General features: G+C 50.0%; 7 protein-coding genes and 2 non-coding genes across 17 annotated transcripts; 5 read left to right on the top strand and 4 right to left on the bottom strand.

The window, feature by feature from the left end:
- Positions 1-31,110: 31,110 nt before the first annotated feature.
- VEGFA (vascular endothelial growth factor A) lies at positions 31,111-47,308 on the bottom strand. Of its 5 annotated transcripts, none has more exons than XM_047794568.1 (8): positions 46,182-47,308; positions 43,112-43,160; positions 39,718-39,914; positions 38,836-38,912; positions 38,467-38,496; positions 36,446-36,517; positions 35,212-35,343; positions 31,111-33,040 (listed from the first exon to the last, which is right to left on the bottom strand). In XM_047794568.1, the coding sequence occupies exons 1-8, from the start codon at positions 46,245-46,247 to the stop codon at positions 33,019-33,021; spliced, it is 645 nt and encodes a 214-aa protein (XP_047650524.1). In that variant the 5' UTR covers positions 46,248-47,308; the 3' UTR covers positions 31,111-33,018. The 5 variants fall into 5 exon arrangements, with proteins under 5 accessions (XP_047650524.1, XP_047650526.1, XP_047650528.1 ...); XM_047794570.1 differs by having other exon boundaries at positions 36,464-36,517; XM_047794572.1 differs by lacking the exon at positions 46,182-47,308 and adding an exon at positions 43,875-43,992.
- Positions 40,147-40,219, top strand: TRNAV-AAC (transfer RNA valine (anticodon AAC)). The gene has a single exon. It is a non-coding gene; the product is annotated as a tRNA-Val (tRNA).
- Positions 47,309-136,420: 89,112 nt separating the features above from the next.
- On the top strand, positions 136,421-151,806 carry MRPS18A (mitochondrial ribosomal protein S18A). Its single transcript, XM_047794606.1, has 6 exons — positions 136,421-136,575; positions 143,213-143,244; positions 145,849-145,956; positions 148,371-148,494; positions 148,675-148,744; positions 151,445-151,806. Exons 1-6 carry the CDS (start codon positions 136,464-136,466, stop codon positions 151,587-151,589), a joined length of 591 nt encoding a protein of 196 aa, XP_047650562.1. The 5' UTR covers positions 136,421-136,463; the 3' UTR covers positions 151,590-151,806.
- A 344-nt stretch (positions 151,807-152,150) lies between these two features.
- On the bottom strand, positions 152,151-168,218 carry RSPH9 (radial spoke head component 9). Of its 2 annotated transcripts, none has more exons than XM_047794603.1 (5): positions 167,438-167,901; positions 163,526-163,691; positions 159,896-160,025; positions 159,279-159,425; positions 152,151-152,378 (listed from the first exon to the last, which is right to left on the bottom strand). In XM_047794603.1, the coding sequence occupies exons 1-5, from the start codon at positions 167,662-167,664 to the stop codon at positions 152,218-152,220; spliced, it is 831 nt and encodes a 276-aa protein (XP_047650559.1). In that variant the 5' UTR covers positions 167,665-167,901; the 3' UTR covers positions 152,151-152,217. The 2 variants fall into 2 exon arrangements, with proteins under 2 accessions (XP_047650559.1, XP_047650560.1); XM_047794604.1 differs by lacking the exon at positions 152,151-152,378 and adding an exon at positions 158,800-159,045 and having other exon boundaries at positions 167,438-168,218.
- Positions 168,219-170,186: 1,968 nt separating this feature from the next.
- MAD2L1BP (MAD2L1 binding protein) lies at positions 170,187-174,816 on the bottom strand. Its single transcript, XM_047794605.1, has 3 exons — positions 174,351-174,816; positions 173,557-173,822; positions 170,187-171,744 (listed from the first exon to the last, which is right to left on the bottom strand). Exons 1-3 carry the CDS (start codon positions 174,394-174,396, stop codon positions 171,232-171,234), a joined length of 825 nt encoding a protein of 274 aa, XP_047650561.1. The 5' UTR covers positions 174,397-174,816; the 3' UTR covers positions 170,187-171,231.
- A 5,395-nt stretch (positions 174,817-180,211) lies between these two features.
- On the top strand, positions 180,212-189,977 carry GTPBP2 (GTP binding protein 2). The gene is made up of 12 exons (XM_047795871.1): positions 180,212-180,525; positions 183,384-183,410; positions 184,203-184,387; positions 184,689-184,797; positions 185,003-185,200; positions 185,500-185,674; positions 185,833-186,052; positions 186,438-186,573; positions 186,707-186,765; positions 187,692-187,863; positions 188,317-188,481; positions 188,677-189,977. Exons 1-12 carry the CDS (start codon positions 180,340-180,342, stop codon positions 188,851-188,853), a joined length of 1,809 nt encoding a protein of 602 aa, XP_047651827.1. The 5' UTR covers positions 180,212-180,339; the 3' UTR covers positions 188,854-189,977.
- Positions 182,436-182,555, top strand: LOC125137046 (small nucleolar RNA SNORA27). The gene has a single exon (XR_007137354.1). It is a non-coding gene; the product is annotated as a small nucleolar RNA SNORA27 (small nucleolar RNA).
- A 1,686-nt stretch (positions 189,978-191,663) lies between the features above and the next one.
- On the bottom strand, positions 191,664-224,954 carry POLH (DNA polymerase eta). Of its 4 annotated transcripts, XM_047795309.1 has the most exons (11): positions 224,665-224,954; positions 221,272-221,412; positions 220,905-221,039; positions 216,924-217,141; positions 204,645-204,814; positions 202,061-202,164; positions 200,768-200,887; positions 200,041-200,164; positions 198,172-198,237; positions 195,581-195,750; positions 191,664-193,798 (listed from the first exon to the last, which is right to left on the bottom strand). In XM_047795309.1, the coding sequence occupies exons 2-11, from the start codon at positions 221,406-221,408 to the stop codon at positions 192,949-192,951; spliced, it is 2,094 nt and encodes a 697-aa protein (XP_047651265.1). In that variant the 5' UTR covers positions 221,409-221,412; positions 224,665-224,954; the 3' UTR covers positions 191,664-192,948. The 4 variants fall into 4 exon arrangements, with proteins under 4 accessions (XP_047651265.1, XP_047651268.1, XP_047651266.1 ...); XM_047795311.1 differs by lacking the exon at positions 191,664-193,798 and having other exon boundaries at positions 195,128-195,750; positions 224,665-224,953; XM_047795312.1 differs by lacking the exons at positions 216,924-217,141; positions 221,272-221,412; positions 224,665-224,954 and having other exon boundaries at positions 220,905-221,022.
- A 113-nt stretch (positions 224,955-225,067) lies between these two features.
- XPO5 (exportin 5) lies at positions 225,068-263,911 on the top strand. Its single transcript, XM_047795308.1, has 32 exons — positions 225,068-225,358; positions 226,801-226,922; positions 228,439-228,511; positions 230,674-230,811; positions 230,962-231,144; positions 234,955-234,981; positions 236,215-236,400; positions 237,309-237,385; positions 238,386-238,485; positions 238,926-239,009; positions 239,590-239,715; positions 240,674-240,764; positions 241,907-242,035; positions 243,551-243,669; positions 244,819-244,974; positions 246,153-246,194; positions 246,718-246,807; positions 247,613-247,812; positions 248,350-248,449; positions 249,441-249,622; positions 253,834-253,934; positions 256,723-256,819; positions 257,657-257,793; positions 258,489-258,586; positions 259,142-259,188; positions 259,597-259,691; positions 260,301-260,363; positions 261,373-261,455; positions 261,924-262,031; positions 262,172-262,309; positions 262,480-262,644; positions 262,795-263,911. Exons 1-32 carry the CDS (start codon positions 225,254-225,256, stop codon positions 262,930-262,932), a joined length of 3,600 nt encoding a protein of 1,199 aa, XP_047651264.1. The 5' UTR covers positions 225,068-225,253; the 3' UTR covers positions 262,933-263,911.
- Positions 263,912-264,298: the final 387 nt, after the last annotated feature.

The raw sequence follows: 264,298 nt of genomic DNA, 5'->3' as shown, positions 1-264,298 counted from the left end.
AAGGAAGGAAGGAAGAAAGGAAAAAAAAGAAAGAAAGAAAGAAAGAAAGAAAGAAAGAAAAGAAGAAAGGAAAAGAGTCTGAGATTCCTGACACCTCAGAGGTAGGGAGGGTGGGATCTTGGGGATCAGCCAGCCCGGTGCCCTCACAGAGCCCCATGGAGATTTTTCCAAGACATACTGGAGAAGCCACAGAAGAGAGGGAGGGCCCTACGCCTGGGACCTGGCAAGCAATTTGCTGGGACAATGCGAGAAAATAGGGTGAGGGTGGGTGAAGTGGGAGAGAAGAGAGAGGGGCTGGGGTGTTTACCCAGAGAATCAGCCTTGCAGGAAAAGAACACAAAGCATTTGGGATTCTTGGAAGACAAGACCTCAGGTAACCCTAGGGCTCAGCAATCGGCGTCCTAGGAATGTCGGCCAGTCAGCAGCTCCTTTGATTCAGCGCCCTGGCTCTGCAGCCCCGAGGAGCCTTGTGCAAGTCATTCCCCCCTGAGGGCCTCAGTCTTCACATCTGTAAAAGGAGGCAGGTCCCCAGGCTTCTCAGAGATGGCCACCTCCACATTTCTGTATTTGCAGACCACAGGACACGGTATCTTTGACAGGCCTCTCTATTTGGCATCTTGCACTCACCCTGTGCCTTGGTGTCTGCATCGGTAAAGTGGGGATGAAAAGAATAATAACATCTCAAAGTTGTTGTGAGGATTACAGGAGTTAATGCTTATAAAGCCTTTGGTGCTTGGCACACGGAAGGCTCTTAATAAACATTGCTTATCACTATCGGCCATTGGAAGGCAGTTGACTGCTACACAGTGGTCAGAAGGGTCATGTCTCCTGCTTTCTCTTTGTTTTCTTTTTTTTCCTTCTTCCTCCTTCCCTTCCTTCCTTCCTTCCTTCCTTCCTTCCTTCCTTCCTTCCTTTCTTTTCTTTTCTTTCTTTTCTTTCTTTTTTCTTTCTTCTTTCTTCTTTCTTTCTTTCTCTTCTTTCTTTTTCCTTCCCTAGCTATTGGGAACAAGGGGACAAGCATATTTTACAGTGTCCTATATCATTGCCACTCTGCCAATCCATTCTGTCAATCAATCCTCCCACTCCATTCACTTTTCCCAACCCCTGAGAGATGAAAGGGTCCCCACCCCCTGTTAAGAACTAGTCGGATGCCACACAAGTCCTTCCGGTTGAGGTCCCCACCAGCTGTGTCCCGTCCTGGGCCAGGTGGGCACGGCGCGTCAAGAAAGTTCCATCCCATCTCCATCCTCCTGCTGCCCCAGCGGCCCCGGGGGACAGGACACACCCTGTTAGCCCAACCAGAAGATCACTCTTTCCTGGCATCTGAATCCAGATGCCTTCTGCTTCAGGCAATGTCACCTTCGCTCTCTTTAGGAATAGACATTCCTCAAGGGCAGGCACTTGGCCTTCAGGATGGAGCCCAGCCTAGCCAACCACAGCCGACGCCTGAGTAACAAAGAGGGCGCTGCATCAGCCCCTCCCAACGGTGCTAACTACGGCCTTTCCCAGGGCTTGGCTCAGGCAAACGTGAAGTTCCAGAATGAACTGCCAGCCCTGCCAGCTCATTATTAATAGACCCATTATATTTAAGGCGCAAAGCGTAGTTATTAAGCCTAATCGATGCTGAGCATTGAAACCACGGATAGCCTTTTGTATCGATTCCCAAGGGCTCCAAAAATGTGTACAAAATACTCAACACAGAATTCACCCTCTGGTAAAGCGTAACAGAGTAGGACCCTGTTCCCACCTGGTGACCATCTTGCCTGGGGCCTCACCTGATAACCCTGCCTTGCCTCCGTGAAGCCTGCAGACGAATGCCCACAGCAGGGAGGGCTCGAGCCAGCCCCTAGTCCCAGCCCCGGGAGGGGGAGAGGGTGGGGTGGGGAGGGGGGCCTCGCCAATGCGCTTGCCCATTTCTGCTCTCACCAGCCAAGCCATGTGTGTTCCAAGAGCCATTGTGTTTGTCCCCAAGTCTGTTTGCCAGTTGGACTGGTTATTGCAATTACATAATTTAATTCAATATGGCACAAAACAATGAAAGTGACTGAAAAGAAAGTTTTCTTTCCTTTTTTTTTTTTTAATTAAACCTTTTAAGTTGAAGGCTTTGGAAGGTTTGGTAATAGCAACCCACTGAAAACAATGCCTTTGAGTCAAAGGGGAAAAAGACAGACTGTAAAAAGTGGGGCTAGCAGGCTGGTAGCGGGTAGGGGCGAGCGTGCAAGAGGGAAACATCTGGAAGAATCCTGCCCTTGATTGGTTCTTGAGAAGTATGAAGTTCTTGATTTCCTTTTTTGTGGTGGGGGGTGGCTGGGCCCTCGGCCTACAAAAATTCCCAGGCCAGAGATAGAACCTGAGACATAGCAGTGACAATGCCAAATCCTTAACCCAATGAGCCACATGGGAACTCCTCTCTGTACTTTTTTTTGAGGGCCGCACCCACAGCATATGAAGGTTCCCAGGCTAGGGGTCCAATCAGAGCTGTAGCTTCCGGCCTATACCACAGCCATAGCAATGCCAGATCTGAGCTGCATCTGCAACCTACACCACAGCTCATGGCAATGCCAGATCTTTAACCCACTGAGCGAGGTGAGGGATTGAACCCAAATCCTCATGGATACTAGTCGGGTTGGTAACCTGCGGAGCCACAATGGTAGCTCCTCCTCTCTCTTCTTGAAATATAGGTACACCAAAGCTGGACCTCAGAGAAGACAGAGCATCATGGGGTGGTTTGTACATGAAAGACCAGAATCAGAGCTCAGGAAGGTCTGGGGGAGGGCCTCAGCCACACATGTAAAAGCAGGCAAAAGTTAGCACATCCACAGGTCTCCAGTTCAAATGAAATCTTTACCCTGCATATATCTAGTTATTTTATGATCCCCATTTGAACCAGCCAACTGCAAACCTCAATGTTATTAGATAGGAGGGCTTCGCTGTGCCAAGTGTAAACCCTACAGCAGAGGGCTTATCACTCTGCACCTCTGTTTCCTCATGGATTACCATCCAACCTGCCTCAGAGGGCTGTGAAGATTAATTGGGAGAGTGAAGTAGTTAGCAAATCACCCAGCATGTAGGAAGCACTCAATTCACCAGCCAACCAATTAAGCAAGTCAGAAATTTTGGAGTTATTCCCAGCACCTCCCTCTCCCTCTTCCCCCAGCCCCTTCCACCCAGCCTATCACTGCAAGCCAGCCAAGTCTACTGCTGAAAAAACTCCTGACTCTGTCCTAGGAGCTCCATACTCATGGCAACCCCACCCCCACCCCCACCCCCCCCGCAAGGCCAAGTCACCACCTCACTGGAGCACAGGACCAAGGCCCTACTTCGTCCTGCCGCTTGCCCTCCCGCCTGGACTCCAGAGTCCAGCCTCCTCCAGCAATAAGAGGGATGTTTTTAAAAACAGATCTGGGAGTTCCCGTCGTGGCTCAGTGGTTAACAAACCCGACTAGTATCCATGAGGACGCCGGTTCAACCCCTGGCCTCGCTCAGTGGTTGAAGATCTGGCATTGCCATGAGTTGTGTTGTAAGTCACAGAGGAATCTCACATCCCACGTTGCTGTGGCTGTGGCGAAGGCCGGTAGCTGTAGCTCTGATTAGACCCCTAGCCTGGGAACTTCTACATGCCGCAGCACAGCCCTAAAAAGGAAAAAATTAATAAAATAAATAAAAAATAAAAACAGATCCTATCCTGCCGATCCTTCGCTTAAAACTCTTCAACAACTTTTCGAGTCTCTTCAAATGGCTAAGAAAGCCCTATCCACACATGCATGTGCACAGAGTACTCCAGCTGCACCAGCCGCCTGTTGGCTCCTCAGAATGCACTCTGCCCTGTCTGCTCCAGGACCTTAGTACATGGTGTACATACTGTGCCTGACACCTGGCACAGTGCTTACCCCCTCTTGAGCAGGTGAATGCCTCCTCATCCTTCCACCTTCTTAAATGCCATTTTTCTCAGGAATGCTTTCCCTTTCACCTTTGACAAGCCAAGCACAGTTCTAGGCATTGGGAATACAACCACCCCAAGACAAAATCCCTGCCCTCCACAAGATTATATTCTAGTGGGAAAGAAAGATAATAAACAATTAGGTATGCTTTTCAGATGGTGGTAATAAAAGCATCAAATCATAATATGATTCATTTTATTACTAGAAGAAATAAATTATTAGAAGACATGATTTATATTTTTTTCATTGTTTACAAAGAATTGTTTCAATAATATATCAAAGGCACTTATTTTGATATTTGTAAAATATATGCTATAAAGTATGATACATACATGTATATATTTACATAACAGGGGATGTTAAAATTTAGTTCTAGAATGTTGTTTCCGTTTGTATCATTTGGAAAATATGACTCAGGCAGTGTTCCCCCAATCAAAAAACAAAATAAGGAGTTCCCATTGTGGCTCAGTGGGTTAAGAACACGACATAGTGTCTGTGAGAATTCAGGTTCAATCCCTGGCCTCCCTCAGTGGGTTAAGGAGCTGGCATTGCTGCAAGCTGCGGCGTAGGTCAGAGATGCAGCTTGGATCTGGTGTTGCCATGGCTGTGGTATAGACCTGCAGCTGCAGTTCCGACTTGACCTCTAGCCCGGGAACTTCCATATGCCACAGGTGAGGCCATAAAAAAGAAAAAATAAAATAAAGTAAAGAACACTGACATTGCTCGCATGAACACACATCCCTCAACACTGAAAAGCAGAGCCCATCAGAGGCCACGGGTTCATACACTTATATATACACAAAGATGCAGTAGACTCCAAACAATATACACACACTTAGACAGTCATAAACACACAGAGACACCCCCAGCAGCCCACCCTGACTCCTGAAGGTGTGATTACTGAGGTGGCAATTCTCCCCCCTCCTACGTCATCATTATTCAGAAGATAATCAGCAGCTGGGATGGCAATAGGGGCCCTGAGTTCTCCCCTATTCCCACCAGAGTGACCCAGTAATCTGACTCTCACAGAGGCTGAGGTTAAATTAAAATAAAGGGAGATCAGAGTTCCCATCGTGGCTCATCAGGTAAAGAACCTGACTAGTATTCATGAGGATGCAGGTTCGATCCCTGGCCTTGCTCAGCGGGTTAAGAATCCGGTGTTGCCGTGAGCTGTGGTGTAGGCCGGCAGCTGCAGCTCCAATTCGACCCCTAGCCTGGGAACCTCCATATGCCATGAGTGTGGCCCTAAAAAGACAAAATAAATAAATAAATAAATAAATAAAGATCAACACACCTTGTGATTTTTTGGGGGGAGGGGGGTGACTCTACATGGACCTCTGCTCAGCCCTCAAGCCCAGCATCGCACCCAATACCCACCCACTCCCAATGCAAACCACCCCACTCACAGCGCAGACCCTCAGGGCATATACTCTACCCACACTCCACTTAATCCACATCCTCACGTCCCTGAACTCACACTCACGAAGCACACACTCCCACACAAGCCTGTCCCTCTTGCACTGAGATGCAGGTCAGCTACATCGGGTGTAAACCTGGACTCCCCACCCCTCCACACCCACACATATCCGGGGCCCATGCCCTGCCCTCTCTCCTCAACACTGCCTGAAAGTTGTGACTCACTGCTCTCACACCCAGAGCCACCCATGCAGGACCAAGCCAGCCTCCAAGCCTCCCCATCGTCCAGTGGCACCTGACCCACCAGCCACACTGCCCAGGAGTGTCCAAGGAGAGGCAAAGGGCAAGGTCCCTCCTGAGTAGGCTGGGCAAGTCACAGGATCCAAGGTGACGTCAGGGAACTCGGGACATCAGGAGCCCAGGGAACGGTGACCTCTGAGCAGAGGGCACAGCTGGCTGCCCTGGTCCACGTGGGCCTGGTGCCCTGGGGCCCAGCTGACTGTGGCCACAAGTGAATGGAGGGCAGTGGGGCAGCCCGCAGAGGAGCCTGTCCCGCTGCCACTGGACTTGGAGAAGCATCGGGGATGTCCTTCCACCCTCGCAGTCGGGCTTGACTCCCGGGCACCCCTGGAAGTAACAGCAGTGCCACGGAGCTGATCGAAAGGGTCACATCGGAAAGTCTCTGGAAGGAGAGAGGCAGGCACCCTTCGAGAACATCTTCCTTTCTCTCTGACCCCCTGGTTCCCAGGGAGAACCAGCCGCTGGCAAGCCGCAAGGAGAACACGCCAGAATGGTTCAGGCACGGACTTCCCGTGTGGCTCACAACAGAATGGTTCAGGCCTTTCTGCGGGAATAGAACAGACCTGAGATTCTGTGATTCTACCGCTTGGGGCAGGGGTATACAGACGAGAAAGGAAATGGAGAGAAGCTGCCCTCTTCCGGTCCCCATTCCCCTGAGATGCCACCTCTCCCACCCAGGCCCTGTCCCAGCCCAGCCCCAGGCTTCCCCGAAAGACTGAGAACCAGCCGTTTTCTTTCCGAGAAGCCCTTTTCAGAAAGGCCACAAAGACCCAGCTGCACAGCAGGATGTTGGAGACCAGGACTAAAAGCATCAGGAAGATGCAGCAGGAGAAACTAAGGGAAGAGTAAGGAGGGACTGCCTGGTCAACAAAAGACAATTTAATTCTGTTAGCAGATACTGAGATCCTGCTGTACCGCACAGGGATGCATGCCCAATCACTTGTGATGGAACAGGATGGAAGATAATGTGAGAAAAAGAATTGTATATATATATGTGTAGCTGGGTCACTTTGCTGTACAGCGGAAATTGGCAGAACATTGTAAACCAACTATAACAAAAATAATAATAATAAAATTTTTGAAAAAGCAAAGGGCATAGGAGATCCAGCTCTGCACTGGGTACTGTGGGAGGTGCTGGGACTCTACAAAGATGCTCTCTGCCCTCTAAGAGCTGAAACTATAATGAAGTAATAGTAACAGCCAGTTCCTATATAATGTTTATGACATGCTAAGCCCTAATCTCCAGGCTTTATATGTCATTTGATTCTCATAACCAGTCTTCTAAACAAGATACTGTTTTGTTTTGTTTTTTTCTGTCTTTTAGGGCCGCACCCACAGCATATGGAAATTCCCAGGCTAGGGGTCGAATCGGAGCTGTAGCCACCAGCCTACACCGCAGCCACAGCAACACCAGATCCAAGCCACATCTGCAACGTACACCACAGCTCACAGCAACACCAGATCCTTAACCCACTGAGCGAAGCCAGGGATTGAACCTGTGTCCTCATGGATACCAGCTGGGTTCATTACTGCAGAGCCACAACGGGAACTCCACAAGATACCATTTTTACTCCCTCTCAAAGATGGCAAAGAAATTGAGGCAGAGAAGGGTTAAGTAACTTGCCCAAGGCAGCAGAGCCTATAGGGGAAGATTTGAACTGAGCACCCTGGCTCCAGAGTCCATGCCATCTTGCTCTCCCGCTCCCCCCTCTGCTACAGCAGCAGCCAGCCAACTCCCCCCCATGATGGGTGGGCCCTCATCCCTCCCACACACCCCCAGCCTGCATGGTGTAGCCGCAGTAGAAGACAGTTTGGCGGCTCCTCAAAACATTAAAAATAGACCGGCCATATGATCCAGCAATCCCACTTCTGGGTAAATACCCAAAGAATGGAAAGCAGGGTCTTGAAGAGATATTTATACACCCGTGTTCATAGCAGCATAATTCACAGTAGTTAAAATATGGAAGCAACCCAAGGGTATGTGGGATGGATGGATGAATGAATAAGCAAAATGTGGGATTTACATACAAAGGAATATTATTCAGCCTGAAAAAGAAAGGAAATTCGAACGGATGCTACAACTAGCGTACACCCGAAGGATATTTTACTAAGTGAAATAAGCCAGTCGTGGCATTCCCGTCATGGCTCAGTGGTTAGCGAATCCAACGAGGAATCAGGAGGTTGTGGGTTCGATCCTGGCCTTGCTCAGCAGGTTGAGGATTCAGCATTGCCATGAGCTGTGGTGTAGGTTGCAGATGCAGCTCGGATCTTGTGTTGCTGTGGCTCTGGCGGAGGTCGGCAGCTACAGCTCCGATTCGACCCCTAGCGTGGGAACATCCATATGCCGCGGAAGCAGCCCAAGAAATGGCAAAAAAAGACAAAAAAAAAGAAAGAAAGAAGCCAGTCACAAAAAAAGACAAATACCTTATGATAACACTTGTGTGAGGTATTTGGGGTAGTAAAAATCCTAGAGACAGACAGTAGAATGGCGGATAATGGAGAGTTGTTCATGGGTCCTGAATTTCAGTTGGAAAAGACAGAAGTTCTAGAAATGGATAGCGATGATAGTTGCATAACAATGTAAATGTGCTGGAGTTCCCATCGTAGCTCAGCAGAAATGAATCCGACTAGGAACCATGAGGTTGTGGGTACGATCTCTGGCCTCGCTCAGTGGGTTAAGGATCCGATGTTGCCATGAGCTATGGTGTAGGTTGTAGAGGCGGTTCAGATCTGGCATGACGGTGGCTGCAGTATTGGCCAGCAGCTACAGCTCCAATTCAACCCTTAGCCTAGGAATTTCTATATGCCACAGGTGCAGCCCTAAAAGAAAGAAAAGAAGGAAGGAAGGAAGGAAGGAAGGAAGGAAGGAAGGAAGGAAGGAAGGAAGGAAGGAAGGAAGGAAGGAAAGGAAGAAAGGAAGGAAGAAAGAAAGAAAGAAAGAAAGAAAGAAAGAAAGAAAGAAAGAAAGAAAGAAAGAAAGAAGAAAGAAAGAAAGAAAGAAAGAAAAGAAACAACATAAATGTGCTTAATGCCACTGACCTGTACACTTTAAAATGGTTAAGTCACTGCATTTTACGCTACGTGTATCTTACCACACAAAAAAACAGTGAAATACAAGAACTAGCGGTGAAGAGTAATTTCAGAGCCAGCCAGGGTGAGAGGAGAAAGTTTCCGGAGGTGGGGACAGCACAGAGGTCACAGAGGAAGAAACCTCCAAGAGGGAAACTGAGGGTGGGCGAGGGACGAGCTGGCCCTTGCCACCAAACCTCGCTGTGTTCTTTCCCCTCCTCTCCTAAGGCCTCAGTTTTCTCATCTGTCTAATGGGGCTGAAAACCCTGCTCTGCCAAACCCATGGGCAGTTGCGTGTGCAAAGGGCTTGGGAAAGGATATGCCAGGAGCAGGTGGTATTGGAGAGGGATGACAACTGCTGGAAGCCACAGTCAGGAATCAGGTGGACGCTGTTAGAGTGACACATCCAGAAGTTTCCTCAAGAGCTCTGTGTATCAGAAGTAGGAAAGGAGCATGCGTTTAAGATGGAACCTTCCCAGAGGTGGAGACAGGCCTTTCCACTGGGCTTTACTATAAGGGTCATTTGGTCCATCCTTCTGCCTGCTCCAGGCCTGTGCCACTCCATGAGCCCCTCAGAGCCCCTGCCTCTCACCCTGGGGAGCCCCCAGAGCTACAGGGAAGCCATTGCCACTTGCAGCCACGGAGCTCAAGGCTGTGACAAGTGGCTCCAGGCTGGCTGAGCATAGGGTCACTAGGTTCTCGCCAGGGGAGGAAGAGAAGGAGAGATATGGGCTGGATGGGTAAATGCAAAAGCTTCCCAGAGGGCTGGCTGAGCCCACCTGGCAGGGGAGCAGCAGAGCCCACCACCCTGCAGCGGCAAAAAGCACAGAACTTTGATGCAACCCGGGTCAGGGCTCAGGCCCTACTCTGCCCCTTGCTTTCTGTGTGATCATGAGCCATTACATAAGCTCCCCTGGCTTTCTTCTCCACTCTGGTAAAAATGGGGGTGACACTTGCACCCCTCTCGTGAGGCTGTGGTAAAGAGCACAGGTGAATCTAAACACTGAGCCCAGGGACCCACAAAGTCATCTTTATTATTACTTGTTACTCTGTGTCCCATGCGGATCAGAGATGGAGAACGGAAGGACAGGCGGTGTTGCTGGCTCAGGATGGGGCGATGCTGGGCCTTCACAGCTGTGGCATGTGAGTGCCACTGGGTGGGGGTGAGGGGCCCAGGGTCCTGACCTCCTAAGGTCTCAGACAAGCCCCTCCTGCTGATTTGATTAGAAGCATCCACCCGCCTCAACCCATGGGAATCCCAAGCCTGTCGGATTTTTTTCTCTCCCCCAAATCACTTTCCTGTCAGTACCGGGGGGCAGCAACCTGGACTTTATCCTCCCTTTGGGGCTGACAAGTTCCCTGGGCTGTTTGCCCTTAAAGACCCAGGTCCCTCTTCACGGCCCACGCTAGCCAGAAGGGGAGGCAGCCCTGAGAGAGCATGTTCCAAGGAGGCATCATCCTTCCCCTGCAGGTCTCTTCCCAGCAGCACCCCCCAACCCTGCCATTGGGGCCACCCCTCGGTCCCCACCTCCTACCCATCCCCACACAACTGACATCTGGGTCTGTTGGTGACCCACCAGGTAATCATTAGCCCAGGGAGAGGTGCTGGCCCTTTAAGGTTGCTCTGGGAAAGGATGACAAAATCACCCCACTGGACTTTGTGCCCTGAGGCCTCAGTGGAAAACAAGGCCTAGGAGCTATGTGCAGCCTGCTCAGGCAGGCCCACGGCTGGGCGCTCCAGCCTGGAGAGCAGCTTCTCCTGAACCCTCTCCTTCTCCTTCTCTCCTTCTGATAAGCTTGCCTCTGCCCGCGAAGATGGGAGCCCGGCTGCTCACGCAGTTCTCCCAGAGTCACGCTCCCAAAGATGGGCATCCTTCGGCCCAAATTGTTAGGCTTGGTTCATAGCCCACCTCTTTCCAAGAGGTGTCTCAGCCTGGCCCATCCTTTCAATGTCTGTCTGTCACTGTGTGGAAGGGGAGCCCATCTGTGCCCGGGTCCCAGCCCAGAGCCCCAGGTGCTGGCCCAGCAAAGGCACTGGCCAAGGGAGGACAAGGGCCGGGGCGTGGGGCGGGATCTAGGGGAGAGAGCACGGGGAGGGAGTCAGAACACAGGTTCTGAACCCAGCTTTGCCTTGAGTCACTGCGGGGCATGGGGGGTGTCTCTGCTCATCTCTGAGCCCAGCATGTCTGCCTGCAAGCGATGGCCTTCTCACGGCCAGCGGGTGCCTGTGGCTCTGCAGCCCTCAGTGGTGATGATGGAGCAGGGGTGCTGATGCAGAGCGGGAGGATCTCCAGCCTCCTCCTCCCTGTGAACCGCAGGTGGGCGACAGGCATACCTGGGCCTAACCGAGATGGGCAAAACTCTCTTAAACAGCTACATCAGGGAGTTCCTGTTGTGGCTCATCATGTTAAGAACCCCACCAGTACCCATGAGGATGCAGGTTCGATCCCTGGCTTTGTTCAGTGGGTTAAGGATCTGGCATTGTCGTGAGCTGTGGTGTAGTTCACAGATGTGGCTTGGATCTGGTGTGGCTGTGGCTGTGGCGTGGGCTGGCAGCTCCGATTAGACTCCTAGCCTGGGAACCTCTATATGCTGTGGGTGCGGCCCTAAAAAGACGAAAGATCAAAAAAAAAAAAAAAGGGTAAAACATCAGCCCTGCTCACAGGGGCCTCCCCAGATTTGAGTGATGATGTGCAGGTTGGGCCAGGACGGGCCCAAAAGCTCTTCCACCAAAAAGATGAGCTCGAGAAGGAATCTGGCCTTCCTGGCCCCACTTGGGGTTGTTTGTTTGTTGGTTGGTTTTTTGTTTGTTTTTAAGGCCACAACCTATGGCATAGGGTGGTTCCCAGGCAAGGGGTCAAATTGGAGCCATAGACACCACAGCCTTCACCACAGCCACAGCACCCCCAGATCCGAGCCGCATCCTCGACCTATGCTACAGCTTGAGGCAACGCAGGACCCTTAACGTGCTGAGCAAGGCCAGGGATCGAACCCGCATCCTCATGGATACTAGTTGGGTTTTTAACCCACTGAGCCACAGTGGGAGCTCCCCTGGCCCCACTTTGGCCCAGATCCCAAAGGCCAGTGGGTTGGTGAGCATCCCTGAGGGACCACCCAGCAGAATTAGAGGACATGGCCAGCCTTTGCAGAGCTCGCCTATTCGCAGAGGTGCCCCTCTGAAATAACCTAAGAGCCACAGCAAGAGAAATCAGGGCCAGATGGACCTGGTTTCAAAAATAGGAATGGGAGGATAATAGAACGGGGTGGAAGTAATCCCAGGAGGCTTCCTAGAGGAGGTGAGTTTTGAACTACAACCCATCCATTCATCGATCCCATTGAAGTAGACACTATTCAAAGCCAGGCCCTGAGGACACAATAGTCAATGAGCACAATCCTTACCTCAAGGAGCTTACAGCCTCCCTGGGAAGGCGGCATCCAAACTCAGGTGACACTGTGGTCCGAGATGTGACCCAAGATAGACAGACCATGGATCAGAAACTGGAGGAACGGGGAGCCTCCTGGGAAGGTCAGTGGTGAGGAAATCCCCCCCAAAGTCTGTTCAGTGCCTCTGAGCTTCTAAGAGAGCAAGAGACGCAGGTAATGAGAGGAGGAACTTTGTCAGGTAACAGGTACCCGGCAGGTAAACAAGGTTGTTTCTCCAGGTTCTTGGTGACCTCACCTTTGACCAACAGTTTCCTGGCACTGGCTCAGGCTGCCAAGGGGGACAGAGGGGGAGGAAGAGGAGGGTAAACAGCAGGTGAGGCCAAAGGTGGCTCTGGAAGGCAAGGGGCACATTCCAAAAAGTCTCCCCAGCCTGAGGCCTGCAGCAAAGCCCAAAGTCCGAGAGCAAACCCACACCTGCATTCCAGCCACCCAAAGAAGCTATAAATACCTGCGAACCCACCAGAAAGGATGCTTTGGGCATTCCTCCCCTCCCCCACCCCACAGCTCAGTTCCCCGAAATGCAGCCTTCTCCAGGAGGCCTTCTGGATTGGCTGGAAGGAGCCAAGGATTCCCATCGGGGCATAAGCACCTCCTCCTCTTGTCCCCTCGGCCCAAATGGGCCGGTGTGGTGGTAGGGCCCTTGAGGCCTTGCTGTGGGCGACCCTCCTGGGCTGTGCAAGGAAGCCCCGAAATTTCTCCGCCAGCCTCCGGGTTGAGGGCCCGCTCTGCCCCTCACAGGCTTTGTGACTCTGGGCAAGTCACCAAACCTCACCAAACCTGTTTGCTGATCCGGAAAATCGGGATGCTGACAGGGAACCCCTTCCCAGGGCTTCTGGAAAGAGTAAATGAGAGAACATATATGGAAGAAAAATAAGCACTACTGTTCTAAAGGCTGGATGTCACTTCTAACGGCACTGGTGAGGACACTGAGGTCCAGAAAAGACCTGAAAAAGTGAAAGGTTGGGGTCCTCTCCCCTCCTCTGCTCTCTCCTTCCACTCATCTTATCTCAGCCTGGCCTTCTCAACACGGCTGCCTCAGCTTTAGGGGCACAGGTCCCTCAGAGAAAGTAATGAAAGCAAGGACTTCTTCCCCCTAAATGCGTCCATCAATATACCCTCAAGTCTTGGAGTTCCCAGTGTGGCTCAGCAGGTTAAGAACCCAATGTAGTCTCCATGAGGATGCAGGTTCCATTCCTGGCCTCACTCATAGGGTTAAAGATCCGGTGTTGCCATGGCCATGGCATAGGCAGGCAGCTGCCACTCCTATTCAACCCTTAGCCTGGGAGCTTCCATAAGCTGTGGGTGTAGCCCTAAAAAGAAAAAGAAAAAAAAAAAAAGAAGAAGAAAAAGAACATCACCTCAAGTCTGTGCGAGCAATTGCAAGGGTTTCATTTTCCCAGATTGGAGGTCCTGGGCCTGTGATAGCGCAGGAAGACAGAGGCCATCACAGTCCCCAGATCAAGCTTCCCATGGTCACAGCCCCAGGGATGCAGGAAATGACACAGGGTAAATCCTAAACTCTGGGGGACAAAACTCACCCAAGAGTCCCCCCGAGCTGACCCTCAAGGCCCCTGGGAAGAAACTCCTACCTGAGCCCCCCTCCAAACCACTCACCACCCCGGCCCTTCCCCCACCCATTCATTCCCTCTCAATCCACCAAAACCTCCTGAACTGGTGAATTCCACTCTGGTCCTTGAAAGTCAAACAGAATCTTCAAGACCATCTGTGCAAAGCTCTTTATCTTTCCAGATGAGGAATATAGACAATGAAACTTGTATACCGACTTTTTTGAAGTCACCCAGATCATCAGTACAGGGGCCAGGCTGCATTAACCAACTCAGCCCCACAAGCAGGCGCCGAGGACCTACTGCAGGTTCTGTGCCCTGCTGGCAGGGGTGGGGCCGCCAAGAACTGATGAGTTGTAACTTGGTTGGCCAAGCAGGCCTAAAATCCTTGGAATGAGACTGCAAACAGGTTACCAGGCTCCTGATTGTGTAAGAGAGCTTGCAAAATCTCTAGAAGTTCAGCAAAGGCAGAGTTGGAGCATTCATCCAGTCGGCAAATATGTACTGAACCCCGAGCACTAGACGCGGGCGTACAGTGGCAAATCACCTGGACAGGGGTGCCTGCTTTCCTGGAATCCTTGAGAGGGAGAAAGACAATAAACAAGTAAACAAATCAAATTAATCGAACTAGGGGTCGATACTAGGAAGAAAGCAAACAGGGTGATATTTGAACAGCTCCAGGATGGAATTTACATGGGGAGGGGGATGTGTTCAAGGAAGGCTTCCTGGAGGAAGTGACATTGAGTTGAGTCCTGAGAGGTGAAGTGGAGGCATCCCCGTAAAGGTGTGGAGCCAGAATGTTCCAGAAGGAAGGAACAGCAAGAGCAAAGGCCCTAAGGCAGCCATGAATCTGATATGTTCAGGAAGAGTGAGGTCAGTGTGTGCAGGGGTGAAGGGCCCCCCTCGGGGAGGTGGAAGGGGGGATCAGGAGGTAGATGAGGAGGGCAGGCTTTATAGGCTCGGGGAGGATTTAAGCAGAGGCAGCATGGTGCTGTGTGTATGTGTGTGTGTGTGTGTGTGTTGTGTGTGTGTGTGTGTGTGTGTGGTGTCAACCCTTATCCTAGCCGCTTAGAGGGACAAGAATAAGAGGGGCTGGAGGGGACCAAGGAAGCCACGGGGCCCGGGCCAGATGCCGGGGCACGGGGAGCAAGGGATGGAACTGTTTTTGAAGTAAAACAGGCCCCCGGGGCTGCTGATGGCTTTGGAAGCAGGGGATAAAGCAAGAGTGCTGATCAAATACAGATGCCAAGCTTCAGCCCCGAGCATCAGCGGGGATGGCAGCAGCCTTTACAGCAACCAAGGGTTACAGGTTGTAGATCAGGGGAAAAGCTCAGTGTCCTTTGCTCACAAAACCTGTCCCGTTTGAATGTGCTGTATGACAGTGTGTCCATATGACCACAAAAGATAGAGCCTTTTCAAAATTTCAAAGGAGGCGGGGACGGATGGGGGAAGCAGAGGCCTCTGAAAATGGTGACAACGTCCAGAAGCCTATCAATCATGAGCAGAATTTCAAAATTGCTTTCGCTCTGGGTTTTCCACACACTGTGAGGCCGACAGCTAACCTCCCCCCTGGGGCCAAAGGAGAGCAGGCAGGGGCAGCGGGGCTGGCAGGGAGGCCTCGGGCCGGTGTTTGTGCTTCTTTAACTCTTGCTCACTCTCTCATCCCATCTCTACATTATGGGAAGAGTGATCATTGGATTCTGATTTGTTTTTTCCTCCATACCTGGAAGTTCCCGGGCCAGGGATCAAACCCAGGCAGCAGCTGCTGGCCTATACCACAGCTGTAGAACACCGGGTCCTTAACCCACTGCAGGGATCCAACCACAGCAGGAACTATGGATTTCGAGATTTTTAAAAAAATACAAGTTCCTTGGAGTTCCCCCTTGTGGCTCAGCAGTAACGAACCCAACTAGTATCCATGGGGACGCAAGTTCAATCCCTGGCCTCACTCAGTGGGTTAAGGATCCTGCGTTTGCTGTGGCTGTGGTGTAGGCCAGCAGCTGCAGGTCTGATTTGACCCCTAGCCTGGAAACTTCCATTTGGTGGAGGTGCAGCCCTAAAAAGACACATGCAAAAAGTTCCTTTTTATTGGAAGAAAGTATCAGCTAGAATCATATGCCAAACCACACTCTCAGTGCCATGTTCTGAGGGAAACATGAGCCTAGGTCCTGCAGCCAGAGCTCCCACTGGGGGCCTGGATTAGAGGGTGACACTGACCACCGCCCCTAAGCCCGCCCACTGCAAACCGCAGAGGAAGATCAGGCAAATTCCTTCCTCCAGGGATTCTAGTTGGGAAACTCAGCCTCTTCCTCCAACTCTGTACCCCTCAAGGCCCCATGGAACACAAACCGAAGCCCTTGGGACCTGAACTAGCCTCAGTCTCGGGACCAGGCTCAGCCTGGCCCCTCCCCAGACTTCTGCTGATCTTGGTCGCATCCTTTCTTTTTCTCCCCCCTCCCAATCCCTCCTCATGGCCCTTCTTTCCTTCTGACTGGAGACATCAAATGTTTTCCCTCCTGTGCTAGCCTAGCACTAGGTCACCTCCTCCAGGAAGCCCCCTGTGGTTAAGCCTGATGCCACCACCATCCACCTAGATGTAGGGTTTCTGGCCCTCCTTTCCTCTCTGCTCCATTCACTGATGTGTGATAACCCGGAAGTGTGTGTGTGTGTGTGTGTGTGTGTGTGTGTGTGTGTGTGTGTGTGTGTCTGGGTGTGTGTCTGGGTATGAGTGAGGAACAAGCCTAGAAGAACACATCCCCTGCTCAGGCTGGGGAATCTTAAGAGGCCGGTGGACACCCTCCCATTCTTTTCCTCAAGAATCCCCCCTTTATGAGCCTTCTCCTGGCCACTGCCGTGCTTTCTTACTCTCCCCGGGCTCTGCCTCAGGTCCCTTCCATCCAAATATCTACCAAGCACATATTCTGTGCCAGACAGATGCTGGGAAAGCACCAATGAGCAACCCAGACAAGCCCCCATCTCCCATGGAACTGGTACTCTGAGAGGGGAGTCAGATTATAAACAGGGGGGTGGATGAGGGGTGGGGAGTAGGTAAGTTGCGGAGATGAAGAGAGAAGAGATCGCTAACAGGAATGGATCCTGTGGAGTTCCTGTCATGGCTCAGTGGTTAACATATCCAACTAGGAACCATGAGGTTACGGGTTCGATCCCTGGCCTTGCTCAGTGGGTTAAGGATCCGGTGTTGCCGTGAGCTGTGGTGTAGGTTGCAGACGCAGCTCGGATCTCGCGTTGCTGTGGCTCTGGCATAGGCTGGCAGCTACAGCTCCAATTCGACCCCTAGCCTGGGGACCTCCACGTGCCGCAGAAGCAACCTAGAAATGGAGAAAAAAAAAAAAAAAGAATGGATCCTGTTCACTCACTTGACAAACGGAATACCTATAATGCACTGGGTGCTGTTCCAGGGATTTGAGATATATCAGCAATCAAAACAGACAAAGATACCTGTCCTTGTGGGACTTAAACCCTAGCGGGAGAGACAGACAAGACACCATGCACATAGTGAATAAATGCACTGAATCACGTGAGAACCTTAGAACATGGTTGGTGGTTAGGAAAGAAAACAGAGAGTAGGGTAAGGGAGATGAGAATGTGGGAAGCATGTTGCCATTTTATTTTATTTTATTTTTGTCTTTTTTCAGGGCTGCACCTGTGACACATGGAAGCTCCCAGGCTAGGGGTCAAATCCAAGCCGAGTCTATGACCTACACCACAGCTCATGGCAATGCTGGATCCTTAACCCACTGAGTGAGACCAGGGATTGAACGCACATCCTTATGGATACTAGTCAGGTTCGTTACTGCTGAGCCACAACAGGAACTCCAGCATGTTGCCATTTTAATTAGGACCCTCAGGGTAGTTATCCTTAAGAAGCTGATGTTTGAGCAAAAACTTGAAAAAGGTGAGAGAGTGAGTCCCGCAGATATCTGAAGAAGGAGTGTTTCAGGTAGAGGAGAAAGTCCGTGCAAAGCCCCTGGGGCAGGAGCAGGCATGACATATTGTTGAAGAACAGTAAGGAAGCCGTGGGGTTAAAGCAGTGAGGGGGAGAGGAGCCAAAGCTGGAGTCAGGAAGGCCATCAGAGTGGGGAGGGATTAGGTAGGACCTTGAAGGCCATTGGGAGGACTTTGATTTTCACTCTGAGGAAAATGAGGAACCACTGCAGGGATCTGAGCAAAAAATAACACCATCTGGGAATTCCCCCTTGTGGCTCATTTCCCCCTTTTGGCTTAGTTCCCCCTTGTGGCTCCGACCAGTATCCATGAGGATGAGGGTTTGATCCCCTGCCTCGCTCAGTGGGTTAAGGATCCAGCCTTGCCATGCGCTGTGGTGTAGGTCACAGGCGCAGCTCGGATCCTGCGTGGCTGTGCCTGTGGTGTAGGCTTGCAGCTGTAGCTCCAATTCAACCCCTAGCCTAGAAATCTCCATATGCCGCGGGTGCAGCCCTAAAAAGCAAAAATAAAGAAAGAAAAGTGACACTATCTAACCCACCCTTTCCAGATTAAATGTTGTGATTGACAGAAAGTGATGGGGGTGCTATATTGATTTACTTATTTGTTTGTGTGTTTAGCTAATGAGGTCAGGGAGGTCTCTCTGAGGAGGCGCATCTAAGCTGGGGGCTGAGAGGCAGCGCAGGGACACGCCCACCCTCCCTTCCCCTCCTCTTCCTCAAACTGTCAACCAGGGCAAAGCCTTCTGCTATCCGACTCCCCGCTCTCTCTCCTTTCAGCCCCCTCCCCCTCGTCCTCTTTCCATCCCCCCTCCCCCACTCCCTTGTCAAACCCCCCCATCTCCCTCCTTCCCCTCACCAATTTTTGTCTCTAGCCTCAACCCATGGAGATAAGGGCCTCTCCCTTCCCCGGGTTCTTAGAAAACAGTTGTAAAAAGCAGAAGGAAGCCCGGCAGCAGGCCCTTGGCAGGAGGGAGGGCAACAGATTACAGTGTCTGGCGCTGGCCGCTCACCCTGTAATCAGCAGCGTGTCTCGGGTGGACAGGGACCCCGGGGCACGTGCCCACTGGGCCAGGCCTTCCCGGTCCCAGTCAGCCCCTCCCCAGGCCCCCACCGCAAGCCCAGAGGAGAGAGGGGGTGTCTTTTGGGCTTTGGCCTCAGCCTGGCCTTCAAGCCCTGCCAGGGGAGAGGCTCAGAGGAACCACGGAGCTTTCCATCCCAACCCCTCATTGCACAAAGGGTGGGACGGAGGCCCTGAGAAGACATTGTGCAGCTCTGGTCACACAGGAAGATTCAAACCCAGGACACTGTCCACACCCCAGACTGTCTCATTCTGCGGCCCAGGCCTTGGGCTCAAGAAGCAGGTGGAGGCTTTGGCATTCAGACCAAGAAGGCAGGGCCGTCACGGGTCATGGGCAGAGATTGCGCTCTAAGGGCAGGGCGGGGGGCGCACCGCTGGACAGCGGGCTCCCAACAACTGGGAAAACACTTCACATTGTGAGGGCCGCTTACCCCACAGCTCTGGGAGAGCGGGGATGGCTCGGCCCAGCTCTGCTCCCAACCCACCGGAGGGACGCTTGGCTGCCCAGTGGGCTAAAGGCTCGGGACAATAGGAAGGTCAGCCCCATTCCAGAGGCCCAGGCTCCCAGGCCTGAACGGGAGCCCTTTGTCCTCTAGGATACAGGCCTCAGCCTCCTGAGTCTAGGATACAGAAGTCAGCCTCCTGGGTCATCTGTCTGTCCAGGAACAGGCCCAGCGCTTCTTGGTTGTCACGTGCCACGCGTGGCTGTGGCCTCCAGCACCTGAGTCATCCATGACTCACCGCCCTCTGCCCTTGGTCTCAAGAGGGCTGGGCCAGGTGGACTTGGCATGGGGACGGTAAGACCTGTCTGGTATCCCTGGTCCAGGCCTGGCCCTCCCCCGGCCCCGCCCCTGCCCGGAGACATAGGATAGAGCTGGACATGCACAAAGGACACCCTGTGAACACACCTCTGCTCCCAGAGGACCCAGAGCAGCTCCTGCCGGTGCCTTCATGGTGCCTTCACACTCACACACGTGCTGGGTGGCTCCACATGCCCCAGTCTCCAGCTGTCCCTTGGGCTCTGCTGTTACTCCTCATGAGACCTCAGGAAGGATTCTGCCCCCTCCTAGGCCTCAGGTTCCCCCTCTGACTCTGGCAGCCCTCAATCGCCAAGGTCCCTTTGAGTCCACAATCTAAGGAGGGACTTTTGTGAAGTGATGGCAGACCTGTGGTTAGCTGGTGAAGGGAGAGCAAGCAGGGTGATGGTGGCCCCAGCTGAGGGGGAAGTCGCCTTCCTGGTACCTTCCAGACCCTTCCACGCTTAAGGCTACAGACAAAGCACTGCAGGGGAAGAGATGGTGATGCCCTGGCAGGGTCGCCAGGGGCCCCTTGCAGCCACCCCCTCTCCAGGGGAAAGGCCTAGGAGGGAAACTTCCACAGGACTCCCCCTCAGACGGGGGCTCCCTGAGGCAGGGCTGTGTCTCCCCTCAGACGGGGGCTCCCTGAGGGCAGGGCTGTGTGTCCCCTCAGACGGGGGCTCCCTGAGGCAGGGCTGTGTCTCCCCTCAGACTGAGAACCCCATAGGTCAAGAGCTTTTGGTTCCGTCTTTTGTTCCAAACCAAATCTCCCCCTCCTCACATGAACCTGACCCAACTCCAAGGCCAGCTCCCCTTCTGTCTATTTTCCAATACGTGACTTGGACCCCAGTGTGATGGCACCCACAGAGATAGAGGCCAGCAGTGAGGTAACAATCTGAAGAGTGATCTACCGTGTCTTTTGCATCTTCCACCTGTTTTACCTCAAATCATCCCAGGAATGTGGGTCACACCTAGATTGCATTCCCCAGAGGAAAGACAGGCAGCGAGTTTTAGAAAGCCAGGGATTTGCAAGGTCACACAGCAGCGGGTCCCCGGCCCCCCACCTTCCATCCATCGTGTCCACCCACCCAGCCCCACATCTCCCAGGGAGGGCTGCCTCTCCCACCCCCAGGAAGGGGTTAATGAGCACAAAGCCTCACAGGGTGGAGGGCAGTTGGGAAAGCTAGGGAGGGAGCAGCATTTCTCCATCTGGCCAGAGCTTCGGTTTCCCAATCCAGCGGGGCAGAGACAGGAGCCGGGCCGGCTGGGCACCACCGGGCCGGCTGGGCACTGCTGGGCCAGGGATCCCAGCACCTTCTCCTGTTGTGTGGCCAGGGAACCAGACTGGCCCTGAGGCTCTCAGCCAGGAGGGGCCTGGCCCCTAGGGACAGGGGCCCAGGGCCCAGCTGAGGCAGGGCAGGAAGACAGAGCTACCATCTAAGAGGAGAAGGAAGAACCCCAGGAAGGAGGCTACCGGCAGGCCAAGCATCCATGAGGTAGAGGAGTAGCAGACATCCTCTTCTGGGTCTCCAGTCCCCCCTGCCACCCTTCTGTCACAGCATCTAAGACATTGTCTTCCCGACATTTTTTTTTTTTTTCTTTTTAGGGCCACACCTGAGGCATATGGACGTTCCCCGGCTAGGGGTTGAATTGGAGCTGCAGCTGCTGGCCTACACCACAGCCACAGAAACAAGAGATCTGAGCCACAGCAATTTGGGATCTGAGCCTCATCTTTGACCTATACTGCAGCTTGTGGCAATGCTGGATCCTTAACCCACTGAGCAAAACCAGGGATCAAACCCACATCTTCACAAACACCACGTTAGGTTCTTAACCCACTGAGCCACAACGAGAACTCCTTGACATTTTTGTTTTACCCTAACCCATGTGAAAAAATACATCCTACATGGAGCCCCCTAAACACCCATGCACACACACACACCCCAAGAGTTGCAAGAAACAATACTTACCCTCACTACCTGCAAGCTTCTCCGAATATTTTCTACCCAATTCTTGTTCATATTTTAGAAAAGGTGTCATGCTGGTTGCAAACCACTCAACTGACCTCAGGAGCTACTGATAGATGATAGTTCGCAGCTTGGAAAAGTGTGCAAGCTCACCAAGCTGGATCCATCGCCATGGCACAGATGTGGACACTGAGGCCCAGAGGGAAACCCTAGCCTTCCCAAGGTCTGGTTGGTGACAGAGCCTCAGCCAGAGCTCAGGTGGCTCCCGGGGTAGATTTTTCACAGTAAGTTTCCAGAGCCTGGGGGACTTCTTGAGATAGCTGCCTGCAAAAACAAAGCCTGGGGAGAAGGTTGCAGCTGGAAGATGAGAAGGATGTTTGCTGACCAGCAGACTCTGATAGAGCTCCCCCAGGTCACAGCGCTCAAGGCCAGGTTGAGCCCAGGAAAAGTTCAGCCTCAAGAGTCAGCCTCAGAGTTCCTGCTGTGGCTCAGCAGTAACGAACACGACTAGGATCCATGAGGATGAGGGTTCGATCCCTGGCCTCACTCAATGAGTTAAGCAACCGGCATTACTGTGAGCTGTGGTATAGGTCGCAGATGAGGCTCAGATCTGGCATTGCTGTGGCTGTGGTATAGGCTGGTGGCTACAGCTCTGATTCGACGCCTAGCCAGGGAACCTCCAAAAGATTCAGCCTCTAGTGCCTCTGGAGAAAGGTCCCAGCGGTGCAAGAGAGGGAGGCTCCCAGTCTGAGGGAGGAGACATAAAGGCCCTCCCTCAGGGAGCCCCCACTGGAAAAGGGGAGACCCTATCTCTGCTGCAGGCAGAAACCGAGGACGTATCCAGAAGGAGGGCCTGAATTCCACGTCTACGCTGGGAACCTCACTGGCAAAGCAGCAAGAAGGGTGGGAGGAAGGAAGGAAACATCGAAGCCCCTAAAGGTATCACCTGCGTGCAAGGGCCCCCCACTCCCCGCAGGCAGCCTTGCCAGGTTAAGTACAAGATGCCCAGTGACACTTGAATTTCAGATAAACAATGAAAATTTCATGGGGCAGCCTGTCTTTTCATTTGCTGTATCTGGCAACCAACCCGCCTCCAGGACTGTCCCTCCTCAGACCCAACTGGCCAAGCTGACCAGGGGTCCTAAGGACCATCTAGGACTAACGTGGGGGAGACTCAGGGGTAATGATCCAGGGGACCCCGTCAACCTGCAGCAGGCAGTCTTCAGACCCACAGACACCCCCAGCTTGGGCAGCTGCCCCACCCCCGGCCATCCCCCCAACCCCAGGAGCATGGCTGCAATGGGGAAGGCGAGGAGTGGCCTCGGGGTGGGCACGTGGTGGTGGGCAAGGAAGCGAACGGCTTCCTTTGCCCCTTGTCTGCAGCCTCACCAGGACAGTCGAGATAAGAGAGTCTTCAGGGAAACTTCCTGTGAGGCAAAGCCAACGGCTGGGCCTGATGCTCCCCTGGCCCCTGGAGGCCGTTTCTCTGAAGTCACGGGGCCTGGGGCAGGAGGGTTTTACCTGCCTCCAGCCACATTCCGCCCCCGACCCTTGCATCTCTTCTGCCTGCCTTCCTCCCTGCAGCCCCCAATCCTCCCCCACACACCGTGTGGGCTTGTCGTGTGGCTGCCGGAGTTGGGCAGTGCCAAGGGTGTGGCTGAGGTGGCCGCAGTCAGAAGGTGAGGGGGCAAGCCCACCAGCTTCACCAGGAGGGCTTTCCCTGAGCTCTCGAAGCCTTTAAGAGCCAAAAACATCCCGCCTCACAGACCCAGGAGGGGAGCGAAGCGCGGGGTCCCAGGCCCTGCCTGCACCTCGTTACTGAGAGGGGAGGAAAAGTTGTTTCTGCTTCCCCGTGGGTTTCTACACTGGCCATTTCCACACCCCACCAAGCAAAGGAATGAACCACCTAACGTGCTGAGCCATTTGGGAGTTCTACAGATCAGCCTCCAGGAAGCAAGCCCCGAGTGGCACCCCCATCCTCAGGGACTGACGAGGGAGAATCTGTCCGTGCCCTTGGGGACTCTAACCAGGTGACGTGACTAATGTCCACGCACTCATTCATTCAAGTACGCTATTGCTTTACCCTTCTTAAGTGGAAATCACTTTATATTACCTTAGTGAATCCACATTAATGTCTGGAAGATGGGTGAGATTAGGCCCATTGGACAGATCCTGATAATGAGGCCCAGAGAGGTCAAGTCACTTGCCCAGAGTCACAGAGCCAGAAAACACGACCCATGTCAAAAGCACAGCCCAGCTCCCTCTGATCCCAACTGCCCTGTGCCCGGTCACACGGGCCACGGTAGCTGACGCTCTGGGGGCACTTACTACATGCCGGTCACCACCCTCTGTCCATCCACATTTCCCCAGGCCTCGGGTTTCTGAGGGTGCCCGTTTAACAGACAACAACTGAGTCTCAAAAAGGTAATTTTGTCCGTAGGCACCTTTTTTTCTTTTTAGGGTCGCACCGATGGCATATGGAGGTTCCCAGGCCAGGAGTCAAATCAGAGCTATAGCTGCAAGCCTACACCACAGCCACAGCCACGCAGGATCCAAGCCACATCTGCAACCTATACCACAGCTCACAGCAATGCCGGATCCTTAACGCACTGAGCGAGGCCAGGTATCGAACCTACATCCTCATGGATGCTCGTCAGATTCGCTTCTGCTGAGCCACAACAGGAACACCCTAAGACATGTTTTGAAGCTGTCAGAGTTGGGCCTGTGTTTGGGGGTTGGGTTTTGGACCCCAAGGACCCAGAATCAGCCCTCCAGGATTTGAACTCAGGCCGTCAGGCCAGGCTGGGCCAGAAGTGGCCCAGTGTTATCACTCCCGCGGCTGCCAGATAGCGGTTTATTAATAGCCACGAGGTGTTTATTATTGCTAAAGAGTCAGCAGCTCCTGGAGGGGAGCTCGGGGTCATGGGACTCCAGCCAGGTCAGCCCCCCAGCCCTCTCTCCCAGGGGGCTCATCCTGAGAAGCCAGATCCCTCAGCTCGGCCCCACAGCCCCCGCCCCGGGAACCCTTACCCAATCGGGCAGCCGCCCCATGACTGGGAGTGGTGACCCCTGTCACACTGGTAAGTGTGCAAGCTGTGTGGATGGACTCGTGCGGAAGGAGACCTGTGACCTGGCATCTTACTCCGGGTGAGAGGAGGTGGCCAGGGTGTCAGCCAGGGCCTGGCCTCCCCCACAGTCCTCAGCCTCCAGCAGGCCCTGAATCCCGGCCCCCGCCATCCTCTCTCTTTCTCAGGCTAGATGGGCAGAACTGAGTATGGGGCAGTGGGACGAAAACCCTGGGGAGCGAAACAGAGAGACCTGGGGTGGGGGGTGGAAAGGCTTCTGGAAGCCAAACGCAAACAGATATGCAAGGGCCCTCCCTGAATGATTTCCCCAGGAGATGGCAGCTTCCAGCTCTCTGAGCACCAGGAAAGGCATTCTTCTCCCCTCTCCCTTCATCCCAGAGGCCCCTCCCCATCCGTCCCTGCACCTCAGACCCTCCCCCCAAAGATCCTGGAGCCCTTCTGGGAGGGCTTCTGAGATGGACACTCCTGAGGGCCTGGCTTGCCTCACTCCTCCGTGGGGGAGTGAGGATGTGTGCTTGCAAAGATGGTATAAACCCAGGTCACGGTATTTTGGTTTAAACATTAAAAAGTGAGGAGGGGAAACAAAATAGCCAAATTATACTAAAGTAGGAGAAGAAAAAGGCATTGACGTGGAGACTAGAAATAACTACATAATTACAATGAGCACCGTGAGCACACCCTGCATACCAGGCACTGTCCCAGGTACTTTTGCACGTCGTCCACTTCCCTTCCTCCCCTCAAGCTCACAGTGCAGGTGCGTGTGTCCCCATTTTAGAGATGAGAATGTTGAGGCCCAGAGACATCACGGTGGCCAGTGGCAGAGCCAGGATTCCCACCCGGACCCGTCACCAGTTCTGGTGGGGCTTAGGGTAGCCCAGATCGGGCTCGGCAGAGGCTGCAGGCAGGGTGTTTGAGGAGAGGTCCCTTGGGGCTGGCCTGGCAAGCCATCACCCTGCCTCCTGGGGGACATTCAGCCCCAAGATGTCTGCATCAGCTGCAAACAGGGTGGGGAGTGGGCACACCGTGTCCCCCAGGCAGCCCGATGGAATGGGATTCTCAGAGGGGACAGGCAAAGCCCCAGGAGAGAGGTCTGTGTTGGCATCTTCCCCACTTGGAGCCAGACCTAGGGACCATCAAGGGGTGTGGGGCAACAACAGGGCCCAGCCAGCCTTGGCTCAGCACAGACACAGAGAGAATTCCGGTGGGGAAGGTCACCGTGTGCTGCTGGGAGGCGAGGTGAGGTTGCAGGTCCTGAAAAGGGCCAACCTCCCAAAGGCAAATGCAAATTTTTTTTTTTTTTTTTTTTTTTGCCATCCCAGGCCAGGGATTGAACCTGCACCATAACAGTGACCCAAACCACAGCAGAAACAATGCCAGATCCTTACCCTGCTGAGCCACCAGGGAACTCCCCCAATGCAAATCTGTTTCAGACATGGGCCCTCTGGTCCTGAAAAGACCAGGCCCAGCCTTCCTTCCATGGGCACCGACACCTGACAGGCCCTTTTCCTTTGAACCCCTTCTCCCCTCAGTCCCAGCGCATTCCCCTTTCTGAGTCACTCCCCTCCTCTGCAGATGCTCAGCCAGGCCCTATCTTCGCCTTGCGTTTTCCCTTTCCAGGCAGATTATAAATATTTACTGATTCCTTCCCTGCCCTCCCCTGTGCCCCACGTCCTGATGGATAATGTCCTGTGGATGTAGCTGAATTGTCTTCCTCCCAAGAACTCTGAGGCCAGCCTGGTCGGGCCTCCCAAGGGTCAGCTCGTCTGGCCCCCATCTTTCGGCTGGGGTGTGCCAAAGCCAGTCTCAGTTGATGAGAGCCCAGGCTGCACCAGGGCACAGCACACATGGCTACTATTTCCTAAAGGCTAGAGGATGGGAGGGAGGCAGGAAGGACAGGAAGGAGATGATTCCATAGGCTCATCCTTCAAATCTCTTGTGCTTCTCTCTCTGCCAGTTCATCATAGCCTCTAGCCTCTCTCCCTCATGCTGTAAGTCAGGCCCACTTTCTCTCGGCGAGACAGCAATAAAACTGAGTGGCTCTCCTCATTCGGGAAATTCAGACAAGATTTTGTCCCGCCTGGCTTAGCCCTTGCCCTGGGTCTTCCCACCAGGAGAGATTGCTGTTCTCTGATTCATTTATAAATATCCTTCTTGCCTTGAACTTTCCTCCACCCTGAGACCACCATGCACACGGTAAAGCCATATGGATAGAAAGGGACAGAGGTCCTGGCCCTGAAGAAATGACCACTTAGTTAGATGGTTCAGATACGACTGGAGGGTAACAACGACCCCAGAATATCATAGCTTGAAAAAACAGCCATATATTTACTCACAGCCCGGTACAGCTCTCCTTTCTGTGTCGTTCCAAGAATGGCTCGCTTGGGGTTGGAGAATCCCAACGGCCTCCCTCACAGGTCGTGGGCCCCTGCAGGGCCTGCCTGAGCCCCTCTCCTTCTCCCTCCATGGCCGCGCTCCCCAGCAGGGTAGTTGGACCTCCTCACAGCATGGCAGCTACCTTCCAAGCGGGGTGGGGAAGAAATGGAAACAGCGAGGCCCCTGAAGGCCGAGGTCTGAAAGTCCCAGCACATCTGTTCTGCCACATCTTCTTACTCAAAGCAAGTCAGAAAGCCAGCCCAGGAGTTCCCGTCGTGGTGCAGTGGTTAACAAATGCGACTAGGAACCATGAGGTTGCGGGTTCAGTCCCTGGCCTTGCTCAGTGGGTTAAGGATCCGGCGTTGCCGTGAGCTGTGGTGTAGGTTGCAGACGTGGCTCGGATCCCTTCTGGCGTAGGCCGATGGCTACAGCTCCGATTGGACCCCTAGCCTGGGAACCTCCATGTGCCACGGGAGCGGCCCAATAAATAGCAAAAAGACAAAAAAAAGAAGGCCAGCCCAGGAAGAGTTGACTCTATGTCTTGCCACACGCAGGCACAGGGGCGGGAAGAGCCTTTGGCCGCCATATTTGCTCCCAGGCCACCATGATGGTGCTAACGCAGGAAACCGATCCTGAATCACCAAGTTCTGTGTGGGTCCATCCAGGCTCTTTGCAGGAGGAAGGAGCATAGGCTCGGCAGTTCCTTGGAGAAGCAAGTACTCCAAAGGCCTTTGGCGCTGAGGCCAGGGTAGGTTGCCCCTCAGGAAAAAGGGAAAGGGGCTCAGGCTGGGCAGAGCCTAGTTGAGAAGGCACAGTGCATTTCCAGGGACAGCACTGGCCAGACCAGACGGGAGGGTGTTAGTCCCACAGTGGGGAGAAAAGTGGGGACATGTTGGCACTGGGCCTTCCGAGGTCCTTTGGGAAGGCTGCAGGGGGTGTGTGACAGGTCTTATACAATTGGGGGACTCAGCCCGCTCATTTTATCCTCCTTTTCGCCAGAGTCTATTTAAAGACTGTTTCTCTCTTCCAAGGCTGCATGTTGCAATCTCTTTCGTGCTTAGGTTTCGGATCTTCTACGGACGAGCCCTAGCCCCTGGAGACCTCTCTTGCCTTGCCTTGCCTTACCACATTTGGGGAAATCTGGATGTCAGCCTGGGTTTGGCCACCACCACATCCTCCCCCTGTCCCACTTTTGTTCTGCCTGTTTGTATTCAGTCTAGACGATTCATTTTTCTTGGTTGATGTTCTGCCCTAGCCTGGGGCAACTGTGGTGAGGTGGAAGAGCCCTAGAAGTGGAGTCAGGCAAGCTGGTTTAAATTCTGGCTTGGCCACGGCCTGGCTGTGCGTCAATTCGGGCAAGTGATTTACCCTCTCTGAGCCTCATCAGCCAAGCGGCCATAATGAGCCCCATCTCCAGGGTGGCTAAGAGGAGGAGACAGGGACTGGCATGGCTGAAGAGGCCTCTTTTTCTAGTCCCCACCAGCGACTGAGTTCCCTTCTCTCCACCCAGCCCTGCTCATGTCCCCCCACCTGTTAACAAGGCCCTCAACCCTCCACTCCCACCAGGGCGGCCCCTCACCTACCTCCACAGTCTTGGGCTGAAATAAATCTTCAGTTGCCAGGCCTCAGTTTCAACAATGTCAGCCAGATAACAAGTGTTTATTGAGCATGTTCTATGTCTCAGGCACCATTCTAGGAGCTGGAGATATAACAATGAACAAAACACATAAAAGGCTCTGCCCTCGCATTGCTTGCATTCTAGTAGTGGGGGGAGGCCCACAGTGGGGGGTAAAATTTAAAGCTACACTGTCCTAAATGGCAGTCACTAGTCCCGTGTACATGACGAGCACTTGAAATGTGGCTACTCCCTGGAGTTCCCTTCGTGGCTCTGTGGTTAACTAGGATCCACGAGGACGCCAGTTCGATCCCTGGCCTGGCTCAGTGGGTTGAGGATCCGACATGGCCATGAGCTGTGGTGTAGGTCGCAGACACGGATCAGATCTTGTGTTGCTGTGACTGTGGCGTAGGCCAACAGCTGTAGCTCCAATTAGACTCCCAGCCTGGGAACCTCCATATGCCTCGGGTGCGGCCCTTAAAAAAGATAATTGTGGCTACTCCCAGTTGAATGTTCAATAGAAAAGCAAAATAGGAGTTCTCTTGTGGCGCAGCAGGTTAAGGATCTGGAGTTGTCACTGCAGCAGCACAGGTTCGATCCCCGGGCAGGGAACTGCCACATATTACAGGCATGACCAAAAAAAAGAAAAAAAAATACACATCAGATTTGAAGACAGTACCAAAAATAATGTAAAAACCTCTCATTAATCATTTTTATTTCGATTCAACGTTGGAATGATATTTTAGATATGTTGGGATTAAGTAAAATGTGTTATTATTAAATTAAATGTTACCTGTTTCTTTTATCTTTTAAAATCTGGCTCGGAGAACACTTGAAACTACATACGTGGTTCACATCATAGATCGTGGTTCACAGCGCTGTTCTAGAGTATGCTAGAAAATAGCCTGTTCTGTGGCGGTCAGGGGCGGGGGAGGAGAGTGAAAAGGAAGACCCCACGTGCAGAGTGAAGAAGGGGTTTCAACTGTAAATGCCATGGTCGAGGTGGCCTCGTTGAGAAGAGAACAAGACTTGAAGGGAAGAGGGTCACACAAGGCATGTCTGGAGAAAGACACTCCAGGAAGAGGGAGCAGCCTGTGCAAAGGCCCTGGGGTGAGAGCACGCCCGCCATCTGAGGAACAGAGAAGCTAGTGTGGCTGGAGCCGACCAAGTGACAAGGGGGTGCTGTTTGGAGGTCCCTAAGTCGGGGAGATGGGGGCAGCACAGATGGTGCAGGGCCTTTTAAGGCCACCGTATGGACTTTGGCTTATTTCACCGAGTAAAACAGAGTGTGTGGGGGTTTGAGACAAAAGGTGACGTGATTCTGCTCACATTTTAACAGGCTCACCGTGCTGATGACAGTGCAGGTGAGAGGAGAATCCGGGAAGCCAGGTGGGAGGCTTAGGCAAATACCCACCCAGGATGGCAAGAGGCCCGACCTCACAGGGTGCTGGTGCGGATTCAGTGCTAACCAGTGAGAAGAGCCACAGGTGGAAAGTGCTTGCAAAATGAACACTTAAAAATGAGATTTTGGGGGAGTTCGCATTGTGGCTCAGTGGTAACAATCCCGACTAGTATCCATGAGGACTCAGGTTTGATCCCTGGCCTCGCTTGGTAGGTTAAGGATCTGGCGTTGCCACGAGCTGTGATGTAGGTCACAGATGCAGCTCGGATCCCCGAGTTGCTGTGGCTGTGGCCAGCAGCTGTAGCTCTGATTTGATCCCTGGCCTGAAAACTTCCATATGTTGCGGGTGCAGCCCTAAAAGCAAAAAAAAAAAAGAAAGAGAGAGACTTTTGGGTCTAGTAGACACAAAGCTGCACGAGGACAGGGACAGGGTGGCCAGGAGAGGCAGGGGGCATCCTCCTTGATCAGTCACCCAAGTCACTGCTACCAGCTCAGAGCACCTCCCCCAGGACTACAACAGCCTCCTGAACAGCCTCCCTGACTCCCTGCTGGAGCAGTGCCTGTTTAAAACCGCTTAGCTGCAGCTCATGCCCAGGCCATGGGTTCCTGACACTGTGGCACTGCAGATATGGGCTACTCCACCTCTCTCTCCTACCTCCAAAATTACATCCTGGGTCACTGGCCCCCACAAGCAGTCCCTTTCCACTCCCAGCCTGTTGCAGCCAAGGCTCCAGGGCCAAATCCAGCAAGCTCAGACACATGGCTATCCCCTTCCCTGAACAAGGGAACCACCTGGATCACATGACTCCTGAAGGTGGCTCAGCTCTGGCTCTCAACTCTGATCTAAGCTTTCTCTCCCTCCCTCGCCTTCTATAGATGGCAGGGGCTGGATGAGCTCCCCTAGGACTGGCCCAGCCAGAATGGAAGGACTCTGGCCCCCAGCACAACGAGGTGGGTCACCCCATAACCTACACACCTAGAACCCCTTTCCCAGACCTCAGGCAAATGCCATGTTCCCCAAGGGAGGAGGGAGAGGGGGCAGGAGGAAGTCTGGAACAAGGATTCAATGGAGAAGGAGAAACCAGGAGGAGCTTTGAGATCAGAATTAAATTCTTTAATACAAAATGCTTTTTTTTTAAGATATAGCTGTATTTCTTTGTTGTTGTTTAAAAATAAATATGTACTACGGAATATCTCGAAAAACTGCACTAGAGACAAAGATGTGATGTTAATATCTTTTTCCCCCACAATTATTACGGATAAACAGTAGCACCAATAAATAAATGATAACAAATATTAAAATTAAAAAAGGAGAGAGATTTAGTATGTAGAATTCTCTATTTTTTCTGGTTTTGTCTTTACATATAAAAAACAGAATAGCAATGTCTATTTTATCAGAATCACATATATACATAAACATATATATATATATATATATATATACACAAACACAAGTTGCCAAATATATATATAGTATGTAGATGTATATTGAAACCTTATTTCAAAGGAATGTGTGGCGGGGAGCCAGGGGAAAGGGGAGGGCAGAGTTGAGTGTTAGCAAAATTAAATATCTGTTCAGGACCAGCTAGTGACTGTCACCGATCAGAGAGAGAGAGATTAGAAACAGGAATTTATACACAAAGACCAGTACAAGTAAGAGAGAGCAAGACAGATATATCTCATAAATAGTTGAAATTAAATATTAACCAAGAATACTGAAAAAAACCCTACTCTTTAATTAAATTAACTGTTTTAATTTCTAATTAAAAAGGGATATTAAATAAGTATCGCATATAAAACACTTCTCTTTCCTCTGCCTCCAGGGCGGGCACGGGGACCCAGCCCTGTCTCTCTACGCCGCGGGAAGGGTCGGGGACAGGGGTGGGTTAACCACTCACACACACACAGCCATGTCTCCTGGGGGGGAGAGAACTAGTGGTTTCAATGGTCTGAGGACATGGGGCCCTCCTGGGCTGCACCCAGGAAGCGAAGCTGGGAGAGGGCTAAGGCAGAAGGCCCCTCCCGCAGAGGACGAGCCGGCACCGGGCGGCCCTTCCTCCACCACCGTCTCTGTTCGCGTCTCCGCCACGTGTCAGTGGCCCCCGGGCATCTCGGGAGCAGGCGAGAGGGGGTGAAGGCCGCCCGGGCTCCCAAATCATCCAGGCAGTGCCCCTGGGGGCAAGATGCCGGTGCAGCACGCGGAGGGGGTCCCCAAAGCACAGCAGTGTCCCGAGGCTCCCCCGAACTCCTGGTCGGAGCCAGCGTCCTCACCCCTGTCCCTGCCGTCTGTCTTTCCATCCGTTCGACTCAGGGTAGAGGCTCGGGGCCAGGGCTGGGTTTGTCGGTGTTCCCAGAAGCAGGCCAAATGTGCCCCCATGCCCTGGCCTTGCGCATTCCCAGGCAGGGGAGGGGACCCCGGCTTCCCTAAGAGGGACAAAAAGACGGCGCCAGAGTCTCTCGGTCCATCCTCTTCCCTGTCGGGATCTGGGTAGGGACGTTCTCCTCCCAGCTCAAGTCCACAGCAGTCAAATACATCCAGTGAAGACACCAATAACATTAGCAATGTTAATTTAAAAAAAGAATATATATATTTTATATATATATAAAATATATATATTTATTTTTATATATATAATATATATATATATATAATGTATGTATGTGGGTGGGTGTGTCTATAGGAACCCCAGAAATAAACTCTCTAATCTTCCGGGCTCGGTGATTTAGCAGCAAGAGAAACAAAAACGGCCATCCAATCCCAAGAGGGGCCGTGCTGGGTCACCGGCCCGGGAATGCCTCTGCCGGAGTCGCGCGCTCCGGACCCAAAGTGCTCTGCGCTCAGCCTCCTCTTCCTTCACGTCAGGTTTCTGGATTCAGGATTGTTCTGTCGATGGCGGTGGTGTGGTGGTGGCGGCGGCTACGGGTCGTTCTGTGTCAGTCTTTCCTGGTGAGACGTCTGGTGCCCGAAACGCTGAGGGAGGCTCCTTCCTCCAGCCTGGCTCACCGCCTCGGCTTGTCACATCTGCGGGGGACAGGAAACGGACGCCGGGGGTTAGGGCCCGGGGAGGAGGCCTGGTGCAGAGGCCACGGCCCCCCGAGGCGGAGGCCGGTGGCGGCGGTGGAGAGGACAGAGAAAGCGAGGTCCTGCCTCCAGAAGCCCCTGTCCGAGGGGGGCCCCTACCGAGCAGCAGCTCTGCCCAGGGGAGGGGGCCCGCAGCCTGCCCTCCGGAGCTTACGATCTAGTTGCGACAACTAGACAAGAACACAAGGACATCTCATCACAAAGAACAGATGAACACGTACCAAAGAAGAGTCCCTACGTGACATTTAAGAGCTGATGGGTGAGCAGAGCTGGACCAAGTTAATCAGCAAAGCGTCTCTGCAGAAGGTTTTTGCTGCAGTCCCTGTGGGGCTGGTTTGAGGGCGCCAGTTGAGGGAGCAAAGGATGAGGCCTGTGCAGAGGCCAGCCGGCCAGGAAGGGAGACTCCCAAGAGAGGGGGAGCCAGCAGGGCCCGCGGCTCTGGGAAGGTGAGGGACACATGCCCCCTCTCTGTGCCCACCGTCCCAGCCTCGGCTGCGGGCCCCAGGCACCAGGCTGCCTTTCCAGTATGCTAGTGAACTTAGGGTGGGGGGAGCAGAGGGGATGCCTAGGACAGGCCCCTCCCCCTGGGCTGCTGGCCTTTTACCCTCCCCACGTGAGGAGGGGTCAGAGCAGGCCCTGCCCTGCTGAGAGCCGGGGGAATAGGGATCCTAAGCCTCTGATTTGGGGACTGAAACACCCCCATAGAGCCAGGTTAGCAGGTGGGTTGGGGTAACTTCCATCAGCTCCCAGGTCGCGGCAGACAGCCCCCTTCCCAGCTCTGCAGAACAATCACTATGATACACCTAAAAAATGGCAAGTCCCTTATCTTCTCTGAGGCCCCTGGGGGATGTGGCAAAGCCCTCACCCAGCCCTGAGGTGAGGCAGAGCCCCCACCCCCAGCGCTGGCATACACTTCCTGTCATCAAACACTGCCAACACCCCAGGGCCCGGCCCCCAGCGTCCCCTGACACTCACAAGCCACAGGAACATGGAGCAGACAGCCTCACCCCAAGGACCTTGGTAATTAATGAGGCATCTGGGAGGGCCTGGGGCACCGTGGCCCTGCCCGGGGGAGTCCTCATAAGAGCCTTTCTGCCCTGGGTGAGGGTGACACTGATCCAGAGGACTCCCTGCCTTTGAGCACAGGACAAATAGCTACGAATGCCAATCGAGGCATCAAAAGATTGCCAGCCACCTGTCACGGCCCCGAGCTCCTGCCCTCATCACGGAACTCTTGTCTTGTTTTCACTCACACACTTGATACTTCCTCGGTCCCCAGTGTGAACAAGGGACAGACACCTGGGAGGGTCAGTCAGGTGACTAAAGCCCAGGCCCAGGCAGAAGGAGCTCACAGGCTAATATTCAGGGAGAGGGCATGGCCCCCACCCTGGGGGCATTTGGAAACACGTGGGCTGTTTGAGGTTGTCGCTGTGACTCCTGGAGTATTAAGGGTATCTAGTGTCCCCTGAATTCAATCTCCTAACCGCCCTAAGCCAACAGCCAGAGCCCATGCCCCCCCAGGACCCCAGTCTGAAGATGGACTCAGACCCTGTCCTCACCGAGAGACACTAAAGGGAAGAGATACCCAGCAGTGCAGGCATCAGAGGCTTTGGCCAGGCCCTCGAGTGTTTGCGCTTTGAAGAGGCAGCGTCCACCCCCCCAGCACCCCCCAAGGGGCAAGGCCCTCCCTATTAGTAGCAAAGGTAGTGGTAACAACATCAGGACCAACAGCCACCACGAGCAGGACCACAGGACACAACACTCAGCTTGCGTCCACACTGCCACAGGAAGCCACACTGGCCTGCCCACTCAGGCAACCCGGGCAAGCTCTGACCGGGCCCCCACCAGGCCAGCCACACCTGCCACCTGGCGCAGGGGCCCTGCGAGCAGAAAAGGCAGCCGTCACCAGGCAGGCAGCTAGAAGCCAGGCAAGCAGCTGGCTCCTCTCAGGTGCGTGCTCGCTCTCGCTCTCGCTCTCTCGTTCTCTCTCTCTCTCTCTCTCTCTCTCTCTCTCTCTCTCTCTCTCTCTCTCTCTCTCGCTTTCTCGCTCTCTCTCTCTCCCCATCTCTGTGGAAGCCCCTCTCTGACTTGCTTGCCCTCTGGGAACCAACCTGCAAGTACGTTCGTTTAACTCAAGCTGCCTCGCCTTGCAACGCGAGTCTGTGTTTTTGCAGGAACATTTACACGTCTGCGGATCTTGTACAAACAAATGCTTTCTCCGCTCTGAGCAAGGCCCACAGGGACTGCAAAAGGCAAAAGGAAAGACATCTAAGCTAGAGCGTCAGCAGAGAGAGAGAAAAAATCCATGCAACACCCCCTACCACGTCCGCAGCTGCACCCCCACCCGGAGCGCGGGCCCCCATGCCCTTCCATGCCCTGGAAGGGTCCAATGCCACAGCAGAAGACAAGAGACAGCAGCAGAAAGAGGCAGCACTGGCTAGGAAGCCTGCCCGCAGAAAGAGGCAGACGCAGATGGGCAGAATGCGAGGAGAGGGCTGTCATAAGGGGCAGTGCTGTCCCATGGGCACAAGTGCAAGTCTCGGGCCATGGGGCCCCCATAGCTACCACCCCCGAAAAAGCACAACCTGACTCTCCATCTGCTGGGGACAGCAATCACGGCCACCTCCTCCCTGTGCCAAGGCTCATGCCCAGGCCCCTTCATCAAAGGTGGGCTGAGGCAGGGAGTGGCGGCTAGGCCTAGAGGCTGGGTCCACGGGCCAGTGGCCAAAGGGCCCCCCCGACAGCCTCAAACCCAGAGGAAGAGGCAGCCCTACGGCTTCTGTGGGTGCCAGGGGTGGGGCCCCCCTCCAGAGGCCCCCAGTCCACAAGGACAGGCTGCAGTGCTGCTGGACCCCACCTCCTCCTTCGGCCGACAACGAGCTGCCTCATGTTATCCACGCCCCTTCCTCACGCCACGTCTGCCCTCCCCACCCCTGCCCCCCAGCTTCCTGACAGTGCGGAAGCTGGGAGCAGTGGAAACCAGTTGGGTGAGCAGGCATCAGTGCCCGGCACCCGTGCCAACATGGGCCCGACACCAGTGCCCAGTGGGTGAGAGAAAGGCGGTGCCCAGCCAAGCCAGAGGCCCCTCCCTGAATCCTCCAGGCCCCCTCTGTCCACCCCCAACCCTGGACCAGCAACGCCGCCGCCGCCGCCACCACATCTACCCATGGTGCCAATTAGTGGAGTAAGAGTGAGAGAGAGACACAGGGGCGGGGCAGGGAGGCGGATGGGAGCCAGAGATGGGGAGGGGAGGGTGGGAGGCGGGATGCCAGGGTCCTGCAGGCAGGAGTTGGACTGGGGGGCCAGGGAGGCTCCAGGGAACGAGACAGCGGTGGCACCACGTACACGCTCCAGGGTTTATACCGGGATTTCTTGCGCTTTCTTTTTTGCCCCTTTCCCTTTCCTCGAACTGATTTTCTGGAAAATAAAAAAACAGAGACAGACAGAGAGAGAGCGAGGGGGAAGGGGAGAGGAGAGGAGGCAGCGAGGAGGGCAGGGCCCAGGACAGGCTCCACGACATGGGGAGGCTGCGGGCTTCAGGGAAGTCCTCTACACACACACACACACACACACACACACACACAGAGACACTCACACGCACGCACATGTACACAAGCAGGATGCAGCAGCTGGCACTCAAGGGCTCCTTCTCACTTTGGTCACCCTCGGGCGGGGGCAAACTCAGCCCCTAGCAAGGCTGTGGGTGGGGAACAGAGCTGGCGGAGGGCACCAGACCCACAGGCCTCCAGGCTCAGTGTCTCCTGGCCCCGGGCAAGGGGCAAGGTCTGGAGGGCAAGCAGTCTGCCCAGCATCTCTAACAGGTCTGACCCTGAAGGTCAAGGGCCATAAAAGGGAGACCAGAGTTCAGGGAGAAGGTCAGAGACCTGACTTGAGGTGGGAGGCGGGGAGGGGGCTGATGATGGGCAGGACATGCTCTGGCACCTTCTGCCTTCATTTCCAAGTAGGATCACTGCCGGGGGGGGCGGGGGGTCCCTCCAGCGGCCCTGCCTCTGCGAGTCTCAGTGTGGGGGAGCAGCTCCCTTGGGAGCTGGCACAAAACCAAGGGCGGCACATGAAAGACGCCAGCCAGCCCAGCCATAACCTGAGCTGAGAGGAGGGGCTGGGTGTCCCCAGAGCCCCAGGCAGGCGGCAGGGTGGGGTGGGAGTTAGGGAGGCGTGGGGAGGAGGGGCCTGGGCAGCACTTGGCAGGCCGTCCTGTCACCAGCCTGACAATGCCTGCTACACCATCGCACCAGACTCTCTCCCGGGCCCAGGCGAGCCCCCTGCTCTCTGTGTGGGCAAGGGGGGGCAGGCTGAAGCCTGTCCCCCTCAAGGAAACCAGCCCTCTCCACAGCTGCCCGCTGGAAAATGCCCCCCAGGACGGCTGGCATGGGGGAGAAATGCAGTGAGGGAGCCAGGGAGGAGCAGGGAAAGTCTGTCCCCTCTCAGAAGGAAGTACTAGAAGGAGGAGGGTCTTCACTCCCACGAGCACACATGCGCACACACACGCACACACACGCGCACGCATGCGTGGGCACTCTCTCACTGAGCCTACTCTCCCAAACCACTGTGCTGGTAGCCACAGAAATCCTGGAAGTTGGGGTCTTAGGGAAGAGGCAGGGGTTGGGGGGCCTCTGGGGTGTCAGTGTCTCCAGGGCACCGGGGGCAGACAGGATGGTGGGTGGGGGAAGGACAGGGGTGCTCTCTCTCAGTCTCTTCCCCTGCAGGCTCGTTTCCCCCACCCGCCGTGCCAGCTGCTCACCCCGTCTTGAAGGCTCACTCGCTCCCTGCCCCATCATGAACTGAGCTCCACACGGAGCAACTGCAAGTCTCTGAAATCCACCAACATTCAGCCTCTTCTCCCTTTCTCCCTGGCCCAGGGGGCTGAGTGTCTCCAGCCTGCCTCGCTCCCACAGGAGGGCACGCGCCAAGAAAACACCCCGGCCGACCCCCAATCCAACTGCACCACTACTGCAGCCACCAACAGAGTCCAAGTCCTCTGACACACAAAAGCTGGCCTCTCCGCCACCCACTCCCTCTCCCTGCTGTGGGCAATGGGAGGCTAGAGCAAGCCCAGGAGCCAGCGTCCACACTGGCCCCCAAACCAAGACCACCAAGTCCCGGCCAGGAATGGCCTGGAGACACAGCGCCGCTTCCAAAGAAAGCTCCAGGCACCAGGCTGGGTTTTGTCACTTGTCCTAGAGCCAGAGATTTTGCTCCATCCCACGGCTGTCACCCCAAGTCCCCATGAGACCAGCTCTCAGACCCAGTGAAGCCATTGGATGCCCCTGAAAAGGAAGCCAAGAGCCCCAAACCCAGACAATTGGCCAAGAAGAGGAAGAAGAGCTAAAGTCATGGCCACTTACTTTTCTTGCCTCGCTCTATCTTTCTTTGGTCTGCAGTGGGTAGAGAAAGAGAAAAGAACAAAACAGAGAGGCGTTCAGGTGCTGATGGTAACGATTACAATCACAATAATAATCATAAAAACAGTATTTATGACCCATCAGTGCAGTTTTAATCTCTTGACATATAATAAATCACTTAATCCTCGTAACAATGCTAGGCGGTACATTCTATTATGTGCCCGAGGTGGGCTGGAATAAAATCGAAAAGCCCTCGGTTACATGGCTGGAAGGTAGAAGAGGGCTAACAAGTGGAACATGCTGAACCCCGTCCCAGAGCAGGCCCCTCTGCAGCCGTTCGCTGAACCAATGGCTCTGTGACTCCATCCTCACCTGCATTCACATTTGTTGTGCTGTAGGAAGCTCATCTCTCCTATGTGCTGGCCTTGGTGAGGTTTGATCCGCATAATCTGGAGGGAAAGGAAGCAGATCACAGAGGTTAGTGACCCAGCCAGCCATACCCAGGTGGGACACCCCTGTGGCTCCTGCCACTCAGCACCCAGGGGTTCTACAGAGCAGGGATGGGTGGTGGAGGTAGCGGGGGACCAGGGGCTCTACTGGGAAGAGCCTCAGGCCCACACCCAACTCCCCGCCACCCTGCTGACCTCAAGGAGCCCCTGTTTCTCTTGAGGGCAATCATGGCTGCAGGGCTGGCCAGGCTGGGAATTCAGGTCCTGGGTTCTTGCCACTCCACACCCCTCCCCTCCTGTCATCCCCTCCAGGGCTCACCCTACCCTCCCATAGCTACCCAAGAGCCACCCACCTCTCGCGGGGGGTCTCAGATCTCCCTCCCTCCCCATCCAGGCTGAGACATGCCCATCAGCAGGCAGCACCCAACAACAGGCTTTTTAAACTCTCCACAGACCAGGCTCATCCAGCTTCCCAAACGGGGCCCCCAAGGAGGGTGGACCCTCTTCCTCCAAGAGAGAAAGGGAGGGACTCCTGTTCCGGGGGCAGGGGTCGGGGGCAGAGGTCAGGGGGAGGAGGCAGTGGTCAGGGCTTGCTGGAAACCTGGCCTGGGATATGTGAGCATCTCTTTCTCCAAAGAGAGCAAGCCCCCCACGCCTCCCCATGACTGACTCAGGGGCAGGAGCCGGGCAAGGCGAGCCTGGCTCCTCCCTTCAAGAGCTGCCCAGGAGAGGACCGGGGACCACCTGTGGCCAAAGCCCGACGCCCCAGCCACAGCCCCCTCCCCCACTCCCCGCCGGTGCCCACCTGCATGGTGATGTTGAACTCCTCAGTGGGCACACACTCCAGACCCTCGTCGTTGCAGCAGCCCCCGCACCGCATCAGGGGCACACAGGACGGCTTGAAGATGTACTCGATCTCATCGGGGTACTCCTGGAAGATGTCCACCAGGGTCTCGATTGGACGGCAGTAGCTGCGCTGGTAGACGTCCATGAACTTCACCACTGCGTGGGAGGGGTGACACGTGAGCCCATCAGGTCACTGTAGAGGGGGCCGGCCCCTCTCTCCACCTGGCTCGGCAAAGCTGCTCCTTCCTGGGAGAGGCAGCCAGGGCAGGGCCAGCCCTTCCGAAACTCTAACTTTAGTCCCTCAGGCTGCGGTTGAAGCCCTTTCCTAAGCTTTCCACCATCCACGCTGGTGAAGGCTTGTTTTGATTCCAGAGATCACACGCACATGGTTTCCGTAGTGTAGTGGTTATCACGTTCGCCTAACATGCAAAAGGTCCCCAGTTCAAAACCGGGCGGAAACACTGAGTCCTCATCAAAGATTACACGTGGCTGGCGGTTCCAGCAGCCTGCCAGATCGGATCCCCCCCGCCTGGCCATGACAGCCAAGCCAATCCCTGGGTCAACCTTGATGCCAGAGGATAGTCTGTGCATGAGTGTTCGTGTTGGGGGTGCTCTAAGCTTCCCGGGAAAGGAGGAACAGCCAGCTTAGCAAACCTGCCCCCCCATTTCCCTCCAACCTCCCCACAGCCACACCGTTAACCGACAACCACTTAATGAGGGCTTGCTGAGCGCTGTGTACAAGAGCCCAGAGAGGTCACTCCAAACAACTGTCCCCCTTGGTCCTACGAGGTTCTAGTAGGACCCCCATTTTATAAATGGGAAAGTAGATGCTTAGAGATGCAGGGTTACTGGCTCCAAGGCCACACTGCCTATGAGTAATCAAGTCAGCTCTTGACATCAAAGCCTTCCCAAACTAACATAACAGAGGGGGCAGCACCAGGGGGCGCTTTGCCACCTGCCAGATCCTCTCCCTGGACACGAGGAGGTGAAGGGCAGAGGCTGGATCTGCCCGCAATCAGCAGGGGGCTCTGGGCGGGCACACTGTGCGGGCCCTGCCAGGCACCGATAACCCCACCCAGGAAGGCAAAGTGCTTGCATCATGGCAAAAACGGTGCTGCCACTACAGCTACAGTGTTTCTAGAAGCTGATCTGCAGGGAGCCCAGGGTAAAGACAGCTTCCCAGGCTGCCTGTGGAGCCAGAGCATGAAGAGGTAATTCTGGGCCACGGGGGCGGGGCCCTTGAGAAGAAATAAAGTCAAGATACTGGAATGACTACTCCAAATTGTGCCCCAGCCTGCCACTCCCCATCACTCCCCACCAACCACACCACCACCACCACTGAGCATATCCTGTCCCTGAGATGAGCTTCCCCTATACAGGAGGGGAGAAGCAGCACCTGGCCAGCGAGGAAGCCTGGGCTCTGGCCAGGACTTGGTGTGACCTTGGGCCCGTTCCTCCCAATATGGGCCTCAGACTCTGCACATCTGTGTAAGTGGCTTGGGCTGATCACTAAAGACACTGAAACACAGGCTAAAGTATAGGCTTTTGCCTTCCACTTTTCCAGCCCCAAAACAAGTGCCCTTTCATCGGCCAGGGTGACACAAGGTTTGGAATCCCACCAAGGCATCCAAGGGCATTTCCCCAGCTGCCTCTCCCCAGAGGCCGTAGCTGGGCCTCCCCTTGCTCCTCCCTCCAGAGGGGTAAAGGAAGATGAGCCGAGCTCGGTGTGGGGGAGCATACACACACAAGGAGAATGTGGGGGAAAGCGGGGAGGCCACAGGTGTGAAAACAGGAAAGAGAACCGTGGGGGCTCCCAAGCTTGTCCCTGGCCTTGCCCGAGGTCTCTGCTTCCCCCTCCAGCCAATGGACCTAGAATTCTCTACCCCCAAAGGGTTAAGATCAAGTGTCATCAAAAAGAGTACAAATGAGAGCAGGGATCTCAAGAGGTCTTTTTCAAAGCCAAGTCTATACTGAAGAAGATGACTAATCAAGAATTCTTAACCTGACACCTCATTGTGGCTAGGGACAGAGGGGGCACAGGCTTCGGGGCCACAAGGACAAGCCAGCAGAACCATCTGGCCTGGGCCATGGAGGGTAATAGCTCCCTGGAATCCCTAAGGCCTACAGGAGGTGGAGCGGGGCGACTTGACCTACACCCTTTGCACCCCAGCCACTGCCTCCAGGAAAAGCTGTCCTGCTTTGGCACAGCCGTGGGCACACACATCACTCCAACTTCAGGCTTCGTGGTTTTCCTTATTTCTCGAAGACAACCTTTTCCCCAGCAAACAAAGATCATTTGTCTTGCTTCTCCAGGGCCAGAGAGAGACCACTGGAGGCTGGGGCAGGGGGGTGGTGGGGTGGTGCACCCAGGGAGTGGGGGTCAGAGGGTCTGTCGGTGGCACAGGCTGGGAAGCCAGGCCCTGCATCAAGGAAAGCACTCCTCCTGGGCAAGGAAGGAGGCAGAACCGGCTGGACACAGCCACCAGCCTGGGGAGTACAAACCCTGCCCCTAGCCACTACCCAGGCCACTGGATCTGGGTGGAGAGAAAGGGCGTGGGGGAAGACCCCAGGGCCTCCCTTCCTCAGAGGTGGGGCGCTGGGGGAGTGGCACATCAGGCTGGTGCAGAGGCCACATTCAGTGGTAGGGAGAGCCAGGGTGTCCCTAGAGAAACGGGAGGATCTGTACTCCAAACTGCAGCGAACAAAAGGCAGGCGACTTGGCTGGCCAGAGGGGCGGGGCTCCGGGGAGCTACAGCCAGCCCTCTGCTGGACCCGGAGGGAAGTTCACAAGCACCCAAAGCTGCTCCCCAGGAGGGCTGGGTCGGGGGCGGGGAGGGGGTGGCATGTAAATCTTTCTCTCTCCACCCCCCAAGGAATGCACACTGGGGAGAGAGGGTTCCATGGAGCTAGGCTCCCTCACCTCCACCTCATGCACAGCCCACATCTGGACTGCAAGGGTCACAGACCCCACAGGTGGGAACCTGGCTGTGCTGGAAAGTGACATGGAATATCCATCCTCCCCTGGGAGCTGGGGGGACGAGGGACACCTCCCAGGACATCTGGGATCCTTGAATACTATTTGTATTCCCAGTCTGTGCTCATGGCTCCTTCTCAAGATAAGATTTTACTGAAAAGAGCAGAAGAAAAAAAGACATTTCTGGCAGAAGTCTGAGTCGGAAAGACAGACCCTCCAGACGGAAGGGTTAATCTCCTGGCCCTCACCTCTTCTTTTCTTGGTCCCCAGATTCCTGTGCCCCTTCCCCCCACTACCCAGACCTGAGAAGAAGGAACTAAGCCTTCCCACCCATGCCTCGGAGATCAAGGGAGCCACGGGGGGGGGGGGGGGCACTCACCTTCGTGGGGTTTCTGGTCTCCTTCTGCCATGGGTGCAGCCTGGGACCACTGAGGACAAAACAAAGAGGGAAGAATGGGCAGGGGCAGGGATGCACAGGCCCGGCCACCCCGCCCCTGCTCCCGCCTCAGTCCCTCCCAGCCCGCAGCCTGTGGCTTCTCCAAGGCTTCTGAATGGAACAGGGCACCTCCCCGGAGCACAAAGCATGCTCAGGACTCCAATTCTGAAGCCAAGGAAGATCAAGACGGACCAGCTATGGCGGGGGGAGGGGGGAGATGCTCAAAACACAGGACGAACACACCAGAAGGCTGTGCTGTCCAGGTCCCTGCCCCTCCCCCACAATCCCCTTTCCCAGCTCTCACTGGCCCCTTGCTGAGCTAAGAGCAGTGGCGTCTCTCAGCCCCCCTGACTCCCTGGTCCAAAGCCACGGGTAAGTATTAAGGTCAAACAGGAGGACAGATTTGGACTGGGGCAGGAAGGAAGGACCAGGGGCGAGAAAAACAACATGGTGACCTTCTCCTGCTGACATGACAAATACCAGGGTGAGCTGGTGCTGGGGAGGGGAGGGGGGTGCAGAGGACCGAAGGGCACCAAGCTCCCTCCCCCATCCCAACGCTTCGGTCCTCAGGAACACTCAGCAAACCCACAGGTTGCCTAGAGGGTCAAACCTGGGAGGAAACCCTCAGGGAGGGGAGAGCCCCATTTTTTCCTGTGCGCAAATCTCCCTAGAGCCTGACTGTATCTCCAAAGCCTCACACGCTCACCTCAACCCTGGTTTCTTCTTCCTCCCAGACGGAGGGGGGTCCCAAGTGCCTTGCACCTGCACCTGCCGGGCACCTTCCTCAAAGGCAACCCGGGAAGCCTTTGGTGCCTTAGCACTGCCCAGCCCCTAGGGGGCCCCCTGCACCACCTAGGCCTGCGGCCTCCCTGTCCCTCCCCGCCCCCACCATATCATTCCTCCCCTCCCCAGAAGCTGTGAAGGTCAACTAGCCCAACCATGTGGACCTGACAGCACCCCACAGGCAAAGGCTTCCCCCCACCCCGGACCCCACCCCCGCCCTTCCAGAGGGTCTCCAGTTGTCACCAACTGCCCACCCCACCTGCCCCTTTGTGGGAGCAGATCCAGAGCAGCAGAGCTGCACTCTGGCCCACAGAACTGCAGACTCCGCAGAGAAGTCTGACTGTCCCCCTCCTTCCTATACACCCCTCAATGCACCCCAGACCCCCAGCCTTGACCCCAGGGCCAAAATCAGATAACAGTTTCCAGGATCCCAGATGGATCGCCTCCCCCTGTAGCTCCCTTGGGGACCCCCTGGAGCCTCCACCTCAGCCCGTCACCCATCTCCCTGGCACCCCCTGGCTTCCCTCTGCCAACATTCTCCCTATGCCCTCCACTCCTCCTGGGCCCCCAACGAGCAAAGGGGACGGAAACTTCATACCCCCTCCAAGGCCAGGGGGCACCCGGAGAGACAGTTCTGGGCGGGGAGGGGCCAGGTGCCCTTCTCTGGGGGCCTCTGAAGGTCACGCTGTGGCTAGGCAGCCTCTCCTCCCCCTCCCCCTCCCTTGGAGGCCTGGAGCCAAGGCCTTTGTGCCAGGGTCTGAGGAACTCCAGGTGGCAGCAGGGACCCTAGCCCGTTTCTTTCCTTCTGCCTCTGCCCAAGGGGACTCTGTGCCCGAGGGGGGAGCGCAAAGGGCCCCTGAGGCAGCTCTGAGAACCACGCTGGGTGGGCAAGTTTGGAGTTCCCAAACCACCTGCTCCTGCTCCAACGCCCATTTCACCAGAACAAAGTGTGTTTGCAAGGCTGGCAGGAGCTCCCTCCAAAGGTTCAGGGAGGGCTGGTCCCACACTGCCCATGTCACAGCAAATTTCCAACCATTTTCCCTAAAAGTGTAAAATGGGAAAACGACACTCTTTAAACCCTCCCTTAGGCCACCCCCATAAAAGCTAAAGTACAGCTCCCTCGGAAATGTGGGGGAGGAGAAGGAAGCAGGCTGTCACCAAGTCGGGACTTTAGGTAGAGTCTCGACAAAGCACCGGCTGGGCCCCAGCAGCCCGACTCCTGACAGTGGCCATTCTTCCCCCGGACTCTGGGGCCAGCGAGGGGTTAGATGGGTCTTCTCAGCAGAAGGGAGTGAAAATAAAGGGGTGGCAAGGGTTTCGCTTCGAGCCAGGGAGGAAATGGGGAAGGGGCGTCAGGAAATTCCTCTTAGGACGGGGTTAGGGGCCGGGAACGGCGGGAGGGGATAGGGGTGGTTCTCCGGGTCCTCCGGCTGGGGCTACCTCGAGAGGTCACCTTCCCGCGGAGGGCCGGCGGGGGGAGGGGCGCCGCTTGCCGCCCCGGGCTCCCGGCTCGGGCCGCCGCAGCTCCGGGAACACGCGGCCGGCCAGGCCCGGGCTGATGTAATCGGCTCCGCGCCGCGCGCGCCCGGCCGGGCGGGGGAGGGCGGGCACCGAGCGGGACGCGAGCGAGGACGGGCGGGGGTGGTGCGGCGCAGGTGGTCCGGCGGAGAGGAGGGGGTCCCAGCAGCAATCCACCCAAAACTTTTCCGCAACTCGCGGCGAGGGCCGCAGAGATCGAGCAGCAGTGACAGCCAGCCCCCTCTCCCGCCGGCGCCCTGCCCCCTCTACGCTCTCTGCCCTCCTCCGGTCCAAGGTCCGAGCACCCCCACCCCCTCCCGCTGGGCTCCGGCTCCCGCCCCCGCTGCCCGGACTTCCAGTTCTCGGGGACCAGCGGCCGGGAGCAAACTTCAGCCGCCGGCGGCAGCGCAAGCCCAGCCCCCTCAGCCGCCTCCTCCGGCTCCCGCCCTCGGCTGGTCGGCCCAGATCGTACGTGCGGTGACTCTGGTGGGTGGGCAGGGCCCGCGTGGGCGGTGAGACTCTAGCCCGGTGCCCTCCCACCTAGCGCGCGCCCCCTCCCCCTACATGTACGAGGATAGAGGGGAAGCCGCGCGCCCGGTGCCCAAGGACCCGCGTGGGGCACGGAGCCCCCACGCGCGCGCTCGCACGCAAGTCCCCAGCCGGGAGAGGCGCTCGCAGCGGCCCGCGGCGCCAGGCGGGCACGGCCGCTTACCTTGGCATGGTGGAGGTAGAGCAGCAAGGCAAGGCTCCAATGCACCCAAGAGAGCAGAAAGTTCATGGTTTCGGAAGCCCGGCCGGGGCCGGCGCCGCTCGCGCTCCCTCTCCGGCTCGGGCTGCGGGACGGCCCGCTCTCCTCAGCGCCCAGGCGGGCTCCTCTTCCTCCCGGAGCCGAGGCCCGGGCCAGGGCCTGGGGCGCGCGCTCGGCTGGAGCACTGTCTGCGCACACAGCCGCCTCACCCGTCCATGAGCCCGGCTTCCGAGAGCCGAGTCGCCACCGCGGCCCCCTCTCCTCTTCCTTCTCTTCTTCCTCCTCCCCCTCCTCCGACTGCGGCTCCTCCCGGCCCGAGCTAGCACTTCTCCCGGTTCCGCTCGGCTCGGCTGCCCCGGCGCGGACCACGGCTCCTCCGGAGCGAGAACAGCCCAGAAGTTGGACGAAAAGTTTCAGTGCAACGCCGCGAGCCCCGACCCCCTCCACCCCGCCTCCGGGCGCGAGCTCCGGCTCCTGCCCGCGGCTCGCCGCCGCGTCCACTGTCGGCCGCCGGCCGGGTAGGAGGTGGGCGCTGGGGCGGGGGGCGGTGTCTGTCTGTCTGTCCGTCAGCGCTGCTGGTCCGACGCGGGATCCCGAGGGGGAGGGCTCACGCTGCGCTCTGGCGGTCACCCCCAAAAGCAGGTCACTCACTTTGCCCCTGTCCCTCTCGTTTCTTGCTTGCCCGCGCGCGCTCTCTGACCCGGTCTCTCTCTCTTCCTCGACTTCTCTTTGGAGCTCTTGCTACCTCTTTCTTCTCTTTGCTGGTTTCCAAAATCCGAAGTGATTTGGGGGAGTAAAGGAGCAATCTCCCCAAACGATCGGCCCGATTTAGCGGGGAATGGAAAGCAAAAATAAATTAAAACGGAAAAGAATACGGTTTTCCAAAAATGTCTCCGAAAAAAAGGAGGAGGGTGAGCCCTGGATAAATGAATATCAAATTCCAGCGCGGAGACCCCCAAGCTGGTGACCCCGCCGGCTCGTCCGCCTTGCGGATGCGTCTCCCGACCGAGCGCCGCTGCCGCCGGCTCCTCTTGCCCCCGGTGCCGCGGCCTCCCAGCAGCCCGGCTGCCCCAAGCCTCTGCGCTCTTCACCGCTACAAGCTGACTAAAAAGGAGGCTTGGCACGCCCCCGGCACGCCCAGGGGCGGGGACAGGGCCAGCCTCAACCCTGGAGTCCGTCCCCTCCGCGCGCGGCTCCGACCCCTGGCGCTGCCTTTCCCTAGGGATACCGAACGAAGCCTGGGCCCCCATTTCACCCCAGCGAAGGGAAGCTCGACCCCCACCAAGGGTCACAGCCTCAACATGACCTATCCGCCTCCCTTTGCCCGGAGAGGCACACGACTGCGCGGTATTTGGGGGGAGGGTACAGAAAAGTGAGGTTATGTGCGGCCAGGGCTCGAGAGCCATTCCCTTTACGCTGGGAATATTGGAGAGAATAGGGGTTTGGGGGAGTCGGACAGGGACAGGTGAAGAGAGAGACGTACAGATCTGTTGGAATCCTGGGGCGACCTCTGGCCTCCCACCTCCAGCGCTCTCAGCTACCCGTCCTACCCACACACACCCAGACACACGCGTCTTCACTCTCACGCAGACGCCGCTCGCCAAGTTCACCCAGCTTCCCTGTGGTGGCTGAGCGCCCCCTAGTGACTACCGTCTGCACACCCCAGCTCTGGCTCAAGAGGCCTCAGAAGAGGGTAAAGGGACATTACCCCTGACGCCCCGTTTCTGATCTCTCAAACACTGGCATGTTTGGGACTATAATGGCCCCATGTGCACAGAGCCTGGAGCTAGGCACAGGGGGCACGATGTATCCATCCTGGACAGGGTGCCCATCTGGAGCCTTCATCTGGCCTGCTGACATCAGAGTGAGTTGCAGCCAATGGGCTGGAGTGAGTAGAGTCCTTTGGGAAGTGTTTGGGGAGATTCCCCTGGGGAGAAGTATTTGGCACCAAGTTTGGGGGGCAGAGAGCGGGAAGCTGTGTGGCTCTGGGGTTAGTCAGTGGCCCAGAGGGAAGAGGACCTGTTGGAGCCCACGTATGCACTGCCGAGTCTGGCAGAGCCCAAAGGGAGAGGCAGCTGGGCAGACAGAGGCCCTTGTTCCTGCCTCCCCCCCCCACCCCAGATGTTGCCAGGGAACTGAGGCCAGGGGGCTGGTGGGGGCGGATGGAGGCCAGGGCCTGAGTGATGATTCAAACCTACTCACCAGCACTAAGGAACGTCTGTAGGCCAGCTGCCCGGAGCTCCCACCAGGCCGGGGGCCAAGGCTTCTATCAGCCCCAGTCCAGGCTCACAGCTCATCCTCTGAACAGAACTGGAGAGTTCTCCTCAGCAGCCCCCAGACTTCCAGGATCCCTTGCCTCCTTCTCACAGCTGACAGCCTCTCCTCCCTTCCCCTGGATCCTCTCCCTTCCTTCAAAGCCTCTCCCCCAACTCCCCATGTCTTCCCTAACTGCCCCCCGCAAAGGCCCCCCAACTCTCCCTCACATACAGGAACCAGCCTGGAAAAATTCCTGGTTGGGCTTTGACCCAGCAGCTCCCAGGCTCCCCCAGGGAACAAAGTGGGTGGGGGTGGGGGGGCTGATACCTGTGGGAAGAGAGGGACCGACCAGTCTCATTATTCATCCAGATCTGGCCAGGCCCTGGCCTGGAGCTGATGGAGCCTCTGTGAAGGCCTGGGTGGAGAATGGGAGCAAGGCTGAGAACAGGAGCCAGTCACTGCCCCCAGGTTGACCAAAAGGATCCAAGGAGTTGCTCAGCCAGCTGCCAGTCTCAGCACATGATCAGGGCACTAGCTTACCCCCTTAGTACCCCAGTTTCACAGGAGGGGTGTCCTGAAGCCCCTACAAGCAAAGGGGCCGGCTCAGCCGCCACCCCATCCTTCCCTCTCCATCATTCATGCCTCCAGTCTCGTCTCCACCACCTGGCAGGCTCCCCAGCAGCAGGGACAAGGTCTTTTTACAGTTAGTAAATGTTTATTTGCTGGCTCAGGGCCCCCTCTCAGGCAGGCCTCTGCACCAAGTCTCCACGCTCCAAGTTGCCGCGTGGAACATGGAAGCAAAGATCCTAAACATCCTCCCTTGTCGGACCTGGTCCACCTCTAGCACCCCCAGAGCACAAGACGCATGCGCCTTGGCAGGGAGCCCCGGCCTCATTCCTGCACCGAGGCCAGCTGAGCCCAAGACAGAGGAGCCCGGCTTCAGCACCCAGGCTCACTCTGGCCCCCTCCTCTGTACCCCTTCTCATCCCAGCTTTCCTCAGCCCCTGGAGAGGCTTGAAGAGGAGGTCTTGAGAAAGGACCCTGAAGGTGAGAGGAAGACACAGGGGTTCCCAGGAAGGATGTCCATCAATCGCCACTTAATAGCCGTAGAGCTCTCCCTTACCCTGAGCAAAGTGTGTTCCAGAAACTTCTGTAGCCTCTGCTCAGGGAACCAGGGAAATGAGGGAGCAGAACAGCAGCCTGGCCTGAGGGGTTCTGAGCACCTTTGCCCCCCTGAAGAGGAGTCTCCCATCTCCACCCTTCATTTCAGAGCCACGGCCTGCTGCTGACTTGGGAGGGGGGTTGACTCTGGATCCCATCCCATCCCCCAATGAGGTATCACCAGCTTTCACAATAATACCTTGTTATGGACCCAGCCTCATGGGGTATCATCACACCGAGAGGTCCACGCACCTGAGTCTTCAAAATTGGGGGCCAGAAATACACAGACCAAGGAACACAAGTCAACAATCTTAAGACCACATGGTGTTTCTATAGCATCTTCTCTTCCCGTGGATTTGATCTCCTCCAATGAGCCTAATCCTAACCCTCTCTCCGCAGGCCCCTCCCATCAGGTCAGGGAATATCAGAGCAGACTGTCCCTGCAGAGAGTCCCAAGGGCACAGAGGGACCCAAGGTCACCCAGGAACATGGCCAGGCTGGGGGCATATGGAGCAGAGAGCAGCCAAGACAGAGATCATATGGTGGGGGGCAACCTCAGCCTCCCTCGGAGGACCCCACCTCATGGCCAGCACAGCCTTCTCCTATGGCTCTGAGGCAGTTCAAGGAGCCAAAGAGGAAGGGAAAGGTGTTCCAGGTGAGGGGGAGTCGAGAGGGGGGCAGGGGTGGGTGAAGAGGAACATGAAAGGTGGCCAGGAGCCAGCAGTGGCCTCAGACAAAGGAAGCAGCGATGGGGCCCAAGGCACACTAGTTGCACTTTTTCCTGATGTCCTGACACCTCTGATGTCCCAGGGATGGTCTCTCTCTGCGGGCAGGGGCTGTCCCCTCCAAGCCCATGGATGGAGAGGCAGGGCCCCTCCAGAGCAGGGAGAGGGAGGCAGGAGAGAGTCGCTGAGGTTTGCTGTTGTCTAAACATTTCTCCAAGTGGTTTCTCTGTGATGGAAGAAAAGTTTCTCCCTCCTTCCATCCTCCAAGCCCCAGGCGCCTAGCAGGACACAGGGCGGATCCGCAGGGAGGGCTGTGGGATAGAGGCTGTTGAAGAGAAGGAGAGAGAGTTGGGTTGGTTCTGCTCGATTCTCTGTCTGGCTGTGGGTCGAACTTTCTCTCTCTCTCACTAGGTCTTTGCAATAAAGCCATGGGGAAATGAAGCACAAGCAAGGAAGAGGGCCCTCTTTTTCCAGCACGAGTATCATATTTCCATCTGGATCTGGAGGTCTGATTGGGGGTAACAATGGATAATGATGCCAACTGGAGTACAAGAGCAGAGCAGAGGAAGCCCAAGAAGTTAACTCCCCAAGAGGAGACAGTCAGGAAAAAGGGAGGGAAGAAGGAGAGAGGACAGAAGGGACAGGGTAGGGTCACTGTCTTATGGACCACTCCCATCCACAGCACCCCCAGGCCTCATAAGCTGCATCTCTGCCCCGCCACCATGGGCCTCTGCTGAATCACGGAACATCAGGCCGTCCTCCTGGATTGCTTCTCCCTGAGAGCCCCAGGCATGTCCCCTTCCTGACACCCCGGTCTTTGCTCCCCCTCAAAGTCTGACCTGCCCACCTCGTTCTGCCCCTTGCTGCCCCTGTTCACACCCCCACTCAGTCTTGAAGGGAGTCCCTCTGCTGCAAAGAAGGTGGTGGCAGAGGCGGCAGCTAAGGTCCTAAAGCTGCATTTTCCCTCTCACCCTGGGCTGTGCCTGGGAGCTGAGCTTTGTTCCAATTTATGGATCTTTCCCAAGGTCTACTAGGCACCAGGCACGGTGCTGATATTATAGGCGATACGGGGACACCTAAGTAGGGCAGTGAAAAGCGCAGGGACTCAGGTTCCCAATGGACCCAAGTGATACTGCCATTCCTTAACTGTGTGACCTTAGGCAAGTTACTCAGCCTCTCTGACCCACAGTTCCCCTCGTCTGTAAAACAGGAGTGATAACACCTGCCTTGGAGAGTTGCAGACAGCTGCTCACAGCTACCCGAGAAGGTAAGAGGGGGAAAAAGGCCCTGAGAGAGCCACAAAGTGTCAGGAAGTTACTGCGGTAGAGCAGTCAGAGTGGCTGGAATGGACATCAGGAAGTACCTGCTGCAGGATGTGGCGCGGGACGTTCATTCCACAAGCAAATATGAAACTCAGCCCATGAACCCATGGGGCTTCCTATATGGAGGAGAACCAAAGAGTAAACTGAAAACAGAGATGGGCACATGATTGCTGGGAGTGAGGGAAGACTTCCTGGAGGAGGTGACACTTGTCTTGACAGAAGAGCAGGAGTCTAGGCGGCTGAGCCGAGTGGGAATACGGAACAGGCTGGGAAGTGATGTCTGGAGGGCGCAGCTGGCGCATGCAGTTCTCACAGGCTCCCCAGGGTGACAGAAACTTTGAGGCTAGGCAGAGCAGGGGATTAGGGCTTCTTCCGAAACATCACCAGCCAAAGCCCACAGGGACAAAGCCACTCCCTCATGGGGGTGAGCCCCGCACTGCTGCCCCCGCCCTCTGGGACAGTATGTCTCAGCCAGAGTATTTCAACAAACAAGCAGACACCGGAGGTAGGTTCAGCTCAACACTGAGCGTTGCTGTTGTTTGCCTGGGGTAGGCCAGAGGAGGAGAGCAGAGGACACCAGCCTGTGACAAGCACAGGGCCACTCGGCTGGGACAGAGCTCAAAGCAGAAAGACCTTTTCTCCAGCTCTGCCCCCTTCCTATCTGCATCAGGTACCCAGGGCCCTCCTGCCTGCCTGCCACAGGCGTGGGAGATTGGAAACTGCACTGGGAGGAAAAGTCGAATCTGCTGCCTGCTGTGTGACCTTGGCCAAGTCAGCCCCCTCTTCTGGACCTCAGGCTTCTCCTGGGTGAGAGCGTGAGGTCACACTCCCTAAGCTTTAAGGCTCTGTAACTGTTCCATCAAACACTCCAGCTGAGACCACAGATACACAGCATCCCATCTTCCAGGGGTCTATGTGTTCTTAGAGGCTCCTAGGGAGCGTGATCCTTAATTTGAAGAAATCCAGCATGAAACCCTGAGTGGTAGTGGTTCCAAGGAACCCCTCAAATCCCAGCAGGTAGAAAACTGCTTTCTCTCTTCCCTGGGTGGCCAGGACCTCTGTCCTTTTCGAAAAGACACTGGCTTGGTGAACCCTCCCTATGAAACGCCCCCACCAGCTCCTCCTCCCCATAGCACACAGAGGAAAAAGCCAGACAGGCTACACCCAATCTTCGTTCACCAGGTCCAAGCCTTGGACCTTGGGCAAGTCACTTTGTCTGTCTGAGCCTGTTTCCTCATCTGTATAATGGGAGCCACTGTGATAACCTCCCAGGCTGTAGGGAGATACATGGACACAGCGAGCATAAGCGAAGCCTAGAGTCTGTTATTCCCTTCTGTGTCTCCCATGCCTACTCCCCTGCACGAAGCAAACTCTCAGAGAATGCAAATCTACTGTCATTTGGCTAAAGTCAAACAGAAAGGAATACGGAAATGGGTTTATCCTATCCCCCTGGCCAGGGTGGGGAGGGTTGGAGAAAGAAGGCAGGAAGGAAGGAAAGAAGGAAGGAGAGAAAGAGCAGTAAATCACACAACACATGCCATAGATGACTAGGGGTAGGGGCTATGTTGGCTTAGTTCCTGCTTTAGCCTTTCTTCAGAGCAACAGTGTCACCAGGTTGTCGCTGAGTTGGCTGCCATGTAGCTTCCTTCAGGGATGTCCTGAAAAAAAAAAAAAAAGAAAGAGAAAAAGAGGCAGGGACTCAAAGTGCCCCCCGCCCCCAAGTCTTAGAAGGATCCCTTCTCTCCTCCCCCAGTGACCCCCCTGAGCCTGGGCCAGAAGTCTGGCTCATGACCCACACCCCCCCACCCCCACCCCGGGATGGTTCATAACGATAAAGCCCTGAGAGGAGTGGCCCTAACATCCTGCCTGCCTTCCCAGACCCCGAAGAGCAGGGCAGGCCATGGAGAGTGGGGGGACCTCCCTCGGCTTCCAGAAGCAGCCTGGCCTCACGTCCTCAAGATCATCAGTGAAACAGACAGTTAGTCAAGGGGCATCCACATCAGGAGAACATCAGACGGATTCCCGGGAGTTTTGGGCATCCTTAGAGGTGGGGGCAGTGGAGGAGGGGAGACAGACACAGCCCACTCAGTTTCACTGGCTTCATTGACTGGAGTTAGCCTTGGGATTTCATTTGAAGAAAAGATGCCACAGCTAAAGAAGCCTGAAAATCCCTTTACTGCCGGATGAGCAGAAGGAGGCCATGGGGCTGTCTAAAGCCATCCAGGTCTCTTGACTCACAGCTCAGGGCCAAGGATACCTCTCCAAGGGCCATTTAAGCACTTACTCAAGACCTAGCACCAAGCCAGGCACCTTGGGGATACATCAGGCTTTGGTCCTCTGGGGAGCCAGGCAGTGCCAGGGTGGGGTGCTGGCACCAGGTGTCTGCCATCTGGAGCGGATCAGCTTCCAGGCCCAGGGCTCCATTATGTGCTCCTCCTTCCCAGGTAGAGGGCCTCGGTGCTCCCTCCTTCTCCGTAGTGCTCTGCAGGGGGTGCAGCTTCTGTGAACCAGGCCCCGAGGGGGTCCCTTGGAATAGTGGCCATGTCCACATCTCCCACATGCCAGCCCACTCAGTCAGACCCATCTCCTTCCAGAACACAGCTGGAAGGATCAAGAAAAGTGAAGCAAGAGTTCCCACTGTGGCTTAGGGGAAACTAACCTGACTAGTATCCATGAGGATGCAGGTTCTATCCCTGGCCTCGCTCGGTGGGTTAAGGATACAGTGTTGCCTTGAGCTGTGGTGTAGGTTGCAGATGAGGCTCAGATGTGGCGTTGCTGTGGCTCTGGTATAGGTCGGCAGCTGTAGCTCTGATTCAATCCCTAGCCTGGGAACCTCCATGTGCTGCAGTTGCGGCCCTAGAATGACCAAAAAAAAGAAAAGTTAAGCAGAAGTTCCAGGTGTGGTGCAACGGGATCAGCAGTATCTTAGGAGCACTGGGACTTGGGTTCGATCCCTGGCCTGGCATGGTCAGTTAAGGATCCTGCGTCGCCACAGCTGCAGCTTAGGTATCCACTGTGGCTCAGATCTGATCCCTGGCCTGGGAACTCCATACGCCTCTGGGGCAGCTGAAAAAAAGTGAAACAGGGCATGCTCTAGGCTGCTGTGCCTGCTACCAGCTTCCCCACATCCTAAGACCTGGAGTTGGGCAGCTCCATGGTTGGGGCGCCAGCCCCTCAGCTGAGGGTGATGGCCAAAATATTTAACAGCCATTGCAGCCCAGGCACAGTTTACACAGAGCTGGGGGCTATGCTGAATCATGCACCAGCTCCTCTGTTTCTGACTTGTGGGGAGACCCAGGGGACCTAGGACAGGACTAGGAAGGCCAGAGAGGCATACGGGGAACTCAGGGGCTAGAACAGCAGCTATTTACCAATCAGGTAGCCGTGCCGGGCTGTACCAGCTGCAAGCCCGCCCGGTCCCAGTCCACTCTCAACTCTCGGCTGGAATGTGCAGTTTCCAGCCAGGAATGAGGCCTGTCTGGGGCCCTGGCCTGTGTGCCTCCATATCCTCCCCGCTCCTGGGGGGACCAGGGCATGACTCCCCCTACTCTCTGTGCATAAGTGCAGCCTACACCCCGCGTGACAGGGACCTCACTGCTCACAGGTTCCAGCCACTGTTGGAAGATGGCAGGTACTGCGAGCGCCAGCCCTGGGCTGGATTTCCCAAGTGTCCAGATCACAAGTTATGAGTAATCAGAGCATCTTCATTTCCCTCTCGTCTCTTTTCTTGGATACCTCATCCCTCCTCACCTCCTTCTCTCCCCCTCCTTTCTGCCAGTTCCCATTGTCCCAGGGGACCTCCCAGCCAGACCTGCTGGCTAAGTAAGCATCCCGCTGGCCTCTCAGAAGCCTCAGCTTCTCAGAGCCCCTGGGAGGTGACCGCTCCCCTCTTCCCACTCACTGTTGGCAGGCAGGCTGGACAGTGGGGGACAAGCCAGGGGGAAAGATCTCCCCACTTCCCACTGGCCCGCTAGGGACTACAGGAGAACCTGCAGAAGGGACATTTCTGAGGAGATGTGATGCACCCCTGCCTATGGGGTGCCAGGGGTGCTGGGGTGGCCACTGTAGAGAGAGCACAGTAAGGGGTGCCAAAGCCCCTCCGCCAAGCCCCTGGTGTGACCTGAGGCTTTAAAGAGGACAGAGGTAGGCGAGGTGAGTCTGCCCTTCACCAGCCCCTGCCCATCGTCCTGGGCAAGCCGCTCCTCCCCCCATGGCGCAACCTTCTCTCCGCCACCCATCTGCCAATCTCTTCCTCGCCATCACCCCACAGATCTCTAGGCTGAAGGCGGCAGGGACTAATAAACCACACAAACACACATGCACACATACACACACACAAACGCACAATCACCACCACCGCCGCCCATGACAGCCCCATGGAGGAGAGAGGAGCGTTCCCAGAAATCCAGCTGTTCAAGGCAAGCTGCCCTGGGTCACGGCGCCCTTCCTACAGGGGCTGCGGAGAGGCTAGGCGTCCCCTGAGCACCCTCTGCCAGCACTGCCGCAGGAGCTACCTTGAAGACCCCTCCGAGTGTCCCTGAGTCCCTGCCATGCAGCCCCGCCGCTTCCTGAGCAAGCGCCTCGGAGACCCGCGTGGGGGGCTGTGGCTGGAGGTCATGTCATCTGAGTTCCAAACCAGGACCTGTCACTGCCTGGCTGTGTGACCTGGAGCAAGGCCCTGCCCACCTCTGACCTCCACGTCTCCTCTAGAGAATGAAGGCAAAGCCTGATTTCTAGAGCCCTGCCAAAGCTCCCAGGCCGGGGAGGAAGCAGTAAGGATGAGAGCTGTGGACACGTGGGCCTGTGGCCTGGAGGACTGGAAGAGATGGGGGAAGGCCTGGGGAGCGCCACTCCAGCACCACCTCTGAGAGGCTCTGAGGGTCACAGGAGTCAGGAGTTCCCGTTGTGCTGCAGTGGAAATGAATCCGACTAGTGTCCATAAGGATTCGGGTTCGATCCCTGGCCCCCACCCAGTGGGTCAGGGATCTGGAGTTGCTGTGAACTGTGGTGTAGGTCGCAGACGCAGCTCGGATCCCGCATTGCTGTGGCTGTGGCGTAGGCCAGCAGCTGCAGCTCCGATTCAGCCCCTATCCTGGGAACTTCCATATGCCGCAGGTGCAGCCCTAAAAAGAAAAGAAAAGGAAAGAATCGCAGGAGTCTAGATGGGCAGGAGGCGGAGGTGAGAGCACTCATCGGTCCATGTCTGACCGATAGCCTGGGTCCTGGGTTTGCCCATGGCCATCAACCAGAACGGCCAGGACTGCAGCAAGAAGGATGTGAGTTAGGTACTTAGAGGCCTTTCAACCTCACCTTCTCTGGGAGTACTTATGGAATGGCAGCAGCAGGCTGTTTCATCTAGAGACTTCTGTTCGTGGCCTGAAACATCAGGGAGTGAGAGGGAAGGGGAGAAAGCAGGAGAGCGCAGGACAGTGTTAGTTCCCGGGGCCCCTCTTTGGCAGAGGCGGTGGGTGGGGTGCCCAGGCCTCCGGTCTGGGCGCTGAAGTGGAGGAAGGAATTTGTCTCGGGTGTGGTGGGGCCAAGAGCCGGGCAGCCGGGGAATGGAATGAGAAGGCTGTCAAGTGGCAAAGCAAGGGTTTGTGGGAAATGGAGAGAAAGACCCTTCTCCAGCGGGAGGGAGAGAGAGGGAGCCTCAGCCTCGGGCTCCCTGCCCCGGGGGCATCCCCAACCCCTCTCCAGGTCAACAGAGGTCTTGTACCTCCGCTGTGGCTTCAGCTTGGCCAGGGGGAGCCCAGAGCTACTGCATGAGAACTAGAGTGACACCTGCCCAGCCTGGGCCCAGGCCCTAGAGAGGGTAAGGCTGGGGGTGACCACAGGGTGGACTGAGGATTAGGCGCCTTCTTTGTCCCAAGAGTGCGGGATGCTCAGGCCAGTTCTGCTGTCCTTCTGGGTACCAGCCTTCCCGCTCCCCTGGGGGCAGCCGGTAAGGCTCTAGGAGAAAACCCATCCTTGCTCTAGTCCTGGCCAGGTGTTTCGGCGGGGGGGACAGTTCTGAGAGTTATTCCATAATTCCTCCTCCTCTGTACCAAAGCCAGGAATCTCTGGTCTCCTAAGGGAACTGAGACTTGAAAACCCACCCAGGAAGTCCCTCTTTCCCTCTCTCCACCTTCCTTTTTGCTGCAGTGAGGACCAGGTAAGAAGTCTGAGCAAGAGAATGGGGCAAGCTTCCCAACTACCTGAGCCTAAGAATGGACAGTTTGAAGTCAGGCTGGGGTCCCCGGATGGGGGCCGGGTGAGCAGACAAGCTGCCACGCGTGAGTGTTACAAGGAAGCTGGTCAGCCACCCAATCCCTTCTCGGAGCCCGGGTCCCCAGCTCCCAAGCTTCCAGCCTGGAAAGATGTATGAAGTGATTGCCAACCTCTGTCCACTCTGCCCCCATCCTTCCGGGCTCTCTCCACACCCCCGTCCTCCCCGCTCTCTGTCTGGCCTACCCAACCAGGAGTTGGAAATTTCTCCCATCACTTTCCCACGTCTGTCCTCGCAAAGCCACCAGGGGAGATACCCCTCTGCCCCTCCCAGCCTAAAGCTCCTCCGGGATTCCTGAATGTCAGAGGACAGGGCCACAGTGGTCCTTAAACACCCCTCCCCCACCCCCAGGGCTGGCAGCGGCAGCCTCCAGCCTCCTTGAAGCTGCCCAAGGGGGAGGCGAGAAGTGGAGAGGGGCTGTTCTGCTGGGCTGGCTGGGTGCCCACGGGAGGGAGGGCCCTCCACACCCAGATGTGGGGGGGTGTGACCTTGAACCCCCTGCTACCCAAGTCGACAACACAACCTTGCCAGGCACTTTCAGCAGTGGGCTTTAGATGAAGCTGATGTCTGACAGTGGACACATTCTAGACATTCTTAGGAGACCCAGGGCCCCCCGCCTCAATCAGCACCCCTCCTGGGTGTCTCACTCAGTGCCACCCCGAGCCTCTAGAGGGCGCGGGAGAGCAGCGCTGGACTCCTCTGCCCCTGGGGCATACCCTGGTGGCTCTCCACTCAGGCCCCTGGAACCAACCAAATGCCCCCACCTCCTGCCCTTGGTGCAGGGGGATCCACACCGGAGGCTGTGCAGCCAGACTCACTGTCTAGGGGCAGGAGAGTGGGGGCCATACCTGGGAGGGGGGCTGCTCAGAGGATACAGGGACAAGTGGGCTGTGGGGGATGCTGAAGAATGGTGGGCGGGAACAGTGGAAAGATGATCAGACTCCAATCTGAGATTATTCTGCTGTTCATCTGGGCGCCGAAAGGAGAGCTCGGCCGCCGCTCCCACCACCCCACCCCCGGCCCAGAGAATCTCTGCCTGACCTGGGAATAATGAGGGGCTTCTTGGCCCACCCAGCAGAGCTGCAAAGCTCCTCACCCGACGTAGGACCAGAACTTGTGTGAGGCAGTGAGGGCACAAAAGTTAAGGAGGTGAAGTCCCCGTCGTGGCGCAGCAGAAACGAATCCAACTAGTATCCATGAGGACACAGGTTCGATCCCCGGCCTCACTCAGTGGATTAAGGATCAAGCATTGCCGTGAGCTATGGTGTAGGCTGGCAGCTGTAGCTCCAATTAGACCCCTAGCCTGGGAACCACCATATGCCACCGGTGCGGCCCTAAAAAGACAAAAAAAAAAAAAAAAGGTAAGGAGGTGCTCACTCTCGAGTGCAAGGTTGGCCCTCTTGGTGACACCTCCGATAATACTGCAGCCTGCCACCTCAGCCCCCTTATCTCAGTCCCAGCCCTGCCCTCTGTGCTGCCTGTCCTGGGCACTGAAGCCACAGGCGTATTTGAGGCAGAGGTGGGGTGGAGGAGTAGAAGGGTCACTTTTTCACACAGGACCCCTCAAAGGAAAGAACTGGCCCCACTTTAGCAAGAGGGGAGGGAAGCAAAGAATGAGGAGGGACACAGCTGTCAGCTGCTTGAGCCTAGGCCCCAGTGGCTGTCTCTGTCAGTGTATTTGTGCATCCAAATTGTGGTTCTCAGAGTTCCTGTTGTGGCTCAGCAGGTTAAGAAGCCAACTGGTATCCATGAGGATGCAGGTTCAATCCCTGTCCTCTCTCAGTGGGTTAAGGATCTGGCATTGCCACAGGTCACTCAGATGCAGCTCAGATCCAGTGTCGCCATGGCTGTGGCATAGGCCCGCCCCTAGCCTGGGAACTTCCATATGCTGCAGGTGCAGCCTTTTTTTTTTTTTTTTTTTTTTTTTCCTTTTCTAGGGCCGATCCCACGGCACATGGAGATTCCCAGGCTAGGGGTCTAATCGGAGCCGTAGCCACGGGCCTACACCACAGCCACAGCAACGCGGGATCCGAGCTGCGTCTGCAACCTACACTACAGATCACGGCAACGCCAGATCCTTAACCCACTGAGCAAGATCAGGGATCGAACCCGCAAACCTCATGGTTTCTAGTCAGATTCGTTAACCACTGCGCCACAACGGGAACTCCGGTGCAGCCATTAAAAAAAAAAAATTTTGTGGATCTGCCAATTTTTTGCTGTGTGTCCTTGGGCAAGTTACCCAACCTCTCTGAGCCTCAGTTTCTTTAAAAACCGGTATCAATAATACCTACACCATGGGGTGGAGGTGAGGATTAAATGAGCTAACATATGGAAAGAAGGTAGCATAAGCCCCTGGCTTGCACACAATAGAAGCTAAATTAATGGTGATTGCTATTCCCATCATTAATAATATCGTTATTGTGTGTGTGGCCTCAGCTTCCTTTGCTGCCTATTTCCCACTGCCTTCCTACACATACATCCTACCCCAGCCAGACAGGTCTTCTGAAAGCCGCAAACACACACATGGCTCTTTCTTTCTCCTGGTCTGTGCCTCACTAGCTGTGAGATGCACCTCTTAAAACAAGACTGTTTGGTATAGCCCAGAGAACTATAGCCAATCACTTGTCATAGAACACAATAGAAAATAATATGAGAAAAAGAATATACGTATATATACGTATGAATGTATATGTGTATTGCTGTACAGCAGAAATTGACAGAACGTTATAAATCAACTATACTTTAATAAAAAAAAAAATTAAGAGGGAATTCCCGTTGTGACCCAGCAATAACAAACACAACTAGTATCCATGAGGATGCAAGTTTGATCCCTGGCCTCGCTCAGTGGGTTAGGGATCATGCATTGCTGTGAACTGTGGCATAGGTCACAGACATGGCTCGGATCTGGCATTGCTGTGGCTGTGGTGTAAGCCGGCAGCTGCAGCTCCGATTCAACCCCTAGCCTGGGAACTTCCGTATGCCTTGGGTGGGGCCCTAAAAAGCAAAAAAATAAAAAATAAAAATAAATTTAAAAAGAAAGACTTCCTGGGAGTTCCACGATCATCATCGTGGCTCGGTGGTTAATGAATCCAACTAGGAACCACGAGATTGCAGGTTCGATCCCTGGCCTCGCTCAGTGGGTTAAGGGTCCAGCGTTGCCGTGAGCTGCGGTGTAGGTCACAGACGCAGCTCGGATCCTGTGTGGCTGTGGCCTAGGCTGGCGGCTACAGCTCCGATTGGACCCCTAGCCTGGGAACCCCCATGTGCTGTGGGTGCAGCCCCAGAGAAAGACAAAACAAACAAAAAAAAAGATTTCCTGGATTACTTCTCGGCGGCCTCCCCAAAACTCCTGCAGCGTGAGCTAGCTACAGCGCTCACACCAGCCTCAATTTGCTATTCGATGCATTTGACTTTTTGAGGGTGTATGTGTGTGAGAGAGATCTCTGTCCAAGCATACTTACACAGAAGGGACTGTGTTTTTCGGTGATCTGAATCCCACCCCCCACGGCAGCCTAAGGACTAATACGGGCCTGCAGGCGTAGGTAACCACGTGCAGACTCTGTGCAAATGATGATGACGATAACGGTCGGTACCACCATTGATTGCATTCCTGTGTGCCTTACGTTATCTCATTAATCCCCACGATAACCCAGAGACGTAGGTTATGATTGTAAAACTACAGTTTGCGGAGTTTAAGTAACTTGCCCAAGGTCATACCACCAATAAACAACAAAGCCTGGGATTTAAACTGTCTGGCTCCAAAACCTGCCCGCTTCACCACTTTGGTTTAAACAAAAGAGTGAGCTGAAAACCAGAAATTCCTTTTGGTGCTCTAACAGTAAAGCGAAGTGCTATCAGAACTTGAGTCCAGGGAGTTCCCGTGATGGCTCAGCCAGTTAAGAAAGAACCCGACTAGTATCCATGAGGATGCAGGTTCAATCCCCGGCTTCACTCAGCGGCTTAAGGATCCAGAGAGTGGCTATGGCTGTGGCGTAGGCCTGCAGTTGCAGCTCCGATTCACCCCCTAGCCCAGGAACTTCCATATGCTCCGATGCAAAAAAATAAATAAATAACTTTAGTCCAATGCTTTCAGGGTTTCAAATCAGAGTCCATTGATAGGTCTCAATCACACACAGGTCATCATGAGGCCAGAGACCTCAGTCACTGCAGAAAGAGGTACCTTGCCTTACTCACTAGGGTTCTAGGAAAAAAATAGGCAAATGAAGTTGAAAATTATTCATCCCAGAGTAAATCAGAAAAATCATTTACCAGATTTTTTTTTTTCCTTTATTTGAGGACCGCACTCATGGTGTATGGAAGTTCCTGGGCTAGCAGTCAAATCGGAGCTGCAGCCAGAGCAACACTGGATCCAAGCCACATCTGAGACTTACACCACAGCTCATGGCAACGCCAGATCCTTAACCCACTGAGGAAGGCCAGGGATCGAACCCAAATCCTCAGGGATACTAGTCAGATTTGTTTCTGCTGCACCACAACAGGAACTCCCTCACTTACCGTATTGATCAAAGTTCAATCTCCAGAATGCTTGAGTCTATCCTAGTTCTATTTTAACTGTCTGTAGGCGAAGCTTAATTTACCCTCTCTTTTTAGATCAACAACTTAGCAGCTTTTTGATAATTAAATGGGCAACATTGGTCAGTCACCAAATACGACATGGAGCAACCACAGAAGACCACTCACTGACTGATTTTCACATATACCCCCATCAGAGTTCCTGCTGTGGCTAAGCAGTAACAAACTCGACTAGTATCCATGAGGACTCAGGTTCAATCCCAATCAGTGGGTTAAGGATCCAGCGTTGCCGTGAGCTATACTGTAGGTCGCAGATGAGGCTCAGATCTGATGTTGCCGTGGCTGTGGTGTAGGCAAGCAGCTGCATCTCCAATTCAACCCCTAGCCTGGGAACTTCCATATGCTGCAGGTGTGGCCCCTGCCCCTTCCAAAAAAAATATGCCCCCATCAATCCCCAACTGTTAAAATAAGATTTGGCCACAGGAAATGCATCCCCCTCATGCTTCTGTCCTCCTTTGCCACCTTGATTTTTCTTTCTTTCTTTCTTTCTTCCTTTCCTTCTTTTTTTTTTTTTTTTTTTTGCTTTTTAGGGCCCCATGTGTAGCATGTGGAAGTTCCTAGCCTAAGGCTGAATCAGAACCACAGCTGCTGTCCTACACCACAACCACAGCAACACAGGATCCAAGCCAAGTCTGCGACCTACACTGACGCTCACTGCAACGCTGGATCCACTGAGCAAGGCCAGGGATCGAACCTGCAACCTCATGGATACTGGCCACAATGGGAACTCCCTTGCCATCTTCCTTTCATAGTTCTAGCTCTAAATAGATTTGGAATATCTACACTACATTCCTCTCCCTGTGACTCTGTTTCCTTTCCTGGAAAATGGGGATATAAACTATCGATTCCACAGAGCTATCACAAGGACGTCAGGAGGTGACTGACGAGTGCACAGGGCTTGGCACATTGTGAGTGCATTATAAATACTTGAGGCTGTGGTGGTGTCACTTCGAGCTGGGAAGATGTGCCCAGATGCTGATTCCATTTCAGCTGCAGGGAAGCGGTTTCTCCCAGCGCCTCTTCCCGCCTGCCTACCAGAATGCATTTCCTGCGAAATTGGCCTTACGCGCCGTCCTGCCCCACCAGTCACATCTCGGTCCTCCAGAGACTTAGTATCATCATTGAACTCCATCACTAAGAAGTAGTAGGAACGCATCCAGTTCATTCCCCCCCCCCACCGCCCTGAAATGGAAGGCAAATCCTTCTGCAACCTACACAACTTGCTCCAAATCATATACTGTGTGATTCCAGACTCTCTGCAACAAAAATCCTACGTATCCAAAAACCAGACCTTTACAACCTCGGCCAAAAAAACCAAGTTGGCTTAAAACACTTCTGGACTCTTTCTTTCTGTGAATTGACCTCAGACTCCCTTGTACACCAAACAAGGAAATCGGTCTCATAATTTGGTGCCACACCTTGTTTCAGACAAAAAAAAAAAAAAAGTGTTGTTATTACCTGCTCAGTTTGTTCCCTCTCCTGGGTCACACATCTTGGCATTAAATAACTTTTGGCTATTTCCACATTCTATTCTGTCCCCAAGGAAATAGGAACATTTTTATCATAACAAAGGTTCTGAAGGCAGTTCATTTGTTCTATTGTCATTCATAAATTTAGTAAATATTTCTTGACATTTTCTCACATACCAGTCCCTGCACAGGGGGATGAAATGCCATCATAAACCGGACTGACACCACCTCTGCCCTCTTGGAATAAATTCATTAGCTCCCGGGTAGAGCAGACCTGGTCTATGATTAAGTAGAACTGGTCATCCTAAAAGCCTCGAATCACAGATTAAGAGACTTTGGGGAAAGATAGCAGCCTGAACACCGGCAGCCCCTTTCACTCTTTCCTGAAATGTCGTTAAAGCAAAGTTAAAGGATTTCTACCTTTTTCTTTCATTTTGACTTTTTTTTTTTTGTCTTTTTGCTATTTCTTGGGACGCTCCCGCGGCAGATGGAGGTTCCCAGGCTAGGGGTCGAATTGGAGCTGTAGCCACAGGCCTACGCCAGAGCCACAGCAACGTGGGATCCGAGCCGCGTCTGCCACCTACACCACAGCTCACGGCAACGCCGGATCGTTAACCCACTGAGCAAGGGCAGGGACCGAACCCGCAACCTCATGGTTCCTAGTCGGATTCGTTAACCACTGCGCCACGACGGGAACTCCCTGACTTTTTTTCTTAAAGTATATACCCACAAGGCCAGGGAGAACAGATGTGTTGTGTATCACAGCCACACAATTTTGGAAGCTAGAAAGAAGATGGAAAAAACAGGAAAGAACCTAATGGTGAAAGCCATTACCACCTAATCTATACCTAAAATCCCCCAAAGGCTCAGGAATTGGCACTTGTTCCTTCTGGAAGTGAGGGTGGAGGGAGTCGAGTAAATAAAGAAGACTGGAGAAAATGGTTTTTGTGGGGGTTTTTTGTTTTGTTTGTCTTTTTCTGTGGGGGTTTTTTGTTTTGTTGTCTTCGAATTCGCAACCTCATGGTTCCCAGTCAGATTCGTCAACCATTGAGCCACAACAGGAACTCCTGGAGAACATGTTTTAAAAAGCAGTCAGATCCTCAGATTCTCCCCCTGCCCCATACAGCCAGGCAAAGTCTACTCCCTGGTGAGGGGGAAACAAAGGGTCTCTGACAAGGAAACCCCAGGACAGTGAAGGCAGGAGTATCTCATTGAAAATATTCACGTAGTGGATGCTGAGACCTGGGTCCTCTCACCCACTGGAATCCCACAACACTGGCCTCTTTCCTCCAGGCTGGAAACTGGAGTGTGCAGTTCTTTGGAATCTTGACAACCCGAAAGGTAGAAAAGACCCAAAGATACTAACATCAGAGGCTTCAGAATGAAATATCCCTGCCCCGGAGTTCCTGTTGCGGCTCAGCGGTAACGAATCCCCCTAGTATTCATGAGGATGTGGGTTCGATCCCTGGCCTCAATCAGCAGGTTAAGGGTAAAGGATGTGGCAATGCCGTGAGCTGTGGTGTAGGTCACAGACTCGGGCTCAGATCCTGCGTTGCTGTGGCTGTGCCATAGACCTCAGTTGCAGCTCATATTTGACCCCTAGCCTGGGAACCTCCATATCCTGCATGTGTGGCCCTAAAAAGCAAAAAAAAAGAAAGAAAAGAAGAAAGGAAAAAAGGAAGAAAACTCCCTGCCACATCGCCCTAGAGTGAAGCTCACAGATAACAAAACACACACACACACACGGCTTCCAACTAGCTTTTCAGACCCCCACATTTAAAAATTAGCAAAAAACGACAGCTTCTGAGACATCTGAGGAAAGCTTCTAACACAAGAGACAGCCCCAAACAAAGCAAAACATGACTTGGAGGAAGCCGAGACTATGCAGCAAGAAGAAAGCTTAAAAATGTTATCATTATACCCTGAGCCTGATAAGGAAAGTGTTGCAAAAAGGAAACAAAAATAGAATAATATTTGCTAAAAAGAGAACACCAGAGAGAGAGAAAGATCTTGAAAGATCAAACATGCCAGAGCAGAAATGAAAAACTCCGTAGAGCTTTGGAAAATAAAGCTGAGGAAACGTTCATAAAATGGAGGGAAAACAACAAAAGGATGGGAAAATATGCACCTACAACAGAATTAGAGGAGAAGTGTGGGCACTAATAACCAAATAACAGGAGAACATCCAAACAGCTGGAGAAACAGAATCTAAGGGAAAGCCATCATCAGTGACATCGGCTAAGAAAGAACGGAAGAACTTCTGAGATACAGTGCAGTGGGACCATTTTTTAAGGTACCATTTTCAATTTCAATTTCCAGTGGTTCATTACTAAAACATAGGGATACAATTGATTTTTGTATATCTCTCTTGGATCTTACAACCTTACTAAATCCATTTATTAGTTCTAGCAGCTTCTTCGTATATTCCATCAGATGGTCTACCTGGATGATTACGTTGTCAGCAAATTAAAACAATTTTACTTCTTCCTTTCCCATATGAAGGCCTTGTATTTATGTGTCTTGCCTTATTTATTGCACTGTTAGAACTTCTGGTACAATGTTGACTAGAAACAGTAAGGGTAGACGCCCTCGTCTCATTCCTGATCTTAGCACCTTCATAGGTCTTTTTGATAGAGGTGCTTTATCAGGTTGTGGAAGTTCCTTTCCATGCCTGGTTTGCTAAAATTCTTTTATCGGGAATGGCTATTGAATCCTGTCAAATGCTTTGTATACATCTATTAAGATGATCATTTTTTTTTCATTTTTAATTAGGTGGTATAATGAATTACACTGATTTTTTTTTTTTTTTTAGAGCCGCACTCATGGCACATGGAGGTTCCAAAGCCAGGGGTTGAATCAGAGCTGTAGCGCCCAGCCTATGCCACAGCCACAGCAACATCAGATCCGAGCCACATCTGCGAACTACAGCACAGCTCAGAGCAACACTGGATCCCTAACCCACTGAGCGAGGCCAGGGATTGAACCTGCATCCTCTAGTCAGATTCATTTCTGCTGAGCCACGACGGGAACTCCTGTTTTTTTTTGTTTTTTTTTTGTTTTTTTAATGTTACCAACCTTCATTCCTAGGATAAATTCCACTTGGTCATGATGTGTTATCATAGAGATAAAAAGAGTTAGATTTGATTTACAAAAATTTGTTGGGAATTTTTGCATCAATGCTCATGAGGGATATTGGTTTATAGTTTTTCATTCCTATAATATCTTTGTAATTTTGGTATTAGAGTAATGAGAAGTTCTCCCTCCTTTGTGATTTTCTAGAAATTAATAATTTCCTAGAATTGATATTATTTCTTCCTTAAATGTTTAGCAAAGTTCATCAGTAAAGCCATCTGGGCTTGGAGGCTTCTAAATCCAGTTTCAATACTGTGTAATAACCTATATGGGAGAAGAATCTGAAAGGAACGAATATATGTACATGTATAACTGATTAAATTTGCTGTACACCTGAAACTAACACAACTTTGTATGTCAACTCTACTTCAATAAAATTTATTTAAGAAAAAAAAATACCAAACACACATATAAAAATTGGTCTAGGTCTCTTCAGCTTATATAGTTCTTTTTCTTTTCCTTTTCTTGGGGGTTGGGGACCATGCCATGGCATGGGGAAGTTCCCAGCTCAGAACCAAAACTTCATCACAGCAGTGGCCCAAGCCACTGCAGTGACAATGCCGGCTCCTTAACCCACTGCATCACAGAGGAACTCCACTCCAAGTTCTCTATTTCTTCTTAAGTAAACTTCCTGTAGTTTGTGTCTTTCAAGGAATTTGTTTATTTCATCTAAGTTACGGAAATTATTAGAGTAAAATTGATTGTAACATTCTTTTACTACATGTATCCTTTACTTTTAATATCTGTATAATCTATGGTTAAGTCATCCCTTATTTTTTCTTTTTCTTTTCAGGGCCACACCTGCAGCATATGGAAGTTCCCAGGCTAGGGGTCTAATCAGAGCTACAGTTGCCGGCCAACACCATAGCTCACGGCAACACCAGATCCTTAATGCAATGAACAGGGCCAGGGATTGAACCCACATCCTCATGGATACTAGTCAGGTTCGTTTTCCATTGAGCCACAATGGAAACTCCCCTAACTGGGTTCTTAACCCGCTAAGCCACAATGGGAATTCCTGAAGTCATCACTTTTATTCTCTCTTTCTCTCTCTCTCTTTTTTTTTCTTTCTTTTTTTTTTTCTTTTTTTGGCCGAGACCACAGCATGCAAATGTTCTTGGGCCAAGGATTGAACCTGAGCCATGGCGGTAACCCAAGCCACAGCAGTGACAACACCCAGACCTTAACCACTAAGCCACCAGGGAACTCCTCATACTTGTCTTTTTGAAGAAAAGTAAGAATGTCTGCATGGCTGAGGAGAGAGGAAGTTAGGGGTCGGAACATGTAAAGTCTAATAGGCTGCTGTAGAAACTTCACATTTAAATCTGAGTTGGGAGGGAGAATCCTGGATGGCCTCCCAGGACCCCCCTCTCACTGTGTACCCGCTCTGTGCACTCCCAGGACGTGACCATGACAGCTTTCACCCCTGTGATTAGGTTATGCTATATGGCACAGTTGACTCGAGAAATGAGAGATGGCCCCAATGGGCCTGACCTCGTCACATGAACCTTTTAAAAGCAGTTTTCTCAACAAAGAAAAACAAACAACCCAGTTCAAAAATGGGCAAAAGGCTTGAAGAGACCTTTCTCCAAAAATATACAAACGGCCCATAAGCATAAGAAAAGATGTCCAACATCAGTAATGCTTAAGGAAACATAAATCAGAACTACAGCGAGATACCACGATACGACCATGAAGATAATTACTACAAAAAGAGACTGGGAGGGAGGGAACAGAATAAGTGTCAGCAAAGATATAGAGGAACTAGAACCCTTGTGCATTGTGGGTGGGAATGTAAAATGATCCAGCCACTGTGGAACGCAGTATGAAGAGTCCTCAAAAAATTAAAAAGAGAATTATTATATGATCCAGCAATTCTACGTCTGGGCATACACCCAAAAGAACTGAAAGCAGGGTCTCAAAGAGATCCTTGTACATCTATGCTCATAACAGCATTATCCACAACAGCTAAGACATGGAAGCAACCCAAGTGTCCTTCCATAGAAAAATGACTAAGCAAAATACGGTGCATACCTACAATGCACGATCATCCGGCACATCAACATTCTTTAATATGCTGCAGTATGGATTCCCCTTGAGGATGCTATGCTAAGTGAAATAAGCCGGTCACAAAAAGACGGTATGGTTATGGTATGATTCCACTTATATGACGTACTTAGAGTAGTCAAAATCATCAGGACAAAAAGTAGAATGGGGGAGTTCCCGTCGTGGCGCAGTGGTTAACGAATCCTACTAGGAACCATGAGGTTGCGAGTTCGATCCCTGGCCTTGCTCAGTGGGTAAAGGATCTGGCGTTGCCGTGAGCTGTGGTGTAGGTCGCAGACGCGGCCTGGATCCCCTGTTCCTGTGGCTGTGGCGTAGGCCGGCAGCTACAGCTCCGATTTGACCCCTAACCTGGGAACCTCCATGTGCCACGGAAGTGGCCCAAGAAGAGGCAAAAAGACAAAAAAAAAAAAGAAAAAAGTAGAATGGTGGTGGCTGGGGGCCAAGAGGAGGGAAAGATGGAAAATTATTGTTTAATGGGTATATACTTTCAGTTTGGTCAGATGAAAGAGTTCTGGAAATGATGATGTTTGTACAACATTACGAATGTATTTCACACAGCCAAGCTATACACTTAAATGGTTATGGTGTAAATTTTTATGTTACGTTTATTTTACCACCATAAAAAAATTAGAAAAAAAAAAACAAGCAGAGTTTTCTTTGGCTGGTCAAAGAAGAGAAAGTCAGGCATTGAGGTCCTGACATCCCATTGCTGGCTTCCATATGGAGGTGGCCGTGCGGCAAGGAATGCAGGCAGCTTTAGGAGCAGCAAGCAGCCCTGGCTGACAGCCAGCAAAGAAATGGAAACGCAATGCTACAGTCGCAAAGAACCAAATTCTGCCAACAATAAGAATGATCTTGGAAATGGATTTTTCCCCAAGAGTCTCCAGATAAAAACTCAATCCAGAGTTCCCATCGCAGCTCAGCAGTAACGACCATGACTAGTATCCATGAAGACACGGGTTCGATCTCTGGCCTTAACTCAGTGGGTTAAGGATCCGGCATTGCCATGAGCTGTGGTGTAGGTGGCAAATGCAGCTTGGATCTGGCATTGCTGTGGCTGTGGTGTAGGCCGGCAGCTACAGCTCCAATTCAACCCCTAGCCTGGGAACTTCCATATGCCGGAAGAGTGGCCCTAAAAAGCCAAAAAAAAAAAAAACACCCACAAAACTTAATCCAGCCAACACCTTGATTTAAACCTTGTGATACTCTAAGCAGAGAACCCAGCCAACCATGCCAAGCCTTCTGATTTACAGAACTGTGAGCAAATAAAGGGCTGCTGCTCAGCGGTGTTAACTAGTGTTCATTTAATATAGAGCAATACACTAATACACTCAGTACGATGGGAAGACGTAGTTACATGTGACCTTTTTCGTGAGTTTTACTTTAATGTCACCCCAGTTAGACAGTAAGCTTCCTGAAGACCTAAACCCAACAGTCTACATGTCCCTCACAAGACTAGGCCAGGTGTCACGTAGACACCCAGGAACTATTCCACAAATGGGTAAAATGTTTTGATCAAAGGCAAGCTATCTTCAACTGACCACTTTGCAGGACTACTGATATGACTCACACTCTTCTGCTACTGATCAGCCTCTTCTACTGACCACTTTAAAGGACTACTCACTCATATGACTCACACTCAACGCCTGCCCCCCAATCCTCCCCATAGTCAGAGTCCTGGAGATTCATTTTCAAACACGAAAAGTCTCGGAGTTCCCGTCGTGGCGCAGTGGTTAACGAATCCGACTAGGAACCATGAGGTTGCGGGTTCGGTCCCTGCCCTTGCTCAGTGGGTTAAATCCAGCGTTGCCGTGAGCTGTGGTGTAGGTTGCAGATGCGGCTCGGATCCCGCGTTGCTGTGGCTCTGGCGTAGGCCGGTGGCTGCAGCTCCGATTCAACCCCTGGCCTGGGAACCTCCATCTGCCGCGGGAGTGGCCCAAGAAATAGCAAAAACACACCAAAAAAAAAAGGGGGGGGAAACGAAAAGTCTCAGCCTTCATGTTCCCATCACTGTCAGCCCAACTGAGGCCTTTTCAGCTCCCACCTGCATGAGGGCAAGGGTTCCCAAAGAGCTTCACATCCCCTCTTCCTGTCTCAGGTCGTCCTTGGTCACCTCCACCTGGCTAATCCCCCTAAGATAACACTAGGCACATGTAAGCCCTTTCTCTAAGACCTCCATCAGGCTCCTCATCAGCCACTCAGGTGAGCTGGGTGCCTCACACCAGGCTGTGAGCATCTTGAGGGCAAGGGCCGTGTGTTGAGCGTCTTGGTAGCATCATTGGTGTTTCATGTCTGTATAAGTTGTTTTTTGTTTTTTGGGTTTTTTTTTTTTTCTTTTTTTCAGGTTGCAAGTGGCACATGGAAGTTCCCAAGCTAGGAGTTGAATCAGAGCTGTAGCTGCCAGCCTACACCTCAGCCACAGCAATGCCAGATCCAAGCTGCGTCTGCAACCTACACTGCAGCGCATAGCAACACCAGATCCTTAACCCACTGAGTGAGGCTAGGGATTGAACCCATGTCCTCATGGATACTAGCCAGATTCGTTAACTGCTGAGCCACAACAGGAACTCACTGTATAGGGCTCTTGATGATAATGGTCATGACCATGAGAATTTGGAGGCTTCCTTTTCTTCTAGGTCAGAGAAAACCAGCCTGGGCTGTCATTCTCCCACGCTCTAAAGACTTAATCAGAAGCAGGGGAAAGCTGTGAAGCTTGTCTACTCTTTTCTATAAACCTACTACCCCCAACTCCTCCTCCCCCCTGGGAATCCCACCAGGCTTACTCCTTTATCTAGGTCAGCTGTCAGATCTTTTGTTCACAATAAAGGGGTTCCCTTCCCAAGGGCATATGTGGTTTAACAAGGAGATACCCTTAAAGGAAGCAAGTGTTAATGGTGGGGTTTCAAGTATCAGCTGGTGGGTGGGGTGAGATGTTTGGACTGGGATATAGAGCTTTGCTCCTGCATCCAAAAACACACGCCCGCTGGTGCAGCAGGACTGATGTTAATAAAAGAATAGCAGTGAACAGGCATACCCCCCTCCCTCCCACAGCTGGGAACAGAACAGGAATCCAGGAAATGGGCAGGATCCTGACTAGGCTGCTGGAAGGAAGAAGCTGAAGAGGAAATTTGTGAGATGTCTCTTAATGTCCTGGAGATCTTAACAGAATAAAAGCAGAACTTCTCCCACCCTCTCCACCTGACACCCTTCTCCTGCACCCCCAAAGGTCAGGTTGAGTTAGGGAGTGGATGCTTAGTCAAGAAGTGCAGGAAAGGGGAGTTCCAGTCGTGGCACAGTGGTTAACGAATCCGACTAGGAACCATGAGGTTGCAGGGTTCGGTCCCTGCCCTTGCTCAGTGGGTTAAGGATCCGGCGTTGCCGTGAGCTGTGGTGTAGGTTGCAGAAGCGGCGCGGCTCCCGCGCTGCTGTGGCTCTGGTGTAGGCCGGTGGCTACAGCTCCGATTGGACCCCTAGCCTGGGAACCTCCATATGCCGCAGGAGCGGCCCAAGAAATAGCAAAAAAAAAAAAAAAAAAAAGACAAGAAGTGCAGGAAAGGCTACTACCGCCTTGGTCATTTTCATACCCCCAACCTCATTACCACATCCAAAGAGAGGGGACCCCCTTTCCGCAAGTCCAACCCACCCCAGGAGTGAAGGATGGAGAAGGCATCCTTGAGAACCATCGGACTCTCCCTACTCCGCCTGACCTGTACCCGCTACTGCAACTCAGGGAAAAGGACCCCTTTGCAACCCTCGCCTCCCCATAGTTGTAGCGCAGTTTTCTAGGCCCAGAGAGGGGAGGCTGCGCTGGGCGTGCGCGCATGCGCAAGGGGCCACGCAGGCTGCGGAGTGTAAGGGCAAAGGAGGAAGGGAGGAAGATGTGCACAGTCTGGGGCGGGGCGGGGGGGGGGCTGGCCCTCTGGCATCCTGGAGGAGTCTTCCTCCTTAATTGCTCGAGCTCTACAGCTGTCACGGCTAACGAGAAATTAAAAAGCACCCTGACCCCTGCCCCCGCTCCCGCCATCCTCACAAGTGCTTTCTCAGCACGTTGCTCTCGGAGAAGCACCAAGCGGAGGATGCTGCGAAGACCCAGGACGCCTTGGGCCAACGGATCTCCACTCCCTCAGCGGGAGGCAGGGGGCCACAGCGGGGAGGGGAGCGGGAGAGGGTCCCCTGCTTCTCCGCTCAGGCGCTGGCTTTCTGGACGGCCCTGATTATTTAATATCTCCTACTTCGTAATCCCCACAGCTCGTCTGCGACTTGTCAGACCTCAGGCCCAGATTTGGAGTTTAGGAAACACACACACGGTCCCTGGAACTACGGAATGAAGATCTCTAGACCCAGCTGCCCAGGGCACAGTGAGCAGTTATGTAAAATGGAAACGAAGGAAGGATGCGTCAGAAACCACAGCAAGAAGGCTCTCGGTTAGCACAAGGAAGAACTTCCCAGCTCTCTCGTGGCACCCAAAGACGCAGTCTCCTCGCTAAGGATAAGCAGCCTCTGCTTCGCTTGGGAGTCTGCATGATCTGGCCAGGTGCCTGCCTCCTCTCCCCGCCCCCACCCAGAACTCAAGGCCAGACACTCACTTCCCTGCTCTCAGAATGGATTTCCAGCACCTACAGATTTGAGATTCTCAGGGTAGTTCCTCCGTGCCCCCTCCTCCTCCCAAGAACCACTGAATTTTCACAAGCAAGATGCTGTGTTGTAATGTCTTCCCTTCCCATTTTTCACCTCTACTCCACCCCGCCCCACAGTTCTGCACAGGTCAGTTAAATAGCCGCATGGTATACTCGGATGACAGACAACCTCCCCCAATGGATCCTAATGCTTTCACTTTAAATAATAACACTGCAATGAACATCTCCGCTCACTTAGTGAATATGATTCCCGACTACATTTGCTATTGTTCTTTCAAACTTGTGTAAATACTATTGGAAATGAATGATCCTTGATTTCATTTCAAATTGTTCCTAACTTGATCATAGATTGTTGTTTTCACAGATTTTCTCAAATGATGGATACCCACCATACAGCAACTGCCCTTTGGAGTGTGGGGATGTCTTGAAGTTTTTAGTGTTCGTCAGGTTTTCCAGCTCAAGATGGTTGGGGTTCTGCGCACAAAGTCAACCAACAGGGAGTTCCCTTCGTGCCTCAGTGGTTGACCAACCCAACTAGGATCCATGAGGATGCAGGTTCCGTCCCTGACCTCGCTCAGTGGGTTAAGGATCTGGCATTGCCGTGAGCTATGGTGTAGGTCACAGATGTGGCTCAGATCCCTCGTTGCTGTGGCTGTGACATAGGCCAGCAGCTGCAGCTCCGAGTCATCCCCTGGCCTGGGAACCTCCATATGCCACAGGTGCAGCCCTAAAAAGAAAAGAAAAAAAAAGTCAACCAACAGTTGCTGCACACATGCCATCCCCATCACGTTCGTATTCTGGCAAACCTTACATAAGTCGGTTTTTACATAAGTCAGAATCCTTTCAGATCAGGAGATAAACGAAGCAGGTATCTGCTTGGCACCAATGTAAACACGGGGGGGGGGGGGGCGTGGAGGGAAGCCGAAAACCTGCCTAGTGAGGGTGTCACACAGCTCTCTTTGCCCGTGAACAAGGGTTACTTCAGAGCGAAGGAGCAGAGAGCGTGACACGCATTTCCACTCTGTCAGCCAGCACTCTCTCTTGCCAAGGCTGCTGGAAGAGCTTGACTCAGGCTGAGTTTACATAAGTCAGCCTTACGTAAGTGTATACCTATAAAGACACTGGAAGGTACAAAGAGAAATGTAAATAGCTGGGATTATGGGTGTGAGTTTAGTTTGGGGGGACCGCATATTATGAGACCACTTTAAAAATAATGTAAGCGTGTTCAAGTTCAAGCTTGGGCAGAATGCCTACTATGCGCCCAGCCCTGCGGAGGGGTTGTCAGATAATTAAGAGAAGTGACGAGATGGTCCCTGCCTTAAGGAAGCCTATAATCAAGTTATGGAAAGCTCTAGAATCCGCTAAAGCAGGCCTCCATCTCCCTCCCACTTGGCTGGCCCTGGGACTCTGGCCACTGTCTGCTCACAGTTAATACCCCTCCCCTCCCCTCCCCCCCTTCCTCCCTAGCCCAGCCCTCCCCTCATCCTGTCCCCCAGCCTGTCCCCGCAAAGGAGTAAACGTCTCCTTGTATGGGACAGTCCTTGGTGGGTCACTGACATTCACAGTTATGACAGTGTCAAAAGGCACCCCTCCCCCCCTTCACCCCCCTCCCTCAGCTGCCTTTCTTGCCTCCCCATTATCTTTGGGGTGGGAGGGGGAGACTCCAGGGTCCCTGCCTTCTCTCTGTCCCCAAACACAGCCCAGAGGGACGCAGAATGGGGATGACGGAGGGAGCGACAGACAGGCCTCCACCATCTGCGTGTTCTCAGCAATCAAATCCGTCCTCCCCGAACGCCTATCCCGGGATGGTGGGGTGCGGTGCTGAGTCAGGATATTCCTCACATTCCCTCCCTTCTCCTGCGGCCCAAATGCCGCAAACCCTGCCTCTGCGTGACCGGCCTCAGCTGAGTGGCTGCTCCTGGACCATGACCCCAGCCCAGGACCAGCCCTCCTCCCTCACATGCGGCCGAAGGGGAGGCCGTGGGAAGGAAGCCCTGCTGCCTTCTCTCCTTGGGGGCCCTCGGAGGATGGAAGCCACCCTGCCTCCCGATGCCCCCGCTTCCCTCCCTCACCCCTGGCTCCATCTCCCCCACCCAGCCCCACTCACAGAATCCGCTGCCACGGATCTGGAAAGGACACGAAGATGGTGGAAAACGAGGAGCAAGACGAGTGCCCCCCCAAGGCATACAGCCAGCAGGGGGGACCGCCCAGGAGCACGGTCCCCTCTTGTGTGCAATGTCGGGAGGGCCTCCTGCATGCAGAGGCAAGGCTAGAGGGAAGCTTCCAACACCAGGAGGCCCCACCAGCCTGAAGAGAGGCTCTGCCTTGTCCTCAGGGAGCCCCGAGTCTGATGAGGGAGACGCCCTCAAAAACTGTGAGCAAGGGAGGAAGGAGGCTGTGCTCTCACCAACATGTACTCACTAAAGGCTCAGAAGTTCAAGGGCAAAGCTACAGGAGTGAGCCTGGAAGGGGTAAAAAGCAGGGGAATGCTCAGCAGGTCAAACTGGTCTAGACAGGAAAGGAAGGCTTCCTGGAGGAGGAGACTTTGGGGGACAGAAAACATTTCTGGAGGCTCAGAAGTGACCAGGAAGGACCAGGCAAGTGGGAGAGCCCAAGACAGAGAAAAGGCCTCCTCGTGCAGGTACTGGACAGGGAGCAGGACCCCAGCCTCCACTCCGAGTGGCAGTGGCCAAGGCCCTGTCCCTCTCAGGCCACAGATGCCTCCTCAGGACAGTGTGGGGCTCAGCCACAGGCCTCCTAGGGCACCTCCAGCAGGATGTGTGCCAGGCAGCCCCCTGCTCGGCTCAGAGCTTTGCTGTCAAGCAAAGGACCTGCGTATTCACTTTCATTGGCCCCACAGATTCTACTTCCGGTCTTGCCCCCAGCCCGGAAGTTGTGTTTTCCTCTCTGTGGTCTCCTCCTCTGGAGAAGCCCTCCTGTGGAGGAAAGCAGGAGGGTGGCCTGAGGGGCTTGGCTCCCTCTCCCCAGGCACCCCCGACTTCCCTGGCTCCTAAGGCTTGCGTTCAGGGAGGAGGTGGGCGCTCCCGAGGCTGTGGCCTGAGTCCTGGCTCCTGGCACATGCAGGTCCCTGGCCTGACCCTTGGCAGCCGGCAGCAGCCCACTCAGCCCACAAATGGCCTCATCCCTCTGAGGGCCCAGCAGGATCATTTCACAATGCGTGTGCTCGATGGAGCCTGTTCTTGGAAAGCTGGGGACGGGACAGCTCAGTCCTGGGTGTGGGAAAGGCCTTGGCCCCTGGGGTCTGCCCTTGAATGGTAAACAGCCGAGGGCCCCCCCAGGGGAGGAGAGGGGGTGGAGGCAGGGTTTAGCCGGTGATCTGTGGCTGGGGAGAGACAAGGGTCCCCCCCAGGTGCCTACCACACAGCCTGCCCTGCTCAGGGGGAACACCCCAATCAGATGGAGGAGGCTGGGATTTGAGGATGGGAGGCCTGAGGAATGTGGCGAGGCAGGGGAGGATGTCATAGCCCAGTGGGCTGAGAGGGCTCAGGGCAGGGCCTGTCACTGTGCCCTGTTCCCATGAACATGCTGTATAGATTTGGGAGGGGAGAACTCGGAATTAGAGCAGGGGTGTTAGGAACCCTGTCCTCACTCCACTGGCATCGGGCCCTCTGAGCTAGGACGCAAAAGCCAGAGAGAAGCCCGGGCCACAGGAGGCTGAGCAGGGGGCAGGCGTTCTCAGAGAAGACTTTCTAGAGAAAGGGTTTGAAACAAACCTCCTTGTGTGGCTTTGCACAGAACAGAACTGAGGGTGTCCTGGCAGAGCGAACAGCCTCTACAAAGGCCTAGAAGTGCCTAGGAAATGAAGATTCCACCTCCCACCACACTCCCCCCGCCTCCCGCCGCCCCAACCAAAACCCCTTTGGGTGAGGCGGGGAGGAGCTGGGCTGATCCATGGAAAAAAGCCCCTGATGGCAGGTCAGGGTCAATCCGCCTTTGATGTGCCAGTTCGAATAACTGAGGCCTGGATGCTTCTAATAGGCAGGGGCCAGGCCGGCCACTTGGGGGCTGCTGGAGGAGGGGATTTAGCCCCGAGACTGTCACAGCGCAGGTGCTCAATAAATATCTTAATGAATGGATTGATTGCATGATTGATTGACTGATTGATTGATAAGGGTAATGAGTCAGGGGTGGCGCTTTTCAGAGCAATTGGCAAGGGCAGCCTCTGGGCTCAGCCCCCTTCTGATGCCTCCATCGGGATTACAAGACACTGGAGATTTCTCTCAGAGAGTAGCGACCCCTCCCAGCTGCCTCCTCAGCTCTGCTGGCCCCTCTGCCTCGAGCCACTTTTGTCCTCGGAGACCTTAGCCTCTAGGACAATACAAAATGAGCAAAAAAGGACTTTCCCCTGCATATAAAATTCATGTACCTATAATGGCAAGCATAATAACAACATTCAGTGATCATTTACTGTGTGTCATGCACTGTCCCAATGGCTTGATCCATCTAATCTCCTTGACCTCAGAACAACCTTTTTTTTTTTTTCCCCCAGGGCCACACCTGGAAGTTCCCAGGCTAGGGGTTGAAACGGAGCTGCACCTGCTGGCCTACACCACAGCCACAGCAATGCCAGATCCAAGCTACATCTTTGACCCACACCCCAGCTCACAGCAACACCAGATCCTTAACCCACTGAGCGATGCCGGGGACTGAACCCTCTTCCTCATGGATCCTAGTCGGGTTCGTTAACTGCTGAGCCACAAAGGGAATGCCTAGAACAACCCTTCTAAGTAACACTGTGAGATGCAGAAAAATAAATGTATGTCCCAGAGAAATGTTTTTTATTTTGGTGCCCTGACACACATTTTTCACATTTTAACATCTCTGAAATCAGGATGCACCTTGCAATCAACAACAAGAAGGCACTGTGTCATAGTTTAATTAGCAGCGTTCTTTCTCCTCGATGGTCTGTAATTTGTCTTGCTCTTGACGAAATACAGTTGATTACATCTCTGGTCTGCATAACTGACCACCTGCCCCTTTCAGTCAACAGTGGGTGAAAAGCAGAGCATGTCTCTGTTTCCAAGTCTGTTTTCTGGGGGTGGAGCTTGTGTCTTGACCCAACAGCCCAGGAGCTGCCTAAGAACATGCTCTATTCTTTCCCCGGAGCTCCCCTCAGCCTCTAGCCCAGCACCCCCAGCTGGGGAAGCCCACACGATGGAAGGGAGAGCGGGGGGGCGGGGGCATGGAGAAGCTTGGACCTTCCAACCCAGCAGCACAGAAAGGAGAGCCCAGGAAAGCTGATCTCAGTGGCCCCTGGGAAGAATGGAGGCAAAAGGGCAGGACGGGATTGCCCCACACTTCTCCAGGAAGCTCTGGGCTCGTGGAAACGACGCAGGCCGGCACTAGGCCATCCAGACCAGGAGCCAACTGCAAACGCTGGCCTTGGCCTCCTCCATCACTTGCTGCACTTGCTACGCTAACCTGCCAAAGTGCCTTCCCCTCGGCCTTTCCCTCTGCCCTCAAGCCGCCCAGGGGGAGGGGAGGCAAGAACAAGTGAGGGAGGGACCTGTCCTATTGGAGAGCCGTGGAAACCGCCGCCTGAGGGCTCCCAGCCTGGCTCTGCCCCAGCAGAGGTGCTGAGCTGGGTGCCCGTGCCCACCCTCTGGGCTCCCCTCAGTGGGGGATCTCCGGGAGGCAAGGGGCAAGGAGAAGCGAGAAGTGCCTCTTGCCAGGGACTCTCCCACATGGTCCCAACATCGACACCACCTCCTCCTCATTCCCTCTTTTCCCAGGACTCCTCCCCTTCTCCCTCCTCCGCTTCCCAGAAGCTCCATCCTGGGATGCCGGTGGCGGGGGGACCCCAGATGCCCACTGACCACTCAGTCAGGTGCCCAAGCCCAGCCTGGCTGGTGGGGGAGGGGGAAAGGGACAGAGAAAGCATACCTTGTCCCCTCCCCTCCAGACCTGGGGGAGGAGGCCTCTGATTCTGTGCTGGGCTGGAGGATTAGGATCTTTAATGAGGACCAGGGACTTACGGGGGTTAGGGAAGGGGTCTTTCATCCTGGCCTGGGTGGGGGAGGGAGACTTCCCAAGCCCTCTCTTTCAGCACCTCCTCCTCTCTCCCCTGCCTTTGGAGGCCCACTGATGGATCCTGCTAGGGATCCATCAGTGGCCAAATAACAGGGTCCCTCCTGTCCATGGCCCACCAGAACTCTGAAGCCAGGCCTGACAGAACCACATATGCTCAGAATTCCCACTTATGGAGTTCCCGCTGTGGCACAATGGGATCGCCAGTGTTTTGGAAGCGCTGGGACATGGGTTTGATCCCTGGCCACACACAGTAGGCTGAGGATCCATGCTGCTGCAGCTGCGGCTTGGGTTATAACTGGGGCTCGGATCAGATCCCTGGCTCGGGAACTCCATATGCCTTGGGGTGTCCAAAAATGAAAAAAAAAAAAAAAGAAGAAGAAGAAGAATCCCCACTTATAGGACAAAGCCCAAGCCTCCTGCCTGTCTTCTATCACCCACCCTTGCGGGTGGTTTCCAGAAGCTCCTTCCCTTCTGTCTGTGCCTCCTGGCTGTGGCCATGGACCCCATAAATGACCTCTGGCAAAGGGGTGGGAACATGAAGTGTGCAGACACAGGGACCCACCTGTGACTACTTCCGGGGGTGACACTGAGCTGAGCCCCACTTGCAAGTGGCAGTGGTCTAAGGGGAGCAAGTGGGGGGTTAGGGCAGGACCAAGTACTCAGGTCCCCAAACTGAAGCTGGAATTGGAGAGCTGGGGCTGGGATCCTTGGGACCTGAGTGCATAAGGACCCCATTTCTCAGGGGAAATTGACCCCCCGGGAATGGAGAGGGCAAGGCCCTCTCACAGGGGCTGGACCCCAGGCCAAGAATCTCAAAGGCTCTTGAGGTTGGGAGGTCACTGCTCCTCTTACAGCCTGGGAGCCTCCAAGTCCCAGGGCAAAGGGCGAGTCCAAGGTCCCACAGGAAGTTAGGAGTAGGCCAGGAATCAACCAAGAGCTCCCCACTCCCAGCCTAGCACAAGCAGCCTATGCTAATGCTGAGACCCAGGGAGGTCTGAACACACCCATTCCTTTTGAAGAAGCCGAGGCTCAGAGAAGCCAGGTAACTTGCTGGAAGTCACACCCAGAGTCTGACCCTAGAGCCGGTAAAAGTCTGGTTCACAGTGATCTCTCCAGGTCGCTTCTTGAGCATGAGGCCTGAATCCTGAAGCTGAAGCTGCGTGTCTCTGGGGAGGCCGGGGTGGAGGGTGGGGGTGGGGGTATCCACTTGGCTGGGGCATAGAGCTGGTCCCTACCCTGCTAGGACCATCCCAATCCCCACATGAAGGACCCAGGCACGCCCACGCCCAGCCTGCTCCCTGTTCCTTTAGTGGCAGCTCAGCCCTGCCCTCCCATCCCACTGTGGGAGAGCTGCCCCTCGGTGGTCAGTGGAGCCTGGGCTCTGCTGGGCCCCCACCCCTCCACCTCATTCCAGCCCATCCCCCAGTGATGCTAGGAGACCTTGGGTCAAGAAGAATGGAACTCTGCAGACTCTGCAGACACGAACGCTAACCTAGGCATGGCGCCAGGTGCTACACTGGACATATCTTTTCACCAGCCTGTCTCCAGCCCCGAGCATTGTGCCTGGCTTTTGAAAACACTCAGTAACTCTTGTGTGAATGACTGAGAAACACAGAGATCAATGAAGCGTGGACCTGCCCTCTAAGAGGTGACAACCTGAGGGAGGAGTCAGTTATGTAGACTGCTCCTTATAACACAGGGCAAACAAACTACAGTAGGAACTCAATGGAGGGAAAGGTGAACTCCAACTGCAGGACGGGGGAAGGCTTCATGGAGGAGGCAACCTTTAAACTATATAATAATAACAATAATAGTAATGAGGAGGAGGAGGACTTATATTTACTGTATTTGTCTGGCACATTTCTCAGTGCTTTTTTTTTTTTTTCTTTCATCTTAGGGCCACACTCGCAGCATATGGAAGTTCCCTGGCTAGGGGTCGAATCCGAGCTGCAGCTGACGGCCTCCTCCACAGCCACAGCGATGCCAGATCTGAGCCACGTCTGCGACCCACACCGCAGCTCATGGCAACACCAGATCCTTAGCCCACTGAGGGAAGCCAGGGATTGAACCCTCATCCTCATGGATACTAGTTGGGTTCTTAACCTCTGAGCCACCACAGGCACTCCTCTCAGTGCTTTTTGTATTAACATATTAATTAAAACAAAAATGCGTTAATGTATTTCTTCTTCATACTACCTCCAGATGTAGATGCTATTAATATGCCACCCATTCTACAGATGATGAAATAGAGGCTCAGACAAAGTAACTTGCCCTAAGTTGCCCAGCCATAATAAATGAGCAAAGCCATGATTTGAGCCCAATTCTGACTCAAAGGGATGTGTGGGTTTTTACGTTCATCCATTTGACATTCTTTCCACAATTATTTATTGAACGGCTGCTCTGTACCAGGCAGTCAGACGTTAACTGACCACAGGACTGACCCCTACAGGTGATTCAGCAGGACTATAAATAAACTTAACATAAAACAGGAAGTGATTTGGGTTCTAAAATATGTAGACAGAGGATGGAGAAAGTGCAAGGCAAGGGTGACCGAGGCCTCATGGGAGAGGTGGCCTGTGAGCTGGACTTTGAAAGATGGATAGAATTTGGACACCCAGAGATGGCAGAGGGTTATTCTAGGTCAGGGAACAGCTTAAGCAAAGGCACAGAGGCAGGAATTGGAGGAGCCTTTACAAGAAACGGCTAAAGGTGCAATTTGACCAGATAGGGAGGTTGCAAACCAGCACCCATGGGCCACATCCGGCCCTCAGACGTGTTCTGTCTGGCCCACCCGCACTGGCCTGCACGGCGTCCTTGAAAAAGGCACAGTCCATCACCAGAGCCAGAAGGTAAACAATGAAGTTGGGGGTGGAGGAAGGCGGGCTTTGTAGTCTTAAATTCCAGAAATGCAACAACCATTGAGAAGCTAAGGAGCACACCTCCCCCCCTCCCCAGTCCAGTCTGCTTCCCATGTCCCCAGTTACCTGTCTGGCCCCTTGTAGGCATTTGAGTTTGAGGACCTGGATGAGAGCCCAGGGCACCAAAAGGAGCAGCAATGGATAACCACGGGAAGGTACCTTGAGGTCTGGACACAAAGGGCTTTGAACGTCAGGCCAAAGACTAGGCTTGCGTATGATTCAGTCACTGTCCGAATTGCACTTTTTTTTTCTTTTTAGGGCCACACCTGCGGCATATGGAAGTTTCCAGGCTAGGGGTCATATCAGAACTTCAGCTGCCGGCCTACACCACAGTCACGGCAACACAGGATCCTAAACCTATGGTCTCAAGCTTGCAGCCACCCCCAGATCCTTAAACCCCTGAGAGGGGCCAGGGATCGAACCTACCTCCTCAGGGATACTAGTCGGGTTCGTGACCCCCTGGGCCACAACAGGAACTCCTGAATTGTACTTTTTATAGACCTCTTTGTTTTATTAAAATGGACTTGGAATTTTCTTTTTTTCCTGGAACGAATCTATACACAAGGTTGAATAAAAGAAGCGGTTCACCGACTAAAGGAATAAAGGAACATGGGCTTTATGCTGGCAGTGGCTGTGTACTTGCAGCCCCTCCACCACCAGCAGTTGGGCGAGAAGAGCACGCACGTACGCATGCACACACACCGCAGGCTGGGGACCGTCTAAATTGGTGTCCACTGAACCCAGGAAGCCCCCAGAAGAACATCTTCATACACACTGTCCCAGGCTCAGCCTCAGATTTCACAGTCCTGCTGCTCCCATGCCCAGCCCTGAAGTTTGGTCCCAGCTGTGCCCTCAGCAAGCTGCTCTCTTCTTTCTGCAGAAGGGAGTCCCAGAGGTGTCTCTTGACCCCAGAGGCTCCCCAACCCCCAATGCGGCGCGGGCTGGCCAGAGAGAGAATTCCGGACAGGATTTAGGACTGGAATTTCCCTCTGGGTGGGCGGGGCCGATCAGGTGAGCTGAGTTACAGGGCTAGGGGCTGAGTGGAAAAATTTGGTCCCGGCCCCTTCCCCCCAGTGACTCAGGCCCTGGGTGGCGGTGAGTCTGGGGAGGGGACGAGACAGGAACCCACAGGAAAATTTTCCCTTGTCTCTGGCTCTCACCACTGCCCCATTCCCCTCCCCCAGTCCACACACACCCTGCCTTGCCGCTCACCACAGCCATGGAACCAGCACATCCAGGGCCCTCCAGCCTGGCTGGGAGCAGGGGGACCAGCCCACCAGAACTTGGATGTAGCCCACTTCCGGGCAGCCCCCGGGGGAGACAGGTGTCCCCATGGTGGAGGTGGGGTAGGCTTGCCAGGTTTAGCAAAGAAAAATACAGGGCGATCGTTGTCCTGTGCGATAGCTGAGATATACTGAAAAATTACTCTTCTCTCTGTTTATGCAGAAGGGAGTCCCAGAGCTGGAGCACCCTGAAATTCCAATTGAACTGGAATCCTGAATTTTATCTGAGGGATTTCTGTGAAGGGCAGAGGTAAGGATAGGGAATACCCAAGGTACACCTGCCACTTCCAAGGTACCCTTCACCTTCTCGGCCTTGCCCTTGCTAGCTCCCCAGTCCCCTGCTAGACCTCGCTACAACCCCCTTTGGCCCCAGGGCCTGTCTCAGACCTTCTAAGTCCCCAGGACCCAGGCTTTTTCTCCCAGAGTCCTAGGACCTCAACCCCTATGTCTGGTCAGGGAGCCCACAAGGATGTAGGGGTGCTTTTCTGGGCATGACTCTGTCCTTAGCAATCAGCTGCAAGCTGGACAGATGGTGGGAAGGAGGGCTTCAGCTCCAGGGGACCTCTTAGGCACTCTGCCTTCCTCCCTCTTCTGAGTTTCTACCCGGACCTCCCCTCCACCCAGGGTCTGGGGTTTCTCTTTCCCTCTCTTTTTCTGGACCCCACTGCCCTCCCAAAACACGCCTGACCATGACCTTGTGATAGTCCCCACCACTGTAGTGTTCAAACTCAGGCCAGGGGCTTTATTCAGGAAACAGAAAAGCAAACAGGGATTGGATGCCACCAGCATCCCTGCCGGCTCCGAATGAGCATCCCTTAGGCACAGCCACTGCGCTAGGTGCCCCCCCCCACCCCCAGGTTGGAGGCAGCCCAGGTCCTCGAGGTGCTTCCAGCCCGCTGGGAGACACAGCACATTCACCTGGCTGGGAGGAGGGGCAGAGAGAGAGGAGAGAAGGATAGAGGGCTCAGAGGCTGGAGTTCCCTGGTGGCTCCATGGATTAAGGATCTGGCATTGTCACTGCTGCGGCAAGGGTTCGATCCCTGGCGAGGGAACCTTGACATGTCGTAGGCGTGGCCAAAAAAAAAAAAAAAAAAAGGATATGGGGACGATGGGAAGGCCTTGCAGGTTTTATGAGGCAAACACACCTGGGCAGCCACTGTGTCTAGGCTGTGTGGCTGTGGGACTCCTCCCCCGCTTCTTCCTCAGGTTTAAATTGGGCCTCTGTCTGCCCCAGCCTGTAGGCTGACTGGCTCTGACAGTAAGCTCCCTGAGGGCAGCAAGTGCTGCTGTGTCAGATGTTCTCTGGAGATGGAGGTATTTTGACTCAGGATTGGTCGATGATTTTTTTTTTTTAGCAGCAGCTGCCTCAGGCCATGGGGTAAGGGATGGGTAGATGCTGAAGGACCATCTTGTCCCAGAGGCGCACCCACCGCTTCCTGGAGATTCCCACACCCACCTGCGATACCGAGAAGGCAGGGCAGGGACCCATTGTCCAGATGGAGAGGCCAAGTCCCAGTGACTCACCTAAAGTCACGCAGCCGATGGGAGAAGGGTGGAGCCAGGAGAAGAGCCCGAGATCACGAAGCACACTCCAGGGCTCCCGCCACCCCCTCCCCCCACGACTTGGTGATACACGCCAAAGGGGAAGACATTGGCTGTTATCACAGTGAGGTCCACACTCTCCTTCCAGCGGAGCAATCAGAAGTCAGCCGGGGGAGAGATGAATTTTTTTGATCTTTGGGACCCCTGCACAATTCAGCCTAGGTCCTTACCGTCAGAGGGGCTAAGGTGGGGGAACACCACTATCTGGATCCCCAGAGGCCTGGCTCTGAGTTTGGCTCAGCCAGCCCTTCCCTACCCACCCCGTTTGGGATCCTGGGTCCGGCCCACCTCACTGTCTCCTGTCCATCCATACCCTCTCCATCCTTTTTGAACAATCATATCCCACAAGATGTTGACATCAGGCCTCCATCAGACTCCAGGCTAGAGAGTCCAGTGGGCGGAGCCCTGAACTGTAAACCCAACAGAACCAATCTGGCCACTGCCCAAAGCAGACCCTCCCCATACAACAGCCTCCAGTGTCTTAGTCGGCAGAGGGGGTCGAGTTGTTGAAAACAGAGGCTGAATTGGAGTTCCCGTCATGGCTCAGTGGTTAACGAATCCGACTAGGAACAAGGAGGTCACAGGTTCACTCCCTGGCCTTGCTCAGTGGGTTAAGGATCCAGTGTTGCCGTGAGCTGTGGTGTGGGTTGCAGACGCGGCTTGGATCCAGCCTTGCTGTGGCTCTGGCGAAGGCCGGTGGCTACAGCTCCGATTCAACCCCTAGCCTGGGAATCTCCATATGCCGTGGGAGCAGCCCAAGAAATGGCAAAAAGACAAAAAAAGGAAAAAACAGAGGCTGAATCTGCTGGAAGCGCCCCCTTCCCTCACCCCACTCCAGCCATCTCCCCCAGCAAACCTGGGAACATCAAGAGGGAAACACGAGGATGGCAAGAGGAGAGGCCGAGCAGGCGCACGGAATCAGGGCTGGAAGCAGGTCAGGAGACCCCCTCCCCACTTAGTCCCTCACTACACAGATAAGGAAACTGATGCTGCAGGACAAGGGAAATAAAGGAGTCATTCAAAGCTCTGGGCTCAGAGTTCCTGTCATGGCTCAGTGGAAACAAATCTGACTAGTACCCATGAGGATGCAAGTTTGATCCCTGGCATCGCTCAGAGGATTAAGGATCTGGCATTACCATGAGCTGTGGTGTAGGCTGGCAGCTAAGGCCCCAATTTGACCCCTAGCCAAAGGTGCAGGCCTAAAAAGACAAAACAAACAAACAAATAAACAAAAAAACCCCACAAAACTCTGGGCTCTAGTATTGGATCAGCCCCAGTGTAGCCCTGCCCCACTCTGTGCTCGGGGGTCCCCCATCCCCACCTTGCTCTTCTAGGGTTCTGGTTAAAGCATCTTGCCCAAGGAGCTCAGGCCCAATCACAGTCAGCTTCCTGTGGACTCCTCTTCTGGCTACCCCTCCAGCTGCTACTCCAGCCAGGTCCTGGGGACTTGGGGCAGGTGGGGAGAAGGGTGGGTATCACTCCAGGGAGGGGCAGCAGGGAAGGGAAATTGAGTGTGTCCCTGGCTTGCCCCAGCCTGTCCCCCACATCCGGGGAAGGGTGAGAGTGACTGTCAGCTAGGGAAGGGGGGAAAGGGGGGCAGACTGGGGAGGGGCAGGGAACCCCCGTCTGGACTTGTTGGAGCAGCCGGTGTTTCCGGATGATGAAAGGGCTCTGATTGATATGGCAGCAGTGACTGACTCTAACCCCCAAATCTAAGCCCTTCCCATTCTCCCCCACCCAGGCACACCCAGGGGCCTGCTTTAAGGATAGGCCAAAGCCAGGGAGCAGGGACAGCTGGGGCTCCTGATGCCACTGGGGACAATGTCCCAAGGACAGAGAGCAGGGAGCTTGTCTGATGGGAGGGGAGGCTTCGGCTGGGCCAGAGGAGGTGGACTAAGCCAGGGCCTGGGCGGATGGGTGAGGGAAGAGAGCCGGGGGGCTTGCGTCCTCTTGTCCCATCCTGGGCTCATACACACATGGTTAAACATTCAAATATATACACACAGAAACAGATTTTATCTACCTGGCCTCCGGGGATGACAGGGAGGAGAAAAGAGATGGTCATTGAACATTTATTTTACCAATTGTCTAGCTATCTGCCTTTTGCCAGGCCCACACAATAATAACCAAAATTTAGCGAGCATGTCCATGTGCCAGGCATCCTGCGAAAAGGTTTAGAGTCATGAGTTCCTGGACTCCTCACCACAGCCCTAGGTGGTAGGTGCTATCATCCCCCCCATTTTATTTTATTATGTTTTTCTTGTTAGGGCTGCAGCTGCAGCGTATGAAAGTTTCCAAGCTGCAGCTTGAGGCAACACCAGACCCTTAACCCACTGAGACAGGCCAGGGATCGAACTCATATCTTCATAGACACTGTGTTGGGTCCCCTGAGCCACCACCGGAACACCTGTTCTATTTCATTTCTTTATTTTGGCCGCCCCGCCGCCTATGGATTTCCTGGGTCAGGTTCAGATCCGAGCTGCAGTTGCGACCTACGCCACAGTTGGGGCAACGCTGGATCCTCCTTTAACCCACCGCACTGGTCTGGAAATTGAACTTGCGTCCTGGTGCTGCGTCCCATTGCACCCCAGCGGGAACTCCTCTTCACCCCCGTTTTATAGATGAGGATGTAGAAGCCCAGAGTGGTTAAGAACTTGCCATCCTCACTTGCCAGTGGTCACACAGTGGTCAGAGGCAGAGTGAAGGCATGAACTCACTTTCCAGGGCTTGAGGCTCTAAACACGGTGCACCTGCCTGCAGTAAATATATGGTGGGCTCGGGGATACTGTGCCAAGTTCTAACCAGCTTGTAAGCAAATAATGACCTTATAAATAGGAACATCTTCAACCCCATGAGCGAGGCCAGGGATCAAACCTGCATCCTCATGGATGCTAGTCAGATTCATTAACCACTGAGCCATGATGGGAACTCCTTTTTTCTTCCACTTCAGTTTTTTTTTAAACTTCTTTTTATTATGGTAAAATATCCTTAACATAAAACTTACCATTCAAAGCATTTTAAGGGTACAATTCATAGAGCAGAAATTATCACAACATTGTAAGTCAACTATACTTCATTAAAACTTTAAAAAATGAAAAAAGTGGGAGTTCCCGTCGTGGCGCAGTGGTTAACGAATCCGACTAGGAACCATGAGGTTGTGGGTTCGGTCCCTGCCCTTGCTCAGTGGGTTAACGATCCGGCATTGCCGTGAGCTGTGGTGTAGGTTGCAGACGCGGCTCGGATCCCGCGTTGCTGTGGCTCTGGTGTAGGCCGGCAGCAACAGTTCCGATTCGACCCCTAGCCTGGGAACCTCCATATGCCGTGGGAGCGGCCCAAGAAATAGCAAAAAATAAATAAATAAATAAATAAAAATAAATAAATAAAAAATGAAAAAAGTGTATAATTCAGTGGCAGTTTTTTTTTTCTTTTTTTGTCTTTTTTGCCATTTCTGGGGCCCTCCCGTGGCACATGAAGGTTCCCAGGCTAGGGGTCGAATCAGAGGTGTAGCCTCCAGCCTAGGCCAGAGCCACAGCAACGCTGGATCCGAGCAGTGTCTGCGACCCACACCACAGCTCACGGCAACGCCGGATCCTCAACCCACTGAGCAAGGCCAGGGATTAAACCCGAAACCTCATGGTTTCTAGTCGGATTCGTTAACCACTGAGCCACAACGGGAACTCTGGCAGTTTTTAATTTTGATGAAGTCCAGGTAAACTTCTTTTCCTTCCGTTGCCTGTGTTTTGGTGTCATACTAAAAAAAAAAAGATTATTGCCAAACCTACTCTTACATTTATTAGTTCCTTCTTTTATATTTTCATATTATCATTATTTTATATTATATATCTATATTATTTATTTATATATTTATTAGCTTGTTCTTTCGTAGCTTTGGGTTTACTTGGCTCTTCTTTTTCTAGTTCCTTAAGGTGTACACTTAAATTATTGATTTAAGATCTTTCTTTTTTCTTTTTTTTTTTTCAGGACCACACCTGCAGAATATGGAAGTTCCCAGGCTAGGGGTCAAATCAGACCTGCAGCTGCCAGCCTACACCACAGCCATAGCAACTTAGGGTCTGAGCCGTATCTGCAAACTATACCACAGCTCACGGCAACACTAGATCCCCAACCCACTGAGCGCGGCCAGGGATCGAACCCACATCCCCATGGACACTAGCAGGATTCATTTCCACTGAGCCACAACAGAAACTCCACAAGTACCATGTTTATAACCAGGAAAATCAACAATGCCTTTGTTGTTCTGAGGTGGAAAATGAAGACGTAGTCATTTCCTGTGGAGACAAAGTGGGGAAGGACCTGCTAGGCAGAGGGAACAGCACAGGAAAAGCAAAGAGGCAAGAAAACCATGCTCTACCTACGACAGGAATTGGCAGCCACACAACATGGCTGTAGGGTATGTGGCTGCCACTGGAGGTGGCTGGAAAAGAAGTATTTCCAGGGGCCACATTACCAAGGGCCTCTCATTTTATTAAAAAACAAAAAAAAAGGAGTTCCCATCGTGGCGCAGTGGTTAGCGAATCCGACTAGGAACCATGAGGTTGTGGGTTCGGTCCCTGCCCTTGCTCAGTGGGTTAAGGATCCGGCGTTGCCGTGAGCTGTGGTGTAGGTTGCAGACGTGGCTCGGATCCCGCGTTGCTGTGGCTCTGGCGTAGGCCGGAGGCTACAGCTCCAATTCGACCCCTAGCCTGGGAACCTCCATATGCCGCAGGAATGGCCCAAGAAAATGGAAAAAGACAAAAAGACAATAAATAAATTAATTAATTAATTAATTTAAAAAAAAAAAAGGAGTTCCCATCATGGCGCAGTGGAAACAAATCTGACTAGGAACCATGAGGTTGCAGGTCTGATCCCTGGCCTTGCTCAATGAGTTAAGGATCCAGCGTTACCATGAGCTGTGGCGGACGAGGTTCGAATCTGGCGTTACTGTGGCAGTGGTGTAGGCCAGCAGCTGTAGCTCCAATTCGACCCCTAGACTGGGAACCTCCATATGCTGTGGGTGTGGCACTAAAAAGACAAAACACAAAAAAAGAAATGAAAAGAAAAGAAAAAGTCCCCGTTTCAAGTACGAATGCAGAAACTTATACCCAAATAATACACAAAATACTATGAGCTGATGTATCCGTTTAGATTGTTTCTGTCACTCAATGGTGGAAACATTTAAAAAAACAGAGAGTATAGATTTAGTTCTTGGCATAAGGGCAGAAGATAACAGGTTGTGATTTGCATATTAAGCAAATTAGTTAATAGGTATAGGAAAGAGCCCAGAGGCTGGCGATCCAGTGGGGAGGCTGTTGTAATAATTAAGGTAAAAGAATATAGGACTGGAGGTGAGTCAATGCTTAGAGGGTAGAGAATAAAAATGGAAATACAAGATAAGCAGAGGCCAGATCAGACAACAATTATCCGTGAATCGGTCTAGAGGTGATCCTGAACATAATCAGAATGAAAATGATGCCGATTCACGAGGAGGAGGAGGCGGAAAATCCCATGAGAAGAGCCCCGTAGCCCCTTTACAGCTGGCGAAATCCTCTGACTTCCGTCTCCTAGCCCGTCACAGTGTTCTTCCCATTCTACAGATGAAGACACTGAGGCCTGGAGAGGTGATGCAACCAGAGCAAGACCCAGAGAGCATCATTTATTAGGCACATGGTCAGGAGCACTGCTATCCCCAGCAGAGCCTGAACAATGACTGTGTGTTCACTTTGTGTGACCTGTGTGCTGCCATAACCTCTCTTGGCCCCAGTCTCCCACTCTATAAGATGGGAGAAATAATCCACCACCTCATATGGCTGCTGAAAGAATTCGATTACTTGAAGAGCTTGGAGTCTTTAAGTACACAGCACATAGTTAAAGACTCAGTAAATATATGCTCTTATTTCTTTTTCTTTTTTAATGGCCACACCCACGGCCTATGAAAGTTCCCGGGTCAGGGATTGAATCTGAGCTGCAGCTGCAGCAATGCCAGATCCTTTAACCCACTGTGCCCAGCTGGGGATCGAACCTGCACCACCGCAGGGATCCAAGCCATTTCAGTTGGATTCTTAACTCACTGTGCCACGGCAGGACCTCCTGTGCTCATATTATTCTTCATAATTATTATTAGTATCTACACGGTATCCCCGGCAGATCATCTGAAAAGAATTGGAGTTCCCGTCGTGGCGCAGTGGTTAACGAATCCGACTAGGAGCCATGGGGTTGAGGGTTCGATCCCTGCCCTTGCTCAGTGGGTTGACAATCCAGCGTTGCCATGAGCTGTGGTGTGGGTCGCAGACACGGCTTGGATTCCGCGTTGCTGTGGCTCTGGCATAGGCTGGCAACTACAGCTCCAATTAGACCCCTAGCCTGGGAACCTCCATATGCCACGGGAGCGGCCCAAGAAATGGTAAAAAGACAAAAAAAAAAAAAGAAGAAGAAGAATGAATGGGGTGGGAGGGGAGATGAGCTCCTAGCATCCACCAAGGCCCCTGCCTTACTTCTCAGACCCTGACTCCCACGAAAAAGACCCGGAGCTGGAATCTGCTTCCATGGTCGGGTTCACTAGGGCTGTGGGCCCTTGGCAGCGTTCACCCTTTCTGTGCATTTCCATGCTCCTTGGTACTAATTTATTCATTCAATCATTCAGCAAACATGTACCAAACTCTGATCTGGGCCTGCACCAGGGATTGAGGCTCCAAAGAAAATTACGGCCCGGGCCTGCCTTCAAGGAGTTCACTGTGTAGTCGGCTCCACTCACTCACCCACACACTCATTCATTCATCACTTACTAGGAACCTCCTCTGGGCCACACACATATGCTCTGTTTATATCTCCTCCTGCCTTTGGACATGAAGCAATTATTCCAGGAGTCCTTTCCCAGGGGTTGTTTTGTTTCCAGTCTTTTTATCATACTTTTCCTCCTGCGTACCCAGTCTGTGCCCACACACAAAATCACACAGAGAAACCAAAACAGAGATCCAGAAAGAATACATTCTTCCCCCATATTTCCCGTTGCCAAAGATCCGCCACTAGTTCTTGGAATCTGGAGGGAAGAGCAGCAACAGCGGCGTACCCTGGACGTTCTTCCCTTCATTCATTCATTCGTTCATTCACTTGTTCATTTAGCAAACTGCTTACTGAGCACCGTGTCTGGGCCAGGCCCTGTGCTGGGCAGCGCAGGGAGCACAAAAATGAACAACCACAGAGCACACCCCCATCCCCAAGGAGTCAGTGGCTCCTGCTTTCCAGGAATATTTATTGAGCAGCTACCATGCACCAGGAACCAGCCCAGGCTTTGGGAAAGTAAACTAAGAAAGATGAAGTCCCTGCCCTCATGGAGCTGACCGTTTAGACAGAGAGGCAGACAATGGGCAAGCCGACGCATAAACAGATAGGCAAGTATCCATGATCAAGTCTCTAAAAAGACTGACGCTGGGCAGCACAAGCTGTTTGAATGTGAGCAGGGCGCTTCCCTTCTCTGAAATACCATCTGCCTTAGCTGTGAGGAGAAAATGAGGTAACACATGTGAAGCCCAGCACAGAGTAAGCACTGTAAGTTATCTATTATTTATTTTTCTTTTTAGGGCCACACCTGTGGCATATGGAAGTTCCTGAGCCAGGGGTCGAATCAGAGCTGCAGGGGTGGCCTGTGTCACAGCCACATCAACACCATATCTGAACCACATCCCTGACCTACGCCATACCTTGCAGCAACACCAGAGCCTTAACCCACTGATCAAGGCCAGGGATCAAACCCACATGCTCAAGGACCCTATGTCAGGTTCTTAACCCACTGAACCACAACAGGAACTCCAATCTACTATTTTTTTTAATAGATACCTAGGGAGTTCCCGCTGGGGCTCAGTGAGTTAAGAACCCTACTTGTATCATGAGGATGCAGGTTCGATCCCTGTCCTCACTCAGTGCGTTAATGATCTGGCATTGCTGTGAGCTGTGGTGTTGGTCACAGCTGGGCTAAGATCCTGCAGTGCTATGGCTGTGGCATAGGCTGGCAGCTGCAGCTCCGATTTGACACCTAGGCTAGGAACTTCCATATGCTGCAGATGCAGCCCTAAAAAGAAAAAAAAAAAAAGCAATAAATAGATGCATAAACAGATCATCAAAACACCAGGCAGTCAGTACAGGATAAAGTGATACAATGTAGGCATTCCCAAAGCTCCGGAGAGGAGCCCCGGGGAGCCAGGTGCTGCCCAGTCAGGGAAGGTAAGTATACCGAATACAGATGCTCTTCCTCCCTCCTCCTAGCCCTGCAGCCCACGGGCCACCCCCACAGATGTTGCCTCTCTAAGGAACTGGGACTGGTGGGAGGGAGCAGGAGAAACAACGATGCCTCACCTCTCGGTAGGACGAGAAAGGAGGGAAGGTTCACAGGTGTCCACAGAGGGCCTCCCCAGGCACGGGGCAGGTGGGTTAGTACCTGCTCTCACTGACCATCCCCTTTCAGGGCCCCCGAGTCTCCATCTGGCAATGGAGATGCCGGAGGCGAGGGTACCCAGATGCTCAGTCCATGTGAAATTGAAGGAAACAGCAGCTACCATTCTTGGGGTCCCATCCTTGATCTCAGGCTCCTTTCCAATTGCTCTCTGGTAGACGTATCACAGCCCCCAGCTTTCGGATGAGCCCCAGAAAGCTGAGGGAAAACACAGATCGCTCTGGGTCTCTCAGTTTGGAAAAGGCAGCCGTGGTTAAAATCTGGCCTGGACATAAAGCCGCTGTTCTTTTTATCCTCCCCCATTCTGCTTCTCCTCAACGGGGAGCAGGGAGTGTGCAGAAAAGGCTATGGGGGTGGGGGGACACAGGAGGGCAGTGGGAGTGAGACAGATGTTGCTGTGTAGAATGACCTGGAACTGAAGTGACGGCGGATTTGGGGCTGGGGGGGGTGATGAAAACCAGGAAGACACAGAAAAGATGGAACTACAGGGAGCAAGCACCACCTGCCCCACCCCCATCACAGCAGGCATCCTGGCAAACAGGACGAGGATGGGGCGAGGCCCCGAACCTCCGCACTAAACCCTTCCCCACCCCCCAGCATCAGCTGACCAGGCAGCCCCATTTCCAGACTCGTGCCCACAGGAACCAGGATGTGGGCACCCCGGGATGGACAAGCCTGACGTAGACAAGTCTGCGAACCCCCATGCCCAGCCTCCGCAGCCACAAGCCAAATACTTCTTGTGGTTTTGGCCGCAGTCGAGCGCCCACACCCCCGCTCACGGGACCACAACTTCCCTGTCGCTTCAGGTTACCGAGCCCGTGCACCGCCCCAGAGCTTGTTACACAACGGTGGTGCGCGCGCACAGCACCCACACACCCCGGGTGGCCCGACAGTCCCACAGAGGAAAGAAACCACAACCTTGCACGGAGGGCACAGGCCCCTCGACAAACTCCTGGCATGGAGAGCTGAGGGAGAGGTGGGAGGGCGCCAGGCCAGGAGCCGGGACTCCGCGGGCTCCACCACGGCTCCCAGTGAAACCCCAGGACATCAGGTCCCCTCTCAGAGCCTGTTTCCGCACCCATCAAGGAAGAATCTCCGTCCACCCTCATGATCCAGACACCCTCTTTCCTTCGAGCCCCTCGAGACCCTCTGAACCACCACCCAAGGCCTCCTTTGCCCTGGGAACGTCTATGAGAAGGAAAGGCAGGAATTACACAGGGCAGAGACAGAGGGGCTGCACGCCATGACCTCTACAAGGGCCCTTCTCTGATGGGGCATCCCCCTCCATAGAAATGGATGTGCCTGGAGAGGAATCCCTTGGTCACCTCCCCCCACGCCCTCAGAAAGAGGGAGGATAGAGGCCAGAGCTTTTTGAAGGGCCTCTAAAAAGCAGGAGATGGGCGTTGGGGGAGGTAATTTTCTTATTTGCACTTTTTTTTTCTTTTTCTCTGCAACAAACATGTGTTACATATTACTTTGCAATAGAAGCGGGGGATGGGCTTGACGCATGAACCTCCCCCTGGACGTTTGCCCTCCACTCGGGCGGAAGCCTTAAACCTGCATTTCCCTAAGCATGTCGAGGTCAAAGGACTCGGACCGGCAGAGGAAGCCTAGGCTAAACAAAGTGATGGGTTTTCTTCCTGCAGGACCACTCTGAGCCTCCAAGAGGCTTGTCCGGGCCACGAGCCTCTGAGAGGAGGAATGAGACAAGGAAATACATTTGGTCTCAGAGCTCCTTATGGGGAAGCATCATGAAAGACACTTTCTAGATACTGCGGGCACTCAGGGTCCCATGAGGCAGAGAGCCAACACACAGCCAAGCATGCAGGGCGCCACCAGAGGAGAGATGGCCGAGCCCGGAGAGCAGCGAGGGCAGACTCCCTAGGGAGAGGGAGAGACTGCAAGAGTCAAACCTCAACCTCTGTGTAGAGCTGGCCCAAGCCCTGCATCCCCTGGATGACAGTTTCCAAAGCAGGTAGTAATGGGAGAGGGCCCTTGGGTGGCCTGGCCACCTCCCTGAGGTTACTTAGATCTGCAGTGACCCCTGCTGGCTCTGCCCAAAATCACCCCTCCCCTATGTAGAGCTTCCCGGTCCCCCTCACCCTCCTTACCCTCCTTCTCGCCAATCCCTGACCCTCGAGCATCCTCCCCACTTCCTCCACCCGGTCAAGGTGGGGTCCACCCTGACCCCACCCAGCCGCCACCACCCCATCACTTCCCCAGCCCTGGGGCTGGGATCTGGCTGGCTAGGATGGAGCCAGTAGTGAATTCTGGGGCCTGAACTGGGGAGACTGGTGGCAGGAGGAAGGGGGCTCCAAAAACTGCCCACCCCCCTCTCAAGGGCATGGTCAGCCCCCAAGACCACTGTAAGAGTAGCTGGTATTCACCGAGCACTCACTGTCTTGCAGGAACACAGCTAAACCTTTATGTAGATTATTCCACTTGATTCTCATAAGCATTCTCAGAGGTAGGCCCTCTTTCTACCTCTGGTATTAACCCAGTTTTCAGAAACGAAACAGACTCGGAAGTCAAAAATTAGTAAACGGCAGGGCTTGGATTCGAATCCAGCTCGGCTGACTTCAAAGCCCATCCACTCACCCATGAGGCTCTTTTATTATTCTTGCATCTGCCCCCCACCAGGACCACATTCGGATTTGAGGGTCTGCCCAGGACCTCCCTACTCTGGGGAAATGTGCCTCCATGGGCCTTGCCCGCTGCCCTCAATGGACAGCCCTGGATCAAAATCTGGCCAGTTCTTTCTTCCTGGTAAAGTGGGCTGCAGATTGGACTCCATGCCCAGCACCTACTTCCTCTTCTGACCATTGTGTACAGATTTCTGCTGGGCAATTCCCAGGCCCTCAATAGAAATGGCACGGATGAAGGTGACTCACCAGCACCTCTTGGCTAGGGGGCGTGTGATTCAGGCCTGGTCACTTAAGCGCCGAAAAACCTCCTGGCCACAGTGACTGGTTCAGGCAGGCCTTATGATCCTAAACCAGGCCAATAGAGCCACTTCTGGGATTTCCCTGAAACCACTGGGAAGGGGAATGGTTTTCCACCTTAACCATTGCTAACCAGGGGTGGGTCTGTCAGGAGCTGCCTGAGAAGAAACCGGGCACAGAGCCACAGAGACCAGCCCTGATAGCATTATTTGCGCCATGCCAAAGACAGGTCCACCCCTGGACTTCTCAGTGACCATAAGCCAATAAGTGACTTATTTGTTGTTCTTGTCTTAAACAAGTATGAGTTGGGTTCGTCGCTTTGAAACGAAGATCTATCGGAGTCTCCCCCTCATGATTAATCATTGTTAACAGCTGTGTTTCTTTCTCGTCTTTTCCTCTTATGCTTATTTAGACACGCAGGACTTTTTTTTTTTTAAATAAAAATTGACACCCCTGGCTACTCCTTCCTTCAAGATAGACTTTTCTGCTTATTTTTGTAAAACTCGCTCCCCTGGTTTTCCTCTGGCTCCTCTGAAGTCCCATCCGGCTCATTTTCCTTTGCTGGCTCCTCTTTGTTTGCAAGCAACAGAAACCAACTCTGGGAGTTCCCGCTGTGGCTCAGCAGTTAGCAAATCCGACTAGCATCTATGAGGACGTGGATTTGATCCCTGGCCTCGCTCAGTGGGTGAAGGCATTGCCTTGAGCTGTGGTGTAGGTCGCTCAGATCCTATGTTGCTGGGGCTGTGGTGTAGGCCGGCAGCTACAGCTCCAATTGGACCCCTAGCCTGGGAACTTACATGTGCCGCGGGTACAGTCCTAAAAAAAAACACAAAAAGACCAAAAAAAGAAAAGAAAAGGAACCAACTCTGGCATTTATAACCACCCCCCCCAAAAAAAAAGGCATTTATTGGAAAAATATTGAGGAGGTATCTCGGGGAATTGCTAGGAAGCTGGAGTTCTTCGCTTGGAAATGAGACCCAAGTTACTGGAATGAATTGCAGAGGCCTCTTCTGTGCTAGCATCAGGATGCTCAGGATACCCAGACCCGAGAGTCTGGCCACCTGAGTCTGGCTCACAGGCCACCCTTGAGCCAGTCCATGCGGATGAGAGGGAGGGTCTGGTGGGACAGGTCTCTAGGGATCCTTCTAAACTCTAGAGGGGAGAGCAGATCAGCTGATTTATCCCCCACCAGGTGGCAGAGAGGGGGAGGGGAAACAGGGACCAGGAGGCCACAAGACAAGGGCAAACATCTTCCCCATTTCTTAGAATTATGCCTTTGGTATTTGCTTTCTTTTTTCTTTCTTTCTTTGTCTTTTTAGGGCCATACCCAAGGCATATGGAGGTTCCCAGGCTAGGGGTCAAATCAGAACTACAGCTGTTGGCCTACACCACAGCCACAGCAATGCCAGATCCAAGCCTTGCCTGCGACCTACACCACAGCTCATGGCAAGGCCGGATCCTTAACCCACTGAGCGAGGCCAGGGATTGATCCCTTGTCCTCATGGATACTAGTTGGGTTTGTAACCACTGAGCCACGATGAGAACTCCGTGCCTCTGGTATTTTCTCTGCTCACTTTTACTGGCCCCTGGGCCTTCTCATTCCTTCCCACGATGGCTGCTGTCACCACTCACATGCCTGCCATCCCCAACAGGGGCCTCCACCCCAGACCTGCCCCCTGAGTCCAGACCCGTATCTCCAAGAGCCTCACTAACCTGGAGAGTGCATAGGCCCTTCCACTCAACTGGTCCAGCACGAACCTGTGCTCATCCCCAAAACCACTCCTTCTTCCAGGCCCCTTAACTCAGCAAATGCAACCGCCCGTCTTCAGGTGATCAGACCGAAAACGGGGAGTCGATGTGTCATTCTCCATGCCCTGCCTGCCTGAGGGCCTTCGCACATGCCAGCCCCTCCCTCTCTCGGGCACGCTCTCCAATCTTCATCACCCCATCTCTCATCCAAGTCCTTGCATCATCAACTTCTAACCATCTCCTCTTCTTCTTTAGTCATAGAACTGCTGATCTGGAGCTAAGGCCAGGGTGGTCCAGGATAAAGACAAACCCCTCAGCCCAGCCAAGTTAGCCTTAACAGGTCTCAGAATTCCAGCTCAGCAAACAGGCTATCACCTGGCTGGGAGTCTCCTGCAGCAAGAAGGAAGGTGTTACTCACCATCGTCTTCCCACTCAGGCATTGGTCTAGGCAGCCAGAAGAAAGAGGTCCCCGGGCTAGGGCCCCACCCCTCTCAGGGCCTGCCTGCTGCTTGCTCTGGTCCCCAGATTTTCTCTGACCTTCAGACCCCAGAGACTTGCTCTCTCCAACTCTGTCCTCCACTTTTGGTAATCCCCCAAAGGCATGCGGATGTGCCTAAGAGGTGAGATTTGGAAAGTAAGGAATGAGGGACTGGCTTGGGTCCCTCGTCAAAACCCACAAGGCTGTGATCCCCTTGGGGCAGGGATCAAGCTTTATGCTTCCCTGTTGTCCTATACCTGGCTCGGTGCCTGGCACACAGTGGGCCCTTTGTCAGTGTCTACTGGATAAACAGAAAGGCTGTTGGGGGTGTGGCTTGGTGGGGTGAGGAGGACAATTTAAGCTGCTGCTTACCGGGTGCTCTGAGGGCCGGGGGAGAGAGTGAGATGGGAAGACGGTGAGAGCTAAGGGTTGGCCCCATACCCACCACAGCTTTTGATGGAGGATGGGGGCACAGTCAGGGGAGGCCAGGGGGAATCTGGGCTCGGTGGGAATTGGATCCCAGCAGACCCTCCTCCCTTTCCCACGGGGTCTGTGGGTGAACAAGCACATTTGGCTATTGTCTTCAATCTGTGACGCCCCTGCTCTTCTTGATAGAGCAGAATCTAAGAGGCGCTACCACAGGGCCACACAAGAGCTGTCCAGACATGCAGGGGTCTTCCAGGCCACTGTCTTTGCCCACCCCTACCCCCAGCCACTCACAGGGGCCAGGCTGATCCCAGGGAGGCCCGACAAACACTTCTTCCAAATGGGTAGCTCAACTCCAGGTGTCACCTGGAAAAGCCTTCAGGGAGCAGCAGGATCAGCCCTTTCCTGCATGGGGCAGATGAGGAAACTGAGGCCATTCTCAGTATATTGAGCTTGATCCAGCATTGCCGTGAGCTGTGGTGTAGGTCGCAGATGCTGCTCAGATCCTGCATTGCTGTGGCTGTGGCGAAGCCTGCAGCTGCAGTTCTGATTTGACCCTTAGCCTGGGAACTTCCATATGCCACAGGTGCAGCCCTAAAAAGAAAAAAGAAACCGAGGTCAGAGAGTCGGGGTTTGCCCACAGCCACGGAGGATGCTGGGGGTGCCACACCTAAGGCTCCTGTGCTATTTGCCACAGCAGATGAGGGCACTGGGGAAGAAGAGGGGCCACAGGTTTAGAGCGGAGACACACAGCTTCAGAGGACTCTACCCCTACTCCACCCTGGAGTGAAGAGGCGCATGAACCCTGGGGGCAGACAGACTGGGCAGAAGTCCTTGGCCCACTTGTCATCAGCAGGACAATCTTCAGCAAATGTCTTAACCTGTCTGTGCCTCCATCTCCCTAGCTGTAAAATACAGCCATGATGGTACTAATGTTATTGGGGGAATTCAATCAACTGACACGAAAATGTGCTTGGAAACGGCCTGATATGTAGTAAGCGCTCAGTAAACACCGCTGTCACTATTGAATCGTCATTAAAAGGTCTCTGTGTCCTGCCAAAATCTTTCCTAACCCAGCAAAAGACCTTCCCCTGAGGACCGATTTACAGGGGCTAGTGGGAAGCAGGCAGCCAGGTCACACCCACTTCCCCGGGTGTGGGGGAAGCCTGGGCCCTCCCCCACCATCTCACCAACCCCACCCTTCAATCCCAGCTCTGGGACTTGGTGGCCCCTCAGCCTCTCCAGTCGCCAGCCTGTCTGCCCGGCTCTCACGCCTGATGCAGAGATAAACCCATCCCACGATAGTATTGTTTCCCACTTCCAGAAGCTCTTGAGTGCGATCCTGGAGGGTGGGATTAGCCAGGCATTTGGGCAATTTAGGGGTTTTGAAGGAGTGAGAGATGCTGTTCCCAGAACTAGCCAGCCCCGTCCTTAAAGGCAATGGAGGTAGCTGGGCCTGCAGGGAAGGGGCCAGTGGAGCAGCTGTGACCTGAGCTTCTGGAATATTCAGCCACCCTCCTCACCACTGTGCATACACACTTGGCCTAATGTGGCAAGAGGGGGCCCCCCAGCTGAGCAGAGAAATGGGCTAACCCCCTCCAATAGTCAATTCTCTCCCTTCCCCCAGAACAGAGACTTCTGGTCCCTGTAACCCCTCAAGTGGCTGAACCAGGTGACTGGCCAGGTAGGTGTTTCCTGGGAAAGAGAAACCCAGAGCCCATGGCAGAGAGTGCCCACAGCACCCAGAGCCAGTGAGGGGCAGACAGAGTGGAGAGGAGTCTGGAGGAATGGAGTGTCAAGACTGCTGACATCAGGAGTTCCCGTTGTGGCTCAGCGGGTTAAGAACCCAACTAGCATCCATAGGGATGCAGGTTCTATCCTTGGCCTCGCTCAGTGGGTTAAGGATCTGGTATTGCTGCAAGCTGCGGTGTAGGTCGGAGATGTGGCTTCAAATGCCGCATGTGTGGGCCTAAAAAGCCAAAAAAAAAAAAAAATACTGCTGACATCATCATTTCTGGTAGGGTCAGCCTGGGGAGAGAGGCCCTCCTCTCCCAGCCAGGGCGGGCCCTCCTTCCCTCCCCACTCCCCTGGACTCTGGGTACCGCCACTCTCATGACCTCACTGCCACAGCCGGCCAGGCAAATGGCCAGGAGCCAGGGACCCGCCAAAATCCACAACCCCCCCAGAGAGTATCCTAAGCCAGGCAGGGCAGGGATGTGTCACTCAAATAACGTCCACCCACCCGAACCCACACCCGTGAAGACAGCCTGTCCCACTAAGTGTTTATACCACCAGGCCGGCTCACCTCCCCTCTCAACAAGGCTGCACTTAGGGCGCCTTCTGCTACTGATCCCATCTGTCAGCTGACTCTTCCCCTGCTGAATTCTGCTCAGCTGTCCTGTCACAGGAAATCTCCTGAGTCCCCTTTCCGCCTCTGACCCTTCACGTAGGAATGGCCATTGTGGTGGTGATGGTGGAAGGGGCAGGGGCGGCAAGCGATGGAGGTGGTTACATGGATGTGGAAGTAACGGCCATTGCAGTCATTCTAGCAGCTTCGCTGGTGGTAGTGGAGATGGAGGTGGTGTTGATGTGGCAATGGTGACGGTGCTCGTGGTGGTGGAGGCGACAGTGATGGCGACAGAGGGCTGGTGGTGATAGTAGAGGCGGTGCTGTGGCTGGAGGGGCTGATGACAGTGGAGGTAGCAATGGTGGTTGAAGCAGCGCGAATGAGGTGGATGAGGGTGTCTTGCCTCCTTCAGCAAAGCTCAGGGACGGGACTAGACCAGCAGACGGGCCCCTGAGGACTCCAGGAACAGTGGTGAGTAAAGCCTGTCCGGGGCATTTAGTCACAGAGGGCCTCAGAGCAATGAGGTAATGACCCTTGCCCAGTCCCTAGGGAGGCACAATACGCCCCCCACCCCGAACTTCAGAGAACATCCGAAGCACATATCATCTGGCCCAGAAACTGCTGCGGCTTCACTGGAGAGAAAGTGGGAAGAGACCAGCCTTAGGAGATGGAGACTCCAGTACTGGAATGCCCCTTAAATGGGACACACTTAGGTCTGAATCCCTCTACAGAATGGGAATCATAATTCTTATCCGCGGGGTCATGGTGAAGACGGAAATGAGTATCTTTATTTTATATTTTATTTTATATTGTCTTTTTGCCTTTTCTAGGGCTGCTCCCGCGGCATATGGAGGTTCCCAGGCTAGGGGTCCAATCGGAGCTGTAGCTGCCAAGCCTACACTAGAGCCAGAGCAACTCAGGATCCAAGCCGCATCTGTGACCTACACCACAGCCCACGGCAATGCCGGATCCTTAACCCACTGAGCGAGGCCAGGGATCGAACCTGCAACCTCATAGTTCCTAGTCAGATCCGTTAACCACTGTGCCATGATGGGAACTCTAAGAGATGAGTATCTTTAAAAGTGCCTGGCACAACTGGTGTACCTGGCTACAAAACATAAACGGACTCGCGGACATGGAGAACCAACTCATGGTTGCCAAGGGGAAGGAAGTGGGAGTTTGGGGTTAGTAGATGCAAACTATTCCATTTTGAAGGGATAAGCAATGAGATCCTGCTTATACAGCACAGGGACTTCTATCCAATCATTTGTGATAGAACATGATGGAAGATAATATGAGAAAAAGAATGTACAAATATGTATATGTATAACTGGGTGACTTTGCTGTATAGCAGAAATTGATAGAACATTGTAAATCAACTATAATAAAAAAAATTTTTTTGGAGTTCCCGTCGTGGCTCAGTGGTTAACGATCCCAACTGGCATCCGTGAGGACGTGGGTTTGATCCCTGGCCTCGATCAGTGGGTTAGGGATCTGGCATTGCCGTGAGCTGTGGTGTAGGTTGCAGATTCGGCTCAGATCCTGTGTTGCTATGGCTGTGGTGTAGGCCAGCGGCTACAACTCCAATTCGACCCCTAGCCTGGGAACCTCCATATGCCGCCAGTGCAGCCCTAAAAGACAAAAAAAAAAAAATTTTTTTAAGTTTTTAAGTGCTTGGCACAGATGGTAGCACAATAAATAATAGATCTTTTTTTTCTTTCTTTTTTTTTTCGGTCTTTTTAGGGCCACACCCGAGGCATATGGAAGTTCCCAGCTAGGGGTCAAATTGGAGCTATAGCTGCCGGTCTACACCACAGCCACAGCAACACTGGATCCTTAACCACCTGAGCAAGGCCAGGGATCGAACCCACATCCTCGTGGATACTAGTTGGGTTCATTACCACTGAGCCACAATGGGAACTCCAATAATCTTTTTCATTCTGTTTCCCAGACTTTCTCATCAAGCCCTGGCATACTCATTCCTCACCGACCCCTTTTGCTGTATGCCCCCTCCCACACTAGTTTTTTAGAACTGCTGTAACAAACTACTACAAACTCGGTAGCTTAAAACAAGAGAAGTGGATTCTTTTGCAGTTCTGGAGGCCAGAAGTGTGATGGCAAAGTATCAGCAGGATCATGCTCCCACCAAAGGCTCTAGTGAGAATCCTTCTTTGTCTCTTCCTGTTCCCAGTGGCTCAAGGTGTTCCCGGTTTGCGGGAGGCTCCCACCTCTGCCTCCGTTGCCATGTGGGTCTTCATGTGGCCTTTCTCCCATGGGTCTCAGTATGTTCTTTTCTGATCCTAAGAACATTCTCATTGGGTTTAGGGCCCAGCCTAGTCCAGCACGATCTCATCTCAATCCTGACCTTAATTACATCTGCAAAGGCCCTATTTCCAAATAAGATCACACGGTGAGGATTCAGCTTGATCTAAATTGGGCTGGGGGGGAGAAGTGTCAAACCACCACACTCCCCCCACCTCTGAGCGCACCAAACCTGGTTCCCCAACCCTCTTACCACCTGGTACGGTCATGGCCCCCAACCCTCTCTCCCTTCCGGGCTTCTCCCGCCCCACCCCCACCCCCACCCCATCCCCACCCTAGCCTGCCAGGTCCTTGGGCCCTGGGCCCGGGACTCACTGGTGCCATGCGTGCATGCCTGCGTTCATGTGCACAGACTCCCCTTCTCACTTGGCGGTGAGAAAGGGGGATTCTAGGCTTGAGTTAGAGCCCACAGGGGCCTCTCTGCTCGGAAATGCTTCTTCCTCTCCCCCTGGCAGCTGTTTGGCTTGGCAGGGGCCCAGCTGGCAGGCTCGGCAGCCAAGGAGCCCTGGGGGGGGGCAGAGGGGAGGGAAGGGTGAGGGGCCGGCAGCTCCCTCCTTGAGCCCAGACCCTGGGAGCTGGGCCAATGGCAGGCCTCCCTGCTGGCCCCCTCCAGCCCCCTTGCTCTCCATCCTCCTCCTCCTGTCCTCTGCATCCCACAAAGGGGAATTCTGGAGACCCTCCGCCACCCCGCCCCGGCCAAGAGAAGACGTGCAGAAGGGGAGCAGCACTGGCAGAGCCAGAAAGACACACCAGGAGAAAGAGCCATCAGCAGACCCTGGGCCTTTGTTCAAAGGGCCTCTGAGCAGAGGGCACCCTAGGACAGCCTGGAACCCTTCCGACCTCTGGCTCCCCTTGACCCCCATGCCTCCCACACTCCTGAAATCTCCTGTTCCCCAGCACCTTCTCCAGGGCTTCTCCTTCCAGGGCCCCTCTGCACCCCCAAGCTGTGGCCCATTTTTCTAAATCAGTCCTTTCTTTGGCTAAGCAAGATTGAAAATGATGCCACCCCTAAAAAGAAAAGAAAATGATGCCCCCGGGGCCCCAGCAGGTCCTGAGACCTTTCACTACTGATGGGAAAATAGTAAAGAAACACACAGGGAGGGGCCGATGTAATGAGCCAGTTCACAGCCCTGCCACTTAAAACACCCACGTGAGCCCAGACAGGCCGTTTAGCCTCTCTGAGCCTCACTTTCCTCTCATAAAACTGAGGGTACTCAGAGCTAAGTTCCAAGTTGCAAGGGTTCTACATCATGCAAGCGCCTCGTTAAGTGTTTTGCGTAAATTAACTCATTTAACCCTCCTAATAACTTCATGAAATAGAAACCATTGCATGGCCTAGGAAGCTGAGCAGTGTGCCGTGGGGCCCGGAGCTGGTAAGTGGCCGAGTTGGAATTTGATTCCAAGCACTGTGAATCCAGCCCTAGGGTCTTTGCCTCCACTATCAGCAGTGTAGCCAAGGTTGATAATATTAGGATTAATATTTTTATTTATGTTTTTATTGTCTATTTTTGCTTTTTAGGGCCACACCCGCAGCATACGGAGGTTCCCAGGCTAGGGGTCTGAACTGCAGCTATAGCTGCTGACCTACACCACAGCCACAGCAGTGCCAGATCCGGGCTACAGCTGCGACCTGCACCACAGCTCAGGGCAACGCTGGATCCTTAACCCACTGAGTGAGGCCAGGGATCGAACTCACGTCCTCATGGATCCTAGTCAGGTTTGTTAACCGCTGAGCCATGATAGGATTAATATTTTTAGAGAAAAAGTGTGCCTATGTAAATGCAGAAAGGAAAACGTATCAAGAGTACAGTTTTAAACATATTTGGGCTTCATTAAAAAAAAAAAAAAAGTTGGAATTCCAGTCGTGGCACAGCAGAAACGAATCCGACTAGGAACCATGAGGTTGTGGGGTCGATACCTGACCTCGCTCAGTGGGTTAAGGATCCAGCATTGCCGTGAGCTGTGGTGTGGGTTGCAGATGAGCCTGGATCCTGCATTGCTGTGGCTGTGGTGTAGGCCGGCAGCTACAGCTCCGATTGGACCCCTAGCCTGGGAACCTCCATGTGCCGTGGGTGCAGCCCTAAAAAGTAAATAAATAAATAATGTTTAACCCATTATTTTACTCAATTTGCTGACTTTGGAGAAGAGATATGAATTTGGGACCAGCTCGAAAGTTTCAATGTTAGTGTGGCTCCCGCTGGCCCTCATTGCCATGGTCTTGCTGGAGATGAACCAGAGCACCGTGAACCCATGCTTAGTTGTCAGTCTTGACCTAAAGATGTCACCATTCCTGGTTATTTGTCACCACATAATTGATGTTGATTGGAATCTCTTCCTGAAACGGGGTCAGACTTCTCAGTTGCCTCTTCCATGTAGCTTAAGTACAGTAATAGAAATAAAGAGTTGGATGTTAATTTTATTTTTTTTAATTTTTCACTTTTTGCTACTTCTTGGGCTGCTCCCACAGCACATGGAGGTCCCCAGGCTAGGGGTCAAATCAGAGCTGCAGCCGCCGGCCTACGCCACAGCCACCGCAACGCGGGATCCGAGCCGCGTCTGCGACCTACACCACAGCTCACGGCAATGCCGGATTCCCAACACACTGAGCAAGGTCAGGGATCAAACCCGAAACCCCATGGTTCCTAATCGGATTTGTTAACCACTGAGCCACGGCGGGAACTCCCTGGATGTTAATTTTAAAAAGAGGGATTTCCCGTTGAGGCTCAGCAGGTTAAGAACCCAACACGTTGTCTCTCTGAGGATGCGGGTTCAATCCCTGGCCTCTCTCAGTGGGTTGAGGATCCAGCATTGCCAGAAGCTTCAGCAGAGGTTGCAGATGAGACTTGGAACCTGCATTGTGGTGGCCACAGTGTAGGCTTCAGCTGCAGCTGATCTAATTCGACCCCTAGACTGGGAACTTTCATATGCCACAGGTATGGCCGTAAAAAATAAATAAACACATTTTTAAAAAAGAAAAAAGGAAGAGAAAAGCCTAGAGAGCAGCTGGGCCACAGGGGTTTCCCCAGAGGCCCCTGCAGGTGCAGCACAGAGGTCTCCCTCGCCCCATTCACCTGGATTTGCATGCAGTTCTTGAGCAGGGATCCGCCCAGCTGCCTTGGCAGTTCTGAAGTCCTGGACACAGGGGCCAGCTCACTCCAGCCTCCCAGCCGTGGCACTGGACCAGAGGCTCCCTCAGCTTGCTCGTGCCCTGGCACATCTGGAAGCTGTTAGCCTTCATCCCTTCTCCCACCTCCCCCACCCCGGTCCAGCTGTTCTCAGTGGCTAATTCTGGGAATCACCCCCTCAGCCTCTGATGCTTGCAGAGGATGAGGTAGGGAGAGGGGGGAAGGGGAAGGCCCCTTCCCACTGTGTTGGTGGGGTGGGAGGGAGGTGGGCAGGCTGCAGAGAGTTCACGTGAGTCACCCAGAAAAGCTGGTCTCCTTTCCCAGCCCTGCAGACAGGCGCGCCTGCCAGAGGGGGTTACTAGGGGTTGAGTAATGAGGAGAGAAGAGAGAGGGAGGAGGCAGGGGAGAGTGTGGAGAGAGACCAGGGGGCAGGGACTGAGAGGATGTTTCTGCTGGAAGAGATCTGCAAGAGGTCATCTGATATCGTCCATCCCCCAGTGGCCTGGGGTCACGCCAACAGCCACATCGTAGAATGGCCTTTGTGGCTGAGCAGAGCTGGGTCACGATCCTGGCTCCGTCACTCTTGGTCTGTGTGACCTCGAGCAAGTTCTTTACCCTCTCCAGGCCTGAGAAGCTTCATCTGTGCAGTGGGAGGAGGTGGGTACCGCCCTTGCCGGAGGGCTCCGTGCTTCAGGTCACTCCGCGACCCACTGGCTCCCTCCTCTCTGAGAGCTGCAGGGAACTGCCCTTCCCCTCACTCCACACCCCCTGCCCCACCTTCCGGGGTCTCACTCACCAGCTCAGCCACCCCTCGCCTGGACCTGCTCTGAAAGCCATGCGCTACCCAGATGGAACCTGATGCTCCCTCCTCTCTGCCCGGCACTGCCCTCCCCACTTTCTAAACTTGCAGAAGACCCCCTGCTGAGGGAGACAGACGGCTCCCAATCTCACTCCCCTCCCCCCCAGTAACTGTGGCTTTTGGTGAGGGGGGTCTTGGACAACTCTGAGACTCAATTATCCTAGGGGTTACATGTCACCGCTGTAGGATGCTTCCTTACACGCCGCGGAAAGGCATCATCACAGCAATTCTGGAAAACACGTTCCCTTAGCCACCACTTTAAAGATATGGAGGGAAGGACAGATGCTAACACTCATGAAAGGCTTATTACACAGCAAGCCATGTGCTGGGCCTGAAAGAAAAGCCGAGGAAATCCTGCGTTCTGCCCTTGGAAGACACGGGCTTTGAAAAGCCAAGGTCTGTTTAATATCTCCACCGCAAAGGGGCAATGCTTCCAGGTCACCCCTCGGCCCGCCCTGCCTGTCATCATCTGGGCTGGGACAGAGCATGGCTGTTCAGTCCCAAGCCAAGGAGCTGATCCAGCACCTGCAGCTGGATGGCCCTACACCCACCCTTTCCGTGATGGTCGACAAGCTCTAGTCCCCTTGGAACAATGAAATCACGTCATCCAGGCTCTGACCCCATTCTTAGCCTTTCCTCTCCCCACCTCCTATTCTACACGCCCTTAACCCATTTGATGACTGGTCTGCAGGAGCCAATCCAGGTTGGCTCCTCGTTATTTTTTCACACGTGCTTCTTCTGTGCCAGGCACTGTGTTAAGTGCTTTCTGTCTACTATCTCATCTGACCCCCACCCCCAGAGGAATACGTCCATCCCAATGAGTATTATTATACTAGTCTTGCAAATGAGGAAACCAAGCCTCAGAAACAAGGCCACCCCACACACTGGGCACACTTAGTCTAGGGGACCCTCAGGCCCCTGGCAGCCAGCACACAGGTGTGAAAGAGCAGACAAGTCCACCCAGAGCTAAGGATTCTAGACCCAAGTAATCGAGTGCCTATGTGTCCGCGCTCCATAGGTGCCCACTAAGGTCTCAAATTCAATGTGTCCAAAACCAAACCCCTGATCTTTCCCTCTAAAGGCACCTCGCTCACAGCTTCCCCATCCCAGCTAATAGCAACTCCATCCTTCCAACAGCTTCAGCCAGAAATCTTGGCGCTGCCATTGACACCTCTCCCCTGCATCTCGCCTCCAATCATCAGAAGTCTTGTTGGCTCATCCTTCAAAATATATTCAAACTCCAGTGACCAAGCTGCTAGCCCCTCTCTCCTGGATTACTTCCCCGGCCTCTCACAGGTCTCCCTCTTTCTGCCTTTGGACCATACAGTCTACTCTCCACACAGTCACTAGAATTAGAGTTTATGTTTTCTTTGCTGGTTTTGTTTGGTTTTGTTTTGTTTTGTTTTTGCTTTTTAGGGCTGCACCTGCAGCCTATGGAGGTTCCCAGGCTAGGGGTCGAATTGGAGCTACAGCTGCTGGCCTACGCCACAGCCACAGCAATGCCAGATCCAAGCCGCATCTGCAACCTACACCACAGTTCATGGTAACACCAGATTCTTAACCCACTGAGCAAGGCCAAGGATCGAACCTCATGGTTCTTAGTTGGATTCGTTTCTGCTACGCCACAATGGGAACTCCAGAGTCGACGTTTTTTTAAGCCAACTTCATCCATCCTCTGCTCAACAGCCTCCAGTGTTACTTCCACCTGGAGCAAAAACCAGGCCTTCACAATGGGCTCCAGCACCCACACCATCTGACCTCTGCCCCCTCCCACACCTCCCACCCATTCCCTATTCCCTCTGCTTCAGCCACACTGGCCTCGAACACTCAAGGCACATTCCTGCCTCAAGGCCTGTGCTTCCGCTATTTTCTTTGCCTTGAATGCTTTGTCCCCAAACACCCTCATGGCTCACTTCCTTGCCTCCTTCAGATTTTGATCCAAAATCTTACCTATCAATTAGCCCTGCTCTGACCAAACTATTTGTTTCTGTAATCTCCCTGCCATCAATACTCTCAATCTTCTCCTCTTAGACTATTCAACTCTTAATTTCCAAAACCTTTACCAGTCTCTAATATAACCTATAACTGACTTATTTTTATGTTTTCTTCTTTATTGTTGGTGACACTCAACCACTAGAGTGTCAGCTCCATGTGGGCAGGCAAATGTATCTGTTTTGTTCACTGCCACATCCCAAGCAACAAGGACCATGCTTGGCACATTGTAGCTGCTTAATAAATATTCTTGAATGAATGAGGTGACTACGCTGGTATACATTCTGAAGGTACCTTTGGGACAGCACATCTTGGGGGATTCATGTGGGAGACAGGTAAAGCCACTGTTTTGCTAAACAATTTTGGAAGTCTGCCATGTGTTAGTCCCTGTGCAGAGTCCAGGGAAATGGTCCCTACTCTCTTTATGTAAAGGTGGACACAAGGACCATCTCCAGGAGTGGGATGGAGGTGGAGGTCATTCAACTTAATGCAAACAGCCATCATTGAGCACAAAGCATATGGAAGGCCCCTTGCTGGGACACCAGTTTTACTTTGCCCTTAAAATAGATTTCACCACTGAAAACACCTTCCCATCCTTATCTCCTGGGACACCCACTATCACTACCACCTTGTCACCCCCCAAATGCTCCCTCCTTTCCTCCCTCCCTTCCCCTCTCTCTTTCTTCTCTCCTTCTTTCCTTTCTTCCGGAACACTTACTGAGCCTCTGCTCCATGCATATAACACAGCAAGGTGCAGGTGGCAAGGTACCAATGTGGTTCCAGAGTCTCAGGAGATTTAAAACTGTACCCACAACAATTTCAATAACCAGACCTAGCTGTTGGATAAGGAAGAAAACAAGCCACAGCCCTTAAGAGCAGGTAGGATCAACCAAAGCAGTAGGGCATTCTCAAGAAGACAGCAGATCTGAGCCAGATCTAAGAGAGAGAGAGAAAAAAAGGATTTTCAGATAATCCAAGGTAGCAAGGAAGAAGGAAAAGGATGCCAGGTGGGAGGAAGAGCTTGAACAGAGGCTGAGAGAACAGAACGAGGTGGCACAAAGGGCATTAATCTGGTTGGCACAGCAAGGTCATCTGAGGGGTGGTGGGGTGTGCAGAGCACGCAGCCCAGGTGATGAGTGAGGAGGGCGGTGCCCAGACTGTGCCGCTGGACCTGACGGGAGGGGCCGGGCAGCAGAGCCAAGCCCAACTCTGGAGCTACACGGACCTGGATTCAGATCTTGGCCAAGCCCCTTGGCCAAGTCATCGTCTCTCTGCCTCAGCTTTCTCACGTCTAAAATCGAGACAATACTTCCCAGCTCACAAAGTGTTTATGAGGATTAAATGAGATGATGTATATGAAAACTTCCGGCACAGTACCTCAGAGATGCTTTTTAAAAAATGTTTATTGAATCTGAGAAAATGAAGGCAGTGTGTGGGCACTGCTCCTTCAAGAAGTTAAGTCGCAGAAAGAAGGAAACATTGCACAACGGCCAGAGGGTGCAGGGCAGGGTCAGGGAGGCTTTTTTTTTTTTTAGTTGAGGAAGATCTGAGGTGTTTGAAAGCTGAGGAGGACGAGTGCAGCCAAAAGATAGGCGGGCTGGTGAGAAAAATGTTCTAAGCCTGACTGTGCTGAAGGTTGCACAATCCCATGACTAGACTAAACCACCGACTTCTCACTTTAAGTGGATGAATTGTATCGTATGTGAATAACAGCTCAAGAAAGATGCTTTAAAAGAGAGAGAGAGTTCCCACTGTGGCTCAGCAGAAACGAACCTGATTAGCATCCATGAGGATGCAGGTTCGATCCCTGGCCTCCCTCAGTGGGTTAAGGATCCGGCATTGCCGTGAACTATGGTGTAGGTTGCAGACGTGGCTCGGATCTGGTGTTGCTGTGGCTGTGGTGTAGACCGGCAGCTGTAGCTCTGATGAGACCCCTAGCCTGGGAACTTCCATATGGTGCCAGTGCAGCCCTAAAAAACAAAAACAAAAAAAAAAGCAGGTTGCATAGAACTACATGCTCTTTGGGAGCTGGGAAGCGGGGACCCGGCAAGAGCCAGACTTAGCGAACAGAGGGGAGGATACAGCATTCCTTCAAGACAAAAGAGCGGGCTGATGGGCTCACCCGTCCATGCCAGGTGCTGTGCCAGGTGCTGTGTCAGGGACTGGGAGGCTGAGAGGCCCTCGAGGCACTCAGAAAGCCCGGGAGAGGCCAGCAGGAGCCGAGCCAGGGGAGGGTCCACAAAGTGTGTATGTGTGGCAGGGGGACAGAAAGGATGCCGCCCTGCCCCATCTCACCATCTTCAACTGGAGAGGGGTTGATCTCTAGATCTGAGACAGACTTACGGGTGGGCTCAGAGCTCTGGCAGACAGACGCTTGGGCTGTGACTGGGGCAGGAAGGGTTCTCCCAAGTCTTCCTTTCTTTTCCATTTTTTTTTTTCCGTGCCCACAGCATGGGGAAGTTCCTGGGCTAGGGATCAAACGCACGCCACTGCAGTGAGCAGAGCCACAGCAGCGACACCACCAGATCCTTAACCCACTCTGCCAAGAGGAAACTCCTCCCAAACCTTCCTTGGTGAAGCCCTCTGCCATGTGGGTGGCTCTTCACCTTCACCAGGCCTCTCTGTGGCAGACTTAAGTGAAGGTTCCTGCTTAGGGAGAAAAAATATTGCACAGAGCAGGAAGCAAATTCAACACTGAGGTGAAATGATGGGTGTCTAGGGAAATAAACCCCAGTTACACAAACAATGGAACACTGTTCAGCTATAAATAATAATAATAATAATAATAATGCAAAAGTTCCTGCTGCCTGAGGAATGATCACTGAGTAAATACTAAGCTGGGTATAGGACACTGTGAATGACATATTTGCAAAAGAAAGTGGGGGCGGGGCTAGGGAAGGGACCATATATTTATATCCGTTTGCTGCAGGTACATAGAATACGGGAAGTCACGTAAGAAACTGGTGGTAACTTTAATGGCTGCTGGCTAGCGTGGAGGGAGACTTTTCATTGTTTATAACTTGATACAGTTAAAACTTTTATTTTTATTTTTTTATTTATTGTCTTTTTAGGGCCACACCTGAAGCATATGGAGGTTGCCAGGCTAGGGGTCGAATCCGAGATACAGATGCCAACCTACACCATAGCCACAGCAATGCCAGATTCAGCTGCGTCTGCGACCTTCACCACAGCTCATGGCAACACCGGATCCTTAACCCACTGAGGGAGGCCAGGGATTGAACTTTCGTCCTCATGGATACCAGTCAGATTTGTTTCCGCTCAGCCACGACAGGAACTCCCCACTTAAAATTTTTAAATATGCTGGAGTTCCCGTTGTGGCACAGCAGAAACGAACCTGATTAGGAACCATAAGGTTTTGGGTTCCATCCCTGGCCTTGCTCAGTGGGTTAAGGATCTGGTGTTGCCGTGAGCTGTGGTGTAGGTTGCAGACGTGGCTTGGATCCCGCGTTGCTATGGCTCTGGTGTAGGCCGGCAGCTACAGCTCCGATTCAACCTCTAGCCTGGGAATCTTCATGTGCTGTGGGTGTGGCCCTAAAAAAAAGGACAGAAGACAAAAAAAGAAAATTTAAATATGCCAATGTATTACCTAGTAACAAAAAATTATATATATATATATATATATATATATATATATATATATACATATTCTTTATTTTTTTTTAGAGTCGCTCTCTCGGGATATGGAAGTTCCCAAGCTAAGGGTCAAATCGGAACTACATCTGCTGGTCTACGCCACAGCTCATGGCAACGCTGGATCCCTGACCCATTGAGCAAGGCCAGGGATTGAACCTGCATCCTTACAGATACTAGTAGGATTCATTTCCACTGCACCACAACAGGAACTCCAACAATAACTTTTTAAACCAAGATGAGGCTTCACTCTGCCTAGAGATTTCTTTGCTGGTCTTCACCCACTGGCCATTTTTATCGGGCCCTCTCTGCACCCCTCTGCTCAGCTGCCTCGGAGAAGCTAGTTCCCTAGACACCTTATAATATGCAAAACTTTCTTATTTTTTTAATAATGATTTTTTTTCATTATAGCTAGTAAAACTTTCCCTCTTGACCTCATCTTCACCTAGTCAGGCCAGGCCTGTCTCATCCAAAAGGCCCATTGCTGTGTTTTCCCCACAAAAGAACCACTTCCTCAAGATGAAACATAGTACATTCCTAGAAAGCAGGAAAAAAGCAAACAAACAAACAAAAAAAAAAAACAATGGCAGCAGCTTCTGTATGAAATGGCCCTTTCGTTTTTCTGCCTGGCCTATTTCCATGCCAGCCTCACATCTGGACTATGAGTTTCTTGAGGGCAGGAACCTGTCTTATTGATCTTTTATCTCCAGTCTCGTGGGCGCCTGCCATGCACAGCACATCACACGTCTAGGGGACTCTCCTAAGGCAGGAACTCCAGCTTATCCCATCTGTCCCTCCCTCAAGGCCTCGCACGGGACAGCTCAGACCTCACACGCAGAGGATGGCTAGGACATGTCTGTCACATTGAATTGGTGTGATGAGGGAAGTGTGTGGACGGGGAAAGACAGAGAGGGTGGGACACGGGCCAGATCTGGAGCAGAACGGCAGTTCCTGCGTAATAATAACAGCTCGCGTTTACTGAGGATTTTGCTGGGGCCCCGTGCTCCTCCAAGGGCTTTTCATGCCTTAACTCATTTAATCTCCACGACATCCTCACTAACTACCAACAGCCCTTTCATCATCCCCATTGCACAGATTAGGAAACTGAGGCATAGAGTGAAAACGGAACTCGCCCAACACCACAACTAACAAGTGGCAAAGTTGAGATTTGAACCCAGGCTGAACCCAGAGTATCTGTTCCCAACTATTTAAATTGTCTCGCCCAACCGCAATATACAGCATATGCTCTCCAGAGAGAGGCTGGCCTGGCCGCTGCGCAGATGAGATCGAGGCGTTCAGCCCAGCCAGAGTCTGGGGCTGAGAGGTGGGGGAAAGGCCTTACAGATTCTCCCTCTGCCGGGATCTTTCCAGGAAAGGGAGGACCACTCTCGGTCTAGGCTGGCTCAGAGGCAGAGGCTGGCCAAGATCACCATCCAAGGTCTATCTTCACCCTTTTCTGACCAGCATCTGAGCTGGGAGCCCCCAGGCCCTATGGGGGAAGGGGTGGGGTGGAAGGTGGGGAGGGGGTCTCTCATCAAGTACCACTTGCAGCAGCCACCCAAGGTTAAAAGGTTAAAGGTGGGAGCAGCACAACTCCTCAAGAGACTCAAATGTCCATCTGATCCCAAATCCCCTGCCCAGAAGCCAGAGGCCTCACCAAGGCTACCAGGAAGCAGGCAGGGGACCAGAAGCTGGGCCTTCTAGCTCCCAGACTGGCAGCGCTGGCCCAGAGTGGTCAGACCATCTCCCCCACCTCCCGTTCTCCCAAGGGTGTGCACGCAGACAGCCCAGCCCCAGCAGATGTGCTCCACATCCTCTCGGGGTGCAACAGCCCCCCACCTTTCCCTGACCCCAGGAAACCCAAGCATCTACTCATTCCTCTCCCACAATCCTTCCCTGAGCTTGACACGCTGGAAGCCCCACCTGGGGCACCAGAGATGCAGCCCCACTTAGCAGTTACCCATCCAGCAGGGAAAAGCAGCGCCTGAATAAGGAAGCACGCACTTCCCTGGTGGCTTCGCAAGTTAAGGGTCTTGCGTTGTCAGTGCCCTGGCTTAGGTCGCTCCTGTGGTGAGGGCTCCATCCCTGGCACAGGAATGTCATCCACATGACGCAGATGCAGTTTTAAAGAAAAAAACAAAACAAAAACCGGAGGCATTCCCGTCATGGCTCAGCGGTTAACAAACTTGACTAGTATCTGTGAGGATGCAGGATCAATCCTGGCCTAGCTCAGTGGGGTAAGGATCTGGTGTTGCTGTGAGCTGTGGTGTAGGTCGCAGACGTGGCTCAGATCCCGTGTGGATGTGGCTGTGGTGTGGGTACAGCTCCAGTTAGACCCCTAGCCTGGGAACCTCCATATGCTTCGGGTGCAGCCCTAAACAGACAAAAAAAAAAAAAAAAAAAAAAGCACACTGATTAGATGCTAGAAGAGGAATATGTGAGCCTGATGCATCAGGAGTTGGGCAAGGCCTCTTAAAGGAGTTAATGTTTGTTTGAGCTAAACCTTGAAAAAAATAATAATAAATGAGGTCAGGGAGAGCAGGGGAGGGGATGAGCTTTCCAGGCAGCGCTGAGGCCATCTCATTCGTGTGGTGGTCAGGCCAGCCTCTCTCTGGAAAGCGTATGCTTTATATGGTGGGAGACTGCGGGCCAGCTGGGGAGGGCAGGTCGTCTGGGGTGACCAGCATGTGGAGCCCAAGAATAAGAGCCACAGACAAGACAGAGAAGGGAGGGGAGCTGAGGGCTGGGAGCGGGCGCAAGCCCGTGTATCATCCGGGGCTTATGCTGCGGAAGGATGAGAGCCACAGGCAGGAAGGGGCAGTGAGCCAGGACGTGGCGTGGTCTTCTTTCTGGCTTAGAAGGTCATCCTGTCACCGGAAAAAAGGATCTGAAGGGGGAACCCCTGGGCTCTGACAATCAACCTCATGGTCGGTGGGCCCCTCTCACCCTTCCCACCAAGCAGGATCCTGTCTACATGCATCTGAACCACGTCTCACCCACAGGCCTGTTAAAGGAAGAGAAAAGAAGAGAGCACGTAGCTGGTCCGGATGCTGTCCTGGGCCCCAAAGGTGGGTAATGCCAGATCCAGCTGGTCCCCACTGCTGTCTGCCATAACTCCAACAGGGGCTCAGAGGAGCGTAAAGGGAGCCTTTCAGGAGCTTCCGTTGTGGCTCAGTGGTAATGAACCCGACTAACTCAGAGGGTTAAGGATCTGATGTTGCCATGAGCAGTGGTGCAGGTCGAAGACACGGCTCAGATCGGGCGTGGATGTGGCTGTGGCTGTGGCAAAGGCCAGCAGTTGAGCTCTGATCTGACCCTTAGTGTGGGAACGTCCATATACTGCAGGTTTGGCCCTAAAAAAGTAAAAGAAAAAAAAAAGAGCCTTTCAGGGAGAAGAAGAGACTGGAAATGAGGTGAGAGATTGGAGATGACAGCAAATATTGGTTGGGTGCCTAGCATGGACCCTGTCTTAGGACTTTAGACATATTAATCCTGTAAAGTATGTTCTGTTGCTGTCCTCATTTTACAGAACGAAGCATTTGTAAAGCACAGAGAAGTCCTACAGTGTCTCCCATGGGGATTCAAATTCAGAGTCCGTCTCCTTCTGTTTAGACAATAATTACATACTGAGCATCGACTATGTGCCGGCCACTGTCTGGGCCCTTAGCACACAATGGTAGATAAAGAGTGAATTTACAAATAGCCCCTGCTGTCAACAAGGATTCTGTGCTAGCTCCTGGGGTGGGATGCAGAGAAGCAAGGGTCAGTCTTCACGCCTGGAAAGGATGCTCAGTACCCCAGGCATCACTGGTCCAGTGGCCAAAGAGGAAGAGCAGTGCCTTTGCTAAGAAGCTGGAAGTGCCTGTGGCTCATGACTCCCCCTTGGATAGCTAGGTTATGGGACAGAAGACCTGGGGCTCAGGCTCCACGGCACCCTCACCACGGGGAAGAGTGCCCCTCCCACAGTCTCTCTGGCTGAACCCCATCTCTTGGCGGCCACTGGGGAGGAGTCGGGGGTGAGAAGGGCAAGGGGCATTCTGCCCGGCAGACTTAACAGGGAGACGTAGTTTCTCCCTCCCCGAGCCTGCCTTTGACCCCGCAGCCCAGGGGCCGTCTCTCAGGCCTGGGGACAGGAGGAAATGGCAGGACACGGGGGCAACTGGGCTGCTCTCCTGCCTGGGTGGTCAGCAGCTACCTCTGCAATAGTGACTCAGCGGCAGCCGCTAAAGCCAGAACAAGGGAGAGAGGGCTTTGCTGTTGCAATCCTGCACCAGCTGCTCCAGGCAGGCGGGCTGAGGGCCAGGTCAGCCTCAAGGGTGTGGACTAGGGTAGGCGTTGCGTATCAGAGGAATCTTTGGGGGCTTTCTTAAATTCATAGGCCAAGGGCAAGAAAGGCATTGTCCGAGTTTGTATTCCTGCTGCAGGCTCCTCAAGAGCCCCTGCCCAGGGGCCGTCTCTCAGGCCTGGGGACAGGAGGAAATGGCAGAGCACGGAGGCAATTGGGCTGCTCTGCAATAGTGGACCTAGCCTGGGAACCAAGCAGTTCCTTTATTCCTTCCCTTTCCCCAAGAACCTCCTCTTTTTTTTTTTTTTTTTTTTTAGGGCCGCACCCTTGGCATATGGAGGGTCCCAGGCCAGGGGTCGAATCAGAGCTGTAGCTGCCAGCCTAGACCACAGGCACAGCAACATGGGATCCAAGTCTGCGTCTACACCACTGCTCATGGCAATGCCAGGTCCTTAACCTCCTGAGCAAGGCCAGGGATCGAACCTGCATCCCCATGGATGCTAGCCAGATTTGTTTCCACTGAGCCACGATGGGAATTCCAAGAGCATCCTTGAAATGTTGCCTCCTGCAGGAAGCCTTCTTGAACTGACAGCAGTTGATGCTTCTCCTCGCCTCTGATCCAGGTACCAACACACAGACTGACTCAAGGCTTCTCCAGTGTTTCCCTCAAACTGCTGTCCAAGACAGGGAGTACCGTAGGCCTAGGCCTCCTGACACAATGGTCCAGTTTCTCTGACGTCTCATCTTTTATCTTCAAATATATGGGAGCTTTGCATTTTACTCTAAGATACAGCCAGACATATCTGTTGTTATTGTTATTATTATTTGCTTTTTAGGGCCACACCTGCAGCATATGGAGGTTCCCAGGCTAGGGGTCTAATTGGAGCTACAGCTGCCAGCCTATGCCACAGCCAGAGCAAGGTGGATTGGAGCCACGTCTGTGACCTACACCACAGCTCATAGCAACGCCGGATCCTTAACCCACTGAGCGAGACCAGGGATGGAACCTGCAACCTCATGGTTCCTAGTTGGATTCCTTTCCACTGCACCATGAAGGGAACTCCTGTTATTATATTTTTTAAATGTCTTAAGCTACTTACAAGGTGAATCATAACTTTTCTGTTGATATCATCTAGGAAGTTGATGCTCCAAGAAGATGCCCCATGTGTAATCTATAACTTTATAAACTGCTGGAGACTTCAGCACAACCATCATGGGCTCCTCCATTTTGGCACCAATAAGACAATGAACTTGAGCTGGAAGGACACAAGAGCTTCTTGCTGGTACAGAGACACAAAGCCCTGTGGTCCCTAGGGACAGCCAGGCAGGTGGGCAGCTGGAGCCCCTCTGTGGTCACCCCGATAACAGGGTGCAGTTCAAATACTATCTTGTTCTATGGGTGCCATGATGGGACCATGGTTAGGCAGCAGTTATCTAGAACAGTGGTTCCCAAACTTGGCTGTAAATTAGAATCCTCTGAGGATTTTCTGATGCTCAAGCCACAATCTATACCAGTGAAGTCAGCATCTCTGAGGATGAAATCCAGTCAAGGGTAGCTTTTAAGGCTTCCCCAAAGGATTCCAAAGTGCGGCTGAGTTGGAGAACCAGGGATCCTGGCAACCAGTTTATAATGCAGATGGAGATGCGGAGATCAGGGAAGAGAAGTGATTGCCTGAGATCACTCTGCATTGCAGTGGCCAGACCCAAGTCTTCTCGTGCCAAAACCGGTTTCCCGCTATGTCCCTGCCTCCATTCTCCACGTTTCTGTGGGAACCGAGCTGGCCAAATGCTACTCCCACATGGACCTTGGAGTTCTCGGCTCAAGGCCGGCTCCGAGGAAGGGATCTAGGACAGGCTGAGCCCCCTCACCCCAATGTGCCCCCACCAAGCAGCCCCGAGGCTGGATGCCTCAGGGCAGAGCCCAACCCAGAAATTCTCCAGGCCCAGACATCACCCTGGATTCAAGAGGAGCTGGCGGGGTGGGGGTGGGGGGGTGGGGGGGCACTGGGGGCACAGAGGGGATGGGTGGGGCTTTTGGCAGGGACACCAAAGGGAGATGTGCTACGGCCACAGCGAGAGAGCTGGGGGCAGGGAGGGATGACGGCTTCCCCGACCACACCCTGTAGGGCCCCCGCGCACCCAATTCCCCACCCCCTAATGACATACTGACCCCTGCCTTGCACCTTACAGCCCTCGCCCCTGATAGGAGGCGACAAAAAGTGCCAGCAGCCTGCGGAGTGTCAGCAACTGTTCTCGCTCTGGAGTCTGGCTGGGCTTGATGGGTCCATCTGGGGCCCCGCAGGGCCCTGTATCCAGGCCATCCCGTCTATAAGGTGCACACACACTAACCAGAACCCCTGAAGGCACAGGAGGAGATACCTGGGGGTTCTGAGCCATTGGACTTGGGGCCTTCATGGTGCTGGGGTGGGTGGGTGGGGTCACTGGGAAAATAAAGAGGCTGAATTGGAGGGGTTGTCACTCCTTCTTTCCCTTCCTCTCCTATCTTCTACCCCAGTGCTTCTCAACCTTAGGAACACCAAGAAGCACATGGGGAGGTTTTTTAAAATGCTGATGCCTGGCCTCCTAGGGCATTTGATTTAACCAATGGGTTTAATTCTGGGGAGAGGCTGGGTGACTGTCGGCTTTTAAAGCTCCAAAGGGAGTTCCCGTCATGGCACAGTGGTTAACGAATCCGACTAGGAACCATGAGGTTGCAGGTTCAATCCCTGCCCTTGCTCAGTGGGTTAACGATCCAGCGTTGCCATGAGCTGTGGTGTAGGTTGCAGACACGGCTCGGATCCCGCGTTGCTGTGGCTCTGGCGTAGGCTGGCAGCTACAGCTCCAATTCGACCCCTGGCCTGGGAACCTCCATATGCCGCAGGAGTGGCCCAACAAATGGCAAAAAGACAAAAAAAAAATAACAAAAAATAAAGCTCCAAAGGTAGGGGTTTCCGCTGCGGCACTGTGCGTTAAGGACCCGACATTACCATGAACTGTGGTGAAGGTTGCAGACACGGCTCAGATCTTGTGTTGCTGTTTACCATGGTGTAGCCCCGCAGCTACAGCTCTGATTCAACCCCTGGCCTGGGAACCTCCATATGCTGCGGGTACGGCCCTGAAAAGACAAAGAGAGAGAGAAAGAGAGTTCCCGCTGTGGTACAGTGGGTTAAGGATCCAGGGTTGCTGCAGCTGTGGCGTAGGTCTCATCTCCGGCTGGGATTTGATCTATGGCCCCAGGAACTGGCTCCACATGTGGTTCTAATGTGCAGCCCGGAGGGAGACCCCTGCCTGACAGAATCATGCAGTCATGCAGACAGGAGGGTGGGTTCTGACAGGAGGCGGAGGGTCAGGGAAAGAGTCTGCCCTTTCTGGGGGTTGCAGGGCAGGTAATACCCACAGTGCCTCCTTCTTTAAGTTCATCGTCAGCACAGTGCAGGAAAAGGTCCCCGGCTGGAGCACAGGCAGATGCTGGTCCACCCTCTCCGCTTTCCTCGCCTTGGGCAAATTACTCAGAGGGAGAACAGTTGCCGCCCTGGAGGTGCTTGTGATAATTAAGTGATTGTTTACACAGTTCTGAGCACAGAGTAAGCAATCAATAAAAGGTAGCCTTTCATTATTAAAAAAAAAAAAAAGCCAATCTGCACACCTCTGTTCATAGCAGCATTATTCACAATAGCTAAAACCTGGAAGCAGCCCAAGGGTCGTCAACGGAAGAGTGGCTTAGCAAAATGCAGTGTATACATACAATGGAATATCATTCGGCCTTAAAAAGGAAGGAAATTCTGCACTAGGCTATAATATGGATGCACCTCGAGGACATGATGTAAGTGAACTAAGCCAGTCCCAAAGAGACAAACACTGATTCCATTTATATGAGGTACTTGGAGTTGCCAAGATCAGAGAAAAAGCAGAATGGTGGTTGCCAGGAGTTGGGGAGAGAGGGGAATGGGCAGTTAGTGCCTAATGGCTAGAGTTTTAGCTCTACGGGATGAAGAGGGTTCTGGAGACGGTGGTGATGGCTGCACATTATGGATGTATTTTACATAGCTGAGCTACACGCTTAAAAATGGTTAAGATGGAGTTCCTGTTGTGGCTCAGGGTAACAAACACAGCTAGTATCCATGAGGATGCAGGTTCAATCCCTGGCCTTGCTCAGTGGGTTAAGGATCTGGTGTTGCCATGAGCTGCGGTGTAGGTCGGAGACTCAGTTCAGATCCTGTGTTGCTGTGGCTGTGGTATAGGCCAGAAGCTGCAGCTCCATTTTGACCTCTAGCCTGGGAACCTCCATATGCCTTGGGTGAGGCCTTAGAAAGGACAAAAAAAAAAAAAAAATGGTTAAGATGGATTTCCTGTTGTGGCTCAGGGGTAACAAACCCAACTAGTATCCATGAGGATGTGGGTTCAATCCCTGGCCTTGCTCAGCGGGTTAAGGATGTGGTGTTGCTGTGAGCTGTGTTATAGGTCGAAGACAGTTCAGATCCTCTGTGGCTGTGGCTGTGGTGTAGGCTGGCAGCTGCAGCTCCATCTTGACTCCCTGGCCTGGGAACCTCCATATGCTATGGGTGTGGCCCTAACCTCCCCCCCACCATGGCAAAAAAGGATGGAGTTCCCTGGTGGTGCGGTAGGTTAAGAATCTGGTGTTGTCACTGCAGCAGCTTGGGTAGCTGCTGTGACACCGGTTGGATCCCCTGGCCCCCCAGAACTAACATATGCTGTGGGTGTGGCCAAAAAAATTTTACCATCCTAAGCCAGGGGTCTGACCCCCACCACAGCAGCAACACAGGCCACTGCAGTGACAACGCCAGATCCTTAACCCACTGTGCCACTAGGGAACTCTGATAAATTTTGTATTATACATATTTTGCCACAACTTTTTCAACATGGAAAAAGTAAAACCACAGCCAGAATCGATGATACAGCTGACCACAGGCCTGAACAAGGCTTTCCCCAGGGGAGGGTGGACACACGGCTCTGCCTTCAGGTCTCTTTTTTTTTTTTTTAATTAAAGTATAGTTGACTTACAATGTTTCTTCAATTTCTCTTGTCCAGCAAAATGACCCAAGCATACCCGGTTCCCTGTGCTGAACCTAGGCCTCTCCTTCTGAGCCGACTCAGCGAGACAGATGCACAGTGAATGAACTCAGGATTTACATTGCTAATAAACAGGAAATAATAGACGGGTTTAAATATTTACATGGTATGCAGGCTTCAGGGGGAGGACAGTACTGGCAAGGGCAGAGAGGAAGAGGGGGAGGGGGACACACGGAGAGTGTAAACCCTAGGAGAAAATGGGGGGGAGGGGGGAGATGCTCAAATACACATTGCAGGCACGCCCAGGCGGAGGGGGATCCCCTGTCCAGGCCCCAGGGAGTGTGCCAGAGCCCTGGGCTGCGTGTCCTTCCTTCCACAGGAGATCCTTGTTTACGGGCGAGGCCAGAAGAGATTGTAATCAGATTATGACTCGCCATTTAAATGACCGTCTCCAGTTGGGGAAGGCAGGCAGGCAGGGAGCCTGGAGTGGGGAAATAAGCTGTTTTCCAGGACACTGTTTACTCATTCTCCAGCTCCCTCCGTCCCCAAGCCCTTTCCTCCCCTTCTGCCTTCCCCATCCTGGCCTCCCACCCCGCCTCCTTCCTGGGCTCTGCTCCCTCCCCACCCCCACCAGCTCCCCTGGCAGATTGGGGGGAGGGGTGGTGAAGCAGGTGACCATGGGGAGGACCACAAGGAACACCCCCCCCATGACCTGATTGGCTAAAAGGAATTTTTTCCAGCCCCTCCCAGTCCCAACCAAAAAGAGCTAACACAATCCCTCTATTTCTAGACCTCAGGTCACTTGATTGACTAGAACTCTGTCTCTAATTTGCTGTGTCACGTTGAGCAAGTCACTTGGCCTCTCTGGAGCTGGGAGGTCATTTCAGAAAGAGGAACTCCCTCTGCTTGTCCCTTCCTGACTCCCAGGACTGGGGTGAGGACAAGGGGTGAGTCAGCAGTCAGAGACCCTTAGAACTCGGAGCCTGCGGCAAGTGACAGGCAAGGGCTTTCAGAGACAGGGGCACCTGGGCTTCTGGAAGGGCCCCCACGGAGATCCCAGGACTGACCTGGCCTGGAAGCCATGAGCTAGATGTCACCTAAGACCATGCCATCCGTCCCCTGGCCTCCGCTCAAGCCCACATGCAGTTTCTCAGAGAGGGGGTAGTGGGGCTATAGTCCTTCTGAAAGGTCAGATGGGCTGGAAAGGGGAAAGCCAAGCAGGCAGCCCCCCTCGCCCTGTGCCCAGGGTGCCTTCCAACCAGGGAGAGCCTGGCTCCACTTCCTCCCCTGGGTCCTCATGGCCCAAGGCCTGGTAGCTCGTGATGATAATTACAATCAAAAATCTTTGCAGGGGTCAAAAGGAAACTGAGCAAAGTGGAGAGGTGGCGTTTTGCCAAACATGACAGACATCAGACATCTCTCTCTGTCTCTCTCACACACACACACATGCATGAACACGCACATGCACGAACACACACATGCACATTCGTACACATGAGCTGTGCAAAGAGCACATATCATGTGGTCATGAAGCCCATGTCACTGATAAAATCTAGTTTACTTTCTTTGATTATTAACACTCTTCACTTTAATCAATTCACCCAGAAACTGTCCAATCCAAAGTTTACACAGGGGCTGTCACAGGCCAGGAGGGGCAGTGCCAAGGGAGTGCTAGACCACCCCTTCCTGGCCCTGCAGGCTTCTCACTGCCGATGGCTCCTTTGGACCCCCACCCCACCCCTCTCCACCCAAGGGCAGCTTCCTATAGGGACAGTGGGGCCAGTGTGAAGGAAAAGAGGAGACGGCTTAGCTCCCCTGGCTCCCAGCCTCTCCCCCGACCCATCACAGCCCGGGGACGTGCGCTTCAGCTCTAAGCGGATGGAGCCCTCCAGTCAGAGGTGACCTAAGAAACCCATCCCACCTCGCAGGCTCCATTGAGGTCAAGAGTCCAGCCCAGGGACCTGCCCCAGGGCACACGGCCTGTAGGTCTCCTATTACGGTGACTCCCAGGCTCGGCTGTCCCCCCTCCTGCTCCCACCACTGCCATCTGACTCAGCGTCGTGGGCTGCTATGACCAAATCCCATAGACCATGTGGCTTAAAACCCAGATATTTGGAGTTCCCTCTGTGGCACAATGGGATTGGCATTGTCTCTGTGGCACCAGGATGTTAGCTGGATCCCCGGCCTGGCACAGTGGGTTAAAGGATCTGGCAGCGCCACAGCTGCAGCTCAGTTCTGATCCCTGGCCAGGGAACTCCATAGCCTTTGGGGCAGCCAAAAACAAAACAAAATAAAACAAAACCAGATGTTTCCTTCTCATGGTTCTGGAGGCTGAGCAGTCCTGGATCCAGGTGCCAACAGGTGGTTTGGTTCTTGGGAGGTCCACTTCCTGGTATGCAAATGGCCCCATTCTTGTGGAAACCTCACAAGGCAGGGACACGATGCTCTGATGCTCCCTCTTGTTACATGAGGGTGCAAATCTCAGCATGGGGGCTTTGCCCTCAAGACTCATCTAAACCTAACCTGCTCCCAAAGGCTTTCGCTCCTAATACAATCGCATCAGGGGTAGGGGCACCCAAACATTCTGTCTCTGACAGCCACTCTGTGGCTCTTGCCCGCCCCCCACCAGATCTCTGCAGGACTCTGAGGAAAACCATTCCAAACAGCAGAGCTCCCCACAGGCCCCTGCCAGCTGGTCCCTAAGGGGGTCCCTAAGGTAGTCACCTAGATGCCTGTCCCGGGCCTGGGACCCAAGTGATCTCCTGGCCCTCTGACACGCCCACAGCAACGAAGGTGAGGCTGGGGTTTAAGGGCAGAGCCTGGAGATTGCCCTTTTTTTGGCCATGCCAGCAGCATGCAGAAACTGCCAGGGCAGAGATGGAACCCGAGACACAGCGGTGACAATGCCGAATCCTTAACCACTAGGCCGCCAGGAAACTTCCTAGATCCGGCCTTTTATTTACTTACTTACTTATTTATTTATTTATTTATTTATTTATTTATTTATTTATTTTTGCTTTTTAGGGCCACACCTGCAGCATATGGAGGTTCCCAGGCTGGGATCAAACTGGAGCTACAGCTGCCGGCTTACGCCACAGCCACAGTAACGCCAGATCTGAGCCACGTCTGCAAACTACAGCACAGCTCACAGCAACACAGGATCCTTAACCCACTGAGCAAGCCCAGGGATAGAACCCCAAAGCCTCAGGGATACTAGTTGGGTTTGTTAACCGCTGAGCCACAATGGGAATTCCTCAGGTGTTTTTTTTTTAGGGCCGCACCTGCAGCATATGGAAGATCCCAGACTAGGGGTCAAATAGGAGCTACAGCTGCCGGCCTATGCCACAGCAACTCAGGATCCAAGCCATGTCTGCGACCTATGCCACAGCTCAGGGCAACACCAAATCCCTGACCCACTTCACATATCGAGGCCAGGGATCGAAGCTGCATCCTCATGGATACTAGCCTGATTCGTTTCCACTGCATCACAATGGGAACGCCCTCCTCAGGCCTTTTAATAGAGCTTCTCCCATATCCAATCATGGCCCACCTGCAGCCCATCCTACCTGGTCCCTCCTCAGACATCTTTTTTTTTTTTTGTCTTTTTGCCTTTTCTAGGGCCGCTCCCACGGCATATGGAGATTCCAAGGCTAGGGGTCTAATCGGAGCTATAGCCACCAGCCTACACCAGAGCCATAGCAACGCGGGATCCAAGCCACGTCTGCAACCTAAACCGCAGCTCACGGCAACGCCGGATCCTCAACCCACTGAGTAAGGCCAGGGATCAAACCTACAACCTCATTGTTCCTAGTCGGATTCGTTAACCACTGCGCCGTGATGAGAACTCCTCAAACATCAATTTTTACAAGAGGAGAAACTGGGGTTCAGTGAGGCGAATGGACAGCTGGGCTGACCCAGCTGGTCAGTGGCAACTCAACCCCCACATCTCCCACTCTGTGGCAGACTCCATGAAGCACAGTTCGGGCCCCACTTCAGGAAAAAAGGGCATCTTTTTCCAGCTGCCAAGAGCATGGCAGGCAGAAGGGCCCAAGCTGCCAACCCCTGTGGAGACTGCCTGATTGAAGAGGGGGTAACCTGCCCACATCCAATGGCTGATTGTCACGTGGACATAAAGACTCGGCCCTCTCGTCCGTGCTTGAGTCAACCCTCAAGGGCCATCCCAGCATCAGAACTCCCTGTGGGAGGCTAGGACACCTCACAGAGACCCCACTGTAGCCTGACCCCTGCCTCTGCCGAATCCCCCTTCCTGCTCTTGAGCAGACACCAACCCGAAGAGATTTTCTAGAACACCCACTGCATGCTAACCCCCAAGTCTATTTCTCAGGAACCCCATCTGTGACATACTCCCAACCAGGGTGCGGGCTTCCCTGGCCCTGAGAGACCATGCCCCTTACTTAGGAGAACAAACTTACCCAAAAGAAGACAAAAATAAACAGCTCCACGGGGGACATGGAGGAGGAAGGGGACAGGGCCCCTGACCCTGGTAGAAGTCAGGAGGAAAAGCAGATCCAGGAGTTCCCGTCATGGCGCAGTGGTTAACGAATCCAACTAGGAACCTTGAGGTTGCGGGTTCAATCCCTGGCCTTGCTCAGTGGGTTGAGGATCCGGCGTTGCGTGAGCTGTGGTGTAGGTCGCAGACGTGGCTCGGATCCCGAGTTGCTGTGGCTCTGGTGTAGGCCTGTGGCTACGGCTCCGATTAGACCCCTAGCCTTGGAATCTCCATGTGCCACGGAAGCAGCTCTAGAAAAGGCAATAAGACAAAAAAAAAAAAGAAAAAAGAAAGAAAGAAAGAAAAGCAGATCTACCAGCTGACAGTCAAGACAGTAAACAAAGGCTTCACAGGAGCAAGACAGCAGTTGGCATAGATGCTTGTAAAGTCCTGCCTTGGGGTCAGCCTGCTGGAGTGTGAGCGCTTTGGCACCATGGCATCCAAGCCATGTTGAGCATGAGGTCAGTTGACCATAAGCCCATCAGGCCAGGTACATTCTCTCTCAATCTGAGGACACTGGGAGTTCCTGTCGTGCCTCAGCTGGTTAAGAACCCAACTAGTCTCCATAGAGGACGCAGGTTCAATCCCTGGCCTCACTCAGTGGGCTAAGGATCCGGCGGTGCCATGAGCTGTGGTGTAGGTTGCAGATGCATCTCCCATTCGACTTCTAGTCTGGGAACTTCTATGTGCCTCAGCTGTGGCCCTAACAGGACAAAAGGACACACACACACAAAAAAGAAAGAAAGAAAGAAAGAAAGGGGAGGAGGAAGAGGAAAATAAGAAAAGGAGGAGGAAGAGAAAGAAAGAGAAGAGGAGGAGGAGGAAGAGGAAAATAAGAAAAGGAGGAGGAAGAGAAAGAAAGAGAAGAGGAGGAGGAGGAAGGAAGAGGAAAGAGAGAGAATACAGAAAAAGCAGATGGAAGAAAATAATAGGAAAAAAAAAAAAAAAGCAAATGGAGGAAGTCCTGACAAAGGAGGTGAGGGGTAGGCTGGGCCTTGAGAGAAGTAGGGGTTCTGCCTAGGAGATGAGGGGGGGAACCCATGAAGAGGGACACAATGAGGGTGAAGGAGGGAAGGAAACTGAGCAAGGGTTGGTTCTGAGCATCTGTGCAGAAGAGGGAGGAAGGGGGGAAGGGGAGGGGGGGCCCCTCACATCAAACCACAGAGTTGGATTTTATTCCCCTTAGTCAGCGGTTCTCAAGCTTTAGTCTTCCAGGGGTTCCTTAAAAATGCAAATTCAGATGCCAGTAGTGGGCAATGAGATGCCCTGGAGCAGGAAAGTGATTGAGGTGTTTAGGAAAATCAGACCCAGACAGTGGAGCAGCCTGGAGCTGGGGAAACTGGAGGCAATGGGCAATTTGAGGGCTTGGAAGTTGGTGGAGATTTAAACAAGGAAGAGGAGGCTATCATGAGATAACTTTGAAATCCCTGAACTTTAGGAAAACTTTGGAAATCGGGTGGGGGGGGGCCGTCAATGGGGACTCTGGGAGCAGCAGGGACACCAAGATCATTGATGGCATTTATCAGGATGGTGGTGGTGGCCTTACTTGGACATCATGCGTATTTAAGTTCATGCAGAAGAACCAAACAGACATTTCTGTTGACAGCCAGAGCCAGAGGCTAGAGCTCAAAAGAGCACTGCTGTGGATTTTGGACACCTCAGCTGCAGGTGAAAGCTGAAGCATGAACGTGGCCGAGATGCTGAAGGAGAGTGGAGCAAGGAGAGAGCTGAAGACTGAACTGAGCTGCAAGGATGAGAGCGTTCATAGAACTGGAATTCAAGAACCAGACTGGACTCCTCAAGATGGAGAAACTGAGGACCACAGAGCATGAGGATCTGACTTCAGTGGCCAGTTGGTTAAAGCAGAGCCTGGTTTTCAGTCTGCAGCTACTTCCTTTTGCTTTAAAGTGTCCCCATATGTGGGGCAGGGGTCAGCCTCTCCCTACGTGTGTTTGTACCCATTAGCAGAAGTGTGCCAATCATTCCAAAGTGTTCTAAAAGGTTAAAAACCAGAGTTCCCACTGTGCTCAGTGGGTTAAAAACCAGACGAGTATCCATGAGAATGTGGGTTCAATCCCTGGCTCCGCTCAGTGGGTTGAGGATCCCGAGTCGCTGTGGCTGTGGTGTAGGCCGGCAGCTGTAGCTCTGATTCCACGCCTAGCCTGGGAACCTCCATATGCCAAGGTGCAGCCGTAAAAAAGAATTTATGCAAAAATTGAATTGAGGCATCAGGAGAAAGGAATCCAATGACTTTCTCAGCCTGATAGGGACATGAAGGCCTTTTTCTTCTTTTTTTTTCCTGCTTTTAAGGGCCATACCCACAGTGTATGGAAGTTCCCAGGGTAGGAGTCAAATCGGAGCTACAGTGCCAGCCCACAGCACAGCTTACAGCAACGCCAGATCCTTAACCCACTGAGTGAGGTTAGGGATCAAACCCATGTCCTCATGGTTACTATTCGGGTTCACTACTGCTGAGCCGCAACGGGAACTCCCTGAAGGCCTTTTCTGAAAGGGCACCCAGCCCTCTGAACAAATGCACAGCCACAGGCAGGGCTGGCCTGGTTTGGGAGGAAATGGGTGAGTGGGTCTGACTGGCCCCCACCACTGGCTGAAGCTGGGGTGAGGCAAATGACAGCCAAGCACCGGGAGGTCCCGACTAGGGTGCACTCACTTGGAGAGGTTTCCGGCCTAGGTCTGGGAGGGCGCACGAAGGGCGCTGCAGTCTTTCTGCCAGCAGTTTGGTTTGGGGCCTCCTTCCTCTGGCCTCACTTCCCCTGAAAGGTCTGGGGTTCTGAGGGCGCCTCAAGCTGCTTCTCACCAATCCTACGCCTCTTTTGCATTTTTCCCCCTTATTCATATCAGGGCAGCAGCATGCCCTAGTGACATAACATAGAAATGAATCTGTTTGGCTTTATAATTAATCTGTTAGGAGTTTCATCGTGGTGCAGTGGTTAACGAATCCAACTAGGATCCATGAGGTTTCGGGTTCGATCCCTGGCTTGCTCAGTGGATTAAGGATCCGGCGTTGCCGTGAGCTGTGGTGTAGGTTGCAGACGCGGCTCGGGTCCCGCGTTGCTGTGGCTCTGGAGTAGGCTGGCGGCTACAGCTCCAATTCGACCCCTAGCCTGGGAACCTCCATATGCCACGGGAGCAGCCCTAGAAAAGGCAAAAAGACAAAAACAAAACAAAACAAAGCAAAAAACAATTAATCTGTTATTTGGTACATTTAAGTTTTTTAAGTTTTATGAACTTTTTTTTTTTTTTGGTCTCTTTAGGGCTGCACCTGCAGCATATGGAATCCGGCAATGGCAGATCCTTAACCCACTGGGCAAGGCCAGGGATCAAACCCGAAACCTCATGGTTCCAAGTCGGATTCATTAACCACTGAGCCACGATGGGAACTCCAGGTACTTTTGTTGAATATGTGTTTTATTTGACTATATTTAAATAATTTCAGGGAAAGTGGGGGGAAGGAAGAGAAAGCAAAGAAATCCCAAGAAGAGTGTCCAGTTTACAATGTGTCTCTTTTTCACACAAGTGTTTTCACTCCTGGAGAGGGTTTCCCCCCCCCCGCCCCCGCCGTGCTTGTAATCATTTATGAAAGGATCATAGCAGTTGCTGGCAAAATGAATCAATGAACTGATGAAGGGGATAAGATGACTAACTTGGATAGAGTAAGACTCCTGGTGAGGAAAAGAAACAACACTGAAAACCTGATGGAAAACATTGAAGGATCGAGGGCTCTGGACACACCCCAATTGTTTCCACGTCCATTGCGTCAAACAGGGCACACCTGTACACAGAGGCCACCACTGAGCAAGCGGTTCTTTGTCCCAGGTCTCCTCACCCACCCCTACTCATACCTGTTTGGAAGCAGCAGCCCAAACAAGCAGGGAACTGCCCTTTTAGAAAGGTCACGGGGATCCGAAGTGAGCAGCCAAGTGAACCCAAAGCCAGCAGTCCCTGGCTGTCACCCCAACCCCGACCGAGGTGCTGTCCCTTCCCTCATCTACACAAAGCCCTTTGGGGAGGAAGGGCAGCAGCGGCTGCAAAGGAGACCAGACCCTTAGAGGGAGGCGCCCTGGGCCTCAGCTCCTGACCTAGGCAGGGCAGGCCACGTGTTGTTATGGGTTGAGTCCACCAGCTGGAATCAGCAGGGGGGTTGTAAGGAAACCACAGTAATTAGGAGAAAGTGGTCACTTCACCCTGCCAGCCCTTTGTCCCACTTTCTCTCGTGGCCCCCTCCCACCCTCACTTCTACCCCCTCAGCTCTCGCCACCTTCCCGCGCCTTTTTGCTGCCTCTGCTCATTCACAGTGAACATCTGTGTGGCTCTTGGCTCTGGCCCCCTCTTCCTGGGCGAGGTGGGAGGAAGGCCGGAGGAGCACACTCAGCCACAGCTGGACCAGGACTGCCTCAGCCCCGAAGCCACAGACAGGCTGACCCACCCATGGCTTCCTAACTCGTGCTTTTTGCTCTGACCCGAGCCAGCTGTCCTGTTGGCCAGCAGCAAGTCACTTAGGCCAGATCATTTCTGCTGCGAGTTTAAGTTTTTCTTGGCAAAGTGAACAGTGCTGGGTTCATCTGTTCTGAATGTTTCCCTGAACATCTTCATTAGGACGGCTTACTTGGGACTTGAGATATCGCCTAGGGTCCAGGACAAGGCGTAGAAGAAAGAAGGAAGATTTCCTTGGGAAATGGGGTAGGAGCAAGGGGGCTGGGCTCCCAGGGAGAGGAGGAGTTTGTCACTTCTCTTCACACTTCTCTTCACACACGTGTAGTGTCCCAAGTTCCAGGATGGCTACTGCATCTGGAAATAGTTCTTCCCATGCATGAGAGTGACTCCAGCTCTTGGAAAGATCTCTCCTTTGGGTGGCAACCACCACTGTGCAGCCCCCAGGGAAGGGCACGCACGCCCTCATATCCCACATATAGTTGTACTTGAAAAAATAAGAACAAAACCCACAACATACCCAACTGGGGACAGGGGTATATAAGGCTCATTAATGAAACGGAAGAGGCTAGTTTTGGAGTAGGGAGATAGGTCTTAGATAATATGTTTGAATTAAAAGCAACTTAAATGCTGGAGTTCCCGTTGTGGCTCAGCGGCAACAAACCCAACTGGTATCCATGAGGACACGGGTTCAATCCCTGGCCTTGCTCAGTGGGTTGAAGATCTGGTGTTGCTGTGAGCTGCGGTGTAGGTCACAGATGCAGCTTGGATCTGCTATTGCTGTGGCTGTGGCATAAGCTGGCAACCATAGTTCCAATTCGACCCCTAGCCTGGGAACTTCCATAGGCCACAGGTGTGGCCCTAAAAAGCCAAAAAAAAAAAAAAAAGGCAACCTAAATGCCCAGTCATTGGGGATTGGTTGAGTAACTTATGGTACTTCCATACAATGAAATAGTATACAGCTACTTAAAACGGTGCTAGAGAACAGGAGAAAAAGACCAAATAGAGATTCAGGAAACAGATACACACCAGATAAAATGCAATGGGGGAAGGTAGGATATTTTTAGTAAATGGGGCTGGGTCAGGTAAATATTGCTCTGGAACAACAACAACAACAAACAAATCTTAATCCCAATCTCAGACCACACAATAAAACAAGTCCAGATGAGTTCAGGTCTAACGTGAAAGTTAAACAATAAAGCTTTTGGAAGAAAACACAGAACATCTTCAAGACCTTGTCCAGGAAAAAAAAATTTAAGAAACAAAAAATGTCAACCATAAAGGAAAGAAACTTGATAAACTACAATATGATATTTGATAATTGTTAAAATTAAAACACTGCTTATCAATATATAGATATATAGATATATATACAGTTGACCCTTGAATAACATGAGTTTGAATTGCATAGGTCCCCATTTATACACAGATATTTTTCCTTTCTTTTTTTTTTTTTTTTTTTGTCTTTTTAGGGCCATTCCTGTGGCATGTGGAGGCTCCCAGGCTAGGGCGTCGAATCAGAGCTGTAGCTGCAGGCCTACACCACAGCCACAGCAACGCAGGATCCAAACCGCCTCTGTGACCTACACTGCTGCTCACGGCAACACCAGATCCTTAACCCAATGAGCAGGGCCCAGGATCAAACACACAATCTCATGGTTCCTAATCTGATTTGTTTCCACTGTGCCAGGATGGGAACCCCTCTTTATTTATTTATTTATTTACTTTATTTATTTATTTACTTTATTTATTTATTTTAGGGCCACACCCACAGCATATGGAAGTTCCTGGGCTAGGGGTCAAATCCGAGCCACAGCTGCCGACCTATGTCACAGCCACAGCAATTCCAGATCCAAGCCTCAGCTCATAGCAACGCCAGATCCCCGACCCACTAAACAAAGCCAGGGATCGAACCCACATCCTCATGGATACTAGTCAGATGTGTTTCCAATGAGCCACGACAGGAATTCTCAGGTTATTCTTTAAAAACAAATATTTTAAAGTGAAGTCTATTCTCCTGAGACAAATGTGGTCTGAGAGAACTGTTTTTTCATGTAAGGATTATGCATAGATTCAGAAAAGCAAGATATTACAAAACAAAGAATGTGCACAGTATTATTTAATTCTGCTGAATGTAAAAAATGCTTATCTCTAGATTGTGGATGATTTTTTTTTTTAAATCTTTTCTTTTTGGCCACAACTGCAGCATGTGAAAGCTCCCAGGCCAGGGTCCAAACCCATGCCACAGAAGTGACCAGAGCTACAGAAGTGACAATGCCAGATGAGCCACCAAGGGAACTTCAATATTACTTTTCTTTTTACTTTATTGCTTCATTTTCTTTTTACAATGATCACATGTCACTTGTTATTGTAGAAAATATAAGTTGTTTTTTTAAAATAAAATTTGATTGTGTTAAATTAGGATAAGACAATGAGAAGGTTAGCACTCAAATACTTTAGCTCACTAGGTCTAAAACAAACCCTGGGTGAGGCTCTGTTACTGCTCTCATCCCTGTCAGATCCCCAGAAGTTGGTGGGATATGGTATGGGGTATGGTACAAGCAGGAAGGGTTCGAGGTCATATGTACAGAAGGAAAGCAGAAGCTACAAGGAAAGCCAAGGATTTCCTGATCCTGGCCAGATCTCCGAGGCATATACCCCACCAAAACCCTCTGCTCCACTCAATAATCATTGTGTCTGTCTCACACACCTAGATTGACCTTTCCTGCAAGTTTCCCCTTCCTAGGACATGTCTTTGCTGAATGCAGTGTTTTAAGAAAATCCAATGCCACATTTCTCCCACCTCTCACCTATGGTGATACCATTCAAGTCCCCCATGCAGTTGCTGCTCTGTATCCTCCCAGTCCACCAGCATGGCAGTCCCAACTGGAAGATGGGCTCCTTCCCTCCCCCTCATCAGGGAACATGTTCTGCCATTTAATGAGCTCAATCTTCCCATCTATGAATCAGAGTAGGATAACTGGAAAATATCCCTTCCGGTGTGGAAAAGAGTATCCTAACCACCATGTGGAGGAATTGAGTTGTGAATGACTTTCCTTTCTTTTGTACTTCTAGGGGAATATCCTATATACATCCTGCAAGTCCAAAAGATGGAAAACTGAGCAGTTTTGTTTTCTTCTTGGTACTATAAGCTTCCTTATTAGGCAAGTATGTCAAATTTGTCATAAGTACCTAGCAAAAAGGCCATCTCGATAATTGCTTTATTAATGAGCTTATGTTTATCGAGTACTTATGTTTTATCTCATCTAATCTTAACCATATGTTTTATTGTATGTAATTGTATGTATACATATAATGTAGATATATACATACATACTTTACACACATTACCTGCATTATATACATTTTATATGTGTACATGTGTATATATATACACATATACACATGTAATATATGTATCACTCATTATGTGTCAGGCACTGTGCTAAGTGCTGTAGATACGAAAGTCAACCAAAAAACAATGTCCTTGCCTTCAATGAGTTTCCAGTTTGGTGAGGAAACGCATTATACAAATACACGCAAAGCTGAAACTAGGCCGAGTACAAAGATGGAGAGGTATCTGGTGCTGAGAACCAGTAACTGGGAAGTTAAGAAAGACTCCACAGTGTAAGTGAAGTCTGAACTGACCCCTGAGAAATACGTTTACCAGCCAAAGGAAAGCGCTGAGACAAAAGAATTAAACACCAAGGGAGGGAGGGGCGGGGGCGGGGTATTAATTCAATCCCAGGTCTACGGGATAGCTGCTGTTTCAAACCATTTCAACCTCGCCGGTAGAGACCGAGACCCAGTCTCAAGAAGCTGAAAATCCACATCTGACCAGCAAAAAAGAAAAAGTTTTAAAGAAATGGGGTAGTGCGGGTGATTTTACCGAAGCAGCCTGCCAGGAAACGAAGGCGACCTTGGAGACTTTGAGGACTTGCAGACAGGAGCTAAAGACCTCCCCTGGACCCTCGGAATAAGGTATAGGATTGACACAGACTCAGCTCAAAACCCGAGAGGTGAGGAAATGTAAATGACCTAAATAACGGAGCGGGAAACCCACAAGACGCACACTTCCTGCCAACCACTGCGGCTGCGCGCGCGCCGTTCCGGAAGCGGAAGTGCACAAAGGTCGGGATTGGTTTTCAAGATGGTGGTTCTCAATGTTCTGGTGTCTGGCTGTGGACGGCTACTCCGAGGGCTCCTGGCAGGCCCGGCCGCGACCAGCTGGGCTCGGCCTCCATCTCGCGGCTTTAGAGAAGGTGAGTCCTCGGTCCTGGTGACCTCCTAAGGTTGAAGTGAAGAAGCGAAGTTTGCTTCCTTAAGCCCCCTTGCGCCCCTCCCTCCCTGTCCTTCTTGCGGTTCTGAAACGTCGGAAATGCTGGCGCTCCCGAGTGCTTGAAATCCCTTTCCACATCATGATGCTGTAACCTTAATCTCTCACCCAGCGTGAGTGCCCTCACGGGGACGGAGATCGGAGAGAAAGGCTTGCTTATTTAGCAAGGGCAGAAAAGAAACATGTCCCAGGATTCAAAAAAGCTCTTGCTTAGGGTCTGCGTCGTAATTCGTTCCGTATTCTTCGGGCGGCCGCCTCCTTCATTAAAGATTTCCTGCGCCATCCGGAAAGGACATCTCAATTGAAGATTCGTTCCTTCCCGAGGGCCTCCTTTTCCAGCTTCTCACCTGAAAATGCTGTAATCCAATAGTGGCTTTTCTGTCCAGTCTCCCTGAGAAGTAGAGGCTAAAGTGGAAAGGCGGCTGAACCGCTGAACTAGAGGCATATGCTGGATGGTGGTTCTACTTTTCATTAATCTTAAATCTTGGACAGGCAGCCTGATTCTAGTATTGAGCCGGGAGCTTACTGACGGCCAAGTTCTGTATTGAAAGCTTTCAAGGGATTTTGGAAAAAATGAAAATACAGCCCTTTTCCTGAGAAGTTAGGTTCTAATAAGGTGGTGTGTATATATTAGGAATTTACATGAGAAAGTACAGGGAGATTCAGTTACCGGAAACAGCAAACCCTATTAGAAGTTTTCATGAAGGGGATGTGTCTTTAATAAGCTCATAAAAGGATGGAATCTGGCAGTGAATGAAAAGATCTTTCAGGACAAAGCCTTCCTTTGTACACTGCTGGAAACAGGAAAGGATGAGTGATGTGCAAACGAAGTGAAGTGGGGTTTTTTGTTTGTTGCTTGCTTGTTTTTAAGATTCTGGCATAGTATTGACCATCACATCCTCTAACTAAAACTGAGATGTATCCAGAGGAAAATAGAGATCATTGTTGTCAGAGGGAGCAGAAAAGTCTAAAAAGAAGAGCCCATTGGAGAGAACATTGAATTTATCTCAGAAGAGGTCCCTTTTTTTAGCTTTCAAACAGCAACTTCCATGGAATGGCAGACAAGGAATCCAGTTTGGGGAAATCAGAGATAATTCATGAAGAATGGAAATAGATGGATTTGAAGAATTTAGCTGTAAAAGGAAGGTGGAACGGTTTGCTAGAAAGAACAACAAAATCTGCATACTGCCTGGTTAGATAAACTCATTGATAAAGAAAGACACCAAAGAGATCATGCTGTTGATAGAAAGGACTTGCATAAGGTGTTTCATCTGTTGCCATGCTACAAAATGGGCATGTGCCCATAACATTTTCGAGGGTGTCTACCAAATGTCAGATACTAACAGCTGCAATTTACACATCCTTATGAAATTCATAGTTGAAAATAGTTCTTTGCTATCTATGTTCCCAGGGGATAGGCTAGAAGATTAGTTTTGGTTTTTTACAAAGGAGTATTTGAGATTCACATTTTTCAGTTGGCAAGTTTGTGAAGTGATGGGCTATGTTATGAGATGGGTCTTTGAAGTCTTCCTTGCCATTTATACTTGAGTTGGTAGCTCCTATTGCTCATTGTCATACTTAAAAGCTAAATAATTGAATTGAAGTGATCTTTACCTGAAGGCATTAGCATATTCTGTATTTTTCTTGAGACCCACCTATCTCTAGAGCCTTTGAATGAAAAAAGTTTCTCTTGATATTCTATCCATTATATGTGAGGCATAAAGTATTACACATATAGCTAATTTTGACTGGTCCCAGCTGGTATATTTGACGTACAAATAATATTGCACACTTAGAATTTAAAGTTGTCGGGGAAGAAGGTGGGTGTCTTGCTAAAAACATTCAAGCATTCTACTTTTCTTTCTTTTTTTCTTTTTCTTCTTTTTGGCCACATTTGTGATCTAAGCCGTAGCTGTGGCAACACCAGATCCTTAACCCACAGTATCAGGCCAGGGATCGAATCTGCATCCCAGTGCTCCTAAGATGCCACCGATCCCGTTGCGCCGCAATGGGAACTTCAGGTATTCTACTCTTCAAAGTATCAGATCATCCTCTTTAACTTTAGTCAGAGTTCATAGGCACCCAGCACCACTGCTCTTGCCTGTAGAAACACTCAGTCTAAAGCAGTAGGTCTCAGTTGGGGACAGTTTTGTCTCTCGGAACATTTGGCAGTGTCGAGAGATATTTTTGGTTGTCACAGCTGGTACTCCTGGCATCTTGTTGGTAGAGACCAGGGATGCTGCTAAACGATGTTTAATCTTAAAATGCACAGGACAGCCCCACACAACAAAGAACCACCTGGGCCAAAGTATCAGTCCTGCCGCTGTTGAAAAAGCCTGGTCTCAAGTTTGGCAGAGGGATACACAAAACCAAAAAAGATGATTATGGGAGAAGCAAGACTAAAGGGAAACAAAAATGGAGATTGTGGTTTACTTGCTGCAAGCACTGTGCTAGGTTTTCCACACACATTTATCTCAACAGTCCTTAAAGGTGAATATTACTGGCATTTTTACAAGTGAGGAAATCTGATCCAGAGGTGTCCAGTGGCTGCTCAGCCTCACACAGCCGTTAAGTGGAGGCGTTGGAAGTACAGCCAGTGCTCTTCCCTGTCCACCAGCGATATCACCTTGGTACTCCCTGGCAGGGTTTCTCTTTGGTTCCCTCCCTTCCCTGAAAGCTCTCATCGCTTACCTTGCTGGGGACCGTTTAGTGCTTTCATGATTGACACTGTCAGACTTAGCAAAGATTGTGTTGTACCTCAGTCCTGCCTTCTCATTCTTAGAACCCTTGTGAAGAAAATACATTTAAAACAAGAAAATTAAACACATCTGACTATCTGAATTAACGGTGATGATCTATCAGCCCCTCCGAGCAGAGTGTGTTGAAATGAGTAAAGGCTAAAGGGAATCTTCTTCCTCTTTTCCAGTTAGCTAAGGAGCTTGCTGGAGGACAGCCCTAAAACGAAAAGCTTTGAGGGAGGAGCGAGCAAATTAGGGGCTTTAAAGAACCCAGCAGACATAGTCCAGAGTAACCTGCTAGTGGAGGTTTTTGTGCAGCAGTAACACTCTTCATTGGAAGGCTAGTACAGAGGGACATTCCCTCAGGGGTCCAAGGGAAAAGGAGGGGGTAGGTGATGAGAGAATCCGAAAACGTTAGTGGCAGAATTAAAGATGAACAGAAGGGAGCAGCGCTTGAATAAGAAAGGAGTTGGAGAAAAGTTGTCAATGGCCACACTTCCCAAATGGGCGCTCTACTCCCTGGCCCCACATGAGACCGCCTTTTAGCCACCTTGCCTGGCCACACTTCCCAAATGGGCGCTCTACTCCCTGGCCCCACACGAGACCGCCTTTTAGTCACCTTGCCGTTCGACTACTCCATCCCTTTGCACTCTGCTCAAGAGTTCCTGGATCCTTTGGTCCTTGGGCACTTCCTGCAGCAGTGCCCTCCACTCCGGCTCACTTCCTCCTTTACTAAACAGTTGGGTCTTTATTCTGCTGTCATTCACTGTGTCTGTGTTTGCGTGGCCGTCAGGGTCTTTTTACGTTCACTGCGATCTCACCGTGATGCTGTTTGCTCTAGACTGTTATAATTCAGTTATCTTGGACTCCATCCTAGGCGAGTATTTACTGAAGTACTCAAAGGACCTCTTTACGAGGCATAGACTTTATTAGAGTGAAGTTCCCGTGCTTGGTTCAGTTCCCTTTTCTCCTCTAGGGCAAAGACTGTGTCTCCAGTTCGGTTGGAGCTCTCCACGGTGGGTGGAAGCCAACTGTACTCGCCACGGGTGCACAAATGTGTTGCCTCATGTGGCACAGATTATTTAGTATGTATGACAAGTGACTGTCTTAGAAGATTTTGGCCCTTAAATCCTAGTTTAGAAAATTGCTTCATATCTTTCCTTAGTTTACTTGATACAGCCCTATCTCAGAACACAAGAGTGATCCTATCTTTTTCTAAACAAGTTTTCCATTAGTGACTAACAGTTCTCTGTTAGTCCAGCTTTTCTTAGCCACCCCCACTTCTCTTGAATGGAGAAGAGGCCAGGGACAAGCTGGATCTTAGGTTTTATTTGGTTTTGACATGTTTTTGTATGCAGGCTGAAAAGCAATATCATTTTGATTCCTATCTCCTGTTTTCAGAGGCTTGAAATCTACAAGGGTCTCTTCAGGCTCCAGCAGGCCCTCTGCCCCTGCACTGAGACACCGCCCGATCAGTCTAGGTCCCGTGAGTTCTCAGGTCATTCCTTCTGATTTGACAAATTGTCTCTAATAGATAAGCATCTGCCTATTGTTTTACCCACTGGCTTGTAGCGAGATGATTCACTGGCTCAGAGTTGCAGTGTGGGGAGCTCATGAGCAGTGGAGCTTGCCACGGGCTTTGATCTCTCTTCCAGGGGCCAGTGGGATGACTTCAGGGTTTGGTTCTCTGCCGGGAGTGATGTGTGTTTTGCTAGGCTTGTTTACCTCATGGTTCGGACCCAAGTGCCTCCACGGGGAGGGGAAGCACATGTTTGCCTGCTTCATCTCACGGCGACCTGAGTGGTACCAGAATGGGTCTCTCCTTCTGTTTCCTATCAGGTTTCTTAGAAACTCACCCCCTACCTGTTGTTGCTCAGGTCGGGCCACCCTTTGTCCCTCTCCCAACTTGGTTTGCAGAGCATCCTCCCGGGTGCCCGGCAGCCCTGCTGGGCTGGGGCAGTGCCCACCTTCCACCCCTCCCCCCAGGTTTGTGACTGTCCCCCTGCAGCTGTGCTGGCCTGACTGAGCACCAGGTTGAGTCTCACCCACATCCCATTTAGGCTGGTCTCTGTTTGGAACAAGTAGATCCATGTGTGGGGTGATACGATTTCTCTCCCAGGGAGAAACCGAGTTTGTGTTTGAATTGTTTAGGAACTCCAGTGTTCTCCGGGGAAAGCCTCGGGGCCTTTCTGGCCATTGGTACTCCTTTGGGTGTCTGGAGTTGAAGTCGAGGAACTCTCAGGTTGGTAGTTTGGCGTAATGAGGCTTTATGAATGGACAGGCCCAGAAAACAAATGGGGAGGGGGGATTCCAGGCAGTCTGTGTCCAATTAGGTGTCGGTCACAGACACACAGGGATCACAGATGCTGTTGTTGGGCCTCGGGTGGCTTAGAATTGCCTCACTTTTTTCCTCAGTCTCTTTCTCCCTTTATATTGTTTATTTTTTATTGCAAAAGCAGTACATGTTTACTTTAGAAACTAGGAAGTCACCTCCTGCCACCGCTAAGGGAAAACCAGTGTTACCCACCAGCATTACCCGTTTAGGTACGTGGCTGCAGGGGGTCTGTGAGCCTCCTGTAATCCGTGTCTAATTGTGTGTATGCTTATGGACATGTTTCTAGGGCGAGGTCCATGACTTTCATTAGATTCTCAAAGTTAACCTGAGGCTCTTTCTAATTTGAACTGCTTCTTTCCTTGGCTAGAGCTGAGTAGAACTAATTGTAGTAGCCAAGCTACAGTTAAAATATGGTTTTCGTATTTGGGGAGAGAGTTTGCAGCCCAGCTGTGTGCACTCACATTTTCTGTTACAGTAATGAGCAGTCAGAAGGGGACCGGGACACGTGTTTTGCTCCCTAGCATTTATTGAGCATCTGCAGTGTGCCAGTTCCTATGCTAGAAGCCATGGCTTCTCTCTTTCTGAAGAAACTGGGAGGCCAAGGGAGACTCTCCAAGAACTTTCTATTTGATTATCTTCGTTGAATGTGGGATGTGAGCTTGGTTGTGGTTCTGCCTTCTGGTTAAGTAAGAGGAAATGTGCCACCCGACATGTGTGCGACTTCATTGCCTTGCTCTCTCGGGTTCTCTTCTGACTGCCTCCCACCTAAACAGCCCAAGAGCTGAGGGAGTCCCACACAGTGGGGAACTGCAGTACTTCCCTTAAAGTCTGCCCGGACCCTAGGACCTAGGACCTAGTCCTAGTCTGCCTGGACTTTTCCACCCCTCTCCAGGGTGGAAAACAAAAGCACCCCTGTAGGGAGGGGAGAGGATTTGACTCACACAGCTTCAGCATGAGGACCTCAGGATGTTTTAGGAGTAAACTGGTCTCGCTGCTTATCTGCCACTGGGGCCCCTGGAGCAGTGTTTGTTCAGTGCTGTATCTTAAACTGCAAACTTGTCAAGGTCAGGAACCATGGTTGTCTGGTTCTTTTCTGAAAGGACACATGCAATGCGTACATTTGAAGGGGTTTTAGTGGCTTCTGCACCCACCCCACCCCCCCGCCCCCGGCTCCTCGCGCCATCCCCCTGATCCCTGCCCCAGCTCTTAGGCCATTACCACTGACAGTGGTAGGACAGGATCTTGCCAAGTCCCTTGACTAGAACCCAGGTCGTCTTGGCTTAGAAAGGCAGAGACAGTGTGGAGAGCCTTATCCCAGGCAGAGCCTTGGCACTGGGAAGCGAACCCAGCACACTTCCTCTTCCGGGTGGGGACTGTGAGAGCGTGCAGATGGAAGGCTCCGTTTCTCTGTGTGTGTAGCTGGAGCTGTTATTTGAACCTCCCCGTTCCTTATAAATGGCTGCCCTAATTTTTCCCCTTTATCTCTGCAGTGGTGGAGATCCAAGATGGGAAGACAACTATAGTGAGTACTGTTGAGTGGGCCACTTCTAACCTCTTTAACGCTTGGAGCTGCCTGTCTGCTCCTCTCAGGGAGGGAGGGAGGGAGGCCCCAGTTGGACTCCCAGCTTCAGGATCCACTCTCTCTGTGACCCTAAATCCCACAGTTTGCTATTTTTCACCTGTGTGCAAGAGTGTGTTGATCAGGAACAGTCACTGTGCCTGGACTGAGGCATCTGGTATCTGATTAGAGTTGGCCCTTGGGGAGTTCCCGTCATGGCTCAGTGGAAACAAATCTGAATAGCATCCATGAGGATGCAGGTTCACCCCCTGGCCTCGCTCAGTGGGTTAAGGTTCCTGCCTTGCTGTGGCTGTGGTATAGGCTGGCGGCTACAGCTCCGATTCAACCCCTAGCCTGGGAACCTCCATATGCTGTGGGTGCAGCCCCTAAAAAAAGGGGAAAAAAAATGACAGGGACTTAGAGGTTATTTGCTGATATGTTCTTTGGCAAGTGATAGTCAGTTTTCCAAAGGGGAGACCAAGGTAATGGCAAGACCAGAGAGAGTGAGTTGACCCCGGGCCAGAAGCCTGGATCTCTCTGTCTTTCCTTTCTGCCTAGGATGACGAAGCGCCTCCTTCAGTGATGTCGTTAGAAGGTGACATTCTCTGGGCCCTGAGCTCATAGCTGGCGCCCTGGCTTGTCTGCTGGTGAGAAAGTTAGAACAGTTCTTCACACACCCACTCCCTCCCTTCCCTCACCCGGCCCATCTCACTGCCCTTCCTCCAGGAGTCACGGGGCCTAGATTATCCTATAATCCCTAAAAGACAACGTTGTTTTCACATGGCCTTCCACGCCTCCAAGAAATCCTCAACCACTCCACAGAAGCTCCCAGAAGCCTCTGTAGCTTCCATGTCAACCAGGGATTTAACCCCTCTGGCAGCCAGCCAAGCTCCATCCTCCCCAAGGCTGTCTTATCCCCGGGACAGGCCCTTAGAGTTTCCTCTTTGGGTCCCCCCACCCCCCGCCCCCAGCACTCCCTCCCTCAGCCTTTTCACTGCCTAGCTTCAAACCAGTTCTTTCTAGGGGCCCCCATCCCCTGCGGGCACCTTTTTTGGTTCCCTTATTCAAAGCCGAAGCAAGAATTCACCCTGTAAACTCCGTGCTGACGGAGAGAAACACATCTGGGTTTTGAGAGTAAAGAGTGTGTTTCCTGTGGGGCATGAATTTGCTATTTGTGGAATGAACACAGAGGCCTGCGAGAGCCTGGGGGGAGGGAGCCCAGCCATGCCTGGAGAGGCACAGCGTGGCTGACTTGGGGTGTTATTCATTCTTTAGGGTCTCGCTTTCTTCTTCAGTGGAATGAGATCATGATGCCGCCCTCATTAGGTTGAGGGGTTAAATGAGATATAAGTGGACCATTATTAGCACAGAGCCAGGCCCTATAGTGGGGGGGTCAGCAAACATTACTCTCTCCCCACCCCCTCAGGCCCACCTTAACCCCCCTTAAGACCTTCTGTGTGCCTGCACACTTTCCCCAGCACTTGTCTCCAGTTCTGGCTCGCTGCAGTAGCTTTGGCAGAAAGGTAGTGGCAGCAACCTGCATGGCCAAGCCTTGCTTTGACCCCCTTCGCCTTTTGCAATTCTCCCCCCCCAGGACAGCGTTACTTCCCTCCCAAAGCCTCTCAAACCTGTCCCAACCTTACTCTCATAATCCGTGGCCTCAATCAGCAAGGCTTTCTGAACTCCCCCTCCTGCAATTGGAGCTGACTCCCCAAGCATAGGTTTATTGCAGTTGGTAATTCCAAGTCTGTGTCACAGGATACAGCAGCCACGGTGAAGGTCATTTCACACCTGGCCTCGACAGGGCTTGAACAGTGGCATCCAAAGTGATAGGATCACGTCCTCCCCTTGTGTTTTATGAGAGGGGAGAAGGGGGTGCACGCGGCCGTCTTCTTTGGCCTAGACCTGTTCTCTCAGGCCAGCGCTGTTGGCATTTTAGACTGGCTGATTCTCTGTTGTGGGGACTGACCTCTGTGTTGTAGAAACTTCCCACTAGAGGCCAGTAGCTCCCCATCCCCCTGTGGAGATGATCAGAGATGTCTGTCTCAGTCATTGTCCAGGGTCCCCTGGGAGGCAAATCATGCCTGGCTGAGGACCACTGGCATAGACTTATCCCCGTCAGCTAACGTGGAAGCTGCTGTTTCCTCTGAGAAGGATACGTGGGATGGAAGACAGACTGCCTTTGGGCGCCACATCCTTGCACAGTTTGAAATTTTTTACCATGTGCATTTATGACTTTTTCCCAAAGCAGGCAGAGGGCTCCATAATGTTGTGGGGCTTTTGTCTTTTTGAGGAAGGAAAGGTAGCAGTTAACTGATACAGCAAAGCCCCCTCCCTCTTGCCACCAGCATTAAGTCTGGTTTCTACTATCCTTGCAGGCCACCCCAAAGCCTAGTATCCAGCAACTGCAGAGCCACCACCACAGTTAGGCGGAGAGACCCATTGGCTGCTCCCACGAGGCCCCCAGAGAGGAAGGCTCACCAGCATTTCCTACCACTTGGGGGGCTGCCTGGGGACCAGAGGCTCCACCCAGCCCTCTCCCTCACTGGCTGTCTCTCTGCCTCCTAGATCGAAGGCCGAATCACAGAGACTCCCCAGGAAAGTCCAAACCCCCCCAACCCCACTGGTCAGTGCCCCATCTGTCGCTGGAACCTGAAGCACAAGTATAACTACGAGGTGAGTCTGAGCACAGACACACATTTGCACATCGAGGAGCTCGTGTTGCCCCTGGGCTTAAGCAGCATCTCATGAAGCCACCAAGACAGAAGCATCTTGTCCGGCGCTCTCCCTCCCGGCTGCACATCAATCACAGGGAAGGGAGTTCCCTGGTGGCCTGGCAGTTAAGGACTCACTGTTGTCACTGCTGAGGTCTGATCCTTAGCCCAGGAACTTCCACATGCCATGGAAGCAGCTAAAAACAAAAACAAAAAAAATACAGGGAGGTTTAAAAACTGTTCAGGCTCCACCCCCAGACATTGACTCCAGCAGCCTGGGCTAGAGCCCAGCCATCATTATTTTGGAAAGCGCCCTAGGTGATTCTAACATGCAGCAGGGTAGAGAGTCAGTGAATTAGTTCGTGTGATTCAGACCACCAGGGCCCTGGGGCCCAGTCTCAGGGCTGTGTTCCTGGGAAGCCGGGGGTGGGGGGCTGTGCGGGGATCAGGATCTGGGTTTGGCTTCCTCCTTCTGTACGGAGGGCATATCAGGAGAGCCCCAGGGTGATCTGAGGGCCCATTACTCTCTTTCCACATTGGACTTACAGAGACCTGTTTGCTGTGGCTCTTCCACAGCCGTGTGTCATGGAGAGATGGCGAGAGAGAAGTGTGTGTGAGCTGCATGCAGTGCTGCTCTGTGTGAAAGCACCTCCATGCCCTCATTCGCTTAGTTTTCACAGTATCCCCATCAAGTGGGTACTGTATTTATAGATGAGGAAATGTGAGGCATGGCGAAGTTAATGAGCTAGTGAATGTCAGAGCTGGGACGCAAACTCAGGGGTACAAAACCCAGGCAGGCCTGGGTCCCTGCTACCGTTCTCCATCATCTAGAGGTGGGGCGGGCCCGGGGCAAGACACAGCCCTGGAGAAACCCTCACTTGTCCTTCAGCGTTCTGTGGGTGATATTAAGCACCCTATTTTTAGGTTTCAGGTGATTCAGGCTCTGGGCCAGTGTGAGCTGCAGGTTGTCCCTGTGCCCCTCTGTGGAATAGGATGACTAAGGGCAGAGATCCCGGTCAGGTGGTGAGAGCAGGAGAGGCCACATGCCCATGGGATCTGAACAGAACAACCCAACTAATCTCCTGGGCTGGGAGCCTTGGCTTCAGGCCACCCCAAGGTGGGGGTGGGGGGTTCTGCCCTGCCCCAGCCTTCTGCTTCTGGCCACCTGGAGTAGCAGGGGACTTGCAGGCCATGGGGCAGTGTGCTCAGCTTCTTGTGACGTGGAAGTTAGTGGGGTGGTGACCCTGCTTGGCATCCCAGCTGCAGGTGAGGAGGTGACTCCCCCCCCACCCCACATGCCTGGCCACCGGAGAGCACTCTTCCTACCAGCCATTTCCAAGAAATGGACTTGGCTCTGTTTATTCAGCAGGAGAAATCCAATCCCCTCCAAGGTGAAGCCTGAAGAAGTTGTTTTCGTTTTACCCCTTCCTGCTCAGGACACCACCAGCCTGGCTGCACAAAGCTATCGGCTTGTTTGGCAGCCTGCAGTGGGGGCGCTGAGGCTGTGAGCCCAGTGTATTAGCCCTGGATAATCCAATCCAAATTCTTTTTTATCAGATTCTGAAGATTACAGGGGTGGGGATTGGGGGCCTGGGTCCCCTGGGAGCTGTCCAGTGACTAAAACAAATCTGCGGTTATGCAGCAAGGGAGCGAGGCACCTGCCAGGGCAGCGAATCAGTTTGTGGACCAGGACTTTGCGGAAGGGCCGGCCACGCCCCTTGGGGTGGGCGGGGCGGGAGACTTATTTAACCCCCTCAGCCAGATGGTGAGAGTTGGGAGGGAAAGTGGTCTCTCTTGATTCTGGCTCTGTTTATCCCTCTTTCCTTGATTCAGTACAAAGCAGTCTGATGGCTCAAAGAAAGCCCAAGAATCCATTTACATCTGGTCCCAAGGGCTTGGAAAGACCTGGGATTTAACCTCTCAACCCTGGCCCCTTCGTCTTCAGCTCGTTGCTGCCTGGGGCTTCAGAGGGAACAGCAGACTGTAGGGGGCTCTCCACGGGTCCTCTAGCCTGTGGCACGTAGGCTGGGGGCAGAAGAGGTGGAGGTTTTCCCCTCTTGGGCAGAAGTACAGAACATACCCTGCGACACCCAAGAAGAGCAGACCTTTCATCACCAGGGAAGGTGTCAGTGTGTTCTCGTTCGCTAACCTAGTCTCTGAAAAGACCATCTCACGGAGGAGCTGAGCGCTCTTGGGGTGGTAAGAGGGTCAGGAAATCTAGCTAAGTGGGGATTGAAGTCTTAGGAGGGTGGAGGCCGCAGGCCCGTGCGCAAAGCTCTGTGGAGGGATTTGGTCTCAGGTCGGTTCCAGAGGGAGGCTTCAGCCCCTCGCAGTCCCTCCAGATGACTCTCCTCTCCTATTTTCTGTTACCACCAGGATGTTCTGCTGCTCAGCCAGTTCATCCGGCCACACGGGGGCATGCTGCCCCGAAGAATCACAGGCCTGTGCCAGGAGGAGCACCTCAAAATTGAGGAGTGTGTGAAGATGGCCCACCGAGCAGGTAGAAGGCCCCTCGGGGCTAAGAGGGCAGGGGGCTGTGGGCACCACTTCCACCCTCCAGCTGCCCCATGGTCCAGCCCCTCCTGGACTGGCTTCATGACACGCACCCGCCTGGGCCAGCCTCCCACCCCCTTGGGCTTTCCCTCCAGCCATCCCCTTAAGTACTCCTCCCTCCACTCAGGTCTGCTCCCAAATCACAGGCCGAAGCTTCCCGAAGGATTTGTTCCAAAGAGCAAACCCCGACTTAACAGGTAAGCCACCTTGGGTGTCAGCACCCAGAGAGTTCTGCAGGCCCTCTGCCCTCGCTGGGGAAGCCGCCTCCTGGAGCTCGTCCCACGGCTCAGAAAAGCCAGAGTGCTCCACCCCCCACCCCCCCACTCCCCATGCTCGGTCCCACACTGCAGTTGCCACTGTGCGCGCCTCTGTTACCCTCCCAGCCAGCCTCGGCCTCCCTCCTTGGCTCTCCCCCGCCCTTAGCATGGGGTAAAGGGGTAAGAAGGTCTGCTGCTCGGGTATTAGAATGTGCTAATCCTCTGTTTATGACATCATACTGGGTTGCTATGGGAATGTCAGAGCGCTTCTACAAACCTTCAGTCATAGCACCAGGGTTATTAAAGGGCAGAATGAGGCCTTAGAAATGGAAATGAGAGGGCTCTCATGGCAGAGCCACTGGGTAGAGCTCTACAAATCCGACACTGCAGAACTTCAAGGCTGCCTCCACGTCGACTAGGTTGCGAATAGTGCTCTTAGAGTTGTGCAGTCAGCGACCTGCACAGCTACACGTGGCGCTCCGTGAGGTCCCGAGGTTCTACAGAGGAGGAGAGGAAGGCCCCTAGATCCTGGAATCCATCAGTCTGCCTTCCAGCCTAAGCAGGGTGGCCCCTCTGGTGTAGAAATAGATTTTTGTTTAACACCCAAAAAGTCATCTCTGATGATAACCATATCACATACTCCTAGCACTACAGTATCCCTTTGTTGAGAGTAGGTCTGTGTCTGTAAAGTTGATGTTGGTGTTTTTTCTTGTTCCCCCCATCAGTGGCCCCTCCCTCCTTCAGCCTATCCTGACACCACTGAAACTGCGGTCTGTGGTTAAAGCAAAGCAAGACACTCTGCCCGCAGCAAACCTCCTAGGCTGATCCCCAACAGAAGCCAGGCATGGAGCATAGGAGGCCATGGATTGCTGGGCTGGGGGCACAGGGCCAGCACTAGGGCTTCACGGACGCCTGGCCACCTGCACCGCCCACACTGCTAGCTAGGCCATCTGCCAGCAGCCCTGAGGGAATGGGACATATTAACCTCTTTCTGTCTTTCCCAAAAATGCTGTGGACCATTTGGGGGTTGAGCCCACCCCCGCCCTGACTTGTTCAGAGACAGCAGCAGGCCTCAGGACACAATCCATCCTGCCCTCGGGCCTTTGAAGCAAAGCCAGACTCCCTCCCATATATCCGGTGTCCTTTAACGTGACACAGGATTGATGACGTGTGGGGGCTCTAAGGTTGCAAAAGGCCACCCTGGGGAGGAGAGGGAGTCCTGGCTATGAGGGAGGTTGATTCCTTACAAGGGACATTATGATTCCATCCAAAGGTCCTTGAGCTGCCAGGCACTGGCCTAGGCCCTCCTGGACCCCGGGGAGCCACGCTTCCTCCTTCCTCACCCCTTCGGGAGAGGTAGGAGAAAGGAGCCTTGGTGCTTCTTAGAGCTGGAGTGACCCCAGAGAGCTGGCCAGAGGCCCCGGCCCTCTCCCCGTGGCTGGCTGCTCTGTGTGGCACAGGCCTCAGGTCCAGGGACAGCTAAAGCCTGGCTTCCTGAGGTCTCTCCAGGGCGAGGGGGAAAGGACAGCTTTGGGGCAACAGCTTCGGAGGACCCAGTCAGCCTTCGGGTTTTCTGGGTCTTCAGATCTGGTAGGCACCCCTTTGGGGGATTCTGCTCCCACAGCCCACTTCTCCACCCATCCCCCTAACCCCCCAAAGCCTGGAGCCTGCCACATGCTGCCGTCCCTTTACCCTTACTCTCCTGCCGGCGCAGCACCACCAGCCCGCCGCACAGGTGCACCCGCTGGGGCGCTGACAGACCAGGACACGGGGAAGGCTGCTCCCGCCTGCCCCCCGCACCCCACAGCTCTTTACTTCCTCTCCCGGCAGAAGACGGAGGTCCAGGGAGCTCAATGGAAATATATACATCAGCAGCCATTTTTTCACTGGTATCTAAAAGTTTCAGCCACAGTTATTAATTTTTTTAATTAAGCCTCTCATTTGAGGGTCCCTGGAGGCAGCTGGGTTGAGCCGCAACCTAACATGGAAGCAGGGGAGGATCCTGGCCTTTGCCATGGTTGAGCTTTCAAGACAAAGGGTGGGCCTCTCTGGACGGGATCCAGGTTTCGTTCTGGACGGAGCAAACCCCAGTCCAGCCGGCGTGGGCCACTTTTCCGGGAACCGTCAGGGCCCTGCCATCCCCAGAGGGGGTCAGAGGACTATGGGCGGCAGCCATCTTTCCCCGCACCCACTCACAAGAACCTTCCTGGGCTAGGACTGCACCCACAGGCCCTCACCCTTGGCTCCTGTCGTGGGTTGGGGGAGGGGCTGCCCAGGCTTGTTCCCTGAAGGCTGGAGGGGGGGGTGTGCAGGGCAGATGAGCCAAGTGGGGCAGAGGGAAGGTCTCCTCCAGGCCCTTACGTCAGCCTCCTCTCCCCACGGCTGCGCAGCCTCTTCCTCCGCCTCCTCCCCCAGCAGATACACACAAACATTGACAACTCATCAGGATCAAGGGCGCACGTGGCCTTGTGCAGCCTGGCCCTGGCCACACACGCCTGCAGCAGCAGGAGCCCAACCCATCTGTTTACAGCACACTTGGCGGTGGCTCCCAGGAAAAGCCCCTTCTCAGGAAAGGAAAACTGGCAAAAGGATTTGGTGGGCCGCCAGCCCTCACAGCTGCCTCCCGTCCTCCCTCCACAGGTACCTGACCCGCTGGTCTCCCCGCTCCGTCAAGCCCATCTACAACAAAGGCCACCGCTGGAACAAGGTGCGCATGCCTGTGGGGTCCCCCCTCCTGAAGGACAACGTCTCCTACTCGGGCAGGCCCCTGCTGCTGTACCACTGACTGAGGCAGCTCCGCCCGCACTCCACCCCAGCCCGCCCGACGGCCCGGCTCTTCCAGTATTGTCAATGCAAGGGACAGCAGGACCCCCTCCAGGGGCCAGGCAGGGCAGTCGGGTCCCCGGGCAGCTGCCAGGGGCTCAGGCCTGGCCTGGGTTCAGCGCTGACGGGTGGGAGCTTGGCCCAAAGGAATCTTATAAAACAAGGCTCTTACCCTCCCACCGGGTGTGCGCTCATTGCCTGGGAAGTGCGGGGAGCTTGGCTCGCTTCCAGCCAGTTACTGAGCAGAATCGCTCATCTTTTGTGATGGGCCACGTGAATGCAGTGGAATTCATGGGCCAGACAGGTTCCCTTCCTCACTACTGACCGCTCTTAGCTCTTGGGCCTGGGCAGGCTGCAAGGAGGAGGTGAGTTGGGCTGCGGCCAAGAAGCAGCCCTGCTTGAAGGGCTCCCAGCTGTCACCTCCCCAGTCGTCCCCGCTGCCCCTCACTGTGGAGCTGGGCCTCTGCTCAGCCTGGACACCAGATGGAGGCGGAGATGAGGGAAAGCAGCAGCACAGAACGGACCCAGTTCGCCGGACTTTATGAAGATACTTTATAGGCTCTACATTCTCACTGCCGGGGGTGGCCCCCCTACAGCATGAAGGGCAGGTCCATGTTCTTCTCGCCAGTGCCCACGTAGATGTAGCCGCAGTTCTTAGTGCGGGGAGCATGGTAGAAGGTGAGGCCGGGCCAGAGCAAGCTGCGCAGCACCACCAGGGCGTTGCCCCGCTCCGTCTGGATGCTCCAGGACCCTGGCGGGGAGGCGACAGGAGACAGGCCTGGGCACCGTGGAGCCGGAGCCCTGCAGGGCGTGCAGAGGCCCTGAGCTTCGGGCAGCCAGGCCTGGGCATTAAGGTTCCACAGGGAAAAGGGAATAAAATTTAATTCCCCCGGTGCTTCACTCCCTGACCTCCTTTGAGCGTTTCACTGCTCATTAAAACCACTTCCAGAGGGAGGGCGAAGGGAAGGAAAAGAGGTGCAACTCAAAGCAGTCAGTTTTGTTCCTGTCAGCAAGTCTAGTGAAAGGTTGCGTGGGGGAGGGAGCTGAATCCACAGTCTGTCAGGGCTGGGCTGTGGGAGGCCCCCCAGGCTCCTCCTCCTGCACTAAGGGTGCTCACCAGTGGCCTTCAGTCCTGGGGCACTTTGCCCCTGTTTGCATTTTGCTGTCCCCCAGGCCCAGCCGCCTCTGCTCTGCGATGGATGAGACCCGACCAGACTTATAGAGAAGTGCGGCCGTGTCAGCCCCTTCTGGCAGCTGGTGGACTGGAAGCCATATTGGGCAGGAGAGGCCTGGAGCTGCAGCTAATGAGCCTTTGTCCGTCCTGGGTTCTGCCCTGGTTCTTGCTCCCCAGACGGGAGCAGCCCAACCTGGGGCTGAGTTGTGCAGCCATGAGGACTTGGCGGGAAGGGCCTGATCCAGCTCCAGAACCAAGGGAGGGAGCCGCTGTGTGGGAGGAAGGAGCATGGGAAAATCGCCTCTGGATGCAGATCTGGAGCTTCTATTCCCCTGTGCACTGGGCCTCTCCCGGCCCAGCCACAGCTCTGCTCCAGGCCCTGCCAGAAAGGCAAACGCTTTGAAGGTTTTGGTGCTGGACCAGCCAGTGATGCATTGAGAGCTGCGCCCAGGCCTTCATCAGCTGCCAGCTCAGCCCGGCTGCCTGGCTCCCAATGCCCCCAGGCCTCCTCCAGCCACGGCCCAACCCTGGTTACTCCACACCCAGCAGCCTCATAGCTCAGGCCCCACCCACAGGGGGCCACCCTGCATCCAAGAGACCTGACCGCCAGGCACCCCGGCCCTGATGGCCACTCAGCCCTGCTTGCTTAGGGAGAGGTCGCCCAGAGGCCACCTCAGCACTGTGCTCTACCAAGTGTTACCACCCATGCACGAGACGGTAAAGCAGAAGGGGCACTGTGGGGGCCTGACCCTGCTCCTCCAGGCCCGCTCAGGGCAGACCAGGCAGCATCCGGAAGAAAGAAGGTGGTTCATGTATTCCCAGAGCTCTGGCTGGGGCACTGCCCAAGTTGGGGGGCGGGGATATTTCCTGCTCGGAGAAGTGGGGCATTTCCCCAGCTTCCACAGCTTTCCTCTCTGGGTACCTGCAGTCCTCTACCTCCTAGACCTGCCTAAAGAGTTCTAGAGGCCTTAGCTTGTTGCTTTTGTAGTCACTCATTCCAGAAAACAGATTGCCTGGGGGTAGCAGGAGAGGGGGTGTGACAGGACAAAGTGTTCCCAGCGCACTGCGTTCAGCCTTTGGCCAGAAGCACAGACCCCGGATAACAGCCCCCTCACTTCCTCTGCCAGTGCCCAGCGCGTCATCTGGGGAGTCCCTCCCTGCCCCTGGAGCCAGTGGTCACACAGCCCCCTGGAACTGCAAAAGGTCAGGCCCTGCCCACCAGGGGTGGGCATCTTGCGGCCTCCCTAGGCTGAGTTCTGCCCTGGAGAACTGGGATCCTAGAGTCCCCCAACCCAGACCACTGTTGGCAGTGCCCTGTTGCCAGCACCTTATACCCTGGGCAAGGGTAGGGTCCTGGCCTCCCCTGGCACCAGCCTGCCCACCCAGGGTTTGGCCATCTCTGGCATCCAGTAGGTGAGGGGCCTAGGCTCATCAGCAAGCGCTTCCCCCAGCGCAGCTAAGAACAAGGAGGAAGTGGTGGTGATGCCAGAGAGATACAGTGCCCTCACCAGGATGGGGACAGTGCCAAGCAGGCCCAGGGTGCTGGCAGGGTGCAGGAGCGGCATGTGAGGGGCCGGGCAGCCAGCAACACTGCCTCCTCCTTCCCTTGCATTCCTGTCACACTCCTATCCTCTCCTTGTCCCTGGCCCACTTGTCACCCAGGAAACAGACTCAATGTGCCAGGGGTCACATAGCATCTACCTGGGAAGCCAGGCACTTGCTGTCACCTTCACCCTCTGATTGCAACTGCTGGCAAGGAAGCAGCCTCCTGCAACCTTGGGTTTCAGCTCGCAGCCCAGGGCAGTCACTCTTCTCCACTCATTTTTGAGGATGTGGTGGGATACGAACTGGTAAACCAGGAAGGGAGCCTCCTGCATCAGCAGGAAGTCCTGGGTTTCCTGGGCCCTGGGGGTCTCACCCACCTTGCTCGTGGGGAAGGCAGCCTCAGGCTGGGGGTGGGGGGGCCTCATCATAGTTACATTCTCCTGCCCTCCAGGAAGCAAGGCAGCAAAGCTATGAGATTAAGTTTGAGGAGGACAGTGGACCAGGCTGGGGTTCTGGGCCATCCAGGGACAGCGGATGGCTTAAACCTGCTCCTCAGACCAGCACTGCACAGCCTGACACACACACACCAATGACCATGGGTCCCTTCTCAAGGCAGCCACTCCCCCAACACCAGGGCCACAGGATCTGGGAAGGGGCGTGGTGGAGACAGGGACACAGGTGAAAGAGTGCCCAGTCTTATTGGTGGGCAGGGCCAGGTCCCATGCTCCAGAAGGCTGAGCACCTGTCAGCCCGGCTGCCATGGAGCTGCGCAGGAGGCACCACCTGCGGGCATGCACACGCACACACACAGACAACACCGTGTTCTCCACCCCTCTCCAGACTGTTTCCCCTGTCTGCCACCTCTTCCCAACCACCGCGATCTAAAGGCCGCTCTCCAGGCAGGCGGGCCCCTGGCTGCCCTCTGCTGCCTGAGCTGGGCATTGTGCTGGAGCTCTAGCGGCCCAGCAGGTCCTGAGATCAGGCGTGGAGCAAGGACAGGTGGTCTGCCCTACACCCCGCCCACTTCCCAGGACATCCAGGTGACTTCGTTTGTGAGGCACCTTACCCAGAAAGGAAACAGCAGTCCCGTTGGGCAAAAAACACTCCCCAGTTCTACCCCTCCAGTCAGTGCTGGTGTTCCAGGGGAATCTGCCTTAGGAGTTTGACCCTGCTGCGCAGCCCAGCCCCTCCAGCCCCATAGCTCCTGCTCTTTCACCTACAGTTAAGGAAGGGAGTCTGGGAGCAAAGCCAGTGTCTGTTCTCCCCCGACCACCCACGTTTTCGCCCCCACACCATGGCCCCCACCAAGCCACCATGAGAAAAGGCTGGGCCTGACTTCCTGGAGGCTCTCTGGTGGTGGCTCTGTGAGGAAGGGAGCTGGAGGCCCAGAAGCTGTGCAGTTTCCCAAGTTCAGGCCAGGAGCATTCCTCCGCTCAGGCCCCCACACAGGGGATGCCAGGAGCTCTCAGCTCCTCAGGCTCCAGCACTAAGGACAAAGCAACATGCAGGAGAGGACTAGGATGTTCAATCACTGCTTGACCCTTCAACACTAAGACCCACTGTTAGGGCAAGATGTCCAGGGACCCAGGCCACTGCAACCCACCCACCTCCCAGGCCCAGATCCTGTTCCTCCAGGAGCCTGATGAGTCCACTTGTCAACTGGCTCCAGCATCCTTGAGAAAGACCCCCAAACTCCAGATCTTACATTCCCCTTTGCATCAGGACAGCTGCTTCCTGTGTCCCCTTTACCCCAACGGCAGGACAGACAGGGAAGATGGGGTTCCCTTATAGAGACTTTGCTGGGCCCCCACATCCCATCTGGTCAGCTTTGGTCACAGCTGAAAAGGCCCCAGCACCCTCCAGGCCCTTCACACTGCACAGAGGGTGAGGCTCCGAGGAGGAGGAGGTGCCCCTGTGTTATCCCCAGTCACTGGGCACAGTGGAGGGAGTGTCACATCCTCTGGCCGGGAGCATCCGATGTAGGTGAGAAAGATAAGGCAGAGTTTTCCAGCCCCACCCTGAATCAGGGAGCGGGGGGCACTGCTGCCTGCAGACTAGGAGCACTAAGAGGATTTTCTTGGCCCACCACTCAGCCCCCAGCACTGGGTCCCACCACCACAGCGTTCCTGGCTCCCTCCAGCTGCTAGCCAGTCTGGGAGCGCAGAGCTGGAGGAGGTAATGGGAGTCTGGAAAGTGTGTCTGATGGATGAGAAATGCTCCATCCTCTATAAACCATCTTCATCTTTCTCACAGTCCCAGGACCCCCTTTCTATGCTCAGGGAGCTTGACTCTAGCGCCCCCGTGTGGCAGAGGTCAGAGTAGCCATTCCTTGCCGGCAGGCCTCACCCACCTGGGCCCTGGGCTGAGCTCCTGGGGCACTGCAGTAACTCTGAAAGGGCCTTCAGATCCCTGACTTGCCCCTTCTCCATCCTTCCCTGCAGTACTGCCTTATTATCACAGACCTGCTCACAAGCCACCAGTAGCTCATACTGCCTTGGTCTAGGCCTCCTACCCCCTGGCCTTCTAGGCCCTCCTAGGCCAGTCCAACCCAACTCTAAGGCCTTTTTGCCACTAAAAATAATATGAGCAATTTTTTCAATTTTAAGGGCCACACCTGCAGCATATGGAAGTTCCCAGGCTAGTCGGAGCTGCAGCTGCCAGCCTACACCACAGCCACAGCAACACCAGATCCAAGCTGCATCTGCGACCTATGTGGCAATGCTGGATCCTTAACCCACTGAGTGAGGCCAGAGATCAAACCTGTGTCCTTATGGTCAGGTTCGTTACCGCTGAGCCATAACAGGAACTCCAATTTTTTTTTTCTTTTTGCTTTTTTAGGGCTGCTCCCACGGCATTATGGAGGTTCCCAGGCTATGGGTCAAATCGGAGCTGTAGCTGCCAGCCTACACCACAGCCACAGCAGCGCGGGATCCAAGCCGCGTCTGCAAACTACACCACAGCTCATGGCAACGCCAGATCCTTAATCCACTGAGTGAGGCCAGGGATGGAACCCACAACCTCATGGTTACTGCTGAGCCACGATGAGAACTCCCAATTATTTTTAAATTATCAGTAATAATTATTAATTTTTGGAGTTCCCACTGTGGTGCAACAGGATCAGCGGCATTTTGGGGGCACTGGGATGCAGGTTTGATCCCTGGTTGGCACAGTGGGTTAAGGATCCGCATTGCCACAGCTTCAGCTTAGGTCCCAACTATGGCTCAGATTTGATCCCTGGCCCGGGAACTCCGTATACCAGAGGGCAACTAAAAAAAGAAAAGATAATCATAAGTACTTTTATTTGAGTCCTTATTCACTGTGTGTTATTTTAAATGTTTTGTATGTGTGTTAACTCATTTAATTCTCATAACAACCCAATGAGGTAGAAGATATCATTAGTCCCCTTTTAGAGATTGAGGCACAAGAAATTCAAGGACTTGCCTGAGGTCACCCAGCTAGTAGATGGCAGATTCAGGACCTCAACCCAGACTTTCTGGTTCAAGAGCCCTTACCTTCAGCCACTGCTGCCATCTCACCTGCCGCCCCGAGTTCCAGCCCAACTGGGTTGCTCACTGCTCCTCTGAAGTGCTTCCCTCTAGCAGGGATGGTGACCACTGTCCTGTCGGTCCCACTGTCCACTTAGATTGAAAGACCATCTACTTGACCCCAGTTAAGGCCAGAGCCCTGGAGCCTAACATTGTAACACTGTGTCCTTGCGTTTAACTCTCTGAGCCTGTTTCTTCATCTGTAAAATGGGGATAATAATAGTGTCTACCTCACTGGTCAGCTGTGAAGATTAAAATGAGAAAAGGTGTGGGAAGGACTGAGCACTGTGCCTGGCACACAGTAAGCAGTGTCACTGCTTTTATGAGCTGTTATTATTATTATCTTTGCCATCGTCAACAACAGATTCCCTCCAGTTCTCAGAACACCAAGCAAGGGGAGGGAGAGAGGCAGGGCTGCCAAGTCAGTGCCTTGGGTCTGGCCCCCCAAAACGCCCCAAGCCTGGCACCTGGCCTTCGATGCAGCAGCCAAGCAACTGCATCTTCCCAGGACACGTTTGGCTCTACTGGTGGAGCCCAGGGGAAGGAAATGGGGTCTCTGTGGCCCCGCCAACTGCCAGCTGTCTGCCTGAGCCAGGTGGGCCCTGAAGCACAGGAAGGCTCTGAAGTTGAACATTTTAAGATTTTAAAGTACAGCACACATAGCAGGGGGCAAATGTACAGAACTGAGAGTTCCTGTCGTGGCCAGTGGTAACAAATGCCACGAGTATCCATGAGGATGCAGGTTCGATCCCTGGCCTAGTTCAGTGGGTTAAAGATCCAGCTTTGCCGTGAGCTGTAGTGTAAGTCACAAACATGGCTTGGATTTGGTGTTGCTGTAGCTGTGGTGTAGGCTGGAAGCTACAGCTCTAATTTGACTCCTAGCCTGGGAACTTCCATATGCCATGGGTGCAGCCCTAAAGACACCCCCCCCCCAAAAAAAATGTACAGAACTCGTTTCCTTAGCAGGTGGGCCAGTCAGTCAGCACCCACTCACTGAGCACCAAGCACTGGATCTAACCCCAAAACCAACTGCAGAGATGTTTGTACAGCTAGTACTTTCAGGGATGTTTTCAGAAATATTTTCAGGGGAGATTCCCAACTTGCCTCTATTCAAGATGGATATGAAAATCAAGAGACACCGAGAGACTTCCTGGCTGTGGAAGCATATGGAAGACAATCAATCCTTTTGTCCACAAACACCAACTGCTTGCTGAGCTGAGCCTTGTACTGAGCCGTGGGGAAGCGCCCCCCTCAGGGCCCCACAGTGAACCCCCAGCGCCCACCCAGGCCCTTGTCCCCCCCTCCTCTCAGAGGAGAGGACAGGTGGCATGGCCCACTGCTCTGACCTGGCAGCAGATCCAACATCCTCCACATAACAGGCTCTTACCTTTGGGAATGTCATGCTCCAAGGAGTCCATGAAGTCCAGGGAAGGGTCCAGGTCGGCCTTCTCAAGCAAGGTCTTGTTCTTCAGCTCAACAGGCTCCCGGAAGTGGAAGTAGGAACTGAGCTTCTTGGCTTCAGATAAGGACAGTCCTACAAAGAGGCAGTGGGTGGAAAGGAAGGTCAGCCCCGAGCCCCACTGCCCCCTTCCTCTGTGACTGGGGACCACAAGGTTCTTGCAGAGGATTCAGCTACTGACGGGGAACTGAAGGGCCGAAAGGGAGCAGTGTTCTCTCAGCCTGAGCTTGGCTCAGATCCTGCATTAAGGAGAGAACACGGAAGAGGAGAGAGTGAAAGCATGGGGAGCCCAGCTCCACACAAAGCCCTGGACCCAGGTGGCCAGAGGCTCTCCCACCCTTGGGCAGAGAAGAGACAGAGCCCAGTGACTAAGTACCTGTGCCGAGCACTGATGCCAGGCTGTTGGGCACACCCTCCAAGCGCTGTGGCCACAGTTCTGCTTCTCTGAGAAAGTAGGAGGGTTTCCCTGGACTCCAAGACATGTGTCTGACTACACTCAGGAAGAGTCACCTTCTGGCCTGGAGAGAGGCCCCCGGAGAGCTCACCTTCAAAGGTCCGATTGACATGGATGGGTCCAAAGGGGGTCTTAAAGAGGGCGCCTCGGGGGATGACGGCCACAGCCTTGTCGATCTGATCAATGATGGACACCAAACGGGTCTCTTCCTTGATCTGGACCTGAGGACCAGGAGATGACATCCTGCCAGGGCTGTGCCAGGGCCCTTGGCATGACCACGTGACCTGGGTCACCACAGTGTAGATGCCAGGTCCGTGGAAATCATAGAAGTTGCGCCCTCGCCTTCCCTCCCTCTGTTCCTTTCTTATATTGGTAATATATGCTGGTGGTGAGTGCAGTATTGAAAACTGAAAAAAGGAGTTCCCAATGTGGCCCAGCGGGTAAAGAACCTGACTAGTATCCATGAAGATGCAGGTTCGATCTCTGGCCTCGCTCAGTGGGTTAAGGATCCAGCATGGCCATGAGCTGTGGTGTAAGTCACAGACACGGCTCAGATCCCATGTTGCTGTGGCTGTGATGTAGGCTGGCAGATGCAGCTCCAATTCGACCCCTAGCCCGGGGAACTTCCATATGCCGCAGGTAGGCCCTGAAAAGAAAAAGAAAAATTTTTTAAATAAAAAATAAAATTGAAAAAAAAAAAAAAGCAGTCTCTCCCAGCTCAACCCTGGCCACCCATTGCCTTCACCATTAATGGTTCTTATGTATCCTTCCAGAAACATACTATCCTATCATATTTTAATGTTGCTTACTTTGCCTTTTTAAATACAAAAGCTAACAGGCTCACGGAGGAATATTCAGGTAATAGAGAAATATTTTGTAATATACCTACGAGAATTAAAACCATTTTTAATTCTACTTCCTAAAGGTATTCACATGTTGACATACATTCTTCTATTTTTTTATGCCTATTATTATTATTATTATTATTTGCCTTTTTGCCTTTTCTAGGGCCGCTCCCACAACATATGGAGGTTCCCAGGCTAGGGGTCAAATCGGAGCTGTACCCGCCGGCCTACACCAGAGCCACAGCAACACGGGATCTGAGCCACGTCTGCAACCTACACCACAGCTCACAGCAATGCCAGATCCTTAACCAAGCAAGGCTAGGGATCGAACCCGCAACCTCATGGTTCCTAGTCAGATTTTGTAACCACTGAGCCACGACAGGAACTCCTATGCCTATTATTCAAAGGAAGATTAGAGTTACAGTTGTTTGTTTGTTTTGGCCATGCCCACAGTAGGCAGAAGTTGCTGGGCCAGAGATCATGCACCACAGCACTGACAATGCCAGATCCTTAACCGCTGGGCCACCAGGGAACTCCTGAGTTATAGTTTATATGGTTTCCTATTCTGCTCTTAACATTGTTTCTCAAGCACCACCCTATACCATAACATTTTTATGCTGATGAAATTTGGTTATAATCAATGTCAAGGGCAACCCTGAACAAACAGACTTCAGAGAGATGTTTGGGAAAAGCAGCACTTGGCAGGGAAAACATGTCACCAGGATCTCCCCAGTCACTCAGCCACCCATTCCCATGGGCTGCTGACTAGAATTGTTTACAAAGAGATGGAAACTAATACTTAATGAGCATCCAGGGCAGGAGCTTTAAATGTGTCACCTCATTCAATCTGCACAAGCCTGTGAAGTAAATAAAATAATCCTGATTCTACAGAAAATACAGCTGAAGGGAGGTTAAGTTTGTCAAGTGGGCAAGGGCTGCAGCTGAAGCATCACAGGCCTAGACCTGGACTTGGCATCACTTGGGTTCAAGTGCAGAGGCTGAGTTTTGAATCCCGGGTTTGTCTAGGTTCAAAATTTGGGCTGGTTATTTTTTGTCCTCGCAGTCCCATTTCTAGCAGTTGGTCCTTCGGATCCAGCGCACCCATGGGAAACGACACAGGTACAGGATCGTTTATTGGGGTACCATTGATCAGAGCTAAAACTTGGAAACCAACATTTCCATGAATAAGACACCTGTGAAATATGGTATGTTCACACAAAGCCAGAAAGAACGGGGAGGCTTGAAGTCCCCCTGTGGTGGAGCAGGTTAAGGATCCACCGTTGTCATTGCAGCAGTTTGTGGTGCAGGTTCAATCCCTGGCCAAGGAATTTCCATGTGCTGCAAGCACAGCCAAAAAAAAAAAAAAAGAAAGAAAGAATGGGGAGGCTCTTCAAGGTAGTGATATAGAAATATCTCCAAAATATATTGTTGGGGTGGGAAAAAAAAAAAAAGCAATGTGCTTTAAAACTGTGTAACATGCTACCATTTGGTTTGGTTTGTTTTTGTTGTTGTTGTTTGGGTTTTTTGGGGTTTTTTTGTTTTTGTCTTTTCTAGGGCCACACCCACAGCACATGGAGGTTCCCAGGCTGCAGGTTGAGTCAGAGCTACAGCCGCAGTCCTACACCACAGCCACAGCAACTCGGGATCTGAGCCGAGTCTGCGACCCACACCACAGCTCACGGCAATGCCGGATCCTTAACCCACTGAGCGAGGCCAGGGATCGAACCTGAAACCTCATGATTCCTAGTCAGGTTCGTTAACCACTGCACCATGACGGGAACTCCTGGTTTGGATTGTTTTTGAAGACAGCAAGGGAATATCCTGGGGAGCGGTAATGGCTGAGGTTTGTAATCACATAAGATGTCTCTCAAAACAAAGCTTCTTAAACTTTAATGTGTATTTGAATCTCCTTGGAATGTGTTAAAATTCAGACCCTGATGCCGGCCCAAGATTCCACATTTCTAACTCCCAGGGCTGTGATGCTTCTGATCCAGACTACACTCTGAGTAGCAAAATTGGACACACACACACACACTCACACACACACTCACACAAAGATCTGGACACACGGAGTTCCCATTGTGGCACAGCAAAAACGAATCCTACTAGGAACCATGAGGTTGCGGGTTCTATCCCTCACCTTGCTCAGTGGGTTAAGGATCCGGCGTTGCCATGAGCTATGGTGTAGGTCACAGATGTGGCTCGGATCCCGTGTTGCTGTGGCTGTGGTGTAGGCCACAGCAGCTCCAATTAGACCCCTAGTCTGGGAACCTCCATGTACTGTGGGTGTAGCCCTAAAAAGACAAAAAAGACAACAACAACAAAAAAAGATTTGACACACACACACACAAAGATTTGGACACACACACTCATATAGAACATTATATTCTGGTGGACAAGGTGGGAGAGAAACTTTAGTATATATTCTTTTCGTACCTTTGAATTTTGAACCATGTAAATGTATTATCTAGTAAAATTAAAATTTATACAAAAATATAAGCACCTACGCACACCCCTTACCGCAGGTGCAGCACAGACCCCCTTCTTCCCAGCTTCCACAAGAGCCGCCCACCCCCTCCCCACCCTGTCACGGCTCAGGAGCTGTGTAACCCCAGGCAGGTCACTTAACCTCTCTCTCTACACTTCAGGGTCCTCCTCTACCACCTGGTAATGTACCAACTAACTTCCCAGAGCTGTGAGAATGAAGTGATGACGGGCACAGTGGCATGGGGCCTCAAACACCTAGCACTCCAGGCCAGGCTGGCCACGGGGGCAGTAAGGGTAACAGTTGCCGGAGCCGCCATGTCAGCTGGGCTGGGCTTGGGTGGCCCAGGCCTTTTGCACGCAGGCCCCCTCCTCCTCCTGTCTTCACTCACCACTACTTCTTCTTCAAAGACCTTCTCGCCCTCGTTCACCTTCTGCAGCTCAGTGTGCTCATACTCATGCGAGGGGTCCCCCATGAAGCGGCCTTTCACCACGGATGTCTGTGTCACCATCTCCTCGGTGGCGGGGGGCAAGAGGCTCCACTCCATGCAGTTCAGGCTGCCAACAACATCCCCGTGACTCCCCTTCCACCTCCCATCTCCCCAGGGGTGAGGCCCAAGAAAAGCCACTGGCAGTCACACCTGCCCCCTGAGTGGCTGGGGTGTGCCCCACCCCATCTGTGATGTAAATTCACCTTGGCTTTTTAAAAGTTTCGATGTGCCAAGAGATGCCAAGGGTTTCTTCCTAGATATCTGGACTGTGAGATCGTGGGTGAGCTTCTGGGAGGTGAACTTTCCTCAACTGCAAGTGCCTCTGCTCTGGCGAGCCCCAAATTCACACTCAGCACAGCCCCAAAAGCACAGCCATCACCCCCACGGCCCAGGAAAGCCCAGCTCAGGCTCAAGGTGCTCTCCTCCTCCAGGTCCTGAGGGACATTGCCAGCCCAGACCCTTCCTTCCCATGTCCTGCCTGCCAGGTGGGGGATGTCTTCTCACTCTTCCCTCATCCACGCAGGGCCTGCATCCCCTGCCCGCCCCCTGCTCATGAGTCCTCCCTCCTCTCTCTACTGGGTCCTTCACAACATAAAAACACCCTTTCTTTCTCTTTCTCCCTTCCTAACTTCCTGCCTGCCTGCAACTGCAGCACATGGAAGTTTCCAGGCCAGGGGTCGAATTGGAGCTGCAGGTGGAGCCTACACCACAGTCATAGCAATGTGGGATCCGACCTGCATCTGCAACCGACACAGCAGCTTACAGCAATGCCAGATCCTTCACCTACTGATCGAGGCCAGGGACTGAACCCTCATCCTCACAGATAGTAGTCGGGTTCTTTTTTTTTTTTTTTTGTCTTTCTGTCTTTTTGCCTTTTCTAGGGTCCCACGGCATATGGAGTTTCCCAGGCTGGAGGTCGAATTGGAGCCGTAGCCACTGGCCTACACCAGAGCCACAGCAACAGGGGATCCAAGCTGTGTCTGCAACCTATACCACAGCTCACGGCAACGCTGGATCCTTAACCTACTGAGCAAGGCCAGGGATTGAACCCCTAACCTCATGGTTCCTAGTCGGATTCCTTAACCACTGAGCCACGACAGGAACTCCAAACTAGTCGGGTTCTTAATCCACTGAGTTACAACCGGAACTTCCACCCAGCTTTCTGAAACGACAGCCCTCAAACCCATGCTCCTCAGCACATGCACCTTTCCTGTCCCTCCCTCCTCTTCCCCAGCGCTGATCTAGAATAATTTGCCCTTTGGGAGCACCTCCTCCCCTTTGCTTTCACTCTTCCAACAATGCACCATGATTCTGCTCCTGACACCCCAAGAAATTGCTCAGAAGGAGGTCACCTGAGACCCAAAAGCCAACAGATGTGTTTCCATTTCTGTTTCTTTTGACATCTCCCTTTTCCCCACTCCAGTGCCCTGAATATTCCCAGGGATCAATTCTCACCCCTTTTCTCTCTGCTATCTCACTACCCACTCCCAGAACCCAGCTCCTCCCCAGCTGATGTCCAGAGTCCACCTGCCTCTCATCCCCTCACTGCTTCCACATCATCCCAGCTACCACCTACTCTTGCCCAGATACTGCAGTAGCTTCCTCACTGGTTTCCCCATGTCCACACCTGCCCCCACTTCAGCCTTGTCCCCACCCAAGTGCTACAACCTAAGCCAGATTGTGTCTCTGTGCAGAAGCTTCCAATGACTTCCCATTGAGCCAAGTCCCTACAGTGCCCCACAGGGCCCTGCACAACGTGTTGGCCCCTCTCATGTGCTGCCATGTTCGCCCTCACTCACTCCTCTCCAGCCACGTGAGCCTCCACGAGGTTCCACTGCACTTGCCTGGAATGCCTTTCCCTCATATAAACACACAGCCCACTCTCTTGGTTGCTTCAGGTCTCTTCTCAAAGGTTACCTCGGAGTTCCCATCCTGGCTCAGTGGTCAACGAACCCAACCAGTATCCATGAGGATTCGGGTTCCATTCCTGACCTCGCCCAGTGAGATAAGGATCTGGTGTTGCTGTGAGCTGTGGTATAGGTCTCAGATGAGGCTCAGATCCTCCACTGCTGTGGCTGTGCTGTAGGCTGACAGCTGCAGCTCCGATTAGACCCCTAGTCCGATTAGACTCCATATGCCACGAGTGCAGCCCTGAAAAGCAAAAAAAATTTATACATATAAATTCTGTGAAGGAGTTCCTGTTGTGGCACAGTGGTTAACGAATCCGACTAGGAACCATGAGGTTGTGGGTTTGGTCCCTGGCCCCGCTCAGTGGGTTGAGGATCCGGTGTTGCCGTGAGCTGTGGTGTAGGTCACAGACGCAGCTCGGATCCCTCATTGCTGTGACTCTGGCGTAGGCCGGCGGCTACAGCTCTGATTCGACCCCTAGCCTGGGAACCTCCATATGCCGCAGGAGTGGCCCTAGAAAAGACAAAAAAGACAAAAAAAAAGACAAAAAAAATTCTGTGAAGACAAGGACTTCTTTAGCACTGAATTCCCTTTGTCTAGATCAATAAAATTTACAGAATGAGTCTCAAAAAAATAAAATGAGTCTATCTAAAATCTCTATCTTCAGTCCAAATTGTTCTCGGACCTGTACTTTAATATGCCTCCTTGCCACCCTGCCCCCAGGTACCTCACATTACAGCACTAACCCCGCTGCCTAAGCTAAAAGGAAGGGTCAATCTTGACCTCCTCTTCACCTTCTCCCATTCAGTCACAAATCCCAGTACTTCTACCACTGAAATATTTCCAGTCCCTCCCTTCTGATCCATTCCCTCAGCTATCTCCTCCCTTCAAGTCCCCCTCATCTGGGCACTGCAACCAAACACCCACTTCCAGACCACGCTGCCCACACAGGTCTGAGCAGACTCTTCCTGCTGAAAGGCCCTCAGGACAAGTTCAAACCCCCTGGGCTCTCCATCCAGTTCTATATAAAACCCTAGGCTGTCACTGCCATGTCTGCCTACCCACTGTTCTCCCAAACACTCCAAGCCAGCTCCAGCCAACAAGTTTGCAGAACTGTTCCCTCTAACTGGCATGGCTTTCCCCCACACCTTCCTGGAGAACTCCTAATCATCTCTCAGATCTCAAAGAAGTCACTCCCTCAGTAATCCTATTTAATTGCTCTCTAGGAGAACGCCCGCCCCTTTGTCCTAGTTTAACACACTTGGCTGTAATTGCTGGGTTACACCTCAGTCTCCCTCCCTAGGATGTGACTAACTTGGAGACAGGAGTGAGACTGAGCCATCTTTGTAACCTCAAGTCTAGCACAGGATCCAAACAATGTTGGATTCATGCGTGAGTAGGTAAATGACATCTTCAACCTCCTGCGGCCTGAATGGACTGCTTTGTAAGATGGTGAGCTCCCCATCAACGTTGCAGGGTGGGGGGTGGTCAAAAAGAGGCTGGAGGATCCAGTACGATGGTGTCCAAGGCATTTTCTCCAGTTCTAAACCCTTTCTGTTCCATTCACCATTTGTTCACTACTTCCTAGAGCCCCTCCTGCTGTGAGCCAACACCTGCACGGAAGGTGCTTCGGGACCTGCTTCCAAAGAGCCCCACACCATGTCCTCCCACCCCAGGCTTCTGACCTGTCTCCCAGCTGAATTCTGAAAAGTCAGGGCCACACCAGGCTCACACATTGCTTTTACTCTGGGTCTCCATTCTTCGGGAACTTTCCTCTTGCCCAGCCTCTATTATAAACCTACCAGTCTCTAAGTTCTCCCAGGGCCCCGCCCTTTCAGACCTTGCCCACCCCTTCCCGCCCCGTTGGCCCGCGGCCTTCCCCTCGTATTCCCCTGCAGCCTCCACCTGTATAGGGTCTTGCGAGGTGCAAGCTGGTCCTCGCTCAGGCCCTGCGCGATGTAGTAATCAGCGATGAGGCCGAGGATGCGGCCCCAGAAAAGGACCCGATCGAAACGGTAGTCGCGTTTAACCAGCGTAAGGGAGGTGAGCAGAGAGGCCCGACGGTCTGGGCTGAGACCCTGCCCACTGCCCGACGCCAGCTCCAGCGATAGCAGGAGGCTTTCCGAGTCCATCGCACAAGCCTCCCCGCTCAACGCCCGCAGGTTGCTAGGAGAAGCGCGTCCACAGAGACCCAAAGCCCCGCCCCTCGGGCAGACCGGAAGCAGGATTCCACCTGCGGCCTCCAGCCAGCTTTCCCAGGAAGCCCTTTGGAAAAGCCTGGTTAAGCTAGTCCCCTCCTGCTTCCTTTCCGGGGTAGGTGACTGGATGTGTTCAGTTGTTACGGCAACGGCGTGGGTTTGTTCCCCACCCCCACCCCCCACAAAATAGGTAGGCTTAGTGGAAGGTCCCAATTTGCCCAAATCCAGGGATAAGTTTGCCTTCCCTAAGCCCTTCCAGCCAGTGGACACTTACTGAGTCCACACTGTACATGCAATGGGGCCTTGGGAAGAAAAATAATACAACAGTGGGACTAGGTGTATCACTTCATACCAGTCACGTCCTTTTTTGGCCTCAGAATTAGCTATGAAGAAAAGAAAAAGAATTTGGTTGGTTTATATCATAGGCTTTGAAATTAGGGTTACTGGAAATTTAATTCTATCCATCACTTACTAGTGACTTGGTTTTGGAAAAGGTACTTAATCACTTTGTTCTAAATATCCCCATTTATAAATGCTGATAATTCATAGAGTTCTGCTGCATTTTAATTGTGTGTTTGTATATGTTAAGTACTTCAAAAAAAGTTGTTATTATTATTTTTTTCTGGGTGACCTTGGGCAAGACACTTAAATTTCCTCATTTTCTAAATGTAAAACAAGTGGATAATCTATATCTACAACTCCTTAGACATGATTACTGAGATACTGTTGGAGTGCACATGGTTTTAAAATACTTAATAAGAAAATACTAAAATTAAAAAAGAAAAGAAAAGAATGTGAGGTGCTCTTGGCTCTAGGATTCTAAGGCAATTAATTCCCCTCAAAGCCCAGTCTTACAGACTCAGGTCCATCCATTCCACTCTTCAGTCTTCACTGATGTCTATTTCTCCCTTCCATAGGGCTCTTCCACCTAAAGGGCAGAGACCTAGGCAGCGGGGCAAGACACAGGCCACACCTGGGAAAGGAGGGGGGCAAAGAGGGGTACCACAGGATGACTTTACAGACCAGACTTTCCCACCAGCACTTTCATTCACAACATTAACTATACCTTCCCTACCACCTACATTTACCTATCTCGGGCCCCACAACTGCTTTTAGGCTCGAATGGTAGCAACAGATAAAAGGCCAGAACTCCACTGCAGCAGGGGCTCTTCACTCCCTGGGCTAGAGACTCTTTCCTCACATCGACCTCTGGAGGGCCCAGCCAAGGTCAAAGGGATAAACAGGTGCCTCAGCAGGCTTGTTGTCAGGAAAAGAGATGAGATTTATTGCTCAATTAACTGATCTGGATTCCTTTGGAGAGGACTCATGAATCAGAATGACCTGGGCCCCATTGCTAAGCCGAGAGACAGATGTGTCTAAATTACCCGGATAAATTACTTTGTCTAGATGTTTATGAAGGCTTTTAAAATTAGTACTTAAGGGAGCTGACTTGGCTTAGTGTGTCTTCCATCTCAAAACAATTTATAACAACCTTGTTCAAAACTCTCCCTTCCTTTACACATACCCCTCAGCCTATCCCATCCCAAGTGGGAGATAAGCCCTGTTCCTCTCTGTAAGTTTTTTTTTTTACATTTATTTATTTTTTTGCTTTTTAGGGCCACACCAGAGGCATATGGAGGTTCCCAGGCTAGGGGTCAAATCAGAGCTGTGGCTGCCAGCCTACACCACAGCCATAGCAACGCAGGATCCCGAGCTGCATCTGTGACCTATACACCACAGTTCACAGCAACGCCAGATCCTTAACGCACTGAGCAAGACCAGGGATCGAACCCACAATCTCATGGTTCCTAGTCAGAGTCGTTTCTGCTTAGCCACGACAGGAACTCCCTCTGTAAGTTATCATCAGACAGAAAAACAGCAGAAATTCCAGCTGGTGGAATGCTTCATGTGGTCAGCTCAGAAAAGAACTCAAAACCTTTTGTCTGCATTGATTCCATATTTACTTAGCACCAATAAATAGCAGGTTCCATGTTGGGAAACACAATCTGAAGCCAGAGAGGGAATTCCTGCAGCTTTGCAATGCTGCTACCTTCAACAGGGCAAACCCTGTTTTAATAATTTCAGAGTCATAGCACACAGGACATACAGCACAGTGTAAAGCACTCAGCATCTGGAACCAGCTAGACAGGGTCTGAATTCAGGTTTTAACACTTAATGCAAGTTATTTAATCTCCCCAAGCCTCATCTATAAAATGAGGACAAGAACACAATCTTTGCAAGGTTATCAGATAATGCATGTAAAGTGCTTAAAATCTATGATAAAATATAAACTATTTTTTTATGTTTTCTTGAAACATAAAAACATTCTTAAAACATAAAAAATAGTATATATTGTCCCCATTTACACACACACACACACACACCAATCTCCAATACCAGCAGAGTGAGGGTTCTGTCTTCAACTTGCTTCCAAGAAAAGAAATTACCAGGTGTTCTCAGGGACAAAGAGCATCAATATTGAGTAGTGAGGAGAGCATCAAGCCCAGGAGGACAACAACAAGGATCAGGACGGGCAAGCCAGAGATGCAGCTGAGGAGGAACAGCCACAGGCAGGAGGTGGGATCTGCCTAAGGACAATATTGCCAACAGTAACTACCCGCAGCCACCACACAAGTGCAATGGAGACAGGCTGGGCAGAATTCCAGAAAGGACATCTGGCCTCAGGGAGGTGATCCTACAGAGCAGTCCTGGCATCTTGGCCCATGGTTCAATCAGGCTTTGCAAACACCAGCTCGGTTTTCTTTTCTCAGCCTCCTTCCCCAGTGTGACCTCTGCTTTAGGCGCACAAGCTCTAAGGATCACAAAAACCAGTATGTGGCAAGGAAGGACCATCAGGCTAGGAGTTAGCTGATGAGGACGCTAGTCCCAGCTCTCATAGCAAAGTGTTACAGAACCTTGGCCACATCCCTTAACTTCCCAGATTAGGTTGGAGCTGATGAAGAGAAATAACCAATAGTAAAAAAAAAAAATTCTGGAAGCCCAGAGCATATGAGGCCAAGGGGAAAGACAAAACACTCTAGCCTTAAGCCTGAAAAAGGCTCTTTAGGCCAAAAGAGTCTTCAAGGAAAACTGAATAGGAATCCATTCATTTTAGATTTAAGTTCATGAGTCACATTCACATTATGTCTCTGTTAAAGATTCCGAAAAGCCACAGCAAAAAGCAAAAGAGGGTCTCCTCCACAGGGGTGTCTGTCTGTGTGCACATGTTTTGCTTTCCAACCCCAAAAAGAAACCCCTGACCCACAGCACCCTCTGGGGAGATCAGCCTTTGATTCAAAGAGATGCATGTTCAGTGATGATCATCACTGCCCCAGGCAGACCATGAGCCCACCGGGAAGTCTGAGGAAGGGAAGCAGGCAGCCAGGATAGAACCCTCCTCTCACCAGGAAGGAACCAGCTTCAAGCAAGGGATGGGCTGACTTGGTGCTGTGGGGGAAAGATAATTTAGCCACTGTGTTGACAATTAAGAAGCGATCCCATTCACTCGTGGAAGCCCTTCAATGTCACTGGTGCCTGGAACCAAATATAATCCTCCCAGGCTGTGGTTGGGATGGCAGGTCGGCCACAGGACAGGGTCACAGTCAGTTTGTGGCCCCGGCTGGGCACTCTGTAGTTGAGCTTAGGTCGGAACCAATCTTCTCCACAGTCACGGTGACCCTGGGCCATGACAATAGTGCCCATAAGTGGAGGAACCTGCAGCTCACTAAAGGCGTCAGCCATGAAAATGGCCCGGAAGAGGCGGCGCAAACAGGCTGCTGTGCTCAGGCTCGGGTCCATGCTGTTCGGGGCCAAGCGGGACAAGTCAAGCTCATAGAACTCCTTGGGACTGAGGGCATTGCCCCCCAGGAGGATCAGCACGCGTGGTACTAGCGTCCGGGCAAAGAGACCCTCCAAGTGGCTGAGGACACTCTCCAGTTCCACCAGGGTTTGTTGGCATTTCCTGTTGCTTGCCTCAGCAGTGGCCCGAGGCTTCTTCTTCACCATGTCCTCTGCCTGTGAGGACAAAGAACGGTGACAGAGAAGTCCTACAAGTTAGGGAAAGCTAATGATCTCTGAAGAATCCTGCTGGGATAGAACAGACTTATGGGATTGGGTTTCCAGTTCAGTGAACTGCCAGAGCCAAGACTGGGTTTTATCAGACGACAATGTCTCAAAAAGGAAAATATATTCTTTGTACATAACCATAATTCTCCCACACTTAGAACAGCAAAGACTGTCCTGAAGCAGGACGGCATCCAGAAATAAGCAACTAAAATACTCAAAAGATGTTGGGGGCATGGCAGGTGGCAAATTTTTGCTGTGCTGTGATAAGAAGGATGAGGATCATTTGGTCTAATAAATAAAGGTGCTTCTGAAGTTCATCTTCCAGTTAAACAGGGCAAATTGAAGGAAAGAAGGAGGAAGGAAACACGGGAGGGAAGGTGGGATGGAGGCGGGGGAGACAAAGAGGACTCCCAAGGGCAACCAGAATTGGAAAAGAGACAACTGGCCAAAGGCAACAAATTCTTGGAAGATAGAAAGGAGATGGAAGAGTTCAAGAGCATTGACTACCAAGTGCTGCCAGAGGGGACTCCCCTGAGAAGCAAACAGACTCACACTGCAGAAGCCCAGAAAGGCCCAGGGCTTGTTGATTTAAGCAACACAGAAAAGAGTGAACACATGGGGACTGAGTAAAAACCTGTGCAATGATCCTTAGACTGCCTGCCAATTTCCTCCACCCAGACAGAATGTTTTAGATCTTTCTCTCTCTTGCTCTCTCTCCTTCCTTATTCTTTCATTTAGTAGTATTTCAGATGGGAGCACAAATAAGCATATGTTCAATTTCCCATGTTTAACTGGAAGACAAACTCCAGAATCACCTTTATTAGGCCAAATAATCCTGTTTCCTGTTATCACTATCACTATGTTCCCACTCAATGTCCTCAAAGCCTATCAGCTAGCTCACAGGTCCAGCCATGAACCTAGAGCCCCCCCCCCCCCTCACCACACCCCTGGCATATGGAAGTTCCCAGGCTAGGGGCTGAATCAGAGCTACAGCTGCCAGCCACAGCCACAGCAACAAGGGCTCTGAGCCTACACCACAGCTCACGGCAATGCCGGATCCTTAACCTACTGAGCAAGGCCAGGGATGGAACCTACATCCTCACTGACACTAGTTGGGTTCATAACCTGCTAAGCCACAAAGCAAACTCCTAATGACTTATTCTTAACTATTCATCAGACATCAAATGAAAGCCTCTAACATGAAAATCAAAACAAACGAATAGGGAAAGGAGTCTGGAAGAAACAGAGACATTGCAAAGGACAGAGGAGAACACAAAAATATCCAGAGATGGAGTGACTCAGCAGGTTAAGAATCTGACTAGTATCCATGAGGATGCGGGTTCCATCCCTGGCCTTGCTCAGTGTGTTGAGGATGTGGTGTTGCCTCGAGCTGCAGGATAGGTCGTGGATGAGGCTGGGATCTGGCCTTGCTGTGGCTGTTGGGTAGGCCAGCAGCTGCAGTTCTGATTCAACCCCTAGCCCAGTAACTTCCATATGCCACAGGTGTGGCCCTATAAAGAAAAAAAAAAAAAAAAAAGATTATTTCATGAAGCCCAAATGCAAAACACAGTAGGGATTTCAGAAAAAGAAAACAAGAGGAAAAGCAGGAAGAGTTAGACTATCAATCCCAGAGCAGGCAAAAGGGACTGAGAAACATCGCTTACTTAGGCTGACAGGCCCTGAGGATTCCTTAGACCCCCTTTTTAACTCCCTACCATCTAATAGCCATAGTCTCCCCACAAATTTTCTCCCAAAGCCTACCTGGGGAGAAGGTTTTCGGTAGAAGTGCTTAAGCTGTTCATAGGGCAGAGGGAGTTGCTGGCGTTGGTACATGATATGCTTTAGAAGTTCACAAGTAAACCGACAGCAGCCTTCCTGGCTCACAGGCCCAGGAAACACCACTGGCACCATGCAGTCTCTGGGACGAAAGGGCTCCGAAGGGTTGGGAGGTTCTTGGGCAGAAGTAGTCTCAAGTAGTTCTATCTGGGGGTCGTGGGTTTCCTCGGACTTCTCACACCACTCCAAATCTAGTTGGGGCACGGAGAGATAAAAGAGAAAAATGAAAAACTTAAAAGGCCAAAACCAGTCTTCTCATTCTCTTGCGGCGACATCAGCTACCACCGCGGAGGTGACACCCTGACAATTCACAGTATCTCCGCAAACTCCCCTGTGGGCGGTGGCGGAGAGATTCCGGATCCCTCGCCTAAGAGGTTTTAAGAGATGACGGGATTTAAACGGGACGAGCGGAGGATTTCGGAGGCAATGACTGGGGCTCTGCTCAAAAAGTGGAGGCCCTGATCTAGGAAAAAGAGCGGAGAGTGTAGTTAGACAGGGTCCAGAACCCGCCGCGAAGACGCAGTGGGGTAAGCCACTGGGATCAAGGGCCGTGGGGGCGACACAGTCAATGGGGCCGGATCAGAACTGGGAGGGATGCTTGGAAACCCGGACAAGGAAGACGAGCTAGAGAAAGGGCCAGGGCTAACTGACTGGAGGGAGCGGCGGCGGGGCGAAAACAGGTCCCTAAGACTCCTGGAGCTCCGGACCCCACGCCTTACCAGAGACTGCGACCGGAGACTGCACTTCCGGCTCCGGGGCCGCCATCACGACCTCCTCCCTCCTCTCCGAGCAGTTTGAATAGGCGCCCCGCGAAGCCTCATGGGAAACCCTCGCCTCTACTTCCGGTTTCGCCGGGCCGGAAGGGGCGGAGCGCCGCGTACTGTGGTGTAGGCTAGGCTGGGTGAAGAGGTGAGCTTGGCGTTCCCCACCTTAACATCGAGCGGGTCCGCCAAGCCCTTCCCCAACAGAGAAACCACGGGTTCTCCGCCACTTAGCGCTGCTTTCCAAAGGACAACCGCCCGCAAGCGTCCGTTCTCTCCCGCAGTCTCTATTCGCTGCGCACCTACTTCGCGCCAGGCCCTGTCCTAGGTGCTGGAGACTCTGCGACGAACAAGCCAGAGGCAGGCGCTGTCCTCAGAGGGTTCGGTGCCTATAGATGGAATGCAGTGTGATGAATTATACAGTAGGGTGTACGTGGGCTGTGGACACGAAGAACAGGAGAGCTTAACCTAGAGGGAGTGGGAGCGAGGGGTGTGACCTGCAGGATGGGTAAAGAGGAAGGTGTAAAGAGGAGACTGTTAAAGTCCCGGAGACTGTTAAAAAGAAACAAGCCCCAGAGTTCCGGTTGTGGCTCAGCGGGTTAAGAACCTGACTATGGTCTCGCTCAGTAGGTTAAGGATCCGACATCGCCTAGAGCTGCGGGGTAGGTCGCTGTCGCCGCTGATATACCAAGTTGCTGTGGCTGTGACTTAGGACCGCAGCTGTAGCTCCAATTCGACCACTAGCCTGGGAATTTCCATATGCTGTAGGTGCGGTCCTAAAAAAAAAAAAAAAAAATCACAAAGAAAAAAAGAAACAAACCCCAAATGGAATCACTTCTGCTAAATCTCACCAAGAATTAGTACCTAACTTAATCGAAGTTTCAGCTTCACCTAGAGTGGATTTTTCTTTTTTTCCTTTCTTGGCTGCACCCACGTTATATAGAAGTTCCCCAGCCAGGGATAAAATATGAGCCACAGCTGTGACCTATTCCACAGCTACAGCAACCCCGAATCCTTAACCCACTGTGCCACAGCGGGAACTGATGGAGTAGAATTTTAAACTAACCAGTCTGGAATTTCCTAGTCTGCCCTAGTGAGGTAATCTGCAAGATTAAAAACCCCTATCATTCCCCCTAACGGTAGGTGACCATTCCTTTCTTTCTTTTTGCTAATAACCTCATCCTGCCCTCCTTTCTATTAAAGTCATCCATTTTCAACAGTCCTTCAGAGTGCCTGTTTTTGTTTTTAAACTAGATGGGATGCTGCCTGATTCACGAATTGTTGAATAAAGCCAATTATATCTTCAAATTTACTCGTTTGAATTTTTGTTTTGTTTTGTTTTTAGGCCACCACTCTCCTTATGGAGTTCCCAAGCCGGGGATCAGATGCAAGCCGCAGTTGTGACCTAAGCCACAGCTGGGGCAACATTGGGTCCTTAACCCACTGTGCCGGCCAAGGGATAGAAGAACCTGCGTCCCAGCACTCCCAAGATGCCACCAATCTTGATCCTGTTGCACCACACCAGGAGCTCCTGAATTTTTTTTTTAACAAGACCTGGAGATACAAGAGCATCCTCTCTTCAAGGAATAAAAAAGAGTTCAACTTATGAAGAAGTAAGGCTGTGATGGACAGGAGCCAGATCATGGCGAAGCTTTATAAACCATGCTAAAGCCAAAGTTTGAACTATATCCTGTAGGAGAGTAGGGGAACATTTGAAAGGTTTAAGTAGGGGCCTGACATGATTACATTTACATTTTATAAATTTAATCTCTACACTGGCTACAGTGTAGATATTTTGATTACAGAATAGATAAAGGAGCTGGCATGGATGCCAGTTAGAGCTAGCAACTGCAATTCCCAAGTGCATGGTGAAAGAGGTCTGAACTAGAGTAGTCACAGTGGGGTGGAGAGAAATGGGTGAGCCCTAGAATAAGAGGTCAGTTGAGCATGATGGCTGACCCCAGGAATAGGAGGAGAGATAGAGAGAGACTGGCAAGAAAACAAGCAGATTTTTTTTTACTTCATCAACTCTATGGCCAGTTATGCCACCCAGTGAAGGAGAGAACACTAGAGGAGGACCAGGTTTATTGGGGAATGAGTAAGGAGAAAAGATGAGTTCAGTTTGGGGGTTTTTGTTTGTTTGTTTTTTGCCTTTTTAGGGCCGCACGTAAAAAGGCATGTGAAAGTTCCCAGGCTAGGGGTTGAAGTAGAGCTGCAGCTGCTGGCCTACACCACAGCCACAGCAACATGGGATCCGAGCCACATCTTCTACCTACACCAAAGCTTAGGGCAATGCCAGATCCTTAACCCACTGAGCAAGGCCAGGGATGGAACCTGCATCCTCATGGATACCAGTTGGTTTCATTTCTGCTGAGCTACAACAGGAACTCCCTCCTAGCTTATTTTTACTCTATACAAGCTCCCTGGGTGATCTTATCTGCCCCCTTGCTGATGACTATCAAATACATATATTTCTATTTCTAATGATGTTCCTAAATATCTTTTCACTGTCCCACGGAACAGCAAACTCCACTTATTGAAAACTCAACTCAGAGTTCCCATCATGGCTCAGTGGAAACGAATCTGACTAGCATCCATGAGGACTAGGGTTTGATCACTGGCCTTACTTAGTGGGTTAAGGATCCAGTGTTGCTGTGGCTGTGGCGTAGGCTGGTGGCTACAGCTCCGATTGGATCCCTAGTCTGGGAACCTCCATGTGCCATGGGTGCAGCCCTAAAAAGTAGGCAGCTATAGCTCCGATTTGACCCCTAGCCTGGGAACTTTCATATGCTGCAGGTACGGCCCTAAAAAAGGCATAAATAAATAAATAAGATACTGAAGACACTAATGTCTGGAGGATGAACAGAAAGAGAATCTGTGGAGGAGAATGAGGAGTAGCCAGAAAAATAGAAAGAAAAACAGACAAGTGTCAAGTGCTGGAGGCCAAGAAAAAGGTGTGTTTCAGAAAGAAAGGACCAAAGATCAAAATATATCATAAAACTACAATGATTAAAATACTATGGTATTGGAGTTCCCGTCATGGCTCAGTGGTTAACCAACCTGACTAGTATCCATGAGAACGAGGTTCGATCCCTGGCCTGGCTCAGTGGGTTAAGGATCCAGTGTTGCCTGCCGTGAGCTGTGGTGTAGGTTGCAGATGCAGCTCAGATCTGAGGTTCCTGTGGCTGTGGCATAGGCCAGTGGCTACAGCTCTGATTGGACCCCTAGCCTGGGAACATCCATGTGCCACAGATGTGGCCCTAAAAAAAAAAAAAAAGAAAAAAAGAAAAAAAAATACTGTGGTATTGGCTCAGGAATAAATAAAACAGAAGAGAGTCCAGAAACAGACCCATGTAGCTATTGGTATATATAATGAGGATAACTTTTTAAAAGGAAGTAACTTGAGACAACTCCCTACCATTTAGAAAAAAAAAAATCAAATAAGTTCCTATTATACATCCTACATAAAAATACATTCCAAACTGATCAAACATCTAAACATAAACCATGAATTTCCCTTGTAGCACAGCAGGTTAAGGATCCAGCACTGTCACTACAGAAGCTTGGGTCGCTATTGTGGCTCTGGTTCAAACCCTGGCGCGGGAACCTCCACGTGCCAAAAGAAACCCACAAACACTTCAAAACTCCTGGAAGAAAACAGTGGATAATAATTCATAATTTAGGAGTGAGGTTGGCTTGGACATGACACAACCAAGAAAATGTAAAGGGAACTATTGCTAAGTCTGAGTTTAAAATGTATGTAAAGGTACTCTACACAAAGAATGAATGACTAATCACAGACCAGGAAAAAATGTCTGTGTGCAGACGTCCATTATTTACCCCATGGGCAACCACCTCATAAGCACCTCATAAGCAACCCCTCCAGGAAACTAAACACATACACCACCTTCCATCTCCCAGGATCTGGTCTCCTGGGCAGACATCCCGGGTCAGCCTACTCCCCTGCCAGCCTTCACTCCTGTTTGTGGTAAGCCAGGTTAAGAATGGATATCAGAATGGGTTATTCCTCCTCATCTCTTAAAATAAATTTCCCACTCAGGAGACAAGGGAATTGAGAAGAATAAAGTGAAACTGTGTGTGTGTTGGGGTGGTTGAAGGATTCATGACGATGAGAGAACAAGTATCAGGCCAGTGCAGCCCAGGCCCTGCTTATCAAGAGATCCCAGAGCTGCTGGTGGTGAGAATGTTGGGGGAATAGTTTTGGCTCTCACTTCCAATCCCCATCCTTTTTGAGATCTCTCACTGAGTTCTTCTGTCTCAGCCTCTAAGTAGCAGTTTCCCTGGAGAAGTTGTGCCCCTCGCCCCTCTCTAAGGTCGACCTCTGCAGCATAACTTTCTTAGCTAAGGGGGTTGAGAAGTCACACGTGCTTCCAGCCACTGACGATCACATAAGATCACATAATTGGCTGGGTCTGCTCGGCCCTTTTGCAGATTTTGGCCCTTCCGCTGTCACCGATTTGGGGAGTTATGCCATGTGGACAGCAACTACGTGATCAGTAGCCTGTCTTCTCCTTGTGGTCCTTGGGGGAAGCCATGGACTCCACCAGGTCTGAACCCCTGAAAGGATCACCAGAGGTAAGCCACTGTTGCTGCTTCTAGTTTTCCAAGGAAAACCGAGGGCTGGTGTGCAGGGCTGTTTCGTTTCTGGTCTCTATATGAGCATCTCGCTGTTTGTGAAGAGGTGGGAAGTGGACATACAATGGATGAGTGGTGAGTCACAAGTCAGCCATGGGGCTGGGAATTGAACTCTGGCGTTCTGACTCCCCGCCCAGCAACACTGCTTCCCCACTCCGCCTTTCTAGTGTTTTGTACACTGGTTTATGTCACCGAATGTGTTTACTCTTTGCTGACTGCAAGAGCCCTAAAGAGCAAGCGAGATGACAGCTTGGCAAGAAAGTCAAGTCAGCAATCCCCTGGGCCCTGGGCCAAGTTTCTATTCCAGGAAACCTCCCCCGCCCTCGCAGTGGTTGACGTAACCGGAGCCCCAGCCCCGCCCCAAGTAGGGGCCAGGCCCCTCCCACAGCCCTGGCGGTTTTAAAACCAAAATCGGTGTTCCGGGATTGGTTCGGCTTCAAAACAAAGGGGAGGGGTAATACTCGCTGCGGGCATCCTGGTGGCCCTAAGGCAGCGGGGCTTGTTTATGGGTTCGAGCCTCGCGTCGGGGCTACTGCGGTGTCTCGGGCTGCTAAAACCAGCCCCCGGAGGGTGCCAGCTTGGTAATAAAGCAGTGACTACTGTATAAAGGTGGCATAATCTTCGCAACAATAAAAGCCTTAATTAGGCTAACCACCATCCGCCTCCGCCCTGGCATTAGTCCTGACTCACTCGGACGGCACGCCGGCCGTCGAGGGAGAAACTGAGGAAGGGGCGGAGCCAGTAGACCAGTCGCTCCAAATTCTGCGTTCTCCAGGTTCAAAACTTGTTGTGGAGGCTGGCGTCAAAGGGCCAAACTCTGAAGCGCCCACAAAGCTTAATTCGGATGTAAGCCCTCCGCTCCGGTAACTGGCCCACGACCCCCAGGCCCTAATAAAAGACCCGCTCAGCTCTCTGAGACTGGGAACCAGACTACAGCTCCCCTAGGTCTTTGCGCGCATAGGCGCGCTCCTTACCTACTCCCCGAAGCCGCCCGCGGCCCCCTTGCGCCGCGATGTCTCCTGGGAGTGGTAGGGCGGCGGCGAACTCTTTCCAGGGAGCTCTCAGACTTGAGGACTCTATATCCCGTGATGCCTCGCGACTCTTTCTGACGCGACCTGGAAGCCAGGGAAGGGTGGGGGCGTGGCCTGTGCAGAGCCCCACCCACTCTCCTCCTGGCTGGTCGGACTCGGTGGTGGCAGTAGGGGCGGCGGCGGCGGCGGTGGCGGAGGTGGTGGCGGTGGCGGCGGTGGCGGGGGGGAGGGGCCGGGCGGGGGGCTGGCGGCAGCAGCGGATGGACTCGCGGGTATCCGAGCTGTTCGGCGGCTGCTGCCGGCCCGGAGGGGGCCCGGCCGTGGGCGGAACCCTCAAGGCTAGGGGCGCCGGCGGCAGCAGCAGCTGCGGGGGCCCGAAGGGGAAAAAGAAGAACGGAAGGAACAGAGGGGGCAAAGCCAACAACCCTCCGTACCTGCCCCCCGAGGTGAGCACCTGAGAAGCGGCCGGGTGAGAGGAAATCACTCCTTCCGGTCCTGGGACTCCAGGAAGGCGAGACAGAATTCGTACCCCCCTTCCGGTGTCAAGACCCCCTTCTTTTCCGGTTCGAGGACCCCAGGGAGGAGGGACAGAGAGATTGACCTCGTCCCCACCAGGTGTCAGGCACCGGGGAGGAAGAGGGGAGGAGGGGAATCTCCTCACTCTGATGTAGGTAATTCCAGGAGAAGTGGGAAAAGGGGATCCCCTTGGGAAGAGCAGAGTAAAATCCCCGGACCCCTTCCCTGTGCTGCAACAGGAGAAGGGAGAGTGCGTTCTGGGATGAGGAGTTAAGAGTTTTCTAAACTTGCTCTACGGGGAGGAGAGGAGTACTCGAGGAAAGAGCAATGTGTTCTGTCCTTATCCTTGAGTGTGTATACACACACACACACACACACACACACACAAAGAGCAATATATTCTGTCCCTATCCCTGAGTGTGTACACACACACACACCAGAAAACGGTTAGACTTAGTCCTCCTGCCCTTCGCCTGTCCTATGAGGAAGTGGTGGCAGCCTCCACCTACCCGTACCATCTGTCCCTAAGGCAGAGGATAACTGCTACTCTGTCCCTCTTAGAAAAGGAGAACCCAAGGGGGAGATCCTCATCAAGTGATTATTCAAACTTTAGTATGTATCACAATCACTTGAATTGCTGCTCTACCCCTAGAATTTACAACTGAGTAAGTCAAAGGTGGCCCTGATAATCTGCATTTCTTACAAGTTCCCAGGTGATGTGAATGCTGTTGGTCCTGGGACCACGTGTTGAGAACCATTATCCTAGACCATCATCCTTGCACCACTTTTCTGAAGCCACCCGTACTTATTCTTCACCTCCATCAAAATGATAAACAAGGAAGGTCTTTATTGATGTGAAAAGATTTCCATTATATTCCAAGAGATGGAGATTATGGGTGAAGCCCTGTAAGAGCCTGGGAGTCAGAGAGCCTTCAAAGGGATGGAATGATGACAGGAAGGGGAGAGGAAAAATAAAATGTCCAGGGAGGAGGAGTGCAGAAATTCAGGACAGGTAGACCAGGCAAATTGTATATCCTTTTGCACGTGAGATGGGGAAGCTCAGGCAACAGGATGCTTCCGTGTTGGGTTACGTGATACAGGGAAGAGGAGGCCATTGTGGGGTGGATTCAAGTTTTCACCTTGGAGTTCCTCTCGTGGCTCAGCGGTTAATGAACCCTACTAGGATCCATGAGGATGTGGGTTGGATCCCTGGCCTCGATCAGTGGGTTAAGGATCTGGCATTGCCATGAGCTATGGTGTAGGTCGCAGACACGGCTCGGATCTGGTATTCCAGTGGCTGTGGTGTAGGCCGGCAGCTGTAGCTCTGATTCGCGACCCCTAGCCTGGAAACCTCCATATGCTGTGGGTGCAGCCCTAAAAGGCAAAAAAAGAAAAAAGAAAAGAAAAGATTTCACCTCAACTGAGCCCTGAGGGTTATGGGACAGGAGGGTAAAAGCACAGTGAGTCTGGTTTATGGTGTCTGTCTCCTTCCTTATATTTTTGGAGTTTCTTCTCTTCATCTGAACCCCAGCTTTGGAGCCCTGCTGTCTTTCACCTGGGCCCCTCTCTCATTGGGCTTGTAGTGACCGATGCTGAGTTCACCCTTTGGCCCTGCTCCAGAACCTCTTGCAGCCTCTTACTCTTGATGTCATCAGCTGGGAGGAGTGGGCAGGAAGGACATGGTGTCTGCCAAACCAGTGGCAAAGGTTGATTTTAGTAGCCTGGACACAGAGAAGACAAAGACCTGTAGGGACAGCAGTTTGAGGCCCTAGGGAGAAGGAAGGGGGTGATCTTGCATCTAGGAAGAACGTGCTGCCAGTGATCAAAAGAGGAGGAGCTCCACCCCCTTTTCACTTCACCAATGGGACTTATGTCTTTATTGGTCATTCAAATGGGGCAAAGGAAATATCTTTTTAAAACTCAAGCAAGGAGTTCCCATTGAGGCGCAGCAGAAAGGAATCCAATTAGTAACCATGAGGTTGTGGGTTTGATCCCTGGCCTCATTCAGTGGGTTAAGGATTTGGCATTGCCGTGAGCTGTGGTGTAAATTGCAGACGTGGCTCGGATCCTGGGTTGCTGTGGCTGTGTTATATAGGCCCTAGCCTGGGAACCTCCATATGCCACGGGTGCGGCCCTAAAAAAACAAAAAACCTCAAGCAAATTGAGTGTTTGTCTAGTAACCTTTCAGAAGAAACGAATTGTGATAAACTGCAGAGTCTTGTGGGATGTGTTATTAAGCAGTCCTAGTTTTCAGAGTATGCAAAGTTTAATTAGTTGTAAATTTTATTAGCAGTCTAGTTTTGGTTAAGTTATTTGGTATATTGCATCAGAAGAGAGCCTAAAAGTGGGGATGTTGCCTGTTGCCTCAAGGCCCCATAAAGTAAGATTTAATAAATAATTATAAATTTGCAAAAAAAAAAAGAAAGAAAGAAAGAAAAGAAAAGTAGGGGCACAGGAGTTCCTGCTGTGGTGCAGTAAGTTAAGGATCCAACTGCAGTGGTCCAGCTCTGATCCCTGGCCCAGTGCAGTGTAGGTCACAGCTGAGGCTTGGATTCAATCCCTGGCCTGGGAATTTCCATATGCTGTGGGTGAGGCGTTTCCTTCGGAGAAGCCTCACTGGGGCTGAATAGAAGGCTGGTTTGCCATGACCTTTGATAGACACCTGCCTAAGCAGTTGCGGCTGAGGCTTCCTGCTCTCCTAAGTTAGTTGCCTGGACCCCAGTGGGAATCGGGGAGGTAGAGGTTAGGTTTGGATGGTGTGTGGTAACTGCTCCCTGTTTCTTTTCAGGCTGAAGATGGAAACATCGAATATAAAGTGAGTCTGAGGCTGGGGAGGGGCAGGTTGACCTTGTTGGCAAGGGATGATTTCTTTGAGGTCCTTGTAACTTCATGGTCTGTAGTAATTTAAAGATGGGGTTCTCGGAGTTCCCATCATGGCACAGTGGTTAACGAATCCGACTAGGAACCATGAGGTTGCAGGTTCGGTCCCTGCCCTTGCTCAGTGGGTTAACGATCCGGTGTTGCCGTGAGTTGTGATGTAGGTTGCAGACGTGGCTCGGGTCCTGAGTTGCTGTGGCTCTGGTGTAGGCTGGCAGCTACAGCTCCGATTCGACCCCTAGCCTGGGAACCTCCCATATGCCGCGGGAGCTGCCCAAAAAATAGCAAAAAGACAAAAAAAAATGGGGTTCAGACCGCATTCTGTTGGAAGAGGACTCACCTTTGGAGGAGGTCAGGGATGAGGGTGGTTAAGAGGGAATGGAAAGGGAGTTCCCATCATGGTTCAGCAGTAATGAACCCGACTAGCATCCATGAGGATGCAGGTTCCATCGCTCAGTGGGTTAAGGATCCTGCATTGCCGTGGGCTGGGGTGTAGGTCACAGATGCAGCTTAGATCCCATGTTGTCGGGGCTGTGGTGTAGGCCGGCAGCTGTAGCTCCGATTAGACCCCTAGCCTGGGAACTTCGGTATGCTGCCGGTGCAGCCCTAAAAATAATAATAATAAGAGGGAAGGGAAGGCCCTGGTTCTTGCCACAGGACAGCTGGGGAGCATGTGGGTTCAGATGGAGCATCTAGACTCTGCCTTCTCACAATACTCACTCCCCCCAAGCTGAAGCTGGTGAATCCATCCCAATACCGTTTTGAGCACCTGGTGACACAGATGAAGTGGCGGCTCCAGGAGGGCCGTGGTGAGGCGGTCTACCAGATTGGGGTAGAGGACAATGGGCTGCTGGTGGGCCTGGCTGAGGAGGAGATGAGGGCTTCCCTCAAGACCCTGCACCGGATGGCAGAGAAGTATGCTCCCCCTTCCCCTGGGTTCTCCTCTCCCTGCATCGGGACCCAACGGGCCCAGTCATCTAGGGTCTGCTCTTGACAGAGGGCCAAAGGGGAGAGGGCGGTTTTCTGGGTTCCTTTGCACTGGATCCCAGGTTTTCTGCTCCTTGATGTAAAGTTGATTTGTGTAAAGAGAGCCGGGGATTCAGGATGGATTGGAGGGATAGGAATCTAAGTTAGGGGTTGGGAGCTCTGGGGGTGGGGGGAATGGATTGGAGGGGAGTACAGGTGAGATGTGGCAGCTGTGGGCTTGCTGTGACAGGGTCGGGGCAGACATCACTGTCCTCCGGGAGCGAGAAGTGGACTATGACAGTGACACGCCCCGGAAGATCACCGAGGTGCTAGTACGAAAGGTCCCTGACAACCAACAGGTGGGTGCACACTCTTCCCTGCCTCATGCCCGTGCTCCCCCCCAGGGCAGGGGGCACCCTTTGGTGCCAGGCTCTCCCCTGGCCTGGGACCCTGGGGGTGTCCAGTTCATCGTTTGTTCCCCAGTGAGTGTCGCTGCCCTCGACCTAACTTTCAGTGGCAAGAGGTGAGGGGTCAGAACCCTCACCTCTGACAATCCGCCCGCAGTTCCTGGACCTCCGTGTGGCCGTCCTGGGGAATGTGGACTCAGGGAAGTCGACTCTGCTGGGAGTCCTGACCCAGGGAGAGCTGGACAATGGGCGGGGCCGGGCTCGGCTCAACCTTTTCCGCCACCTGCACGAGATTCAGTCTGGCCGAACCTCCAGCATCAGCTTCGAGATCCTGGGCTTTAACAGCAAGGGAGAGGTGCATGCAATCAACGGGACCCAGTGGGACCAGACTCTGAGGCTGGGATGGTAGTGGTGAAGGCCAGATTCTGCGGGCAGAGTGTGGAGACCTTCTGGAGTAGTGTAGACGAAGGCCCTGAGGGCACTGAACCAGCTCCGATCTCCTTAGGGAACAGATGGGGAATCACCTGAGCCAGATCCGAAATGGGGCTCAGGGTTAAGAGGCAGGGTCACCCAGGAACTGGTTTAGGTCCTGGCGACTCTTGAAGGGTTGGGGAGGCTGGCAGGGGGCACTGAGAGCCCTGGGCTCCGGGCCAGGTGGTGAATTACAGTGACTCAAGGACGGCAGAAGAGATCTGTGAGAGCAGCTCCAAGATGATCACCTTCATCGACCTGGCAGGCCACCACAAGTACCTGCACACCACCATCTTCGGCCTCACCTCGTACTGTCCCGACTGCGCCCTGCTGCTCGTCAGCGCCAACACTGGCATTGGTACGAGGCGTCGGGCAGGGATGGCGCTGGACGGGGGTGCTGACTCTCCTAGCCCGGACCTCCCCAGATCTGGGAGCCAGCCCCTCTCGGCTCTTGCTCTGTCCTCCTCCCTGCCTTCTCACCCCTCGTCCCGCTGCCTGCCTTCTTTCTCTGAGCAGCTGGCACCACAAGGGAACATCTGGGGCTGGCCCTGGCCCTGAAAGTGCCCTTCTTCATCGTGGTCAGCAAGGTGGACCTGTGCGCCAAGACCACCGTGGAGAGGACGGTACGCCAGCTAGAGCGGGTCCTCAAGCAGCCTGGCTGCCACAAGGTCCCCATGCTTGTCACCTCCGAGGATGATGCTGTCACGGCTGCCCAGCAGTTTGCCCAGTCCCCCAAGTAAGCCTTTCTCATCCCAGAGCCCTGATTCCCAGGGAAAGCTGCCACAGGGCCCCGGAGCATAGGGTCCCCCCCCAGCCCCTCAGGAGCAGGCCAGTTCTGGCTCAATTCTGTGGGTTTTCAGATTGGGGTTGTGGGAGGGAGTCTTGGCTAAAGGTGGGACTCTTCCCCCAAGCCAGCCTGGGGATCTGCTGACACCCGGGACCCTGGAGACAGGGTGCGGTGTGGGTATTCACCGTCTCCCTGGGCTCATGGCGGGCTCACAGATGGGAGAGGGGAGCCCCTTGCCACCCCAGGGGGCGCTCACCTGGCCATGCACCGGGCTCTAGCCCCTGCTTCCTGTTGGAACTTTCCCCATCTGCCCATTCCGTGCCTCCCTCTACAGTGTCACCCCTATCTTCACACTGTCGAGTGTGTCTGGAGAGAGTCTGGATCTGCTCAAAGTCTTTCTGAATATTCTGCCGCCACTCACCAACAGCAAAGAGCAGGAAGAACTCATGCAGCAGCTGACAGAGTTCCAGGTAATTGGCCGTCGGAACGGGCAGTGAGCCAGGGAACTGGGAGGGGCTCATTCCGAGCCTTGAGTCTGTTTAGAGATTCTGGACCTGCCAGCCCTATGTGGCAGGCTATTGATAGAATCTTCTTCGGCTTCAGGTGGATGAAATCTACACAGTTCCAGAGGTGGGGACAGTTGTCGGAGGAACGCTTTCCAGGTGAATTGCCTTTCTTGCTACCCACCCCATCCGGCCTTCACAACACATGTACCCAGTGGAGACCCTGGAGTTGAACTTGTAGGCATTCCCTGCTGGCACAGTAGGTTAAGATCTGGCATTGTCCCTGCAGCAGCTTGGGTCGCTGCCATGGCACAGGTTCAGTCCCTGGGAATATCCACATACTGTGAGAACAGCGCCCCCCCCGCCCAAAAAAAAAGTAGGCGTTCCCATTGTGGCGCAGCAGAAATGAATACAACTAGGAACCATGAGGTTGTGGGTTTGATCCCTGGCCTCAATCAGTGGGTTAAGGATCTGGCGTTGCCATGAGCTGTGGTGTAGGTCAAAGATGTGGCTTGGATCTGACGTGGTTGTGGCTGTGCCTCCATTTGGACCCTTAGCCCAGGAACCTCCTCCATATGCCAGGGGTGTGACCCTAAAAAGCAAAAAAAAAAAAAAAAAGGTAAAAGACGTGCTTGTTTGTGGACTAGGCTTCACCATCAGAAGAGCTGGAGAAAGCTCTTCTGTTGGCTTCTGAAGGAAGAAACAGTCTTGCTTCTTACTGGGAATCTCCAGGCCCCTGGGGCAGAAGTGTGGGAAGAAAACTAGAGTGCATTCAGCTGACTTCATCTCCAGCTTGGGAAGTGAGAGGTCCCTTAAGACACTTTCCAAAGCAGAGGATGAAACCCCAGGGGATGCTTGCTCTTTCAGAGATCAGGTGTTGCGTGTCAAACCAGCAGCTACTGTCTGCCGCCTTGGCTGCTGGCCTTTCCTGGTATAAACCTTCAGTCTGAACAGAGTCATCTCCCCAAATCAGATATAGGGTCGCTTTCCCCCAGCCAAGGGATCAGTCTTACAAGGGAAGGGCCTAGGAGAGAAGTAGGGAGGGAGCTCAGGCTGACCTGTGCCGCCCGCTCTCTGGGCTGCAGTGGCATTTGCCGTGAGGGGGACCAGCTGGTGGTGGGCCCCACAGACGATGGCTGCTTCCTGGAGCTGAGAGTGTGCAGCATCCAACGCAACCGCTCTGCCTGTCGTGTGCTGCGAGCCGGCCAGGCTGCTACACTGGCCCTCGGGGACTTTGACCGCGCACTCCTTCGCAAGGTGAGGTGGGAGGTCGGGCGGGAGAGGGAACACTGAGAGAGGTGCCTGGGAGCCTGGCCACTTGAATGAGAAGCACCTAAGGTGGCTCAGCATAACTCACAGAAACCTGGTGTCTAACTCAAGAAGCCGGTTATGCAGACGGTCCATGCATGAAAAAGGCTTAGGATACTCATAAAGCACAGATCATGAAACATGAATCACTGCAGTGCGGCCCTAGTGTCCAGGACCCTGCAAATCCTAAGCATTAGAAGGGTTAGAGGACAAGAAAGGTGGGTAAGAAAAGCGCCCCTCTAAGGAGAGTTTTGAGCATCATCTTCTGGGTTCTTGCATTGGAGGTGCTGGAGGAAGACGAGGTTCCGGGGCTGCCGAGGGTGTGAGGGTGTGAGGGTGGCCGGGGAGGAGAGACTGATGTGAGGCCTGCCCTTCCTGGGTCTGGGGGCTGTGCCTCCCCAGGGCATGGTGATGGTGAGCCCAGAGATGAACCCCACCATCTGCTCAGTGTTCGAGGCAGAGATAGTCCTGCTGTTCCACGCCACCACCTTCCGGCGAGGCTTCCAGGTGACAGTACACGTGGGCAATGTGCGTCAGACGGCAGTGGTGGAAAAGATCCATGCCAAGGTGAGAGGGAGCCAGCCACGCCCCGGCCCCCCCAGGGGAAAGGCGGAATTCTCCTGCTTCCGGAAGGGAGGGAGGCCTGTCCCCAGTGCCCTGCTGACTTTGGGTAGAAGCCTGCTAGGCCCCCGACAGTAGAGAGCCAATGCTGGTAGAGTCCGGAGGTGCTGCCCAGGGCCAGTGACCGCCTTTCTGCTGCAGGACAAGCTGCGGACTGGGGAGAAGGCAGTAGTCCGTTTCCGCTTCCTGAAGCACCCAGAGTACCTGAAGGTGGGCGCCAAGCTGCTGTTTCGGGAGGGCGTCACCAAGGGCATCGGCCACGTCACCGATGTGCAAGCCATTGCAGCGGGAGAGGCCCAGGCCAACATGGCTTTCTGAACTCCTCCAGGCAGGCACGGCTCTACTGCTGTCTCTACAATATAGAAGGTGACTTCTGGCCATGCTGCCCCCCCCCCAATCGGCGGCTGTGTGTGTCAGTAGGCTAGGGAGAGAGGGGTGCTCTCTGCTGCTTGCTCCTGGCTACCTTTTCTGGAGACATGCCAGGCTTGATGTGGCCGGGGAGGGGCAGGCCTGGGGGAGGAGACGGGAGAACTCAGGGCAGCGCTCAGCAGCTGTGTGGCCACCTGGTCGGCTCAGCAAGCCCAGCAACCCCACGGCCTGTCTACTGGAGGGAGCTGCCCGCTGCCACCTCAGCCCCACTCTTGGGCCTGGGCTTGACTCACCACTGTGGTCCCTGTGCATCAGGAATTGTCACAACAATTGGGGGTGGTCCTCGAAAGCACTCCTTTTTCTATACCTCTTCTCAAGGCCATGTAAGTTCCTCCTCTCTACCTGCCTGGACAAAAGATGCCTGCTCCTGGCCAGCCAGCGGGCGGCTCAGGGTCTGAAGATATGGCACAGGGACTGAATGGCAATGCCCCCACCCTGTGCTGAGACAGGAGGTCCTTCTGTCAGCTTTCTCTCCCATCCCTCCTTCACTCAAGGGCCACGTCCCTGGTTCTGCCTGTCAAAGGCCCCACAGGTGCTATTTGTTGTGCTGGCCCAGGTGTGGGGCCGCCAAGCTCAGCCTTGGCCTGCCGAGGGTCAGCTGCATGTCAGTTGGTCTTGTCCCTCCTCTGCAGTGACCTGTTGGTATTAATGCTGGATTCAAACAGTATGTTTTACTCTCCCAGGCTGGTGGCTGGGGACCTGACCCCTAGCTCCCCATCCTGCCACCTTCGCCCCCCCTTCCTGCCCCCATGTAAGTCCTCTCGTGTTTTAGTAACTTGCAGTGAGTGACCATACCTGTCCCTCTGTCGCAGGAACCTGGAGGTAAGGGAAAGATGATGCCGTATTTCCTACTCCTTAGGGCATGGATCCCCTTCTTTCCCTTATTAGTGTCCTGGGTTCCCGTGGACTCAGGGATTTGTTGGTTGAGGTTTCCCTGCATATATATATACATATATATATATATTTAAATATGCATATATATATATTGTACAGAATAAAAATGTTTTATTGAACACACTGTGCTTATGCTTAAGATCCAGGCTTATCTTCCAGAGCTGGATTCCTCTCCAGGATCAGAGGCGAGTGAAACCCTTACACTGCTGAGCCCTGAGTGGGGAAGAACCCATTGACCCAGCTTCCTTCCCTCCCCCGCACATGCTATCGGGGTCCAGTGCTGTGACCTAAGTATTCTGGCCTGTTTTGCATGGTTCTTTGAGTAGAACAGAAAGCGAAACTGCGGGGGAGTTCCTGTCGTGGCTCACTGGTTAACAAACCCGACTAGTATCCATGAGAACACGGGTTCGATCCCTGGCCTTGCTCAGTGGGTTAAGGATCCAGCTTTGCTGTGAGCTGTGGTATAGGTTGTAGACGCAGTTTGAATTCCTACATTTCTGTGGCTGTGGTGTAGGCCGCAGCTGAAGCTCCAATTCGACCCCTAGCCTGGGAACTTCCATATGCTGCAGGTGCAGCTCTAGAAAGACAAAAGAAAAAGTGAAACTGCCACCTTGTCAGCTAAGAGTGGTAACTACCCTGTGCTTGTGGAGCTGGCCATTTGCTGATGGTCACAGCGGTAAAGAGGCTGAGATGGCCCCATCAAGATTTTGGTGGCAGGTACTTAAGAGTGCAACTTAGGCAGTGTCTATGTACTCAATGTGGAGTAGCCTTAAGTGAGGTTTACGTAGTCTAAACTGGCTTCGGAGCTATGAGAGGCACCTGGCCAAACCTTTGTCCCTTCTTCCTGTTCCCTGGAGAAATATGACCCAAATTTTAAAGTCAGTTGCCAAATGCAGGGATCATTTTCATTAATGATCCTTGCAAAAGAAATTTAATGATAAATGTGGCCCATGATCCCATGGGCATCCTGCCCCCAGGGTATTGAAGTGATGGCCTCTGTCATTCAAGTTTAGCTTATTTTTTGGGGGGGTGGGGGTTAGGGCTGCACTCATGGCATATGGAAGTACCCAGGCTAGGGGTCGAGTCAGAACTACAGCTGCCAGTCTACGCCACATCACAGCCATGTCTGTAACCTACACCACAGCTCATGGCAACGCTGGATCCTTAACCCACTGAGCGAGGCCAAAGATGGAACCCGCATCCTCATGGAAACTAGTCAGGTGCTTTACCACTGAGCCATGATGGGAACTTCTCAGCTTCTTTTTAAATGTCACTGGTTTAACTTACTAAGAAGCCTATGGTTGAAGAACTTCCTCCTGGTGTTGGGAACTAAGAGCTGTCTACTTCCTTCTTTACAGCTGCTAATAAACAGCTATGACAGAGAGTTATTATTTCAGCAAAAGGGTACTTTAGCTTTCCACCTGACACCGACCTTTGCACGGCTGTCTGCTGTCCCCTCCACAGGCTCTCTGCCAGTATGCCATTTGTTTCAGTTGCCCAGAAGACAACATGTGCTGCTGCTGTTGTCTTGATTGTTATTCACTGGTGCCCCACCCCCTGCCCACTACCTGTCTTGGCCTCTAGAAGTCCAGTGAAACCAAAGTGGCTACCACATTACTTTTTCTATATGACTCCTTCCAGTCAACTGACGTGTGATAAATTTGCTCAACTTGATCTCTATAGCACCCAAAGGGCTTTTTCTATTTTAAAACTTTTCCCTAGATTAAGAAACAAAGTTTTTGCTATGTTAATGGAACATTTAGGAGGATAAAAAGGTGTATAAAGGAGCACACACACAGCTCCAATAGTATGTAATTTTTTTATTCTGGTTCTAGTAATGTAAAATTTTCAGTATACATTTCATCCAGTGACTATCCAGCACCTATTATGTGTAAGACATGGTGAAGAATTCTTGCCTGTAAGAAATCTACAAATCTAGTATGAAAAGGGCCTTGTCCACAGTGTCTTTTATTAGATATTTAACTGCCACAAAAGTGGGAAGTACTTTTGGAGGAAATTCTGGCTAGACCCAGTGGTTTTCAAATGTTCCCCCTCAAACTACAGGCCCCCAATTTACAAATAAGTTCAAATAAGCCTAAAAATACTGGCTTGAGTACATGTATGGTGTACCCTTCCACCAACTCAGTTCATCTTCTGACTTTCCACATATAAGAATAAAGACTAAGAATACAGTACTGTAAGCATGGACAAGTGCCAAAAGCTACAATAATTCATTTAAAATCATAAGCTAAAGAGTCACACTTCACTAGGGAAGAGATGAGCACACCAGATGAGATGCAAGAGATAAGAAAGCCCAAGCACTTAGCTTTTAAATTTGTGTTTTGTGTTTTTTTTTTTTTTGTCCTTGTCTTTTTATTAAATTTGTATTTAAGGCAATGACACCATCCTCCACAAACCAGGTGGGCTGATATCTTCTAGGTCAGTATTTCTCGAATTCAGTTGGGGTTGGAGTAAGGCTGAGACTATTTCTATCAAGTTCCCTGTTGGTGCTCATACTCTTTCTCAGAATCACACTCAGAGTAACCAAAGTCCTGGAGATGTAGTTCTGATCACAACTTACCCAATCTAAACTGAGTTCCTAAACTGGTCCAGTAACAGTCTCATTCTACATTAAGATAAAATGCAAGAGGTAGAAGGGCCAATGGACTCCATATTCTCAACACTTTTTCTTAATTTTCAGTAGTCTAAGGTATTACCTTAATTTGACAGATGAGGGGAAGTGAGGAAAGTGACTTATTCGAGGCCATATTCTAAGAGGCAGAGTCAGGTTTGGAACCACATCTCTTGGGTTTCGAGGCCCAGACATTTTTAACTGTATGACACTGCTTCCCTAAAGGCTAGCAAAAACTCAAATCAGTTGTATATCTGGAAGGTAAGTTTTTACATCCCTGTCAGCAATAGGATTAGAATCCACACCTATAAAGAGATGGGAGCTTAACTCAGCATCTAACCAGCTTATTTTTCTTATTATAAATTTCATAAAGTTACAAATTTCCTTGAGATATGAATATATTTCCACCTTTTAGGCTACAAATATTAAAACCCTGCAGCAAGCCTGAGGGCAGCTCTCTAGTGTGTTAATGGCTTAAAAAATGTTTCTAATGTCAGCATGCCCTCAGGCCTAGGGCGTTTGTGACTGGAGGCCAAAGGGCTCTTGGGATTTCTTTTGCTTTGAGGAGATCGGGCAGGAACAGCCTGGGAAGTTGAGGAGTGGGGCTGCAAAAAGGATTTCTGCAGCTCCAACGCAAAATGATAGTCTGAGTGTTCTGGCGTCTCCCAGACAGGTACCAGAGAGCCGCACTTCTCACAGAGGACTTGGTCCTCGGCAGCTAGGAGACTGAGGGTAGCGGTTGCCTCCAGAGCAGACTTGGAAGTTAAAGAGCTGTTCTGGGCCAAATCCACCTCTGCAGGAGTTGCCTGGGCTGAATCTAGCTTCAATGCATTTTCACAGGCAGGGCCACCATCTGGATACTCTGTTGGTAGCTCTTTAGGGCTGGACTGTGGTTTTTGTGGAAGGAAGAAAACTGAAGGATTATTAAGCTGTTTCTGCTTTAGAAGAAGAGTCTTCTGCTTAAAGAAGGGCTCAGATCCTGTAGTAGAACTGGTTTGGAAAGGTAATGAGGGCTTGGATGGTGAATTGCTCACGGGGGTCTGAGTAGTGGCAGTAAGAGGTAACAGTGAAGCTTCTTTGACCTTCTGCTTTTCTGTAGCTTTCTGGAAGAATGACTCCAGAGAATTGGTTGCTTTCTTAGTGACTGTCCCCACTGGGCCACTTTCCTGGGTCTTAGCTTCTGAACTGGTAACTGGCACCTTTGGCAGAGAACTTGGGTCACTGCTCAAGAAGACGGTGATGTCTGTGCCAGCTGACGAGGCAGAGAATTTAGTAGCGCATAGGAAAAGCATTGTAAGGGGAGGGGACCTGTATAGAAAGTAAAAGAGCAAGATTAGCACGGTCCCAGATTCAATTTGTGAAAGTCTGGTTGTGCCACAAAAGGAAATTATTACTGCAGTGGTTCTCAAACTTTTAGAGTGTACTGGATTAATACAGATCCAGTAGACCTGGGATGGGCAGAGGATTTGCCTTGTAACAAGTTCCCAGGTGATGCTGATAGTTGCTGGACCACACCTGAAGAGCACTGCCTTGGTGAACACCTACCAAATCAGACATGTGGAAGTTTGGATCCTCTCAACAGCTAGGTTTATTGTTTTCATAACTTAGTGCTTCAGAGCTGCTGTAATTCAGGGTTGGGGTAAGAATTCAGGATAACAAAAAAGCTTGAGAATATTTAGACTGGAAAGACTTGAAAAAAATCCTCTTATGCATTCTCCTGTTTTTAAAGAGAAGACCACCTATCTGACACTTTCAACTCTGGAACTTCTAGAGAATGAAATTTCACACCTGCTTTTGGGTACCTAGCCTGCTCTCAAAACTACTTCAAGAAATTCTGCCATAAAGTTCCTCATGTCTAATGACTCAAATTTTCACAAGTTGAATTTTAGAAGATGAAATGTACTTTTATATACAGATTAGTCCTCTAATGAAGTTAAGGAGTAAATGCTATTTTAAAATTACTATGACAGGAGTTCCTGTCATGGCTCAGTGGTTAACCTGACTAGCATCCATGGGGACAAAGGTTCGATACCTGGCTTTGCTCAGTGGGTCAAGGATCCAGCGTTGCCATGAGCTGTGGTGTAGGTCACAGATGCTGCTGGGATCTGGCATTGCTGCAGCTGTAGCACAGGCCAGCAGTTGTAGCTCCAATTGTGACCCCTAGCCTGGGAACCTCCAATAATGCCACAGGTGCAGGCATATGGAAAAAAAAAAGCAAAAAAATATATATATATAATTAATGTGGCTCAGTGGGTTATGAACTGACCAGTATCCATGAGGATTTGATCCCTGGCCTCACTCAGTCGGTTAAGGATCTGGCATTGCCACAAGCTGTGGCAAAGGTCACGGACGTGGATCAGATCCCACATTGCTGTGGCTGTGGTGTAGGCCAATAGCTGCAGCTCAAAAGTTCAACCCCTAGCCTGGGAACTTCCATATGCCATGAGTGTGGCCCTACAAAGAAAAATAAATAAAATAACATTTGGTATTGTACCAGTGGAGTGTGTAATTTAGTTGGGATGTGAGATAGAGATTACTTGTGAATATAATCACTAGTCACCTTCATTATCAAGGAAGATGATTTTTTTTTTTTTTTTTGGCTATACCCACAGCATACAGAAGTTCGCAGGCCAGGGGTCACAGCCACACCACAGCCATGGCCATGCCAGATCCTAACTGCTACGCCGCCAGGGAATTCCAAAGAAGATGATTTTAAGATAGAACAAATCAAATAGTTGAGAGAGAAGTTCCCAAGTGTGTTCTTGAAACTTGAGCTCTGTATTCCTAAGAACAATTGCTCATTCCCCAGACTATAGCAAATTGATATAGGCAGGGATAGTACTGGTTCACTCTGCCCCTCAGACCTGCCCCTGACCACTGGAATGCACCAAAGGTAGGCAAAGCTGCTGCAGCTGAGCTGCCTTGTTTCTGGTGCTTCTACTGTGTTCTCTCCCTTAAGTGCATGACCATTCCCTGCTGTAATAGGTGCCGCTACAAAAAACCTACCCCACTGGAAAGCTTATATAACCACTAATATTAAATCAAGACGGGTATACATTTCAGAAGAAGATGAGCTGGAAGGAAACTCACCATTCAGTTTGAATCCCTGAAGTATTATAGTTCCTGATGGCAGCAAATGCATCCTGGCTCATCTTGTGGGCATCATAGTGGGTAAGGGCACAGCAGCGGCGCAGGCTGCTAAGACGTTTGTCTCCGAGTACTCGAATGCTCACTGCCAACTGAGTGGCCACTCTGTCATTCTATGGGTGTAAAAGGATTTAGACAGAACTAAAGTTATTCTATATACTAAATTGTGTGAGAGGAAATTAAAAGAATCAGGGTAAAAGAATGGTTTGGAAATAGGTTTAATAAAAAAAAATTTTGTGCTGTTTCTGAGTATAAGATGTAACTGGAAGATGGAATATTAGAAATTTGGAGGATGGAATATTAGAATATCTAGGCTACTTTGGCAGGTGATGGAAATAGGACAGAATAAATGAAAATGGATTCTCCTTTGTTTTCGTTTTGGTTTGGTTTTTTTGGTGTCCAGGCAAGAAGATTATACCAAATACCTACAGTTGTATATTCTATTTTGTGACTGAAGGAAGAGTTCATGTAAATAATTAAAAGGAAGATCCAATCTAGGATGTCAGGATTAAGTAGTGTATCTATTCTTTAATCTGCCCTGATGCGCTTATGCTTAGGAAGAGCTGGAGTTTCACTAGTACCTCCTTCTGACAGGAGGAGATACATCTATAGAAGGTACTTTGTAGAGAGCAGTATCATTGACTCACTTTTCACTTAAGTCTAAGCATCTAAATACTGTTAATGCAAAGCAAGTTAAGAAATAAAGGTCAAGAGGCGAGAAGATGGAAAATATACATAAGGATCCCCTCAAAATCAAAAGATTCTAGTGAGAAGAAATACCCCTAAGGCAAACAAATCAATAGCAGCAACTGTTTTTTTGTAAAAATATATTTTGTAAATACAATTTGTACAGATTTGTATATATTGAGAGAATATAAATTGGCAATTATAAAGAAGTCTTTGTTGACTAAAACCATTCAACATAACTGAGTGCCTACTATATATAGGGTGCTTTCTAGATACAGGAGAAAACAAAATAAAGTCCAGGTCCTCATGGATTTTCTCCTGTAGTAGGAGCTGCATATGATAAACAAGTAGGCCTGCAGAAATAAGTACAACGTGCAATGGAAAAAAAACAGAGTAAGGCAGAGAGTGATGGAGGCTCCTGATAAGTTAGGGTAGTTGGGAGAAGGTGAAGGTGCACTTTACTTGGTGTGTTAAATAAAAGGGAAGAAGGCCAGCAGAGTGGAGGCTAGAGGGGAGTGAGTTAGGGGGAAATGATAGGACATGAGGTCAGAGACCAAATCAAATTGTTTAGAGAATAAGGAGAGATGAGAACAGAGCGACACCTAGTGGGCAAAGTCAAATAGACCCATAACAACGAATCCTATCCATGTTGCTTATCAAAGAACAAACCACCACCTCAGCTAAAAAAGGGCAGAGGTAATTATAGTTGATTCCCTACATGCAGTTGATGTTTCAATAGGAGAGGACCCATCAAAAAGTACCATCAGGAAAATGAAAAACCACAAAATGGGAGAAAATATTTGTAAATTATATGTTTGAAAAGGGACTTGTATCCAGAATACCTAAAGAACTCTTAAAACTCAAAGAGAAGGAGTTCCTGTTGTGGCTCAGTGGAAACAAGTCTGACCAGTATCCATGAGGACAAAAGTTCGATCCCTGGCCTCGCTCAGTGGGTTAAGGATCTGGCATTGCTGTGAGCTGTGGTGTAGGCCGCAGATGTGGCTTGCATCTGGCATTGCCATGGCTGTGGTGTAGCCTGACAGCTGCAGCTCTCATTCGACCCCTAGCCTGGGAACTTCCATATGCCACAGGTATGGCCCTAAAACGACAAAAAATAAAAAAGTCGATAACAAAGATGGAGAAATTTGAACCTCCTTACTTTGCTGGGACTATAAAACAGTGCAACAGTCTGGTATGCTAACAGAAAGTTAGCATGTGACTCAGCAATTCTACTCCTAGGTATATATTGAAGGGAAATGAAAACAAGTCTACACAAAAATCTGTACGTGAATGTTTACAAAAACATCATTCATGGTAGTCCAAAGGTGGAAACAACTCAAATATCCATGCATTAATGAATTGATGAGATGTGGTATATACATACAATAGAATATTATTGTCATAAAAAGGAAGGAAGGACTAATATATGCTACAATATGGGTGAACCTTGAAAATATTATGTTAACTGAAAGAATTCAACCCAGTCACAAAAAGCCACATATACTGCTCCAGAGATTTGAAATGTCCAGAATACTAAGTCTACATAGACAGAAAGCAGACCAGTGGTTGGCTAGGGCTGGGGGAATAACTGATAATACGTATAGGATTTATTTTTTGGGTTATGAAAATGTCCTTAAATTGATCATGGAATAGTGGAACAACTCTGAAACATACTAGAACTACTGAACTGTGTACTGTAAGTGGGTGAATCTTATGGTATATAAAAATATACATATACATATATCAATAAAGGTATCTTTTTGTATCTTTGTTTTTTTATTCTATAAAATAAGGAGCCACTGGTATTTAAATCCCAAAGCTCACCCCAGGAATAAAGAAAATCTTACATCATTTCGGTCCTTGGTTAGTCTTTCCTCTAGTTCCTGGGCTAACTGCAAAAGCCACCATTGTACCTAAAAAAAAGCATGGAGACTTTAATCTTTCATTTAAAGACTCTGGGTTTTAGAGAGCTCAATGGCAGTTTTGTTCAGGTCTCCCCTAAATGGAAATGTGCAACAAAGGCTCCCCCAAAAGGATCACCAGATCATAGAACACTTCCATACTCTGACCTGTCATAGCTCAAAATTTTGATTTTCTTTTTTTTTTTGTCTTTTTGCCATTTCTTGGGCCACTCCCTCGGCATATGGAGGTTCCCAGGCTAGGGGTCAAATCGAAGCTACAGCTGCCTGCCTATGCCACAGCCACAGCAATGAGGGGTCCAAGCCATGACTGTGACCTACACCACAGCTCACAGCAACACCGGATCCTTAACCTACTGAGCGAGGACAGGGATGGAATCCGAATCCTCATGGATGCTAGTTGGGTTCATTAACTGCTGAGCCACGATGGTAACTCCCTTCATTTTCTTTCCTCCTGACATGCCATCAGGTGAATTTCAGGCATGTTCCAGCTCTGAGAAAAAAGACACAAACTTGAGGCACAATATCCTGGCCTCCCAAGTTTTCACCCACCGAAAAATGAGTAATTCCATTTCGAACTTCGATCAGTTCCATTCTATTTCTTTTTAGATGGAAGAAAAGGAAAAAATAATAATAAATCACAAATTAAACTATTTTAAATTTTCAACACACAAAAGTACTAGGAGTTCCTGGATTTCTCATCGTGGCTCTATAGTTAATGAGTCCGACTAGGAACCATGAGGTTGCGGGTTCGGTCCCTGCCCTTGCTCAGTGGGTTAACAATCCAGCGTTGCCGTGAGCTGTGGTGTAGGTCGTAGACGCAGCTCAGATCCCATGTTGCTGTGGCTCTGGCATTGGCCAGCAGCTACAGCTCCGATTAGACTCCTAGCCTGGGAACCTCCACATGCCCCGGGTGTGGCCCTAGAAAAGGCAAAAAGATAAAAAAAAAAAAGAACTAGGAGTTCCTTTGTGGTGCAGCGGGTTAAGAATCTGGCATTGGGAGTTCCCATCATGGCTCAGGGGTTGGATCCATGATGGGAGTTCCCATCATGGCTCGTGGCTAGGATCCATGAGGTTGCGGGTTCAATCCCTGGCCTCCCTCAGTGGGTTAAAGATTCGGCATTGGCATGAGCTGTGGTGTAGGTCGCAGACACGGCCTGGATCCTGAGTTGTTATGGTAGTGGTGTAGGCTGGCAGATGTAGCTCTGATTCAACCACTAGCCTGGGAACCTCCTATGCTGCAGGTATGGCCCTAAAAAGCAAAAAAAAAAAAAAAAAAGAATTTGGCATTATCCTGGTAGTGGCCCAGGTCACTGCTGTGGCACAGGTTCAATCCCTGGACTGGGAATTTTCACAGGCTGCAAGTGTGGCCAAAAAAAAAAAAAAAAAACGGAGTTCCCATCGTGGCGCAGTGGTTAACGAATCCGACTAGGAACCATGAGGTTGCGGGTTCGGTCCCTGCCCTTGCTCAGTGGGTTAACGATCTGGCGTTGCCGTGAGCTGTAGTGTAGGTTGCAGACGCGGCTCGGATCCCGCGTTGCTGTGGCTCTGGCGTAGGCCGGTGGCTACAGCTCCAATTCGACCCCTAGCCTGGGAACCTCCATGTGCCGCGGGAGTGGCCCAAGAAATAGCAACAACAACAACAACAACAAAAAAACAAAAAAACTTCTATTTTCTTCATTCTTTACAGCATGAATGATGAATGTCCCATCTAACTTATTAAACCTTCTACACTACCAAAACCTACCCACTTACTCCCTTAAAAGAGGCAATGTTATATCAAGAATGTCTGCCTACCTGTTCTCGAGTAACCAGAGCTGTTTTCCCTGGGAAGTTCTTGCCGCAGCCAAGGGTTTTGGTTACTTGCCTGGGTCTAACTGGCTCATGTTCAATCCCCCGGCACATGGCATATAGCCAAGATCTAATAAAACCAGCAAAAAAGTTTAAGGTGAAAGCAAATTCTTGTTAAAACAAAATAAAATACCTATATTATACTACCTTTTATCCCTTTCAGAGAAAGGAAAAGTTTGTTTAAAATTAAGAACACCTCACCTCTGACAGAATCCCTGCCCTTCCCAATAATTCCAGTATAATATACTGCCAAGGAGAAGAACACCGATTTATGTTTTCTAAGGCCACGTCATCATTTGTATTTTTGGAAAAGTACCAAGCAAGCCACATATTTTATATCCCCAAGGGTTTTTTTTTTTTTTTTTGGTATTTACTAAGCCTAAATACAAAGATTTTTAAGGAATACTAGCATCTTAGACATAAATATTGTACATGTATATATCTGAGCTTCAAAGTAACAGTTCCTATCCACCAACCTATTTAGGTACATGAGAAAAACTAGACTGACGGGCTATAGTGATCTAATATTTTAAAGCAAGAGGACCAATTAAATTACCTAGAGGAGCAAATGTTAACCTAAAGACAGGTCTAGAGTCTACCTGATGCTCCTGTCTACGTGTGAATTTAGCATATCCATAAAGGTCATGAGTGAAAAGTATTAGGAATCGCTTACCCATTCTTCTCCCCAAAATGACTCTGCAGCTGGGATTCTGTGAACTGGGTTAGTTCTCCCATATATTCTATCCCCAGGATTTCAATGATAGAGGCCCCTAGCTTTCCTCCAAGATGACGGCTAATAACAACAAAAAAGACAAAAAAGTTATAGGTCACATCATAAATCTCTAGTTAGAACTCATTCTAGCATGTTTTGGTTGGTCATACACATTTCTATGGAGGAGGGAGGGTGGGAGGGGAATGTGTGATGAAGCAACACCCACTTTAGTATTTTTTCTTTTGGCTGTGCCTGAGGCGTGTGGAAATTCCTAGGCTAGGGATCAAACGCGTACCACAGCTGTGACCCGAGCCACAGCAGTGACAATGCCAGATCTCTAACCCACTGAGCCCCCAGGGAACTCCCAGTATTTCTCTTCTCTTTTCATCTGACTCTCCAAATTGTGCCAAATCTCAAAAGTAAAAAAAATTCCATGCCTCTTTCATAAGTCCTTCTCACATTACTTTTATCAACTTTGGTAACTACCTGTACAAATCATTTAGCGATGATTACTCACATACGGTCTTGGGCTAGCACTTTCACTCTTGCTTTAAACAGTCGTATCTTGTCCCTTCGAAAGGATTATAAGCCCTTGTCAGGGACACACAGTTGGTATGAACAATCTAGTTATTGATTTTATTTGGGAGCAATTCAGTAGCCCTGAACAGCTTGATATGGATATTAGAACAAAGAAAATGAGAAAAATTCCTATTTGTTATTTAGTAATAGGCTTGAATCGAAAGCCTAGAAAGAAGTTAGTAAACATATGGCTAAAAATCAGTTCTTTTCTTTTTTAAATTTAGGATTAAGTATCTTCCACAGATAATTTGTAATTGAATGTTCATTAAAAGTTTCAGGAGTTCCCGTTGCGGCGCAGTGGTTGACGAATCCGACTAGGAACCATGAGGTTGTGGGTTAGATCCCTGCCCTTGCTCAGTGAGTTAACGATCCGGCGTTGCCGTGAGCTGTGGTGTAGGTTGCAGACATGGCTCGGATCCCTCATTGCTGTGGCTCTGGCGTAGGCTGGTGGCTACAGCTCCGATTCGACCCCTAGCCTGGGAACCTCCATATGCCACGGGAGTGGCCCAAGAAATAGCAAAAAGACAAAAAAAAAAAAGTTTCAGCATCATCTCCCTCCTGCCTCCATGGTACCTATTTTTCCTGCTCCAATCCTTAAGGAACAGGAGAAACTACAACCAGAGGGGGTCTTCACATGTATATGAGAGAACTCAAAGGTGCTCCCGGAATACTTACACTTTGCTAATAGGCATCTGGCTGAAGACTTGTGGGACTGACCCATGTGAGACCAGGGTCTGCCGGTTGGGCTTATGCAGTGCACAGGCCAGTTTTGCCAGGACCTGGAGCATGGGAAATATAAAAACCTCATTACTGTCAATACCCACACAGAGAGTTGGTGAATATTAACACACACATATATACACATGTACACACACAAGCATAGCTTAAGCATGGTTTCCATGTTAAAAACAAAAACAAAACCAGAAACTCAATACATCTCTAAACCTTGGGGTTCCATAACATCCAGAGTGGGAAACATGACTGTCATTATTCTAGTTGTTCTTTCCACATCTCCCATTCTCAGTTTCCCTTAAGTCGTTTTTTCCACCCTCATCTATTCCTGAAGTTCAAGAGGGTAAAAAGCAAAGACACTGCAGAAGAAACTTAAGATGCATTTCTCAGAGTTCCTTTGTGGCAAAGTGGGTAAGGATCAAAAAAGATGCATTTCTTACTGTCTCCCTATGAAAATGCTAAAACACACTCCTTTTACCCTACCCAATTTATTTACTTTTTTTTTTTTGTCTTTTCTAGGGCCTTGCCCATGCATATGGAGGTTCCTAGGCTAGGGGTCAAATCAGAGCTGTAGCTGCCAGTCTATGCCACAGCCACAACAATGCAGGATCCAAGTCATGTCTGCGACCTACACCATAGCTCATGGCAATGCTGGATCCTTAACCCACTGAGCAAGGCCAGGGATCGAACCTGCAATCTCGTGGTTCCTAGTCAGATTCGTTAACCACTGAGCCATGACAGGAACTCCTATTTACATTTCTTAATTAATGGTTAGTCTATTTTGAAACTTGGATTTAATATAGATTACTGTAATTTAGTATCTATGTTAAAGACTGGGCTGAAAATCATTATGCAATAGCAAACATCTTCTTATACTAAATAAGACTTTAAAATAGAAAAAAATCCTTGAGATGTCTTTTTTTTGGGGGGGGGGGACTGCATATGGAGGTTCCCAGGCTAGGGGTCGAATCAGAGCTGTAGCTGCAACACCAGATCCAAGCTGCATCTGTGACCTACACCACAGGTCACAGCAATGCTGGACCCTTAACCCACTAAGCAAGACCAGAGATCGAACCTGCATCCTCATGGATACTAGTCAGATTCGTTTTCTCTAAGCCACAACAGGAACTCCCAAGAAGTCTTTTCAAAGAATAAGGTACTTCAATGGTGGGAAAAGTATAAAATCACTCTTTATATTCCCTGGAGAATTTAACTTCATTGGGGAATTTAAATAACTACATTGAGACTTTTGTTTCCCCTCCCTCCACCTAATCGGAAAAAATCCCCCAAAACTCGCTGGGTAGTTTGGCAACTTTCCTCTTCACCACAGAGGTAGTGACCAAGGATAGTCAGCCACTGCCCCATTACTGAGCCTAGACTGAAAGGGATGAAGGTCCCAGGCCCACACTGCACTGTAATCAGAAAGCACAGGAGTTCCCTTCGTGGCGCAGTGGTTAACGAATTCGACTAGGAACCATGAGGTTGCGGGTTTGGTCCCTGCCCTTGCTCAGTGGGTTAACGATCCGGCGTTGCCGTGAGCTGTGGTGTAGGTTGCAGACATGGCTCGGATCCCGCGTTGCTGTGGCTCTGGCGTAGGCTGGTGGCTACAGCTCTGATTCGACCCCTAGCCTGGGAACCTCCATATGCCACGGGTTGGCGCAAGAAATAGCAAAAAGACAAAAAACAAAAACAAAAAAAACAATGTTGTTTTCGGAGTTCCCGTCATGGCGCAGTGGTTAACGAATACGACTAGGAACCATGAGGTTGTGGGTTCGGTCCCTGCCCTTGCTCAGTGGGTTAACGATCCGGCGTTGCCGTGAGCTGTGGTGTAGGTTGCAGATGCGGCTTGGATCCCGAGTTGCTGTGGCTCTGGCGTAGGTACAGCGGCCCAAGAAATAGCAAAAAGACAAAAAAAAAAAAAAAAGAAAGCACAGAACAAAAGCACAGAACACCCAGGCAACTCCACATAAGAAATGCCAATACTAGAATATAGAACAAGTGAAAAGAAATAGGGTCATACATAAAATTCAAAGACTAGCCTCCTCCTTTCTTTGGATAGTTGAGTCATTAAGGAAATACCTTGGATACAACTTATGTAAATAACCATTTTCAGCAAAATTTTGAGCCTGCCTCTTAGGACAGTACTTGTGCAATGTCAATTCCTATGTTAAAGAATTACGTAGGTTTTTATTTGGTCTTCATGAAAGTTTAAATAGAAACCCATTTCAAAGTATACGTGTAATAAATGCCCCACTCGTATCTATCCCTGCCGGGTTTTTTTCTGAATCAGAGCTGTAGCTGCTGGCCTACACCACAGCTCACTACAACGTCGGATCCTTAACCCACTGAGTGAGGCCAGGGATGGAACCTTCGTCCTCATGGATGCTAGTCAGATTCATTTCCGCTGAGCCACGACAGGAACTCCTGTTTTTTTGTTTTTTTTTTTTAAGTTTTGGTTTCTAGTTTCTATCACTGCTGTGTTTAACTACAGATGTGTTTCTCTTTGAAATCTACTATTAGCCTTTACCTTATTGTGTGAAATTCCAGCTGAACACTGAAGACCAGTCTGCCTCTCTATGGCTGCTCTCATTTCCTCCACAATCACTGCTCCCACAGTGAGCTGTAGTTCTGGAGAGCTGGTGTTATCAGACTGAAGAGAATCAAGCCATTGCAATAAGCCTTGTTTTCGCATCTCCTCTAAAAAAGTTGAGAAGTTACAGTTAGACTTTTTTTTTTTTTTTTTGGTCTTTTTGCCTTTTCTAGGGCTGCTCCCATGGCATATGGAGGTTCCCATGCTAGGGGTCTAATCGGAGCTGTATGCCAGAGACACAGCAACGCGGGATTCGAGCCACGTCTGCGACCTACACCACAGCTTATGGCAACGCTGGATCCTTAACCCACTGAGCGAGGCCAGGGATCAATCCAGAAACCTCATGGTTCCTAGTCGGATTTGTTTCCACTGCACCACGACGGGAACTCCTAGTCACAGTTTTGAAAAAGCATTTTAAAAGTATTACATAATGAAGAAGTTAGGCACATGGGGCATAAACACATGCTGGTTTAAAAAAGCAGAGATATTTGAAGAAGGCAAGAAGATACACTCAAAGTATCCTGGAGAGGTAGACTGAAGGCTCACATGTATGGAGAAGAGGAAGAAAATGAGCACACAAAAGAAAGTATTTCCCAACCACTGAGGACTGCTGCTTCTTCCTTTGCTGGCTTGTCTGCCTCCTCTAACACCTTAACCATGGATCCTGAGCAACATTTTCCTCCTCTGTGGGTGTGTCGTGTGTGTGTGTGTGTGTGTGTGTGTGTGTGTGTGTACTTTTTTTTTTGGTGAATGGGTTGGGTACAGGCTTATGTTTCAATTTGCTTGTGTTAAATACATTCAAATCTTAATTTCTATCCCCAAACTCTTAAATTTAATCCTTTGTTTCTACCTCCCTACGGAAAAAAACTTCCTTGAATTTTTCATTATGGTATCAAACAAAATACTACTGAAGTCAACCCTTATTCTATCTTCCTCCTCAAAGGTTCTCTTTCCCCAAAACTCCCTATTTCTACTAAAGGTTTAAAGTCTAATATTGACTTCTTTTCTTTCATTTTCCCTTTATTTAGTTATCAAAGCCCACTTGAAAATATCTCACATATCCATTGCAATCCACCCTATTTTATTCAGGTTTTCTTCATTTTTGCCTAGGTCAGCCATAAACGTCCCTTTTCCTGAATGCATTCTAAACAATGCCCACAAATTAAGCATTCTCAATGCCAGTTATCAATCTTATGCCCTGTTCGAAACATCTACTGACTCTCTAACACCTACAGAATAAAGGGGCCAACTCTCTAAATTGATATTGAAGACTATCTGCCCCTTTTATTTTTATTTATTTATTTATTTATTGTCTTTTTGCCATTTCTTGGGCCACTCCCACGGCATATGGGAGGTTCCTAGGCTAGGGGTCTAAATGGAGCTGTAGCTGCCAGCCTACACCAGAGCCACAGCAACGCGGGATCCGAGCCGCGTCTGCAACCTACACCACAGCTCACGGCAACACCGGATCGTTAACCCACTGAGCAAGGGCAGGGACCGAACCCGCAACCTCATGGTTCCTAGTCGGATTCCTTAACCACTGCGCCAAGACGGGAATTCCCTGCCCCTTTTATTTAAATGATCTTTATTTTTTCATCATAGCTGGTTTATCTTCTAACTCCAAGTCTGTTTTATCTTTACAATTTCTTTGTGTTTTTTGTCTTTGTATGGCTGCACCTGTGGTACATGGAGGTTCCCAGGTTAGGGATCGAAACAGAGCTGTAGCTGCTGCCAGCCTATGCCACAGCCACAGCCACACGGGATCTGAGCCCCTAGCCTAGGAACCTCCATATGCTGTGGGTGTGGCCCTAAAAAGACAAAGGACCAAAAAAAAATAGTACAAAAAAAGCAAAAAAAAAAAAGTCCTTTCCAACTAATCTACATAACTTTGGGGCGCTAAGATTTAATCTGTAACAAGTATAATTATTAAAAGAACACATTGTGCAGTCAGGCTGGGTTCAAATATTGGCTTCACAATTTACTAAGTGATTATGAGTAAGCTACATAATCTAAGCTTTGATTTTATTGTCTATAAGATGAGGATGAGTACTACACCTCATAGGATTGTTGTGAGAATTAAAAAGATGTCTATGTGGAATTCCCGCTGTGGTTCATCGGAAACGACTCCAACTAGTATACATGAGGATGTGGGTTGATCCCTGGCCTCGATCAGTGTGTCGGGGATCCGGCATTGCCATGAGCTGCCATGCAGGTCGAAGATGTGGCTCAGATCTGGCACTGCTGTAGCTGTGGCATAGGCTGGCAGCTGTAGCTCTGATTCAACCCCTAGCCTGGGAACTTCCAAATGCCGCACCTTGGCATTAAAAAGCAAAAAAAAAAAAAAAAAAGTGTAAGTATGTATATATGATTGTATGAACATGTATGTAAATTATGTACCCTTATATGAAGCTCCTTAGCACAGTGCCTCACACACATTAAGAACAAATATAACATCCTTCATTTAAAATAACTTATCAGTATTAGGTTTGAGACACATAAAAATATTAGTAATTTACTGAAATTGTGGGGTTTTCTAGATTCTTTTTCTTAACTAGTAAAGCTAAATTTTCTCTGCTTTAGATTTTGTCATTGTTGCCTTCCTGGATCAGGTAATGCTGCAATCCTGTTACTCTGTATCCGGGTCAATGGAATAGGACCACAGAAGATGAGCAGTATTCCTTTGTTGCCTTCTCTCTCTCCTTTTTTTTTTTAATGGAGGTTCCCAGGCTAGGGGTGGAATTGGAGCCGTAGCCGCTGGCCTACACCACAGCCACAGCAACACGGGATCCAAGGCGTTTTTGCAACCTAAACCACAGTTCACAGCAATGCCAGATCCTTAATCCACTGAGCAAGGCCAGGGATTGAACCTGCATCCTCATGGATACTAGTCAGATTTCTTTCCGCTGAGCCATGGTGGGAACTCCTTGCCTTCTCTGATAGATAAAAGGAATCTATAAAATTTTGGTGGTTCTCTGATACACTGAGATGAATTAGAGGAAAGAAGATTCGGTTCAGTTTTTTGGTGAAAAATGTCCATGAGAGCTGAGAAAAGACTTTTCCTTTTCCTATTGACTGTATCTAGGTACCGTTGTGAAAATCAGCTGACCAAAAAAATGCTGGCATCTATACATGTACTTCTTATTCTTCGCATTCATCTGTATGTCTCATCTTATACAATGCCATGCTGCCTTAGTTATTGGAAATTTATTCTTTTTTTTTTTTGTCTTTTTGCTATTTATGGGGCCACTCCCACGGCATATGGAGGTTCCCAGGCTAGGGGTCGAATCGGAGCTGTAGCTGCTGACCTATGCCAGAGCCACAGCAACGCTGGATCCAAGCCACGCCTGCAACCTACACCACAGCTCACGGCAACGCCGGATCGTTAACCCACTGAGCAAGGGCAGGGACCGAACCCACAACCTCATGGTTCCTAGTCGGATTCCTTAACCACTGCGCCATGACGGGAACTCCTATAGTTAATTCTTAAAATGAGGTAGTGTTAAGTCTTTCTTTCTCAGATGATTTGTAGTTTTCACTGAACTAGCTCTTCACATGTATTGTTAAATATATCTTTAATTTCATGATTTTCATGCTATTGCAAATGCTATTATTGCTTTTTAAATTTCACCTTCCTGTTTTTAATATATAGAAATACTATCTATTTTTGCATATTGACTTTGTCCCCTGTAACCTTGCTAATCTTACTCATTGTAGGGTTTTTTTTTTTTTGTCTTTCATTGTAGGGTTTTTTGTTTTTATTTTTTTTTTTTTGTTTTTTCCTAGGGAGGGGTAGATTCCTTAGGATTTTTTTTTTTTTTTTTTTTTTAATGGCTGCATCCAAGGCATATGGACGTTCCCAGGCCAGGGAGTATATCCAAGCCACAGCTGTGCCTATGCCAGATCCTTTAACCTGCTATGCTGGGCTGGGTATAGAACCTGCACCTCTCTAGTGACCCAAGCCACTGCAGTCAGATTCTTAACCCACCGTGGTGAGAATGCCAGGATTTTTTTTTGTCTTTTTTGTTGTTGTAGTTGTTGTTGTTGCTGTTGCTATTTCTTGGGCCGCTCCCTCGGCATATGGAGGTTCCCAGGCTAGGGGTCGAATCAGAGCTGTAGCCACCGGCCTACGCCAGAGCCACAGTAACGCAGGATCTGAGCCATGTCTGCAACCTACACCACAGCTCACGGCAACGCCGGATCGTTAACCCACTGAGCAAGGGCAGGGACCGAACCCACAACCTCATGGTTCCTAGTCGGATTCGTTAACCACTGCGCCACGACAGGAACTCCAGGATTTTCTATAAACATGGCCATATCACCTGAATGGTCATGTGACTTGTTTACTTTTCCTCTACTGTTCTTGTTATGCCATCTTGTACATCCAGTACAAAGTTGAACAAAACTATCATAAGAGTGAACATTGGTAATTTGTGCCAAAACTTCAGGTTAAACTGATAAATCTCTAGCTATGGTCCACAACTCCAGAGACCATACTACAAAAGAGAAGTCCCTGCCTGTACTGATAAGAGGTATGCCTTCCTCTGTGCTATGAGCTGATGAATGCCTTCCAAGCTCCCTCTGGTTGTTGGCAGAATTTGTTATCTTGTGGCTGTAAGATTGAGGCCCCCACTTTCTTGCTGGCTATCAGCAGAGGACAGCTCTCAAAGCCTAGCCATGGGCACCTTCTCCAAAGGCCCTCTTTTTTTTTTTCCTCAGGGCTGCACTTGCAGCATATGGAGGTAACCAAGCTAGGAACCAAATCGGAGCTGTAGCCACTGGCCTATGCCAAAGCCACAGCAATGCCAGATCCGAGCTGCCTCTGTGACCTATACCACAGCTCATGGAAACACCAGATCCCACTGAGAGAGGACAAGGATAGAACCTGTGTCCTCATGGATACTAGTCATTTTCATTTCCGCTGATCCACAATGGAAACTCCCTCCAAAGGCCCTCTTACAATATGGAAGCTTACTTCTTCAAAGCCTGCAAACAATCTATCCAACTCTTACAACTCTCTTCTCTGACAGTTGATTTATATTTTTTATATTGCTACATAACTATTTCTCGCAATATGCATTCAGATGTTTAATATTTACTTAATGAAGAGGAAGCAAAAGGAGGAGAGAACAATTGAGTTCTTTAGATAACACAAACCAGTTACAAAATGGCCTGAAGGGAAAGTTTTCACTCTGGTAATTTTTGAGTATTATTTTTAAGTAATCCTACTATTTACAGTTTCCACACATGACTATTTCAGAAACAGAAAATCCAAAGCTGCAAATGCAACATGGCAGATAGGACCCATTAAGAGGCAGAACAGTAAAGTTGAATGGAAACTTCAATATCAAAATATTAAAAATACTTGGTCTCTTTTCCTAGCTTTGAAATATGTCACACCCATGAAAAATAATTTCTGAGAGGATAGATGCACTTAGATCAATTAATTTCTGTTATATGCTTTTTTTTCCATTGCACACATCATATGAAGACTCAAGAGTATGAGATGAAATATCATCATAAATCATTTCTTAGACATTGCACTGCTCTGAAGACTATAAATAAGATGATATCATTGCATCTGAAGCTTAATAATTATTTTTATTTATTTATTTTTGTCTTTTTGCTATTTTATTGGGCTGCTCCCGCAGCATATGGAGGTTCCCAGGCTAGGGGTCCAATCGGAGCTGTAGCCGCCAGCCTACACCAGAGCCACAGCAACACAGGATCTGAGCCGCGTCTGCAACCTACACCACAGCTCACGGCAATGCCAGATCGTTAACCCACTGAGCAAGGGCAGGGACTGAACCTGCAACCTCATGGTTCCTAGTCGGATTAACCACCGCGCCACTATGGGAACTCCTGAAGCTTAATATTTGAACTAGATACAATAATAAAGCAAATTCTTCCTTAACATCTATCTTTTATTTCCTCATACAGAAATAAGACTTCTTTACAAACACTGCCATTTTATATAAAAACATACATAAGAGTAGAAGAAAGAGGAGCATGTCTATCTATTTGACTTGAAGTAACATTTGCCCACCAACAAAGGTATGTATCATCATCTTTCACCAGAGAGCTCTTCAACAATGAGCTGCCCCCCAAAAACCAATGTAATGTATAATAGTTTTATTCTGAGGTATGTGGGTTTCAGAGCATTGCCTGAAAACCACATGCAAAATTGTGTTATATATAAATACGTATTTTTCAGAGACTAGCAAAGGTTCAGAGACTTCAACAAGTTTTCAAAAGGGCATTCAGCCCTCAAAAAAACCCTTGACGAACCAAAGATTTGGAGTTCCCATTGCAGCTCAGTGGTAATGAACCCAACTGGTATCCATGAGGATGCAGGTTAGATCCCTGGCCCTGCTCAGTAGGTTAAGGATCCAGTGTTACCATGAGCTGTGGTGTAGGTCGCAGATGCGGCTTGGATCCTGAGTTGCTGTGGCTCTGGTATAGGTTGGCGGCTACAGCTCTGATTAGACCCCTAACCTGGGAAACCTCCATGTGTCGTGGTTGTGGCCCTAGGAAAGATTAAAAAAAAAGAAAAAGAGAATTAGAAAAAGAACAAACAAAACCAAAAGTCAGCAGAAGAAAGGAAATAATATAAAGTATTATAAAACCAATTCCAAATATTTATGTTAAAAAATTAGCCACACGATAAAATGTAGTACACAAAGCTAAGTCAGAAAGAAAGAGCCATCACCAACAATAAAAACAGAACACCTTGCCCCCCAAAAAACCTTCCTTACTCTGGCCCCAGAAAAAAATAAATAATAATCGATCAATAAAGGAAAATATACCATAACTTCACCTCCTAGTGGCACATTTTCATTGTCCACTGTATTCTCTCTATAAAGAACTAAAAGATCTGCGGTCATACAACTATTTAACACCTCACATTTTACTTTAAAACATGAAATCTGTGGAAAATTCACCACTATAACTAGAAATAAGTGAAAATCTCTTAGAGCTTTTTCTGGACAAATCTATATTGTTTCTACAAGTAGCAAGAGACTGCCCTTACAAGCTCCTAGAAGAAGCTAACTTGCTATATAGATTTGTATCTTTTTGGTTAATGTCTAACATTCAAAGATTTTTACCAAACGAGCTCTTCTAATTAAGAATAATGTTACAAAGTAATAGTTCTAAAAGTACATGTTACATATGAAAGGGAGAATGGATATATTATTTTAAATATAGCCCTTATCAAAAGTACAGAAATAAATCCAACTAGGAACCATGAGGTTGTGGGTTCGATCCCTGGCCTCGCTCAGTGGGTTAAGGATCTGGCATTGTCTTGAGCTATGGTGGAGGGCAGAGGCAGCTTACATCTGATGCTGCTGTGGCTGTGGCATAGGTTGGCAGCTGTAACTCCAACTGGACCCCTAGCCTGGGAACCTCCATGTGCTTCGGGTGCAGCCCTAAAAAGCAAAACGAACAAAAAAAAGTATTAGAAAATGTCTACTAAAAGGTGTTGAAAAGCCTCTAGGCGCAAAATCTTTGTTCTGGGAGATCTAGCTGAATTCTACTTTCATCATATTTGATTAAAAAATAAGACCCAGATTCTCCTGTATCTGGTATCTGGAACTTTCATGATCTAATATTACCACAAAAGTAACTTTTTATTAACCTACTTTTATTCTAATGTAAGAAAAAACATTTTTTTTTTCTTTTTAGTGCCATACCTGGGGCACATGGAAATTCCTATGCTAGGAGTCAAATTGGAGCTGCAGCTGCCGGCCTACACCACAGCCACAGCCACAGGGAATCCAAGCCACGTCTGTGACCTACACCACAGCTCATGACAACGCCTGATCCTTAACCCACTGAGCAAGGCCAGGGATCAAAACCATATCCTCATGGATACTAGTCAGTTTCTTAACCCACTGAGCCACAGTGGGACCTCCTAATAAAATTATTTTTAAACGTTATTTATTAAAGCACTTTCATGCAGATTATATCTCAAGTTTTTGTCAGATAGATAAATTAAAGAGGAACTTACTACCAAATTCACTTATCATTCCTCTACACATCGATAACCAAGTGCAAATTGTAATAGAAAAAAATACAAAAATCATAGTAGCAATTTAGGAATATAACAAATGCACAAAACCTTTACAGAGAAGCGCAGAGCTTTAAGAAGGATGTTATAATTGGATTCTCATATAATAAAAAAAGCAATTCTGATCTCTACCTCACACCCTATAGACACACACATAATGGATTGTAAACCTAAATGTAAGAGGCAAAATAAAGCTTCTAAAATAACATAAAATAGGAGTTCCCGTCATGGCGCAGTGGTTAACGAATCCAACTAGGAACCATGAGGTTGCAGGTTCGATCCCTGGCCTTGCTCAGTGGGTTGAGGATCTGGCATTGCCGTGAGCTGTGGTGTAGGTTGCAGACGCTGCTCGGATCCTGCGTTGCTGTGGCTCTGGCGTAGGCCGGCAGCTACAGCTCCGATTCGACCCCTAGCCTGGGAACCTCCATATGTCGCGGGAGCAGCCCAAAGAAATGGCAAAAAGACAAAAAAAAAAAAAAAGAATGCTATCCATAAAGAAAAAAAAAGATAGACTGGATCAAATTAAAAAGAAGACAAAAAAAAAAAGAAAAAAAAAGAACCCCTGTTCATCAAAAGCCACCATTAAGAGAGTGAAATATAAGCCACAAACTAGAAGATATTACAATATACATATCTGGTAACAACTCATATCCAGAATACATAAAGAAGTCCTATAGATGAATGAGATAAGACAATTCAACCAAAGAAAGAGCAAATACTTAAACAGTCACTTCATGAAAGAATGGTCATCAAACTTATAAAAAGGTATTAACTTTATTAATACCAGAGACTTGCAAACTAAAACCACAACATGTTTTCACTATATGATCATTAAAATGGATAAGATGCTGAAAACAAAATATGTAGAACAACTAGAACTCTCATATGCTGCTAAATTTAAATTTAGAATTATAAATCAAGAGAACCATTTTGGAAAACTTTTGGTAGTGTCTACTAATGCTGACCACAGGCAAACTAAAGCTGAATAGAAGCAAACCCCACCACTGAGCACTTCCAGTCATATACCCAATAGAAATGCACATACTTGTTCACCAAAAGATATTTGCAAGAATGTTCACAGAAGCAGCATTCTTAGTAGTCCAAAACTGGAAAGAACCCAAATATCCATCAACAGTAGAATGGATAAATTGTGGTGTATTCATACAATATAATACTACACAGCAGTGATAGTAAACGCAACTACATACAACAGAATGAATGAATCTCACAACGTGGAACAAATGAAGCCAGACTCAAGTGTATACTGCATGATTTCAATTTTATAAAGTTCAAAAATGAGCTAAATAGAAATCAGGACAGTGATTATGTAAGAGACGGGGCTGGGGGAGGGACAGATAAGAGCTGGGAGGGTAGGCAAGGGTGGATTCTGGTTTCTTTTTCATCTAGGTGCTGCTTATACAAGTGGACTTGATTTGTAAAAATTAGTCAAAGTATACTATAAAGTGTATAGTTTGTACACTTTATGTATATTATATCAATTAAAAATTTAGATGAGAAAGAATAGGGAAAACACACTGGATTCCAAATCTCAGGAGGTTAGAAATATAATTCAAAATTTTTAATTTAAAAATCACTAGGAGTTCCTGTTGTGGCTCAGCAGAAACCAATCTGACTAGAAACCATGAGGTTGTGGGTTCGATCCCTGGCTTCACTCACTCAGTGGTTAAAGATCCTGCATCGCCATGAGCCGTGGCATAGGCTGTGATCGCAGATGCAGCTCAGATCCCGCATTACTGTGGCTGTGGTGTAGGCCAGCAGCTACAGCTCTGATTGGACCCCTAGCCAGGGAACCTCCATATGCCATGGGTGTGGCCCTAAATTAGAAAAAATAAAAAAAAAAAAATAAAAATCACTAAATGCAGAGTTCCCATTGTGGCTCAACAGGTTGAGCACCTCAATAGTATCATGAGGATGCGGGTTTGATCCCGGGCCTCATTCAGTGGGTTAAGGATCTGGCATTGCTGTGAGCTGCGGTACAGGTCCTGCATTGCTGTAGCTGTGGCGCAGACCGGCAGCAGCAGCTCTGATTCAACCCCTAGCCTAGGAACTTCCATATACTGTGACTACGGCCCTAAAAAACAAAAACTAAAAAAAGACAAGGGACCAGTAACTAGGATACACAAGGAACTCTTGCAAAAAAAAAAAAAGAAAAAAGAAAGAAAGAAAAAAAATAGCATGAAATTCAATGGAAGATTAGGTGAAGATTATAAACAAGCAATTAATAAAAGTAGAAACTCAACTGACTAACAAGTACATGAAGAGAAACTCAGCCTCCATTAGTGAATAGAGAAACATAAAACAAACCAAAAACATCAAAATACCCCTTTATAGCCAGAGCATTGCCAAATATTTTTAAATATTAGAGAATACCTTGGTGAGGATGTGGAGGAAAAAGGAATTCTTATGCACTGTCAGAGGTAGAACAAATTGTGACAGTGATGTTGGGAGCAATTTGGCAGTGAAACTAAGTGTATTTGTATATCCTATGGTCTAGCAGTCCACTCCTGAAGCTATTTCACAGGAAAACCCTTGCATAAGGCCAAAAGAGGATTCATAAGGACATTCATAAAATAAACAGAAGGAAGTTAGAAGCAACCAATGAGCTCATCACTAGGAAAATGCTCTGGAAACTTGATAGATCCATACCATGGATTATGCTGTAATTAAACAGAATCATTTACACATAAATATAGCTGCATGGATAGGTCTATAAAATCACCAATGAAAGAAAATTAAGAGATCTATAATAACCCAATACAGTTTGTAATTAAAAAGCACAAATTTAAAAAACACACATATAAATCAAAGATAAATATTATATATTACCACTTTTATGTGAAATCTAAAAAATTAAATGAACAAATGAATATAACAAAACCAACACAGACTCAGATATAGAAGACAAACTAGCAGTTACCAGTAGGAGAGGGAAAGGGGAGGGGCAAGATAGGGGTTTCAGAGATACATACTACTATGTAAAAAATAAATAAGCAGTATGAATTTATTGTACAGCACAAGAAAATATAGCCATTATTTTACAATAACTTTAAATGAAGCATAAAGAATAAAAATACTAAATCACTATGTTGTACACCTGAAACCAATACAATAGTAAATTACTTACACTTCAATAAGTAAATAAAATAGAGGGAAAAAAAGGGAGTTTGGTGGCTCAGTGGGTTAAAAATCTGGCCTTGTCACTACTATGGCTTGGGTCACTGCTGCAGTGCAGGTTCGATCCCTGGCCTGGGAACTTTTGCATGCCACGGGCACAATCAAAAAACAAACAAATAAATAAATAAAATAAAATAAAGGAAAAATGATAACAGCAAACAAAAATAATTAAAAGCACGCATACAAAGCAACACTGTATAATTTTTTCTTTTCTTTTTAGGGCCACGTTTGTGGCATATGGAAGTTCCTAGTCTAGGGGGTTGAATCGGAACTGCAGCTGCTGGCCTACACCACAGCCACAGATACACCAGATCCTTAACCCACTGAGCAGGGCCAGGGATCAAACCCACATCCTCATGGATATAAGTCCGGTTCTTTACCACTGAGCCACTGCTGAACCACAAAAGGAACTCCAACACTGTACAATTTTAAAAGATATATACATATTTAAGAAGATAGAGATCAATGAGTGCCAGAGGGTTTGTGGAGTAGGAAGGGAGCAGGGGAATGACTGTGAAGAGGAAAAGTAAAATAAAATGAGCAGCCTACTGATGACATTATGTATGAAGTGATTAGAAATTTTGAGTAACTCAACTCCCTCTTCTTGAGGTCCCCTTAAATATAAATAGCTCACCCTTCTTATAACATAGAAACCAAGTTACAATATAAATTAACCTACAAATGATAGAAGGGCTCAGCCAGACTTCTATTGATAACTTTATAATCTGCCCTAGTTATGTCTAAAGAGAAACTTGATTGTATACAGATTTTACAGCTTCTCAAATCTATATACCTGGAAAGATAAGAGAATTTGTATATCCTTCCATGTGAGTCCTTGTGATTCATTCACGTTGTAGTTTAAGTTTCCGCTCAATCAATCCAAGAAGGATCAGCGTGACCAAGCAAAGCAGGTTCCAAAGGCAGGAAGCAGAAGCAATATGATGCTATGGAAGTACCTTTCTCAACAGTCCCTTCTGCTGTTGTAAGGCCTTGGGGAAACCCTTCAATGTAGGTGGTTGGCAACAAGTCTGCTGAGACAGGCTGACCTTGGAGCTTTTGCAGTCTTTCTCGTACAGTACTGGTCAGGTCCACAAAAGCCTCGTCAATGCTGGCCCGTTCAATCATGGCAAAACGAGACATTACCTCCATCACTTCCGCACTGGCTTCCCGGTACCTAAAACATTTAAGGGTTATTTGGGTAGGCAATAAGTGGAGACAACATTGAGACGGTCAGCTCCATCCCCCACTCTCATAATAGACTAATACACATAATCAGTGTAAGGTCTCCTTAACATGAGGAATGGCTTGACAGAGACTAGACAGTAGTCCAACTAGAGAGTTCAAGCAGACAGAAGGTCAATAACAGAAGCAAGGGAAAGAACCACATTTTTAGTGTGACACTAGCATACCAAGGCAGAAAGCATTTAGACCACAAACATGCCTATATGACAAGAATCTCTCTGAAGAGGAAAGGAAAGCTTCAAACTAGCTTAACTAGGAAACATTTTACTATGATCACCTATTCCTTTTGTTATTTTCAAATACCCATCACATAGTAATCCGCTTCTACTTTTATCTTCATATAGAAGGTAACTTGGAGCTCCCTGGTGGCTCAGTGGGTTAAAGATAGAGCATTGTCATTGTCGTGGCATAGGTTTGATCCCTGGCCCAGGAACCTCTGCATGCCACAGGAGCAGGGAAGAAAAAAAAAAAGGAGCCGGACACAAGAGGTAACTTATAGAGAACACTACACTGATCAGCAAACCCAGGATGGTATTTTTCATTATAAATTAACAAAGTAGCATATGGATTTTATATTTCACCCAACATTTAATCTAACATGTGAGCTGACCCTCACTATTTATAAACATACACATACACACTCACAAAACCAAAACCAACCAACTCCAATCACTTCTGAATATAGCAACATTCAAATTATCAAGCTGAAGATAAATGCCTAGAATGTGGTGATGCATCTGGGTAAGCAAACAGCCTTACCTCAGGGATACCAATCTCACTATGTTACTTTCTAGTCAAACCATAACAACCAACTCTTCTGGCTGTATAAAGCTAGTCTTCTATGGCAAGATGTGGATTTTTCTATTTTGAATTTAGCAAGTTCTTTGTTTTTGTTGAACCTATTTATCACAAAAATGGAAATATTTGTAACTCTTCATTAAGACTTTTATAAGAACTAGTATAATTATTGTTTTAAAACATTCTCAAATGGTAGAGAAAGAAAAAAAACTAGAGAAAGATTTTGCTTTTTGTCTTTTACTCATTTGTTGGGCTGGACAGAGAACAGTCAGACTCAAAGGAAAAAAAAAGAGTGGGAGGAGTTCCCGTCGTGGCGCAGTGGTTAACGAATCCGACTAGGAACCATGAGGTTGCGGGTTCGGTCCCTGCCCTTGCTCAGTGGGTTAACGATCCGGCGTTGCCGTGAGCTGTGGTGTAGGTTGCAGACTCGGCTCAGATCCTGTGTTGCTGTGGCTCTGGCGTAGGCCGGCGGCTGCGGCTCCGATGGGACCCCTAGCCTGGGAACCTCCATATGCTGCGGGAGCGGCCCAAGAAATATCAAAAAGACAAAAAAAAAAAAAAAGAGTGGGAGCATGCACAAGAACATAGGCACACAATATACTCACACATCTACAGAGCAAGGAAAGGATACTCTACTGTAGTAGTTTGTGTTCCTCCACTGACTCTGAAGTAGTTACTCCAAGGTATTTTTAAAATTATTTCAGGAGTTCCCATCGTGGCTCAGTGGTTAATGAATCTGACTAGGAACGATGAGGTTGTAGGTTGGATCCCTGCCCTTGCTCAGTGGGTTGAGGATCCGGCGTTGCCGTGAGCTGTGGTGTAGGATGCAGACGTGGATCGAATCCCGAGTTGCTGTGGCTCTGGCGTAGGCTGGCGGCTACAGCTCCGATTGGACCCCTAGCCTGGGAACCTCCATATGCCGCAGGAGCGGCCCTAGAAAAGGCAAAAAGCCAAAAAAAATAAATAAATAAAATAAGATCATTTCATAAACTTAGAGCATATATATGTTTTTGCAAATCATATTTTTATAACCTAGTATCTCAGTTTAATTATTAAAATAGTAATTTTAAATTACTAGGTCTTAATAACTCTCTGGTCTACTTTACTCATAAATTTTCTGAAAATGCCTTTGTTCATTATTCAATGAAGATTTTTTTTTGATGAAGATATTAAGAGTAAAATAAATTTTAAAAAAGGTAAAGTAAATGATCTAAATCACATCCTGAAGTCAACTATATTTCTAGGAAGTTTCTTTGTCTTTACCAGCATAAAATTCTATTCAATGAAATGTAGCATAAGGACATTAGCTAAATTAATTCTACTTTAGGATTAGGGTGTTCATTTTTTTTTGTCTTTTTGCCTTTTCTTGGGCCGCTCCTGCGGCATATGGAGGTTCCCAGGCTAGGGGTTGAATCACAGCTATAGCCACTGGCCTACACCAGAGCCACAGCAGCGCAGGATCCGAGCCGCGTCTGCGACCTACACCACAGCTCACGGCAACGCCAGATCGTTAATAGGGTGTTCACCTTAAGTCTAATCTCTCTCTGTTTCTCTTTTTTTTGGCCACACCCATGGCATGCAGAAGTTCCTGGGCCAGGGTTTAAACCTGCCACAGGAGTGGCTGGGGCCACAGCAGTGAAACGCACTATGCCACAAGAGAACTTCAAATCTCTTCTTTTCTGGCAATAACTCCAATGTGAGGAGGTTGGCTGTGACACTCCACCTTTAGACTAATTTATAGGTGAACTCAAGAACACCTCAAGTTCCAATTCAAAGCATGATCACTACACACATCACACAGTGTAGTGTACTGTGACAATGTGGAAATCTGAAAAAAACTGAAACCTTTTACTGTCTAGCTGTGAGAACTTAAATTATTTAACCTCTCTAAACTTGTTTCCTCATCTGTGTGTGCGCACACGTGTGTGTGTGTGTGTGTGTGTGTGTGTGTGTGTGTGTGTGTGTGGAGGGGAGGGATGAGTGGAGAGTGGGGTAATACTAAAACCTACCTTTTAACAATGTGTTATTTAAGAGACATTGCCGGTGAATGGCATATGACATATGCTCAATATATATGAGCTCTTAGAATGTTACAACTGCTGGGGCTTGTAGCTACCTCTAACCTGGCCATGCCTATACTAATGTCTCTCATTCCAAAGCTAACTTTCTAAAATCTGGGAGAGGTAGCTCAGTTTAAAAACAGAGAAGGTAAGCTTCTTCGAGATTGTTCAGTTCTGGCAAATGATTCCAGATACTGTGCTAGAATGTGAATCTGACTTTAGCCTTCTCTGGAAAAACTCTTAGTTTCACAGCCAATTCAATTACTCCAAATACTTCAGACTTTTGGCTTTACAACATGGGAACTGATATTAAGTCTTAAATATAACAACCAATTTTTAAATAATTAAGGAACTGAAAGGGCATTAAAAGTAGCAATTATTATACGTAATAATGACTCTGAATTGTTCTTCTTCTTTTTTTTTTTTTTGTCTTTTTGATATTTCTTGGGCCGCTCCCACGGCATATGGAGGTTCCCAGGCTAGGGGTCCAATCGGAGCTGTAGCCACCGGCCTACGCCAGACCCACAGCAACGAGGGATCCGAGCCGGGTCTGGGACCTACACCACAGCTCACGGCAACGCCGGACCCTTAACCCACATGAGCAAGGGCAGGGACTGAACCCGCAACCTCATGGTTCCTAGTCGGATTCATTAACCACTGCGCCACGACGGGAACTCCTGAATTGTTCTTAAAACACAGCATTAAAATTTTTTCATTTCACACTGACTGAAAAGGAATTTTTTCAGAGTTACCTACACAAAACAAATTAGAAACATTAATTCTAAGCCTCATGAAACTCTTCCCAGTCTTCCATTCCCTGTAATCTTTGTTTCTTACTTGGTGAGGTTAGCTTTTCCACGGGACTCAAGAACTTGTGCCAGGAGAAGATCTGGACATAACTTCTTAGCATCATCTGCCCACATGCTTTTAGTGACCCCAAATGCACGAGCTTCATAACTTACTGAAACTATTCTATGGTTAGGAAAAAAGGGGAACAAAAAAATAATACATGATCACAAGCAAAAATCATTAAAATTTAACATGATGAATAAGCTATAAACTTCATAATAGAAACTTTTAGGTCATGATACTACTATTCATTCTCAAACACAGCAGTTGAGAAATCTCAAATGTAGCATAGTGCCATGTATTCTTACAGATAAAAATAGCAGTTGAAAGTTATAACAGTAACTACGGTACATACCCGCCACCCCTCCATGAGTTGTACTGCACAACTGCACAAGGTTTATTCCTCAGATGAGGATTTTGCCGCTGCTCCACCTGAACAAAAAAACAGTCCATGTCCAGTAGGGCAACTACCCGGTCCTGTCCATTAGACATTTTTCTGTAAGACAAAATTTTATGGACGGTTAGAAAGGATACCTAAGCCAAAGTACCAAGAAAAATTACATCGTCAGTCTTCCATTGCTGAATTATCTAAACATGGGAGCATGGAAACTAATGAGAATGAAACGGACATTTTCATACATTGCTGGTAGGAGAATAATAAATTGATACAACTTTAGGAAGGTAATAAATATTAAAAGCTTTAAAAATACCCATCTCCCAAAAGAACTGACACCTTACAAAAGAAAATAAATGAAGAGTCAACAGACATATGAAAACGGGCTCAGCATCATTAGTCATAGGGAAATGCAAATTAGAACCACAATGCACATCAGTGGAGGGATAAGGCCAACAGTTAATCTAGTTTAAAGACAAATCTCAAATACCAATTCAGGCAAAAGATAAGCAGAAAATGATATATAATATCATAGCAGCCATGTGACTTTTTAAAACTTTTTATTCTGAAATGCTTTAAAACTTACAGGAAAGTTGCAAATATAATAGGGCTCTCCTACACCCACTTCCCCCTAAGGCTAACATTAACACAGCACAATTATTAAAACTAAAAACGAAAACTGGTATAACATTCATACTACTTCACTTGACTTTTACTAGTTATTCCACTAATGCCCATTTTTAGTTCTGGGATTCAATTTAGTCATCATGTCTCCTTAGTCTTCTCCAATCTGTGACACTTCATGTTTTTCATGTTCTTGGCACTTTTTTTTTTGGTCTTTTTTTATCTTTTCTAGGGCCACACCTACAGTACATGGAGGTTCCCAGGCTAGGGGTCTAATCGGAGCTGTTGCTGCCAGTCTACGAAACAGCCACAGGAACTCAGGATCCGAGCAGAGTCTGCAACTACACCATAGCTCATGGCAACACCGGATCCCTGACCCGATGATCGAGGCCAGGGATCGAACCCGCAACTTCATGGTTCGTAGTCGATTCGTTAACCACTGAGCCATGACAGGAACTGCCCTGCACTTTTGAAGGGAACTACTAAGTTACTTTGAGAATATCTTTTCAATTTAGGTTTGTTTGCTGTTTTCTCTTCATTAGACTGAGGCTATGCATTTTAGGCAAGAATATTATGGACATGTTCTGCTTTTCTCTGTGTACCATGTTGGCAGATACACAATGTCAATTATGTCAATACTAGCGATGCTAAGCTTATCATTTAGCTGTAATAGTGTTTGCTAGGTTTCTCATTGCAGAGTTACTGTTTTTTCCTTTTGTAACTAATACCTTAGTCGAGATACTTTGGGACTATGCAAACATCCTGATTCTCCTCAACATTTAACCACTAAGCACCCATCAGTGGATCTGGCCTGTAACAATTACTTTGCAGTGTTCTAATGGTGACTTTCTACCCATTTAAGTAATTTTTTTTTTTAAGGACCACACCCTGGGCATATATGGAAATTCCCAGGCTAGGGGTAGAATCGGAGGTACAGCTGTTGGCCTATGCCACAGCCACAGCAATGCTGGATCTTAGCTGCACCTGGGACCTTCATGGAGGCAATGCCAGATCTTGAACTCACTGAACAAGGACAGGGATAGAACCTGACTTCTCATGAATACTAGTCGGGTTTGTTTCCGCTGAGCCACAACAGGAACTCCCATTCATGTAAATTTTTAAAAACAAGAAGAAAACAATGCTACATACTATTCATAGAGAGTCATACATAAAGGTATGGATGCTAGATCAAAAGAACAAAACTTATGGATAGACTAATATTTCATTTAACATTATTAGAAATCTGGAAGAAAAAATATAAAACAATGCAATGGCTTCTAAACTTTGCTACAGATTGGAATTACCTAGGAACCTTTTACATACTATTGATTTCTGACTTCTACCATCAGATATCTAATTTAATTGTGTGTGTGTGTGACTTGGGCATCTTAAATTTTGTGTGTGTGTCTTTTGTCTTTTTATGGCAGCACCCTGGGCACATGAAGGCTCCCAGGCTAGGGGTCGAATCAGAGCTGTAGCTGCCAGCCTATGCTACAGCCACAGCAACATGGGATCCTAGCCACATCTGTGACCTACACCATAGCTCACAGCAACGCCAGATCCTTAACCCAAAAGCAGGGCCAGGGATCGATCCCACATCTTCATGGATACTAGTCAGGTTTGTTAACCACTGTGCCACAATGGGAACTCCCTGGGCCTCCTGATTTTTGAAAGTTCTCTCCAATATACAGCCGATTAGGAACCACTGACCTAAAACAAATGAGATACTTATAGAAACACCAGTAATTCATTATTTAAATATGAAAAACACAGGTTATACAGTTGAGTAAGCACTCAACTGTATTCTTGTTTAAAAAGTTTCAAAAATTAACATTCACCTTGAAAACAGTGTCATGCAACAACAAAGCTAGAAAAATGACGAATTAAAAAAAATCAGAGTTGTCAAGGCATTATTAATTCCTTACAAATTCCACCCACCTAAGACAGGCAGAATGTGATACTTTAAACACGTATAAGTGTTTATATAACACTTGTTATATAAGTGTTTATACAAGCTAAAACCATGCCAGCAATCACTTTATCTGGAAGCGCTTTTTTTGTAGCACTGGAACAGATAACGCCAGACTAAAAATAGTACTTCATTGTTTCACACACTCACCGCCCCCCCCCCCCCCAGATAGTACCATATTAGATACAAATACTAGCAGTGGAGTAGGAATTAGGAGCAGTGACTTAAGCCCAGCAAACATTTCCTAAACGCAGAAACACCAAAACGGATATTCAGATTTTAACTGTTTTAATTTTCAGTTTACGTATTTTGCTTGAAAAAATAAGAGTTGTGTAAAGATGAAAAGTGAAACGCACTTTCTGCCAAAACCCTCCTTTGGGAATAAGGATTACACTACTTTGAAATCTTGGCACTTCGAATTATCAAAAGTGCACAAACCTTCAGTATTTGCAAGTATTCATCTTTAAAAATCTCAATTTATCCCAATTTGCACAAAACAAGTTTGATGCCGATCAGACGATACATCCGAGGAAAATAAGAACAGGTGAAGAGGAAGGTTTAAGAGCTACCTTTTTTTTCCCTCCATAAAAATCCTCTTAAGAGGCAATAAATACCAAGGCCTTTTCTCTGTGAGCAAGTATTTCTATTTCATGAAATTTAGGCCGCATGCTGTCACCAGTCACTGCTACATTATACAACCAATAGCCAAGATAACACGAAAAGGCTAAAAACAGAAATCGAACGGTTCTAAATTCTCCTACCAATGTGACACCTGGCAAAACCGCCACCCGCGGATGCGGCCGATGCGAGGCTCGATGTCCACTGGAAGGAAGATGAAGGGGTCTTGAATATCGGTCCTCTTTCCGGCAGCGGATCAGTCGGTTTCGAGAGAGTTATTGCCGGTAAAGACCAAGGAAAGGACCAAGGGCTGCAGACAATCCTTGCCTGGGGCAACAGCCCGCACAGCCGGACGTATTCAGCCTGAGCCAGCGCGATCTGCCCACAGCCCCTCCCGTCAGCGATCAGACCGCGCGCGCGCCGCCGAGGGCGGTTGACGCGCCTGCGCACCGCGGCCCTTACGTCTTCCGCTCCGCCCACCGAGTTGCAACCGTCACAAGGGAGCCGCCACTTCCGCGGGCGCATGCGCAGTGGTGGGTTGGGCGCGTGCGCAGCGCCGGCTTCTTCCCGGCTGGATCTTCTGCTGCTCACGCTCCTCCTCCAGCTCCCCACCGCCCCCCCACCCCAGCCCGCCGCGGCCCGGTACCAGCTTGTGAGCCCGCCCAGGGAGCGGTCCTTGCCTCGTGCTCCCGGGACGGCCGTGGTGCGTGCTCGCGGCGCGTGGCACTAACCATGGCGATGGATCAAGTGAACGCGCTGTGCGAGGAGCTGGTGAAAGCGGTGACGGTCATGATGGACCCCAGCTCGACTCAGCGCTACAGGCTAGAAGCCCTGAAGGTAGTTGGGGTCTGGCGCCCTGGGCCTGCCCCGAGACCCTCCCCCAGCCCCAGCCGTCCTGGCGCAGCCAATAACTCCGGCCGCCTCCCGCCCACGCGGCCCTTGGACCTCGGTCCCCCCACCCCGGGGGGCCTTCCCCTAGCCGCTCTCCGCGCCTCTTCCCACTCCCCGCCTTCTCTACTTGCCGCGCCTGCCCTTCTCTCGGGACACTCTGATCCATAGCTGCCTGTGACCGCCTCTTCTCGCCACCACTTCCCACTGCTTTCTCCTCCCCCTCTCCCCACTTCTTTTCACTCTTGGCCGCGCCACGACCCTCTCCGCAGCCGACTGCACCCACTTTATTTTCCCAAACCCCACATCCCCAAAATCCCCTCGTCTTGTAGCGCACGTGTCCAACCGGTCGCCAACCCCAGCTACATTCTTTATGGTCTCCCCTGAACTAAACATTTCTCTGCTGACTCAGTCTCCCGACCCACTCTAACCGAACTCAAGCCCTTCTTGTGACCCTTTACTTGCATCCTTAGACTTCTCCCTAACCCTCTCTCTTCTGTGTCTTGGGTATTTCTGGGCTAGTTCTCACACCCCCCCCCCACCAGGTCTCTTATTGTGTGATACTCTTGGGCTATTTTGGGCAAAGATGAACTTCTACCACTTACTTTGCATTTTAGCAAGGGCCCTTTGGTTTCCTAAAAGTAGTTTGCTTGACTGCCGCGTGCTCTGCTATGGGGACTGACTCTTGTATAATTTGGTAATGCTAATACAATTCGAGCTTATTCTCCCATCAAACAATGTATGTGGGTTTTCTCCACTAGGAGAAAATAATTGTGCTCTGTGTATTTTAAGAGATGTAACTTCATAGAGTCAGCCTTATTAGAAGGAAATTGCGATATATAGATAGATGTATGCCACAGGATTTGGAATCAGAAACATTTGGGTTCTATTGTAACTTCATAGAGTCAGCCTCATTAGAAGGAAACTAGGCTATATAGATGTGTGCCACAGGATTTGGAATCAGAAACATTTGGGTTCTATTAGGTTTGTTTTTCTACACAAAAGTAGCATAGGACAATAATCATTTATATACCTCACCTAAACTTAGCAGTTGTGAAGATTTTACCACATTTGTTTTATCCCTTCCCTCACCAAAGGATTTTAAAAGTGAATCCTAGAAATTGTTTTCATTTCACCCCTATGTACTTCAAGGGAATGTGTCTAAAATAATTTTTTACTCATTTAGGTCATTTTTCCCCCCAACATTAGTTGGCCATGGCATGGGAAATCAAACTATCAAAGGAGTGTTTATCAGTTCTTTATTCATATAATATTGACGTAGATTTTGCAACTTGAAAATATAGCACAGATTGGAGTTTTAAGATGAAGGGTTTTTTTTAGTCCCCCTCACTTTGGCTTCTAAGGGAAACACTGATTTTTCTTCTTTTCAGTTTTGTGAGGAGTTTAAAGAAAAGTGCCCTATCTGTGTCCCCTGTGGCTTGCGTTTGGCTGAAAAAACACAAATTGCCATCGTCAGACATTTTGGCCTTCAGATCCTGGAACATGTTGTCAAGTAAGGAGCTTTTGGAGCTTACCACCAAAGTGTGTGAGAAAGCAAATCTTTTATTTCTTGTGTAACTCAGAGGTACTCTTTAGGTGAATAGAAAAGCGCAATCCCAGGGAGAAAGGAATAATCCCTGAGAGGTTATCACAGCCTCACAGAGCTCTCATCTAGAACTTAACCTTTTTCTGCTTCCGATTCTTCCTTTGTGTAGAGTGCGCTAAGCATTCTGCAAATATTAGCTCATAGTCATGTAGCCAGCATTTATTGAGTTCCTAATATATGCTAGCAAACCTAAAACTCTTTTTAAATTTTTAAATTGAAAAATTTTCATTTTCATTTATTTGTTTGTTTAATTGTTTATTTATTTATTTTTGTTTTTTAGGGCCACAGATTCGGCATATAGAAGTTTGAAGGCTAGGGGTCGAATTGGAGCTACAGTGGCTGGCCTAAGCCACAGCCACAGCAACGCCAGATCCAAGCCACATCTGCAACCTACACCGCAGCTCATGGCAATGCCGGATCCTTTAACCCACTAAGTGAGACCAGGGATTGAACCAGCATCCTCATGGATCCTAGTCAGGATCATTACTGCTGAGCTACAATGGGAACCCCCCAAAAATCTTGTTACATTTTTTTTATTTTATTATTATTAGCATTTTAGGGCCACACCTGTGGCATATGGAGGTTCCCAGGCTAAGGGTCCCAATTGGAACTACAGCTGCTGGCCTTTGCCACAGCCCCAGCAATGCCAGATCCAAGCCACATCTGCAACCCACACTGCAGCTCATGGCAACACCAGATCCTTAACCCACTGAGCAAGGCCAGGGATCAAACTTGCATCCTCATGGATGCTAGTCAGATTGGTTTCCACTGGGCCACAGCTGGAACTCCTAAAAATCTTTTTAGAATAATTCAATATACTGGTAAATAAATCTCTGATTAGGCACTGTGCCTTTTTTTGTTTTTTGTTTTTTTTTTCTTTTAAGTTTGAGGGTGTTCCTTCTGAATGGCAAATTCAAGTAGGATTATATGAGAGTAACTGAAAACCATTCCTATCTTGAGTCACTTGAGTATCCCCAGTGACTATCAGAAGAATCAGCCTTTGAGATTTAACCAAAGTTTTTCTGGAATTGTGCTATTACTTTGTAAGCTGGTGCAGAAAGGGAGATAGAGCTGTCAAGATTCTATTTTCTGAAAAGCAGCTATGTTGTTGCAGTTGTCCCAGGTATATATTTGCTTTTGGTCTGTCAATAAAATCAAGAGAAAGAGCTCGCTTTTGCACAAATCCTGTGTAGATTCCAATTAACGGACCACTGCCTCTATAAAGCTTTCTCAAGGATTTTTCTGCTAGTATTTTGCTTAAAAGTGGACTGCTTTTTCTTCATTCTTGGGAAGATACAAAATCGAAAGTATAATTTCTTAGTGAAATCACCAGTGGAATTTTAACACAGGAGCCAAAGCTAGTCTCTTTGGGAGAGAAGACTTCTAATGTAGTTCTGTTAACTTTGTGCATTTTGGTGACCAGGTTTCGGTGGAACAGCATGTCTCGATTGGAGAAGGTCTATCTGAAGAACAGTGTCATGGAGCTGACTGCAAATGTAAGGAATGGTTTGTCGAAAGACAGGTAGTTTAGACAAAATGTGACTTTTCCAACATAGCATTTATATAAAAAACTACTGGTTCTATGTAGGTCAAACAGCATGCTTTGCATAGTATTGAATATTATGTTCAAGATGAAAGGAACCTCCATCTCTATTAATCATAGTATATCACATTTCTCTTAATCCCTTACTGTTGATTTCTGTTTTTAAAATTATAAAAATGGCAGAAAATATTTAAACATTTTTAGTAAATGAATAAGATTCTAGTTTAATCAATTCTAAATTAGATTGCACTTTGCTGTTGTTTCCTTTTATTTGGAAACAATTTTTTTATGATACTAGCAATAAAAAATATACTGAATGAGTTATTTCAGGAGTTAGAATATGACTTTATGTTTTTACCTGAAACTAATACAACATCGTAAGTCAACTACACTCTAATGAAATTTTTTAAAAAGTTGGAGTCCGTCCCCACTGTGGTGCAGTGGATTAAGAACCAGACTCCATCCCAAACCCCCAGCACATTTGGGATGGAAATGCTATAAAACTGGGTTGTGATGATCATTGTACAACTATAAATGTAGTAAGTTCACTGAGTAATAAAAAAAAAAAAAAAAGAATCAGACTCCAGTGGCTTGGGTTGCTCTGCAGGTGCAGGTTCAACCCCTAGCCCGATGCAGTGGATTAAAGGATCTAGCGTTGCTGCAGCTGGGTGTGGGTTGAAGCTGTGGCTCGAACTCCATCTCTGGCCTGGGAACTTTCTTGTGCTGTGGGTGTAGCCATTAAAACAGACAAACAAACAGAAGTTCCTGCTGTTGTGCATTGGGACTGTCAGTGTCTCTGGAGCACTGGGACACAGGTTTGGTCCCCAGCCTTGTGCAGTGATTTAAGGATCTGGCATTGCCACAGCTGTGGCTCCAATCTGATTCCTGGCCCGGGATCTCCACATGCCACAGGGTGGCCAAAAAAAGAAAAAAAAAAAGCTTTAGTATCCATAGCCTTTTTGTTGTTTTTTCACAAAAGGCATGAAAAGGGGAATTGATGCCCCTTTTCATCTGCAGTCTTATCTTAGTGTCTTTTTTTTTAAGTGCCACACCCTTGGCATATGGAGGTTCCCAGGCTAGGGGTCAAATTGGAGCTGTAGCTGCCAGCCTACCCCACAGCCACAGCAATGTGGGATCTGAACTGGGTCTGTGATCTACACCACAGCTCACAGCAACACCAGATCCTTAACCTGCTGAGCAAGGCCAGGGATCGAACCTGCATCCTCATGGATGCAAGTCAGATTGGTTTCCACTGAGCCACGATGGGAATTCCATCTCCTGTCTTAATAGGGGGAAAAAATTACCTTCAAAATTACTAACTTAGTTAGCTAGGGTTTGTATTTTGTTAGTTCTGAGAAAACTTGGTAGAAGTCATAATTCATTAATCTTGGTATCAGACTTCAGAAGAGAGTCCCAGTAATGGCCTTTCTGTACGTTACAATAATGGAACTACTGGTAAAATATTTACTTGCTCCTAACTCTCCCATTTTACCAGCGTCTCACTATTTTCCTTATTTCCATACTCTTCTACCCTGGTCCTTTTACAAAATGAGAGTCTCTTGAGTTTGTTAAAAGAGAAGGATGGTGATGTCTTCCTTGCTCCATGTGATTGCCATTTTATTAGCTGGTACCACTCTCTGCCAGTCTTTATTTAAGTGGGAAGAATGATTAGTGAGAATGCAGGACAGGTGACTCAGACATGGAGAACAGGTTTGTTTGTTCAGATTAGTTTAAAAGTAGGCCTGCTCATGGGTTTTGTACCCTTTTATATTTTTTATTTTTTTATTTTTATCTTTTTGCCTTTTCTAGGGCCACTCCTTTGGCATATGGAGAGTCCCAGGCTAGGGGTCTAATTGGAACCGTAGCCACTGGCCTACATCAGAGCCACAGCAACTCGAGATCCGAGCCGAATCTTTGACCTACACCACAACTCCGGCAACGCTGGGTCCTTAACCCACTGAGCAAAGCCAGGGATCAAACCTGCAACCTCATGGTTCCTAGTCGGATTCGTTAACCACTGCGCCACGACGGGAACTCCTTGTACCCTTTTAAAGCCCAGTTTTTCCCCTTGAATTCAGTCTTGCAGACCTCTTAATATCTCTTGTTCTTTTTCAGGGAACACTGGACATTTTGGAAGAGGAGAACCATATTAAAGATGTTCTGTCTCGAATAGTAGTAGAAATGATCAAGCGAGAGTGGCCACAGCACTGGCCAGACATGCTGGTAGAATTGGACACTCTTTCCAAACAAGGGGTATGCGATACAGCTTTTATTAATTCAGGTTTTTGGTTTTGTTTGCTCTTTAGGAATTTGTTTGTCTTGTCAGCAGGAAAGTGCCTTTGGACATTTATAATGAAAAAGATGTTCTAGTTTATCTTAACTGGCTTACTTCTATTGGTATAGGAAACACAGACAGAATTAGTGATGTTCATCCTTTTGCGACTAGCAGAGGACGTCGTGACCTTTCAGACCTTGCCCCCTCAAAGAAGAAGGGATATCCAGCAAACATTAACCCAGAACATGGAAAAAATCTTCAGTTTTCTACTTAACACTCTTCAAGAAAATGTAAACAAGTACCAACAAGTGGTAAGGGATACCCCCACTTCCCCGAAATACTCTTTTCTAATACACGTGGGTTTTTTGGTTTTTTTTGAAGTTAATGCAAAAGAAAAGTCTATTTTACAAGAGGAAAAGAAACAAAGATGGCAGGAAAAACTAGAATTAATTTTTGGGGGGCTGTGCTCACAGCATGCGGAAGTACCCAGGCCAGGGTTCAAACCCGTGCCATAACAGCAACCCAAGCCACAGCAGTGACAACGCTGGATCCTTAACTTGCTGAGAGCCACAAGAGAACTCCTGTCCTATTTAACCATAATAAAGATGTTCTGTCTTGAATTGTATTAGAAATGATCAAGCGAGATCTTGGTCATTTTTGCAGTCGTAAGTGCCAAGTTTTATTAATCTTGATTACATGATCTTTGGTATTTCTTCTGGATGAGGTTTTTTCTTGTGCAGAAGAGACACAGCCAGATATTATCTTTCCAGTCATTGTCATTTTTCATAGAGCCTTCAGGAGAAGGCAGTGTGAAAGTTAATGTAGTACAGCAGATCTCAATGAGAGTGGCAATTTTGCCCCCTAGGAGTTGCTCCTGGCATCTAGTGGGTAGTGGCCAGGCATGCCACTAAACATTCTGTAATGCCCAGAACAGTCTTCCACGATGAAGAATTATCTGACCCAAAATGTTGATATCCTGAGGTTTCAGAACCCTAGTCTAGAATCCTTATATATGTTTATTTCACACAAAAAAAGTATTCATTGAAATTATTTTTTTGTGCCCCTGGCAGCTTCCTTACATCTCTTTTCAGGGAAGTGCTAGATATTAACGTAAATGATGACAAGGTACTATGACTGTCAGGGTAGGGAGAATCTCACAGTGAGTACCTAGTATCTGCCACGTCACATGTTCCCACGTCACATGTTTTATTTAATGCTCAGAACCAACCCTAAGAGGAGTTCCCATTGTGGCCCATTGTGGCTCAGCGGATTAAGAACCGGACTAGAATCCATGAGGATGCAGGTTCTATCCCCAGCCCCCCTCAGTGGGCTAAGGATCCTGTAGGTGTTGCTGTGAGCTGTGGTTCAGGTCCCAGATGCAGCTCGGATCCAGCAGCTGCAGCTCCAATTCAACCCCTAGCCTGGGAATTTTCATATGCTGTAGATGCAGCCCTAAAAAGAAGAAAAACCCCAAGAGTTGGAAAGTATTGTCTCCATGTTATAGGTGAGGAAACCGAGTTTCAGAGATAATTATTGAAGGCCCCTAATAAATGTTTGTGGTGGAATTCAAGTCCTGTTTTTTTTCCTTTTTTAGGGCCACACCTGTGGCATATGGAAGTTCCTTGGCCAGGGGTTGAATCAGAGCTGCAGCTGCAGCCTACCCCACAGCCTTGGCAATACCAGATCAGAGCTGCAGCTGCAACCTGCGCTGCATATTGCAGCAACACTGGGTTCTTTTTTTTTTTTTTTTTTGCCTTTTCTAGGGCCGCTCCTGTGGCATATAGAGGTTCCCAGGCTAGGGATCTAATGGGAGCTGTAGCCACTGGCCTACACCACAGCTCACGGCAATACCGGATCCTTAACCCACTGAGCAAGGCCAGGGATCGAACCTGCAACCTCACGGTTCCTAGTCAGATTCATTAACCACTGCACCACGACCGGAACTCCCAACACCAGGTACTTAATGCACCGAGCAATCCCAGGGATCGAACCTGCATTCCCCCAGGATCAACATCAGACCCTTAACCCACTGAGCCACAATGGGAACTCCTCAAGCCCCATTTTTTACTAGAATGAACGCTTTCCCACAAAAATACATCCCCAAACCAAGATTTTTCTTTTGCTTTTCTTTTTTGTTTTGTTTTGGTTTGGGGTTTTATTTTTGTTTTTTGTTTTTATTTATTTATTTATTTTTATTACTCATTGAATTTATTACATTTATAGTTGTACAATGAGCATCACAATCCAGTTTTATAGTATGGATTGGTTTCTTATGTCTGCACCTATGGCATATAGAAGTTCTTAGGCTAGGGGCTCAAGTCAGAGCTGTAGCTGCTGGCCTACGCCACAGTCACAGCAACTCTAGATCCGAGCTGTGTCTGTGACCTGAATCACAGCTCCAGAGCCTTAATCCACTGAGCAAGACCAGAGATCGAACCTTTGTCCTCATGGATACTAGTTGGGTTTGTTACAGCTGAGCCAGCCATGATGGGAACTCCCACCCCAGGATTTTTCAAAAGAAAATGGCAAAGTATTTGCATTTAAATATCTATGTGTGGCATCCCCACTGTGGCACAGTGGGTTAATCCAATTCCAGCAACTTGCATTTTCCCCTATGAGATTTAATCCCTAAGAGAAGGTGAACAAATTATGAATGCTTGGATGCCCTAGACATCAAGCCAGCATGCCAGAGCATGGACAATTGTTGATGCTCTGACACACATCCGCTGGTGGTTTTCTTTAGCTTGCATTGGTTTCTGTTCTCCCCACCAACTGTGCGCAGGACCAGAGCACACCAGGCAACATCTTTTGTACTGGAAACTTCTAAGTGTGCTTATAGCTCCTTTGCTTTCATCCCTTCATCTTCCCAACTGTGGAGTGGGCTGAATGGTAAACAAGGATGGGATGAGTAGGCTTCCTCTCCCTGTCCCATCCATCCCCTGGTCCCAGGGGGCAGGAGGTCCCAGGCAGGAGGATAGGATCCAATTGGAAATGCAGGGTTTGTTTGAATGGAGGGTAAAGGCTGGACTTGGCTGTTGTTGCCTGGATCCCTTTCCCTTCTGGGGCAGCATTTGTAGATACCGGTGGGAGGATGCTACTCATCTCTGCCCCATGAACATCTCTCCTTGATCACTGATGATGAAGGCTTACTACTTGTTCTTAGAAAAAAACATTTTTTGGAAGTTGAGAAAAGAAGCTAGGTGTATGATAAGTCCTCTATGATGCAAATGATAGTAGGTTTTCAAGTATTTCAGGAGTAGGTTTTCCAGCTTGTACAATTATAAGTTGTTAATTTACTCAACAGACACTATTTTGATCTATTTAACATTTTTGTGTACATGGTTTTCCTATAGTTATGTCCATACACATGTGATCATAAATTGTATTCATTTAATTTTGTTTCTTGCTTTTTTCTCTTAACGTTACATCATTTCAGTGTACCTTTGCCAGTTGTAATTTGTCTTTATTTAAATATGGAAAAAGTGCTAATACTTTGTTTTAAACTATATTTCTTTCCTCACTAGCAATATTGAGACTTCTTCATTGTTCATGTTAGTTATATTTCTTTATAAACTGTTTTCTTTGTCTTTGTGGATCTGAATGTCCTAATAAATTTGTGTAAGTTATTTAAATTTTAACTTTTTGTTATTTGCTAAAACTCAAATAACCTGTCCTTTGGTAGAATATCAGTTATGTGTTCTTAGTAAAGTTGTCTTCTTTTCCAAGATTTAAAGTAGAGTCTATATTTGAAAATCATTGTTGGAGTTCCCGTCCTAGCACAGTGGTTAACGAATCCAACTAGGAATCATGAGGTTGTGGGTTTGATCCCTGGCCTTGCTCAGTGAGTTAAGGATCTGGCGTTGTCGGGAGCTGTAGTGTAGGTTGCAGATGCGCGGCTCGGATCCCGTGTTCCTGTGGCTCTGGCGTAGGCTGGTGGCTACAGCTCCAATTGGACCCCTAGCCTGGGAACCTCCACATGCCATAGGAGCAGCCCAAGAGATGGCAAAAAGACAAAAAAAAAAAAAAACATTGTTCAAGGGCCTAGATTATGGGGGTGGAAAGTTGTTACATAGTCTTTGGCTCATTAAAAACATTGGATCTTTACACTTCTTCTCTTTCAGAAAACAGATAATGCTCAGGAGTCGAAGGTAAGAGCTCTTTGTGGAGTTGGAAGGTTGGGAAACTTCTTTGAGGCCTTCAGGTACAGGGATGCACACACCTTAGTGGAGGGTAAACTCAGCCGTGGTTTATTTGATCACTGAGCTATGGTGGGAGTTAAAATTAGACTAATCTGAGATTTCTTGAAAAACATAAAATAGCCACACGTGCCAGTATTGTCCTCTTTTTTTTTTATTTTTATTACTCAAATGAATTTATCACATCTGTAGTTGTATAATGATCTTAACAATCTGATTTCACAGGATTTCCATCCCACAGCCCAAGCACATCCCCCCACCCCCCAAACTGTCTCCTCCGGAGACCATAAGTTTTTCAATGTCTGTGAGTCAGCATCTGTTCTGCAAAGAAGTTCGGTCTGTCCTTTTTTCAGATTCCACATGTCAGTGAAAGCTTTTGATGTTGGTGTCTCGTTGTATGGCTGACTTCACTTAGCATGATAGTTTCTAGGTCCATCTGTGTTGCTAAAAATGCCGGTATTTCGTTCTTTTTAATGGCTGAGTAATATTCCATTGTGTCTATGTACCACATCTTGATCCACTCCTCAATGGACATTTAGGTTGTTTCCATGTTTTGGCTATTGTAAATAGTGCTGCAATGAACGTTGGAGTACGTGTGTCTTTGCAAGTCATGGTTTTCTCTGGGTAGATACCCAAGAGTGGGATTGCTGGATCAAATGGTAGTTCCAAGTTTAGTTTTCTGAGGAATCTCCATACTGCTTTCCACAGTGGTTGCCCCAATTTACAATCCCACCAACAGTGTACTAGTGTTCCTTTTTCTCCACACCCTCTCCTGCACTTATTGTTTGTAGACTTTTGGATGATGGCCATTCTAGCTGGTGTAAGGTGGTACCTCAGAGTGGTTTTGATTTGCATCTCTCTAATAATGAGTGATGTTGAACATCCCTAAATGTGTTTTTGGCCATCTGTATGTCTTCTTTGGAGAACTGTCTGTTTAGATCTTCTGCCCATTGTTTTTTGCCAGTATGGTCCTCTTGACAGACATTGATAACACCATCGTCTGAGAGGTGGTTGTGTATCAGCAGGAAACCTTTGAGTTGCTTGTCAGTAACTGTTCCATGAGTACATTTTTTAAAAACTTATTTTCTTTTTAGAATTAGAAAATAGAAGGAGCTCAGGTGTAACTACAGCTTTTTTGTCTGTTAGTGAGGATTTAGTAGTTAAAAGTTACTTCTTTTCATGCAGGCCCAAGCATACTGTCGAGTAGCAATCGCAGCACTGAATACACTAGCAGGCTACACTGACTGGGTATCCCTGAGCCACATTACTGCTGAAAACTGTAAACTCCTAGAGATGCTGTGCCTGCTTCTGAGTGAACAGGAACTTCAATTGGGAGCAGCTGAGTGTCTTCTCATTGCAGTCAGCAGAAAGGTAAGTTACCATTTCAGGCTGGCTTTCATCCTCAGAGTCTCTGAGAGGTGTGTGTGTGGTTGGGGGGGCCTCTAATTGAACATTGTGGTGAAAGACTGAAAGGTTTGGGGCTTTCATTTTTTGGTTTTTTACTTGATACCAACTTAATTACCTGCCTCCAACCCTTTTGAACAATAGTTTGACAATATTGTAGGGATCCATTGGCAGGATGTACAGAGATTCGTAGGGCTACTTTGGTTCTTGAAACGGTGTGAATCTTGGCATGAAGCGAGATAGGCGTAACGAGTTTAAAATTTACATAACATTATGTCAAAGGATCATAGAAGGTGACTGTGCTGGCTTTGCAGTTGTCTTGGCTAACAAATGGGATCATGACTCTTCTCCATTAGAATGTTACTTTCAAATGTTATTTGCTTTCATATCAGCATTATCATTGCCCAGTACGTTTTAAAATACAGGTCTTATTCAGATTTGGACTTAAAGAATTGGCTTTTTTCCAGTGTTCGGTTAGTACTGGGGCTATGAGAAATTAGGAAGTCAGTGTAATTGCTTATGTGGGTATACAAGATGTTAGTACTTGGAGGGTTTTGTTTTGTTTTGTTTTGTTTTGCTTTTTAGTACTGCGCTAGCAGCATATGGAAGTTCCCAGGCTAGGGGATGAATTGGAGCTACAGCTGCCGGCCGACACCACAGCCACAGCAACGGGATCTGAGCTGTGTCTGCAGCCTATACCCCAGCTCATGGCAATGCCAGATCCCCAACCCACTGAGCAAGCCAGGGATTGAACCCAAATCCTCATGGATGGATACTAGTCATATTCGTTTCCGCTGTGCCGCAACGGGGACTCCAGAACTTGGAGATTTTTAATATAGTTTTTATTACCTATGTTTCCCTAAAATTGGGTCTAGGGCAAGTTGGAAGATCGGAAACCCTTGATGATCTTGTTTGGAGATGCTGTCATGCATTATATGCTCTCCGCTGCACAGTGAGTATCTTGTCATTTTTTTTATCTTATTTGGATATATCTGAAGTTCCTGTCTGACTCTTAGCAGTCAGTTGACAGTGTTTTTTAAAGGAAAATAAGGCATTTTTTAAAGGGACTGCTTTTCCTTTTTGAAGACTTTATGCTGGATATAAGTTGTAGCTGTTGACCAGCACCCACTTCCTTTCACAGTTTTCCCCTTTCTCCCCAGACAGTTCATCTCTTTGGTTCTCTGTCTCCTTTTGATGATCCCTAAGCCTCCCAGAACCTAGTAGTCTGAGTGATGGGCCCGAGAATGATGCTTTGATCTACTGGACCAGAGTCTACCCCTGGGCCTTTTTCAGTTGTAGGCCTCCAGACACTCACTTCTGCTTTCCTTGTCAAGGTAGTCAGTGTCTGAAGTGCTGAGGTTCTAGGAAGCAGCTACAACAATGTGGTCAATACGAAGCATGTGTGTAAAACCCGTAAACACATTCTGGGTTCTGAAGTAATGGCTTCTACTTCTGAGCACTCTGGGAAATGGTAAAGCATTTCCTGTTGTTTCTTACCTGGGACTCAGGTAGAACTGTGCATTACAAGCAGACGAAGAGATCACAACATTCTTTCTTTAATACTTTTCATGTTTGATCCCAAAGACAAAAGATGTGACTCACAGATGTATTATTTAAAATCTCTTACTGTCCATTCTAACATAGCTTTTATGATGGATTGCTTTCTCATGGCTACTACAGGTCTGTTTTAAGAAGTTCTATCAATTAAGTTTAAAAAGTGTTTAAAAAACAGTGGGTGGCCACTGTAGTTAGTTTCCAAGGCCCATTTCTTAATTCCATTGAGACTGACATTCCTGCTGAGGTTGCCTATTTCCATTTGTGCCACTGGTACTGGTTAGTAAAGCATTGAATCAATCCAGGTGGTCAGACTCCAGAGCCTGCGCTGGAAACCATGATGCCACACCACTCTTCAACAACCCTAGAGCTGATCACACTGTTTTCTCATCTTACAGGACTGCTGACGGGGGAGGCTTGGTAGAAAAACACTACGTCTTCCTGAAGAGACTTTGTCAGGTGTTGTGTGCTCTGGGCAGTCAGCTGTGTGCATTGCTGGTGAGCACTTTCTGCAGAGTTTCAGGGCCATTTAATGAGGATTTATAAAGTTAGGTTTGTGTAAGAGGTGATAGATACTATTGATTTTTATTTTAGCCTGAGAGGGCATTGCTCTATAGAGTATTTCTTACAATTCTATAGATTAAATTTTTTGCATTGGGGAGGGGCGTATATGGAGTTTCTGGGCCAGGGATCAGACCCAAGCCGTAGTTGTGACCTGTGCTGTAGCTGCGGCAACACTGGATCCCCCAACCCAAGCAGCTTTCCTGTTTTTTAGCCCTTGAAATGATGCCTTCCTTAGGCCACAAGAAAGTATAAAGTCCTTTCAAAACTGAAATGTTGTAGGTTATAAGTTACCTGTATTTGTTATTCCACTCTTCTCACTCCTCACCTTTGCCTCCCATCAACATCATTAACTTAATGGTCTTTTTGTCCTGCAGGGTCCAGATTCTGATGTAGAAACACCAGCAAACTTTGGAAAATACCTGGAATCTTTTCTTGCTTTCACAACGCATCCAAGTCAGGTAAACTTTATGGAGGTGACTTATCTAAATTAAGTTAGATAAAATCAAGCACTACCGCCTGAAGTAATTAGCAGCTCATGTGACTCTTGAGGTCCCTGGGAATAACCAGTGGCATTTCATTAAGAGAATTGCTGCCTCTTCCTGAGCTGAGCATTGAACCATCTAGGTCAGCCATTAACTCTCGAGTAATGTCACTGATAATGCTCAATGAGATGTGAAGTATGTCCTGGTGATTTACTGCCAAAGGTACTTTAAATACAGAAGTCTGATTAATTGTATTATTAAAAAATTTCATCCAATCCAGGATTTCCCTTGCACTATCCTGAGGTGCTTATGTCCTTTGTCGTACAAAAGGGAAAGTGGTAGAGCTCAGCTCTGGGAATGGCAGCACCCACAGTCTGTTTTATTAACATATGTTCCGTAGTGAGCAGTCATTACTGATGCACTGGAGTATGGACAGTTTCAAAGTATTATAGATAATTTTCATGGAAGAACATAGTGGATGGTTGCTAGGCTAAGTAATAATCTTGATTATATAAAACCCAAATCCTTAAATGGAGTTTTTCCTCTTCCCCTTTAGTTTTTACGCTCTTCAACTCAGATGACTTGGGGAGCCCTCTTCCGGCATGAAGTCCTATCCCGTGACCCTTTGCTGTTAGCAATAATACCAAAATATCTTCGTGCTTGTATGACTAACTTGGTCAAGGTATGTAATGGGAATGGAAAATGTGGAATATAGGTGAATGTACATTATGAGACTTAGATGGCATCATTGACAACCCTGTCTTGGTCTCTGAGAGTCCATCCTTGGGCATATTAGACTCTTACTCCTCAAGAAGAAAGCAGTCCATACTGGTTACTGTATCTGCTCTTTCATATTTTGGGGTGCTTCTATGCCAGGTGTTGGGCTGGGTGCTAGGAAGAAGAAGTGAGAAAAAGAGCAGTGACCTGGCCATACAATGTGATGTAAAAGCAGAAAGGTGGTGGGGCAGGGGGTGGAGTCAAGGAGATTCCAAGAGGAAGTAATATCTGACCGTTTCCGAAGGTCAGGTGAGAGTCAGGAAGGTCAGTAAGAAGATTGGGAGAATGGAAGCCAATTACTCACTGCCTCAGCAGAATTCTCTAAGATTTGCTCAAGATTAAGATGCTTAATCTTGATTTGTAAAATCAGAGAATGGGACCCATTTAGGGGTCCCCTTTATTTCCTCAAGGAATTGAGCTGGCACGTAGCACATCCTATTCCAATTCTCTGCCATCATGGTCTTCAGTACTTTTTCAATGAAACATTCAAAAATTCCATGCTTATTCCCAAGGTTTGGCATTTAAGGAGACAAATTGTCTCAGTTCTTTTACTCATAGCATGTTATATTAGCATGTTTTAGAACATCTTTATGGTCTCAAAGAAATTGCAGAATTTAATTTCTTACTCAGGAACCTGGAAGGGAGTATCAAATAAAAATGTTCTCTTTTCTACCACTCCCAGGATTATTCCAGCTGGGAGCAAAAGGTGGACTTGGGATAGATCAGAAGCAGTTGTATAACTTAATATATCTTATGCAGACCCTTAACTCTTCTTAAACAAAAAATATTTGAGCTTCTAGAGTTAAAACCTCTTTTGGTAGGTCCATTTTCATCCCCTACCGCAATTATCTTTCTTTTTCCAGATGGGTTTTCCTTCTAAAACCGACAACCCCAGCTGTGAATACTCTCGATTAGATTTTGATAGTGATGAAGACTTCAATGCTTTCTTCAACTGTGAGTGTATCGGCCTGGAATTTGTCCCAACAGTCTCAGATTGGCATCTAGTGTTATGAGTCCTGGCACATGAGTCTGGGGGTTCTTTACCAAAGGGCCCCACATCTGGACAGCAGCCTATTTGATCTCCAGTTGCACTTTGCAGAGGGTGCTGGGATTGTACTCATTCTGGACTCAGTGTACTCTTTTGCACAGTCGCACGCACACACACACATTCATGTGCACACACAGGCAGAGCCTTTGGACATTGACATTAGAGATAGTAATCCACATAAGGTACTCTTGAGTTTTTCTGTACCTTGGTTTCGCTTTTTTAAAAAAATTAACAATATTGAGAGATGATTCATTTACCACACAGATCACCCCATTTAGAGTATACAGTTCAGTGGTTTTTTTTTCTATTTTCAGAGTTGTACAACCACCACCACAATCAATCCCCTCATCCCTCTCAGCCCTGGCAGACCAGTAATCCACTTTTTATTTTTCTATTTTACCTACTCTGAACATTTCATATAAATGAAATCATACAATGTGTTGTCTTTGGTAACTGCCTTCTTTCTCTTAGCATAATGTTTTAAAACTCCATCTGTGTTGTAGCATGTATCAGTACCTCATTTCTTTTTATTGCCAATAATATTTCATTGTATGGAATACCACATTTATTCATCCATTGATAATTGATAAATATTTGAAATGTTTCCACATTGTGGCTATTAAGAATAGTGCTGTTATAACATTTGTGTAGAAGTTTTTAAGTGAACATGTTATTTTGGGAGGGTATATGCATGGAAAGAAAATGACTAAGTCATACAGTAATGACAGGTTTAATGTTTTGAGGAACTGCCAGGCTGTTTTCCTCACCATTTTATCTGTATCAACTGGATTTCCTTTTAATTCCGGTCAAAATGGGTGATCACTTTTAGTCTGCTGCTTATAGAGCTAGCCAGGATGGCAGCTTCTTAGAGTTTATTTTTGAAAATTTCTAGATTTGTTAATAGAGCTTTACCGAGCATTAGATTCAAAGCCCAAGTCTGCAAATCAGAAACTCTTTGAGTATTTTCCTCCTGGGATGGATAAGTGAGTAAACATTAACTAAGTACCTATTATATGCCAGTTATTGATTCACGACTTTCTCTTGGCAGCCTCTCGGGCTCAACAGGGAGAGGTAATGAGGTTAGCATGTCGTTTGGATCCCAAGACTAGCTTCCAGATGGCTGGGGAGTGGCTGAAGTATCAGCTCTCAGCTGCTATTGACACTGGGTCCATGAAGTGTAAGTTTTTGTTTTGTTATTTTTTGTTCTTTCCCCCCTGAACATTACTGAAGTATTTTATCAAAACTATGCATAGAGGAGTTCCCTTGTGGTACAGTGAGTTAAGGATCTGTTGTCACCGCAGTGGCTCAGGTTGCTGCCGTAGCAGGGGTTCAGCTCCTGACCAGGGAACTTCCACATATCTCGGGCATGGCCAAAAACAAAAACACAAAAACTGTACATAGAAATAAATAAACCTCTGAGGCCACATTTCGAAACAGTATGCTAGTAGTGTTCAAAAGTAGCTTTGCTCACTGCCCCGGTTCATCCTAGGGAATGAGCCTTTTCATTTGCACACACAGGCAGAGAAAGCAGTTGTAACACCAGATGTTAATTGTTTTAATCTGGGCGAAACCATGACCCTATCAGTTTAGCCTTCATTTTTCTTTTCTAACAGTCAACTACTTATTTATTGTTGATTTTATTACTTTAATTTTAGGTACCACCTTAACAATTTGCATGTCTAGACCTAACTTTAAAGTTTCAACCAAAAGTCTCAAACTTTTTAGACCAAGTTTTTGCGTAGCATTTCTCTGACACTCGGAAGGAATGAATTGTTAGGCACAACAGGAGCTTCCCATATCACTCAGCCCCCTCAGAGCCTTTGGGAAATGCCACTTCATACAAGGTCAAAATAACTCCCCTCTACAAGACGAAAGCCATAAGAGAAGTACACTTCTCTGTACTACTCTGTATCTTCTGTGTGTTGTCTTATTAATGCATGCTGTGGGTAAGAGGGTTGATAAAGCAGGAGAAAGTATAAGTCACTGCTTTCGCAAGGTTCCACACTTAGGGGCAGTTACCAAGGACACTAGGCATTCACTGCATTTAACATTCAGTTTTGTGTATTCAGTTACCTGAAGGTCTCTGGTGTGTAGTAACTTGAATGTTTGAGAAGCCCAGACATGTTGCCCCAAGATGAAACTAGTAGATGTGAGCACTGTACGGGGGCAAGAAAAGTAATTTGTGATTCATTTTGCCTGTGCCTTGCCGTCTGAGTGATGCGCTTCGGTGATGCGGCGCAGTTCTCTACACATAGGCTGCTGGCTGTGAAGCACCATTTTGTATCTTATATCAGTTCCTTGTTGGAAGGATTCTTTACGGTCTTAGGTATCTTAATTATTTAGATTCCTGTGGACAGATTATAAAGGGAGAGGAAGGGAGAAATTACGATTTCTCAATTGCCTCTAATTGGCCAGGCACTGGTTTTGATGACATGTATCGTCTCATTCAGTACTCACAATGGTTTTGCAGACCAGGCTTGTGGAGCTGAATTCAGCCAGCTCACTGGTAGAAGTGGAGACAGGATAAGGACCCCTTTCTGCACTTAGGCTGAAAGGGGTTAGTTTACCTGGCTGCTTCAACGGTGAAAGCACCTAGTGGTTTCAGGGCCCCCGTTGTCTCTGTGTGTTCTGTAATCCTCCAGTGTTTATAAGTGTGTGTGTGTGTGTGTGTTTAACCCTGTCCCTCCTACAGCTGGAAGTGGAGAAAGCGGCCTCTGCTCCATCTTCTCACCTTCATTTGTGCAGTGGGAAGCCATGACTTTCTTTGTGGAAGGTGTGGTCAACCAGATGTTTCGAACAGTAGATAAGGAAGTAAGTGTTTCCTGTGCTGATTGCATAATAATTTTGATCTTTTTAAAACTGGCAGAGGGATAGGAAGGTCTGTGAATGTGCATCTTACAGAAGTGGAAACTGAGATTCAGAGAGGGTCAGTAACCTACTCAAGGCCAAATAGCTAATAAATAGCAGGGCTGGGCCTGAAATAGGCCTCTCTGACTCTAAGGCCTCAGTGTTTAGTATTCATTTTAAGGTCATAATAAGATGGGCCTGATAGTACAGTGAACCACAGATAGGATAACTGTTACAGGGAGGGCAGTGATGGAAACCTTGAATTAGAAAATTTTAAGAGGTATTTGCCATTAGGCGTCTTTTTTCTATTTATGGCAAATAGACCAGAATATTCATGTTGGCTGATCAAGTGTCCTTGTTGCCTGAATAATCTGATTAAATAGATCTTGTTTTGTGTACTTCATGTCACCTGTCACCCTTCTTTTATAACATTAAAAGTAATTATATAATTAACTGGATAACAGCATGTACTATATTAACTATGTTAATTAGAATAATTGGATTCATCATTTGGGGGTAATTGATTTTACTATATTCTAGGCTAATGATAGAAAGAATCTAAGTCCCTTGAAGATAAGTGAGATAGAGTGCTTTTTCTCATAAATGCCACATTAACAAATCAGACTTTAGGATCATTAACTTTATCTGCTTGTATATTCACTTCAGCTTGAAATGATGGTGTTCTGAGTTTGTTCAGTTTCTAGTAATAGATAGGAAATGCAACATCCCTAATAATGGCAGCATCATTTATGAAATAATTTTAATAATGTGGAGTAGTGCTTAGAATTTTAAGAGTTAAAAAGCAGTATATAAAACCATATATGGTTGGAGTGGATAAGCAATGAGATCCTGCTGTATGGCACAGGGAACAGTATCTAGTCACTTGCGATGGAACATGATGGAGGACAGTGTGAGAAGAATGTATATGTACATATGACTGGGTCACTTTGCTATACAGCAGAAATTGACAGAACAATGTAAATCAACTATAATAAAAAATACAAACCTTAAAAAAAACACAAAAACATGTGGCAGCCATATTTTTAGAGTCTGAAAGAAATTTAGCAAAAATGGTTATCAGTCACGTCAACCTCTTTTTCATGTCTGTCGCAGGAAATTCCTGTCAATGATGGAATAGAGCTACTGCAGATGGTCCTGAACTTTGAGACCAAGGATCCCCTCATCCTGTCCTGTGTCCTCACTAATGTCTCAGCACTCTTTTCATTTGTCACCTTCAGACCAGAGTTCCTGCCCCAGGTCTTCTCTAAGGTAAACTCTCTCTCCTTTGTAAATTTTATTTTGGCATTCCTAAGCTAATTAATTATTTTTTGTAAGTATATGAAACAAACTAATAAACAGTTTATTCATTCATCAGATACTTACTCAGTACTCACTGAAAGAGGCACCACACTAGTTGGAAAGCCTTATCCTTTAGCACTGCTTTGTCTGGGGAGAAAAGCATGTAGACGTGAGGGGCCTACATGGCATTGCAGTTAGCAGGCGTGTACTCTGAGAAATGGGGGAGAAATCTCAAGGAGGTATTGGTGTGCTGTCAGATTGGGCGGGGACTTGTAAGAGGAAAGGTTTCAGGGTCCGGTTTAGGTGACTGGTGAGAGGTGGAGCATCACCAGAGTGATATACTGTTGGATCAGGAGGAGAATAGGAGTAAGGAAGGGAAAGGGTGAGTTCTGTTTTGGAAGATTAGGCTCGAAGTACATATACAATATCAAGGTGGAGGCATCTCATAATAAATTGGCTATTTGAGGTTAAAGGACTAGACTCAGAAGATTATGAGATAAAATTGAGGCCTCACTGCCATAGAAATGCCAGTAGTAGAGGTGAAGTGCTAGCAACAAGATGTACCTCGAGCTGGGTGTGTGGCTCAGGCAGAACGCTGGTGATCGCCTGTCACTGGGGAAGAGCCCTCAAAGAAGGAAAAAAGGATGGCCAGAGATATGGAGAAAATGTTCTGTTATAAAGACTGGGAGAACTTCAAAAACGGGTTCATTTGTGGCCACAGAAATTCCCTAAGAGGTGGAACATGTCCATGGGGTTCCTCCATTAGATCTTTGTTAGAGTTTTACTCTAGCATGGTGGCCAGGGCAGCAGTCTTAAGGAATAAGTGGGAAGTTGGAAAACGGAATCAGGGAGGGTAGACTTTTAATTAAAAAATGGAGAGATGTCACCATGGCTGAGTGTTTGGGGATAGCCTGGATTATTCTGGGATTCTGTGTAAAATCTTTGTAAGATGTTTGACGGTAAAATTGCGAAATCTTGGGCCTCTTGTAGAGGCACATCTGAAACCTTGTAATGCCAGTTGAAAGCCCTTTTGTTACCATTTTGTTTGCATTTATTTGGAGGATTTTATTGGAAACTGTTAACTGTTAATAACTTAAAATACTTTATGCATTTGGTGCTGATGAGTGACCTTTTTTCCTTCCCTTTAGCTATTTTCATCTGTCACTTTTGAAATTGTTGAAGAAAGTAAGGTAAGACCATTAATTCAACCTACATATCTAACTTCTTAAGAACAAAGATGTGACTACCCAACACTTAGTCTAGATTTCTTTTATAACCAGAAGGGGTTAATAAAGACAGGAGATGGTCCTATGATGGGGAGTTTTGCACTAGAGATACTCTAGGGCAAACAGTAAACATGGATTCAGGATGGCTCTAAATGTCACTTCATTATGCGCCCTACAGCTGTGAAAATTGTGTGTTTGCCTCTGAAGAAGATTTACTTGCAGCATCTGTACATTATACTAAAAATTTATTGAAGGAGTGCCTACTGTGGCACAGTGGATTAAGGACCTGACTGCAGCAGGTCGGGTCTCCTCAGAGGGGCAGGTTCATCCCTGCTTGGCACAGTGGGTTAAAGGATCCTGCATTGCCACAGCTATGGCATAGATTACAGCCGCAGCTCAGATTAAATCTCTGGCCCTGGGAACTTCCATATGTTGTGGGTACAGCCATTGGAGGAAAAAAAAAGTTCATTGACAAGTCTCTTCCCAGGCTCCCAGGACCCGGGCAGTGAGGAATGTGAGGCGACATGCTTGTTCCTCCATCATCAAGATGTGTCGTGACTACCCCCAGCTTGTGCTGGTAAGCCCTGGACCCCGTCAGGCAGGTTGAGTTTTGAGTCCCGTCCTCTGTAAACCCACCCCTTCTTAGACTTCACACAAAGGAAAAACAGGAACTTTAGCTCTGCTGATAGTAAAGAAGTATTAATATAAGTACTCCGGGGTTGCTGTCTCCTTCCTCACCTACTTAGTGGAGTTAAAAATGCAAGTACATTGTCTCAAAAATGTATAGTTCTCTTCCACACTGATGACCAAGTTTTCCCGTCAGGGTACCCCTCTTTACCGTCCTGTGTGATCTTTTTAGCTGCCGCTGCCAGGTGATGTGCCTTGTCCTCGAGAAGCCAGATGCAAACCCCAGCCCTTTTTGAAGGGTGTCTGTAAGACGTTTAGCACTATTCAAGATAATAGATGAACCAAAACTTTCTTTTGTGAATATACTGCATCATTTGTCTCTCTCTCCTCCCCTTCTATATGTATGTGTGTGTGGGTATTTATATAGGATAGCATAAATGTATATATAAAACAAACTGATCTTTGCCCCTGAAGATACTGTAAAGTTGGTATAGGGAAAAAAAGACAAATGGTTTTCACAGTTGGAGAGAGGGAAAGTGCCGTTACCCAAATAGGAAAAACCACCACCCTCTGCCTAAATTGCCTTCTTGTTCAGGCAAAAGAAGAGTGTTATAACCAGATTACTAAGTGATAGTCTCACGGGCCTGACTTTCCTGAGAATGTTTTCATCCTTATTCATCCTTCCTTGATCACCCACCACTCCCTGAAAACCAGACCTTCACCACCTCTTGGGTTTTTTTTCCTTTGTGAAACAGCCCAATTTTGACATGCTGTATGACCACGTGAAGCAGCTCCTCTCCAATGAGCTGCTCCTGACGCAGATGGAGAAGTGTGCCCTCATGGAAGCCCTGGTTCTCATCAGCAACCAGTTCAAGAACTATGAGCGTCAGAAGTTGTTCATAGAGGAGCTGATGGCACCCGTGGCCAGCATCTGGCTTTCTGAAGAGATGCACAGGTAGAGGATCCTTTGCCCTTGGCCTTCACTGCGCTTGAGTGAAGAGCTCACCCAGGGTAGGGGTGTAAGGAAGTCAAGGTGTCCACGATGCTAAAAGCAGTCTTGGAAGCGAATTGCTGGAAATATCCCCTTGCTCTAAAGAGGTGTAGCAACATGGAAGAAATGAGTAGAAATGGGTAGTGTGGCGGCCACAGAGTAAGATCTGCTGTGGTTTCTGGTCGTAGCCCCAGCACAGGTAAAGAAGTAAGAACAGCCAGTGGGGCCATGCAGAGCGGGAGCTGCCAGACACCCATCTGTACCCACGTAGCTAGCGTTACCAAGTTTGTATCCTTTTTGATTCTTAAAGTGTTGCTAATAATATTTAGAAGTGGGGAGAGAAGTTTAGTAAACCTTCACATGAGAGCCGACAGTATGATTCAGCTCCTCATAACAGCTGTTCTTTGGGGGTCAAATAATCACAGCTTATTAGTTCTTGAGGGTGAAATGATCCTTGCTTAAAATCACAGTGAACTTTGTCTTTCTCCTACCAACCTTTAGAGCACTGTCCGATGCTGATGCTTTCCTTGCCTTTGTGGGTGCAGATCAGAAAAGCTATGACCTGGTCCAGGAGGATCCCTGTGGCTTAAACCGAGCACGGGTGAGTGAGCCTCTCCTAGGAATTGGCCATGAGTAAGAGGAAGGTGTTGCCATTTGTCCAGTTTCTTGTAGATTTATGTTTTTTCTATATGAGTGAGAAGTCTGGGAGTCTCCACTTCCCTTAGCGTCTCCTTTCTTTTCTTCTTTAGTCTAGAATTCTTGAGTTAGTTCTCATAGCAGAACAGGTGGTCTTTTCTGTGAAAATCATTATCTTGGCTTTAAGGCTCTCTAAATAGCTCAGAGGAATGGAGGTGTAATGAGGAAGTAGTTCAGAACTCAGTCAGCAGGATGAGTTCTCCTTGCTTTTGTTCTCTGGCACCTAAAGTCCTAAATGATGGCCTAGTTGCAAACCTGAGATTTTTCAGTTCTTTGCTGTTCAAATAAGCATTGTTCCTGGCTCTGTCATGGCAAAAGTCTAATTAATTAACCTGGCAGGTAGTCATCAGTTGAAAGCGCTGTGATTGAAGATTAGGGCAAAATCTGTGAAGGCCTAAGCTGTAGGGTGCAAGGCCAACTCAAAAAACAATGAACTGTTGGCAAGGTAAACACTGTTTTGAAGCATGTCCAAGCCACCTTCTAATTGGGGTCCTGTAAGAAGGTCACTGTAGCCTCTGGAAGGATATCCTCATGAAAGGGAAGCTTCTAGAGCCTACCACTGATCCTGAAGATGGCAATGAAAGGAGGGCAAGAGGGCTTGGACTTGACCTTAAACAGGAGGGGTAGGGGAGTTCCAGGGTAGCACAATGGGTTATGGATCTGGCATTGTCACTGCTGTGGTGCAGGTTCAATCCCTGGTCCAGGAACTTCTGTATGTGAGGGCGCAGCCAAAAATAATAAAGGACAGAAGGAATAGAGATGGGGACAGGGAGGGGGGTCTTTTCCTTCTCTCCAGCCTCTGCATCACATACACCGTAATTTTGTGAATATCTAGTGGAACTTTGGTCTTTTCTTCCCCTTTTATGTTCACCTTTTATTTTTACGTTTTTCTATAGATGAGCTTTTGTGTGTATAGCATTTTGGGTGTTGTGAAACGAACTTCCTGGCCCCCTGATCTAGAAGAGGCCAAAGCTGGGGGATTTGTGGTGGGTTATACCCCCACTGGAAATCCAATCTTCCGTAACCCCTGCACAGAACAGGTTTTGAAACTTCTGGACAATTTGCTTGCCCTTATAAGGTGAGTCAAAATAACAGTTTTTCTCTGTTATATTTGGAAAATGAGGGATTAGGTCTGTCTAGAGGGGCTCTCTCTTTGTAAAAATAACATTAGCACTCACTTGTGTAAGTCTTGCATTCCAAGCGAACACACAGGGGCTAATCTCAAAATGGCCTGCATTTTGAGCCTCCTCTGTGTTCTTTTAATTCTTTATACCTCAGTCCTTCTTTTTACTTTAAGGTTTATTTGGTCTAAAGTTTTGCTACTAAAAGAATTTGTTCACTGGGAACAAAACATTGCTTTCTGTGGTGGTGATTCTCTGGGTCACATATTCAAATGAGCTAAGCCGAATTTATCAGTAGTGACTGATCTCAAGGGGACCAAACATCCAGCAGCAGAACATGCCAAAGGAAGGCGTAGTACGTGGTCTTTACTTCTCAAAGCAGATTCCTTAGACCAGCATCACCGGTAAACACCTGCAAGCTTGTTTAAAATGCAGAATCAGGGGACGTCTCATATGGCACAGTGGGTTAAGGATCCAGTGTTGCCACAGCTGTGGTGCGGGATGCAACTATGGCATGGGTTTGATCCTGGCCCAGGAACCTCCACATGCCAGAGTTGCAGCCAAAAAAAACCAAAAAAAAAAAAAACAGATTTAGGGCTTCACCCCAGACGTATTAAATCAGAATCAGCATCTTAACAGGATCCCCAGGTTGTTTGTATACATTAAAGGTTGAGGATTGCTGTTATAAATCACGTGAGCTAATACGTTCAAGTGGAAGTAGGCCAGGTATAGACTTGTTGGTTATTTGATGTATATTTGATGATTCAGGGATGAATGCTGTCTACAGTGAAATAGAGCCTTTGAGAGAATTAGTTCTCACCTGCCAGAGCAAAATTTGATTGCTTTTTATGTCTCATAGTGTATCTGAATTAGAGGTTAGGGCTCTGTCCCACTGCTTTTTGGCCTTTTTCCCCAGGGTGTAAGAGCAGGGTCTCACCTGGGCAAACCATTACTCATGTCTCAAGGATGCTCTCCTGGCACCGGACACCTTGGACTATAAGCTTAAGCATCCAAGGTTTCGTAATTCTCTTGTGGTGCAGTGGGTTAAGGACCCAGCATTGTCACTGCAGCAGCTTGGGTCATTGCTATGGCACGGGTTCAATCCCTGGCCTGGGAACTTCCACATGCACAGATGCAGCCAAAGAAAAATCAATCCAAGGTTTTAAGTTAATGTTGACCAGATTGAAGGGCTGGAGGTCTCTTAAGTGAGTTGTCATTGTGAACATGTCTTTGAGAATAGACAGTATCTTGTTCTGACTTGAAAAGGAGGAAAGAGATTAACAATAAAGAAGTATGGCCTGCATGTTGACAGGGTAGTGAAATATTTAGTCAAGGAAAGGTTTGTTTTTATATTGATGCCTTTAAAATCAAAAGGATCTCTATAGCTTAGGGAAATGTGGAATTGATGAAGTCAGATGGCAACAGACTCACTCACTGACGTTTTAGACCTGTGGCCAGATTTAGCCCTGATCAGGCAAGGAGGCAGGTGGTTGTCATCTTGATATTTTTGGAAGAGTTTAGTGCTTTTGGAAAACCCCAAAGCTAACCAAAAGGTATTTTGAAAAATGTTGAGTGTAATAATGGAGCAGTTAGATTCCTTGATAGTGTACAGCTATAGCTGTTAGAGTTTTGTCTCTCTTTTTTTGTGTGTGGTAAATTTTATCTTGAAGTATATAACATAAGGGCGCGGAGATACATGAGAAAAGGACATGAATTGTGAATGTGGGTAGATGAATTTTGACAATTCCATGTAGTCAACATCCAGATCAAGACACAGCCTTACCCATCACCCCTTTTTAGTCCTTACCTGCCCCTCGAGGGTAACCACTATTCTGACTTTTAACCTTTCTTTTTCTTTTTTTTCTGAGCTTTGATAAATGGGAGTCAGAAGCATGCACTCTTTTGTGTCTTGGCTTCTCTTGCTCAACGTTAAGTTTATGAGGTCATCCATGTTATTGCATGTAGTTGTGGCTTGTTAATTCTCATTGCTGGTGTGGTATTCTATTGCGGGAATATGCTGTAACTCATTTATTCATTTAGTGTTGTCTTTCATTGTCTGATACATTTCACTTAGTATATAATGTTCTCAAGGTCCATCATATTGTCATAAATGGCAAGATTTTCTCCTCTATTATGGCTGAATAACATACACCTGTGTGTATGGCAGTTATACTCTTGGTGATACTAAGAGTATTTCAGATAGGTACAGATCATACAAAACTTAACACTTTTACTACCCTATTGTTTTTTTCTTTGCCAAGCAATAACATCACTAGGGCTTGTAGGGCTCCCTGCTTATGAGTGAACACCTGACCTGGAGTCATAGATATCAGTGAGTACTGAGTCCTGTCTCCACTGCTTGTGACTTAGAAGTGCAGCCATCATGGTGCCACCTTCTTGGGGAGGAGGAGGAGAGGAGATAATAAAGAATTAAAGATTTTGTTGTAGTCCCAGGGATATTTGACTTTTATAATGCACGAATCCTTCTGTTTTTTAAGTATATCTTGGGATCACAGTCACATTTCATTAAAGAATAAAAAACAGGAGTTCCCGTTGTGGTTCAGTGGTCAACGACTCCGACTAGGAACCGTGAGATTTCGGGTTCAATCTTAAGGATCCGGTGTTGCTGTGAGCTGTGGTGTGGTCACAGACACGGCTTGGATCCTCTGTTGCTGCGTCTCTGGCATAGGCCGGTGGCTACAGCTCCAATTTGACCCCTAGCCTGGAAACCTCCATATGCCACAGGTGTGGCCCTAGAATAGGCAAAAAGACCAAAAAATAAAAATAAAGAATAAAAAACAGCTTGTCTGTTCCTGTCAATTTTGACTGAATTTCCTTTCAAGACGGCCTGATTTTATCAGAGATCATTTCATAGTATTAGACATCTTCCCAAATGACCAAGAAAAACTCAATTCAGAAACTAAAAAGATGGCAAGTTACAGTTTTTGAAAATATATGGCTCCACCTACCAACCCTGGGATCCCCACAGCAGAAAGTAGCAAAGGCTAAGCTGGAGTTAGGACAGCTTCACAGAATATAAGCAGCTGAACCCAACAGCATGTTAAAAAGATACACTCTGACCAAGTGTTTTATCCCAGGCGTTTGAGTGGTTCAGTATATAAAAATAAATCAGAAAAAGCATTTGACAAAATCCAACATCTTTTCATGATAAAAACATGCAGCAAACTAGGACTAGATGAGAACTTTCTCAACATGAAAAATAATTTTTATGAAAAATCCAGTTTACATCATACACAGTGGTGAAAGATGCAAGTCCCAGACACAGCAGTTAGGCATGGCAAAAGAAATAAAGGTAGCCAAAGTGGAAAAGAAGTAAAGCTATTCACAAATGACATAGAAAATCTGTTCCCCCCCCCAAAAAAAAAAAAACTACTGTGGCTAATTTAACAAAGCTATAGGATACAAAACAACAACATTCAGAAAAGTCAGTTGTGTTTTTTACACCAACAATGAATGATCTCAAAAGGAAATTAAGAAAATGATTCCATTTGCAATAGTATTCAAAGAATAAAGTACCCACAGATAAATTTAACCAACAATGTGAAAAACTGGGAGTGCCCAGGCATTTTCTCGGGTTTGAAAGAATTTTGCTCTCCAGCTTTATTTATTTATTTATTTATTTTATTTTATTTTGTTGTTGTTGTTGCCATTTCTTGGGCCGCTCCCTCGGCATATGGAGGTTCCCAGGCTAGGGGTTGAATCGGAGCTGTAGCCACCGGCCTACACCAGAGCCACAGCAACGCGGGATCCGAGCCATGTCTGCAACCTACACCACAGCTCACGGCAACGCCGGATCGTAAACCCACTGAGCAAGGGCAGGGACCGAACCCGCAACCTCATGGTTCCTAGTCGGATTCGTTAACCACTGCGCCACGACGGGAACTCTCTCTCCAGCTTTAGACTGTGATGTGGTCGAGCTTGCTCTTAGAATTAGGTTCTTGTGGTCGATTGCTGTTAGGAGCTGTATACTGTACAAATAAACTTAATAGCTTCAAGTCTATACCTTTTTGAGGGACTTTTAAGAAGTCACCTGCCAAGAATAGTGTCGTCGGGGGGATGTCTGTGTGGACGTGTAATATCACTTCTCCTGCAGCGGATGGGGACAAGTTGACATAGCATTCTTGTTTTTTTTTTTTTTTTTTTTCAGAACTCACAATTCTTTATATGCACCAGAAATGCTAGCCAAACTAGGAGAACCTTTCAGCAAGGCTCTGGATATGATTGATGCGGAAAAATCTACTATTTTAGGTAAGAAATCTAGACCTTTCTTTTTCTTGAAGTTCACCTTTAAAGCCTTGTGTCACCTTCTCCTCCCCTGGCTCTGACTTGACTACCTGTTTGTCTGGAAATGCATATGATGGAGTTCCTGAAGCTCTCTGGGAGCAAGTGCGTTTTCTTCCTTAGCCTTCAGAGAAGGGCTTCAGAAGTGCATGCACATACCCCCAACTTTAACCCCCTCCTTCATCTCTTTAGCACCCAGCTGGTGGTGTGTGTTAGAGCCTTTAGATTATAATATTTTATTTTTATTTTTTGGTCTTTTTGTCTTTTTAGGGCCGCACCCGTGGCATGGAGGCTCCCAGGCCAGGGGTCTAATCGGAGCTACAGCTGCTGGCCTACGCCATAGCCACAGCAACGCCAGATCCAGGCCATGTCTGCAACCTATACCACAGCTCATGGCAGTGCTGGATCCTTGACCCCGCTGAGCAAGGCCAGGGATTGAACCTGTAACCTCATGTTTCCTAGTCAGATTCGTTTCCACTGCACCACAACGGGAACTCCAAAGCCTTTAGATTATTAAAAAAAAAAAAACCATGTTTTTTTTTGACCTGAGGATATTGGCATACTTTCCTGCTTTTTGTACTTGGTGGGGAGTGGGGGCAGGTGTTAAAACAATTAAGCTTGAATAGCTTTAATTAGTAAAATATTATGTATGGTATTAATTTTTTTTAAGGAATAGTCTCTTAGTCAAGTTTCCCAATTTTAACCTTGATCAGAATGTTGCTTTATGAAGTTCCCATTGTTGGTGCAGCAGAAGCAAATCTGACTAGGAACCATGAGGTTACAGGTTCAATCCTTGACCTCGCTTAGCAGGTCAAGGACCCAGCATTGCCATGAGCTGTGATGTAGGTCGAAGACATGGCCCGGATCTAGTGTTGCTGAGGCTGTGGTGTAGGCCAGCGGCTGTAGCTCCGATTCGACCCCTAGCCTGGGAACCTCCATATGCCATGGGTGCAGCCCTAAAAAGCAAAAAAAAAAAAAAAAAGGAATGTTGCTTTAACTCATTTTTCTCATTAGCAAATAACTACACAATCATCATTGTGATGTGTGCTATGCAGGAGAGTGACTGAGAGTGTTCACTGGGAGACCTGAGCCAATCCTGGAGAGGAGTCAGACGATTGCCTCCCAGTGGAAACTTGAAGGATGAGCAAGGGCCAACCAGGTTGGGGCAGACAGAATGGCAGGTCCATAATCCTGTGGCAAGCAGAATAGAGAGGTGACTTGTGCGGCTGGAACACAAGAGAACAGGGCAGTTGGTTATAAGTTAGAGCTGGAAACGCCCAGAGTTGTCTAAATCTTGTGCTCATCTCTGAAGCTTCATGCTGGCTCACCATCACAGCCCCCACAGTGTTTCTTTGCACCAGCTATGACCTTGGCCTGGGCCTGGCCATGATGAAGCAATCAAGTGAGCATGTTCCCTTACCTGTGATGTTAATGAGAGGAAGAGTGTTTGTCTTTACAGAGCTCATGTCTGTCTATCTTGCCTAAATGGTCCTGGGCCATTTCTTTTCTTTTTTTTTTAGGGCCGCACCTGCAGCATATGGAGGTTCCCAGCCTAGGGGTGGTTGGAGCTGTAGCTGCCGACCTACACCACAGTCACAGCAACACCAGATTTGAGCCGTGTCTGTGACCTGCATTGCAGCTCATGGCAATGCTGGATCCTTAACCCACTGAGCGAGGCCAGGGATTGAACCTGCAACCTCATGGTTCTTAATCAGATTCATTTCTACTGTGCCACGACAGGAATTCCTCTTGTGGTTAATTTAAAAAATTGGTGTAGGGAGTTCCCTGGTGGCTCAGCAGATTAAGGATCTGGCATTGTCACTGCTGCGGCGCAGGTTCCCCCTGGCCTGGGAATTTCAACATGCTTCAGGCACAGCCAAAAGAAAAAAAAAAGTAGGTGTTGCTTCATCACCCACCCCCTTCCTCTTGCTATTGAAATGTAGGACCAACCCCAACATGCTAGAATGAAGGAACAGTTCCCTCTGGCAGTGTGCAACCATGAGCAAGACTTGAAACAATCGCCTCTGATGAGAAGTGTAGATTTTTTTTTTTTTTTTGCTATTTCTTGGGCCGCTTCCGAGGCATATGGAGATTCCCAGGTTAGGGGTCTAATCGGAGCCGTAGCCACCAGCCTATGCCAGAGCCACAGCAACGCAGGATCCGAGCCGCGTCTGCAACCTACACCCCAGCTCACGGCAACGCCGGATCGTTAACCCACTGAGCAAGGGCAGGGACCAAACCCGCAACCTCATGGTTCCTAGTCGGATTCCTTAACCACTGTACCACCACAGGAACTCCAGAAGTGTAGATTTTTTTAAGGCAATTTTTAGACTGAGATAAGTGGGTTTCATTTTGATCTGCTATACATTTTGTGCCTTTGTATAAAATTTTGCTTGAAAGAGGTTCTTTGACTTAAAAAGGAAGGAGGACGTATCCAGTGCATTATGGAGAGATCATTTTGGGCTATCACTGTGTGTTTTGGTATACATTCCACCTGAAGAAACCCAGGCAAAAGTTGGAGTACTCAGATCTAGTCTGAAGTCCTGGACACTTAAATAGCTTTCACCTTTTCCTGGGAAGACAGTGTAGCAGTCACTTTTAGGGGACCTGTGGGCACCTCAGCGGGTAGAAGACTTGCTCAGCTCCTTTGCATTTATAGCACTCCACCCCCACCCCCAACCACCTCTGCCTGCTGGAGGGTGTTGGCTGGTTGAGGCAGTGAGGTAGCAGGTTCCTGAGCCATCTCTGTCTGTAGGATTACCTCAACCTCTCCTGGACCTGAATGACTCTCCTGTCTACAAAACGATCTTGGAAAAAATGCAGCGTTTCTTCTGCACCCTCTATGAAAACTGGTAAGGAACCAATGCTGCCTTTCCATATTCTCCTCCTAGACATGCGCTGTATAGGAGTGACCTTGAGTTGGACTTCTGATGTGGAATTCTAGTGTGCAGGTAATATGGGGAAAGAATTGGACAGGAAGCTAATGATTCCAGTATCAAAATGAACAGGCTGCTTTGCTGCAATTTTTATTGTCACATGTGCCTCAGTCCTAGCCATGACTTGATATTTTCGTGTCCATCTTGTCTGTTTCCAGTGTGTAAAATGATGCAACCATAGTAGACGATACAGTGATGGAGATGCATTTTCTCAGACTTCTCACTGCTCATAGCCTAGTTTTCATGGGACATGGGGAGGTGGCTGGCCAGACTTTGTCTGTGGTCCTGGTTGTGGGATGGGGAGGTACCTGGCCCTTCTGTGTGTACCAACATCCCCAGGGCCTTGGCCTCACTAACCCAGTGCCCGGGTCAGCCAACTAACAAGAAATTCTCCATTGTAAATCTGTATTACTTAGGAAGTAATGAAAGGCTACTGTTGGTCTTGGATACCAACATCTTTGTTTTGAAATGATGCTAAATCTGCTGTTAAGTTTCTTTAAGGGGTTCCCTTGTGGTGCATCGAGTTAAGGATCCCACATTGTCACTACAGTGGCTGGGGTTGCTGCTGTGGCACAGGTTCGATCCCTGGCCCCAGGAACTTCCATATGCCACCGACGTGGCCAAAAAAGAAAGAAGTAAATACAGTTGCTTTTCTAGCTGAGAAGTCTTCTTGTAGACTAGACATTCCTAGGGCAGTCAGGACTAATAATGACAGAGAGTGGACTTGACAATGCCTGTGATTTTCCCGTACAGTTTCCACATCCTAGGGAAGGCAGGCCTTTCCATGCAGCAGGACTTCTACACCGTGGAGCAGCTGTCCACCCAGCTCCTCAACTCTGCCTTTGTCAACTTGGACAATCTTCCTGACTACCGACTCAGACCCTTGCTTCATATCCTTTTAAAAATCCCTAGATAACGTTACCAAAGGGCCAGATGATTCCAGACAGAAATAGTTCATAGGCAGCAAGAGAGCCAAGCTGTGTGGAATAGATGGAATCATTTTCTTAGTATATAGTAACCACATCAAAAGGACCTGAAGGTTGAGATAAATAGCAGGGAAAACCTGAAAGCCCAGGGGTTCTTGAAAGCTCTTTCCTCTTATGAGTAGACATCTTTACCAACCCATTACCTGGAAAGATGAAAGCTGAAGCTTTTATCCTTTTTTGTTGTTCTGTCAAGTTCTTCCTTTTGAAGAAGCACTCTTGTACTGCTTTCTCATCAGACTTTTGCTTGTTTTGGGGACTATTCTTCTTCCCTGAGGTTACGAGGAGCATAGTGAAGGAGTTCATTGCAAGGGTGTGTTTTACTTTCCCCTACTTTCAGGCAACCCATAAAGGTGCAGGTGGTAGAAAGGCCAGTTCAACTAAAAATATAATGGAATTGAGTATCTGCACAGCTTAGGATTTGGGGGGAAGTTGGAAGGTTTTTACCTGTTAACACAGGATGTTCTTGGCACCGTGCAAGTCTTTTGGGGGTTGGCTCCACCCAAGGGCTCAACCTGCTGCCTCAGGTCTCCAGGCCCGCCCCGGGGGGGGGGGGGGGGGTGTGCACTCATGTGCTAAAGCTTCTTAACCTGCTGCGGCACGGGTCTTCGTGAAGCCTCTGGTGCTCGCCTGTACTCCCGAGTACTATGAAAGCCTGGTGTCGCCCATCGTTGGGCCTCTTTTCACCTACCTCCACATGGTAAGCAGTCATGACGTCAGGAAAGGGGAGCAAAGAGGCCTCTTGGAGTGGGTGGCCCCTCATGAGTCCCACAGATCAAGGGTTCCTGAAAGGATAGTTGTGCAGCTATCCATCCTTGCTGCCCTGGAGGGAGAAGCCGCCTCAAAACCAAACTGGTTCAGTTGCCCCCCAAAGCACCTGCAGATTCTGCTCCTAACCACCTGCTAACAGAGGAGAGATGATCAGGAAAGTGCTTATCCTGGGTCTGTTTCCCTGACTTTGGGTTAAGCAGGGCGACCACTTGGGCAGAGAATAGGTACGTCCAGAGAGATCTCGGAATTATAAAATTCTTGATCCTTTCCAAGCAAAGAAGTGTTTGATGTGCTGCTCTTGTCAGGGGTGTAACAGAGGTTACAGAAACCGTATCTGGTTTTTTAACCTCATGGGGTCTCCCAGGGCTCAGTGGTTGTTCCCTAGACTCAGCCTCAGCTAATTCTAATGATGAAGTGGCCCTTAGATATTATCTGTTCCGGCCTTCTCCCCAGTCTAGCACTTACATCATCTTTGTTTTCGCAGAGGCTTTCCCAAAAATGGCAAGTCATCAACCAGAGGAGCATGCTGTGGTGAGCAAATGTCTTCTCCTTGGTGGATGAGCTGGCAGCCAGGTTTGGGGTGGGGGAGGAAGGATTTTGCTATCCCAGGGCTAGAAGAGAAGTGGGTTTCAGTCATTCTCAGCCTTTAGATGGCTTGTCTGTGACCATTAGGCAGACTCAGCCCAAGCCTAAGGGACAGGGGGTCCTTTAGCTGCTTCCGGTGAATGCTTAGGCAGTCTTAGCCACTTAGGATTCTGATCCATTCCCCTCAAGCCAGCTGGATACAGCCACAAGTAATAATGCCCCTCAGTGGCCCCCTGCTCCCCATTCCTAACATTTGAGTGGAATGAGGACCAGAAGGAAGTGGGCACACCAGGTCTAGCTCGGGTCACTGCTGCTTTTGCACACTTCTGGAACTGGGCCCCTGGTTTTCTACAGTGAAGATGAGACGACAGATGAAAACCCAGAGTCTCAAGAGATGCTGGAGGAACAACTGGTGAGGATGTTAACCCGAGAAGTCGTGGACCTGATCAGTAAGTGGCGTGTGGGAACCAGGGGTAGAAGACAAGATTTTTCTGGAAATAGAGCTAGTCACTTACCTAACATGTTTGCAGGAACACTGCGTAGTTGATAAATAATTAACTGGATAGAAACTAGGTAATCCTAAGTTGACCTAAAGACACTTTATGAATTGTGAACTGAATTATAATTGTTCATACTAAGGCCAAAATATGAGGAAATGGTCTAGACTGGCAGGAGGAATTTGAATTAATGGTACGAAAACCTTCCCAGCCTTGTTAGAATGAGGGAAATTTTTTAGTTCTTAGACACGAAGGTGGTTTTATTTTTCATTTTTGGGTCAGTTCATTTGTTTGAGATCCAAAGTAGACCAAGTACGTATCAGGCATCTTTTCCTGTTCATTTACTCTCAGATACTTTGGTAATTTCCCTCCAATTAATTGAACTTGTAAAGGGACCAGAACACAGTCTGGTCAAATGCTTTGATACTGTTGGTGAAGCCGACCCTGTGCCTCAGCAGTAGCCCAACTCCTCAGCTGCCCCGGGCCTGTGTGGGCTCCACTGGCCTGAGCTGGCTGTCAGCTGGTGGTGGGAAGCCCAGTAACCCTGCTTTCTTGCTTTAGCCGTGTGCTGTGTCTCAAAGAAGGGTACTGACCACACTGCTACTCCCGCTGCGGATGGAGAGGGTAAGTGAACCCGTTGTGGCCCTTGGGGGTCAGCCGTTAACCCCTAAATATTGTTACTTCTGTTATCAGGTCAGTTCCTAGAGAAACTGTGTGCCTGGCGGTCTGGGGAGGGGACGTCGGTCATCTGGCTGTTATCGGGGCCGGCCCCTCGCTCTATTCACAGTCCCAGCCCAAAGCCTCTGCACTTGGGGTTGCTGTGGTCCAGCATGATTGTTCTCCCAACTGTCGCTGGCCTGTCCCCTTCAGGTCTCTGTTCAGTTGTCACCTCTGAGAGGTCTTCCATGACCAGCTATCAAAAATAGCAATGCCAGCCTCTAGATTCTTCCTTGGCTCTGTCTTAAGTCCAGCACTTAGCACTACCTGACATTGGGTTTTATTTATGTATTCACTTATTACTTATCTCCCTCACTTGAATTAACTCCCATCTGGGGAGGGACTGTGATATCCCCAGGAATGCAATTAATGTCTATAGCAGTGGGTCCTCAAATATTTGTTCAGTGACAGAAGATCCTCAGCATTGCAGCTTTTTTTTTTTTTAGAGCCACATTCGTGGCATATGGAGGTTCCCAGGCTAGGGGTCGAATCGAAGCTATAGTTGCTAGCCTACACCACAGCCGCAGCACCGTGGGATCTGAGCTGCATCTGCGACCTACACCACAGCTCACAGCAATGTCGGATCCTTAGCGCACTGAGTGAGGCCAGGGATCAAACCCATGTCTTTATGGCTATTAGTTGGGTTTGTTAACCGCTGAGCCAAAACGGGAGTTCCGTATTTGCAGGTTTTTACACTGTCCAGAAAAATCCCTTGTTTTGCAGATGTACCGCTAGCTGTATCTCTGATCTGCCACGGGCAGGGCCTTCTCCACCCTCTCAGGAGGCTGGGGGCTGCCCAGTGCCACTTTACCACCAGTCAGCCCACAAAACTCTGCTTTCCTTTACTTAGTGGGCTTCCCTCAAAACAGGACAGCTCTGAAAGGACTGAGCTTAACATTCTGCTCTCTCCGTACAGATGAAGAGATGATGGCCACAGAGGTAGCCACCCCGGCCACGGCAGAGCTCACAGACCTGGGAAAGTGTCTGACGAAGCACGAGGTGGGTGGAGGGGCAGGGGAGTTTCTCGTTGCCCAGCCGGGGAACCCGCTTCCTCTTTCCTCACTTCTGATGCCATCAGGAGCTTTTGGGTTAATAATCCTTTATAGGAATTAAAGTGTCTGGTGCCTAAAGCTCCCAGAAGCCAGCAGGGAAAGGCACAGGACCGTGGCGTTCCCATGCCGGGTGGGCAGAGGCTCTCAGAGACACCCGGGCACGCTGAGGACAGTCCCTGGTGTTCACCCTCCCGCAGGCCTGTGCTCCATCTCCTTCCTGCACACAGGTTTTCTATTCTGTGCTGGTTGGTTTTCTTTCTTTCCTGGCCTGATAAGCATAGAGGAAATAAAAGTAGCTACTGGCTACTCTTATCATTCTCCTGCTTACCTGTCAAAACTCTAGCTCCTGACACAGAAGAATACAGAGAGCTTGCTGCTGATGTTCCCGTTGTAACCCCTCATCCTCTCCCATTAGGATGTTTGCACAGCGCTGTTAATTCTAGCCTTCAACTCCCTCGCCTGGAAGGATACTCTGTCCTGCCAGAGGACCACCACGCAGCTCTGCTGGCCCCTCCTCAAGCAAGTACGCTCTCTCCCCTTTCCTCCCTGCCCCTTATGAAACCTTTGGGTCATGGGGATTGACTGGATCAGCTGGAAGAACTGGGGTGCTGGGGCCTTCAGAGTCCCGTCCCCCCTTTGGCCCTGAGCACATTGTCTCCCCAGGTGCTGTCGGGGACTCTGCTGGCAGAAGCTGTCACATGGCTCTTCACCAGCGTGCTGAAGGGCTTACAGACACACGGGCAGCATGACGGCTGCATGGCTTCCTTGGTCCACCTGGCCTTCCAGACGTATGAGGCGCTGGTGAGTGAGGAAAGCATGGGGACAGGATGGCTTGTCCCTCACAGCCCGCTCCCTGTCACTTGGGCCTCTTCCTGAACGTAGGCATCCTCCTGATGGGAGATGTGGCAGGGAATGGGAAGGCGGCAGGGCCCAAACCTGTGCCATTGAGTGGGTTTATCCCTACTTTTCAGCGTCCCAGGTACGTGGAGATAAGAGCTGTGATGGAGCAGATCCCTGACATTCAGAAGGAGTCTCTGGACCAGTTTGACTGCAAGCTTTTGAACCCCTCTCTGCAGAAAGCGGCTGATAAGCGCCGGAAGGACCAATTTAAACGCCTGATTGCTGGGTGCATCGGGGTAGGTCCTTGGTCCATTTTGCAATCTTTTGAGACCAGGTGTGCCAGCAAATCAGAAGCCAGCTGTAGTCCTGACCATTAGGGGGCGATGATCCTTAACCACCTACCGCTCAAGACCCAGCATTCCTTCTTTCTCATTTGTTTTCCGCAGAAACCCTTGGGCGAGCAGTTCCGAAAAGAAGTTCACATTAAGAATCTTCCTTCACTTTTCAAAAAAACAAAGCCAACCCATGACTCGGATGCACTGGACAACGATGAGGGCGGCCTGGCCACCATCTTTGAACCCTGAATCAAGCTTTCAGGCATCCTTCTTTGACCTTTATTGTCATCTCTTCTTCCCCTTTGTAGCTAATCTCTAGGCCCCTCTCCACTGCACCTCACTTTCCACCTTCGTCAGCCTGGAGAGAGGTCCAGGTCTGGAGCTGGAGAGAGTGGGCCCTGTAGTAGGGCCAGAAGTCATTATACTAAAGTCTCAAGAAAGGGAGGTAGGGCTTCTACCGTTCTGTCTAGATTTCCCAGGTCTCTCCCATTCTACTTGGAGTTTTGGCTTTTCCAAAAGTGAGAAGCCAGAGCAGAGTGGCCCCTATCCCCAAGCCCTCTCACCCCCAGGCAGCCGTATACACCTGTGCAGAGTGACAACCAGGGGGCTCTGTACCTGATGCTGTACTGGCTGGGCTTACGGCCAGGGCTCAGCCCTGAACTACTTGTGCCAGAGTTTCTCTTGGACCTTTGAGAAATCCCACCAAGCCCCCTTGCTGCTGGGCTGGCTGGGAACCCTCCCCATCCCCCAGGGGTGTATCTGGGTCAGGTGCTGAGTGAACTGAGTTTGGCCAATTCCCACTTTGTTTTGAGCAAGAATCTGATGGGCTCCATGGTAGAGGCTAAGCTCTGGGCACAGTGTCACGATAGTACCTTCAGGGACCAGGGCTGGGCAGGGGCCGTAGTGTTCTCTGATATCCCTTAGAGCTCACACATTTTGTCCTTCTGTGAATGACCCTTCAGTGTGGTTTCCCCAGCCCCCCAGGGTCCACTCAGGCACAAGAGCCACAGTACCCTCTCTAGTGTCACATGATGCCGTTGGCATTTAAGGATAATCCAGACCAACTAGGCTACATCTGTGACAGCAGCTAGCAAAGCCACTGGTCTCCTCTCCTAGCTGAGTCCAGGTGCCTTCAAAAGTCTCATGCTCTTTCAGACCCCCCTGGTCACCTCCTTCCTGGGCCATTTCTAAAAAAAAAAAAAAAAAAAAAAATGCCTTCCCATCACAACCTGTATTGTGAGTCTCCAGTCTGTTCTAGATGTCACTGGATGGCCCCGTAAGTAGAGGGGACATGGATATGGGACCCCAGTCTTGAGGTCACTGCCGGCCATAGACAGGCTTGCTCCATACTGAAACCATAGCGTGTGTCCAGGTGCTCTGCACAGGCCGGGCACTGAGCCAATCCACCAACCAGGGTTTCTGCAAGGACCGATGGAGCAGCATGAGCCTAAGCTAGTTTTTAGCTGGTGTGGCCCCCAGGCAGGGTAGAATCAGGAAGAAGAGAAGCTGGGGAAATGGCCTAGAGTTCCTTGTAGCTCTTCCCATGGCACAGACTTGCTCCGTGCCCTCTTTTGGGTGGTGCATTGGGCTTCTTACCAACTGAGGGCATCTCAGC

Source organism: Phacochoerus africanus, chromosome 9 (genome assembly GCF_016906955.1).
Source record: "Phacochoerus africanus isolate WHEZ1 chromosome 9, ROS_Pafr_v1, whole genome shotgun sequence".
Taxonomy (NCBI): Eukaryota; Metazoa; Chordata; class Mammalia; order Artiodactyla; family Suidae; genus Phacochoerus; species Phacochoerus africanus.
Note: the sequence above shows the minus strand (reverse complement) of the source record. Positions and strands in the feature narration are given on the sequence as shown.

What these genes read in the sequence shown, in the direction of transcription:
- VEGFA (XM_047794568.1), bottom strand. Translation starts at nt 46,247, where the DNA reads ATGAACTTTCTGCTCTCTTGGGTGCATTGGAGCCTTGCCTTGCTGCTC. An exon ending in GATAGAGCGAGGCAAGAAAA is followed by an intron (nt 36,518 to 38,466) that starts GTAAGTGGCCAT and finishes TTTATTTTCCAG; the next exon opens with AAAATCAGTTCGAGGAAAGG. An exon ending in CGGTATAAACCCTGGAGCGT is followed by an intron (nt 35,344 to 36,445) that starts GTACGTGGTGCC and finishes TGCCTTTTGCAG; the next exon opens with TCCCTGTGGGCCTTGCTCAG.
- MRPS18A (XM_047794606.1), top strand. Translation starts at nt 136,464, where the DNA reads ATGGTGGTTCTCAATGTTCTGGTGTCTGGCTGTGGACGGCTACTCCGA. An exon ending in AAGATGGGAAGACAACTATA is followed by an intron (nt 143,245 to 145,848) that starts GTGAGTACTGTT and finishes TCTGCCTCCTAG; the next exon opens with ATCGAAGGCCGAATCACAGA. An exon ending in AGCACAAGTATAACTACGAG is followed by an intron (nt 145,957 to 148,370) that starts GTGAGTCTGAGC and finishes TGTTACCACCAG; the next exon opens with GATGTTCTGCTGCTCAGCCA.
- RSPH9 (XM_047794603.1), bottom strand. Translation starts at nt 167,664, where the DNA reads ATGGACTCGGAAAGCCTCCTGCTATCGCTGGAGCTGGCGTCGGGCAGT. An exon ending in CCTCGCAAGACCCTATACAG is followed by an intron (nt 163,692 to 167,437) that starts GTGGAGGCTGCA and finishes TGTTGTTGGCAG; the next exon opens with CCTGAACTGCATGGAGTGGA. An exon ending in TCTTTGAAGAAGAAGTAGTG is followed by an intron (nt 160,026 to 163,525) that starts GTGAGTGAAGAC and finishes CCTGGTCCTCAG; the next exon opens with GTCCAGATCAAGGAAGAGAC.
- MAD2L1BP (XM_047794605.1), bottom strand. Translation starts at nt 174,396, where the DNA reads ATGGCGGCCCCGGAGCCGGAAGTGCAGTCTCCGGTCGCAGTCTCTG. An exon ending in GTCTCCGGTCGCAGTCTCTG is followed by an intron (nt 173,823 to 174,350) that starts GTAAGGCGTGGG and finishes TGCCCCAACTAG; the next exon opens with ATTTGGAGTGGTGTGAGAAG. An exon ending in ACCGAAAACCTTCTCCCCAG is followed by an intron (nt 171,745 to 173,556) that starts GTAGGCTTTGGG and finishes TTGTCCTCACAG; the next exon opens with GCAGAGGACATGGTGAAGAA.
- GTPBP2 (XM_047795871.1), top strand. Translation starts at nt 180,340, where the DNA reads ATGGACTCGCGGGTATCCGAGCTGTTCGGCGGCTGCTGCCGGCCCGGA. An exon ending in CAGCGCCAACACTGGCATTG is followed by an intron (nt 185,675 to 185,832) that starts GTACGAGGCGTC and finishes TTCTCTGAGCAG; the next exon opens with CTGGCACCACAAGGGAACAT. An exon ending in AGCAGCTGACAGAGTTCCAG is followed by an intron (nt 186,574 to 186,706) that starts GTAATTGGCCGT and finishes CTTCGGCTTCAG; the next exon opens with GTGGATGAAATCTACACAGT.
- POLH (XM_047795309.1), bottom strand. Translation starts at nt 221,408, where the DNA reads ATGTCTAATGGACAGGACCGGGTAGTTGCCCTACTGGACATGGACTGT. An exon ending in GGAAAAGCTAACCTCACCAA is followed by an intron (nt 217,142 to 220,904) that starts GTAAGAAACAAA and finishes TAAATGTTTTAG; the next exon opens with GTACCGGGAAGCCAGTGCGG. An exon ending in CAGATGCCTATTAGCAAAGT is followed by an intron (nt 200,888 to 202,060) that starts GTAAGTATTCCG and finishes TGTTGTTATTAG; the next exon opens with CCGTCATCTTGGAGGAAAGC.
- XPO5 (XM_047795308.1), top strand. Translation starts at nt 225,254, where the DNA reads ATGGCGATGGATCAAGTGAACGCGCTGTGCGAGGAGCTGGTGAAAGCG. An exon ending in ACACTCTTTCCAAACAAGGG is followed by an intron (nt 230,812 to 230,961) that starts GTATGCGATACA and finishes CTATTGGTATAG; the next exon opens with GAAACACAGACAGAATTAGT. An exon ending in TGATTGCTGGGTGCATCGGG is followed by an intron (nt 262,645 to 262,794) that starts GTAGGTCCTTGG and finishes TGTTTTCCGCAG; the next exon opens with AAACCCTTGGGCGAGCAGTT.